The 288,358-nt window shown below is 25.7% G+C and overlaps 4 protein-coding genes across 5 annotated transcripts; 2 read left to right on the plus strand and 2 right to left on the minus strand.

Moving 5' to 3' along the window:
- The first annotated feature begins 665 nt into the window (after positions 1 to 665).
- Positions 666 to 13,966, plus strand: LOC113549299 (neurogenic protein big brain). 2 transcript variants are annotated; one of them, XM_026950529.1, is made up of 7 exons: positions 667 to 1,322; positions 11,046 to 11,172; positions 11,322 to 11,523; positions 11,578 to 11,646; positions 13,087 to 13,189; positions 13,250 to 13,654; positions 13,722 to 13,966. In XM_026950529.1, the coding sequence occupies exons 1-7, from the start codon at positions 995 to 997 to the stop codon at positions 13,904 to 13,906; spliced, it is 1,419 nt and encodes a 472-aa protein (XP_026806330.1). In that variant the 5' UTR covers positions 667 to 994; the 3' UTR covers positions 13,907 to 13,966. The 2 variants fall into 2 exon arrangements, with proteins under 2 accessions (XP_026806329.1, XP_026806330.1); XM_026950528.1 differs by having other exon boundaries at positions 666 to 1,322; positions 11,322 to 11,646.
- Positions 13,967 to 14,047: 81 nt separating this feature from the next.
- Positions 14,048 to 17,008, minus strand: LOC113548801 (DNA primase large subunit-like). Its single transcript, XM_026949873.1, has 5 exons — positions 16,938 to 17,008; positions 16,593 to 16,796; positions 15,043 to 15,296; positions 14,400 to 14,977; positions 14,048 to 14,334 (listed from the first exon to the last, which is right to left on the minus strand). Exons 2-5 carry the CDS (start codon positions 16,763 to 16,765, stop codon positions 14,080 to 14,082), a joined length of 1,260 nt encoding a protein of 419 aa, XP_026805674.1. The 5' UTR covers positions 16,766 to 16,796; positions 16,938 to 17,008; the 3' UTR covers positions 14,048 to 14,079.
- Positions 17,009 to 58,709: 41,701 nt separating this feature from the next.
- Positions 58,710 to 199,941, minus strand: LOC113560359 (basement membrane-specific heparan sulfate proteoglycan core protein-like). The gene is made up of 7 exons (XM_026966191.1): positions 199,523 to 199,941; positions 151,790 to 151,881; positions 91,065 to 91,267; positions 80,873 to 81,086; positions 79,749 to 79,926; positions 62,854 to 62,990; positions 58,710 to 59,567 (listed from the first exon to the last, which is right to left on the minus strand). Exons 2-7 carry the CDS (start codon positions 151,842 to 151,844, stop codon positions 59,461 to 59,463), a joined length of 894 nt encoding a protein of 297 aa, XP_026821992.1. The 5' UTR covers positions 151,845 to 151,881; positions 199,523 to 199,941; the 3' UTR covers positions 58,710 to 59,460.
- LOC113560358 lies at positions 184,931 to 187,393 on the plus strand. The gene is made up of 2 exons (XM_026966190.1): positions 184,931 to 187,245; positions 187,335 to 187,393. Exon 1 carries the CDS (start codon positions 185,640 to 185,642, stop codon positions 187,230 to 187,232), a length of 1,593 nt encoding a protein of 530 aa, XP_026821991.1. The 5' UTR covers positions 184,931 to 185,639; the 3' UTR covers positions 187,233 to 187,245; positions 187,335 to 187,393.
- Positions 199,942 to 288,358: the final 88,417 nt, after the last annotated feature.

Below are 288,358 nucleotides of genomic sequence, written 5' to 3' on the forward strand. Positions count from 1 at the left end.
ACAATATTATTATACATACCTATATAATATACTTATACCACAATATAAGTACAACGATTGATACTCGTAACGTATATAAGTATACTACCTATACCGCATCATAAGCCTCGGGGCCACGTCATATCTATATAGTATCTATACATTTAATATCGTAATATTACGTGCGACACAATTATTATTGCACGGCGCGCAGTGCGGTGTATTACAATAATAATATCGATTCACACAAAACTGGTTCATCGGCCAAATCGCGCGAGATGTGCAAGGTGTGTGCGCGTGTACTTATACCCGTACGGTATATTATATACCTAAATATACGCATAGTATAATGCTATGTACGTGTATAATAGTGCTTACGCCTATATATATATATCGAATAGCTTGGCTGTGCAGCCTGCAGCGGTCCGTCTCCTGTGGCACTCCCCCGCGACAGAGGGTTTAAAAAGAAATGCGCGCAGGGTGAACGCGACCCATTGTCGCCGCCGCGGCATGCACGCGGTCTTCCTGCAGTTCACTCTGTCTCGCACCACGCGCACACGCACCACTCGCACACACTCATCTGCTCCCCCACCCGTTTTCTGGGTTTTCGTTATTATTATATTATTTTTTTTTTTCGGCGGGCACGTTCGACACGACCGACGACCACCTGCCACCGACGGGCCCGTCCCGCGGCTGCAGTCGGCTCAATCGTCCGTCCGCTGTGTGGCGCGCGCTCATCGGCACACACCGCACCGCAGTCGATAAATAAAACACTATCATTTACGAGTGTGTAGGTTTACTCGCCGCACCGCACCTCACTGCCTATAACTTAACCGTCGCACTGTGTTATAGTTCAAAAATTAAAAAAATTAAAATAAAAAACGTAAACCGCCGTCGCCAGTCTGCAAGCAGGAGATAGCCAGGCGGTAGGCAATAGCCGCATATATATATATATATATATATACACATATAAATCGCGCCCACCTGCAGTCTCGTGTCTTCGCTGCCCACCGTCATGAAGCTCAAAGACGACGGCGCCCAAATGGACCACCACCTCAACATGATGCTGGAGCTGGTCGAGCGGCTGGAGCGGAACAGGTGGTCGGCGGGTTCGGGTGGCCGGCGGTGGCGGCCCGACGCCCGGCCGCCGCTGATGCCGCTCCAGGCCGAACTCCGTACGCTGGAGCTGTGGCGGTCCGTCATGGCCGAGTGTCTGGCCACGTTCCTGTACGTGGCCGTTGTCTGTGGCGCGGCCACTTCAGACGCTTCGCCGGTGCTCGGCGCGGCCGCCGCGTCCGGATTCACCATGCTCGCCCTGACCGTGTGCCTGCAAAACGTCTCCGGTAACGTACCGCACAATATATAACACGTATTGTTTAGGTGATTTTACTTAGTACCTACGCGATCTTTGTTCTTCTCTCCTTTCCGATCTTTCGTCTGACCAATCTGCTGTGTAGATCTCCGCGCAAGTCCATGCAGTCTCCCTTGTCGTAGTAACTGTATGTCCTTTTAAATCAAAATCATGTCTGCTCGTCCTTCCTGCATCTGTTTTTTCGTCGCATCCTGCTGTTCCGATGTCATCGACGCTTACGATTCCTTCGACCGTAGTGATTTTAATAAGCTCTCGTGTATACCCAACAATCTTAACTCTTCTGATTCTGATATGTCGTATTGGTTTTAAACCGCATTGTTGTTGTCATCACTGTCGGAGTTTGACGTTTAATAATGTTTTCTGCTGGTTTTAAAATGTATCTATATGAAAATGTATGTAGGACAAATTGTAGAACCAATCGTCTTGCAATCACGACTTGTGAACTGCTTGATTTGGATCTGTACTGTTATAATTATTTAGATTTTTCCAAGTATAAAACGTCTGTGATTACTAGTAATCGGTTTACAATTATGTATTTACGCATTTGACATACAATCGTCACTAAATTGCTATTGAACCTATCGTGTTATTTCACTGTAAGAGATTACGCTCAAAGCGGAATTCCTTTTATAATATTATGTTGGAGTAAATGCTTTTTATATATTAAATAAATTTATTCGTTTTAAATATCATATATAATCTATTTTCACGGTATACCGCTACAAGCAGCCACGTTGAGTTATAAAATAGACATCATTATCATCGACGAGTAAAGTTATTGTTGGCTAATAGTTGTCACATTACTATATAATGTGTCTATATTATGTATGCGTATTTTGTAAAATAAAAAAATTAATTTAATTTGATGATGGTGTGTATAAAATATGTTTTTATGAAATAATTTACGTACGGTATAGATACATCATACACGATATACACCCAAATTATGAGTATTTACCTACATATATATATATATACATAAAACACACACCCAAAAGGACGGTTGGAGGAGAATTGTGTAGATGAAGTTCGTTGTGAGAGAGTTATTAATAATATTTCGCTATAATCCTCAAAAACTGTCATGTGTTATTAGTTATTACCCATAGGCTATGACCCATATAATATTCTATACATCTACCTATATGTATACATAGATTATTATTATTATTATGTACTTATATGGGAGTGTATATGACTCGTAAATCAACGATTTATATTGAAAAAACAAATAAATATGAATAATGTTATTTATTATTTTTAACGGATACCAATAACTGTAACAGTGTTACTGTATTATGTTGTTATTGTAATGGTTAGATAATATCGTTTTGAATAGGTAAGGTATACACAGTGCACAGTCGAAAAGATTCTTTTGTTTTCGACGGATGTACAAATGCCGTTCTGGCACATTCCGCCTATAGCGCGTATTTGTATTATATTATAAGCATATAGATATACACAATACACCATATAACAGACAGTCTGTGTTTAACATCATTTACAGAATAATATAAATTATGTTCAAGAGTTCTGATTTTCTGAACAGCAATATTGTATGGCTAGCGCCTTCGCGGGCGTCAGCTGAAAGATTATTAGTCTTGAAAAACAATCTGAAGTCCCTAGCCTCAACGCGGCGGTCGTTCTGCACGAGTGGCAAAAATGTACTTGTTGTTATTTTTTTTTTTTATTCCGCAGCAAATTATAATTTATTATTATGTAAGACGAGTTATCGTCCAGAATACAAATGTCTGATTCAAGACTATCATTTATCTTCAATCCCTGAACAAGGATTTTCGGGCCGGGCGTGAATTGTAATTCGAACCTAGTTATTTCTATATAGGTATACATAATGATATCATAACATAATCTAAATTCTATACATTTAATAGAGAATAATAAAATGAAATACTCACCATTATAGAATATAGTGACTCTATACGTGTCGTATAAAATATAATAATGTGTGGCCGCTGTGTTTAAATTAATCACCACCCTTTTTAAACGCTGCGTTGCTGTCGCCTTTTGTATGAACGAAAATATTGGCACTCTTCGGCGGTTGATCGTCCGAACCGTAAAATTCGACATTTATCAAGTTTCTTCCCCTCACGAGTCACGAGCGTACATTTTATTTTACACGGTGTCTGTATTATAATACCTATATGTGTGTGTGTGTGTGTATGTTTATGTATAACAGGAACATATTTTACATCTAATGCCGCGGTGAAATATATTTCAATTCGTTTCTTTTGTATAGATTTGTAAATCAACTCGCTCGCCCTAAACATTTTGGAATTAATATACGTGTACATTTCGTGATTTTGCACATAATTGGTAGATATTTACCTGGTAACATTCACATAATAATTATAGGACTATGCCACGCCGACACACAGATGGCAGAAACAATAATATACATTCTAAACGAATACCGCAATTTATACCCGCATGATATACGACGGGATTTCGTATAGAAAAACACATGGTCAGCTGTAATCTAATGGTTTTTTTACGTGTGGAATTCGAGACGGTTAAATCTCACCGCGTTCTCGCGCGTTATTATTTGAAAACCAGACAAAGACAATAATACGAGTAGTGCATTTTGGGATCCCTTTGTGACGTATTATATAGGTACACGCATACGTCATCGTCTTTCCGATATCGTAACTTAATATATATATATATTGTGTATATGTGTGTGTTAAAAAATAAAAAGTTTATTGTAACCACTTTTTGGCAAAAGCATGACGTGACTTGTTTACAAGACATTCAAGTACAAAGCTAGATATTATTACGAGTAATAAGTGTCCAAAACTAAAAAAAAATACCAACAAAAATCTATTCATAAATTATTCATGTCGCTTATTGTCGTTATATATCGCTTGAACGAACTTTTGAGTTGTTGAAGCATGCGCGTCAATGGAATTGCAGCTTATTAGAATGTATATATTGGCATTGAAAAACGGCGACAATAATTGTTTAATCATTAGTCCATTTAATTTAATTAAAACGCGCGTGAATACGATTTGTTCACATCGAAAAAACGTGCCAGCTAGCTGTCTTGGATTTTAGCCAGAAGAATACACTTATGTAGTCTATATTGTATGCATATATAGTTCCTTTCTTCGCAGCGTCGGTAGTTTTAATTTGTTTGTTTTAAAAGAACTATTATGGTGATCAGAGACGACGAAACACTATATTATTATGTATGTATATACACATACACATACGTATATCATGTATAAATAAATATATATATTATATATATATCTACGACCCCACTGAATTGAATTAGTTTTTTTTTTTTTTACTGTCGTCGATTGACGTGTAGTGTGTATAGTATTCAAATGTGCTTCCCATGTGCAGCATGAATGGATCTTTCGTCTTTTCATACGACAAAAACAGCGAACTGAATGAAAATATGATTCAACTAAAACAACAACAAAACTTGTATAGAATATTAAAAAAAAACGTGTGTGCAGTTGCTTAATCGAAAACTTCGTTACGTATACTAATCTAAATAAAATAATTTTTGAATGTATAACGTCGTGTATATTCAATAGTTTAATAATAATAATAATAATAATAATAAATTAATGTATGTAGGTGCGACGAATTCAGAATTAATCATAAATATATATACAAATGAGTATTGGGCGCAGTAGACCTAAAATAGTGTAATATGTACAACAAGCGTGGAGGTTATAATAATTTATTATATTTATGTATGTATGCCTACTTTGCACCTGGTCTACGTGTGGACTCCGTTGCAATCGATGTTATGACATGGAAATGCCGGTGCTGTGTAATGCACGGTGTAGTGTTTTTGGTAGGAAGTTTTTTTTCTGTTATTATTTCGTTTCGTCGGAGGGTCGAAGTTTCACCTGCGCGATGTCACAGTTTCCGTGAACGAACGAAATCTACAGGGAACGCAAGCAACAATGAAATATATCATATAGTATACGCATTAAATCAAATAAAAAACAAAATGAGTTGAAATTTACACAAAATCTGTGCACGGTAATACGCTTTGTAACCGTAAGAAATTTTTACTTCCGATTGCGTACTCTACACGCTTATTTACACGTACTTATAAATTTTTATAAAGACATCGTTATGATGGATACATATGTATATAAAATTACTAAGCGTAAGACGCCTAAGCACAGTTTTTTACGAGCGAATTATAATTCACCCACGAAGGATTTTCGATTCGTGTGCGTAAAATTCGCGGACTCGTCGGGGGTGGCGCGCGTCGCGCGTGTACGCTAACACGTATTTTTCCAGTTATACAGCGCATCACGATAATATAATGCTTTGTTATACGCGTAACAGACCGCATACGGATTTTTTTTTATTAAGTCTATGTACCCGAACTAGATCGTTTACGACGAGTCACGGCGCGGTGTGTCAATGAACCACTGCCCCTACAATATATATATATATACGTCCCTATACCGCAGTGTTTAATTGGCCGGCGTGTAGGGTGGAACAATATAAACGATATATTATAATATACACGCGGTGCGCTATTATATATTATTATCGTATGTACACGGGCGCACATGTTCGCCACCGACCTGGTTCGCTGCTCTCGTAAAAAAAAAAAAAATAAATAAAAATTGCCCTCTTCGGTGTCGATAAAAAACCGTATCGGTTGACAATTGGCACTCGAGTCTATACCGATAAAATATGTGTATCAAGTATGAGGGCTGAAAGCGAATCGACGGGGTGGCGGCGGGTGGAATCGCGCGCGACAATGAGATAATGATTATGTCGGACGCGCGCATATATATATATATATATATGTATACATAAGAATTATACAATGTATATTATTATATTATTATTGGCGAGCATCTGTTGTACGTAAAAAAAAGGTTTTGACCCTCGTGTTCACGCGCGGCGGATTAATGCGAGTCGCGCAAAAACCGCGTACGTAACGATGCCACGCGCTTATAGTCGAGTCGGTACATAATATATTATACAGTCACGTCACCGAAAATCCTAACATTATAATATTATTATGGTCATTCACTAGGCTGCTAAGTTAGCCTGCTCGATTAACTCGTTAAAACAATTTTAAACTTAATTTTGAATCGTGTATTTTATGGGTTAATGTTTTATTTTTCCGTGGTTTTTATTAAGTATACCCCTAGAAATAGTTAGGTACTAAATTTGTTTTAATACTAAATTTAGTGTTTAGATATTCCTATAGTTTTGCTGTTTGAGTGATTATAATATAATTCATTAATTTAAATATATAAAAAAAATGAAATCATTAAACATTAATAGTACTTAAATATAAAAAAAGTAATTCGTCATATGTAATTTGTTTGATGTTTTCGTATAATAAAGTAATAATTTGATATTTAACTAGCTAATGCTTTATGTTACACCTATACACCTATTAATATATTATTATAGCGGTACAGTACCCATATTAGTACCTATATACTTACCTACCCCTAAGCACAATGAAATAATATAGGTACCTACACAATATAATGTAATACCATGTAAGCATTCAGCAATATGTACTTCTATCAAGTTAATATCACACACGTCTCTATATAACTAAACAATTTAATATGTTGTAAATTATATCATTTATATTATATTATAGTATTCAGTGCAATACAGCACAATGTATGCATACGCTACTTTCGATGCAAAAGTCAGAGTAGATAGGTGCTATGCGTAGACCATCAGAATACTGGGTAGGGCGAAAACAAATTGCCAGCTCAACCGCCGAAAGAAATTATAATTTTATATAGATGCCAAAAATATATATTTTCAAGAACTCTAACTGTGTTTTTGGCAGTCACGTCGGAACGTATTGCGTTTTTGTTGTGCTGCTGTTATTATAAACGTTAAAGAAAAAACAAAATTAGATAGCTGATTAAATTTAGCACCAGAAGTTTTTATCAATGACGATTCTTAAAAGTTTTTGCAAACATAAAATTATAGACACTTGACTTACTTATAGAATTTTAATATTTCGTCTATGATAGTGCCGTAGTCAGAGTTTTTTTTTTCCAAGGATACGAGATTTTCTTTTATTTCTTTTGGTAATGCTTGAATACACTTACTTATTACCTGTTGTTTTATGGCCCTCTAGCTTGTTTATTGAATAAACACAAAACTTTTACTTTTTCTTTCACAGTACTATTCGGTTAACAGTAATGGTTTACACTTCGAAAAATATATAAAATATATTATTGTAAACTGTTAAAATTATAACTTATACATTGTATTAATTTTCACCTAGATTGCAAAAAGCTCATTATAAAGGACAAATGGGAATAATGGGATGAATAAAAATAAAAAGATTGTAATGAAGCAAATTGAAACCAATTGAAAAGATTGTTATCAAATTATATGGGCTAGTGGGCTACCGAGGTTTAAAGTTACACATATCCATGGTCCAGTTGGTTCAGAATCAAAATATTCTGGTATAAGACGAAAGATTTTGTGATATCACCCATGAATGATAATTATATTAACTAATTTGAAAATCTTAATCCGCGGCACGAATTAAGATATTATGCGATATCTTAAGTGTGTTTCAGACCACATTCGTCTTATCCATAAACATTCTAGAATCGTAGATAATAATTATACAATAGCCAATAGTCAATAAAATATAGTATATTAACATTTTATTATAATAATCTATGGTCAATCAACTCAATTGCATATTATGAAAATAGGATTGCTAGGTAGGTATACATATAAATTAAGTGAATACTGATTATTGATGAATATGGTTATAAAATAAACCTTTTTATAAATTTAAATTTAAATTACAAATTATTCATCATAAATTTGCTTTGTAATACATTAATAAATAATAATATTAGATTTGTATGTACCTATTATAGTGTATAGGTACTATAGTACAGCACGTATTGATATTAAAAATAAAGTTTTTAGGGTTTGTGTGGTGCCCATATACCGTACTGGTATAATATATGATATTTGTACATATTGCATATAAAAAATAACTTGGTAAATAATTTCCAATTATAGTGACATTTTTTGATACTTGTAACAATCGTCCAATCAGTATGGAAATAATTACACCCACGATTGATAAACATTGTTTGGATTTGTGTACGCTACACATCTGTTTCTAATATTAATTTTTTAAGAACACGTCGCCTGAAGATCATTGTCTCGGAGTCCCTTACGGTTTCACACGTGTGAATATGTGACTTAAAAAAAACGCATTCAAGAAGATCGATTATTTAAATATATACTTAACTGGAAATTGTTTTTTCGAGGCAATTTAAAGGAGAAATATTATTATTGTCTCCAATGTTTCCTATTCCTATATCTTATATTATTCATACAATCCTTCTTTAATTCAAGTATTATTGTTTTAAATTACTTAAAACTATTTTAGATTTTGAGTGTAGTGATAAAAATTTTAGTTTAACAATGGTTAATGATGTTATTTATTCATTTTTGTGATTTTATTTATCATTCAGGACAAATTCTTCAATCTTTAACTGAGAATAGTTCCCGGTAGTAAATTGAATTTAGTTGGCACTTTTCAGGTGGGTTAAAGGTACAAATGTTCAGTAATACTTTTCAAAAATAAGTAATCGGAAAAAATAAAAATAACAACATTTTAGTTTTTGACAAATTTTTTTTGTTTATTTCAAAAATGAATAAATATCCAAATATTTATGTATAAAGTAAACTAGCATTATCTAGAAATGGTATAATTTTTAAAATATTTAGTGCTATAAAATTATTAAGTTTTATTAGTGTGTTTTAGATTTATGTCTTACAAAATGGTTATTATTTGTGAGTAAAAAAATTTGAAAATTTAGAATAAAATTCCTCGTAATTTATTCATACTGCAATAAAAATTCAATCACAATTTTATCGTAAGCATTTTAAGTTCAAATATTGATAAAATTAGTCAAATTCACGAATATTTACAAATTCAAACTTAATACATGGTTCATACAAATAAATTTCTTACTGGAAATTAAAAATGGTTGATGACAGAGTAGAGACGAACTGTCTCCGCTCAGAATCGTTTTTTTATAAATTAATTTGTCATTAAATTCAAATTTAATATATTCATTACAACAGTGATCTAATCATAGGTAAAGTATACCGTAGACTCGACTCAATAACATCAAGACTTTTCCGGTTTTTTATCAATAATAACTGGGTAGGTACAAATGTAGAACTAAGTTAACAACATTCAATAAGAATAATACCTATGTAATAAAAATCATTGTGTACCACTAAACGGTATTAACATTATAGCCGAGAACTAACACGGTATCGTGGTGATAAGATAAGTTAGCAAACAACCAACTAGTCACAATAATGTGAAAATGTGAAATATACAAATAAAATATTTTAAGTAGGTAGTTAAATGCAATATTGTAAAAAAAAAGAATAAATAATAGAATGAATATAATTTAGAGTCTGTAAACAAACCGACAATGTTTATATTAGTAAAAACAGGTAGGTATTAAAATATTAATAACATATTATCGTAGTCGAAGCCATGACAATCCTAACTGCTTAGGTAGGTACTTGTAATCTAACTACCTGTAATATACCTACTTGAACCGTTAAAAAATAACGTACATACATGCGTATTTTTAGCACTGTATATAGTTTTTAGGTAGGTAGTAAACAATTGTTGCTTAATTATTGTTCGAAATGTATTTCGACTAATTTATATTTATAAAATTGTAGCTGTAGCTAGTACAGTCTGTAAGTAAATAACCTTGAAAATAAAAACATCAATGTATATAAGATTAAAAATATTAATTATAATAAAAATAATATAATAATATAATATAGATATATATTATTAATCTACCGGTTATCTGTTATTGAATTACTAATATTGATTAATACAATTTGAAACATAAATAACAATTAAATCTATTTTTTAAATGATATACTTACTTGTACTTCGTAGAGCTATAAATGCCTTCAACTCATTAAATTTATTGTATTTATTTTATTTTTAATATTTATGGAACTTAAAATTAGTAAAATTATCTTTGTTTTCTAGAATTAGTTAAAAATGTTATTTTTTTAGAACAAAATACACTTTACTAAAAGAGCGTTTTGGCCATTTGTTCTTACCAATGTATTTATATTAAATATTCTATATATATATATAATATATATCTATTTATTAATCATCAGGGCCGGATGTAGCATATTTTTAACCCGGGGAAAAGTATAAAATTAGTACCCTCTTATAAATCAGCTCCCTCTATTATACCACTGTTATTCGGTAATTTGGTGTCTCCTGCTCAAGACTTCCGGGCCAAGTGACCCGGTTCACTCTCCCCTAGATCCGTCCCTACCAACCATACAAAGAATAGTTAGGGCAGTGTTTTCCAACCTTTTTGTAATGATGATCTACAAATTTATTGTTTGTTGGGTACGCGACCCTCACTAGAAAAAAAATTGCCTAGGTTTTTTACATAATATATAGTTGTCTAATTAGTTTACGAACACCTCAGTCGTGACCAAATGTTGGATCACGACCCATAGCTTGAGAAACACTGCATTAGGTTATACTTACTTAATGCGCCGATATATAAGGCCTTAAAATATTAGTATATATCTTTCCGTGTACTTTTGAGAATTTATTCAATTGATATCATTGGTCATTTTTAATTGATAATAAATGTTTTTTTTTCAGGAGGGCACATAAATCCTGCTTTAACCACCGCCATGTTGATCACAAGAAGGATAAGCCCCGTAAGAGCTGTCATGTTCATAGCCGCACAATGTGGTGGCGCAGTAGGAGGCGCGGCGATAATCTACAGGTAAACAATATTTACGTCCCGCCGTATCATATTATTATGTATGTCGTATGATATTATATAGATCGTTAGGTATTCATTATTTTACTTGTGCTCTCTGTATCACGTACGTGATATCAAATTCTCTACATCACGGTACTATCGGTTTCCAGCGTTTCCGCTCGCAACTACTTCACCAGTCTGTACGACCTGCCAAATAGCAGCACGACCCCGTGGCAACGTTTCAGCTTGGGCTTGTTACTCATGTTCTTCATCGTGTTCACGTATTACGTGACTAATAATACATTTCACAAATGGACCGGAACTTCGGCAACGGCAATAGGAGCAGTGTACTTCGCGTGCGGTCTAGTGGCGGTAAGAGCAAATCCGATGATCCCTTATAAATACACTACGAGTAAATTTTTGCAGATGCCTTTTATTAATCCAGCCTGCGCGTTTGGACCGGCACTTGTGATGAATCATTGGGATAATCACTGGGTAAGTTCGATCAATTTTAATTGTTATTAATAATATGTTTTTATTCTGAAATCAAGTAAATCAGTAAGTAGGTACCTACTATAATTGGTTTTATGTGACACCGATGTACGAGCTTAGGGTCATTTTTATGACAGGGAAAGAGGATGTGAGCCAAGAGTGCAGTTTTAACAGCTGGTGTGAATGTTTCAGAATTAAATAAATTAAATTGTGTCTACTTACATAAAGTGAATTTATCGTGTGAAGTTAAAATTTAAATGTTAAAAAGTGTATGTATGTTTTATCACGTGTACATACAAATATGAAATGTAAATATGTAATAGGTATAATATATATAAATTCATTCATGATTCACACATCCGTTGATTTGAAGTTATTGCCTTTTGAAGTTTGCTAATATACCTACCTACTATTTGTTATGCGTATCAAGTAGATACCGCCCCACCACGTAGTATTGTGCGGAAGCGTGCAATATTGAATACTGATTTTGGCTTTGCTGATTAAAGTATTAGTCTGATAAGTGAAAACACTTTCAACTTTTTAATTCCTATAAATAACTTTTAAATCTCTATCGTTCATCTAACGGTTCATAATAAATGTTGATAAATAAATAATTTTTAGTTAATACTTTTAATATTTTCATATTGGACCTATTTTATACAGAATAAAATAACCACGATATGCGGTAGAGGGGGAAGTGGATGATGCTCAATCGAACTTTAAAATGGGTGAAATATCTCTTTTTCGGTTATGAAAACATAGGAAAAAATTAAATATTTGATGTTGGGACATATGGCTCGAGTATAGCTCAAAATGGCAATCATAAACGATACCTCAATATTGAATTTAATATTTTCGTTAGGCACCTATAATCTTATATAAAAATGGTTGGTGTATTCAATATTTTTTCGCACCATAAACCATGTCAATAAAAAATATAAAGTAGGTATTACAACAGGTAATTGAAGTATGACACATTGTTAAAATACAATGGAGTGATGGATGCGCGTTTCAACAGCTAATACGACGGCGTTCAAGACTTCAAGTACCAATGTAGTGTGCGACGTGGTTACCTACTATACCTGTTACCTCGCGTAACAAATAGAAAATCACAAACTTTAAAAATACTGAATATTCGGAAGTTCATATTTAAAATATTTTAAAATCGTAGTAAACTTAATTCAAATCGAATTTTAAATGGTGGGCCTGACAAATAAAAAGTGTATGCAAGACATCAAAAATAAATATTTTGAAATAATGGGTTAAGAATTATGTAAAGAAATACTTACAAATAATTTTTAGATAAACATATAAATTATGTATTTACCATAATACAAATATTGCTTTAGTTACCGATAAATATGAAGTAGGTATATTAAATGGATCTTCACTAAACACTTATTTTTATAATTTTTCAACATTATTAAATTACTTAATCTGCAGGTTTATTGGTTTGGGCCAGGAGCAGGAGGAATCATTGCAGGTGTAGTGTATGATTTAATATTCAATCCACAAAAACGAAAAGCGACGATAGACGATTTGAATGGTAAGATTACATATTGTACAGTTGAAAAAAATCAAATTAATAATATACATACTTTTATAGATGATGAGAATTTGTGTCAGATACAAGTACCTCATAAAATTATTCGACCGGCTCTTTCTCCTCCAACTCTATCTGCTGATTTAGATTTGCCAGAGCCTTTGTACGAAGGGAGTAGATCGCTATACACCCGTTCACCGGTTTTGACCCGTGCAAATTTAAGTCGTTCACAGTCACTATACCATTCAAAATCCACCCATAACTTGCCACCTCGTGATTACTTGCCAAGACCAGGGCCATTATTACCAGCACAATCATTATATCCACTGACAACGGCAGCTACTACAACGTGCAATGATAGAACAGATAGGCCCGACAGGCAAAATCAACAGAACCAACAAAGGCAATATGAACCTACGTACAGTGCTAGGAATTCGTCAACAGTCAACGCTAGTGGTATCCATAATGGTTAGTAGCTTATAAAACTGATTGTAATGAAAGTGTTAACATTATTGCATTTTAAAAATATTTTTAGGAATGTATCCAAAAAGTAATAGGTCAGAAACATATAGGCAACCACCAAAAGATTCAGCAGATGATCTTTATGGAATTTATGGCAATTCTCAAAATAAATCACAAGCTCATCATGGTAATCATTCAAGGAGTGAGTATGTTTACCGATGGACACCACCAAATTCAGTTATGCACGAATACTCATGAACGTGTCAATATCTTATAATATGTACAGTTTGCTATGTGAATACTAATTTCTTAATTGTAAATTATTAAATGTAAATAAATTTTATGTAAATAAATACTGTAATGAAATTAGTAAATTGATATTTTATTTACTGTATACTTATTATATTATATAATCTATCTTAAGAATATATTTAACTAGTGGCTTTTTTTGAATTGAAAAAATACTGTGTTGGTGTATTATGATATAAAGGTTCTGACATTTTAAACAACTTATGTGCATACCAATGACATGCTTGGATAGGTTGATCACTATTCTTTAAATCATTCAAAATATTCATTTCTACATCATCGATAGATGTAAATTCATCTAAGAAACTTTTTAGTTTATCTTCACTATAATGTACAAATGGACAGCATCCTTCATCAGAAACTTGAATATTTTGCTTCTAAAATAAATTAAATTGTTACAATCAGAACTTGTTTAAAATCTCGAAAAATTGATGAAATATACCTGCATTAAAATACAAGATGTCATTTGATAATTTTTTTTTGATCCCAACATACCATAAGTATGCCGGACATTGTATTCTATTTGTTTGTGATGTTCATCCCATGAATGTGTGCATGTACTTATTAGATTTCCACACTTGGAATATTCCTGTTGAAATAACATTAAAGTCTGTTCTAAAGGTATGCCTATATCTTTTAAAAATAATGTCAACCGATAACGTGGATCATGTGCAAGTCGATGATTTGTGAATAATGAATTTAATGACAACAACATGCAAGGAGGCAATAATAATTTGTTTAAAGTGAGTTCTTCCAAGGATATTTGTTCATCAATATTTTTCCAAAAAGCTATTTTAGAATTGTAATACCCATTTATTTTCTCTTTGAGATATTCAATTTGTAAATTGTTATTATTCAAAGCAGACATAGAGCGACGGATTTTATGTAATGATTTGATATAAATTAAACGAAATAAATCAACTAATACACTGTTCCATTGATTACATGGTACAGTGGCAATGCCTTGATTAAGGTGCACTTTTCGATTGGAAACCAAAGTAGGGCATTTTTGCCAAGGAACTGAAAAAAAAAATTTGATTAGTCAAATATGAAAGAATTTTAAATAAAAATTTGTAATAACAAACCTTCAATAGAATGTATACTACAATGTTCATCGCATGATACATGCTGTTTATCCTTGTATTCTAAACAGAATTTAAGTAATACATCTATATTATCGTCCATAGCATTAAAAAGTCTAATATCATCTATAATTTTGATTAAGTATTTTCTTAAAAAATTTGGTTTCAATAAATTTAAACGTTCTGTGATTAAACGACATTCTCCTTCTATGACCATCTCCTTTAATGTATTGTCATCAGTTAAACTTACATGAGTTCTGAAAATATCAATAATATTATCTTTAAGTAAAAAATTCTTTGGAGCTAATTCTTTAACATAAAAAAATATTAAGTTATTATAATTTTACAAGTAAATATTCTTTTGTATCTTAATATAATATGAAAAACTAAATACCAATATATTATATATTACATATATTTACAGTAATATCTTACTATGATATAAATATAATTTTTATAAACTATTTAAAGTATAAAAAATACTTAACAATAAACTGTAATACAATGTATACAAATTTATATTAAATGAAAAAATACCAGTATTTATTCAAATTATTATGAAAAATGATTGAAATTTAATTTTTTAAATCAAACTAGATTAACTAAGTTGTTCAGTTTAACACACTAAATGAAGACAATTTAGTACTATAGGCATATTTAAGGGCACTGTTTTCTTCAATGGACCATAAAATGGCCAAAAATTGGTAAGTATACTGCAAAACTGTTTCTCAAATTTGGCAACTGCTTAGATTTGCTAAACCATTTAAGGAATTTTCTGTGACAATATTAACTTTATTTTTTCAAATAAAAACTAACCCTTTTTAATATAAATTTTTAAGCCAATTTAGTAATTATAAATCTAAATAAATTAAATTATGGTCCTTAGGTCCCTCCAAAAAAAAAAAAAATTGATTCTAGTTATATTTATGAATAAACAGCCAACAGGTATTCAGAGTTGATTTAATGACAAAATGTCAATATATTAAATCAGAGTATACTAAGTCAAGTACAGAATTATATGTAACTACATAATAATTTAAGCACTAGTAATAATAATCATAAATTCAGGATTTTTTTAATGCATAGCCACGATAAGACATCTTATATTCTTGAGTCTTGTTTTAATAAATCCTCCATACAAATTCATGTAAAGAAATGTTTATTAAGTTAACATTTACTTTAATAATATAGCCGACTTTTTGTAAATTTTAATTTATTAGTATTGTCTAGATAAAAATATTGTTATTTCAATTAGGTATTCATATTATCTGTCAATTAAATTTACTACTAATAAATAGAAAGGTATATAGTAAAATAATAAAAGTATAAATTGTACACATTTTTATGAATAGAAATTAGTAATAAACTATTATAAATTATAATAATAGTTGTAGTAGGTATTGTATAAATACTTTTTAATCAAATCGTTGAAATAATCAAAGACGTAAGTAAATTAATTAAATGTTTTGTTGCTTGATATCATACAACATAATTTTTAGTCTAGGTTTACAGTAGGTTTAATAAATATAAATAAGTAAAAATGAAGTTCATACCTAAGGCACAGAAATCCAGAGTAGTCCAAGAGCGTAGAATTTCTCAAATACTTCAAGTGCTTTTGTTTGCCACTTAATTTGGAATAAGTGGCAAAATGTCCTAAACGTGATAAAGCCGAATCTTCTACATCAATTACGGATACATTTATATCTGGTACTTGTAAATAAAACATTTTTTATTTTCATAATCTGACAAAAATAAACCTATAACCACAGATGGAAATAATACAATATACCTAGTATAATGTTAACTAATAATTATTATGTGATTATATTTAAATTCACAAATAAAAAATAATACTATAAGACAAAAACCGACAAGTTCAATATAATATTTTGTTTTACCGTCGTCTGTTATTTGTGTTCAATGTTCAGTGTACGTTTAAAACAATGGGTGCGCGGTGCTCCATTCTGTGTCGAATTTATCAGTTATAAATGTTATCAGTTATCACTTGTCTGTAAGCAGCTGATTGAATGCGAGGTTTGAATATCGTTTGTACAGATTACGTTATTATCATGGACCCGATTCAAGATATAGATCAGCAGCCGTGTAGTGTGCACTCATGTCTTACACCACAGAGTCATTGACTAATGTACAATTTCATCTTAATCCCTGGTTATTATTATTCTTCATCTTCGGTGATATCGTTTGATAATATAAATATGGGACTGAATTAAAATTTAAAAATGCCGCGGGATTTTGGTACATTAAGCTCGTTGCTCGGTGTTATAATGATACACCGTATAACTTAATGAACAATGAGTTACGATAACTGACAATTTATGGTTATTTATTTATAACTGTCTACATTGTGCAAGTGCCTAAGTTTAAAACTTAAAAGCTATCAGTCTATTACATTTTATTATCAATTAGATATTGATAAATTATTGTAAGTCTCTAGCCGAAAAAACGATTGTGAGCGGAGTTTGGTTTACTACTAATAGGTAGGTACTATTGTGTTTTACTTTAAAAGCATAGTTAAAAGTATTCAAAAAAATATTGATTGTTAAAATTTTTAGAATTTATTGAGTAAACTACTAAATTGCTATCAGGTACTACAGGTTAAGTATAATTATATGAAATGATCAAATCATTTTGTATCTATTACAAATTACTATAAAACACAAATTAAACCAAAATATATAATCAGAAATTGATATTATTACAATTTATAAAAATCGTTCAATACATTAACATTAAATCTTTGAATATATTAGTGTAAACATATATACACTTATGAGTTTTCCGCAATTTAAATTATGATAATTGATCATTATAAATATTAAACTACATACTTTATACCGAATTAAAATTGTACTTTGTGATATTCGAATGTTCTTATATATTTATTTAAGGCTACACTAAGTCATTGAGTGGCTTGTCATCTAAAAATTGTACTTCAAATTTTATTCCAATGTGTTTTAGGGAGAGCTGTATTCAGAATTTTCACCCGTTGGTGCTGATTCCCTTCTTCTTGATAATTATAAATGTAAATTTTTTACAATAAACACATTTCATCATCAAAACGCCTCACAACCCTCAGGACATAGACCGCTTTTCAGTTCATCCATTGTTACATAATCGGTGCACGATAAGATAAAAGATTAATAAAACAATAAAAGTTTTCCAGCAAGAAATGTATCTATTTACGATACATTATAAACGCAAATATTACAATATAAAAAACCCCCCCTTTAATTAACTCCTAATAAGTATTTAAAGATTGAATACCTGCAGTTGATTAACATAATTACATTATTATTTTGACATTATCAGTTAAAATTAATTGTACACATATGCTATGATATATATTTATAAATAAATACGATATTTAAATAAAAAGAAATATAATATTTGTCTTTAAGGGCTTCTTGACCGTTATAGGCATGTATAGGCACCTATTTGGCTTATTTAATTCAGATTTTAAATATTATGTTTTACTTGATGTCAATATAATATCATAAAAACGATAAAAGCTATTTGTTCAGAGAAAGTTGTTGTTAAATAATTTAATAAAAAAGCTAGGTAGGCGGTTATCGCTTTGGCTCTGCTGTACATTGGATATCGAGTAGGTCACTATTATAGCTATGTTAAATTTGAACTCAATGATATATCATTGTACATAAAGGATTTTGAGCAAAGACGTCAAACGGTGCATTTTCGATAAAGCTATTAAAGACTAAAGTTATTTGTTTTACTTTAAGTACCTATAACAATTATAGTTGGTTGATTTAATTTTTCCGAAAATATTGCACTTATTATATATTATTATATCATTTATTGTTAATACGTATTTAATTATTATTAACTTATCTAACTCAAAATGTAATAATATATTTCTGTAAATACCGTATAACAGTAAAAATATATTCATAGTATATAGTTAGGTAATATTTAAAAATAAATCAAAAATGTCATTGTATATAGTAAAATTTATATTAATTTAATATACATACAAGTTTTAAGTTCCTATGAATAATATTTTTAATTTATAAAAAATAATTAACATCGTTATTGATTGTTTAAATAGGTAATTTCGTTCAAATTTGAACTTAAAATGTCATTAAAAATAATTGTTCTATATTTTTTAGATTTTATAATTTCAGTACCTGTATGAGGAATTTTGTATTATATTTTTAAAAGTTAAGATATAAAATAATAAGTTTTTATACATTTATATCTACAAAATAGTTGTAGACGAATTTCTTCAAAATTCTTACTTCAAATGCAAATGAAAGTGTATTTTTATGCTAATATAAGAACAATTTTTTTTAAATGCAACAAAATATCAAAAAATTTTATGGAGGAATAATTATTTTACCAGTGAATTCATATTTCATATTCATGTTTTTAATGTTGTAAAAATTTGAAATTCAAATGCTCATAAAAAATTAATTTGGGTTTCAGGTAGATTTTTTTTTGTACACTTATAAAAAACTATTTTGATTTTTCAAATTTTAGGTAGAAAAACAACATTTTCTATATGAATTTTAACAACAAAATTTTTTGTACATTTTTGAGATTCTAACTTTAAACGCTTAAAAAAAATATTGTGATTGTACATTTTCGATATTTTTAATTGAAAAATTAACAATTTATGAAGAGTATTGTATTAAATTTTTAAGCATTTCTTCCTAGCCAATATTTTTTAATCAATAATTATAAAAAAAAAGTTTCCATACTTTTAAAGAGCTCAAAAAGTGTAGAAATATTTTGAAAATGTTATTGTAAATATAAAAAAATACTAATTTAAACATTTGGTGAAAATTTCAAAAATCTACTGTTATTCGTTTTTAAGATATACTAAAAAGACAAAATCGATTTTTTCAAAAAATTGGATTTAATAATTTAATTAGATCTAATTTTTTGCCTTAAAAGGGTTAAATATTAATAATATTATAATGTATAGGTATTTAACTATAATATTTATTTTAAACGCAACTACTTATATACATTTAATAAAGTACTACTTGGGGGTAATTACCCCCTACCCTTGATCGTCTCTAAATAAGACTTCAGATACATTTAAAATTGTATTTTATATCTTATAATCCATATAAAATTAATAGAAATAAATAAATTAATAAGTTTTACACATTCGTTCTATTAATTCCAGCGTTTACGATTCCAAAGTCAACGTATTAACATACATTTTTAATTTAATTAGTTCAGTCTAAAAGACGAAACCTCTAGTTCTAAATTTTGAAAGGAGCGATGATAAATATTTTGTTTTTATTTTTGTAATTCCAAAAAAAAAAAAAAAAACGTAGATTCTTGAAATGTTCATTAGGTATATAAATAATAATTATACATTTTCACATATAATAAATTATAATTTACAAAATATTTTAACTCTTTTTGAGTAATTTTTAGACTTTTAAAAATGTTTTCTTTAATTGTTTAAAAAGTGTTTTGCTCTGCTAAAAAGTTTGAATATTTAATTCAACACCATAGAAGTCGTCATTATTAAAATCATCAGCGTAAATTCACATTAATTTTTATGAGGGTCTGAAGTTGAAATTATGATGACATTGGATATTCATATTTAAACGTACGACGACCAATTAGTTATTAATATTATATTATTATTTGCAAAGACTTGTAACTTATCACTATTAATAATGTTTATATTACGTATATTATTATTTATTATACACAATTAAATTTTCAAAATGTTTAGATTAATATATTTTAAGCTATTTATACCATGAATCTCTTTACTCAGTAAGTTAATATTGACTTAAAATTGAATAGCAGCTAGTAATATTATATGCAATTATATTAATTATTATACTTCTAAGTTATAATCATTGTATAATAATAAACCCATGTATGTACATGTGATTTTTTTTTAGAAATTAGTTCAACTAACTGTACTATACTAATTAGCAGTATAAAATGAGCGTTCCATTTTATTTCACTGGTAGGTTAATTGCGTTCAGGTTGTATTTTATTGCTAGATGAGATGCATCTCCAGTATTTTTATCAATATTGGCGGAATATTATACGCCGTTCCCATGATTTGATTAATCAGTTTAGTACCTAATATACGTATAAATGTATTCTACCCTAGATTATATTATCATATATGATTTACTTTTTCAGTCGTTATTATAACTCGTTATTTTAAGTGTAGTGTACAGGTGATTCATAATACAACTTGATTTTGTTCCAAAATGAATTTATAAAATGAAATTAATTTTTATGAATAATAAAAAAATAATTATAATTGACGGTTTTAATTTTCGATTCCATAGATTTAAAAAAAATTATGCATTGTACTACATTGGAGCTGTTGTTCAAAATCAAGTCAGTTTTATTTTAAATGCAAAAACAATTTTGAGATAATAGATCTACTTAAAGAGCACATTCATTAAAACAAAAACTAGAAGATGAACTTTTAAAACGACAAAAAAATAATTAGCTATACTCTTAAAAGAAAAGCTACTGAAAATATTTCGTTATTACCATCAATATTTTTACATGCTAAATTAAAAAATAATGATTTAAAATCAATAACAACTAGCGACGTAGTATTAATTGGAAGAAATATTAGTATGCACGTACATTTGTTCACCCGAAACTACCTAATAGTATTTTTGAACCACATGACTTTTTATGTGTGTATGAAAATGAAATAAAACTAATAACTAATAAGCAAGATGATTTTCTACCTGTGAATGATAAACCTAATAGAATAGTTATTGGATTTTCAATGATATTAAAAGTAGAGGTATTATGCAATGTACAAAAAATTTATTTGGTAACTTTAAATCATTTCCAACATTTTTGATGTAATTTTTTACAATTCACGGACTTCAAAATGATAATTATGTACTTCTTTTATTATTTTCTAACGAATAGGCATACTGTAACTTTTGTACAATTATTTAAACAATAATTCTAGTATAAATGATTTTTTGTTTTCATCAAAATACGTTCACATAGATTTTGAATTCACCATACATGCTGCTGCACAACTTGTATTACCTTAGGCTTAAATTATGGGATGCCGTTTTCATTTAGGTCAATGTTGGTAGAGAAAAATATATACTTTGTTTGAAAAAAGTTTTCCAACAATATCATTCTGAAAATGACAAATTTTTAAATTATTTTTTTGGGCTGCCTTTATTAAATCCAGGTAATGTGAAGAATGTTTTAAGAATGATTTGATACCAACTCTATTTATTGAAGACAAACTAATTAAAATATTCGTTCATAGAGTATTTATTAAGCTGATATATTACATTACAGTAGACGATTTCAAGTATATAATATTATATAATTACATAAATGATTGTCAAAAACAAATACTGTAATGATATATCTAACTAAAAATTATATTTTTGGGAGACTATTATGTGATCAACCTTTTTGTGAGGTTTTCTGGGTAACACTAATATTCCGAATTAACGATATAGAGACGCTATTCGCCTGGTAGTAAACTACAATTGGGACGTAAATCGCTTATTTTTAACCAAATGGGACGCATTTCAAATGACATTCGACCGACCGTTTTTCGTATTCACTGATTTATCATTGAATTTAATTGTTACATATCTACTATAGTAGTACTATTGTACCACTATTGTACCTCGTGTGCATTAGGCACCTTCTATATAGTGAACCGCAAAGTAACTTCCTTGGTATTTATATAATTAAATGAAGTAAGGTATTAATAAATTGATGTATTAATAGCTAATTGCTTGACTGCTTGAAAATATACCGATTATTGATCAAAAATATTTTGAAAGTATATGCAAAAAAAACAACATATGAACTTTCGTACCACAAAATATTAGTACTCATTTATCAAAATTATTAAACACAAATATAGTCTTGTAAAACATTTTTATTTTCCTGCAAATGAATCAAGGATATAATTGCTGAGAGAAAAGTTTTTTGTTTAAGATTTAGTTACGTAATTCAAATAATAATAATTCAAATATACATATTTACAGAATACCAATAAATAATAGTAAAAGTATTGTTACACAAATGTATTTTATTGTTCACCAAAGTTAACCAAAAAAGAGCATTTATACTAAATTTTATAATGGGTATTTAAAAAAAATGTCAACAGTTATATTGAAATTTCAAATAAATAAAATATTTATTTTCATAAAAATTAAAGCAATTAAAAAGTATACATAACGATCTTGCTGGTAACTATAATGGATATATTAAATTTGAATTAAAAATAAATCATTACATCTCTAGAAACAAAATACATTTCTGATCGGAGTTTGTCTAGTCAGCCTATATTTCTAAGGATATTATATTATATTGTAATATAGGATAATATATATTTAAAGCGTTATTAATAACTTTTGTTCTATTAGTAAATATAATGGATTGAATTAATTTTCGCAGATAAAAAGTCACATTTTATATTTTGTAATAATTATTTATAATATTATATTTTATAACAAGATATTATTAACTTAAAAAAAAATTAATATTTGACGTACCATAGTATAACTGGTATGAAGATGTATAACGGTGTGAGGGTAAGAGCCAATACTATGTTTACTGGTTGCTCATAACCTAACCAAACTTAACCTCAGGTTAAGATAATTATTTAGTATGAAATTAATCTATATTATTTATTTAAGCGATTTGCATACTTCTGGTTTAGGCGTAAAATTAAACTTTATTCAATTATTATTATTTCCAAATATTTAGGATATGATCAATATTGAAAATTAATTTTTGTGGTTGGAGAAATTATGAGCAAAATTGTGTGCTAATTAGGTGTCAAATATTGGTGATGGAAACATTTTGGAAATAAAATATTTTCGGTATGTAGTGGTATAATGGTATATGTTATTGGCACATTTCTACAGCAACTCAACTTAGTTTTTTTATTTCACGCTTGAATTAAAAGTATTCAAAATACAAAAATTAAAACTGTTATACATGCTAAATATTTTTTAAAAATATTTTGAATATTACAATGTTGGGGAGGGTATTATCGAAAATGTATTATAAAATAATAATGGGAATATAGACATTTAATTATTTACTTTGTAGCTCATTAGAATAGTTAACATAAGCATTGATCTGTGAAATAGTTGTCGACGTAATTATAATTAATATTAATTAATAATATTTTATTTTTGAGCGTTAACTACAAGGTTATTAGCTTATATTAAATTATTATTTATTCATTAAGTTATTTTTTGAATGAGAAATTAACTTATTAGTATTTTAAAACGGTCACTTTATATAGTTTTCCGAATATGTATAATTTATTTCAGGTTTCAGTAAAATTAGGACAGTGGACAACAATTAATTGTTTCTGTCGTTTGCACATTACATAATATGACTGGCATAAGAGCCGTGGGTATTCAGTCTTTGCCATTTTAGTACATCTCTATGTAAAAACTTTGTGTGATTAATTCTGAGCCTATTTAGTAATTAATACATGGTATTTTATTGTACCATAACCAATACTGATGGGTTGAGGGTTCTACAATTTCAGACAATTACATGTATATTTGCAAATATGTATCTTATAAGTACAAAAAAAAAAAAAAAAAATACAAAAAAACATAGTCTTGTCTAGTCATATTTTCTTATAAAATTAAATAATTTAATATTAAGTATGTGCATAAAGAACTCGATGAGTTAGAAAAAAGTTACGTATAATCCTAATAATTAGCTTATAATATCAAGAGGAGTATTATATATATTATGATCTATTTTTTAAACATTTACAATTTTAAGTTTTTTTTTTTCCAAAGAATTAGTTCATGGTAATCTTCAATAAATCATCAGAACTCTGTCATAGAAATGCAATATATGTGATTTTAATCCTTTGGTTTACAATTTACAGTAAGAAATACAGATTACCTTAGTTATAGTTAAATTCAAAAATAATAAGACACTTAGACAAAAACATAGAAAACGATCTTTATTTAATTTAAATCAGCAATTAATAGTAATTATTAATTGATGTAGTATAGACCTGTAAGATATAGTACCTATGTTCTATACTTATGTGATCTCTAATACATGTACAATTTTTTTAAAAATTAGTGTTGCTTGTATTTAATAGTGATGTACTCTGTCTGTCTTAAAATTAATGATTATTAAGAAAAAAAATGTAATATTAAGTATTGAGAGAATTTAATAAGTAACTAAATATTATATTAAAATATTTAATTACTAGTTCTGTAGTAAGTAACTGTTTTTTAAAATTGTATTTTGGTTATTAATACTCTAGTTGATTTTTATTTTTTTTTAGTATTTTAACAATCACTTTTTATAATTGCATACTTTAATATAGTCCATATTTATATTATAGCTTCTCTATGCTTTTTCATGTGGTAAACATTTTGCAAGATTTACATATTACAGTCCTATAAATCTATATAAATCGGAAATTCAACACAGATTGTACTAGCTTTAGAATTCATTTTTTTCTTTATTTTGAAATGGTAAACGAAAAATCGTAGAAATTTACGATATTTCCGTTTTTATCTTGACCATTTTTAGGTAAACCGGGATCCGGAAATGCTTTGCGAATCCAATGATTTATCATTGTTTTCAAATTTAAAATAATACAATATTGGCTAGTGCCATTAGTCTTGGACTTATCGTTCTGACAAGTACTCAAAATATTAGTATTTTGTACATTTACTTTTAATTTATTTGTTTTATGTGATTAATAAGAAATATGCGTATTGTTTTTAAATTTAATCATTAGAATTGTTTATTTTCTTTCAGCAATACTGTGTATACATTTAAATTTGAATGTGCTTAAAAACTTCATTTACTAAATTATCATAATATATAATTAACTTATAATTATTGTACTTTTATATAATTAAAAAAAAAAGATTAAAAATTAATTTTAATAAATAATAATATATTTTTGTGTAGTAGATAAATGAATGGTTATCCGATACAGTAATAATTTTTATAAAAATGTGTTAGAAAAAGGTTGTTGACGGCTACAAGCATGGCGGGGCACTATAAATAAATGGTGCATAATGCATATGCATGCTAAGCTCATAAATAAATATACAAACGAAGAATTTAATATATTTGACACTTTGGAAATAATTTAAGCTAAAATATAATAATGTGGTGTACGATATGACATATTATTATAGTCACACCAAAGTACAACAACCTCTCCCAAGTGGCCGCGTTAAGGTCAAATGCGGTTACAATTTTTTATCATAACTCTCGTCAACCGTATTACCGTAAACAATTTCATTCGGCTTTTATTTCTTTTATAAATTCTTTACTGGATATGTACGCCGTGAATATTTTAGTTCATTTGTACTTTGTGCATTTTCAACATCTTTTGTTTTCATAGTCACGTATTTCTATTATGTATCTAAAATGTCATGTTACTGTTGTATAAATGTATTTAAATAATAAATTTCATGAATTTTTTTAGAATATTATTATTCTTCGAAATAATGAGTTTTTGCTATTATAAGAATCGTTTTATATATAGGTACCTAAACTTAAATTGTATTGTACGTTTTGAATTTTTGAAAAGCCTTTAATTTTCAGTATATTTTATACATATATTATATCGTGATTCCGTAAATTTATACTTTTGTTAAAAATAATATAATGCTTTAATATTCAAAATGGAAATTAATAAAATGTGTTATTGTTATTGATATGAAGGTCAATTCGTGCATTAAATATTAACGGTGTTTGAATATTGATGAAAGACGCAGGTGGACAGAATTATCATAATATTATAATAGGCAATAATAATAATAATAATAATAATAATAATGTCTTTATTTTGCAATAGAAAATAGTACATCATGTATATATATATATATATAACATAAGGCTAAGTTGCAAAAACCCTACCGAAAAGCATAGCATGTAACTGGTTGGGTTCAGTTCAATATCCAGCAGTATCATTATAATAATCAAAACAGTTAAAAAAAAAACATTTTTAAAGTGCTTACATAACAATGTTAATAAAAGTAAAAAAAAAAAAAAAATACAAAATAACTGAAATAAAAAAAAACTTAATTAAATAATAAAATTTATTATATTTTAAATATACAATTAATAGGTTATTAATAAATTATCGTCGTACATTTCTAAGGAATATCATTAATATAAATATTTAATTATAATGAGTGAAAAAGTAGCATTATTATTAATCCAAAAACTATGTTGATATTGCTATTTATAAATAAAATGATACATTTGTTGTTTTATGCTTTGAAATAGGATATTTTTACTTTAAATAAAACATTTCATCATGACGATTAGCTAAGTAAAATAATGTAGTATGGTTATAATTAAAAATCGGTAACGACGTTCGTAATAGTTTTTGCTAAGTTTTAATCATATGATACTATTATTTTTATTATATATACATATTAATATTTAATATTACATATTTAAATGTATTATATTCACTGTCGATAACGATGAAATTATGCTTATTTTAAATTTAACATAATATAATCTATGGTTTCATTGATACGCTAACAAATACGTTTTCAACTGTATATAACGTACAATAATTACAACGAAAAAATCTAATTTTGAATTTCAGATTTATTTAACTGTCTTGAAAAATGAGGTTGAAGATAATAAGTCATGACGGAAGCTTATTGATCACGACCCTGAAATGATTTTGGGGTTATAAAACGTCATGTTTGGACTCACGTGTTTAACGGAACTTACCTATTTATGTTTGTAATGATTTATGTACCTAACAACTATAATTTTATATGTTGCGTTATAAAATAACTATCATTTGGATGGTCCTTTTCTTCCAATTAGAAATCTGAAAATCAAATCAATTATATAAATGCTGTAATACTGAAATAATTGATATAGAAACTCGATCATAGATATTTTCATCTCGAAAGAAGATAGTTAGGTGCCTCATTTGTCCAAAATTCTTTTTTTTCTCCACATAATTTAAAGAATTTAAAATGTACTCAATTATAATAAATACAGTTTAGTAAAGAGTGTAAAATCAGGTTTTTATTTTAACCAGAAAACAGTGATTGCTTTCTTAAAAAAAAAAAATTTTAAAAATAAATTATTGATTAGATATAATTTGAATAATAATTATTAATTATTTCTTACACAATTAAAAAAAGGGAAGGTAAGTGGTTACCTCTTTGGCGTAAAGCAGTTTTCGAGTGGTTCACTGTAATAGATGTGATAAATTTGAATTCATTTCATTGTATGGAAAAAACGATTCTGAGCGAATAAGGTTGTCAGCTTACACATTAAATACATTTAATTATATGTTTTTAATTTTGATATTAAATTATTAATTTTATTATAAGTATTACAGTAGGTTTATTTAATTTTTGCTGAAAACATTGTATTTGTGATATTATTAATATTTAGTTATTTTAATAATATGCATTTATACTATATTTTATTCTTGTTTTTTACTTTTGAGTCAATTCCACAGTAAAAACAGTGTGAAAAAATTTAAGGTATAAATGGGTAATGTCTTATCATTAGTCTACATATTTTGAAAACATCACTGTGTTAAATAAAATTCATAATACATATTAAAACTTTAATTCCCTGCTAATAATGTTTTTTAAATCATGACAAAATAATAAACATCATTATTCATAGTTTAAATATGTAGTTTTATCCAAATTTTAAATTAAAATAGTTATAAAAAATAATAATGTATTTTAAAAATATATTATATTATTCTTATTTTATTTATATAATATTATTTTTTTATTAATTAATAATTATATATTTTTAAATTTGTTAGTTTTAGTATCAAAACTTTTGAAGAATATTTTAATAAATTATCTAACTTAAGTTATAACAATTGAAGATTTTATAGATTTTTTTCTTTAAAATAATTGTAGTTTATAAATTACTGTGATTTTGATGAGTTTTGTAAAAATTCAAACTTAAATGACGATGAGAAAATTGTGGCTATACATTTTTAATGTTCTTAAATATATATATATTATATAAGAATAACTTATAAGGAATCTGGATTTTAATTTTGAAAAATTTTTACCAAGCAAATAATTTTTTGTTCATATTTATAAAAAAAAAAATTTTAGAGAACTTTTTCAATTTTGACCACCTTCCCCATCTGCTCCCAAGTAATAACTTAACTTGATCTAATTTACTACCAAAAACTCACACATAATTGAAAATGTAATCATTTTTATTGCCTATAAAGCTGACGACAGATATAAACAAAGATAAATAGAAAACACAAATTATTGAGAAATAAATACATTTCGCTAGGTATCTAAAAGTACATCATTATATTTATTATTGCAGTATATAGTATAATAATAAATAATATATTAATTTATGTTTGTAAAATTATAATTGAATACAATTTTTTAATACTAACCATATATTAATTTATTTCATTAAACTGTATTATTTAATTTGAAGTAGTACCTAATTATTATAATTTGTTAGTATATTTTTTGTCGGGTAAAGTCAATGAGAAAAATAAAGATTTTCTAGAGTTATCCGTTAGGAGGTAGTTATTATATAAAATTTCTTAACAAACTACGCTTAATTAACTATTCATATATCTACTGATGTATAAGATGCATTAATTAAAATATATCAAAAAAGGTTATGGGTATTGCTTTGATAATATTTTTAATTATGTTTTTTTTAAAGTACTTATTATCAGAATAACAATACTCTTGTTTAAAATATAATATTAATTTTACTTATTCAAAAAAAAAAAAAAAATGTATGTCCTCTACTAATATTATTCAATATTAATATATTAATATTAATATTTTTTAATAATTTACATTTTATATTGACTTTTAATATAATAAAATGGTCAAAGTCATTATGATTATATAAATACTATTTAATATAAAAATGATCTGTGCATATTATTTACTGGATATACATATTAAATATAGGCGTAATTATATTTAATACTTAAATCAGTGACAACACTCTTAGGTAAAAATATGATATTAACGTAGGTAATCAAATTCTAAAAAGTTCAACGATATTTATATTATCATAACTATTTTATTAATTAGAGGTGTATACTTTTATTATTGAAGGAAATTAGATATTGTTTTGATAAAAAATATAATTTAGAAGGAATGTGAAATTACCTTTTTTTGGTGTATGAACGGTGAAAGAAAATAAATGAAGAATTTTTTCAAATGCTTTCGGAGAAAAATGGTTTCGCTTACATGAGCGAATTTTTAATTATTGCTGATTGCCAAGAAATAAAATATAGCTGTAATACAAGTGGATAATAATACATTATGATTGACTACCAAACTTGACCTTTATTATTCTCAGAACTCATCAGCAAATCCACTTCATCCTTATAGTTTTATATTATATTTTACTATTTTTTATAGCATTCAAAATACAAATATTGAATATACATTCTAAATAAAAAAGTACGTTACATACATAATGTTAAGTACCACTGTTTAGGTTGATAATTTTAACGATTGTGCATCATATTTTACATTTTACAACATTGTGCCATTATTTACAAGGATAATAAACAGTTGAAAAAAATTTTATATGCACAAAAAATGTGCATATAAAATGGGACGATTTTGTCAGATCGTGCAATAAATATTAAAATAATATGTTGAATAATTTTAGCAATGTGTGATTATTAAACGTGTTTTGTAGTAGGTAGATATCAGTTATAGAAATTATTAGGTACATAATATTTAAATAATATAACTATTCAGGTAAACGTAATTTTATTTGATGTTGTATCATCTTATGCACTACATAGTTGCCAGTTGGTATTATAATCGTGTATTACCTAATAACAGAAAATAAAATAAAATTTATATTCTTATATACGTTATAAGATTATATTATTATATGAGCTTATTATCGATCTTTAAAAGTGATTATATATTTTTGCAAGACAAACAAAGTTTTTTAAATTGAAAAAAGATTAAAAAGTTGATATGCCTAAATTCCGTGGAATATAATAATATGTAGGCAATGTGCGTTAGTTTTTCTCAGTCGCGTTTTGTGAACCATTCAACTGGACGCTTTATCTTGATGCTTTAATTGAAATATAACCAAAAGAATAAAATAAATAAAATTATATATCTCCGATGTAAAAAAAAAAAAAATAATGTATTTTTATTCACTTAGTTTTAAAAGTGATTTGAGAATATCATTATATTTTATATAATTAGTATTATATTATTGAACATTTTCATATTAATAAAAAATATGTTAACGTTTAATAACTGTGTCTAGATGATATATTATTATTCATCTATAAAGTGACTAGTTTAATAAATTTAATATGTTCGATGACTTTGTCGAGGTACCATTCACTGAAGTGTCTACTTACCTACCATCATGGTGAAGTGTTTAAATATTTTCGCTAAAATATTTCTTTAGAAATCCATTCTTTATTCGTCAACTTCAACCAGATTCATATTTAATTAATAAATAAATGTATATTATATGGTCTTAATGCATTTATCAACCGCGTGCTTTTAATTTGTAATTGTTTTGCTGTGATATTATTTGATATTTTACATTCTGTTCTTATTTAATTATTATTTTATTACTTAAAGGTTAATCATATAGCTACGTATACACTTAATATAATATAGTAGTATAGTAATATAGGTAGTGTAATTAATAATAGTACCTATTCAAATTTACACAACCCATTTACTAGAGTCTAGACTTATTCATTCCATACAAAATCGGGAAACTGCGCCCCCAAAATAAGATAATATACAAATTATCCGTTTATTTTGATTTTGAAATTTGTATGTATACATAAGACTATATTTTAAATTACTTAGATTTGTCATGTCATTTAAGGAGTTTTCTGTAGTGATACAAACTTTTTTTTGTATAAGAGAGAACCATCTACTATACTTGCAATAAATATCCGACCCAATTTCCTCGTTGAATGCGGACAGACAACTATCAGAAATGAAAACAGTGTTCCCAGTTTCTCTATTTGTCATTAAGGGCGAGCCGAGATAACCAATAAACAAACACTAAAATATAATATACTTGTAAAAGAAATGTATAAATAATTTATTTTAATATAATTCACATTTTAATTTATTCTCTCTTTTGATATAACTGTATTTTTACTATTTTTATTATTTTATTTTAACGAAAATGTTAATTTATAAATAAAAATTGTCAGCCAATAATCAAAGGTTCTCGAGGTTTATTTAATCTTAATAATTGTTATGTAAATTAATGTATTAACATATTAGATTTTGTAAAAACTGTCAAAGTATTAATTATAAATATTTGACTACATATTAATATATTTGTCTAAAATTAAACCATTAATAATGATTATTAGCTGTAGAATATATATTTTTATATTTTAATAACTCAGAAATTACTCGTCCAAATTTTGATTTAAAGGTACATTAACATTTTCAAAAAATGTTATCGCTTGTAAGCTTTATACTAAAAAGGGTGTATAGTGTTTACTCTGTGTTCAAAATTTATTATTATAAATTATAATTTACGTAATCATAACAATTATAAAAATTAGATAGGTTTTGATATTTGGACAATTATCTGACAATTTTTACTTATAGGTCAATATGTTTGTCAAAATAAAAACTCTTAGAATATAATAATCTGAAAGAAGAGAATAAATGAATTGTAAAGAGTATCAAAACGAGAAATCAAAGAAACAAGAATAACCTAAAGAAAGAACAAACAGACGAGCCTGATCATTAAAATATTGGTGGTATAATATAAAGTTTCAATATTTTTTGTGCTATGTTTTTTGGAAATGTTAACAAAATATGTTAATAGTTCATAAGTTTATAAAATGTTTATATTATTTTTCAAAACGGCTGATGGATGAAGCGAGTAGGAATCAGAGCCCTCTAGTGATACATATATTATATCAAAACAGATTATCAATACATTTATTTCAGTTCGGTAGGCCGATATCTTGCCTATCCGGCGCTGTACGTGGGTAATATTATATAAAGTAAAACATATATTTTCGGACGAAAAATAATATTTAATCAGTAAATTTGTATTATGTATATAATGTCAATGGATATGAAATTAAAAAATTAATAATTATGAAAAATAAATCAAATAATTTTATTCAAGGGTTTCCGAAGTCGTAGTTTCACATATTATAAACAATAATAACATGAATAAAATATGAATAAAATGAACAAGGCATTATAATAGCAGTCGATCTCTAGCTCTAAGCGAGGAATATTTTTATGTGACTGGAAAACGATTCAATTTTGCATGTTTCTGGGATAGGTCCGTATATTATATGCGAACCATGCATTGTTTTATGGAAATACCTGTCCCAAAACGCGAGACGTGACTGCACTTAAAGGCACACGACTACACGAGTATACGACGTACCACATCCAGGAATATTTTAATTTATTTCTGGTGAATAAAAATTAATACCCTCAACAATATGGCACTTTTTTTTACCTCGACGTTCAACGCAGTATTACATGGTTCGTCGACGTTTTTTTTTTATTGTGTTTTGAAACATTTTATATTCAACGGGGTTGCACAGCCAGCGACACGAATAAAATATTATTGGAATGTATAGAACACAAAACGCTGTGTTTTTATTTTCACGTATTTCGGTGGTACAAAATCACCGACGACGCAAATTGTATTTAACACGGGATCGACCAACGAATTTATGAATAGAAAGTCGCCCAAATACACAACGACGACGACGACGACGACGACGACGACGATGAAAATGCGACCCTCTCTTTCTGGGTCGTTTCCCTCATCCCCGCCATCACTCCAGCGCACCTCACTAACCTCCTCTCACTGATTTTCCGTCTCTCTCTCTCCCCTCCTGTCCATTTCTATCTACATATACATTTATGTATTGAATCGAATAACTTATATTCTTCGATTTTTCCCCCCAAAATTAAGGGTCAAAGAAGGTGACTGTGTGCACACATATATACATATGTACGCGTGTATTTGTATGCACGCCGTGCGCGCTTGTATGCCGCGTGTGTAATGTGTATATGCATATACGTATATGATATGGTCCAAAACGAGAGGAGAAAACTATTCTATACTATGTCGGTGGTTCGGGTCGACTCTTTCGTCAATAATAGCCGTAGCGTGTATAGTGTACGGCGAATAATAAGCTATTGATATGCCTTTAAAAAGTAAAACTAAATAATAATCATAACGTATCTGTGATTAGTGTTTCTAGTACGTCAAAAGCGTACTAACTTTTTTTTTTGTCGATGACCGATTATATTTCCTGGCATCAGTCCACGTCATCTTAGCTATATATCGTTACAATTGTATTTTTTTGTTCGTCGTGTGTTATTATAAATACGTGTGTTGAAAAAAAAATGTTAGATAATAGGTACGGACAACACAAAAAATAAATATATAGGTCAATATCTTACATGCGTACACCGTCCCGAACTAAAACTATATGCATATTGACTATGTATTATTATTATTTAATATTATTATAGTATTTCGTTGCGTAACGCAGTAAAAATACGTAATTTACTTGGAAACTATGCGAAATGCGCGAGGGAAAAGTCTTTTAAACAATTTGGTATAATAATGCGTAAAATGTTTAAGTATTGTTTTAAAATTATGTCTCGAGTGGGTGATTTTGTATAACAATATGCTATAAAATATTTTATGCCAGAATAAGCAAAAATCAAATAAATTATATTATAATATTGTATTAATATTTAATAGTATCCATTATATATATATATTACCAATAATACTTCATAAATCAAATTATAAAAGTGATCAAACTAATAAAAAAATTTATATATTTTAATATACCCATAGACTTTATTAAAAGTCGTTTTCAGTATACAAAGTGATTTACCAAACATGATCAACACCATTTTTCATATAACAATTAATTTATTCGAATTTATCTTTTTGAAATTTTTAAATGCGCTTATTTTAAGGCCATATTTTTAAATTCTTGAGATGTTTATACTACTCAAAGAATGTCTCTTTTGGTGATACAAACCTTTGTGTTTAAAATTACATCCTCCCTTTTTACTTAAATTATTTACTGGATCGTTTTTTTTTTAAATTTTGATGTACCTAATTTAAAATTTGAATGAGTGGTTTTACGGTTACTAAAATATTTATATTAAGAATAATAATTCTTAAATATAATTTAAAAAAAATATAAATATAATAATATGTAATATTGAATCTAGTATTTATTATTCTTGATTCATTCTTATAAATTATAAAGTAGATTAATATAAATTACTGAATTACTTAATTAACCATAACTTTCATAAATTCCTAATCTATAATCAAGTAACTGGAAAAGCTAGGTACACGTTTGAATTTTGATTCAAATGTTTATCAATACGTCGAAATTTTCAGATAAATTATCCTTTAATTAATTTTAAGTAGAAAAGGGGATTCTCATTTGAAAACAGAAGTTTTGTTTCTCCACAGTACAGTCTATAAGTAATATAAATAATTTCAAAAAGTTAAAGTATAATATTTAAATATATTTAAAATTTCCAAAAATCAGACTTTTAAAATTGCATTATAAAAAAAAGTTGCATTGCAACAAAAAGGGTAAACGTGTTAAGTAAATTATCCTGTATATTATGTTTTTTTGAGATTTTAAAAATATTAAATTCAGTTTAATCGTAGAATAAAATTCAAGTAAGGTTATGATACTAATGAAAAAAAATCTAAGTAATTTTATTCAATTTGTTTTATAATTATAAGATTTCTATTTAATGGGAAATATTGGTAAATTCATTGTATATTTTATTATATTACATAAAAATTCTGGGTTATTAAATTAAATGTATTGCGAAATAATAAAAACAGGTAAATTTAATTTAAAAATTATGTGATAATTTGCTTTTTACCTTTTTCAAGAGCAAAATCAATACTATTATAATATGTTACGATTTGCATAAATACATGAATCCATTTTGTTATATTTATTAATGTTATAAATAATATATTATTAATTAGGTAGTAATCAATTGAATTTGTCTATGATACTATCAATAACAAATATGAATAATGAAACATAAATAACTATAAATGTAATCTAGATTTCTATTGTGTCGTATTATTATGACTTACTGTGTAAACTAGAACGGTTATAAAATAATAATAATTGTATTACTTGAAGATACTTTCGTACTATGGTACTTGAGAGCTTCAATTTATATTGATAATTATTTATTATACATATCGCATAGATATTACATATTCTACAGAATCATAATATTATTGTTTCTATTTTTTTTTATAATTAATGTTCGTTATAATAGGTACCCAATACCCATAACAGTTGAATTTAGCTTTAGGACTTACAATAATACTAATAAAATATAATATACATAGTATACGTTTAAAGCTAAAAAAAATGCATGTTCAATGTTTTTTTATTCAATAAAGCAGTTTATTCTTGAAAAAAAAATGTTTATTTGTCAAATAAAAAAAAGAACGTATTTGATACTTTTTTTTCACAAGCATTTTTAATTGTAAGTCATTTTTGTGTTTTTTATTTGAATTTTTTGTATGGTGGATATTTTTTGGTAAATTTGTATTAGACATTATTTTAAATGCGCTTTTATTTATTAAATTAGTTAAAATTAACAAACTGTCATCAGACTAAGCTTCCCGTTAAATACAATAGTACATTTTATTATTATTATTTTTGAACATAATATTATATTCTTGTTTAACATAGGTCTAATTAAAATGATTTTAACTAAAACTTTTAAAATACCTATCAAATAAATTATTATGATTAAATTTGAAAACTTAAACAGTCAAGTATGACAGTTGAGCGATTGAAAGAAGTTGAATTTAATTCACAATTAACTCGCCCGATTTGTCCTGGATGGATGGTCGAGCGCCATTGCTAAATTAATTACACGAATGGTAGTCCAATAATACTGAAGTTCAACAACGTCAAATAAAATGAGTATTTGATTTATTGTTTGTAAGGGTGAATAGGATACGCACAAGAGTCGTTGATATAGTTTTTATTCGGAAAAGTGTCCAACATTTTTTTGGATTTAATTTTGAACGAAGTACATATTTATATTTTTATAGATAGATTTATATAGTCATATAAAATATTTGTATTTAATTTTTATAGCAAATCGATTTGGTAGCTTCTAAAATCAGGGATTTACATGGGAAGTACATTTTACATGTACTATATGTATTGTTTACTTATTCGTGTAAATTCTACGTTTTTTTAGAATGTTAGAGTTAGAAAGTTTAAACATACATTTTTTTAATACTGTTTAAGTTTCATTAGATAAGTTGGTGTCAATTTAAAAAAATTATAATTTGGTTATACGGCGGAAAGAGTTATAATCAAGATGAAATTAATATATTATACTTTATACGTAGAGTTAATACTATATAGTAATATAGCAATAGTATTTTAGTATCAATTAATGTACATTTACTATATTAGGTGTTTGTTGTATTTTATAAATAAAATTAATATTTGATGTGTAGGTTAATACCTAATTTTACACTACCCATTGTTACGTTGACTATGATTTCGTACTTATATGTTTTTTATTAATAAGTGTTAACACGATAATTAATGAAATATCGTACTAAAAACTATATGATTATGGCTATAACACAAAAAATTTAAAATTTAAATTTTTGAAAATTTTGTATTACCTACTAGATATTTAAATAATAATTTTGCTCAATATTTATAGTCATAGATTGAAATAAAAATAAAAATACATATGAAAAATAGAATATGAGAATATGTCGTATGTATAAAAGAGACGTAAAATATTATATGACTGTTACATTTACTGTTAGTAAATGTAGATAATATATAATATATGAAAATTAAAAAACACAATATTTCCTTATTTTCGTAACATATTTGAATATATACGATTACTCCATCTCTAATATATGATATTTAAATAAAAAATTATGTGGGTTTATAACATAAGATTATTATATTTTATTTGATTTCATATTTATCATAAACTTTGATATTATTTTCAGATTATCATATTAATATGATAATAATTTGTTTTGAATCCCATATTTATTGTATTGAATTATCTAGTTATTAATATTTTATCTTTTAAATTGAAAGGTTGTTTGTATGTTTATAAATTGTTACTTTTTACTAAAAATAAAATAAAGTATTATAAAAATAAATTTTAACGTATTTTTAACTTACTTAATGTTCATAAATAATTCAATACTTCAATAGGAATGTAACTAAATGCATACTAAATTAGGTTAACAGTTATTAATTTTTTGAAAAAATTCAAATTTAAAATATTGATGTATTAAAAATAAACTATACTTATTCAGGCTTAAACAAAACAATTGTTTTAATTTAAAACGTAGTTTTTTGTTATCATATATACATATTTATTTTTTAATGATATTTTTGTTATGTTTTAAGCAATAATTTTAAATCTATAATAATCCTTTGTTTCAAGTCTAATGTAAGTACATTGTACAATATAAAGTAATATAATTTTTATATTATCTATACCATAGTTGTAACTATGCCTAACTGTAATATATGAACAAAATGTGTACTTCATAGAAATAAATATTACTAAATGTTATGTTATGTTTTTTTTTTTAATGTTTATTAAAATATTTTTAACACGTGATTAAAATGAATTCTCTAACAAATTTGATTACTTAAAAAATAATAATTAATAATAAATATCAATTATTTTAGTTAAACTTTTGAAATATTCAATAGTGAATTTATATAGATTTTTGTAAACAGCATTTAAATAATAATAATAATAGTTTTTGTAATATTTTAAAATTACCCATAATACGCCGAAGTATCAACTTTATTAATATAACAATTTTTTATACAAAAATTTAGCTACATTGTTATCTTTAGTTTCGAGTAAATTTCTAGTAGTACTCAAAGTTAACGTATGCTAAATACTGCAGTTAATTTATACAAACAAATAATGTATAATTATTTTTTTTTTCATAATTTTTGTATAATATTAAAGTTAACTAATTTTTAGTTCGTTTCATTGTAATATTGTAAGATCATAAGGAACTTAATATCATGGCCCAGGCATAAAGTGAAAAATGATTTGATAATCTTTACAATGTTGTAGGGATCTTATTTTTATAACAACAAAAGCCTTTAATTGTTTTCTTAAACACGGGCTCGATTTATAGAAGCATTGTGCTGAAAGTAATTTAAATTATTTTATGGGGTTTTGCATAATATTGTGATTATGTTGATTAGTGATCTAGCACATATCAAATAAGTATTAATATTGATGAAAAAAAAAAAATAGTGTACTGCATAACATAGACGTATTACATCGGTCCAGTTCAGCTTTACGAATAACGCATCGAATTTCTGAAAAAATAAATGCTTTAAAGCAGCTAAAAACATGGCACATCGACTTCATTTAATTATTTATGGTTTTTTCAGCATATATATTTTTTTAAATTTAATTATTCGAAAAGATCTTAATGAAGTATACAATTTAATTAAATCCGCCACATTATTAAATATTTTCAGAAGGCGTGACAAAAAATAAATAAATATATATACAGTATTTTAATTTTACATATAATGCATAATAAATTAATCGTTTAACAAATTAAACTTCAAATATTTTTTTTTTGTTTTTGTTTTTAATAATGTGCTATATTATGTATAATTTGTTTTTGGACATGGATAATATAAATATTATTTTTAAAATGAATATCATATTATATGTAACGATATACTGTATACAAAATATAAAACACGATAGCATTAGATATTATTATAGGTGTATCATAATGTGGCAGCTGCAGTGACATGATCGTGCGATTTCCTTGGTCGTGGGACTGCGTTTTTTACCATACGCGTAATATTATTATGAATATTTGCGGATTTCACTTTACAGGGATCGCGTACGCGTGTTGCATATTCGTATGAGCTATATATACACGTCGTTAGTATATAATATATTATATAACCCGTTCGAATACGAATGGTTTCCGAGAATAAGATTTCGACATAGGACAGCATAAGAAGAAATATTTATCGATATATTTCTACTTACACACGATAACTAGGTTAGGTATCACCACTTCCGTTCCACATCAGTGGTGTATCTGAAGCTCGACCAAGGGAGAGGGATTATATTTTTTCTTATCCCCGATACGGAGGGCTTCCATTCCACGTCCCACATTAATCGATTTGGTGAATCATTTTTTTTAACAAAGATATTAATTGTTTATTTTATTTGATGCTTGTTTGGGAAAAATATTATTTTTGATATAATTGAAAATTCGTGAAAAAAAAATTAAGGCCAACTCCTATTAATGAGAGATGGAAAAGCGACACCTATCACAAATATGACTGTGCTGTTAAACATTGTGTATGTTGTATCTTCCAGAGTAGTATGTGACACCGTTACGTTACATAACCATAATAATTGGCGTTTGGACGTTTTCGTCCCAGCCATTTCGATTACGTTGAATAATACTAATATTACATTACACGCAGAGTGTGTAATACCTTATTAATCTTTGGCGATGTGGGTAATGAAAAAAAATATCTACGAAATAAATTTAAGACAAAATCGATGAAGTAACATTAGGTAAGGGAAAGGTATTTGAAATCTCGTAATGTTCATTCAAATCCAAGCTCGTGTTGTTCTATTATTTATCCATTGCACGATAGAAGCCTATAAAAACTAGTAGTTTGAATTAAAACAATAAAGATTAGATATGAGTGTACACGGTTTATTGTTAAAATTGTACGATATATACGAGTTAACGAGGTGACGGTTAAAAATTAATCTTGTCTCTCATATTAATAAAACTTATAGCAGCCAACTATAAATGTTACTGTTTAAGTTTTACGTTTAAATATTATATTAAACGAGAAAGTTTAACAAATACGTGATTTTTAGGTTTATTATCAAGTGTAAATTATTTACTAATTTAGAATAACGCTGTCATGTTTCAATTTAATTATAAATTTACGTACTTTACCTACTGTCAGAAAATAATACATTTAATGTTCTTTAGATTTAATATGATAAGTTTATCAAAGATATATTTATCTATAATAATAAAAAATGTCTTAATTAAAGTCTAACGATGTTTAAAATGTGCTAATCGTTGAGCTGTAAAATCTAATCAATGAGAAAAAGATTTAAAGGCAAACATAGAATTATTATTCATTATAAAATACGTACTACTTAATATTTATTACCAATGCTAACAATGTTTGAAGTTTAGATTTTTTTTTTGTTGAAAAGTGTTGATGGTAAAAAAAAGACACTTCAAAAACAAAATTATAATATAAGGACTTCTGTTTAGATAATAAACAATAATGAATAGTGCTTTTTATTCCCGAGGTTTAAAAAAAAATAATATTTATATTCAACAGCCGGCGCGATGTATAGGCAATTTCGGTACATTGGCGCGCGGCGTGTAGGTGTCTCGCACTGTTAACGGTTAACGACTTGAATATTACGAGAATACCTTGTTACGGCGATAATAATAATCATTATAATTAATTATTAATTGCTTTACGCGTGGATACTGTTCATTGATTAATGCTACGAAATTTTAAGTTCATTTTTAGAAATTGTACTTACCATAGTTAAATATTTTATTAATGAATCCATTATCAATTTAAAAATACAGTCGTTACAACACATGGTTAAAACGTTGAATGAGTCGTAATAAAAATAGATAACTAAATAAGAAATTAACTATGAAAAGTTTATTTAAAAAAAAAATTTAAAAACACTTAACGCAATACGCATATTTTATAAAAAAAAAAAAAAATAAAAAGAATAGGTAGCATATCTTTATTCGTATTGACTGTTTGTATTATCTAATATTTTTCCTCGTGCGTGTTTGTAATGAGGCTCGACGAAAAAAAAAAATAAAAAAGCTATAAGGTGACGGTGGACTGATTATGATAACGCAAGAAAATAATTGGTAATATAAAAAACAATAGCCGAAAGATATAACTGCTTTGACCGAATATGAAACACTAATTGGTAGTTCAGGAGATGTTATCGTTAATTTCAAACACTACAATTGGATTTAAGACTGATAAGAATAGTTTATTGTTCAGATGAGTCCAGAGTAATTGCAAATTATGATCTAAATACTACGTGAAGGTATTATCAGACAATAATGCATAACATTATTATGTCATGAATTATTACGTATTTGTATAGAATTTTTGACGAATTAAATCATTGGTTTATATTTTTAATAATTACAATTTGTGTTTAATATGTTGTATTAGGCAACGGATTTATAACATTATTTATTATTTAGAGTTATATTTTGATATCCTATCACATTGTCATGTCTAGAGACATTGTTTATAATATAATATTATAGGTTCCCAAAAATGCTTTTTTAAATAGATCTCTGTTGTTACGTAATGATTTGAGCATAAGTACGTCTTATAATATTGTCTATATATCAATTATATTCAATTATATTAAAAACAAGGTATTTCCCTAATTAATCCACGAAATTAATTATCATTCTTGTTAGTTGATATTATTATAAATTATGTAAATTTAATTAACAGTTTGGATGACTATAATTATTTTAAATCATATTTATAATAACAACATTTTATGTATTTTTAAGTACGGGAAAAAATTAATGATGTTTCGTAATTAAAACCAACCACTACGTTTCAACTGAATAGTAAAAACGAAGACGCTCAAATAAATTAAAAAGAAAGCAGGCGTACATTTTACTGATATTATCAACAATAATATGGAATAATTTTGACATATTATTATAATATTCTCGTTTGGATTAAATTCAAATGATAAATTAGTACAACTCTACGGATTGCAATACTGTTTTTAAATATTGATATATTTCAATTTTTAAATCTTCTTTTTTATGCAGAATGATGTGAGGAATTTATTATTGATGTAAAATTATACTGATTAATATTTAAGATATTTATCATAATATTGTATTATGTATATACAAACACATAAATATTATAAATAAATAATATTATGAAAAATAAATGTGAATAAATTAGAATTTCGCATGATATATTATCGCAATTTAACGTAAAAATTAACTTAACTTTTTTTAAATGTACATTTTATTATGTACTCGTTAGTGATCGATCAAATATTTACAATGAATTTAAAATATGGACATAAATACAAATATATTTAATTGAATTAAATGTGATAAAGTCAATTTGTTTATTTGCAAGTGCAAATGATGCAAAAGAAAGACGGATATTATTTGTATAGTCAAATAACTTGGAAAGTTTCAATTTATAGACGATGGTTTCATGCTAAATTAGTTTTCGTCTATTATAAACTGCTATTTAATTGCCTTTTATTCATTTGGGTGTCTATAAATAGTGCAAATATGTTTACGTATACAATTTTAATACAATGAGAAAATTAATTTAATTTACGTAAGTATAGAAGACTGCACTAAAATAATATTTGTAACTAGCAAACAAATCATAAAATAAAGACATCATAATAATTTATAATCAGTTAACTTTTAGAAGCTATATAGAAGCGGCGGAGTCAATTTATGATGAGATTGCAGTTCATTTGGGTCTGAAAAGCCCCTAGTAAAATGTCGGCTAAATGTGATTTATCAACATTACACATACATTTTTTGTATAATCGTCGACAGTAACACTTGATTATTATATTTTTAAATTGTTTAAATATATTTAAAAATCCTTCAATTTATTGTTAAACATAATTCTAACCTTTTTTCTTACCTTTTACATATAATAATAATGAAACTAGTAAATTTAGATCTTTTTAATGCGATTGCTACGATATCAGTTTAGATTGATCTCAATAAATTTCAATTCGTTGTGTATGTATGTAGAATTTACATTTAAAATATTTATGAAAATAAATTTTCTTATTGCATTTTTTTTTCATAAAAAAAAAAAAAAACCGGTCAGTTTTAATAAGAAATTAGACGGACATTAATTTGTGGGTGATATCAAAAACGTGCATTAACATAAGATTACTTAAATTAATTTCAGTCATGCATTAAAAACATTATCATTTATCCTGTACTAGGGAGAAGTGTGTATTCCAAAACCTAATATATAAATAACATAACTGTTAAACCACGTGGACTTACAAAGTTTACAGTACACTATTTCACGGCTGTAATCCATTTAATCGCTAAGTCACTAGTGGTGCTCTCCACTACGGTAAATCATGGGAAATAAATACATTATAATGTTGTTGGAAAACTTTTAACCACAGGCGAAAAATTCGGATAATAATTCTAAGATATGCTGGACCGGCGTAGTAAACATCTAACACACCAAATGTGTATATACTAGTTGCGACCTTTAGACTCGATTCTATAAGTATAAGAAAATGGTTTCGTTCGTTTCATTCTAAAAATGAAAGTATTATACAAGATATTTCATCTTTATTTGATTCTACCCGATGGACAAAGATGGTAGCTAAAATCGTCGATGTCAGAATAAATATTTTGTAGATAAAACGTCGTATTTTATTATACTTTTATGGCATAAATTCAAAAGCTATGTGGTATAATTACATACACATATAAAATTGAGTGCAATGATTATTGTAAACGATTGTGTATAAAATATAATAAATATAATTATAGTTAGTTAATAAATGACTCCGAACAAGTTTACTTGATATTTATTTATTGGTTTTTCTTTTGTTGATATGCTTATATTTAAATATTAATTGCACTTACTATAGTGAAGTTTTGCTTGCCATCTATGCAATACAAGTGGTATTCATAATATTATAGTCCAAAATTCTGTCCTAACAAAGTATGTAGACTTCAAAGTGGTTGTTCCCATGATGTTCTAAACTAGCTCATTCTAATTTATTTATTATTGTAAAAATGAAAAAAATATGACGTAATTTATAGTAAAAAATAACGAACTGCCTATTATAAATCATAGATATAATAATAATAAGCGGTTATAATATTAATTTAGACGACATAAATATAAAATAAATAAATTATAAAGCTTGTATGGGCGAAGAATAATAAAATAGGCAATTTAATGTATTTTTGTTGAAATATTTTAGAAGGCCGACATATAGATGGTGCATATATTCGATACGAGTCGTATATAAACACAACTCTTTTGAAAGATATAAATAAACAATTTGAAAATATGAAATTATTTTGTATCATATTGCATAGTTAAATTTCTAATTTGAAGTTTAAGGTACGCCTGTCTCAATTACGATGTTAAACAAGATTCATTTAGAACTGTTATCGATATAGAAATTGTTAATTTTGACGTTTGTCAATGCATGTACATTATACTACAAATTGCGAAAAGATGTCTTTTATATTGGAGTTTATTAAATCCGATTTGAAAACATTGACACAATATATAATATTTTATATTTTATGCAAATTATATAATGATATAACTAAATACGATTAAATGTGGGAAAAATTTAGATATATCTATCAGTGAACGTTTTAGTATTGTGTGTTTAACGGGATAAAATTAATAGCATATTGATGATAGTACATTGATATTTTTAAATTCATGGTTTTTTTGGTTAGACCTTATATAAAAAAACCGAATAAATAATATTTTCTAAAAAAAAAAAATATTTATTCACTAAAACCTCAGTGTATAAAATATATACAAGTATGTAATTAAGTGAAATGTACGTAGATGTAATAGCCAAATGACTAAATCATTAAAACGAAAATAATGTTCAATTAAAAAAAAAAAAAAAACAAACAATATTATTTATTTATTTATTTGTTATAGGTGAATATCATTCAGTTTGAAAATGTTGGTTAACGTCATTGGATAGGTAGGTATATGACTAAAAAGCATAATATAAGAAATGAGAAAACAACAAATTCTGCTAATCCACGATTCGATAACATCGCAAACTTGAACTGCAAACTTTGAAGTGTATTAAAGGATTGTGGATTTTAGTTGAGTTAGAGAAACAGGACTACAATAATGACGTCTTATTTACTTGTGCTTGAAAGTATGCTTGTTAGAATCTTACGAATAATAAAAAAGTATTTTAAAAATATATTTTAAATTTGAATGATATAATATATTATACTCGTAATTAATTATTTATTTTTATAAATTATTATTTATAATTAATTATAATTAAGAAACTTAGAACTCATAATAAAATAAGATATTGTACAAGTATGTTAAAAAAAAAACTGTGTGATAGTGCAATTTACTTTAAAAATAAATATTTACTTCTTTTAAGCATTCTTTATAATTGCAGATTGTTACACCATAGCTTGTTGATACGCATAAAATTACTATCGATAAAATTAGAATTTAATCAAACAAAGTTTTTGTGATTGCTTATTTTTGGTTAACTCACTCTGTTATGTACCTACGAATTAGCTTTTAAAACTTAATTGTTTAATTATGACAATATTCATTTTTATGATATATTTTATTGATACAAACATCTGCCCTAAAGTTCTTTTAAATTTATTCAGTCGATTCATTAATTTGTATTGTAATCTGTTATAGATTTAGACTTGAATAAGACTAAAATAAATTACTTTTAGGTAAAGCAGTTTTAATAACATCATTATTCTAAAAGCCCTCTATAACTATTTGTAGGTTATTTTCATTGTCTTAAAGTTAAAATAGAACAGATTTGGAATAATTTAATGTTAACCATAACTTTGGAAAATTCAAAATGTTGTTAAAAATTAGTTTTGTAGTTTCGGTTTTGTTAGAAATGTATTTTTCACAATTTCCGATGATAACTGATTATTTATATTTTATAGAAATATTTTTACATTATAATATATACATTCAATTACTCAACAATGAGTTTCTAACCATGTGATTTATTGAGTATCATACATCACAGACGGTAAACATTATTTAAATAGCTTCTATACACCAAATTACGTCGTAATAGTACCAACTCTTAGAACGCGCATCAGTAACAGAAGAAATCCAAAAACTGATTCTTTTAACTAATAAAGCAGAAGTTAAGAAGTTTACTTAATAAAACACAATTGTAACAGTCGTACAATAATCGTGTAATTTATGTCAAGATATTATAAATTATTATCGTATAGTACTATTTTTGTATCACTTACAGAAAAAAAATATTGAAAAACGGTATCCAATGTTTTCTCAATAGTGTCAGTCTGGTAGCATAGTAATCATGTATAAAAGCAGACGGACGAATTAATCAATATCCATATTGGTCGAGCATAAACTCGACTAAATACTTTTAGAGACCCCTAGAATAGAGTACTTTATTATGTCATGTGTAAAGACTTTAGCAAGGATTTATTTAGCGGCTTTAAAAGTGCACTTAATAAAATGTTGGTCAAATCCAATTTCTGCCTTGAGAAATACTTAATAGGTAAACAGTGTAGGCGCTATGATTTGGGTGCCGGGAGGCCAGGCGCTATCTACATATGCATGACATTAGATATCAAAAGGAATAGATGTAAATAATTCTTATAGTAATTATGATATCACTAAAAAAACTAATGGGAATAATACGCATAATATAGTCATTAAATACTCCGTATATTTACAAAACTACTTGCGGTTGCCTTGTTTATACCTATTACCGAGAAAGTTTTGTAGTTCTACTGAAACAATAACTCGTATGTTTACTTTAAATTAAAAATTCAATTTCCATTACAATATAATATATATCATTATTATTTTTATACCCAATAATCCTTTGTTTGAACTATTCTTTCAATCACTATTTCTCTGTTTAGCTGCGTTACGCGGCGGTGACCGCAAGACGTATCTCTGCTACGGTGTATTTAGTGACGTATTAATTCAATTTTTATTCACTTAGGATTTTTATATTCATGATTTTAGACAAGACACTAAGTGGTTAGTAATTAGATTACAATTTAACGTATATTATATTGAAATAATATGTTAGTGCAATAGTTTTACATTATCGATAGGCTAGTAGCAATACACAAAACAAGTTATGAAACGAGCTTACCAAGGCACATGTATACATAGCATGCCGAAGGATTATTATAATATATTTTCTAAAGTAATCAAAAATAGCTATACACACATGGTAGTACTTAAATAATGTTAGACGACACACACGTCTTGGATATAATAATATATACTATCAGGTGATTTTTTTTCCTGAACCATTTATTATTTCAAAAACTATTAATGATTTTAATAATATTTTTTTACATAATTTTAACTAATAAAAGGGCACCTTTTCTAAAAATTATACTTTTTAATATTTTTTTCTGTTATCATTTGTAATTTTTTTTTTAAATATACATTTTCAATTAGAGTAAAAGTAAAAAAAAAGTAGAATATTATTTATTTAATGTAATGCTTTGTGTATAAAAATCAAATTTCAGACGAGTATTTTTGAGTTATAAGTATTTTAGGTTAAGATAAATAGGTAATGAATTAGCACTTTGGTAGGGCACAATCTATCACTTCACCACGTTTATCAGTACTTTAAATAACTTTATCTCATAAAAAACTGGTCCAAAATTTGATTTTTACATATTTAAATTCATCGATTATTATTTTGTTTTGGAATATGATATTAAAATTATATGTTATCACATAAAAAAGTTAAAAATAAATAACGATAAAAATATATTGTTTTTAGATTTTTTTTTTTATTAATTAGAACTATGTTACACAAATTTCAAAAACATATATTATATAGTTTTTGAAATAATTAGTAGTTCATGATAAAAAAAAAAAAAAAAAAATACTCTGTATAATAAAATAGATATAAAAATATGGTGCTTTATATCATTATTACTCTTGAAAATACTTCATAATTATAATTTTTGATAGATAATAATATATTATTATTCTTTCTTAAGTGAAATTTTATAAATCAGTAGCAGTCAATCAGTATTTGCATTATGTATACAATAGTTTAGTTATAAATTTGGGTTTCACGTGCTCAATTATATTATATGCATAATGCATATAATTCATAAATGCCTCTTCAAGTATATACACTCTGGTGAATAAATGTTATTTGCATTGAACTGTATTAATATACCTATATTATAAACAGTCGATTCTATTATCTTGTATTTGTTTGTTTCCGATAATTATGTTATTTACTGAAATAAATTATTAATTGGTTAATTATTGATGCGACTGTTTACCATGTGTTTTTAATAACTATTTGTATAGGCACAAAACTAATGTAAAAAATCTATTAACATGATATGTTTAAAAATTTTTTGACGTTTGAAATATTTTATGTATATATAAAAAAAAAATGGATATCCCTGAAATAATTTATAGGCTATTATTATAGTAGGAGGTACGCATAGAAAAAAATTGAGCGATATGATTATTGTCACCGTTCGACGTCGCGCGATGTACATTGTGCGTTTGACTGCGCATTTTATTTAATTAATGCACATTTCCAAAGAGCATGTTTTTTTTTTTTAAATCTGATTTTTATTATAATAATAATAATTATTTATTTATTTATTTTTTTTTTTATAAAATATGTTTGATGTATATTTGTTTTAACTGCCCAGTCTGTTTGGCTTTAGAACTTTCGAGGCTTATTGTAAAACACGTTTTGTTTTGTATGCTGTTATTACACGAGGGTACCTAATAAATTAAATTCTTTTTACAGCATCTCTGATATTATCAAAAATTAACAATGAAATACGGTAAATATTGTGTTACACTTTAATCTATATTTATTCGTAATATATTTAAATTTTTTACCGTAGAAACTTTTTAAATTAATAAGCATTAGGTATACTGTTATACAATTAAATGTCGATTTATCATATTAATATACGTTTAATATATCGTTGATAAAAGACAGTTCAAAATGTTCAAACGCAATATTGACAGCTGACAGGTAGGTGTGCATATTTTTACGATAACCTGGTGTAAGCATACATCTTAAATTTTATTAGAAAACACTATTTTATAATAATATGTTGTGATGTATTTTTCATGGAGAACTTCTAACCCTTAACCGGCTAAAGTTCCCCTTCATTTTAAAATTGAAATTGATAGACAACTATTCACAACCTCACGTTACAGCACTTTTATCCTTTAGATATTTTTCACCGAAACTACATTATACCACTTTTTGCACATATTCACTGGGATTTCGCAATTATTTTGTAGTTTTTTTTTCATATTATACGTAGGAAAACTCCTTTGGAAAAAATAGCCATTTAAATTGTCATCGGGATGACGTTTAATAGCTATAAAATTGCTTTACGTAATAGTATTATTACAACTTTTGGTCCACACGAAACAATAATTATGCATATAGGTACGCAATACGCATACATACAAATAACTAAAATGTAACACGTAACTAAGAATTTAAATAGCAAAAACTATAAAATAGCTTACATAAAACGTGCTATGCAGATATTCGATGAAATTTTCCATTTTCTCAGCTCTTGTTATCCCGCAGAAACTGTGATGGGGCAGAGATCGTTTTGACGGGTTTGTTGTCAATTTAAATTTGAAAATGATGAATCACTCCTGGTGTAAGATTATTGTAAGTACATTTTATTGATTGATGATTAATAAACCACTAATTGCGTTATTACAAATTGTAATATGATTAAAAATATAATTTTAATGTTTATGGATATTTTTAGTTCAAATAATATAATTAAAATAATCCCACATTTAACTTATTACTGATATTACCATTATAAATAATAATTGTATTAAGTTTAATAATACCTGAAATAAGTAAGCAATAGAGTTGTAAAATAAATAAAATAATGATAGTAAATAAAAATAAATACTTCCAAATTGTCATTTAATGCATGGCTGAAGTGTAATAATATTTACATTTTATGTATAATTGAATTTAAATATGATCTTAATTGTTTTTTTTTAAAAAAAACTGTTAATGTGACGTCATAAAGTTTCATAAAAAAAAAGTATTAATTATTTTGTTTTTAAAATATCTGCAATCGAATAATATTATGTTTAATTTCTATGTATTATTTAACATTTTAAATGAACCAAGATAGCTCATTTTATACTATGAATTTATCAGGGAAATAAATATAAATTGCGATAAGATAAAAACTAAACAGACCGGGGACTATTTTTTAATCAGGTAAATTGAAATTGTTCACAACCAGAATACTTTTCCAATTCGCCTTTGAACATTATTTAATAGATATATCTTCAAATAAATACCATTAATTAATTGTATGTATTTAAGTCCGAAATGTATTCAAAGTAATGTACAAACTTTTTAAATTTTATTAGTTTTGTAATGTATTGGTTTTCCTAACGATACGTTGGCATACTTTATACAATGTTATAGACTTTTGCGATTCGAGTAAAATAATATTATAAATATAATTCACAGGCATCTCTGAAGGTATTATTTTAACAAGTATCAATTAAAAAATGTTGGGTACATTCTTAATATAGTGGATTGTGTTACTATTATTGTTTTAATTTCTATTAATGCAATATATAAATATTAAGTTTTAGTTATAGTTTTTAATCAGTTTTAATCTACCTGGTTATGGAGCTCTCTGGTTGTTGTAATGTTTTTTTTTCTGTCACGATTAAATTATAAATTATTTTTATGTTTTAATTTTTAGTATTTTTACATTTATTTCTAATTGCTCGTGTTAAATGACCAGGTGTACTGCCTATATTTGAACTAATAAATTATTTAAAGAAATTATTTGACGTAAGACACAGTTCTGTTTGGATATTTTCCCTGTTTATACGCGCTTCCAAACTCGTCACAATTATATTTAATTGAAAAATGTATTTCAATTAATACATGTTTATAAATTAATAGTGAATTATTTAATTTTGTTGATACACCACATCGTACATAATAGTATTGTGGATTAAAAATAAATTTTCTGCAATTATCTAGCAAATATTAAGTATCCAATTATTTTCAAAGTTCGATGTTGTAAATATTAATGTATGAATTGTAGTTATTTTATTTAAAAATAGAAAAATTAATTAAATGTAAATTCACTGGGAAATTACCATAAAAATACTGTTGAAATGGGTGTTTTACCTTTATATTTAAGATAGAAGTCGCTACACGTTTCGCAGTAAAAATAAACATATATTATGGTTCGTTATCTCGAAATATTTTTGAATATCTTATTATATTTTTCCAAGGACTTAAACAATTTCATAAAACTAACCTTTTTGTTTTAAAGTTATAAGTCCAATATTCTTGAACATAATTGTGGTTTTAATCATTTTTGAAAAATTCATTACCATTGTAATAATTTTTAGTAGCTAAAACGACCGTTGGCATGCTGAAGGGTTTCTAAAAAGTCAGAGTTATTCGGTGACCCATTAGTCAAAATATATTATGTGGAAACAGACTTTTAAATAATAAAATAAAGCATTTATTCTACTGACGTTATTTTGATGATGAAATTATCTTAAATTGTTTGAAAATATAATTTAAAATGCATTTTATGGATATCAACGACGTTGCAAGTTTTGTAAACAATTACTTAGGCCATTGATATGTTTTTATTTAAGGCAAAAAGAAAAAAATAGTCTTCCTTAAAACTATATTACGTAATTTATCATCTTTTACAAATATTTTAGGCCATCATTTAGGACTCGACATATTTTTAGTCCCAGTTCATCATGTTTGATAGTACAATTATTTGTTACTGAACGTCAAAAAGAAAACAAAACCGAACAACAAGATCGATTGAACGAACATAATATATCATATTATATATAAAAAAAAATCTTCCCCTCCATAATACGCATGTCAGGATGAACCGTTCACCAAAATAAATTTGTCGAAACAATTAAAAAAAATCATCTCTCAAAGAATCAGAGCATTATAATAAACGCAAAATTTGAAAAAGCAAAAATAACACAAATGTTCAAATTAACTATTAATTAATATCTATTGTTTTACCCACTTTTAAGAAAAATAATTAACTCAAGTAAGTTAAGTGAACACGAGATCGTTAAGTTAGAAGTCAATAGTCAACAAATAATAAATTTAACTCGTTGAGTTTAAAGTTAACACGGAAAATATATTTACTTAACTCAGTTTAAAACAAGTTTATATACGTAGATAAAGTACCTGGTACCTTAGTACTAAGGGGTTACATAAAGAACATTTTGTGCTGATCTATATATAATATTATTTTATCAAGGAATGTAGCAGAAATTATAGTATTAGATTATTTTTATTTAAAAAAATATTGTACCTCGTATACATAGTAATTAATTTTTATAATTATTAATACCATCATTTTCAAAAACATTTTTAATATTAATTTGATGGATTATTTTAAAATCAACCGAATAACTAAGTAATTTCATCCGTCAATTAAACTAGTTAAGTTCTTAAATTAATTAGAAATTTAACTAACCAACCGGTGTAGTTAAAAAGTTTAAATAAAATAAACTTTTTTACCGGTTAATGACAACATTTGGGTCAATGTTTATGGTGTTGTTAATATTATTATTATTATCATTAACACACACTCAACTTGTAAAGCTGTCTATTGTGCAGGAAATCATAATCGATATTGAAACATTTAATCGGGACAGTGTATTATGACATTATTATTACAGTGATACGCGGCAACTTGCGTTTAATATTATTAATATGTTTTATCGTCCTATCATATTATACCATTTGTGTATCATGCGTGGTATTTGCGACTAAATTATTATGATTAATGTGAATTATTTCGAGTTATGAGGTGATCTGAAAACGCATACTGTATACGTAGTAATTGTGAATGTATAATATATAATGATATACGTATATCAACACTTAAATGACAAAAATTATGTTTGCCTCTCATTTTCTGAAAAATAAAATAAAAATAGGACTATATAATATATTCTACTTTCAGTGTACATTAAATGTATTTAGCAAATGCTGTCTCCTTCCTAGATCCAGTCAGGCGCGCTCTCGGGATTTTTGTTCAGGAGTTTACAAATTGTCCTACTTCCCCTTACACACAAATATACAATTACCACTAATTCGGCTTTCACAACATAGACAGTCAACAGTATTCTTATAGTCATTATCGATCAAAGGCTATTACCTACGTTCGCCCGACCTAACCGTTAGTAAATATATCGAAAAATAATTGTCAACGAAATAATCAATGAGATATTACCACAAACTTTATCATGTAATATGCATAAGACTATTGGCTTGTATTTAACATAATAATGCAATTAGTTTTAAAAAATAAACATTATTATCGTAATACATATATTTTCATGGCAAAACAATATAATTCCATCTATAATAATATGTATATATATATATTATAATTTAATATGATTTTTTTGGACGGTGTGTTTTTACTTCAAAGTCGCCACATTTGGGCGCGTTACTAAATCCAATCATTGCCACTTTTACCAAATTTTTGAATTGAAAAATGTATATTCTATATGATAAAATACGCAAGAGAATAATTTTATGACCGAATAAATTAGATACTTAGCTATAAAGTTATAAAAATAAAATAATACTACATGTCTACATCATGTACGAGCCACTAGGGATTCCATTATGTGTTTTATCTGTGTGCGAAATTACAGCTTTATCAATTGCCGCTATGGCTGTGTGTATAATATTATACTTGATTATATTTAAAACAATGTAGGTTGATTACGTTTAAAATATTATCTAAATTTGTAATGATATATTATTGGTCAGTGAGAATTCAAGTCATGAAAATTGTAATTGACGTGTACAAATAAAATAAAAATTGCCATAATTACTTTTTTTTATTTTAATATTACACCCTCCTAAAGTTTTATTCGCCCCTCCGAATATTTGGCATGGCCACGGGGTTGCACGCATGTATCGTTAATCGTTAAGCGCCATTGCTGCTGTTGCTACCACTACCACGCCGCTACCGCAGTAGTTTATATACAAACAACTTCAGCGACGACGCGATAGTGAATACGTAAATAATGGTAATTCAAAAACTTCGTTACCAATGCCGATGAAAAATTGGAATTTCGTTGGAACAGTTATATTGCGACTATAACATACTCACATTATTTACTCCGGACGGGCCATTGTTTTTCGTGTGGATTTCAACGTAATTTATTAGCAAAATTGTCATCCGTAAAAAATTATTAACAATATGTACATTATGCCATATCATTATAATATATAATACATACATGTGTGTACATACAAAACATACTTAATAATATGTTGGAGTAAATAAATAATTTATATTTATTTGCAAGGAAACCGAAAATATATGCATACATGCTATATACCACTCTGGTATATTGTACATATCAACATCGAAGTGTGGAAGATTAGTTATAACCAGGTTAAACGTCAGACGTGTTTACGTAACATCACAAATAAATCAAACAATGATATGATAATTTTAATTTATTCCACAACTTCCGTGTTTTCTATTATTTTTCAGCTATTAACAAAACAAAGTCATATAACATAAAAAGTAATAATAAACAATCTGTTTTCCGAGTATAACCGTTATTGGTTCTTCTTTTATTCTTTTTTTTTCGTATTTGTATGATTCGCGTCGCCAAGTCCGGTTTTGTTAGTTTATGTACATTGTTGTGCGAGAGAAATTCTAAATGAATGGGGAGATTCGACGAACCGCACAGATAAATGTGTAATTTATATATTTATATTAACTACAACATACATGTACACATATAAATATACAGAGCGATTTGTCAATTATGCTCAGAATTTTTTATCATCGATAATACAGTAATTCGAAATATTATTTTTTAAATTCTTAAGTTCAATATTTTAAGACTATCCATACAGGGCTTTTGAGTTATTTGAATTTGTGTATTAAGGATACTAAATACAATAGTTCCATGACAATGTGTTTGGAAGATATACGGAGGTTTTGGTGATTTTAAAATGTTAGTTAAATATTTTTGTACTATTATTTTTATGGGTCTTTATTATCTTTATTAATGTGGTCTTTAAATGTACATAAAAAAATCAATAAAATCATAATAATAATAAATTCATCATTTAATGAAACAATGAGGATAAGCTTGCATGACGAATCACTCTGTATATAATATATGTACATACTGTGTAGCATGTACGTACTATGTATTATTCGCCAAACAGCTGAAAAAGTGTAGTAAAAAATAAATAAAATGCATAGGCATACACAATAAGGATCATTCCGTTTGAAAAAAAAATATTTATACATTTTTCGGTGACAATACGCTTCGTTAAAAATACACCAATACGTGTGGGTTTTGATTGATAAGTTGTGTACAGCCGATTGTTGTATTGTGAGTGGCTGCTGCAGGCTGTGTGACGACGACGTTTTATCTTTACGCCTTGAATATTAATCCGTGACGAGGTAAATGTAAATTAGGACGGACGAACATAATAAATCCGAAACGTTTCAGGTAAAATAATTTATTATGCTCGTTAGTAATTAACCCGGAATTAGAATTGTGGTACTATAAATTGTACATGTATAATGTATCTACTGTTTAATTTTCAGTTACTTTTTATTAATGCATATACATATTAACGCGACGGTGCCCGGTAAGTTTTAAAAGGTTGTTAGGTACCTAATTATTTTGTATCAAAATCTAATGGCGTTTCTCCGCCGGGTCTTGTTACCGCGCGCAAAACTGTATGTAAAGCCGATATTTTCATTTTATCATTACGGCGGCGGCGTGCTGTAAAATATAATAATAGGCACATCATAGTCGGTATAAACAAGATCATAATCCGTTATTAGTTTTTTGAACGTTTGTCTTTATATTATATTGTGCACGATTTCTGCGCTCGTCGTGAGACAGGTATTCGTTTTGAATTACGAGTGAAAATAGTTGAACAATATTATTTTTATTACGATTAAATCCTCGTTCTTTAATCAGACTTGGTTAGGAAAAATTAATTTATTTTTTATTGCTTTACTTGAAACTTTGAAATGAAAAAAAAAAACATGTTCTGTGGCGCATTACACCGATCGGTGGGTTTCCGGTCTGTGTTTCATTTTACCAGAAAAAAATAACCAGAACTTTTGAACTACAATATTCGACTATAAAATTGGTCTAAGTCCAAAAGTAAAAAAAAATATTTGGCCATATAAACGCTACGGAAACAAACAATATGGATTTTACGTTGTTTACTTATAAAACTGTTTAATATTAATATTTTTTTTTTAACAATAATGCTAAAAAATATCCAATAGTTTATAGCTAGGTCACCATTATTATTTTTATTTAATAATATTGTATAAAATGTAATAACATCAGTGATAACATAAAAGTTAGTTGATATTGTTATATAATTGTATAATTATATGCATTCATTTTTAGACTTATAAAAATGTAAAATATGAAATAATCAACTACTATAAATATTATATATCAGTACCACTTGTTTTTAAATACGTATTTAAAACGTTTTATTATGTTCAGATTATATCGTTCAACTGTTAGATTCTTTATTTCGATAACTAATAACTAATAAGCAATAATAACGTAAAAAGTCTAACCTGATTAGAAACGTAATTTTTTAAATCCTCAAATAATATATAATAATTAACCGGTGGACGATGTTGATGGCCATGAAATGTTCATTACTCAGTTGCTCACAAATATACAAATATAGAATAGTAGATGAATGAAGAATAGAACATCCGTGACTAGCGACTACCAATAGTTAATAGCAACAGTTATTATAAAATTATGCCAAGTTGTTAATTTAGTATTTAATTTATCGATAAATATTAGAGTGAAAGGTAGTGAATATGACTCAAAAATGTTGTGGAGTGATCATTTAACAAATGGATGAAAATTAGGCATATAAAAATTGGAAAATTTCTATTATTATTTAGTTAAAAAATTGAGATAAAAATTTAATGTGGGATAATCGAAGCAATAATCTTAGACAAAAGACTCAAGTACTAGACAAATAAAAAAATTAAAATAATAAAATTATGATTATACACTCGAGCTATGTCTATTATTAAAATCTAGTGTGAACCTTAAAACATAAATATTAATTAACAAAAGAATCATAGCCAGTTTAATTTACGAAATAGTGACGTGAAGTTAAATTGTAAAACCAAGGTTTCATCCAACCTTTGTTAATAGATTAAAACATTCTTATCGATCTGTTTATGTCTGATAGCTGCGGCAGTAGCGGGGTATGCCATAAATGTACGACATACATTAGTAGTTGATGAACTCGCCTAAGTTCATCAGAGAAGATTCCATGTCCAATAAGTCACTAATAGAATCCACTTATTTTAGCAGTACCCTCAAAACTAAACCATTGGTAATACAAGTAGGAAATCCAAAAGAAACTGTCCTAGATGCTATCAATACTAATAAAAAAAACAAAAACTAACAATGTAAAAAAAAATATTCGAGGTGTTATTAAAGGATATTGTTTTCATCGTGATAAATGTAATTAATTGTGTACCTTATTTTTTTTTCACTGTCACTTATTGAATACAGATTGTTAAATTATTTTAAATAATAATAATGATTGGAAAAAGGAATAAAATAGACTTCACTTTTGAAAATACAGAAGTTTGTTATTATTTATAAGTACATTTTTTTTTTTTTATTGTTCTTTTATAGTTGTCAATGAATTTTCAGTATTTAATAACTTTCAACATTCATGGAAAGTAAGAAAAAAATAATTATTTTTAAACAATACTATAACATGAAAAGATAACAATTAAGGACCTACTCATATGTTGTACATTTCTCAGGGTCTTCTGTGCTTTCATGTAAATATACAAAGGTAGTAATAGGTATTTTATCAGTTCAATAGTTATAGTTTTTAAATAGATAGATTGGAAATTACAATGTTATTCATGATTATACAGTGTAGGATACAGAAATATAATTTATTATAATATGATTAGGTTCCCATACAGCATAGTTGGATATGTCAGTAATACACAACTAAATTAGACGAAACGATAAAAAATACCAACTCAGGAGTTATAATATTTATCGTTTAATTTATACAAGCTGTATTTAATTTTCATCTAAACTTATCAGTATAATATTTAATAGGTTTTTAAATTTTTTTTTTTTTTATATATATAATTAAGTATAATATAATAATAATAATAATAGTTATAATAACTGTGATAGGAGTTATAGATTTTTTATATAATACAAATATAAATACAGAGTGATTAAAAACTCAACAAAAACAACATACGAGTATAATATTATGTATACATTCGGAGTGTAAATCGATCAATTTAACATCCATGTCCGTCGGGTTATCGGGATTATTTTGGTTTTCCTTTAATGATTCAAGTTAACAATAGTTAATTATAATAAGTAACATATCGGTCTGGAACACAGTGCACATTCGCGTATTAATCATGTCAACTTAATCGAAACAATATCCATGCAAATGTGATGATCACCCACAGTGAATGTAGCCTACCACACCGATTGCTACCGCCGTGTTGCATCGCGGCCGGAGTTTCTCCTAAACACAAAATACACACATTAATTATATTATATTGTGTCCAAACACAAACATTTTCCCAATTAATTTTTGGGATGAAATGATTTTTTATTCAAACGTATAGAGGTACGCCTCAATCTGTATAATATTAATTTTTTTTTATTTTGAAAATCACATAATATACATAACGTGGAAACGATTTACAAAAAAAGAAAAAGCGTGGAATACGTTTTTCACGTTAAAGTTTTTATTAGAGTAAATGCCGTACGAACTACGTATTAGTTCATTTCGCGTTCCCAAATTACCGAAGATATTATTTTGGCCGGTACGTGTTAAGTCTGGTACATTGCGGTATTACAGTAATATTAACACGAGATTAGTTTATTAGATCCCTTCATAACAAACAGACAGTGTTTCACTAAATGCTTGACGCATAAAATAAATTATATTTTTGATTTCCGAAGGATGCAGAGACAACCGGCAGAAATCACGAATTTTTTTTTAATTTAAACACGTCTAGTCTATAGTATATTATGACAATAAATTCCCAATTGATTCCATTAATATAATTTATAGATAATAAATCATATAGGCATGTCGAATATCGTTATGTGGTTACAAACTTTTTACATTATGAACGGCACATAAAATAAAATATCTAAGAGTTAGTCGGATATTAAAATATGAAACCATGCCAAAATGATTACGTGGAAGAATAAACGTTGTTTGAATTACACATTGTTTTGTTACATGTTCATTTATGCAGTAATATCTTGGCTGATTTATTAGCGTGCATTTCATAGCGATAAACGCCAAAACAGGTAATGTAAATTGACATATTAGATGTTTAACATATTTTATTTTAGTCGATTCCATAGTTCAATTAAATAAATTGCAAAGATATAAAAACACGGACGACTAAAAGGCAGTTAATACAAAGACAGTACTAAGTTTCGACCTGCATAATGTCGCTACAACGAATTCTTGTTAATTGATGTGGGCGCGTTCGGAAATGTTTAGTTTTGTTAATATACTTTTATTTGACGTTTGTTGTAATAATAGGGATTTAAACTCGAGTCATAGTATTTTTTTATCACGTTTTCAAAATGATACGGAAAGATCATAGACCAACGTTATTATACTCATACCCACAATAAGTGTTAGGTATTCTTTGTTATATTTTTTTGTTGGAATTTATAAAAAACATAACTTAAAAAAAAACGATCAACAATTCATCATGTCTATAAATAGTTCAAAAAGCGTTAAAATATTATTGAAATTATACCACGTATAGAGCATGGTAATATAAACACTTAGTGAAAATTTTAATGATCTATTGCAATTCGTTTTGAATTACCATAAAAAAAAAACAAAAATTGTTTCCAATGTTAAGATTTGAATTTCCAACGGTTATAAAAAATTAATTTGACTTTTCGGTAGAAAACTGAATATGCGTAACATTTCTTTTACTAAATGTTTTGTTTGTTTTTTCCGATCATTTTAAAAAATACCAGTAATTGACATCTCTAAAATACAAAAAAAAAGTTTAATCCTAATTGCTATCACCCTCAGGTTAAATCAAACTATTTTTTTATTTCTTATTACGTATGTATAAAAGATATACATAGAAAACAACACATATATTTGTTGTAAAATCAATACATTCATCGCTCTGCCCTGAATCTAAAATTTAGATATTAATATTTCTGTACCATATTTTTCAAATAATAATTGTTTCGTGCGAAATATTAAAGATATGTACTTAGATAAAGTGTTTAAATATGTTTTGTAATAATGCAAATCAAAATTCAACTTTGGATAATATATATTTTTTTAAATATAATGTGTGATTTACATAATTCGGAATACATAATATTATGCATGGTATAGATTCTTCACTTTTTGATACATTTATAATATCTACGCATTTCGAACTGTTTGTAATGTGTCCTCCAAACTTGATGTAAAATTGTTATTGATCCATAGTAATTTGCCGCGTATAATTTGTGATCCCATCAAAATCGTTAAAATAATCCGGCATTTTATTTTTACTTTAGAATAGACCAAATTGCCCAGCACATAGGTTAAATAAATGGTAAATACACAAACAATTTTTAATAGCTTTAGAGAATATAATTTCAAATTGTATACATACATACAAATAAATAAATAAGCAAAATGAGGGTATAAATTATAAAATTAAGTTGACCTGTATGTTTTTGTATATTAAATCAATGTCCGGTGTAATATTTGAAACAACGATGCACAAGTGTGCTCCTAAACTCTGTATAGAATCGAGAAAGATTTGATCTATGTCTGTGTTTCACTATTTGAATTTGTAAAAATGCAGTTTCACAGAGAAATGTCGATGTAAAAAGAATTAATATGGCTAAGGCGGATTTTTAAATTAATGGATATTCTTCCTGACGTATTCTCGACAGTTAGCCAAGTTATTTTTCATGAAATTCGGTTTCAAAAGTGGTGTCCGCTCTCACTTAAATTAATTCAATTAATTTTTCGATAAGAAGTTTATCGTTTAAATGCATATATTTAAAAAAAAAAATAGTAATAATGATTTGTCGATTTTATTCTGATATTTTTTTAATATTTATTTAATTTATTTTTTAACCGTGCTTAAACACATGACACAAATGGAACATTCTTCGTTAAACACTCGATTCATTACGAAACCAAATTTTATACATTTCTAAATTTCATTACAATATTTTTTATTGTCTGTTTATAGATCATCCCACCCACGCAATATACATATGGACCACAGTTGAAAAGAACCTGTCTCATATCACATTGCGAAATAATTTTTATAACATGTGATACAAAAACATATAATAGTATTATGTATAGTAACTGAAATGTACATTTAACAGTTTTGTTATGTTTTGTTACGTAATTTTTTACTGTCAATTTAAAATTAAATTAAGTTATTTCCAAGAATATTATTCTATGGTAATAGTCATAGAAAATTCCTGTACTAATAAATTCCACAAATAAGACGAAGGTGTGATAAATTAATATGTACGGAATGTACTGACAGTGCATTTAAATTTATGGATTAAAATACATTTCGATGACACGGAAATATGATAATTTTTGTTAGACGGGGTTAATTATAAATGTATGTATAATAACGCGTGATTATAATTATTAGCATTCATTACAATATATAATATGTATTTTATTAATTCATAAAGTCAAATGTTGGGTTTATGATAAAATCCAAACGTTTATAAAGTTCAAGTATATTTTATTTACAATGAGTTATTTTAACATAAAAATATTTACTAACCGTTTAATACATGTACTGTAACTGATGTGCTTGCTATATCAGTTAGTGAACAAGTGTACTTTCCCGAGTCAGAAGTTTGTGCGTTGGCAATAAAAAGCCTGCTCTTCGCGCCATTTGTCAGTATATCGGTTTTCACACTGAAATGTAGAGAAAACAAACTATTTTTATCAACAATTTCGACACATTAAAGTATTTTATTAACCTAACATATTAATATATTATAGGAAATAAAAAGACAACTAAGATATTTCATATTATATTGTTATAGGTCTTATGCATCATTGTCACATTTAATATTTATATAGACTACGGAGAATAATGGTATCATGTTATTGTGAATGTAAATTATTATGTTTTAAGTTTGAAAATTATTTTAGTGAATTGACTTGGTTTAAATTAATGACGTATAATAGATATCTGAATTAATTTTGTTTTTTATTTAAAAATACGAGATATGTCGTTATTATTTTTACATAATTATCATTATATTTCCATGCGTCTGTGTATAGTATTTGGAAGATGAGAAAAAATCTAAAGTAACTAAATTGCATGTTTAATAATTCAGATTAAATTATGAATATTGTGTGTGTGTCTGTGTGTGTGTGTGTGTGTGTGTGTGTGTGTGTGTGTGTGTGTGCTAAATCACATTTAATTAGTTATACAAATCCACATGATATTATAACTTCATGAATACAATCCCATATAATTCGTCCATTATTTTAATTTTCTTTAGATTTGGATTTAAATTTTAAACACTTTTAAGAATTTGTTTAAAATCCAAAGAAGTGTGCGAAATATTATTCCTCGTTCCAAATTATATGTTGTTCTATCACTCATAAGTCATTTTAATATATTAAGCATATTAAACTGAACTCGGACGTTTGAAATAATTTTAAGTATTCAAAAATATATTTTCAGTATAATGATGCTAATTTTTTGTCTGCTATATTACCTATATAGAGAGAAAGTGAAACCTCATAGTGAACAACATATGGTAATTATAACGTGGCACAAATAGAGTATTAATGGGGCGACTTATTGCCGTAAAAAACATACATGGAAATGGAAATTTACTATAACGGTTATTTAAATCAAACTGGTACATGTAGATATTTTAAAAAAAACCGACGATGTTAGTAGGTAATAGAGTAAATTCTCTATTGAATAGGTTGTATTGGTTTGGAAGTTAATTTTCAAGTGAAAATTTCTTTATTAACAGTTGTAAGATAAAAAAAAAAACCACGAAAACAGTATTTATCAGGAACTCATAAATTGTTTGTAAAATGATTAAAACGGAGTTGCTGTAATAACGTTACGCTCATTTTACATTCAATGATTTTACAATGAAATTTCGTGTATCTATATACAGTGTAAACATAAAATAAAGAGAATTTCATTTTAATAATAATTTTCTACTATGTGACTCCGTGCATGTAGAAAATAGCAGAATATTTTTTAATTCGACTAAATTAAATTTTAGTTTAATTTATACAGCATTAATAATTACAGATAATGTTTAATATACTATGTATTTTTAAAAAAAATATTGATTTATTTGGAAATTATTTTTGAATAATAATTATACTTTATGACATGTACGCGTATATTTAATATACATATATAAGTCGTAAAATTATAGAAGTCTCACGTAAAACGAACAGAAATGTTCTTACTGAAATATTACATTATAGAATATGACTATGAATAAATTTTGGTATGGCATTTCATATTTTGCAAATAATATGACGATTAATATTCTTATCGCCTGTATAAAATAAGGGCTCATAAAAAAAAAAAAATAACGCTGAATGTCAATTTTTGTACACATATTATATCGTGAAAATATATGTAATAAGTAATAACTAATAATATTCATCTTGGCGCATCGTCAAGTCTTATTATAGGTAACATATACATTTTATGAAACGCATTGAAAGTACATAAATTTGTCATATTTTGTGCAATTTATGCATTTCAATCTTCGTTATGATTTTTTTATTCTGAGCTTATATATTTGTGATTTAGAAAATAATTTTTTATTTATTTATTATACTTAAAATGTAAAATATCACGATTTTGAAAATACGAGTATTATATATATATATCACTATGGCCAATTTTATAATAAAATAAAATAATAAAATTTCTTGAACATTTTAATTGTATTGAAATTGTTAGTGTGTCAAATTTTAAAATTAATTATTATATTCTGATTTTTTTTTTATATTACGCTATTGATAAATTAAAAAATATATCATTAATTCCAACGAAAATTATGATTTTAGTATATTATAACTATGTGTAGTAATTAGAGTTCTTACTTTCGCGCTAAAACTTTTTTAGGTAAAAATAATGGTTGTGTGGTTTTTATTTGTTATTTAATTTGAATAAAGTTAAACTCGTATTATTCATATTTTTTTTTATATTGTAAATTAGAATTAATTAGGGTTAGGTGTATATATAAAAAAAAATAATATATTTTATGATATTCAATTTATTTTTAATTAGCTGATATTTATTACTTTTGTGTGGCTATATATTTTTACTCTTAAAATACAGAGATCTATGAAAAAATTAAATAGATTTTTTTCTATATTTTTTCTCGGATTCCATAACCTTTATATTTTTTTTGAATTAAATTGCATTTAAATTGAATTTTTTTTTATCTGTTCCATTTGTGAAGTGTTAAAGATTTTAGTTTATATTAGAAATACAAATTGGACGCTTAAAGTTAAAGGACAACTGCGATTAAGTTTAGGGTGAAACGAGCTTGTATTGATCATTGATTTGTTATAGGCTATTTATCGTTTTGATTAAACATCGTGAGCATAGTAGAATTTTAACTTTAAATCCAAGTATTAATTACCGTTGATATTATCAACTCTGTATAAGGATGTTACCTATCGGTATCTTTATCCTAAGTAATAACGTCACTCGCGGAATTTAAACCATATAAATCTCCAATAAGTCCTGCTTGACAAGTATACTCGTACGTGAGATTAAATACCTAGTTGAATACTTTTCATGTCCAGACCATTGTGCAGGATTTATGACAAGTCTCACTTCATAATGTTCTTTTCTAACGTTTCCCATCGTCGTTTTATTTTATTTCACAAACTAAATTCTAGTGCAGTAAATGAATTAGCAATCTCTGACAACCGACACTTTCATCATAAGCTCAATACTAACTTAGATCACTTAACCACAACGATGTCTTCAAACTTTCACTCGTGTTCTTAAACATATAAGTGGAATAGAAACTTACCAACAATAGCGATATTATTATGTATTATAAATAATTAGGCGCGTATATAATTTAATATTATAATTTACCATTGTGGTGTTGTTGTGTAGAAAATACTATAGTTTCCCAACAAAACCGTATTTTACGCTATGTGTACTTATCAAAATAGTGTTCATAAATACCATTTATAAACTATGCATTTAAGGATTGAGGATTGAGAATAATTTCGAATTATTATAGCATTTAATATTATTGTAATTATCCAATGTACACGGCGTGTTTTTGTAAACATTTTTTTTCATCCATAATTTTTTTCATACTCTCAAAAATCATATAAAACGTTTTAGCGGAATAGATATTCTACAGAATTTACATTATTATATAAACTGTTTGTTGTTGTCTGTTCTAAAATATGTATGCATAGAATGTAATGTATAGGACTACACTGTATGTAAAACGTTTTTCCATTTTCCGGATACCAGGAAATTTGAGACATTTGAAAATAATTCTTATTATTGAACGTCAGTTCATATTTTTTTCGATATATTAAACTGTGTTTAGCTTAGTAACCGTTGTCCCGACTTTAATCATTTAGTTTTATCGCCGGTAAACGGTCACTTTGCACGGTACATTATTTAAAATGCAAAACACGGACACTTCGTACTGATATACACATATGTATTAGCGGAATCTTAAAATTCCGGCGTTACGTCAGTCCGGCACCATCAGTATTCCGTCATATTTTTACCACGTCCAGTTATAATTTTAGTTCTGGATTATTGCAATTCAATGCGATTCGGTCTTTCGATAATAATTTTGAAAATTATTAACTTGTCAGTGATATCTAGTGGTACATAAACACGCGTGATTCAATAAAAGTGTAATGGAAATAAATACATTTTAATTTTTACCCGATTTCTGCTATATATGTTTTTCAATACTATTGCATAGGACAATGTGTGGGATTAACAAGACTTTACTGTAATTGTACAGAAATACATAGTATAAACTATATATTATATAATATATACGTCTGAAGACATGACAGAAATGTTATGAAGCACAGTGTTCAAATAAAAATAAAACTTATAACATACAAAAGTCATGATAAATAATATATTATTATAAAATATTTATGATTAAAATTTTAAATTTAGACCGATCATTTAAAGGGTTATACACTTATAACTGAATTAATCCTCCTTTGGTATGTAAGACACTTAGGTAGATATTGAATAAGAAATAACGTTTGAATTTCATTGAACTTTATAACGTTTTCAATATAATTTTCCACGTAATATTTTGCTTATATGTACGTAATAGTATGAAGACGTGTCCACGTTCTGAAATGTACAATTTAACCCGTTCGTACGAAGTGTTCGCGTTTCACAATTTTAATGTTTGACCGTACAAAAAGACTAAAATCTGTAAAATTTAAAATAATTATATTATTCATATCATAACAATATTATTACGGTTTAATTTGTTCATTACAATTTCTACAGAGATGGTATTCGTATTAATTTCCATTGATAGCAGTTTAAATATATATATATATATTTATAAATCCAGTTTATTATTATTTTGTATAATTTATCTTTATTATTGAGTAAACATGACATTTTCTGATTTCTATGTTCAGCCTCAACGATTATTTATTAATATTTCGTGTTAATACTGCTGATACATTTTTGAAAAACGCCTGTGCATGATATGTATTTTGTTATACGATGTTACGATGCTAATATTAATTCTGTGCTTACTGAATTTAATATTGTTCGTCTCTGTAAAATTATCTTAAACATATTACCATGAATTAATTTAATATTATACTTTATATTCATGGAAAATTGGAACTCATTTATTTTTTTGTATTATATATTTAAGTATAAATATAGTTTGGTGAGTTGCTTCGATTTAATCATAACTGGTAAAATACATTTTCCAGTCTTTAAATTAATTCACGATTACAATGAAATGTATAGAAGGTTCTTATAAAATATTGCGAGGAGTAAAACATATGAACTTTGTTCGACTTAATCATACGAATATACGACGTACATAATGTTTAAAAATAAAGTCAGCGATGATAATATTGTTGAGTCAATGTATAATATGTTTGCTTGTTATTATTAAATTAAAAAAAATAAATATATTTATATGTATGCAATCGTAGGCAAAAATTCTTTACACCCTTATAAACGAACCGTAATAATCTTATGTTAATTGTATTATACTTATCGCAGATATGGATAAACACACTTAAACGTGTATCAGAGTAATAAGGAAAAAGGTACCTACTGTAGGTAACCTCCCACACACAGGACTTAAAACGTCTGGAATTAAATAAATAAGTTTTTGTAACTTTCGCGTATTATATGATATTTTCCTTTGTTGACTTTTTTACTAAACCCTTATAAATTTAACCCATTATGTTGTTGTCGTTTAAAATGGAATACAAATGGCAAATGGGGGGCCGTACGTTCAAGGTAAAGTGGTAGATTGAGGAAGCTCTTAAAAATAAAAATATAAAACCGTAAAGCTCGTCGTTCAACCATTCAGTTTCCCATATCACAATAGCAGAATACTAGTAGACGGTTTCTGAAACTGATTAATGTCTCTAACGCTATTTTGAACGTGTATGTAGGACGTAGGTACATTAGGTTATGAACACGCCATTATGTACCACGGATTTAACATTTATCGCAACCAAAATATATTTTATAAACTACTCTCAATTCTGTATTCAATTGAGTTCTAAATAAAATGTAATAATCATATTTTATTTATATATATATATAAAAATATAGTTATTATATGTTATGAACATATTACATAGTACAGCAATAGTGAAGTGAATATCTATTTTTTACAAAAAATTTCGCGAAAAGTTAATTTTATTTAACAATTTATAATAATTATAGTAAATGTTTATTTCTGACGTAATTCTTATATCTAAAGACTACATATAACTTCAGGCTTTATAGTATAACACTCATCTATACATAGCTTACTCAAAAATTAACATATAAGTTATAAATGACACACATTTTTAATTTCTAAAAATATTACCTATTATTTCAAATGATAAATTTCATTGAAATATCTTATCAGGTTCCCGTGCACCTATCTAATATTTTATTACTAGTGACTAAAGTGCATATATATGAAAGTTATAAAGAGTTTTTTTTTAAATTGTCTATATAATTTAAATTTAACTTAATGGGAGAATTTTCTTTTAAATGATAATATCGTAATAAATGATGTAAATTTGAATTAATAAAAAAAAAAAATAACAGTGCACTCTTTGAGAATTAATGATATTTTAAAAGTAAAAGCAAATAGTTATTGTACACACAAAATAATTTATCAATCTATAATAATTTATAATAAAATGTATAAATTGTACATATTTATAAAAATTATTATTATTTTTTTTTTTTTTTACTGAGGTCAATATTTATTTACTACGCAAAGAATGTTTGCTAAAAATTGTTTTAAGGTTTATTATGTAAAATGTCAACAATGTAACATCTTGTATCCACTCCTGGGAGGTATATGTATATTTTTTAAATATTCTAGATGAATTAACTTTTTACGAAATACTTTGTAGTTTATTGTTTATTGATATTGTACATTTTTTGTTTACTTACATTAAAAATAAAATTATTTTAATCAATTGGTTTTTTTTTGTAAATGTTTTTTAAATTGTATTGCATACCGTATGGGTACGACGATTGTTAAAACGTCAAAAGTTAATTGCAAGTTAATAAATTATATTTCCGAATGTAAACACGTTTGTTTAATAAAATGGTTTTCCATTATATAACTTGAGTATTTATCGGTCTGTTATGATTTGTTTTTAATATAATAAATCAAATAAAAATATATACTCGTACGTTTATCAAAGTACATGTAATAAGAAAATTACCTTGAGAATTTATTTAGGCGCCAACTACATTGATTGTTTATGCATTTTTTTTTTTTTTTTTTTGTAAAACTTTGTGGTAAGTATTTATTTTTGGTCGCGTAAGATATATTATACGTTTTATAAACTACAATAATAGCAATACGATTAATAAATGTACACAATATAATATATATTATGTTGTTATAATTAAATTATTTAAATTTATTATTTAGTAAGTTTTTCTTTATAGAATTTAATTTTGACAAATCTTATAACTTTGACCTCTGAAAGATATTTTAAACAGAATAAAAAATGAAAATAGTTGATCATTCTTATAAAAATACGTTATTTTGTAGAGAAGAAATTATGATTATAAAAATGTTCGTCGACAAGTTTTTGATATATTAGCCATTATGTTAATATATCATAGGTATAGTATGAGTTTATACGCATATAAACTCTCAAAAGTCTTACTCTTTAATATAAATTATATTATAAAAAAAAATCACGAAGTAATTTAATGACAGTTGTTTTAAAGTTCTCTGTATATTAAAGTAATAATATCGTAATACCAAGAAACTTGAGCTGAACTTATTGACTCACATAAGAATATCGAATCCGTGTAAATGTCTTTACACATTAGAATAAAATCGAAATGGCCAACGAAACACTAGATTTAGCAAACACAAGTTTATCTAATTAATAATCACACAATCGAAAACACGTGTCATCGACCAATGATATATAAATATATTCGTAATAGAATGTTCTCGTCGTGATATCATTACTGACATTCCGTCTTACCGACGAACTAACTTGAATTTATTAAAGGTTCAGTCAAAAAACGGTATAAACCTCCGGAGTTCAGCTGACGTCAATACATCTCCATTGCCAGGATAATTAGACACACTTTTATTACACACTCTTTTATAATTAGCATAGATCGTCTACCAATTTGTGACATATTATGTTTGATTAAATATATCTTTGATAAATTTCGCAAAATATCAATCTACATATTATGTCCTTGATCCCACATGCTATCATATATCAAACAAGTCCTTCATCGAAGACGAGACCACAAAAATCATCATATTATTCTTAAATGTAATTTACTAAAAAGCTTTCATATTCTGAATAATAGCCGAGCATTCATTGTAAACATTGTAAATATTAATAATTTAACATGTTCAATATTTATAATAATGTTGGCTAATGACCATAGCGCCGTTGAAGCCTATGCATTCGCAAAAAAAAAAAAATAATAATAATAATGTAACAGTTTTAGGCATTTTTTTTTTAAACATTTTAAAATTCACATAATAATAATATGTGATTATTATGTATGTTTGATATTTCCGTTATAAATTTAGCATGAAACACCTAATGAATTTAAAAAAGAAATGATTCACATACATTTATTATATAATGGGAATAACAACGGTAGGTTATTATTAATCGCACCTACTAGAAAGTAATATTGAAAAATAAACTTTGTTAACCGTAAAAGTATGACGTGTTAATTGATACCATTAAGCCACGTTGGAGTTACGTCGTAACCGAAAATTGTTATGTATGTAGTAAAAGTTTAACTTATTGAGAGTAATTTGTACGTCAAAACTTTTACGAGCATTATTATTTCTGTGGGTTTCACAAAAGCGTTAGAACCGTTTCCATTACGTGGAATAAAGATTGTTTGGTGGTTATAAAAATAAGATCGAACCTCTCGTGTGTGTGTATCAAACAATAACAAAAACACTATTAAAACGATGCAGTTTTTCTTACAATGCCTTTAAGAAAGCTCGAGCAATTCTCAAGAAAAGAATTGAATAAAAAATAAATAAACTTTATGGTGGCATCATCATGCTATCTCGAGAAAAAAAAATCATATTCACTGTTGTAGTAAACATCAATAGAAAAATGTTGTTATATTGGTCCATATACGCATTTCATGATTTGCATTGTGTTCAAGTTTATTTTTTGGTTCTACCATAATCTATTTTTTACGTATTGTTTTTAGCCACACACTTTTTCAATTGGTAAAAGTTCTTCAAAAGTTTTGCATAGGGTCTTGACAATCCATCGAGTTTTGAACACAGTTGATAGTATATTTTATATTTTTTTGAATTTTCGACAAGTTAAAAAACATATTAGAAAACCTGTGAAAAAAGTATTGAAATAGTTTTGTATACATTTTAAACCAAGCCATATATATATATAATTTTTAAATAACACGATTTTTAGTTGTTTTGATTATGAGAACTTTAAGGTAATAACATAATAATATGTTTAAACCATTCATGCTGGTTGGATGAGTGATCAGCGAGTAGCGATATCACAATGTAGTTCTTATAGTAGAGTTAAGGTTTAGCAATTCCATGTTGTGATTAAAAGTTATGTACAAAAATGTACAAATAATTACACTAATACGCTGTAATAATTTATAAATAATATTTTTTTTTTTTTCGATAACTCGAACATTTTTCCGTTTTTTACATTGAATTAACCAAGTTTAGCACTATATATAAATTGGTGAATCGTACAAATGGTTGTCGCAAGAACCCTTTTTTAAAGTAATACATGTAGATACAAAAGAATGGTGTGGTCTATAAAATAAATTCTCACTCGTACGAAGACAAAAATTGTATTCTTCCCTCCCCTGATTTTTTTTTATTAATTTAAGTATTTGTATAGTATATCGAAAGTTAGCGGTTTTCTTTCATTGAAACCGCTCTATTTATAGATTCTAACGATACATATAAATTAATACATATGTTTGGTAAATTTTAAATGATTCCTTTATTATATAGGTAACGATCCTACCTAGGTATTATTTCCATTTCTATTGTTTACATGACTAAATATATTTTTGATAAAACAAACGTATAAATAATATATCCTAAAATGTTTGCAATTCAGTCCCGCTGGACTGAATAGCCATAGCGTGCACATGTTCCTATTACGATTAATGCCATTTATTATGGTTAATAATCTAATTTTATTCAATTTTATCAAAATTTGTCTTATTCGAAAAGTGCTTTTAATGGTTTTACGTTTAATAAGTGCGTCAAAAATATATTCGATTCCCTGGGAATTTAGATACATTTTTTTACAGTATTTTAATTAACCATGAAAACATCGAATACGAAAGCTTCTACCGCTAAGATAGCGCTGACGAACGCATCACCGCTAAATTCGTTATCTGTTCCTATTTACAAGTAGGTCTGTCCTATCAGCATTCTAAACTGTAATTAAGTCATTGAGAATAAATGACCAGTTTTAACTGATATAGAAAATTATTCAATCAATGACTGGTCTGTTGTACATTTACCAGTTACAAATATCAGTTAGCCACATCTCCAGGTAATTCACCGAAATTAAAACACCCGACTATAAATAAAATAAAATCGACTAATCGTTATTCAATTTTCCAAACCGATGATGATTTTATGTAAATAACCGTCTTGAATACACCGCGTTCTTCACCGATCTTCATAAAAACCGAAATCGAAAATAAAAAATTGTGTACAGTCATAAAATAATATATTGATTCAACCGAGTTTACTAGCAAAAGCAATATATAAGGCCTAACACTTTATCTCAGTTTACATCAAAACCAAAAATATTGACTTTCACATCAATTAAATCAATCAGAAAAAATAATTTCGTGTTAAACTCAAAAACTTCCATCACCCGACTCAAATCGGTTAAATAACCGAAGAGACCGAGCAACTAAGTTTCAAAGTCAAACAATTTGTTAATATTCAACAAATAAAAACCTCTACTTATCTGTATATTCTCCATTGACTAATTCCTTCCTTTCTTAAGGACAACAATACTTTAGCCTCAATTAAACTCAAAAAATCTATCAATTTTGGCAAATACTTAAAAAATTACAAATATATATATATATATATATATGACCTGATTCATGTCATACTAATAAAGTTAAAAAGTTTTTCTCTTCTGCTTTACTCGTGTCTCTTCTCATTAAATCCATTTCTCCGTGTGAATTAGTATTATCAAAGATATTGGCAAAGCACCAGGTTATGACCTAATCACCAAAAAGTGTTACAAACCTCTCCAAGAAAGAGATATTATTAATAACATTTAATTTATAATTTCATGTTGCATTTGTCATATTTCTATCTGTTTATTGTAATTCTCATACCAAAAGTAGGTAAACCGTTTCGGATTTTGTTACTTAAGAAAACTTTTGGAAAAATGTGTCCTTAAAAGAATCAGACCTACTTTATCTGATCAAAGTATCTTACTTAATACGCGATTTGGTTTTCGATCTAAACATTTGACAATATATAGTGTCCACTGCCTAACCGACAGGATTTCCTCTGTGCAATAAATCCTCCAACTTCTGATCTATCCAGCCTTTCTAAAATATAGCTCTCCACACTGTAACTGGTGCCCCACAGTACGTGTCTAACTATTGATTTCATAAAGACTTATAAATTAAAAATGTCTCAGATTTCGCTAAACTACATTACAACCGATTCTATGATAAATTTTACTTAATTATTAATCCCCTCATTAAAAATGTGGCTACATTATATATTCCCGATAAACCCAGTCGCAGGCTTAAACGAAATTGGAATCGTGATTACTATACTAGTAATTGCAAATTTAATTAATTAATATTAGTAGGTGGTTAACAATGCATGTCTTTCGAAAAATGTCTTCAATTTTATATTTTTGTATTATCCAAACTATTAATGTGCCATGATGTACAGATTTATTTATATTTCATAGTAAAAAAAAAAAGAATAATAATAATAAAAAAATGTTTGTGGTTAAATTGTATTATTCTTAATTTTTACTTGGTAATAGATACATACTCAATACAATTATTCTGCGCTATAGGAGGTACCTTTTATCTATTTTGTTGTGATATTTTTAAAACCATAAACAATATATAAGAACTATTAAGTTATTTAAATACATAATAGATTATCCACTAAGCAAAAGTCATAGAAGTTTCCTTTGAATCGATAACGTAAAATTTGTATCTTTTTTAAACATTGAAATTTTACAAAGATAGAAAAAGACTGACATTTTTTTCTGATAATATTAACAATAACGAATAAAAATATATCATGAAATTTAATAAAATATATAGGTAAATTGTTAAAACCCATATCAATAATTTTGTGATTTAAAACAAAACGTTTTAAAACGTTTTAAAACTTAGAAATATATAATAATATAACTAAAAAATAAAAATATAAAGTAGCAATGTAAAGTATCACTATGCGTTTAAAAATACGTGTATCAACAATATGCTTGAATAAGACTTTTTTCTGTATTTGAATTTTGTTGTTTAAAACTTTTGGAATAGTTTGTTTCAAAAAAAAAAAAAAAAAATAATCTTAAAGTTTTTCATTAAAAGTAGTAAATCGTTTTTTAACTTTAAGACTAACATTATAAGTCTTATAACCCAAAATGTTAGTATGCCATAAAAGTAAAGCTTGTACTTATATATAGGTACGTACTTCATATTAGGACAAAATTAGAAAATATATTTTGCTGCAGGTATACTAGTAGAATGTTTAAGATTCAAAGACCAAAGTCAATACAATGCGAAATATAATTATTGTTTAATGTTACATTATAACATATTATAGCAATGGCCCTCACGTAATAAACGTGAGGTACTATGAATAATCTAACCTTAGCGCTTAAGTTAAGCACACTTAACGTCAGTAAATCCCAAAGGATAATCACCTGGGATTTTCAGTTATATTTACCTTCCACATCACCATTAATATAAACACTTTAAAGAGAAAAGTAAAATATTAAATTCAAAGCGAATTCATCTCTAACGTTAAAATTATTACGTCGTGCAATTAAGGCTATAGCTTATGATTTTCATTATAGTTTGCGCTTATATTAAAATTGGTATCGAGAACCATCTGGCATAAAAGGAGAAAATACCATTGAGTATTGACTGAAGTATAATGTACGTAATATTGTATACACCCATTTGTACTCGTTCATATTTAATAAAATAGGACCAAAAATAAGGCCAAAAACATTATGGCATTATTTAGTTGGGTGGAAAAAATTTAGATAATAGATGTTAAGAAAAGATTCTATAGTTGGCGTTATTAAAAAAATATATAATTATATTAGTCTTTTTTTTTTTTTTTAAATCACGCGATCATAACGTTATCTATGATTATTATTTTAGTATTTTGCCTACCATTTTTTTCGGATCATTAGTTTATTCTTTTCAAATCAAAATCAGAAACAGTACTTTTTAAATTATAATCATCAATATCAAGAAAGAAAAAATGATAATTATTATTTCAATGGTCGATTTTATACCGTAGCCCACACATCAGACGAGTAACCGATAAAGTTCTCAAAATAACGTCTTAATTATTTCAGTACACAGCAATGCAGTATTACTCAGTGGCGTCGGTGAAGGGGGGGGCAGATGGGGCAATTGACCCCTCAGATATAATCCATAGGGGCGAAAGTATACTATTGCCCCCCCACACTACATTGAAATTAAAGGGTATACAATCGTAAATTACGTAATCCGCTTAATTTATACGTTTACTTATTCAAAATTAATCTCATTTTCCTGAATGTGCGTAATAATATTATTATTTCTTTTATATTTATTTATATTTATATTATACTATAATTATATCAATACATTCATATAATTTTATATTATTATATACTACCTATATCAACTTTAAAATAATAAAATATCAAGAAAGGATTTCTGTTATTAATCAAAAATATATATATTTATACATATATATGTATTATAATTGTTATTGGGTTTTTATGTTCTGCCTTCCCCCTCATGGAAAATAGTTCCTGCCCCACTGGTATTACTTATTTTACATTTAGGCTCATCAGCCATATGTTTTCATATTTTTTGTTTTTGTTAGAAATTATTTTAAATTAAAATTTATTAACAATGTACTTTTTTTTTAAACATTTTAAATCCTGAGATAGCTAAATTATATATAAGATTCACAATGATTATTTATATATATATATATGTATTTTTTCGGCATTTTCTTAGAACATTTTTTTTTTTTTTGTAATTAAAGGAATAGTGAGTTAGTGAGTACTCATAAAGTTTAGGATAGTGCCTTAAGGATAAAGATGTTTCCGATGTTCATAATAGTTTTTTTTTAAGAGTAATGAAATACTACCGTCAATGGTTGAAAAAATATATAGAAATATTAGAAAATACAGTTTTTACTGAGTTCAAAATCGTTTTTCGAATGAGATGTTCTCTATTGCTATAAAATGTTTTATCTCAATTTATAAAACACTATCCCGGGATTAAATAATTGGAGGTAAATAAATGCCGATAATCTGATTATTATATTATTCTGTATGGGTATCTTATTTTTAATAAGTATATTACTTTCAATTATCGATGTAGTATATTATGAAGTAGCAGCGAATTTAATTGAAAATCAATGTTTCGTAATAATATTTAAATAATAATCTATATAATATACTATAATACCTATTTGTATGATTACTTTTGTAAATATTAACATAAATGTGAAAATAGAACATTTCAACTATTATTATTGAAAAGGTATAGATTTTAATATTGTATTGATGGTATTTAATTTGCTGTTGTTGTTGTTTTTTTTTTTAACAATTAGTTATTTAGTTGTTAGTAATATTTCTGCGTATGTTCTACAATTTATCAATTTATAAAGCTCATTATTATTATTTATTTTGTGATTTTATTAGTATGCTAAATATCTTTAGAATTTAACAACAACAATGGCGTATAAATGTATTTATTCAGCCTAAGGTAAGTTTATATTTGACATTTGAATATTCATTATTTATATAGTCTTCATTAATTCTTACTTATAAGCCCAACTGACGAATTTAACATTAAATTGTATTATTTTTGTTTCATTACATTATATGAGCATACTGAGTGTATCACCGTGTTTGTTATATTAGTACACATTCAGCTGTATTTATACTTTATATACACACCTCTACCCACCTCTAGTCTAAGTATTAAAGCTTATAAAACTATTTGAGCATTTTATGAATATTAATAATTTATTCAATTTTTAAAATATTTACATAAATTAGTTTAAAAAGGATAAAAAATGCCTATGTCAGAATTTTATGGAACTTCAAAATAAATGTAATTTATTTATTTTGATGTTAAAAGTTTGGATAAACCAAAAATACTATTAAGTATAACCATGGAAAATAATAATTATGAAAAATATTATCATAAAAAAGTATTTACGTGTACAAATATAGTGTAACACTGTATGTATAATCGATAAATATTATACATATTGGCTAACTTTTCTAATATTTTGGTAAGTTTAATATTTTTTATTGACGTGCTTGAAATAATGGCTAGATTAGTTTGCGCATATTTTAAAATTTCCTGTTTAAAATCCGAAACTCTTTTGCGCACAAAATAATATTTTATTAATCACTCGTTATTCTAATATTATACATTGCATTCACGTGTATAGTATGTGAATTAAGTTTTTTCTATTTGCCGAAATTATTCATTTGCTTAACATTCAAACAAATAAAATTATTTTTACGTGCCTTTAGCGTTTTGTTTTTTAGTAGGTAATCATACTTCAATGTGTACAACCATAATGCACGGATAATACTATAAAGCGTATATACACACATTATCAATCGGCAATTTATTATAAAATAAATCCATGTTTACTTTGAATAATGTGCTTATGACTAAGTTTGAAAGGTATAACGAATGTGTATTTTGTCTTCATTTTGTGGAATACAAAATAGTAGTCAGTTATTGTGAAGTAATAATTCCATGTAGGTAAATAATTTAAATTTATTTTGGGTTTACTGTATATTTGCCACTAAAAACAGAAAAAGAAATAGAGCTGAAATATTTTGTAAATTTAATAGCTATAATAAATTATCTACTACACTTGATATAGAGTTTACGACTTTTCTGATTATGTTTTTGCATCGCATATATTTTTACCTAATTAAAACTTCAACCTATGCCCGTGGGCAGGAAAACCAAATTATGAACAACCAAGTACAACGATAAGAACTGAACCTTTCTGTATGTAATCATTTTAATATCGAGTACGTATAATATTGTGTTTTAATCTAAGTCTAAACGTGTATTAGAGTACCTAAATTTACCTTCGAGAAATACTCTAAGTGCAAACGAGTTATAAAAATGTATAAAAACTAGAATTGCCATAAATAATAATAATTGTAATTTTTTTTTTATAAAAATCTAATGCGGGTAATTTATAGAACTAAGTTGTTTAAAAACGTGTATTGTAGATGTTTCTTTATTTATTTTTCTTTAATATTTAAATATGTAATTATGCATGATAAACATTATGTGGGTACCTTTATAAAAATATGTATAATATTTGGTTGAAAATTAGTTGGAAATTCCTAATAAAAAAGTATTAATTTTAACAGTAATGATTAATATAAAGTATCAATAATAATAATAATAAAACCATGAAATATGTCTGTCTTTGAAATTTAAGTATCCGTGGTTTTTTTTTTTTTTGAGTAAAATACTGTTTTGTATTAAAAATAGACTTTTTGTACATTTCAATTTGTTTAAAATTGAAATATAAATTGACGTTTGATTGAGATTGAACAATAATAATACAAGAAAAATAAACTAGGTAGGTATATAATGTTAGATCGCAGGGGTGATTTGTTTCTGTAAACATTCAGTATTACTATTACCTGATACCGCCTCGGCTTGTGTCGTAATTTAGGCTTGTCGTCTCGTGACGCCATACAATGAATTGACTTGGTTGGGGTACTTTGGTTATATAGCATTTTAGCTCTATAGTACTACCCACATAGTAGAATTTGTCTTTTACTTGTACGCCTCTTTCATCTGTTATTTCCAATTGAGGCACTATAAGAAGAACAAAATTACAATTCTCTTTAAAAATATTTATAGTATATTAAATGGTTTTCAGAAAGTTATATTGGTATATTGTGGTTCAGCCAAATACAAAATATAAACAGACTTAAGTTTTACTATACTACATATAGTATTTTATAATTGTATTATCTATGTACATTGAAAGCACAGTGGTACCTTTGAAACGTTTAATACAATATTATATTCAAAACGTTTAAAAGTTATTAGAAAAAAAAACATAATAAAAACCGTGTAAATAAATTATTATTTATAAATTTATAATAAAAATACTTAAAAATAAAATCATATTTTATAATGTTTTTGGTGATCATATTATAGATAAATGCATAAGCAACATGTTTTTTTAATATAATAAATTGAAAAAAAAAGACTATTAAACCATGATTGATTTTACGTAAAATTTTTGTATGATGTAAGTACTCTTAGATAATATGCAAATACAGTTTTGATTTATAAATTGTCTAATAATTTATACACACACTTAATGGCGGATAACATCAATTCGATTATGTATAGTGATGTAAACAATATATTCGTTTGATATGACATTCATACAAATAATTTTTTACTATATTTTTTCAGTATAAATAATTAATTACTCGATCTTTCAATAGGTTTCTTTTCATCTTCAATTATCAAATTGAATATATGATTTTAATTTTTAAAATAAAATTTGAACAAATAATGATAAATAACCATCTATTTAATTCAACTGAAGCTGCATGTACAGTCGTTTCAACTAAGTTTGTTATGACAAATAAATAAGAAATTAATACTATTATTTATTGTATTTACTTAGATAGATATTTATAATTTGGATATTGTTCTTATTTTTTAGTTTTCTATGCATGTTTATTATTAGATAAATCTTTTAAGGTTTATAAACAAACAAAAAAAAATAACAATAAATACTAACCTATTATAGCTAGATATACGGTGAATGCGATTGGTGGATGAGTTGATACCTGGCATTCATAATGACCTCCATCTCTTTCATTCAGATAGGATATACGGAGTTGCCAATCGTTTGGGTCCTTAAATAAAAGTTCGTAACGCTGATCTGTACTATAAACGTGATGGCCAAATGAAAGTAGTTGCATCTTATCACCTGCCCTTCGAACCCATGATACCTGCAAACAAGATAAATACTATACAATAATAATACATGGCGGTGTACAATTCAGTGTTCGAAATGGAAAATTACCATAACGCGACAGCTTGAAATTATTTGTATTTAACAGTACATTTGCCTAAACATTATAACTAGTCGGGTCAAGTAGACAACTAGTAACTACAAGAAATATCGGATAATTTTCTAGGTATATAATTTGTAAAAAAATATAAAGGCTGAATAATAATTTAAAAATATTGACAATAGTACTATTATATTTAGATCTGATTATTCCAGAAAACAAATACATTAATATAAAAAAAAAAAAGAAAAGAAAAGTGACCACAGTCATTTTGATATTGCTTCATATTTTGCATTAAATGCGGCTTACTTTTATCGGCCTTTTCTTATCTAATTATGAATTGAATGTCAATATTTCATAAGAATCGCGGACAGATGTACTTTTAAGGTTTGGATAAGGTATAAACAGAAAATTATTTATGTTTTATTAGAATGTTTGCAGTGAAATTATTTGGTTCTCAGAACTCCTATTTACTTAAAAACATAAACTAATAAATATAATTTTAAATGTAATAACTAATAATCATGATCTTTTTATTTCGTTTACTCTGAAAACATTTTAATATTTACAATATTTTTTCCTGATAAATATTAATATAATGAATGACTCATTATTATTAATTATTTTAAAAATTATTGTAGGTAGATGAACTTTTTGAAAATGTTTTTATATAGGTACATCATTTAAAAGGGTATATTATATCATTTCGGTCATCATTTTTTTATCATTCAAAGCAATATAAAAATACAACATTGGAAAATCCCGATTATATCACGTTTATCTTTATTGCCATTTGTATCATTAAATGATATTTATCACAAACATTATAATACTTATTTCACAATTTTGTATCCTTTATTAAAAATAATATATAACATAACATGATGTTATCATATTATATTATGTTATTGTTGCATAATGTTTCATGTAATTTAATCGATTAAATCTAATTGACATACATACTTAATCATAAACCATAATATATATATATATAACTAATTTAAAAAAAAAAAATAAGTGATGAACAATATTTCAATTGAATTTTCAAACACATAAATACATGGCTGGTTTTTTTCACTTTAGTCAGGAAATTTGAAGACAAATATAAAATCATCACGGTTCAAATAAAATATATACTGAGGACATTGAATTTACGTTATAAGTATATAAAAATTAGGAGCAATAGATTTTATGCCTGTGGACAAGGTAATTTACTTGTTTGAAGTATTCTAGTAATTTGAAAATTTATAAAAAAGTGATCACGACTTAACTAAAATTTTAAAAGAACAATTACTTGTCAGTTATGTAATAATATATATATATATACATAAAGATACGGAAAAAATAATATGTAAATGTACTATATTATAGTTAATAATAAATAAGACTTTCAAATCTTTTGAATTATGAGGTAATATTAATAAATAAATTATTGAAATAATATAAAAAAAAAAAAATGTAGTCATAATAATTATTGTATAAATAATTTTGATTGTGAATTTACTTAATTGATCATTGGATTTATGTTGTAAACAATTTATTTAAAATTGCATGTTTAGAGATAATAATAAATTATTAAAATACAATTTTAGTTTCATAAGTCAGTCTTCAAAATGTAGATGCGTCGAAATGTTATTAACATTTAATAGTACGCTGTGAAAATTATTGAAAAAAAAAATGATATTTTTATTACTTGTTAACATTATACGTAGTTTTAATTTTTTTTTTTTAATTTTTTATTGAGCGCTTTAAATTTTATATTGTAAAGCTGAATATTTTTCGGAGTACCTAGTTTAATATATTAAAATCTAATTTGAACGAGTTAATTAGTTAAAAGATAGGTTAAGAGTATTTAAAGTTTAGATGATTGTAGTAGAGGAATTAAAAAAATACTAATTTGTAGGTTATCTCTGTGTGTCTCAGCTGCACTTATCTAAGCTAAATATTTTAAATAATATTAACTTTTCATTAAAGTTTATATTATTCTTCATTGTTGTATCTTAAATATGTTTTTGTTTACCTAAATAATTTATGCGGTAATGAGTGTTAAGAAAATAATCATAAACATACTTTTATACTTTTAATAATTAAATATTTTATGACTATATCTTATAATGTTATGCATGTCTTGCTATTTTTCAAAAATATTTATACCTGATTTTTAATAGGTGACAAGTAGTTTTTTTATTATCAATATAAATATTAAATGTTGTATCATTTTAGTATTGATTATTTGATGATAATAGAAAACAATATACTGTTGTGGTTTCAAAGATATATGTTTGTGTCAACAAAGAATTTTAAACGATTAATCTGGATCTTATATCATTATCACACCAGTCGCACAGTCATAATGTTTACTATATAATGACTCGTTTTTAACAATAAGGTAAAACAATTATTTTATTCTAAAAAAAGAGGTTCAGTATTTTATTTTTACATGGTTACATTATTATGTTAGAACATGTGTCTCTTTTATGATTTTGACTGAGAAAATCTCATAAAATAAGAATCATTTAGGTTTAATTTAGAATAATTAGACAGTTTGCATATTAATATAAATAAAAGAAGAACTCACATTAATGAGAAATTATAACAAATTTAAATATAAATAAATAAATAAAAATATAATTGAATGAAATTTACACTACGTTAGCATTTTTTAAATTATAACTTAAATGAAAAATAATTGTGTAAAACAGCGACCATATTATAATGATTTATATAAATGTAAAGAACACATTTAATTTCTTGCCTATAAAAAAATTATAAATAACTACTTAAAAGTAGAAGTTGATTATTTTTTAATATTGAGGAATCACAATATAGTAATATGTAATAATGTTGTGTAGCTACTGGGAAATTTTTGTCACAATAGTAACTATGTTGTATTTTAGTAGTGGGTTTTTTTTTTTTATTTGAGTTGGAATATACAACACGTATTATATTATAAACGCGTAGGTTGGGCGGTGTATGTATGTAATGTGTTAAAGAATATGTTTGGTATAAATTACATTTTTTATAGTGACAGAGATTATTGTTTATCCTTCTTCTTATGTTGATCGGATAGACGTTGTAATATTATATAGGTATATGATATTCACAAAGTTTTCTATGCAAGCATGTACAATAATAATATTAAAAAACCTAAATAATTTGATTTAGAAAATTCGTTTTTTCATTCCAATATTGTCATAACATTATAAGTGTCAACTGATACAATAAATATTCCAAAAATAAATCAACCACTCTTAAATGTATACAATTTATACGTGATTACTAAATAATCTCCGATAGTATTTTGTACTTTTTTTTTTATTTCAGTTAAATTTAAGAAGCCGTATTTATAATTGTTATTTAATTTGTAGAAAAAAATCTAAAACGACACCACTCAGGTTGGTATTATATTTATTTAGCTTCTTAAATTGTTTTTACCATTAAATGAGCGCTATTTTTTCCTGTGATAATATTTAATAATTTATGTTAATGATTGTATGAAGATGCTAAAGCTTTTACAGTTATATCAGTTGGCCAAAAATGTTGCCATCCTATTGAAAACTGAAATTACATTAGTTGGTTTGGTATAAATTGCACACCATACTTAATGTAAATCTTAGTGTAGAGTATGATATTGCATGGTGCATATTGAATGCTAATATACTATATAATATAACGTCACTGTACTTTGTGAGTATAGACTAAAACTAAATATTTTAAAATATAACCAATTTGATTGAGTAGAGATAACATATATATGTTATTGTGCACTAAATTAAATCCATCGATTTGTAAATATAATATTACGTACAGTTTTTAACCATTATCAAAACATTTAAAAATTATGAACTCTATTCTATGAAGCGCTTTTATATATTCTGTGCGTTAAATTAGGTACAATATACCATAAATCTTTATGCACATGAAATAATTGTGTAAATATATATATAATATATATAATAAATATATATCAAAAAATACTAACTTCCAACTAAAATTGAAAATTCAATTTAAATTCATAAGATATGATATAGTTAAAAAAATAATTTGAGCTATGTTTTATAATATAAACAACTTTGTATAATAAATTCAATTGTTTATTTCCATACTTGTAATATTTTAAGTTAGGTATACTGTTTAGGCACATAAAATAAAACAAAGGAATACATAATTACTTATCTATGAATAAATTAAACTTAAATGCATAATAATTTATAATGCAATTTGATTGGAGATTATACAAACTTAGTGTAGTATTGTAGTATACACTGTAATGATTAACTTTATTTAATACCTAATCAATCTTTGTTTAAATATTAAAAATATCATGTTATTTAAAAAATAACAGTATCAAAAAAGAAAGGTTTAACATTTTGTGATTCTATGAATTTTCGTTATTATTATTTTATTATAATAGCATAACCACCATGTTAACATTACTTAAAAGTATTTTTTTTGTAAAGTAGACATTTATGAATAAAAAAAAAATAATAATTTATTATGGCGTAAGCGCATATTAAAAAAGTGACTAATATTATAATGATTTACCGAAAAGCATAGATAACAATACATTTAATATAGTCTGAATAAAAATTGTTAAAGATATAAACAATTTGTAGATAAAAAATAATACGAAAAAATATTATAAAACCATAAAATAAAAATAAGCTATTTATTACTTACATAAATATGGATTCCTAAATAATATTGTTAAAATCATTATAAAAAAAAAAAGTGACCGTCGAAATAATATACGGAGACTTTCTATACTACACATTTTAATCTATGATAATTTATTGATAATTGAAAACGTTATCAGCAGGGCGAGAGGGTAGTAAATCGTCTTTAGGCAGTCGGAGGAATAAATACATTTTAGAAAAGGGTTGTAGGAAAATGGGTCTTATGGCCTTAATCGAATCAGGGTTCCATTATGTGGGCGGTTCATAAAATCACCAACTAACAGTTTTGTTCATTGCGTTCTGTTGTAAATTTGTGAGTTGTAAAACATATCGGTGTTAATAAAATGAAGATGTGTATGTTAGGTACCTACTCAACAATGATTTTACGATACATAACTATTAGACTAAAATCATAAATTTAATTAATGATAAGTATTTAGAAGAAGTATAATGGGACCATTACCATTGTACAATTAATCATATTGACAAATTTATCGTTTTTAAACATATTATGAATGTATTATTAAAATGAGTTTCAACTTGATACTTTAATTTTACAAAATACAATTATATTAAAAATAGATTTTAACTAGGACGATGTAGGGAAAATAATAATAATATTTTTTTTTTTTTAATAATACGTTTTACACTTATTCAAATACTAACACAACATTACCTATATGTGAGTGTGACAAAATAATATTTTTACCTTTTATTAGTTAAATTTTTTTTTCGGAGTATATAGATAACCATTTTGGAGTTAGAAGTTCACCTATTCGCGTAGTTGCCGCATACTCTAATATTCACGTTAAAATTCTAATTTTTTTTTTTGTCAGATTATAAATGAAAAGAACTATAATCTTTATATCTTGATGTGCCAAATTACTAACTATATTTAATTTTGCATTTAAAAAATAACTTCAAAGTGAAAAATAATTTAAGTATATAATCAAATAGCTATAAAAGGTTATAACAAATAAAAACGTATGATTTTAAAATCAATACATTCATCACATATATATTTTCTTAGTATACCCATTACATTATTTAACGTGTTCAAGTAGAGTATCTAGAGCGTCCTTTTACTTAGCACCTATAACTTCAATAATTAAATGAAAAATTTCCAATTTAACTTTAAAAACTCTCATTTTCTATAATGAATTTGAAATAGTACATAATTTGATTTGCCACAGTTGTAATACTTTTAAACTTTTGATTCAGCATGCTAAAATTAAAATTCAAAGTCTGTATTTCAAATGTTTTCAGAATAAAACTTTTTAAGTTTTAACAACAAAGAGATAAGTTGAATACAACAATAAATTTATAACCATTTACAATAATTATGAAAAAACGAAATAATCTATTTCTGAATTTAGAAACTAAAAAAGTATACTCTAAATAATCACATTTTCAATTAATGTTTTACAAAATATTTTACTAAGAAATTAAATTTTTAATTTAATATATTAGCTGTACAATTGATGGTTTATTAATAATAAAAAATAATATTGAGACTTCTTTAATATTAAAAAAAAAATTAAAAAAATTGTATTCAGACACAAAAATAACTCATTGTAAAACCATAATATTAGATGGTATAAAGTTTGTATAATCAAATGTGTTTTTATCTTTTTATTATTTTGTGGCCGTCGTCACATTTTGGAGCATTAAAAAAGTTTCGGTCTTCAACTTTGAGGGTGTTAATTGGTAAAATTTGTGTCTAGATGTAATATCCTGAAAAGGAGTCTAAAGAAAAAACTTTTCAGTATTTTTAAAAATAATCAAGAAGAGCAAACTAGAATTTTTACACAATATTAATTTTTGACATTTGCGTACATTCTTACTCATTTAGAGCGTTTTATTTTGAATTATGATTTAAATTTTATCTATCCACAGCTGATTATTGCTGACTCATTTTCTGAATATTTTTTATTATTTAAATTAAACATACAACAATGATTGTTTTTGATTTGTTGAAATACAATTAATTATTATAGGTAATAACCACTGAAAACGTATAAAATATTTTTCACTATCAAACAAAGCTTCAAATATTGTTGATATTAAATAGTACACATGTTTGTATAAACTTTTTTAAATTAAAAAATCGAATAGTGGTATATTTTACAATTTGGAGTTTAAAATAGTTATCAGAAATAAATTTGTTAATAATAATCTAATTAAGTAATGAATAATACTAAGTATATTAAAATGATAAAGATAATCTTTATTTTTTTTTTTTATAAAACCTAATGTCTTAACCATCTTATATTTTATTATTTAATAAAACACAAAATGTATACAATAAGATTGATGTAAAACCAAGTTTGATAATACTTGTTAGAACATTCACACAAATATGTTTTAGAAAATAATTTTCACTTTGTCAATATTTTATACTCTATCTCTGTCTTAAAGTCACGAGAGGTTTGATTATTGTTTGAATCGAGAAAAGGAGAGGCAAGTCGGCAAACACAATTATTATTTTTTTTACGTCTGTGATCCGTTAATACCGTTGTGACCAAAGTAAACGAGGCGGATTGAAAGCCTAACACGAAGACACACGGATATTGACGGAGAGCGGATAACCTGTTCGATTGTCATATTATACTCCAGAGGCTATATAGTAAGAACGACGTCTGTTAAAAAATGTATTTCATACCAATGTCGTAAAATATCATAAAAACGTATATTGTTTATTATTTTGAATAAAATAATATAAATCAGAATTGATGGATCTTTATGAAAATATTAAATCTTACTTACTGTGTAGGTTTTTGGCTATAAGTTATACTTGAAATTTGATTTACTGCAACTCACTATAATTTATACTCACGCAAAATAACTAAGTAAAGCACACAGAAAATAATCAATAATATCACACTTGGTAAAGTATGATTATTTTAATTTGCATAATATTATATAACTGATAAATACATATATTACCGATTTAGAATTATTGAAAAGTATTAACGATTTGAAATTTATACCGTTATACGCGTGTACCTACTCATACATTTATTAATAATAATATTGAGTTACAGTATTATAAGATAGTCTTTAATTAGTCATGTCACTAGTATAGTTCATTTTGGTGAATTTAATGAATTGGTTGAATCATCTAACAGTACAATAACTGTCAGCAGACATGCCTCTACGATTATTTCTCGAAGATAATTCATTATTTATAATTTAGAGCATATTATTATTATTTTTTTTTTTTATTAAAAAATTTACTATAATAGAGAATATTATTCAAAATAACAAGGGAACTGAAAGAACTCACTTTTGCTGTAAATTATGTTTCGATTGTATATTATGTAACTCGTCATTGTATGTCAATGTAATGAATTTCGTTTTTTTTTTATATATATACTATAAATAAAACCACAGATAATTGTAATTTCTACAAAACATTTAAATTAGCGTTTTATAGACATGATTATATGATATAAGTTTCAAAATATTTTGGCTCTTTCTGAGTTTTTTTTAATTTCAAATTTTCTGTAGTATCTCAAATCTTTGATCAAAAGAAGCTCATAGCTTAGCTATCAAAATCATAAATTGTATTAGTGAATAATTGCGCTTTTGTTTATACATAAATATAGTATTACACGCCTATAAAAAGTATATGGTTAAGCTTAAAATCTAGATTAATTGTTACTTAAGTTGAGCATATATGTATAGTTACAAGTAAATTTTAATAATAGTAATATAGAAAGTATCCAATTAAAATTAATTAAACCAGGTAGTAAGCGGTAAACTGCACGTAGTTATTGGTATGGTCGTTTATTATTAAAGTATATTACATAATTGAATATTAGACGAGTACATAATTTATCATCTCAATCGAGATCGCTGTTAATATTTACCAATGTATGGTATAATTTTAATCTCAAGTCAAAGTCGTATATTAACTATTACACTATTGTTCAAAGAATAATATCGTTTAAAATGTAATGTTTAACTAATTTATATTATTTCATTAAAAAAAAAAAAAAAAAAAACGTCGTTGGAAACTTTGAAACCCCTCACAGTACACATAAATTTAGAATTCTAGACTGGAAGTCTTGTGTAAAGTTTATAAAGTTGGTTGGTGGTATGAATGTCGTACAGAGAAAACCATTGTATTCGATCGAAAAGGTCTGATTGATTACGCGTGCAACGAATTCTGTCTTAGCAAAGCGTTCTTCTACTATAAATCAGACTGCATCGAACCCTAAAGACTCGTAACCGGAGATTACTACTGTCTTCCATACGGACCAATGAAAATTTATCTTGTCACACGCAAATATATTCAGTTTGAGTTTTGAACGTATAATTGCTAGATAGTAATCTTTGACTCGTTCTTAATAATATTGATCAGTAATTTCGAAATAAAAAAAACATTATTATAATATCATAGTTGACTGATTTCTTGTTGTTTTTTTTTTAAATTATAAAATATAGTGCTATGCTCGATCAAACTACATCTAATGATATTATATTACAGGACATTTTGGGTTTTTGGGCAAGTATGTGTACCATTTTTTTTTTTTTTGAAGTATGGAAACAAGTAACTAAAATAAGTCAAACAATGTTTTGAGTTACTCGTACACAATACCATTACCACTAAGCTACTTAAAAATATTTTTAACACCAACTTTTTGATTTATTTACAACTACATTTTTCAAAACCTAAGCAAATAGCTTAAAAAAATCTCATTTTCTGCCAAACGTTTAAAAAAAATCATCTACTTTTTATGTTTACAAGTCTCATTAATAATTCTTATAATAATAAAACTATTTGCAAATAGAATAACTTATAATGGAATAGAGACTGAAACTTTCAATAATTCATATACTAATATACTTTGATATATTAAGATTTTTTACAATTTTTTTCAATAAACAAGCAATTTATATAATAATATGATATATTCCATCCGAAAATATTAGTTAGGGATATGCATCGTTGAAACATCAAATAAAAGTACTATTGTTTAAATTCTGAAGTTATTATATTGTACGATTTTTCGGTTAATGTTTGTATGTCCTTTATTATACGTCATTCGTACTATGTACGTTTAATAATACATTATAGCAATATAGCGCATGATTATCATTAAAAAGGAAAAGTTCTTATGAAAAAAATAGTTACACTATATTATGTCACAGTTTGCAAATAAAAATGTCATTTTAATATAAACGTCAAACACAAATTAAAAATATTCGTTATTCTAATTCCCGACATATTTACCGTTTTGTCATTTAAACGGTTCACTTTGCAATGGAGGTCAACATTTGCTCCAATTTGAACTGTGACGTTGTTGTGGGTAGATGTTTCATCAAAATATGGAGCAACTTTATCTTCTTCTGTTGTCGGTGAATTGCTCGTAGTAGGTTCCCATAAAACGTGATTAAGTAATGCTTCAAGATTTCCATCGTTTTCAAATGTTGCTCCTAAAACAATACATCGAAATATACATTTTAGTTTTTTCTAATGATTATTATTATTATTATTATAAGGTACATGTTTATTTTTTCTAAATTTCTAAATGCATTTTTTTTATAAAGATTAGGTAAAAAATAGGTTATCTCAAATAATAATAAATGAACAAAACAAATTATTTAGAAATACGATTAGTTATAATAGTATTTCAAAAGTGTTATTCGTAAACCCGAGTTAACGGACAACTGTTTATAACAGATACGTCTTTCGACTGGAAAGATGATTAAATCTTGACAATAAGATAAATATTATAATATCAATCTTTCTATTTCAGACATGGACAGTATTTTTTCTGCCTGTACTATGAAAAAAAATGTTCACTTGGGATACAGTGTCAATTTTTCTTAATGTTAATATTAATAAGTTATAATAAGCGTCACATTTTATTTATTCCTGTCTGCAACTTTTCTAATTTTAATTGTATTATTTGTGTCATGTTAATTATTATAATTTAGTGTTTATTTTGTCTAAAAATAAAATAAAACCAAACAAGTGCATAATTTTTTATTGTTATTCAAAAAATATATTTAAAAAAAAAATTAGTCTTTAAGTTTATTTTCCTTAATGTTCTTTTATAGTTACGTTTAACAACCTCTAAATATTTTTTATTTTTATTACACCTTAACTACTTATTTATAAATATGATATATAGAACTTTTTTTTTTAATGTTAAATTATAATAAATAATTTAATTTTTTTTTAAATTTAGTTAACTCTTATATTTTATAAAAAGAAAATTAAACATTATTTAATTATACATAGATTTAATTAGTTCCTTTATTATTAATTGTTTTGTCGTATAATTCTTATAGTAAAATAAAGAGCGTACAAGTTTTTTAATTGTTGAATTAAACTTGTTTAGGCAACTACCGGTTACAAAACTATTTACGATCAAACATATCAACTATTCGGAAGAAGTTTCCATATTGAGTTAAAAACAACAAAGATGTAGTAATATAATTATTTACAGGATAGAATGAAAGTCTAAGAATATTTATGCGATTGATAAAAACTTAGTCTAATATTATTCTGTTATAATATAAGCAAACAAGATATTCGTATATTCCTAAAATATAACTGTAATAATTTAAAAGTTATATTATACAGTTTAAATTTAATTGTATACAGATTTTATAAAAAAAATATACATTTTTTTTCGAAGCTTGATTGTCCATCAATGGGCGAAAATGTATTTATTCATATTTCAAATATAAGGTGATAATACTATATAAATCAAATAATGACAAAAACATTAACTAGTGCATTAAGTGATCTGATATTGCTTTAAACAAGTTAAAGCAATTTATCATTTCATTTATTTTGTTTAAAATATAATACATCAGTTTGTATTTGGCATATGACCGATAAGTACGGAATTTGTAGCTTTCATATCTTTAATACTGTCTTAAACGTACTTCGTGTATTATGCATGTCATACCTATTTTTTTTATTCAAATACAACACTTACTATATATGCTATAAACTTATAAACAAATAAATGTCTAAATTACATTGTTTGTAATCTTCCTCACAGGTAACAGCGTTAAAAAAATAATTTAACAACACAATTTCATTAAATATTTTTAGAAGGAAGTGAACAGTCTCATCAAATATTTTACTATGTGACAGCTAAACTATGCAAATAGTTTTTCGAAAAGTACACTAGTCTACATGTCATGAGTGACAATTCAATTTGTTTAGCTATTTCTAAACTTCAGCATGTACCTACACGTTAAACACGTTTCATTATTCTAGTTATCTCCATTCGTCATACTATTTGGTATACATTTCGAATACGAAAATAATATGCCTTGTATCTACCTTGAGAATTTTAAATTTCATTGACAAGCGTATCAAATTCGAACTCATATTTAAAATAGTTACAATTATACTTCAATATAAATGTTTTTTAATATTATACTTATACCAGACACATTTTACACAAAGAAGTCTTTATAGATACCGCATTCAAACGTAATGGATATAATAATAGGAACGAATATGTAAACATTTTTTATTAATTTTTTTAGTCAAATACATGGTTTGTTAAAGTATAAAGTGCATTTTTGACTTGCAAGTGGATTCATGTATGATTCAATGTTGTTTACGCAGTGGTGCAAACATAAAGTAGTACGCTACAAATTTAATACAACAGATATTAGTATAGAGCAGACATAATTTTATGTTTTATAGAAATTCATAAGCATATTAAAATTTTTTATGTACATCTATTATTTATAATATTTATTTTTTTGTCCATCGATATTTTACAACAATAACTATTTTTTTGAACAAATAATTTACATAATACACTTTTGAATGTATCGATTTGTTGTTAAGAAATTTTTATGTTAACTGACTAAAAATTTCAAATACTCTTTTTTCTTGAAATTATAAAAATAACTATATATGTGTAGCAGTGATTTTATTTAAAACTATGTATTTAAAAATAAAATAAGGATAGTAAACATGTATGGTTTATACATTTAGTTACATTTGATATAATAATTTATGATTACATATTAAAATTTGAAACACGTGTTAAATCGACTGTTATGAACTTGTTTATGTAATCAATCGTTATTGTATGAAAATATTCAGTTCATTAAGCTGATGGGGTGTTTATAAAACATAAATTTATGTATGTAAGAATAATCTTGTAATAAACATTTAAATGAGTTTGTTTCATGTTTGTTTTTTTTTTTTTTATAATAATACGTTATTTATTATGTAAGTATAATGATTATTATATGGTAATATTATTCATATTTATTAGTATTTTGTTAAGGTAAATGGTTTTTTCTTAAATTATATGTATGACGAAAATTGCACAGTTCTATGATTAAATTTATCCAATCGTTTAATAAATGAGTAAAATGAATTAGTTTATAGTTTCGACAAATATTTTACTCTGGTTTTTAGTATGTGACGTCTTATGAATAGAAATTAATATCAATATCAATTAAAAAAGTTTCTGCTGATTAAAAATGAATATGGGTTTTTTTAGCTGCTAGAACTATGCTTGAGAATCTCCCTGCACATCTAAAAGAAATAATGTCATGACTTATTCCAGTAAACGGAGACAGATGAAGGTTTCCTTTATATGAGTTTCTTGTATTCATTTTTCTTTTCAACATCATATACCAAAAATCTATGAATTGTATATTACAGTATACAATAAAATGGTTACATACAAAAAAATGTGAATGAACCTGTATAAAATACTAAACATACATATTTGTTTATAATTTTTTTCAATATTATCAATAAATTAAATATTATGCATTGTTACCTAATATAGAAAAGAAGTATTCTTGGTAATTTTTAAAATTAATAATATAAGAACAAGACAGTTATTAAAATAGCGTTTCAATATAAAAGTGTTTAAGTTTTTATTAAAATTAATGAAAAAAATGTCCTCCCAGAAACAAAAAATTTAATATAAATGTAAATATATATGTTATATACTTTTATGTTGTATTTTTTAATATCAATAACTAGCGATATTAGTATACGAAAATAATATTCATATATTTTAAAGCTATTATTATTATTATATCATTCGTTTATTGTAAAATGTCTAAGTATTTTTGATTTTTGAGTATGTAGTATGTACATTAATATGGTGAAAGGTTTCTCGTTAAAACAATATTTGTTATTATAGATTTTTTAAATTTAAACAATAATACCATTTATTTATATTTGTTGGCCGGCGTAGTGTATAGACAATTTCGGTACATCGGTGTTTAGTATTTTTTAGTTCCCAGGTATGAAAGTGTTGGAAACGGTTAAATGTCAGTAATGAAATAATTTATAAGCTTTTATAACAAAATGTATTTTAACAGTTTAAATGTCTTTATTTATTTTTACAGTTATACAATGCTGAACTAAATCATTGATCCATTTAGTATTTCATTTCGTGTCTTAACCATTTAAATAGCTCACGTCGAGCAGCATTTAAAATATGTTCATTGGATAGACAGCTTTCAATCGGCATTCGATCGATAAGCAAGTTTAGTATTATAATAATATCTTGTTAAGAAACGACAAGAACGTATCGAATATCAAATTTGGTTATGCGTGACTTATTGGTGAACGATGACGACAAATTTGTAGACTTCAACAAATAGGCAAATGGCGTGTAGGGAGGGAAATTGTCTGAGATAGCTAAGTTTAATAATGAATCCATTATGCAGTATAAACGTAGTTGTTATAGTATTAGAAATTACATTATGAAAATAGTCGAATGAATTGTAATAAAAATAACTGACCATAAAAAAGGCGTAATCTAATAACTTCAGGTTGTTGATTTTATCTTATTACAAAACAAAAAAAAAAAAATAAAAAAAATGAAAGTATTTGATGAATATTTTAACCGTGTATGTGTATTTTTGTCTTTTAATTATGTCGCATCAACAAGGAATAATATTTTTAGTACCGAAACTGTTAATTATAATTATTCAAACACTCTTTATGTTCGAATAATTAGACATTATTTTACCCATTGATGTAAATAGAAAAACATTTGTCGATCATCAATCGTTTTTTTTTCTATTAAGAGTACTAAATTATTTCTTCTAATATATAAAATAAAATAAATTGAATAACTTAGTACTTATGATAATACTTTAAAATATAGAATTCTAATTGCATAATAATAAATAAAAAAATGTACAATAGTATTAAGAGGAAAACTTACAGTTTTAATGTTGTTTATTACCAAGCGTTACCACTCGTAAGTTACTAGCTTATTTCTGCGTAGAAACTTAAAAATCTCTTTTAATTGTTGTGAGGAAACTAACACATCAAATTTTATGAGCATTCGTGTAGGAACTTACATTCATAAATAAAATCACTCTCATATATACCAAAGGGATTGAAAATACTGTCGAAAATAATAGATTCTAAAACTATGTTATGTAACATAATTTTTAATTTTTATAACAATATACTTATTTATATAGTGAATATAGTAAATATTTCCCAATAAAAAAAAATTACTTTTATCAATATTTTACTATTTGATTTTCTTTATAAGTTCAAGAAAATGTATAGAAATATAATAAATTCCTTGGTTGTAGGGATAGAAACTCTCCCTAATAAATACGGCATGGACCATAATTACAAAATATACCACGATGAGTAATATCTATGTATAAAAAGTTGTTAACTCTGTGAAAATTAAAAAAAATATATGAAGTAATATAATCGTAAAAATATATAGGATTTAACGTTATTCAAATTGTGACATCGTGCAAGTACGAAAAGTGACGAGTGTACTGTAAGTATTTTTCATGATTTGGAAAACATACCTTTTTAGATTTTCTAATTTTGAACCAAACATAATGGAAAAGTCTTGATTCGCTCATTTAAAATTTAAATGCATCTATCTTATTATAATATTATAAAAAATAAGAAATTTATTCTGCTTGAAATAGGAAACTAACAGTTTGGATTGTCATTAAAGACGTTTAATAAAACTTTAATAAATATCTTAAATCAAAAAAATAATAAAATAGATAAGTAAATACTAATCAGAGTAATAATAGTCTTTTGTAAATATATTATATATATATATAATATCAAAATTAGAAACTCATAAACATGGATTAACAGAGATGATATATCTGGACCACCTTATATTGTATTTAATTAATAATAGTATTTAGTGTGACTATAACAAATTATTGTATTAATATATTCTGTAACAATATTTCAGCCATTCGTATTAAATTATATTTTTCATTAAATTTATGTCTTAATTTTCTTTCGGTTGTTAATATAAACAGTAGCGCAATTAGAGTTTAAAGCTCGTGGGAGGGTACCTCAACATTTTCATTTTTTTACTCAACTGTGCTTAGTTATTATAGTAGCTGTTATTATTTATTTGTATAGTGTGTAGTTGTAAGAGCAAAAAAAAAAAAATGTATTTATGTAAATTGAATATGACTCACTAATGAAATAAAAATTCTTGTACTACTATGTGACTACCTACGTAAAAATTATGTTTTCATTTCGTATATCTAGTAAGATTATTTATATGGGATTGTTTTTATATTCTACTTGTTAAATAAATATTTATTAGGATAAACCTACTTTTCAAAATATACATATGTACAGTTTAAAAAAAAAAAAAAAGTTTGAGGTTTGAGTGATATATTTTAAGTAATAGTTTTCTATGATATACAAATCTTTTTTGTTTTCCGCAATTTTTTAAGTGACATAAAAAATATATATTATGTTAAGAAAATGATTTTTTATATTATATTTTCGCTATCCGTAGAACATTTTTCTAACATTTTTTTTCTTTCATTTTTATAACTTTTGTTTGTTAAATAGTTTTAAATCAAAGACTACAACATGAGTATAGATCTGACCAATATACAATATCTCAATGTGGCAGGTTGTTATAATTTATCGTTTTTATAATTTATTTTTCACGTATAGTAGCTATGTAGAAAACTTTGGCAGACAATTTGTTCCAAAGGGTATAATTACTACTTTTTTTTTTTTTATAAAAGTTGAAAATGTATAATTATGAGATTAAAAGGAATTCAGAACATAATGAAATATGATATTATATTTCGTTATGTTATCATCCTACACTGTACCATAAATTACTATTTTTAGTTTTGAAAAGAAATACATTATTAATCCTGTGTTTGTATTCATTAGTCGTAATCATAATGTTTCGTCTAATATTAATACAAAAATAAATAGTATAACATTGTATTCAATATTTTCGATAAGAAATATTTCAATATAATATGATATTTACAATACCTTCACGATGTACTTATACGATATAAATCAATAGAAATTGCATTGAAATATATAATAATAGTTTCACAATTTTAACCACATAAGTCTACATATTTTGTAAATACAATATAATGATATTATAATCATTTTAGGTTTTACAAAATTGAGTTTATCATAAAAAAACAACGAATATTATAACAATACGAAATTTTAATTATAGTACAAAGTTTAAGTGTGATGAAATAGGCGAATACGAGTGGTAAACATTTACATGATCATTAAGTCAAAGTTATGGTGCGCTACCATACTGGTTCCTTAAGTGTATATCTTAAGCACTTATAAGTTTCGATAAGTGTATAGATATTGTTATACAATGTTTAACGATTATAATACAAAATCAGTGTGGTACTTCATATTTAATTAATTAATCAACAGTTTCGTGATTGTTCACACTACATCCACAATATAAGTGTAATGGCTAGTGGCTATAGAAAACGAACGAACGATACTAAGTTTCTCGTATTTATAGTTCTATAAACACAATAACATGTTTCATAAAAATGCAATTTAACGACTCCGGAGTCTGAGTAAAACGTGGATTTACAAATATCTAGATTTATATTATCTAACGTCGTTATTCTGGCGCAATATGTTTATACAAATATTATATACATTATATGTTGTTTGTGTCAATTTTATATTCATATAGCAATATGGAAATAACAATGACTAAAGGTGACACAGAGGTTGCCGAATGGATAAACTGCTGATGATAGCGTCTGTCGTCCGGGGCGCAAAAAGTAATCGCATAGATAGATAAAAGATAAGTCAAAAATAAAACAAAACGATTTCGTAAGTCTAATGTCCATGAACCATATTGAGGAAAAGTAAATATTCCAAGTTTACATTATTCCAGTTTTTCTCAGTATTTTAGTCAGACTACACAGTCCACGAACGTATTATAATTCCTATTTCGAGTTTCGAATGGTTAAGAATAAATTAAACGATAATCATCTGCAAAAAATATTAGTTAATATATACTTACTATATCTTTATGTTACTGTTTAAGTAAGCCTGCGTTGTTTATTTTTATGGCAAGATATCTAATTTGCACATGGCTTATATACTATAATTAATTTACAAATTATATTTTGATACCTATTTTGTTCCCGGCTGCATTCAAAATATTAAAATATCCAAACATTCTACCGTCAATTAGGTGATAAAGTAAATATCATAATCCTCGCTTTGAGAAGTTAGAACATCATTAAAAATGCTGTATATTACACTACTTCTACAGTCTATACAAACGCTTTATGTAACTTTTGAATAATATTACGGTTGTATTATTATAGCATAATAAATTGCATTATTAGGCTCTGTCTTAAACATAGTAAATAGTAAATACTAACTATAACAGCAGACTCTCCAAAAAAATCAATTAAAAACACATCTTGCATAATAATTCACATTATAATATTGTTGTTTAATTAATTTCTTCTTTATTACAACTACTTATTATAAAATTGTTATAGTTTTTATATTTAAACTTGTAATACAATTTGTCTCACCAAAAATGATATCGTAGTGGAAAATATTATTTATTTGTTCAAGCTTTTTAAATTATATATTCACAAGACAACGAAAGTAATGCATATTTACTGAAATACAATCGATTCCATATTTTAACTATCTTTATAAAATAATTTATTAATTTACATTTGTTATTATAATTAATGACTCAACAGACCAAATTTATTTCGCAAATAGAATTAAAGAACGAGTGCTAAAGAAAGATATCACAAAAACTTATTGTTTCTGTAACTTAAACTTAACTTTTTAAATTTATTTCATACTTTACATACGATAGGACGTGTAGGCACTGTTTCAATTAGCAATATTAAAATTAAAAAACAATCTTAATTTTAAACATTAGAAATAACTGTCAAAATCAATAAACTATTATTCTGTATTCATACCTATTACCTATAGAATATTGCTACTGTTTTGTATAAATATTTAGAAAATTCATAAATATTCTTCCAAGTACGAATGATTTTTATTATAATATAATGTTCACGGATTTAAATAAATATTGTATAATTTGGTATAATTTTATATTATAAAATATAATATATATTATTTGTAACAATTCTTCAATACGCGTGCACGTTACTGATTTTGATGCAATTTTGTATATATTGTGTTTGAGTATGTCCGTGGATTATTTAGATTCAAAATAATGGACCCGGTAGGTGACGCTCAAAATTTAGTTGTAGGAAACTATGTCTTATTTTAGGGGGTCATTCGGAAAATAATAATAATAATTTTTTGTTATCGCGGTTATTGTATAGTGTTGATTTTTGATGAATTTTCAAAGAAAAATGCCACGTGTTTGCGCGGGCGAGAAAAAAATATTGACCGGCGAACACGGAATTCATAAAAAGTCCACACAATGGTCAGTTAAAAAAAAAAATAACGGCAAAAGATCAATTGACGGGCTAAACACAGTTTTCAAAGTGTTCCGGTCGCAAACCCGTGCAAATGAGCAAAAAATGTCAAGGGCAACGCGACGGACTACGCGTCTTCGAGCTAATACGTCGAGACGAAAGACAGAGCCTGCAAGTGCACCGCATAATTGACACGTGCTCACTTTTCTGCATTGCGATCGAATGATATATACGAGTCGAACATCGACCGTTCGTCGCATTCACGAATCGTCATCGTTGTGTTGTGGACGAAGAATGCCAATACTGCCGCGTATTGAAATACAAAGAAGCCTGTTTCTGCGGCACGTCTGGAAAAGTTGTACTGCCGATATTGAATCGCCACCGGAACCGTTGAAAAAAAACTATTGGCTGGAGCCTGCACACCTCAATCGAAATAGTTTTTGAGTAAAGTTCGCGTAAATGCAATTGTTATTGCTTCCGACTGACGCCGTAAAGAACGAGAGGATGGTCACGATTTTGAATCAACGTTTAAGATTCAGGGCCAAGTGTATGATAAAATCGGTTCTTTAATCTTAAGCGCCTATCGGCTTCTTTCATAGCGAGATTGTTTAACAACTGCATAAGCGTAATAATTGCCTATATTACAGTATACATGCGATGTCTGTTAAACTATCAATAAATCCGATTTAATTTTTCAAATATCTACTAAAATACTTGTAAATTGTATCACAAAACAAATTATTCATATTCAAGGTCTTATAATATATTACGTTTTGAACTAACCCATGTAAAGAAAACACTAAAATATTCTTTATTCGCATTAATTGCATCATAATAATAATCTCTAATCCCTTTAAAAATGTAGAATTGTGGTGAAATTTGCCCATAGGTATTAAAACTAATTACTACATAGGAACGCTTTACCTACTCTACTGTTAAACCTAACCACTTTGAGGTTACCAGTCTCGGATATGAAGTTCAAAGTGATGTCATTCTAGTTAAGATACTTAAATGTTTTACATATTCATTTAGTAAATGTGTATCATATATATAATATATATGTGTTTATTGTTAAATAGAGAAAACAATGTTTTTATTATTAAATTACGAACAACTCAAGAAGTTTTAATACAATTAAGATAATAAATATTACGAATGATCATTGACCAGGGTTATTATTTTCATTAATATTCCCTACTTATTAAATATGAATTAATTATTTACCTGTTTCATAGAAGAATACAGATCATATAACAATAAAAATGTGTATATATACAATTCGCCAAACTATTTCTTTACCTAATAAATGATTTTAACATAGGTAACCGTCTAAATCGTAAATATAGAACGGGCTGGGATAAATACTTTATAATTTCGTTTTTACTTGATAAGATTATTCAATTTACATCGACGAAATTAATGTATAATTTATATGGATTTATCAATCACTTTTAGTAATTGTCTTTAAAGCTATTCAGACATTCTAATTATAATGTTTTTATATTATATAGGGTCTTTTATAATTGGCTTAACAATTTATTGAACATATTCATATTAAAATAAAAACGATACAAACGTAAATTAACATAATTATTGCAGTAAAGTCTCTATTTAGTACGTTATTATTTATTGGCCAATTATAAATATTATACATTTGACGTTTTTAAATATACTAAGAGCCTGGTTTAACATTAAATTTAATAAATATTTGTATAGTAGAAGTATTGAAAATTCAATGTTTTTATGTTCAAGGGTAGTATGTTAGAGTGGTATTTATTCGCAATGTTATTTAATTGATAATGAATATCAATCCTTTTGAAAATTAATCCTATTTTTAGAAAGTTTCACATTGGTATATTTTATTATGTTCATGGGATTATATCGATTTTAAAACTAAACATAGGTATAAGTTGATATTTGAAAATCATAAGTTCTTAGCATGTATTTACTAAAAACTACAAAGGAAGAAAAAATACTGAAATTCGTTTATTGTCTAATTCCGTGACATATTTGACTTGACGTATCTTTAATAAAATAATATATGTATATTAAAGAATGGCAAATTGTCTGAGAGTGGTCCACTAAGAGATTGTTTTGAAATAAAAACTATTACGTTACGAGACACTTACTGGAATAAATTATATTGTTTTAATATGGTTGAAAATTATTAATATTTAGTCCGTCCCGCTTTAAACTGAACCGCTACGTAAGAAACAATTTTTGTCATTCAAAAATATGTGTGTTAAATCGGTGTTGTTTATTTCAAAATAATGAATTATCGTGCTGTTTTTTCAAAAAAGTGTGAAAACGTAGAAAATACTGTTGTATATAGTATTTTCATGTTAAAAGTATCATTTTTTTGTTGTTTTATTTACAAGATTTCCCGAATATTATAATTATTGTTTGGGGCTAAAAATTATTAGGATTTAACTCGCTTAAAATGTATATTACGATGCTAAGTGCTTTCCGTCTTCTGGTTATCGTATACACCTATAATGTTATCATAAAAAAGTATTTAAAAAAATGATAATAAATGTCTAAATGTCTTGACACGATGTACAACAAGATGATAGAAACAGTCATTTCCGGCAAAGATTAGAATTTCCTATCAAAATTTCTTAGAAATTGTAAATGCAGTAGCTGTTTTAAGCACGACTTGAGAATTAGGGAATAAAAAAAAAAACAATATAGATATATGGAAAACAGTTATATTGGTACATAAACAATACACATTATAAATAAAAAGCATATGACAGGACGACGACTCAATCGACGTGGACGATGGGGGGGGGGGATAAGTGAATTCGGCGTTAAAAGTTCACCTGCGCACAATCCTTGCGATCGGTCTTGCGGGCAAACGAGTGCCGCGGACGCGTCCGCTTGGGTTCGCGACGTGTCTACCGTACCTGCGTGAGAAGTCCGACCGCTTCGGCCGCGGGAGTTTACGGGTCCGCGCGACCTTAGCGTCCCAGCGCCCTCACCGCCGTCAGAGGGTTGACCGCGTCACGGAGACCCGTGAGCTCGCGACGACCGCGAACCCGTTTGCGCCCGCAAGTGATCTGGTGGAATGTGCACAGGTGACTTACCCCCCCAGCCACCCCCCTCGTCCTTTGTCATCGCCGTCGTCCTGCCATACGCATTACCGGCCTAAGGGCCGGTTAGGTTAGGCCGCCGACAGCGGGAAACACGTTTTGCCTTTTTCGTTGCGTCCGGTTATTACTCGGCGTTTATCACCGTCCGCTCCGTCCGGTTACGACTGCTGCTATCTCTGCCGTTTCGTCCGTTCTCATCTCCTCTTGCGTTACGTCAATCGGTGCCGTTTTGTCTGTTCCCATCCCCATCGTTCCGCCTTCACCCGTTACTCTTTCTATAACGTTTTCCACCAGTTCTCTCAAGAACGTGCGAATTGATGCAGAGTTCTCGTCTGCCATGTTCTTCGATGCCGTACCGTATTGAAAAGGTAGTGAGTAATGAATGCGTCCGACACGTTGGCCGTCCGGTTAGTAAGCTAATAAGCTTATCGGGTTCATTTGTTCGTACACCGTGGCAGATCAACCGGACAACGAGCCCGCGGTGTCGTTTATTACTAGCCAGCGACCACGGCCGCGTTCGTCGACAGTTCTAATCGGCCGACATTATAGGATTTCGCGTGCCCGTTTATTTTTCCAAACACTATTATTATTATTTATTTATATAAATTACCTCTATGTTAACATCATAACGATTTAACGAAGATAACGAATATTTCGATTCATACCGTACCCGTTTTACACTTTAAAGTGGTCTTTTTTATTTTATTTTTCAATATGCTTCATTCGATTTAACTCTTTGAGCACATTTTTTCTGTACGAAAAAATTGACGATATCGAGCAAGTGCACGTTATCATTATTATGATATGTAATTTTGCTATAATATGAGGTACTTTTATACGATAAAATAACGTTATCTTAATTTTCAATATCGGCTATTCCATATTTATCATAACTAACTCGGTGCCACCAAATATGCAGACGTTAAAATTACATATTTTCTCAGATACTTGCCCCTACTGCGGACCTGCAGTGGTTGATTCTGTATTATCAGCCCGCCGCCCATATTCCGTGCTCTAATGCTTAGTCGACTCGAGCCGACTTCACCCGAATGACCGTTACATAGCCGAGCGTGACGGCTCAGTTCAATTCAGTACCCACAAAAAGTGCTAAAAGCGCCTAAAGAAGTCTTCACTTCAATAACATTAATATAAATATTTAGAATAACATGTAGGTACAAACTTTTTACAAACAAATTCTTAAAAATTCTCGAAAAATAAGTGTTTTTTGTTAAAATAATTATTATTTATAATATTGTACATCGTGTATGTTGGTGTGTTCTTTAATTTAGGAAGTAAATACAGTATCTTTTCTGCGTTATAAAATTATTTTAAGCCTACATATTAGGCTGTATCACCTCTGTAATTATTTAAATTTATGCAATTAGACGATGAAGAAAACCCATGTTTTCTGTCCCCGTCAATATAATAATGATCATTTATTCGTTAATTTTGGGAAAATGTATGAAAAAATAGAAAGAGAAAGAGCGCGAACGAGAGGGATGGTTATATTAAGTTAATTCTCTAAAATCGTTCATGGTTTAATACGATAATATTATAATAGTTTTTTTTAATTTAATGTATACATTTGATGCATATTACATGATACTGAATTAATTATAATACACTAAAATAACATTTAATTTTTATTGACATTTGTGTTCTATATTGTTGACAACTGAGTTAACAATGGTGACGTAGCTTGATATTGCTTTGAAAACAAAGAGAGTTAAACAAATGTTTGAAGTACGATACGTATAACTAAATATTACACTTAAAACTTGAAAGTGCTAGTGATATTTTGACCAATGAAAAATAAAAATAAGTTTCAATAATTTTTGAAATAGTCACCACTTAATTAAGTTAATGTAAAAATAAAAATCATCAAACTATCATCTAACTAAAATAGTCTAATATTTAGTTTTTAAGTTCGTTTTAAATACACGGGAAATATTCTTTAGAAAACATAGAATAATCATCGTTTTTTATTTTTTGTTTAACTGTCACGCGTTGTACTTTTCCGAGAATTATGGTAGAATATTGTCGCCCAATAAAATATATGCACCTTGTCGGGTTTTTGAATGATATTTTTATCACTAGTGCGCAATAAATATTATTTGCACGTAACGTTAACATTTTGCGCTATTGCTATAGTGGTCATTTATATATTTTGTAGTTCAGACAGCACACTGTACAATATATAATAATTGTCTTTGTGTGCGTCTGGTGCTTGAACTTAGAATAAAGATAATAATAATAATAATAATAATAACAATAAACATAAGCATATACCTTATCGTCAAGCCAGAATGATCAAAATGAATATCTTGTTTGTTTTCGTTCTTTTATACGTTGTAAAATAGTCACATGCATAATTCGATTTCAAACATGAAATGGCGTACCTAAATATGAATACGATGCGTTTGCGTAATCTAATGATGATATTTTAGATTGTATTGACTTGTAATTAAACTACAATAATTGATTTAATATATTTTATAACGAACATAATTTCAATATCATATGAAATAAATGTTTGCATAGCGTCGTTGAATAAGCTTAACATGGCTAAGTATGTATGACATTAAAAGGTCTACTTTTAGTTTGTTAATGAAAAACAATCAAACACACGTTCTTCAGGCAGAAAGATTGCACTTAAAGTTCCAAAAAAACAATGTCGTCATTTAGATCATAATTTCTGGTAATTATAATGTTGTTTTAAAATTGTATAAAATACAAGCATGTTTTATAGTCTAAATGAATATGTTATATTGATGATTTAGAGTGACACATTGCCTTACATACTGATAATGGGAATACTACAGAATATTATATCCAAGGCTTATTAATTTAAAATAAAACGATGACAGAATTGAAATAGTCTGTTAAAAAAATTAAAGGACACTATCTGAATGTCAATAAAGTTTTAGAAAAACAAAAAGTTTCTCGGGGGGGTTAAGATATTAATGTTTCTTTTAATCGGTTATTGTTTTATTTTATTTTGTGTATTTAAAAGTATAAAAGTATCCATCACTTTTAGTTTTAAAATAAAAATAAAACTACACTGAGTTTAAAAATACGTATCGAAAGTTAAACAATTCAATACGATATTACACATAATCTAACTGTATTCGAACTAACATATTATAAATTGTGTATTTTTTTTTTCTTAGCGGTATGTCTTAAATACTTTTGGTAGTTACTGTTATTGTTATTTATAATTTAAACTGTAAAATTAACATACAACATACCTAAGTTTATATTTAGTAGCATCGAATTGATTATATTATAATTAGTGAATTTATTAACTGAACCTTACAAACCTATAAAAAATAATAGACACGGTGAAAATTATAAAACGTATATTCATAATATAATGCACCTTAACTAAAAATAACAAACGGATTATACGTTTTATATTTGTTAATTTTAAAGTGTTGCAATAATATTTTACTATATATCTGTTATATTATCTGTCTGTGGTTGTTGTAGAGTTTGATACAATAATTGCCCAATATATTATACACTATGTACTCAGCTAATTAATGTTATTGTTTTACAAACTTAACGCTAACCACAACATAAAACCATCAAATTATAGTATCTGGGTCCATTTAATGTTTCTTGACATTCTTATTACCTCACTTGGGACACACGATTTATTTGTCCCTTGATATTAGTGCGGCATATTTTTTTTTTGACATTAAATTATTCGAAAAAAAAAAAGTAATAATGACAAATACGATACCAATAAGCTATACTAAATGACCTAGATACTCGTCGAAATTGTATACTGAAATATAAATAGGCCATAATATAGCCCAATACAGGGGAATAAAAAAATAGTTTAAAATTATTGTCATTTTTAAAAGTTGTACATAATTCATTCAATTTAAATATATAAGTAAGAACCATTTTTGATTTTTGTTCGTTTCAAAAATGTCATCGAAATTAAACGAAGTAGGTCATTATATTGGACAATTAAAACTAACTAATAATATCATCTCTCCGAACAAAAAACTTACTGTTATTGTTTTTTGTTAAGGTCAATATGAGGAAAATAATAGTATTTTTGTTATTGATTCCTTATTCTACGATGATTAAAAAATCATGCACACAACGGTAAATTGTTCAGTACTTAAATCGTCGATCTTATGGTTAGACCAAAAAAGCTTTTTCCCCTATATACTTGTGCCGTGTATGCGGTGCTCTCACTGCGAATGTAGCAAACCACACGAGTCTCCAGCTAATTGCGCACTATGCAACAGTAACTATCCTGCAAATTATAAGGGACTGTCTGTCTATAAAGTACTGCAACAATGATGTCGACATCCTCTCGGTTCTAAACACTCCCACACGAAACATCAACAACAGTCATAATACCTCCTGCCCAGTTCAAAAGTTCACCAGAAAATACTGTGCAAATAACAAACACACATGCTCAATCCTACGGTAATATGACAAATAAACACCACAAAGAATAAAACAGCTGATGCTACTTTAGCAAACATAATAGTAGACATAATCTTTTCTAAATTTCCAGGTGAATGATTTTATATTTTATATAATGATTTTATGTATCTATTCGCTAGTCACAATTCTGGCCGCTGGCATTTTGAAATTGATGACAAGACAGTGATATCGTTACCTGTTTGAATTATAAAATGAAATAATCCAAATTTAAATCATTATTATGTAAATTTAGTAGAAACTATTACTATTTAATAATGAAGTACTTCCACTAAGAGATATTTTGATTCTTAAATTTGTTATTATTTATTTTTCTTTATCTGTTAAGCTTATGGTTTAGTTTCCGTAACAAACGGCCTAAATCAAACAGACATTTGAAAAAAAAAAGTGTTTGCTTGTTATTTTTAAATCTATTGGAAATTTTATAATTTTGATTGAAAGTTCTAATTTTACTACCAGAGACCACGTTTGATATATTTTTTTACTGCTTCTATAAAAGCAGTGTTGGACCAAAAAAAAAAAAATCACTCATCGTTCATTCTTCTATTTTAAAATGTATTGTTATTTATTTATATTCTATATAGTAGTACAGCTTACAAAGTTCCTCGTTAAAACTAGATTGATAGTATAAAATACATCATTGGACATTATTACAGAGAATTGTGTAAACGATACAACTCGTATTCGCAGGTTTTTGATTAATTTATGTATTAAACGCAACCTGGGCGTCAGAATGGCGCTATAATTTTTGCATTGCAAGATACGTTATGTCATTCATTCTTGTTTTTCAAGAATATATTATTGAGTATTTTTGTACTTTAAAAACTCATTACAAATATTTAACAAACGATTTAGTTAGTTTTATGCCTTGTTTATCAAGTTGCTTTTTTTTTTTTAATATGATTATTTAATTATATTTTATTCATTTTTATTTATTTATATTTATTCATTTTAGTTATTTTAATATGATATAAAATAAGATATTATTATCAATTTAATTCATTTAAATCAAAACTATTTAAATTAATTAAAACATAACAATAATAATCAAACTACAATTCAAACCAATTGTTATTTATAACTTTATTAATATTTAATTTATTTTAGATATTTAAAGCACCTTCCTACAAACTATGGATAACGCTGCTGTGCTAGGTTAGGCTAATTAAGTTACTGCATGTGTATATTACCTTTTTATGAAGATAATATGACTAATTATTAAATATTTTAAGCTTTAAGCCATATATTTATGTAAAATTTAGTTGCCAACACAGTTATGTGTCACCTTTACCTATAAGTTATTCTGTCATAAAAATGTCTTATTTTGAACTACCTATTATAAATTACGTTTTTCTTCTAAGGCATGGCTTCCCAATAAATTATATGCCAGCTGAAGTTTTTCAGAACAACTGTTTTGTACAAATACTTTTACCGGTATGTGACAACAATCTTTTATTCTAGAAAGAAAATCGATAGCTAGAATAGAACTGAAAAACTGGACAATTAATGTTTTTATTTACTTTTTAAAATATTTTTATCAGGAAATTTAATTTTCCATGACGTTTAACTATTATTATACAACTTTATAAAATAAAAAAAAACATTTATACGGTTAGTAATTGTGCTCAGCACACGCTTCTTATTTATTTCACCTCGGTCCATGAAACTATACGTTATTATTAATCATAATTTCTAAACAAATGACTTATGAGAATAATCAAACGAGAGTAACTTATCAAATAAAATTATTAGTAAATATTTTGAAAATATATTCAACTTATGTTGCCTAGGTAAAATTCTAAACACTTAGACATATTGGCCTTTTACCTTGACTTATAATTTTAAGCTAAAAAATAAATTATCGTAAATTTAGATACATATTTTCTGTAAATTGTTGGTAATTTATATTATTTGTCTTACCAGTACGACCTTTAAGTCACGTATCAATCATATGAGTACTTACTACTTATAACATTTTATTAATGTTTATCGTATGTATTTTCTTTCTACAGTTGAATTATTAATTTACCTTTAAAATTATATATTATATTTTTAAGTTTTTATTGGTTTAAAATTATTTTAATACATTGTAAAAAATTACAGTGTTTAATAACTTAATGTGAAAATTAGATTACAAGACTACCAGGAATTGTTATTTATTAGGATCGCTTATTTTGTAAAATAAAATTAAATAAATGATTCTTACTGTTAGTACGCTTAACTGTAGGTACATTTTAAATGTAAAATAAATACGAATTAAATTCTTGAGTTTATTAATAATTCTCATTGAAAACGATGTTTAAATATCTAATAAATTTAGTTTTTTGTTTAATTGTGAAACAAATAATGAATTGAATTACAAGAATTTATCATTAATTTTTTTGGAAAATGTTTATTGTTGAGGTAAAGGTTAGAACAATGTGTTATACAACATCTCAAAAATGAAATAATATTTCTATATACGATTTTTAAAAAAGCTACGAAAAACATCGAAGAAATATATTATCTCGTTCATTTAAAAATAAAAACATATCCAGAGTTTACAGTTTTTGGTGCACTGGTCAGTATCGTTCTTTGCACATAATTTGATTTATCATTGCTTTTATATCCACAAGTCTTGTATCAGATTTTTTATCGTTAACTTATGATTAATCCCAGTTAGTTCGAATACTGAAAATAGCGAAGTCGTACCAACGATACAGTTAGATTTATAGGTTTTATGTATTATTTCAAATCTGTGAAAAAAATGTAAATGGATTATTTTTCTTACCACAAAGAAAAATTAACTATATGTAATCTATGGAGTATATATGGCATGGTTAATATTCCATCTGTCATTAAACGTATAGTTCTAGCACAGATTGTGTAATACCTTTCTGACTATCCTTAACTTTTGTTTATCAAATAGATTTTAGTATATTAGATATGTTGTTATACATAATAATGTGTGTAGATAGTTTAATTTGACTATTATGATGACCATCTTAATTTGTGTTTTATATTTTCATTTATTATATTATAACATTAAACGTATAGGTACCTAGTAGGGACCTAATACAACATTTTTAGATACCTATATTTAATAATGTTTTATATCACTTTAAGATTTTTTTAAATGTATTTTTTTCTAAAAATAAATATATTATGTATAATAAATTTATTAATTTTGTTTGTTATTCAGCCAGATCATATGTTGTCCCATATTTCTTTAGAATATTACATTTCAGTATTTTTTTTTTTTTTTTAACAGTCAAAAATAAACCCATTTTTTCAAGATGGGTTGATAGGGAATCTTGTGTGCTCAAATAATATATTTAAGTTTATTGAGTGTTATACATTTCTTTTTCCCGCTTGAAGAATAAAATATGTTATATGTTCATTGAATACAAGATTCAAAGTCACCATCTTGCAATTTAAACATTGGCAAATAATTATTTCATTTGTCATTTCTAGCATTAATAGTAATTATTAATATAAAAAAAAAATACTTTCTAAAAAGAATATAAGCAACCAGTCAAGAATTACATATATTTTTAAATTATAATGCAAATACAATATTTAATAATTAATAATTTAAATACAATATTAAAAAACATACTAGATTATGATTCATTATACAGGTTATATACATATCTTTGTAATAATTCATAATACCCAAAAATGTATTAGGTATAATAAGATAAAACTAAAATGTACGTTTAATAAATTATGTATAGTCGATTTTTTTTTGTTATTATCATTAAAATATACAGAGAAAGGGTTAAGTAGTTTTTCAAGACAATGTCCCTAAGACTGAGAGGCACATTTCATGCATAAGGATAATATTTTAGCCATTATCATTATTATTATTATTATTCGGTCGGTTGATGTGGGTGACGTATTTTTGGATAGGCGAGGTGACGATATTTTTTGATAAATGACGTAATGCCCTTAATGAGACTGCGAAGTTAGAGGCAACTAACGACATTTGGCAAGATTTTCGATCTTTTGTGTACAACGATTATACCCTGAATTTCATTGTTCAACCACACTTTTCATTTTACGAGCAGATTCAATGGACGTCAAAAATGATGGTGATACAATGCCTAAACTTTGTTTTGAAACATTTTTTGGGATTTAACTGAAGTTGGAGACTACGCTTGGAATGTTTACATCCTTGTAAATACACCTGTGCCTTAAACTAAACACAAATGTTACTGGAAAAAGTAAGTTTATATGATACTTTTAAATAAATTTAATCATAAAATTAAACTTTAAATTGGAATTATATACTTTGATGAAAGGTAGTAATGGATAAAAGGACTATTGTATATAAATGTAATACTGGATTAATACTATTTAAAAATGTGAATTGTTTGTATACGTTATATTCAAAATTCAGCGTGAAAATGTATCATAAATTAAACATATTATGTTGATATACTAAAGTTATGTATGTATATACTTTGAATACGGCTATTAGAATAACGGTTGTAGAATAATATCATTGAACATGGTATTATATACTTCTTGTTATACTACAACATTTTTAATTGGTGATGATATTATTTAGGCGCATACTGCATAATATTTTAAATAAGTTTAATTATAAGAATTTTAATATAAATAAAGAACAAAATTAAATTAATAATTATAAAATACAAAATATATACTCTGGACATGTTTTAATTAAAATACATTTTAAACAAAAATTTGCTAAATTTGAGAAAGTATGTATTCAAAATATATTTCTAATATTTTATCTGTATGTATTTAATCGTTAAGTTGATTAGAATATTTGATTTGATCTTCTTACGACAAAAGTTGATTATGAACTCAATTATTCTAATTAAATATTAAATATAAAAATTTAAAAAAAAAAAAACAATACACTCATTTATTACATATTATTATAAATTATAAAATACTTATAGCGACAAACAGTACTAATTGTTTTTAAACTTAAATTTAAATCAAATTCAATTTTATAATAAATCACTATTATATTATACTATTCGCGTTTCTATTTGTCTTGGTAAATTACCTGATATGGTTGCAGAGGCCAATATTTTTGAATCCTTTAAATTGGTGGATATTGAAAAAAAAATGAAAACAAAATGTAGATATTTACTAGTGAATGCTGACATTTACATCAAGATTTTAGTCAATATTGGCATGCACAAAACGGTTTTGGCTAATGTTAACATACGTATTCGCATATGTAATATGGTCTATACTGACTATACTAGTGGTGGCCAACTTGTGATTCTCGTCTGCTTTATAAAATAAAAAAATAAAGATTTACTTACTATTATTATGAATTTTAATATTTTTTGTATACATTTACAAAAATGACACATACATAACAACATTACTGCAAAGGAAGTACGATTGAAGTATATTCAAAACATTTGGTGGGTGAGGTAGGTAAGAAATTCTTCAATTAATATACAATATAAAATTTATAGTTTATACTATAAGTAAATGTCATGCGCTGAAACTATAGACTCTGTACAATGATGCAGTAGGATCCTACAATAATTATTTAAATCCTAAAATGTATCTGACTATTTTGCAAATACAGTATTAGAACGATGAAAGAAAAAACACTGAAAATGTAAACTGTGTTATCGTAGAACACCTATTGAATCGTATAACTTTCAATATATTTTTTTATGTTATCTATATAACCATGTAATAATTTCAAAATACCTATGAGACGTCAAAGTAAAAACCAAAATAAAATTTTGATGTCTTGTTGCTTTTACACTTCATAAAACTAAGTCCACTTTTACAAATGGTCCAAATTATATTATACGATAAGACAGTAGTCGAGGGAATTAATGGTGATGTACAACTTCATGTTTTAGTAAAAACCAAAAACTGACAGTGCTGCGAGACAAAACCGATTTAATTCCATTCAAAAATACATGAAAAAAATAAGAAATGTCGTCTTCCTGAATCGTACACGTGTTGATAGAAAGCACGGGACAGGGTCTAAATAAAGTGAAAGAAAATGCTCACAAAATGTAACTATAATCTTGCAACACATTTCAGAGAGCTGCTTGACTGATCCGAGTAGAAGCCTCTACGAGGTCAACGTAACTACCGTCCACCAGTAAACACTCTACTGCGTATTTTCTATTTATATAAAAAATGTAATTATTTACCATTGACGTGTTAATAATTATTAGAGCTAAAGACGAATCAGTTCGATGCTACTTATCAATAATGTGATAATAACCAAATACTCGAGGCCACGTAAATTTGAAACGCGAAGACGGCGTATCAATGTTATCGGATAACAGTAGATGTTATCAAAACTAAAAACTGTTAATTTCTTTTTATTTTATACATAAATTATAGTATTTGTATATTGTAAGTACACAGAAATGAAAAAAAATCGAAACAAAATATTGACTATTATCATACTATACAACGGCGCTTTAAACTTTTGTAGTTTATATTATAGTAGTGTTGCGTGTATGTATTTAGCATTAAGTCAACTGTTATCGAGACGGTCTAATACTTTACATAAACATTACTGGAATTTAAAACTAGGCTAAGAAAACAATTCCGTAAGATATCTTATAATTTAAGACCTCAGACGGTAAATATAAGTTGGCCAAGAATAAAAATTATTAATAATATTTTAAAACTAAATTGCGTTATTATAATATATCCGCGCCAAAGAGAGAATATGAAAATGGGGTTCTCCTGCAGCGTGATAAAGTCAACGTAGAAAAAAATAATCAATTAAATCCATAACCTTTATTTTAACATTGCGGTTTGTTTTATTCAGTTATTTTATTGCTCAGAATAATTTCCATGGTTAGTTTATTTATATTATTATTATATGTCTTACGCAATTATCAGTTATTATTGTACGATTTATTTTAGCTACCCAATTCTAAGGATATATTGTTCATTTCATTGCGATGTTATGTATTTTAACTAGGTAAATGTTTAGATATGTTAAAATAGTATTCGCTTTAGTAATTAATTTGTTAAACAATCAACTATTCCTAGCAGGAACGTACAAAAAAATCGGGGGGGGGGGAGGGTTTACAAAATTTAGCAATACAAATTGTGCCGCGACATAATAAAACAATTTTTTTCTCGTTAATCGAAATTATTTCGGGGGGGGGGGGGTGAACCCTCCTGTATACGTACTTGATTCCTGGAAAATTTGTTCAAGTCAACGTTATTTTTGTAACAATCGATATCGATTATATTTTCTCGAATTTGCACCGATTTATTTTCTGTTTTAATATTTATTTTGTCCACGGATTTCCACCCACGTGAAAATATCAGGTTACGGCGGTTACTTTGTTGCTTATCATTTTGTATTTATATACAGTGTTTTGAAGTTATTAAATAAATCTAATTGATCATTAGGCATAGATAACAATCTATACTTATAGAAGTTTTGGAATGTTAAGATTTAAAATAGAAAAGAAAGTATTGGATATTATTATAGATTTTCATTTTATCTTCTAAGTTTGAAATTCAACTATTTAATAATAACTCAAATACCATTGGTTTATAACAAGCAATTAGTTAATTGTTAATTTAACTGGTTCACTACAAATATTTGATGAAAATTTATGAACGAATATCGAATAAATTGAATATTTTGTTTCTATGTTGTTCATAAAATACCCTACTGATATACCTATTATTTTTGGGTTTTTGGAGAAGAACTTAATACATTTACTGAGAATTTGAATATCTATTTATTCGGTTATAATTTTATTTTAAAATATTGGTATTAGTATAAGGATTTTGAATACCACTGAAAGGTAATTTAACGTCTACATCGTTACTTACTTGAATTTTTATTTTATTATTTAACTTATGAATCTATTGACTCTAATTTTGGTTATTTTAACCCACATTATAAACTCACTAATTTATTTCTGTATCACTATTCACTGAGTGATTTTCGGAATAAGTTAACTTGATTGGTTATGCTTTTATAGTTTTTGCTAGGTTATTTATTTAAAATATATTGGTAGATGACGTTGACCAAGTTATATGACGAGTAAATTATGATATTATGCATCTCCCTGGGAGATAATCTGGATCTGAATCTTACATAATATCACTAAATAAATAACTGTTATATAAGTCATATTATGACTTTGTGTTATTCTAGTGCTTTATTAATTATCATGGTTACTGGAAAATCCTTATTAAAATATCGTAAAATATAAATAAAATTGATGTTTAAAAAATAATAATTTGAATAATTATGAGTTTGATTTATTTATAATTCCAATTCTTTCCTTTCATGTTTTTATTTGTATTTTTTTTTTTTTTTTTTTTGATGTTTACAATAAAAAGATAATTCTAAAATTAAATAATTTTTTCTATAGCCTTATTATTTAATTTAATTAATAATAAATTGAAAAGGCTCCCGAGACTTATGTGTAAATATACCATTTTAAAACATGTTTTTAAATCTGCATGACGTATTTTAAACTTCAATCGTTGTATCTGATTATAAAAATAACCAAATACGTAGTGAATATGTATTATTAAACTGTTTTCAATCGATTTTAAATAACATGTAAATATTATTTTTAAATGTAGGTGTGATTTTATATTTTTGTTATTTATAATATTTGTTATATATTATATTTATTCTTAATGGTAACGATTCGAAAAGCGTAAAATTTAAATGATGGAAGCCAAATAATTGGAATAGGAATTTGTATTTTAAAATGTATGTTGCTTGTCAACATTAGATTACAACAAAACGGACTTTAAAATGTGAAGCAGTGGATAGTCAGTAAATAGTATGTAGGTAGCGAGCATAACACATATAGTTTCAGGATAAGTATTAACCTAAATCGGGTGATTGTCAATTAACTTGTTATTCACTAAGAACATAGAATATTGGGTATATTGCTCTAAATCATTAGCAAAAGTCCAGTTTGTTAAATTAATATAATTAAAAATGTAAAATACTTTAAGTTATTTTATAATTAGTACTAAAGGCTTTAACTACTTCTTTTTAGCATGTTTTTTTATTATTTTAATTTAATACAGACAACGACAAAATAACAATAAATTATGTTATTTAAAAGTTAAAATAAAAATATTATTAATAATAAATTGACTTAAATGTTAGTTTCAAAAATTTAATATTTCCGGAAATATAACTTGAAATAAATTCACTTGAATAACTGGGAATATTGGCAAAATCATGATAATCAATTACTACTCTTTATCAATCGTTATTCATTGTATTATATAATATAATAGTAACCTATTTCAATTAGATATTTAAATATTTTCTTGATATATAAGTAGTTAACTTATAAGTAGGGTTTGGGACTCGTTGTACTTAAAGTTATCGAAATATGCAGTCAAAATCATCAAAACATGCAACTAATTTTTTATTTTTATTTTGAAAATGCATAAAGCATATTATAATTTATTATAAAAACTAGGTAGATATATAACCATGATTAACGAACGAATACGTACTGCTTTTCATTTCGTCGTATAATTAAGAATGTAGATGTCGTTAGGTTTTATATCAACTTTATAATTATTGTCGAAATTGTCGATAAAAAGTTTAATTCTTAAGCGACATAGAAACTATCGTAAACAGTGTCAATACGACAGACGACAACCTTAATTTGTTTACAAAAATATTTTTGAATGTTTTTCAAGTATGATTTTTCCCGACAATTTTACTTATATAGAAATTAAAAAAACGCAAAATATGCATAAACATGCTAAAAATTACTCAAGTATGCACTTTTCCAAAAATATGACGAAATATGCAAAAATATGCATATTTAAACTTAGTATTTAGTTTCGTCATTTTATAAAACAAATTTATAACTCGCCTAGAATAATCTACAACCACTACAAAAAAACATGCAAATGCAAGAAGTCCTGAACCGCACTTATGAGTGAATAACAAAATATCTTGTAATTGTCTTTAAATAGTTTAGTCTTCAAGTATAATATAATGATAAATAAATTGCACTGTGTAAACAAAGAATGAATTATACGTGCAAACTAGTAATAGCAGTTGGTATGTCAATATCATTAATATTTTTAAACGATTAAGAATAAGTTAAAATCTGATTTATATTATATAAATAGGTATAAAAAAGTTTTATAAAATTTTCAACCAAAAAATAATTTACAAATGTCTAAGATTTTAATAATTATTTTTTCTATTGTTTAGATACCATTATACTATTTATTTACCTACAAAAAAATTATAACTATGTATATTCTATATTTTAAAATAGCGATGAGAAAATATTTCGAGGGACCTTGTACTAAATGATCATACGTTTTTATTGGTCGAGAAAAATAATTTTCAACAAAATGTTTTAAAAAATACTAAATAATTTCAAAGGTATACCTTAAAAAAAGTTTAAATATTTTCATAATAACATTTGGTAAAGAAACGATAATAATTTAGATAATATTCGTAAGTCACAACTTTTTATAAATAATATTTTTCAAATTACCTACAACAGATTTACTTCAAATGTTTTAGAAAAAAAAATATTACTATAAACCATTTGAAAATGCAATTTCTGTCACAATTTAAACTTCAAACACATATTTAAAAATAAAAATCATGACAAGGTATCGTATTTTGAATATTTTTTTTTTAATTTAGTAAGAATCTTTTGTCATATACTTATTGTACGAGTATTAACTTTTCAGATTTTTTGATCTAGAAATAAAAATTCATCAATACAAACAGTATATAACTAAAAAAGTAAAAACGTTAACATGTTTATAAATAGCTTAGAAATAAATAAAATATTTTTAAAATTATATCATTAGTCATTACCTGCAGAAATTGTAATTGTAATATAATATAAAATTATATTCTAGAATTAATAAATTGTCAGTGTCTTCGAGTTTTTCTTCGTAAATGATTATTAAAACATCAAATTAATTTTGTCGAAATTGGTTTTACTTAAATATTTCTATTTTTCCGCTGTTTTTTTTTTTTTTTCGATAGTTTTTTTCTGTCATTTATTAAGTTCTGAAAATTTTTGTACTTGATTCCCCGAAGTTCCAATTTTATCTAATTAGAAAGTTAATCGAATCAAGTTTTCTAGACTGAAAACTCAAAATTACCCTTTTAAACACTTATTACTGCAATTGCGATATCTTGACTAATCAATAACTATTATAACCCAACTCTTGATGCTTGTACTCGGGTCCAGAGCAGATGAGATTAAAAGGAAAACAATAATAGTATCGTATAAGAACACAAAAAACGCATACATGTACATGGTTATTTCAACACGAGTATTAAGTTTAAAAGCGTTCACAAATTTATTATAAGTTTTAATATGCAAGTAATTATTTTTTTTTCATATTTTTATTAATAAGTATTTATCATTAACCAATAATAAAGTATTTATAGTAATACAATTAAAAATAAAATGGTGTATATATTAGCACATTGTAATTTAAATGTTTTATTTATACTACTTTTATATACTTCACTATTTCTATTGTTTTTAACCACTACCGTGATATTATTATGATAAATATTAATAATTATACATATATATTTATATTATATTTGTTTTTTTGGTGCTAGTGTTAAGTTTTAGTAATATTGTTATATTGGTACTTACACCATAATAATTTTGGCACAAATTTTTACATTTTGGGCACTTAGAATCATATTAGTTGTGTTGTCTGAATCTTATTTTATTTATTTTTTACTACTTATTAATTATGATAAAAAGTGTCTCATTAAAAAAATTACTTGCGCAACTATCATGAACGTGACGTGTTTTATATTGTCCCAAGCATAAGCAGAATTTAAAAAATAAATACATTTTATTTCCAAATATATTAATAATAAATTGTTATCAAAATACATAAAAATAATTTTTATAAAACTTCTGTTATATGATAACACGATGATTGATCATAATATTACTTAAAAGGACGCCATACCCGTATGTGTTGTCTCTGTCTCACTAACGTACATCATAACAAATTTTCGTTCAGCAGAATACATTTTGTGACGTTAGCTTTAATATTAGAGTAAATTTATTTTTTATCAAATTTAAAGGTAAGAATATTATCTAGACAATAACATATGCTTTTAATGATATTATCAGTTTAAAGAGAGTTACAGCTATGTAGAATATAACAACTTTAAAATGTTCATAACTCATTTTAAACTGATAATATCAATAAAATCATATGCCATTGTCTAGATAATATTCTTACCTTTAAATTTGATAATAGGTAATTTACTCTATTATTAAAGTTAATGTCACAAAATGTATTCTGATGAACGAAAATGTGTTATGATGTACGTTAGTAAGAGAGATACAACACATGCGAGTATGGCGTCCTCCTAACAAAAATATTATGTTATGGGTTCTTTATATTTAAATGTATGAAATATAAATTTAATTCATGAAAGTATATTACCAAATTAAAACGTACGTCACTCAAGTAGATTGACATTCTTCTTCATATTATTATTACTTATACTTGTGTGCATACAATGTTATATAGAAATACTTGAAACTTCATTGTTTAATTCAATACAGCGATTCAGTAACAGATTAAAGTACCTAATAATCTCATAAAAGTTTTTTTTGGGAACTTAAAAAAAAAACAGTTTTTATTCCGGTATTAGTTTTAAACTAAACTTAAAGATTTTATCTATTTATTAAATATTAATAATCTAACCGAGGAAAGGTAGAAACTATATTATTATACTTGTTTCTTAAATACTTATTATTTAATATATTTTTTTTTATCTAATTTTATATAAAATATAAATACATTTATATATATATAAACATAGAGATATATATCTCATCCATATTGTGTTATTAGCTGTTTTCTGAAATGGGAAAATTTTCACTCATTTCACGTAATGTAATCAAAAGTTTTCTTCCTTGTGTAATAATTACATAATATGAGAAAAAAATCGTAAAATGAATACCTAAGCCCATGGTTTTCTGTGGAATACTGTCTGTACTGAGATATATCATAAAAATAGTGTTAACAATTATTTTTGCATTTTAATGTTATCTTTAATAATCTATAATATGATCTAAGTTTGTAAACGTTTCTTCGATTTAAAGTGGGACGTTCTAAAGTTATACATAACGGAATTTTTTTTTTAATAATTTGAAAATCTAAATTGGATATACATAAAGAATCAACAATTTATACAATTTATAAAATAATAACAATTTTTAATTCTTTTCAATTTATTTGATGATCCATTATTATTAATTTGACACATTTATTATGAATACTAAAAAAACTTTTTATGTTTATATAAACATTATAATTGAACTATAATATAATTACATAAATGACTAAAATAATTAAAGTTAAGTGAATATTAGTTTTTAAACTTATATTTTTTAATTTATTAATTTTTAACTTAATTAATTTCTATTGATATTATTTAAATATGAATAACGAAAATTGCTTTAAATTAAATCCTATTGAATTCAATTTATTAACAATAAATAAAAACAAAATGGTTACGCATAAAATAAAATATTGCTTTAATTGTATTTCTTGAACGAACAAATAATAAACAATTTTCTTAGTAGCCGTCATAATAATTATATTTTCATAATGATAAAATTTCGTACGATTAAAATGGTTCAGTACTACATACGTTTTCATAAGCTGTTGTGTGAATAATTATTTATTCATACGTTTTAAAGTAAGTAGATCTAAATGTATAAATAATAAATAGTAAATAATTATATACTCATACGATATGGTAGCTATATTATATTATTTGTAAATTATATTATGCTTTTTAAAAGAAATATTATACATTTTCTCAAGAATCCAATACAACTAACGACCTATTTCACATTACAAACCATACAAGAAATTCTAATCTACATATTATTATGCTTTATTTTAAAGAAACAGCACCAGCTTATATTGTCACCATCATACTTTATACTCTAAAACGATTTAAATCCTTTAGTATAAAAACTGCATGCACCATTTCTGAAAATGTTTCTCGTTATTTAAAAAGTTTCTGATACCCCGATTTACTAAATTAACATAACATAAATATGTTTAAATTGTGAAAATCAGCATTGAAAGACAAAAGTATCGTTACTGAACCGACTTCTTTAATCAAACGTTTTTTTGTTGTAAAATTTATCATAATATTATTAATATGTGTACTTAAAATGCATCATTTATTACGAAAACTTCACGAATAAACAACTGCATTATAATTGCTTATTTTTTAAATTAATTTTTATATTTTTTTTTTTCTTAATTCAACCAAAATAAGTTAAATTTTAAATAAAAAGTATACTTCTATAAATAAATTATGTATTTTGTCCTTAACAGCTGAGGCTTTATTCAAATAAAATAAAAAATGTATGTTTAATTTCAATATTTATTATAAGGTACATTAGATATATTGTGTGTGGCATTTTGCGTAGTCCCAACATTTGCGAAATTGTTAACTTGGAGATTACTTAGGTTTGTGTAAACAGTTTTACGTTACATATTTTATAAGGTACTGAATTTAACAAGCTGCTTCATTATGTATTATATGGATTGACTGAACTCAACAAATATTATATTTAATACATTTTAGAATTCAAGGAAAGATATTTAATCTCTTGGTCATGTAAATTTCCTATTAATTAATACTCACGATGATGAGTCATCAATTATGATTTGGCAATCAATTATACGTGTAATATTAGGTATACGTTCATTATGTGTATGATTATGTACTTACTAAATAAAAGTGTATTCAAATATTATAATGTTTTTTTTAAATTCTTTAATCAGAAATTAATATAATTACAAGCATAAGTGAGATATTGGGTTGTTTGTCAGTGTTTATGAATATTCGATGAAACAAGCCTTTGTATTTCAATAGTTATAAACTTATAAAAATGCTTATTTATTTATAGATTATAATTTATAAGGGATTGGGTAAGCAGCATAAGTAATACACTTTTAGTGTATTTAATTTTATAAAATTTTAAAATGGTATTATTTAATTTAATAAATTGATATCATTTAATAATATAAATAATTTTGTGATTACTTATTATACATTATAAATAAAAATCATCTATAAATACTAATCTAAAGCTCATTTTATAATGCCTAATTAAAAATGTTATATTTATATAGTATTAATTATTTTTATAACAAGTTGATTAAAAAAAAAAGTAGAATTCATTTTTATTTTTAGATACCCCAATACCCGTATTCTCGATATTTATTTTCTACTAGACTGATAAATTTTAAAAAGTTAGCTTGTGGGTTTTCTATAGCTTTTAAATTGATACACAAAACGACAATAGATGATTGAATAGTGTTTTAGTATCTAGAGGTTAGAGTTTTTCAAGTAACACATGCAGTGGAGGATCGAAATTTGGAGCATGATATTTTATATTACTATCGTGATGATTGAAATAAGTAAAAGTTATAATTAATTAGTAAGTTAATTATAATTTTTGGTAGTCTTTGTCTTATTTAATTTGTTTAATAAAAATATGGTTTGGATTTTGTCAATGCAATTTAGTTCTTAAAATAGTTAAGTAATGAACTATTTTTGGATAAGGTAGAAAATACATAACATTAATTTCGTAAATCGTTTTAACTTTCTATAAAGTACCTATAAATATATGTTTAGCAATTTTTTACAGTGTAAGCACAAAGAAACAAATAAATTCAAAGTGCGAAATGGTGTAGATGATTTTCTTTGACTGGTTTTGAAAATGGAGGTTAAGTATGTTCTGATCGGTTTTAACGATATTATTTCTGAAAAATGTAATTATAGTAATGATTTTAGGCGAATTCTCGCTGCAAAGAGCTATAGTTTACAACTTAAAAGAGAAAATATTAAATTATAATTTACCCAGGAAAAAGCTTTGTCGCTAGTATTATGAGCACTGGACAATGATAAAAACTATTGAATAAAATTATAAGTGATTCGCTTTATATTTTTCAGTATAGACATAAAATAATAAAATATTGAACACTAAGTTAGAGACTGGTGCATTTATAGGTATATATATTATGTAGGGAGTAGTCTGTAAGTATTGCCATTTAATACAATGATCATTTTTATTTATGGCTTGCTTAGATATATATATATATATATATATATATTTAAGTTAGGTATAAATATAAATGTGATTTAAGCTACAACATAAATAAATAAAAAAAAACATATTTGGAACTTATAAATAGTTAAGTACCTAAAAAATAGATACTACTTAGTATAGTTAAACCATGATATAAAATATTTGACTTAACACTTACTGTATAAAATATAAATTAATAATAAAATGTAGTGTAATATGGCACATAACTTTGTATTTTCAATAGGCTATAGTTTATAATAAAACTTGTATTTTTGTTACAGTTTTGGTAGTTTAAGATAAGTTGTTTGTAGTTAGAACAATTATTTTCGAAGTTTATATAATTGGAATTGGATAGTTGTTATTTCTTTTCAATTTTAAGTTTACATCTAACCTGAATAAAGAGAGATTAACACTCTAAAAATAAAACCATATTATAAATAAATACAATGCACCTATTCAAGGATGTATTTTTTTTATTTAAATCAATTGTAACTTTACAGAAAATCGTTCTTATTTTCATGTACTTAATTATTTTTTAATACTGAACGCAATTTAAATTCCAAAAGTAAAATAATAAATATTATACTGATATCTAAGTTAAAATTTTCTAACTATATGATGAAAATAAAGAATCATTAATGTTGGATTTCTCAAACGATGTTCCTTTGATTTCAATAACATGTTACTGATAAAAACCATTTATTTTTTCACAGTTCATTCTAAATTCTCCACACGAGTTTTTTCAGCGGGGCCCAGTATTTCAGTATATGAATTTAAAATTAAATAAATAAAATTTTCATACGGTGGTCTAATACTGCAATAAATTCAGACAACAATTTTACATCTATCCAGAAATGTATTACTGCAATTACATTTTTTTTATACATTTAAAATAGAAATGCTACCACGAATCGAATATAATTGTATTTTAGGATTCGTAAATATGTGTACGCTATAAAATAAAAAAGTACCGGAATTTATTAAAATTATTAAATAATATAATAGATTGTTGACCTATACTCGATATACTTAAATTTAAAATTAACATTTACAAAAATGTAACAATGAACCTGTCAGTCGATAATTCTGCTAGTTTTCAATATTTTTTTTTATAATTATTGTAGTTGTATATAAAATCAAAGTGTCAGATTTGATAATATTCTTTAATGCAGTGATTTCCCGTTGCCTCACTCACTAAAGATAGGGCTGTTCAGAAGATGGGGGCAACGGTCCATTTTTAGAATATTTTCAAGGGAATCCTCAAAATCTCGATAATAATAAATATTAATAATTAATAATGATACATAGTTAGGATTTAGGATTACTCGGAACTAACCATTGTCCATTCGAAGTTTGAATCTATCATTTCTAAAATTTTCTCATTTATGAAACACTTATCAATAATAATACAATTTTATTGCGTCTTTATACAATATTCTGTTATAGCGTTATAATTATAATATACGAATAGATCAATAGGTGTCGTTTCAGTTATTATAAATGATAATAAATATAATTAAATATTATATTGACTATTGTTTATTGTTGACGCGGTGTTAGAGAAATAAGAATAATGTTGAAAATATCAAAACTTCTTCATAGGGAATAGAAATTCATTATTGAGTGACACTCTGAACAGATGGTGACTGTATATAAGCTATTTATAGTAAATTCATAATATTGATAATATTTACTTAATACCCGTGAGTGCACGTTAAGCATGGGCCGTAGTGTCGTTCATAAAGTTAAAAGTAGACACTAACTTTACTATCATACTGAAGAGTGAATAATAACACCAATATCAATAATATGTAATAACTAATAATATTTTATTGATTAAAATATGTACAATGTATATATTGTTTTTTTTTTTGCCCAGTCAAGTATTTTAGTCTTTACTAATGGATAATAGCTTCTTATTTTAAATAAACATGCACATTTTTTTAAATTTAATTACATATACTTATTGTGCTATTAAGTACAGCTTTTGTATAGTTTAATATAAAGTAAAAAAAAATATATAAATATTCTATTTTTTTTTAAATAAAAAAATTCATTTTTAATATTTATATTAGTTTTAAATATAGTATAACTGCGTAACGGACTGTAGGTAACTATAATTACAAAATAATAGTAAAATGTCTAAATCGTTTAAAATTTGAACTAAACCGAATACAGTAATGCTTATGCAAATCATTGTACGAGATTTTATTTAAAATATTTCAAGCTTTGTATTATTTATAAGCATATTTTTAAAAAAATTCTGTGGTTTACTGTATATAGGTAATAATTTTATTTATTGTAATCATTGTCAAAATAAATTGTTGTCACACGACATCTCAAAGGCAACAAAATATTTATTTATAAATATACAATTTAGCGTAGGTATTTGTACTATTTTATAAATGTAAACTTCAATCGCTATTTTTAAATTTATAAAAAAAAATATTATTTATTACCAGTGCTGTCTAGTATGATATTGTAACATTAAATAAAAATAACTATATTGAAATTTATATACTATTAGAATAAAAAGTATTTTATTTTTTATATATTATTGTATTATGATGGTCCCCAACTCCGAAAAATCGTGTGACGGACCTGCACTAGACATCCGCATGTCCAAGCAAATAGCCCCGCCCTTAACCGAGGTTTGAATCGGCGACAGTGCTCCTCTTTATTTCACTCGGCCACTCTGTCCCAAGTATTGTAAATATGTCTTATTCATGTATGTATGATTTATTTCTGTTATTGTTAACATATTATGTATATACATATATACAAAATACATTTTTATTGTTTACTCATTATAACTTACATGGTATCAGCGACAATACGTGTCGTGGTTAATGATTATTATTTAAATGGAATTTATTCCGCATAAATGAATATTGTTTTATTTATTAAAAATTAATAACCATCGTTATATCACGCTTAATGTAGAAAATTAGTTCATTACCCGCATAATCATAAATTATTTTAATTTGTTTAATATATATCTATAGTTATTATAAAAGGTTTAGGTATTATAAATAAATAATTGCGTATAACTACCTAACAAATTATATAATCAATAATTTAAACCCATTTTGCATTATTTAGATATCATATTAAGTATTTACTCTTATCGAAAAAGTTTGCTTATTCTGGAAATTTAACCATGTCATATTAAAATATCCTGGTTGGAGATGAGAACGGATTTCAAATTGGAATGAATTTTCCTGTATAATAACGTTTAGAACCACCGTCAATACTTCATGATCCGGACGTTATAAACGGTAGCTGCTGAATATTTCATCGGATTCCAAGGGTCCATGACAACCGGCCCGATGTCACTTAATGACTTTTCTCGCCAGATGCTTTCCAACACAACGAACCGGACAATATCACATTACATTATACTGACTTTACAATGGAATTTCAGTGTCTTTCATTTCATCACCGAACGATGATTTGATAAACGGCAATAAACTAGTGAATATGAACGTACACGAGGAAATAGTAAATTGTATTTATATTCAGTTATATTAAAAATGTGTATGTGTATACGTGACACGGGTACAAGTTACATAATATTTGAATTATTTCTTATATTAATTTTTAATAGATGTCTTATTGTATTGTTATCGGTAATAAATATGTATTATATTTTTGTAGTAGTATCTATTAAAACAACCAACATTATTCTTCAACTATCGATAATTAATTAAATCAAAACAATAATAATAAACGAACTTTTGTAGACATTTAGAAGAAATTTAAGAAAGTATTTTAATTATTTTTCAAATGGCATGATTTTTTTTATTATTTTCAAATTCAATGTAAATACCACAACGTCCACAACACAATACTATATTGTACAACAGTAATTCGTGACAATTAAAAAATAAAATAAAAAAAAGCTATTCAATTCTCATAATATTGATATAATTAATTACAATTATTTAGAGAAAAGAAAACGATCTGTTATTTGCAATTCCAAGATTCCAACACGAACATACATTTTGTCAATAACTTAAAAAAGCTTGTAATAATGAGTTTTAATACTAAGTACTTACCTATAATCTCCAAAACGTACAACCAAAAATATCATATTTGTATTTATAAATCATAATTATAATAATAAATTGAATATTTAGTATTTATTTTTATGTTACATACAAAAATATAAACCGTTAATTGTTTAAGTGGTCTAAACAAGATAGACGTTTAATTTTACTAGTAAATATTATAATGTTTATATAATTGATTTTATTGCATATTGAGTAAGTATAATAAATTATTGTTTATCACGACGTGTAAGTTCGTGTATTAAGATTTAAGTTCTAACCATATGAAACAACAATAGTGACTAATGATTTGTTTCAGTAAGTACACATTATTTAAGCCAACGTTAAATGGGTACTTATATTTTTAATGTTTCTAATACAGTAAAGTGCATTTATTTATATTAAAAAATCATAATTAGGTATTATACATTTGTTATAATCTACGATAGTGATTTTAAGAATTTATACTATAAATCAGAATTATTACTGCTCATAAGTCAGTAACTGATAATTTTTATGAAATATATACACTTAATGAATTTCAAGGGAAATATTATCATAGTTAAGTAACCACTATAAATGACAATTTGTGAAAATCTTTATAATAAATAATTTCAAAATGTTTGTTCATGTGACTTGTATTATGTTAACGGCTATAAAATACGTATAATATGCCTCGTAATGATTTTCAGAGTTTTGTATAATGAAAATTGTATTTTTAATGGTATTATATGTTATTTTTATATTAAAAGAATGAATCGTGACTTCGGAGCCGAAGATTAATTTATAGTCGTTATATCTTAATTCGTTACCAAGAGGAACAAACAAAATAATATTTAAATACATATACAATTAGCTCAATCACTTGTGGCTTATACTGGCGTGGTCGATATGTGTTGACTAAATAAGCTCTCCGAAAGCTAAACCCTCTGAAGCCAACTGCAGTAAGAAGGGGCAAGTGCCGCTGGAAAGTTAAATTAGAAACACGTATCTCTTTTTCACATAAATATATCTTCAGTACGTTTCTTAGAAATATAATGATTATTTAATCCATTTTTTTTGTCAAATTAATCGGTTTTAATCAACAGGTAATTAAACGTCCACAGTTCGATCCCCGAATGGAAATAAATATTTTTTTTTAATTTTTACAGTCGTTGTTAAATTAACATTATTTTTCAATAATATTAAACCATATTATTTATGTATCAAAGTCCTCAACTGAAATGCTTCTTCATTTAATAAAACATGTATTTTCATTTTCTTTCTTTCATCAAATTCACTTATTGTTTTAGTAATTTGAACAGATTTCGTATTAAAAAATATTATTGTTATTAAGTATTTAAAATTCAAAATAATTTATTATTGTCGTAATTATTATATTTAATTACTACGACGAGAAAATTTGGAAGGATATTTAGAAGTATCCAATAATTGTTCAGCAAAATGAATAAAATGCCGAGGAACTGTTAACCTATGTATTTATTACTAGTTATCTATAAATAAGTATAAATCATTTTAAATTTAAGTCGATAAATTAAAATGTAATTTACTATTTTAATTTTAATATACAATAATACTAGTCAAATCTGCATAAATTAATTGACTATAAATCGAAAAAAAAATGTGTTTTTAGTTTTAAATTGTAAAGACTCTTTATTCAATTTATTCTTGTAGAAAAAGTAGATTTGTAAAATATAAATTAATAATATTCTGAGATATATCATTATTATGTATAATAATACAAAATCCGTATAGTCTAATGGTTTTCTAGGGTTCGTTAAAAATCTAAACAATTATCGATAAAATTAAAAAAAAAAATGTATAATTAACATCTCAACTGATTTATAAATCATATGTAAATTTAAGATCAATTCATAACCATACAACGACATTTTATGATTTTGTAACATTGAACAATAAAAATTAGACCATAATATGTTTTCGATTAAGTATAAAACATTTAATGTGGATATTATAATGTATTAAATTATGAATAGAAAGATACGTATATAAATATTCAGCTAGAAGAACCTTGTGGTACATGAATTATACTGTCAATGACTGAGCAAATACCTAAACGAAAGATCACAGTTTAAATAACCAAACTAAAAAATTCAGTTTTCTAATAAGGTGAACTTCGTTACCTATACCTACACTGAATATAATATTATTATACAGGCATGGCTTGTCGATAAAAATCGTACCCTTCCATTTCTGGCCAAATTTAAAAAGTAAATTATCTTTTCAACCAAAATCGTATTTTTTCGTTTGTAGTAGATTCACTGTTCGACCGCAGCTGGACCAAAAAGTCTATGTTATACTTTTAAAAAAGTATTATATTATACGAATAGTTATCAGTAATTATTTGATCAGTGATCGTCGAATTTAATTAAATATATATATATATATATATATATATATATATGTAGTCATGTAGATACTAAAAGTCCAAGTCTGAACGTTTATATTTGATGTCAGAGAGTCACTCTATCTTTTATTATTTCTAAGATAAATTATAAAGAGTTGATTATGTTATAGTTTCTTATATTACATTCGTAAATTAATGTAATACCAGTTGTGTCCCAGATAATACAATTTGATCTGTGGAATTTTTCAGAGGAGTTTTCATTTTGGGAACTAGTTTGTACGCTATACTCATCTACTCACCGATTTAACGATTTTATGTCATTGCTATGGAATAGATACCTAATCAAATATACATAAATGTTTTATTGTTGTACATTTCTAATAAAGATAAATAGCGTAATAATTATAAATGTTTATTACGCATAATGTATGTTTGACATTTCACTATAATAATTATTTTAAATAATAATATCACGATAGATAACAAGATATCTAATTTAGTATAATAATTGCTAAATAGTGGTAAAAAAAAATGTATTTTTGTAATTTAAACCAAATAGTTTAATAAAAATAAATAAATAAATAAATTAAGTGCTTACAATATTTTATTTTATACGTTGAGATGAATAATTTTTAATCATATTAAAATGTTTAATAATTATTAAATTATTTAATTTATTTAATTATTTCTTATGTGGGAATCAAGTATCTACTAAAAATATTATTTGTAAATGTGCTAGGCATTATTATATTCTATAATATTTTTAAGGACGCCACTTATTCACTAAAAGGTCTATTGACAAAATCACACAAGTATACGTAGTATTCACTTTCTTATAAGTGGTTAGGCACAAGTCATTGATTCTTAGTATTATACATTTATACTTATAGTTATTATTTATATTATGTAGTTTGCAATATTAATATATTTTATCGATACAATTTTTTTTAAACTGATGTGAATTAACTGTTGTAATTTACTGGATAACGGTAAAAATAATTTTACACAAATAATTTAATATTTAGTGTGGTTAATCTTTTTTGCGATTTTTAAGATAAAATATATAAATAAACAACACTAGTAAATAGTAAACCATACCTATCTAAATTAAAAATCGATCCAATCATTTTCCAAATAAAAATTGTTCAACATAAAGAACTAACACAAACAGAATCCAAACATTCCAATCCAAATGCCTCCGACAGATAACCAAAGCTCTTTTTTACGTATCGAATGATACTCTTCACAGGGACTTCCTTATTCCGACAGTCAAAAACGTCGCTAAAATCTTATACAAACGTTTCCACCTTAAACTTGCAAATCATCGAAACCCCCTCATCCAAAACCTCTCCTCTCAAACACTCCCGGCCGACCCTGGCCGACGTTTAAAGCGCAGCTGGTGCCGTGACCTTCTAGTCGACTAGCCAACTAACCACTACCATTCATGCCACGAAGTGCTATTACTGAATAGCTCTTTCAATCAAGCCAATCATGACTTATTATACATATCCTCTATCTGTTGTGCTTATTTTGAATATATTTTATACAGATTGTACAAATAAAAATAATTACGACAAAAAAAAAACATAAAAAACAATCCATTACAAATTAGTTTGAACTTAAAAACCATGCGAGGGGAATTGTAATATCTTCGAATTTTTCAACTTAATATGTAACATTCAGTTATAAAAAATATTACAGAATAATTTAATAGAATAAACTTAACAAATATCAAGATTCTCACTTGAATTTAAAACAATTTATTTACTATAATAAATTGTAAACTTTAGTCTAATATTAATATTTAGTGAAATATTATCTAAATTTTATCCTCTTATAAAATATTTAAATTAAAAATTAAAAAAAGCAACTTAAAAACTTCTTCGTTACAGTGAATTAAAATATTTGTATGACATAAACGTATTTTGGGTTTTATGGTATTATAGCATAACAAGTTAATGTCTCTTTTATTTTTATTTCAAACAAGTGATTACTAATTTTTTGTTGGGTAGTGCTATATAGGATAACATAAAATTTTTGACAAACAAGAATATAATTTTTATTTAAGTTAAATACAATGTATACATTACACGTGTGTAATAAGAGTACTGTCGATTCTAATTACGCGAGAAATAAGTCACTGATTAGTATAGGCGCAATTAAGGAGGCTAGGGAGGCTTAGTCCACCAGTCTTATCCATAGCTCTCCCAGTTTGTTAAAATTATTTTAGTATATTAAAATTAATTTTGAGGACCGCTTACTTAATATTGTTGTAATAAATTATAATCTATTAGAACAGAATAGAAAGGGTGCGAAGGCTTTTTGGGTTCTCTGTCTTGGTTTCACGTCAAAATATACAGGTAAAAATATCCCTAAATCAAAATATCCCCGCAAAAATATACATGAACCAAAATACCCCGCTTAAATAAAAATTTAAATGTTAACCTTTATTATAAAAGTTTAGATTAAAAGTAGTAAACGAACTTTATCTAAAGTGGTGTGTCTTATTCATTATTTTATGTTATGTTTTGAATAACAATAAATACTTAAAAGCAATAGCACAATATAATACTTAGTATAATAATAAGTATTATACTTTTTGACGAAAAACACATCATTTTTAATATTTTTTTAGTTATTTTTTAGTTATTTTTTTTTTTTTTTGGTATTCTATAAATGTTAATGATAATTGTATTGTATTAATATCTATGTAACTTTTATAAAAAGGTTTAAATTTTTATTTAATATTTACTTGGAATATTTTGTGAGGGATATTTTTACCTGGTTATTTTGACGTGTCGCCCTCTGCCTTAGTTATAAAATTAGCGCGCACCCAGAATTAGAGATTTAGTTTCGCCTATCACTAAGATTAGTAATTAGCCTTACTTTTAACAAAGGAAAAAAACATATATACAGTGATTTCCACACTAATAGGGACCGGGGGAATGTTGATAATCATACAATAATTAAAAATATACAATGGGAATTTAAATGTCGTATATATATATATATATATATAAATAAGACTAATGTACTGTGAGTAAAAAGTATGAGTATAATAGTATACGTATATTATATGTATTTTTAAAATAAGTAACATAATTTAAATTTAAAATTACAGAATATAAATGTATAAATTTTTGTTTTCAAAAATTTCGCAGTGTCGACGCTTCACTGTATAAACATATTCAAGAAATTCACGTAATTGGTGTCTTTTTAGGTCCCGAATTTTGGCCATGGCATCAACAGTTGGTTTTTTAATTAGTGAATGGGAATGGTTTTAGAGTTAGTGATAGTGACGATATAAGGCTTGCTGCCTGTTCTACAGCTGTCTGCCAAATATATTTGTGTGGCAAGTTAATTAATTGTTTTATAAATGTCTTCAGGTGACTTTAGTTGGATATTAAGTATTGTTTTTCGTGTGTAAGAATTTGATTAAAAGTTTTCCAGTTTATATATACATTTAAACGGGAACATTTAAAGTTAATTCTTGGTCTTTCTGAAAAGTATGTCATTCTGTTACCTGGTACGTATCGTACTGTCCAACGCGCTAAGATAGTCTTTGAGTATCACTATCTTACCCAGATTAAATTGTATATTAATTGCTTTGAGTACTTCTAGAAAACTTAAGCATTTATTTTAATTTTAGTTAATTTTAAGTGTCTCCTTATATGATTTCTGGTCCATCTCTTTAATCTACTATCAATAAAATTTTACACATCTGTGTATTTGGTTGGACAAACTATGATATCGTATGATTCTATAAAATATATTATATAACAATATGTATTTTAAAATATTCAATTTTGATAAGTTTATTTTGTGTTATATATACAATTTTTAATAATTTAAACATTTATGTAATTAATCTTTAAATACAAGAAAATAGAAACACAATAATCATATAATTATTGTATTCCATAATAATATTATGTTATAACAGTCTGCTATGGACGTACTAAATCATTTAACGTACGTAACTGGTTTACCAGTGTATGATAATCGACGAGTTGAACTAAATAAGAAGTAAATTATAATTTTATATATTTTAAATTAAAAAAAATTCTATTTTTGAATTTGAAATATTGTATCTATTTTGCGAGGAACGAAAACAAAGTTCGTTTTACCCAAATTTTTTATTTATAAACCAAATTTCGTACTAATGAGGTTTTATTGTGTTTGGTCACTTCAAAAACTTTGATTCGGGTAGGTTTCCTTAATCATAATAAAATCATATGAGATTAATTTAATTTATATGAAAAAAAAATTCTCGAATCACAAATAAAAACGGCACTATAATAATATAATATATATCATCACATAATGATTACATGCCTTTGATTCATACCATGGCATTCATTATAAGATGTTTTCCACGTTTTCCATCATCAATCATCAACTACAAATCAGCTGTTTGATCGCTTGTCCCCAGCCTGTCAACTCCTTATAAAACCCTACCCGGTTCTATATTGGGAAAATTCCATGTACTTCCGACAAGAAACCTACTCGACCAAAATAATCACATTTCAATAGCACTCAAGGCGGCCATCGTTGTGGTATTTGAAAATTTCCTTGGATTATTAAAACTTCAGTTGTTTTTTTCCATCATCTAACACGTCAAAGTTACGCGATAACATTGGATATTTAAATATTTAAAAATAATAATGTTATATTTTGATAGAATCATTTTTTTTTAGTTATTGATGTTTAAGACGTATCATTTCTCAAAGAATATTTTAAAATTAGTCTTGTGCAATGTATCTATATCAAAAAGGTTATAAGTATTTCATATGATTAATTTAACAATCATGTATTTTCAATTTCTAATATTCCAGTATTTATTTATCGTGAATATAATTATTTTTTATAAAAGCATATTATTCACAGTTAAACAGATGCACGTTCATAATTATTGTGTATTAAAACGTTTTCGTGTATGGAAGAACAACTTGGGCTATTGTCTACTATTTAAGTTAAGGATTACAAATGTTCACCATTAAAATAAAAGGAAATTTGTTAACAATTTATTGTTATGGTGATATTTGTTTTCTTTATTCAACACGTAACCTCATTGGATCTTTGCCGCATGAAACTGTATGATATTGTAATTCCGCAACAACCATCTATAATAGTACTGATATAAGACACACTTTTAACTTTTATCGTATTAATATTGAAATACATACCTATGTTTAAGATTTAATTTATTTTTCTTAAAATTTCATTAAAATCGTCTAAATCAAACTCATAATAAGTGTTTGTATGGTGTACATATAAATAATTAAAGTTCTTATAGTATATTTTTTAGTCGTGATATTATAAGTGATTATCTTATAAATAAGTATGTATTTTCACAGTAAAATTAAAATACCGTAATAATATAAGATATGAAATATAATATTATGCATAGGTTCACTTTTTCCCAAAGATACGAGAATTTTTGAACGAGTTATTTATTTTGATTAATTATTTTATCTTATTCATCCCGTTAATGATAAAATATCACCAAAACTTTGCATGAGCAATATTCTTACACAAAACTTTATTTAGTGAACTTAAATATTCAGTATCCTACTGTTTTAATTACCAGCTATTATTAAATTATAAATTACGCAATTGAACTATGACATGTATTTTTATTTAAATGTTAAATTTTTCATTAAATTGTGCTGCCTTAAACTATTAATAATAAAATCAATTGCAATCATTTTTATTTTAAATTTCTATTTAATGCTTTTTTTTCCAAAGAACTTTTAAGTTCGTTCAATATAATTTCAACTGTATCTTAACTTTACTATAATATTACGTTGTATAATATTTTTATCGTCTTAAAAAACTGAATAATTGAACTATTACCAAGTAAAATATTATAGCGGTTAATACAAATATTACTTCTTATATAATATTATCTATGAATAACGTTATTTTACTAATATAAAAACGAAATAAATATTTCGAATATAAAGATTATTAAAATATTGAAACAGGAAATTAAAAACTGTCAGCTATTGAAGGGTATCAATCGTTAGATAATAAACAATTTTGTGGACACACACGTCCAAAAAATACACAGACTTATTTTTTATTTTTATGATGCCAGAATCATATTTTTAAACAGCTATATTACAACCACACAGAGGTGACAGGTGTATAGTAAGTATATAGTATTGATCGATAAGACTATTGTATTTTGGTCTAGGTAATCAGGTTAGTCATAAGTTGCCAAATCAGCGGTTGTCTAAAAAAATGAAAATTTCCAATCAATATAGAGAATTTACCTATGAATTCATCAAAAATTGGAAATTTTATGTTTAAGAAAAAATATAATATGTATATAATATATTTACATTATATAATTTATGATACTTATATGAGTTATTATATAATATTTCAACGTATAAAACCTATTATCTTACAACTACTCTTTAACACTGTTTACTCACTGGTTTTCAGATTTATTTTTTATAAGTGCAATAATAATTATGATACATTAAGCGTATGATGAATGGTTTTTTTTTAAATTATATAAACGATAAAAGATAAAAAATAAAATATTTTATTTATAGAATTCCTATAAGAACGATATTTAACGAAAATACTAGAAAAAATGCAAATGTTTACAGAAATAAATTGCAAATAAGCTCTACCTAAACTAATTGAATGCCTTGTTCAAGAAGATATTACAATATTGTCGGTTAATAAAATGTAACTTTGGCTGTTGGGTATTCGAGGAGTAGATGGGTAGATTGTTATAATCCCCTCTCCATGAATATTTTTAAATAATAAAAATATGCTAAATATTAAAATACTCTTATCAATATCAAATATGTACATAAATAACACAATGATTAAAAAAAATTACAAATAATTACCAAAATCTTACGTATTGTTATCACTTTAAGATTATTTTGCTTAAAAAATTGATTGGAAAATAATTTATTTTTATAAATTCATTACCCAAAATATTGCAGAATAATTAAAAATAATAACAATAATATTTTAAAATATTTCAAAATATTTTGAAATTATCATCATTTATCAAATACAAAAAAATTTTATATTTATTTTTGATCTACGATTATACTTTTTAAGTATAACGTATCGTTTTTGTTTCTAATTATATATAGTTCAAATAATAATAATAAACTTACCTATTTACAATTTACGTGTTATTAAAAACCTTCTACGATACATGGTTTTCTTACATACATAAGTGCGAGTGTTACACTAAAATATTGAGAAAGTTTTTAAAGTAGTGGTTAATGTGTTGGCATATACAGAAGAGGAAAGTTGAAAAAAATCATAAATGTGCCAAAAAAAAACTTTTTGGTGTGTTGTCGAAAAAATTGCCAGATGTAATGATTCATTGCCCATTGGTAAGTATGACATAAATCTTTTAAACTTTATTGTTTTTAGAAAATCTTTCATACGAAGTCAACTTTGTTTTATTTTCTTCGTATTTAGTAAGAAATATGTATGGTTAGTTGAATTTGTCTAAATATATTATTTCATTATTTGTTTTATACACTTATGTGGTATTAAAAATGTACAATATTGGTAGATTGGTATTGTAAATTTAGATATATTTAGATGTAACATCGGCTTATCAGAATATAGATACATATTTACAGAAAAATTAGGTAACCAAAACTAACTACAACAGCTTATTAGTTGTATTACTGCTCTAAGACTATACATCACTTAGCAATGGTTCTAAGCAATTGTGTAGAGTTGGTATTCTTTGGATAATGAATCGATAACTCACTACATTACTCTTCTGTTGTCTGTTGAATTAAAACGCGAATAATATATCTGAATTCTTGAAATATACTACGCAATGTTTGTAACCGCATTAACAGTTGCTACCGAAGGTTAGGTTTGGTTAATCGTGACTGCATATATAGTTATATTATTATTATTATTGTTATTGTTATTATCATCATAGTTAAAATTTGCATGTTAATGAGTTGTTGGTGCGCCACGATTAGCTTTAAAAACGCAACTGACAACGGGTATTTAACAAAAACTTGACACGTATACTATACTCGAGGATTTCTCTCACTATTAGTTGTGTTCTTGTTTCTAGGGTTACAAACCCTAGACCAATTAAAAATAAATGTTTTTATTATTTTAAATATAATAAAAAAAAGTTTAAATTCATTTTTTAATTAGTTATTTTAATACTATTTATTTATAAATGAATTATGCTGCTATAACAAGAAAACTCACGTGCTAAGTACTGTTCTGAGAAATTCAAAATTTGCAGTATGTTTAGCTGTTTCTAAACGTATATTCGGACATAGCACTACTGCTTAATGACTTTAACATGGATATGATGACCAATTCATGTTTGGTAAATTTTCCTAAGCTTCGAGTTTTGCTGCATACTCAACAATCGATTACCAACGGCTCATTACATGCATGTCTTGTATGAACATAAATACTACAGACTTCATAGATCAGTCGTAACTATTATTCGATTTTTGATTTATACACAAATAAATCCGTTATATTCAAATATTCGATACATGCGTTTTTAGTTAGGCGCAATATGGAATTGTGTAAAAAACAACTTACAGTTATGTATATTTTTTGATTTGAGTCTGAAAAATATGTTTTATAGGTAACAAATTAATAATATTAATTTACATAACGTGGTCACTCGATCGATGAAATCAGATAATATCCATAATATAGTTAGAATGTTTTTTTTTAATTAAATTTAATCAAATTCCAATCCAATAATAACCAATTATTAATGGATCTAATTTCATTGAAGTCTAACGAGATTATTTTTTTTCTTGACTTGGATAGAAGTGGAAGTAATATTTTAAATTTGAGAGTTAAAGTTGAGTAATTTTCATGTGAAACTCATTATTAAATCGGTCAACATTGACCGAGGTATTGAATTTTAAGTCCTAGTTCATAAGCTGATTTAAAATGTATCCTTATTTTCAATAAAATAAATATTCCTACTATAACCAACTAAATATAACTTAAGATAATATACTATAATTCTTATTGTTTTTTTTTTTTTTTATATATATATATATCTAAGTATTCAAAAATATTAATTGTTGGGTTATTTTTAGACCTAAGATTGTTTGAGTAAAGTTGGTCATAATTTATTACTAAACGAATGTTCTCATTTTCTCAAATGATGGTCTTTGTTTTTCAAGTTAGACATATTCTTGATTAAGGAGTACTTCAGTTTTATTTTTGTTCTTTACTTTTAGAAAAAACAACAAACCCGTTAAAAAATAAAGAAATATTGTACATGAGTGCTTAGCTTTTAACTCTTTCAGTCCATTCAGTCCATCTTATATATTATATATATATATATATATAACCTAAATAAATACGATTTATGTCAAAAAAAAAAGTCCATAAACAATGTATTTATAAATCATTTATATATCAGTGATATATTATATAAATCAATAGTATGGTTGTGTCATATTTTAAGGTAAAAATGTTTATATAAGATGGAATGTTTACTGTTTTAGACATATATAGGTTAAATGATAACAAAAATCCCATTGTACATGTTAATATAATTGGTAAAAATCAGTTATACCTAATATAATCATGGTAAATAATTGTTCATAGTAAGTATAATTTTTGTTAATAATTTAATTTTAACTTTACATAAAACCTTTAACGTAAACAGTTTTTATTTAGACAGTCGAGAGGTGTTCGTCGATGTAACAATTATAGATCAGTAATCAATTCAAATAGTTTAATGAAATTTGTATATACTCAGAAAACCACGTCACAGACAAACACAATAATTAATTTGAAAAGGAGAATTGAGATTTACAAAACATAGGTACTCACAGCTTGAATGGAAAACAAAGCTCCTCACTCTTAGTTTTTAACACTGCCTTTACTGCTTACCATTAACGTATATTAATGTAGCACGTCATATTATAATGGAACTTTTTCGGGACAAATGCCAAAAGTATCATGTAGACTTTCTCTTTCTTATGAAAAAAAAAAAAAATGAAAAAACGAAAACAGAAGAATATTAAACATATATTTCACATTTTCGACGTATGACATTAACCACGTGTCTATATAAATATAATGATTGCAATAATATAATAATAATATCTTCTTAAAACGACATCGTTATTAATTTTATGATATTGTACAGAAGTGGAGATATGTCATTTGATTTTAAAAGTGATTATAATCTCAAAATTACATAAAAACCTATTGATATTTTAATTAATATAATATATTTATTATTCAATTCCGAATATGTATTTTCTAAAAACGAATAAAATGTTGTATAAATTTAAATTTACACAAATTCAATCCACTATATTTGTATTGGTGACGCGTTAATGCTATAAGACCAATCAGTTTGTGTTAGCCGAGAAATAAGAAACTTTTATAGCTCGGTTAAATTATTGGTTAACGATTAAAATACTGTTATACTGTTTTTAATAGAGTTATTCATATTGAATTTGAAAAAAAAAAAATGAACAGTTATATTAACTGAAAAATGATATTTTAAGTGTTTAAATCTCCGAGTACACTTATTAGGGCTTTGTACTAGGATTATTTATACGAGATTTGGATTTCTGGTGTAGAATGGATGTCTATTGGTGTTTAAAGGTCTAAATGAAAAAATAGAATAAACATGTGGGCGCTCGTAAGTCGTAGGTAACCATTATTGTTTGGATTAATATGGGCGCAAATAGGTATTACATAGTTTAGAAAATAATTAATTTTTAAACTTTTTAGGTACCAAATTGTTAGATTATTGGATATTCTTTAGAATATGGTTTAATTTTAGAACACTTTATTAATTACTTGATTATACTATTGAATTAATGAAAAACAACAATCATTATATTGCATATTGTATTGATAACATGAAATATTTATTGATTAATACCAATTGAATGAAAATTATTCCTATTAATAATTGTTTGGATAACTTATTTAAAAATCAAACTATCCGCAAAAAATTATATATTATCACATGCAATTTTTAAAATTAAACGTTATTTAGGTTTTGGGTTTCGGATTAACCAGAGTTATTTATTCTGGTTTCTGTTAATTCGGATGTTTTGAAAAGTATAATTCGGGTTTTGAGAGTAGCACTTGCTAAAGGTTTTTAGGAGTGTTACGGATTGCGATTAATTCCAGTGCAAACTCTTAGCTATTACGTACGTTGTTATAATATTTTTTGTAAAATTTTGATTTTATAGTGATAAATTTTATTATCTTGATAGTTTAATCTAGTGTAAAAATATATCAAAATATAAGTGTATTTTTAAGCCGAGAGTACCACTTAGAATCATTGCTGAGATTAGATTATTATTGAATATGATGATCATTGTTTTCAAACTTATAATAATATCAATTAGAATGCAACGTAACGATGTGCTTAGGTGTGCGAATAGGGTGACACACGTATCATAACATTCATACCGCATCATAAAATATTATATTAATAATTTCAACATTTTGTTCAATTTACTTTCTTTCAAACAAGTTGAAAAAATAATTCCGATCAAATTATACGAAATACCTTTCTACCGTGACACAATCATAAAATCATACCAACCACAGAATTATCGATTTTCAGTTACGCGCCGTACATATTTTCTGGATACGCAAAACATAGTATTCAATTCACTTTAGCATAATGCTTAGCAAATGTATAGATTACATATAAGTTAACTGCTAATAAATACTGCACACTCATTAGTATACATACGAACATTTGATAAATAAGTAGACACGTTTCACGTATGTGATTTATTAATGGAGCTATTACATTCCAGATAACAAATATTTATATCGACGAATATGAAACACCATGAATACGTAAATATAATATCGTCTTGTAATTTATAAAATAATACTATTCAGAATGTTTTAGGAGACAGTTGGAATTATAATAAAAAAAAAAAAGTTTTTAAAATGCAAAACAATAAAATATGATAAAAATTATTTTTAAATAATATTAACATTTATTTAGCCATTATAAACCTTATAAAGTTTAGAGAATTGCATTCTGTAGAATTGTTTGATTATCTCCAAAAATGTAATACCAATTTGTTATTTATCGTTACCATAATGAACTAGCTTCTCGAATTCATATACATATGAACGTTTTAGAAAAAAAAAATATAATCGTATTGGGTTGTATTTTGAATATATCTTAAATTAATATACCTGGAGAGACATATTATAATATGTAAATAAGACTTATTATTATATATTGGATTTTTTATTATTTGTCGTACTTTTTATGTCAATCGAGTTTGTTCTAAATTCATTTCATAAATAATTTTCTATTTTTTCCTATTCCCTACAAAATATAATAGGTAACATAATTCTTATAGGCATATAGAAATACAATCTAATACTCTTCATTGTCCTGATAATCATTTACACAGAAAAAAGGAAACGATTATTAACCAACTCCAACGGCCATTTTAGACTCGCTCACAAATACTTGATGTATCGTAAGCAACCTTCACTATGTATAGAAAGGCGAGTTTGTAATTTGTACCAAAATAAGGAATGTAATTTGCACCATCGCATGTTGTTGAAAATGGTGTATGTAATTTGCACCAAAATAAGTATTTATGTAGTGGATTATCAAGTATTCGATTATTTCGTCGGTACCCTTGTTGACGTCGATACATGACAGACTCGAATGACAATACTATATTTTTGGCGTTTATAACTACTTGCCACTAACTAAGTTAGTCGTCTGATCAGTCACAGTCGAGTTAATATAATATTCTATTTATTTTTCTCATATTATATTATTGTTTTTAGGAAAGTAAAAATTGACATACCGTATAGTAGTGTGATATGGTTAGTAGATTAGTTAAGTAAACGCTCAAAATCTAAAGTGTAATATTTTGTGTTACTATTGTTGTTTTAGCTTCTCGTATATGTTGAGATCTGAATGATCTGATACTCTACTATCAATACGTGTATCTACGTACTATTGAAAGAATAGTCATTTTGAGTTTCGGTGGAAGTTACATACCTATTTTTGGAAAGTGGTGTCATACTTTCCGTCAAACACATACGTGACAAATGTGACACCTACTGAGAAGCAATGAAAAAAAAAAACAACAAAATATTAGATGACTTACTAGAAACCTTCTTCGCCTACAATTCAACATTGTCTACTTCCTCGAGCATTCAAAATTGGACAAATTTATTAATACATTTTATATACCAATTATTTTACATTTATTGTTATTATTATATCCATATATTATATATAACCTACGAAATTTACTAAACAAAAAAAAAAAATATATTATCTACACAGAAAATGTAAAAATATAAAATAACATTACAGCAAATTTAACAATTTTTTATGGCCTCCCTACTGTGTTTTATTTTTTTTAATAACAATAAAAATATAATAATTATTGATACAAAATTAAAAATTAAAATTCTATAAATACTTGTACTAAATTGTGACACGTGTTTTTAATATTACTCGTAAGTGTTTTTTTGAGTTGAAACTCTTTACTGCCGCCTGTACCCAAGTTGTATATGTAAACGCAAGGTTCGTGTAATTTCTATACGAGTATTGCCAAAAAAATTATTTATGACGCTATATTACATATTGTTTGTAAATATTATTTTCTACTTCACTAATTATCAGATTATTTGCATTTGTAAATAGAAAAGAAATAATATTAATTACATCGAATACATTTTTTTTATATTCATCATTGTAATTAATAGTACTTAATAACTATGTTATTTTTTTACGAAAATAAAAAGTATACTTATATTGAAATTAGCAAACAATCGATATTTTGGTGCATTAATTATCTAAGCAGGCGTTTTTTCTGCCTAAATATTGCTGGTGGAACGTCATCTTAATATTTATACAAAATACCACATATTATATTACAGTTATGACCTAAAGAAAAAAATTGCATTAGCGTACCTATATAATAAATTCAGTATCTAATAATGCATATTAATTTATTTCATATTTATATTAATTATAGATTGCATTATACTTAATATTTATAAGCTGTACCTATGTGTAATATTACTAAAAATAAGATTGACTTGCCGAACATTTTTTTTATATTTTTAAGACATAATATTATAACATTATGTATTGTCTATTATTTTTGCATTTTTTTTTAAGAATTGATTTAAATTAATAATAACAATCGTATTTAAACTATATAAGCATCGTAGGATCATATAATGAACACATTTTAATATTTAATGAAATGGCTATGTCTACAATACAGTTACGTGGAAATATTAGGTGAATAGTTCATAATAATATGTTCTCTTTTACTTTTAGTATAAATAATATAATTAGTAGTATAGGTATAATAATAATACACAAAAATATTGTAAAAGAGGCTTAAAATGTAATCGTTATAACTTATTCTTATGCTACAAATTACAACTCATATTATGCGATGCATAATGGTTGAAATATTAAATATGAAATATGGTATTAAGTACCATGTCTATAATAATATCATTGTTGTTGATAACAAATAAAATAATATTACTGATTAAGTATTAACAACTGTCAATTTAGACCTTATAAATTATTATCTTTATCATGTATTTTATAGTTTATGAGAAGGTTAAATAACACTTTTATAATAATGTTATTTATATAAAAAGTAAATTCAAAAATAAAAATAACTACATAACAGTAGGGTCACCAAGTTAAACAAAAATGTTCAAAAACATCGTTATTGTTTGTTATTTTTTTTATTTTCACTCAATCCAAATTCCTAACTGTATTGTTTATTCGAATCGTAATAATGACCATCATTTTTATAAGTTATAAAAATCTGTAAAACGATAAAAACACATAAATCATTCATTTAAAAAAAAAATTGAATGATGTTTAAAAACAAACTGATAAATCATTATTTGAGAAGTATTTTTTTTATTTATTTTGCATAATAGTTGATAATCATTTTTAAATAACTATTATGAAATATTGTTTAAAAATACACATTTATACAATAATGTTTCAATATATTATTTTAATTAATAGCATAAACAATACGAGTATTCCTAATAAAGTACTTTAAACATTTAATATTTTAATATTTTAAAACGATTAAAAAACCATCTTACATTATCTTTCTTATATTTTATCATCGTTAAAAAATAACTTTTTTTTTTGCGTTACAAATCTTATTTAAAATAAACTCACAATTTGATTATTTTTTGCATTTAATTTAATTACGTATTTTTCTGATAATGCGTTCTTTTTTAACTGCATCCTGTTGTCATATCTTAAGCTTATTTTGCATATATTTATATATAAGTTATGATTATTATTAGGTGCAGAGAAATTATATTTTTAATTTATTGTGCTATTCAAATAATCAAAAACACGAAATTTTAAATCATACTTTTTTTTATTTATCAATGGAATTTCAATTCTATTGATGTAATATTATAAATAATCAAAGGAGTACCTCTCCATGTGTTATGATTTTATTATATTAGTTATAGGCTGTATGTCACAAAATGAAATATTTTCAATGCAATTAAATTCATAATTTAATTATGATTTCAAAAAATAATACTAGAGTCTAAAATTATAGTTAGTTGTTCATTTTATTGTTTTAATATTCTGTATTCTCTTCCTGATGAAATGTTTAATATTATAGCAACTATAAAATTTTGGAACCTAGAATTTTATTTTGTTTTAAAATATTTATTCAATTTGATGATTTTTATTGACTTTATTTTTAAGATTGTCTCTTAAATAATTTTATATTTTATAATAGGGTTTTTTTTTCATAGAATAGCATTTCACTTTTAAAGTTTTATTTTCAAGACTAATTAATTTAATGTATAAAATTAATAAGTATTGTTTTAATTTTTTAACGGTCATTATACTACTTATAGTTACTTATAGTATTGTCTTTAACCTAGTAGACAAAATATTTATGAATATTATACTACCATTTAATAGTTACAAACAAATAGGTATACTAATTATATTTGTGTGCTTAACTTATACATGTGCAATAACTACGGTGAAGTAATATTCCAATATAAAAATTTTAAACCATTGTGATGTGTATTGACTTTTAATAATATGATTAAAGTATATAGTTTTTCTGTTGCTTTTGTTTTATTCGATTAAAATAAATGATTAAATGTACCAATCTTTAATAAAGGTGTATAAGTAAAAATGCACAATGTACGTACATATTATACTTACACAATTTAGATATTATTAATTATAATACTATTTATATAACATATCGGGTTAAGTGTTCTGCTATCGGTTTTTATGAATGGATAGTCTGTTAAAATACAAATTATAATATAATGATAAGTATATCTATCAATATATTTACTATGGTTGATTTACTTTCATTTGTGTCTTAAATTATTAGAAAAATAAAATTTATTTTGATTTTAATAAGTTAAAATGATCATGTTTTAGAATTAATTATACGGTATAACCATATCAATATATTTAAATATGGAAAATTAGGTAATCACTATCTTGTCAAATGTTTTACTTTAAAGAAGACTTTTATTAAAATGAACAGATTAACTTATTTACAATTTTTCGTTTACTGGCATATATTATCTATGTTATATAGTTACGTAATATTATAGTATATTAGTCATTAATACATAATAATACGTAGTACCGCTTATATTCCTAAACCACTTAGACCATTTGAACCGCGTAAAGCTCTTGAAAAGGTCGACGTATATTCTAAAAGGTATTTCCGGTGATTCAAAATAATTCTATGATACCATTTAGAAAATATTTGTTCATGGAAATGTAAATTGCATATTAGTTCATATTATATGTTTAAATGCTTTTGTATAGTAATGAGTACCTACTACCTTTATTATTATGCATAGAGTTCCTATGTAGGTACATATTGTATAATACATTCAACTAATCATAGATTTATACTTAAGAGACATATTATAGTTCGGCTAAATTTTGTCACAAAAAATATTATATATGTTACAATCTCCAACTTAAAAATCAACTTTTTAGAAATATTTCTGTAAATATGTATTGGACTAAATTATCAAAAAAAAAAAAGTTAAAATTAGTATTAAAAAAAAATAATTAGCATAAATAAAAAACTGTATGATTGTTTTTAAAACCGTTAGTCAACAAGTAAATTTAAACATTATAAATAAATGAATCAATCTATTTAAAAAAAGTATGTTCACTCTACACATATGAAAAAATCTCAATTAAATTCTACTTAACAATTGATATTATTATTGTTTGTTACAATTTATGAATTGTATAATAGAGCCAATATTTTCGAAATTATATTTTACCATTGGTCGAAACACAGTGATTCGTTTTGGATAAAACGTGGTTTAGAAGATTTATATTATTAATGTATATGTTTTAGTATGTATATTAAAGTAATTTTCCTTGTGTTACATGGTTAGTATACCTTAGATACAACCATTTTAATTTTAATTTAGTTCGGAGTTACTGAATTTAGACTATCTTATAATGAAATAGGTGTTCACGGGATTAGAAATTTTGCTTGAAGAGGTAATATTTTTGTTTTTTCTATTGTTAGATATCTGTCAGTAGTGTCATTAACGTAAAAAAATAATATCGACAATTGTAAAAAAAAAAACATGGAAGTTTTTTGTGTTTTATTTAGTGTGTTTTAATCAAGCTTCGGAAAAAAACTTTTTTGTAAATGTGAATAAATAGACTCTGATCATCATTGCTTTTCAATATAATATCGCGAAACACTGTGTTAAGATGAGTGAAATCAAATAAGTTCTAAAGATATAGTCTATATAATATTTCCAGGAATTGTTTAATCTGTAAAGTTTACATGAAGCAAATATATTCTAATTTGTAACTTATATAATCATATATATATGTATTAGCGTCTCTATAAATATAATATACCCATGTTGACATGTTATATGTTTTAGAATAAACTACTTAAAGTGCTTTGAAGTTTGAAGCGATTAATATATTCCTATATTCATATATATGTTTACACGGTAAAGTATGCATTCATTTCAATATAATATTTGCTATTTTATTATTATTTTGATTTTATAAAATGTAAATTTATTGTGTTCTATTGATAATTTAAAAAATATTAACTTTTTTAAAATAATTATATATATTTAATATTTATAAATTATTTATATGAATATTTTATATTTTCTATTAACTAATAATCTAAGTATTATATTTGTAATCATTTTTCAGTTTAAAGATATACATTTTAATGACCCTATTCGGATGTCAAGTTGAATTATAACAAAATAAATCAATAAATTTTGCCAAAAACTGGTTTAGCATAGTCATTTCTATTGTTCATAATATTTTTTTGTTTTTTATTATTTAAACAATTACGTGGAATTTTTTACTTCTGACCAACCCCACCATGATAGAATATTGATCAGATACAATTTGCTACCAAAAATCACTTTTTATTTGTAAAATTGAAGTAATTTATTTCCCCAGAAGGTGATGACATACACAAAATAATAATAATAATAAAAAAAAATAATATATCATTGTACAATTAATACATACATTGCTTAAGAATACAATATAAGATGCCACATAAATTGTTTTTCTATCTGTATAAAAATATTGTAAATATATGTACAATATTTTTTTTATATGAACTTGAAGTAAATATTTAACGGAATTCGTCAAAATAGCAAAAAGTATGCAAACATATAAAAACTTGTATCTATAAATTCACAAGTATTTTTCTTTTTATGCCTAAGATTCCTCTAAAAATCAATTTCCATAACACTAATAATAATTCAAATTACTCAAATAAAAATATCAAAAAGTATATCATAAAATATACTTAGTGATATTACCTTACAGACCATTTCCACAAGAATCGTTTTTCGTGTACAGTGATATATCGTTATTGATTCAAATTTAACACTCGACACGTACACAGTGTCTGTTCATTGAGAGAACAGCACTGCGCGGCGTACTAAAACTCGTCCTCGTTACAGCACGGAACGACTAGGCTCACCTACTTAACACCAGTTGCTCTCGAGTGGGGATAAAGTTTACAGATTCACGTTTCACTGTGGTGATTTTGATCCATAATCTTGTGTTCGGCCACATTTCGTGTCGTATTACCATTCACTAAGTATATCAAAATATAGTTTTAGTCGCGGACATGGAATTTTTGACGGAACGCCCGTTATTTCCGTCAGTAGAATGCGCAAAGTAGTACTATTTTCTCGGTGAATAGACTATACTCTATAGCATAGCGATACCCGCTTGTCCACTTTTTCACGCTTCGCTCAAAATCTAAAGCGTAATACAGACAATATATTAAATGTTTCCTTTTTCATAATACTGTATACATATTTGTTTTTGTTATTTTTATTTTTATTTGCCTTTGCAATAATATCATTATGTATTTTTATTGTATCATTAGATATTAGTAATCATTTTATTAAATATCCATCAATAGTGTATAATTTAAAATATAATTGATTTTTCTATATTAATAATTTAATTTAATCTCTAAATTTAAGAAAACTATTACGTATGACTTAATTGAGTGAAATTTCAAAAATAAACTCCGTGTTTGTGTATTTTTATTATTTCATAATGATATTATAAATGCAATATTACTTTGAATCTGAATATAAATTTTGTAAAAAAATATTCAATTGTGTAAAAAAAGATTTTTAAATTAAGTTTTCTCCCTATTTTCAAGAAACTGTATTGTGACAAATTTCAAAGCGAATTAATAATTCAATTAAAATATATAAGAACTCTGCTAATTTCTAGGAAATACATATAAATAGTGGAAGCACATGTGTTAAAGTTTGGAACATGTATAAATCTTCGAGAAGGTCATAAGGAAAGGCCAAACTACAGGTTTACTAATTTTACTCGCAAGGTAAAACTTATATGTTTTCGTAAAATATTACACGTTTAAATTTGAACCAAATGAAACTAAGATGCATGCAAATTATATTATCATTCTAAAGTTATAATTATTATAGCAGTACGTATAATACGATTTAGATTTATTAATATGAATCCCTAAGCAAATAGAAGAATATTAAATTTAATGAATTGGATATGTCGTGATAATATGATATTAGTATTTTAATAAATGGTAATAAAATATTTATGTTGAATAATTCAAAGTCAATTTGATAGTAATAATAATCATTATTTTCTAATAGCTAAAGGCATTACACGAATTTAATTAAAGTTATAATAATATATTTATAATAAATGTATTACTTATTTAATTGTTTATCCGACCACTTATTGAAGGAATAAGCAAATATCCTTAATACTGGCCAAAGGTTTTGAATAAATCATCGGCTATTAAACCTAATTATTATTGTTTGTAATATTATAATAGGTTAATTGATTTTAACAAAAATAATTTATACTTAAATTTCAACTAAAAATGTATGTTTACAATATTTAAATACTCAAGTAAATCTGTTAATAATGAGTTACATAACATAAGAGTCGAGTTATATAATACACATACAATTAATCTAACTCATATAAAAAAAATAAATGTAAATAGTTTTAAATATCTAATATAAAGTAATATCCATGTTGTTGATTTAAAAAAAAAAAAAAACTAAAAATAAGTGTATTTAATGTATTATAAATATATTATATTCATGTATAAATATAACTTAATCAAACAAAATAATAATGAGCACTTACATAAACACTTCTAAAATCCTTTTTACTGTTATCATAAATGAATAATTTCAACTCAATTTATTTATCTTGCTTTGTCCAATGTGTTAATGTAAATATCAGCTATATACCAAGTTTTACTGACAGTTTCGCTTTAAAAGCTTACATATATAATTAGTATTATATTATTCATAAACAATAACTATATTCATTATACATTTATAATACCTACTACATATTAATTCTTCCAAGCGGTTTGAAAGATAACTATATTATTATTTTCATAGTAGTTTTTTTTATAAAATATAAAATTACAATATTGTGCGATAAACAATTAAATGGTAATGCATATGATAAATAGACCGTGAGAAAAATGTAGTATTTTTTGTTACTGACTTTTTTCCAAGTAACAAGTTTTTCAATAGAAAATTAAGAAGACTTAATTCAACAATAATAATTGATTAGTATTATTTTCCAAGAATAAACTCACTGGTAACCACGACGGCGTATAATAGAATTATAGAGACCACTGGAAACAACTCCATCACTGCTAGATGACCGCAATCATTTAAAGTTTTTCATCTGAAAATATAACTGAATATTAGAAACATTCAAATATAGCAACTGTAATTGCCATGTATTAGTTTTTAATTTATGATGGTTGTGAGATATAAATTAAATACATGCATGCTCTAAATGCACTTAATATAAACAAAAAAGGGAAAGCAGGTAACTGCAGTTCCGCTGATCAATAGGTGTCGGATGTTCGAGTGTACTTAATCATTAGGTAAATTACTGTTATGTATATGTTAAATTAAAATTCAATGACAAATCAATACATACGAAAAATGTATTTGTGCTATGGCGTCAGCCTATATTTTTTAGTATTTACAATATATGTATTTATATTACTATGATAGTAATTTATTTTATTATTTGTAATACGGTTGAATTAATTGTTTTAAAAAATTACATTTATCATATTATTAATATGTATATACTATATTATTGTTATTAATTTTTCAGACAATGCCGAATCACTATAAAACGGCGTGAATAGGTTTTTGAATATAGGCAATTGCATAAAATGAATTAATAAATAATATTTAATTTAATGTTTTGAAAATTTCGTTGTTCATATAGATATTAAATAGATTCAAGTTTCCATGAATAATATTCTTAAATTATAACAAAACTAAATTCTGAGTTTTTTTACTTTTCAAAATATCGATGACAGAAAAAAAAAATTATAATAATAAAACACAGATCAGAGTAACGCTGATACACTCATCAATCCGCGCGTAAAATCTAAAACACATTTGATTTGATAATTTTGTTTCTACATTTTAAATATTTGTACAAAATATTTATTACAAAAAAGGTTTATTTTTTTTAATAGTTGACATCGTTTTTTTCTGATATAAGACCTATATACTGTCGCGGTTACATTGCTTTTAATACTAGGATATAAATAGAAAATTTGTTATCATATTATTATAGAAAAAACTTGAAATACAAAAATAAACTGTATCAATTAATTTTCAATAGCATTATATAAATGTATATTTTAAAATTAAAAATATAAAAAAATATAATCATACAAATCAGAAAATATGAGTACTTTCTTTAAAGCTATAATGGAGAATTTTAATCTTAAATCTCTAGGTATATCAAAAGACTTTTGGAATGATTTTTTTAAAAGATGTTGAAAAAAAACTAACAAAATGTATGTTCATTTTAATAGTTACAAGAAATCAAAGAAAAAGAAAAAAATTCCTGAAGAATGTCAGTAATAACATTATTATGTGTTCCATATTAAACAAAATAGGTAACAGATAAGTCTGTAATAATTACCGAAAAATATCAAAATTCAATGTTACCTATAAAATACTATATAATTGTTTATTTTTTTAATGTGTCTTTGGCTATTATATATGCTAGGGAACAATCAGATCGCTCTTAGAAAAATAGATCAACAATTTTTAAATATTCATTCATCGAAAAATGCTATAAAAAAATAGAAAATGATAAGATAGTACATAATATTGTGTTATTCGTTGATTTTAAAAAAGCATAATACTAAGTATTTTGCGGTACATTAGCCTAACCCGAAAATTGGTCATCATAATAAAAAAACATTATGCAATATGCATATAGAAATAAAAAGGTTAAAATGGGAATCTCGCTATACACTAATTTTACGTTGGTATACAAGAAAAAACAAATTTAAGACAATGGGCTGTCTCATATATTATTAAACTTAGCCATAGAAAAAGTAGGGGAGGAAAGTATGCTAGAAAATTTAGGCATACAAATGGGTAATACCATATTTAAAATGCTAAAGTGTACTGCTGACGATGTTGTGCTGCTAGTGAAATACAAAATAGATATCATAGAAAAATGTAAGTATTTACTAGAAATTTTAACATGTTGAAGTGAATACGATTAGAATTAAACGCGAAAAAAACAGATCAATATGTCTACAATTTATCACTCGAAGAAAAAAGAAATTATACAAGATTTGATACACACTCATCTGGAAGTATAGATGAGTATACATTTAAACGAGTACGGGAGTTCATATATTTGGGACGCACACATTACACAGAAGAACGAGATTCAGACTGAAATGAGAAAAAGAAAAATAGGAAATAGGTGCTATTATAAACTAAACAAAATACTCGAGTCGAGAATGTAAACACAAAGTCTAAACATCCAACTCTAATGAATCCTAATACGACCCGGTGTGGCGAATGGAAGTAAATCGTGAACACTGCATGAAATACAAAAAAATAATCTACTAACTAGAGAATCGGTAACAACGAAAACGTTAGGAAACGCTGTGGACAACTCGGAATAGTGAATGAAATAAAAAAAAAAAAAACCACAAGGCGTTTGGGGGTATAGATTGATGAGCCTAGGAAAGTGATAGAGAGTGATGGTGTAGAATACAAAGTTTTTGGTATGGTTTTAAAGGCGAATAAAAAAAATAAAAAGAACATATGTTTACCTATTTTTTACAGAGGTACCTATTATCACCGTACAATAAATAAATGTAAAATTAATTTAATTGAAAACAACAAAATAGTAGGTGACACACAGTTATATTAAATATTTTGTACGTAATATGAATTAGGGGTAGTTATACATAGTCATTGTATATCATTTACGAGTATATCAACATTTTATAGAAGTAGGAGCACAATGGTATGATTAGTTTTCTTTTGTAAATAATACACGAACTATAAGAGCACACAAGGCCACATTTTGTAAATATGGTTATGCGGAATTATAATAATTATTTATATATAGGTTTAAGTGAACAAAATCAAAATTTGTCTGTTATTCTTTGATTAATTTAATCGACATTTTTCTGTATGCGCTGAACATTTGTTAAATTATTATTATTAAAAGAAAAAAATGTATTTAATAATATTAACTTTAGTACCTTAGTATGCAAGGTCTGACTGAAGTGTGGGAGTTGGTGTAACTTTGGTGCTGGAGACCCCCGATGGCTTCTTAGCATAATCATTATAAGATTACAATAATTGTTAAATTAAACGTTACTAACCAAGCATTTAGAATATTTATAAAGTTTTGAGAGACGGAAAGTGAATGTAGGAGAAGGTTGAACTATATGGTGTATGGTTCTTATACTTTAAAGAATACATTAACGTATTCAACTTGACAATTTGAAAAAGTATGTGCCTAAACATTGTTGAGACTGCATAATTTTTTTTTACATATATATATTTTACATCGACATTCAGTTTCAATTAAAAAAAAAAAGTGTTAGGTATATTGAAAATAACAAAAAATGTAAATTGTTTTATTTAGAATATTGTCGAATAGCAAATTTTCAGTACGGTTCTGCTTGGTGATTCCAAATAGGCATCAGTTCTTGAAAACAAAATCGAGAAAAAGAAAGGATAAATTGATAACCCAGCACATTAGTGACTATGATTATTGTTATTTTTTTAATGCCGCAATTGTACTTTAACAAGTTATTATGATATTTACAATTTGTGCATAGTTGTATATTTGATAATTAATTTCGTATCAATATGCATGCTTGAAAAAAAAAATGATGTTGTTAGTGTAAGTCGTATTTATATTAAATGCGGCAGTACACCTATATTATTTCGCCATAGTAATATACCGAGTTAGTAATAGGTACTTGACAATTTTTTTAGTGTTTTAATGTGTTAAAAATTATTGTAAAAGCGTTTTCTTGTTTATTTATTAATCAATAATCGTGTATTATTGCATAAACGTGTTAGGAAAAACACACTTCAGGTGGGTTAAAGTTCTAGGTTACTATTATATACATATTGAAAGAAAACATTGAATAATAAATTCTATGATAATAAGCAATATTATTAGCAATGAAAGTATCCAAAACTATTTAAACTGATGTAGTGGTTATCTAATATATACTCTAAAGTTGCAATTTAACAGCTTTAGTATTTAAAGTAACTAACATATATTTTTTTGAAACTATACACGTTAATTAAAAACAGTATTTATTTCTCTTAACAATTGTATTGTCTCAATAGAGTTAATAAATTTATTGTTAGTCATACACGTATTCGAGCTGAATATCGTAACAACCTATATCAATTTTTCTCTTGAACAAAATAATTATATAGGAGTTACATGGTTACATGATGTAGGTAAAAGTTCACATTCTTAGAAATGTAAGCTGATAAATATATATTTTAAAATATCTTTCACTAACTTTTATTACACTTTATTATTTCCATGTATGTTATAAGAATGTTTTTAATTTCACCATGTTTAATAAAATAAATTAAAAACATTATGCTATGTGACGGCGTGTATAATACATGTACAAGAAATTCATCACTACATCGGAGGACACAACTTTTCACAACACGTCATGTTGAGAATATAAATCATCCTTAATGATATTATTTACTTATAATTTAATTTTTTATGCAGTTGAGAGGCCAAAAGAAACAGTCATAACCAAAATGGTATAGAATGACATAGAATTGAACAAAACAAAAAAATAAGTATCTTTCAGAGTTACAAACGGATCAAATAATTCTTATCCGTTGTATATGCGACAATAATTGTCTTATACGTATCAAATTCTTACTACATGTCACACTTGTCTAGTATTTCACTTGTTTATCGCTTATTGTATATTTGGCGACAATGACGACTGTTTATTCGCCGACGGTACACAGATTCCAGACCTCATGCGATTTTGAAATCGCCTTTTTTGCGTACCTATTAACTTTGTCACGTGTGCATAAATATTGTTCGTTTAATTTACAAAATAAATGTAATACTATTATAACGGCGTATTGCGCTTAGGAACCGTAACACGTGATTTTTCATTCTTTAAAATACACGCATTTTAATAATAATATTAAATATTTATACAGTCATAGTGCCTATGTACTATAGAAAATAATATTTTTTATTAAATATAATGTGGCGTTCGCATATTATATATTATTCTGCTATTTGATTATATTATTATTATTTTTTTTTTAATTTTCAATGATAAATAATAAGAGTTACAGGTGTATAATGAAACACTTTAATAATATTTATTTTTTTTAAACATTATCGTAATATTAAGACTCATTTTTTGTAATGAACTATTTTGGTTTTTTTAAAATTCAAAATTTTCATATCTTACTCTCATATTAGGTTTTGATAAACATACTTACCTAATTTTATTTTTTGTATGAAAAATAAAATAAAATATATTTATTTGTCTAGATTACAATGAGAATAAATTATAAAATTTATAATTACCATTTAAACATGAGGAAATAAGAAGCCACCCTGTGATAAACAATTACTCTCAATCGTTTCTTGAAATCTATCTATGATAAGTACAGTTAAATACCATAATAATAATAATTAGATATATATCTAATTAAAAAAAAACATAAATATAAATATTTTAATTCTTCGACACACTATAATATAACTAATTATTATAAATCTTGAAATTATACAAACATGTTAAGTTTTCTGTTACTTCTTAAAGTATAAATGAAAAAAAAAAAGTAGGCAAGTAGGTAATCGCTCTGCTGTACGTTAGTGTCGACTGTATATCATAATTATTGAGTAAGTCAATGTAATGGATGTGTTAAACTCAAATACAATGATAAATCGTTTTATAAGAAAAACGATTCTAAACCGGAAGGTCTATAATAGTCTTTAATATTAAGTATATTTTATAACATATTTATATTTATGATAATATGATATAATATATTGAAAAATTAAATAGTGCATATTAAATAAAAATATTTTTATTAACAAAAATTATAATTTTTCTTTTAAATATTCAATTATTCCAAAATAAACTTTAAATGGTCTGTAAAAATAAAATTTGTGGGTTTGTATTATTAAAATTTTTAAATTTCTGCAAGACAAACTTATGAAATACTTTCTATTAAATTGTCGAGCCTCAGATATTATAATAAGTATTAAAATTAATATTTTTTTTTTTTAAACTTAAACTAAATGTTTATAAAAATAAATAATTACACAAATATATATTCAATAATTTTAAATAGCTGTAAGAACAAATAATTTGGGATCTTGTATTTTTCAGTATGTTCAACTTAGTATAACATTTTTTTTTTTATAGAAAAAACAAAAATATTAGAATATTTCAAATATCTATATATTTAATAACTTTAAATATTTTTAAAATCATGCAATGTATAAAATATATGAATAGAAGTAATAGTAAAATACTCAAGCTCAATAAATCAAGCTTCTGAAAATAATATTTTTGAATAAAAAAAAATATCAAAAATCGTTGAGAAACCGTTAATTTATGTGTGAATATCCAATGTCAGTAACACTTTAACTTCAGACGCTCATAAAAATAATTATACAAGTACGCTCAACTTTTTATTATAATTTTGGTAAAGAAAATATGTGAAAACCTTGTGTTAAAATATATTCAAACTTTAGGTATGAATATTAAAAATGTTATGAATTTTTAACTTTAAAATAATTTACAAATATTCATGATTTTGATATTTTTACTTCCTGTAATAGGTAACAAAATATCAAATTCGATTTTGTAAAAAAACTTATTTTGCTTAAAAAATCCGGTTTTAATTTTTTTTTTTTTTGTTTTTAACTTGATTATTTTTAAAAATGTTATTGTTTACCTCTAAAATGTAGCGAATAGAACCAAATTTCTCTTATGAACTACTCTTAAAGTTGAAGATCTAAGTAATTTTTCTTTTATAAAACTTGTATACATACACAAAAAACACATTGAAAATCAATATATTTATTGTTCCACTCAAAATCTAAAATTAATATAAATATATGTAACTAATAATTGTATGCAACATTTATTTTGAGTTAAAATTTATTTCGGTTATAATTGTGTGATTTGTTTGCTGTTTCGTCTCAATCCATATTAATTACATTATTAATTAATTAATATACATAATAATTGTTTTTGTAAAATATATAATTTTAAAGTACCTTCTAATTTATGAATTTGTGTATTGTAGTGGAAAAAAAATATTGTATTTAAATTTTATATTCATTCGGCTTTTATTGATAGAATTCTGATATTAAAAATTATGAGTTTCGCAAGAAAAAATTATAACAATGGGGCTTTCTTTTGTCACTCAAAAATAAATATTTTCAGATGTATTTGTGCAAATCAAAATGTAACATAGCGTCTTTAATGACTTGAATTTCAACAATGTATTTTGTCAGCATTGTGTATGAATTTTTTTGTTTAGTATTATATATATTGCGCCAAATATAATACGTAATATTTTGTTATTATTTGGTTATCCTTAAGGTTACTCCAGATATTATGTTATAAGTTTGATTCTTCTTTCTTTCTTAGTAATATTTCCATGTTTTTATTTAAACAAATAAATATCCAAAATTGGAGTATTGTACAATATAATAAATGGCATAAAGAAATATAAACGTGTAAGATATTATTAGGTATACTCATACTAATTATACAGTTTAAATTAAAATTCTTACATTTTAACGGTGTGTTTAGTAGAAAAAAGTGTGTAATACCTATTCTGTAAACGTTTGTAAGCTATATGTACACAAATTATAAAAATGCAATTACATTGATTAAAATTATGTACCTCTTTAATAAAAATGTCTATAAAAAACGATTCATTTTTAATATCTAGTATATTCTGCATTATGCCGATGTAAAACAAAAAGTTTTTTAAATTTTTTATCGACGACTGCTGCAGCTGTCCGCTGATGTATTTCTTGTACTTATTTACATTCTTCTTACATCACATTTCATTACGCAATCTTTCTTTCACAATATTGTAATATGGTAGCATAATATGGGATAATTGTATTATTTCGATGCTTTAAAATATTTGATCATGTTTTTTTTACATTAAACTATTTTTAATTCACTTATTTTCTAGTTGCATACATATATTTATAACATTATAATATAATCTTTTTATTATAGAAGCTTAAAAATTATAACTCACTCGCAGAATTTCGTGACTATATTGTGAAAAACAGTGTTTGCAATAATGTTTTAAAGAGTGGGAAGTGTAATTTTCCATTAAATATATAATTTGCACAATGCCTATCGCAAAGGTATGAAACATTTAAATATAACTTCATTGTAATACGTTAAAATCTTCCTGATGTGTACATATTATATAATGTGTTATATATTATTATTTGTTATGACTATTGACCTGAAACATAAAAACAGAGACAATTGTATAGAAATTGATTCAGCGGAAGATCTTGATTTTGGCTACAATAAAATTATGGCATTTGAAAACTTGTGAGTATTAGGGGTATGATTCAAAGGAGTCGATCGAAATATTGAAATACGAAAATTTGATATTTATATACAGCAGACAAATAGAACATTGTTTACTATTTATTACGTATTTATTTATTTAGTCATTTGGTTTTTGATCAATTCATTTATTGTTGAAGTGTTTAATCATTGACGGATATAAATACTTTCTTCAATAATTTTTACTCAAGCAAAATTGAATAGTTTTGATTTATCAGAAAAAATAAAACTTTTTTTAAAATAGATAAGAATGAATGAAATACATCATCATTGATAATCAATTAATAATAATTGTATTATTTACGTTTCGTGGATTTGACTCTTTCTAGTATTTAAACCTGTAGGCTTAAGACGTTATCTTTTAATACAATATATGTACACTTGTATCATATTGTATGCTATTTGCATTTTAACATTTTATTGGTTTATATCAAACATAATTACTATTGTACTCTGTTTTATAATAACAACACAATGAATACAATGAAAATTATTCCTATTGATTTTTTGTGGTAATTTTTTTTAAATTATCTCATAATGTAACATAATAAGTTTCAATAAAATTAATTACTAAACCGACAAATTAATTTATTATTGATAAATATTTCTGTAATATATTATTAGAAGTCTTAAAGTGGCTAATATTGTATTCAATGTATTATCACGAATCGAATGTTTACATAAATAGGTATATAAAATATTTTCAATATACCTGTTAATACTAGAACTTTACCTATACTTAAACAACAATACTAATATTTATAGTAGTATATTTTTTTAATTATATATAAATAGTCTCAATTATGTTTTATTTGTGCATATATTTAAAAAAAATATTCACAATTGTATATAATATATATACAATTATATACAATTGTTATATCATATAATTATTGAATTATCCCTTTTTCTGTATTTTTTTTTTCGTTTTCATGAGTGGGAAGAAGAAAAGTAATTGAAACTATAACCTGAATATTTATATAAATAACGTGTAAGTTTTGAGAAATTAAAAATGTTCAAGTATATAATGCATATTTGAGTAGGTGATAAATTAACTCTTTTAAGAGTTTTTTTTAGTACAAACTACGTATAAAACTCCATTTATAACCTTTGGTCAAAAAGTCATGTTTGAATAATTGTTTCTACAAAAGCTATATGTTTGAAAACTGTAATTTTAAATTATATATTATACATTTTAAAATTATGTTTCAAATTCAAATAAATATAGAATTTTATAAAAGTTTGTTAAGAATTAAAATTAAATAAAAAATTGTAATTAAATAAAAAATGGGAATATTTATGCAATAGGTGCTAATTTTGGAATAATTATTTTGTAATTTTATTTTAATTCAATATTAATATAAAATAATATAAATTTTAAATTTTCAGCAAGTATACAATAATACAAAACATTTTCTAGACAAGATGTCAATTTTTTTTTTAAATTTTAAATACAAGTTAAAATGTTAACTTGCAAATTATTTTGAAATTAACTTTAAAAACGTAATACGAAATGCTATTTATAAGTTTACATTACAAAATTCTAAAAATATTTTAAACAAAATACAGCCATGCATTTTTTTTAATCTTAAGTTTAAATTTTATACTTTGACATAAATACTGCATATTGTGTAATGCTAGATGCAATTTCAAACTTTTATTTTAATACAATTTATATTTATATACGAGTATAAGGTTATAATTTTATAATAAATATACCTATATAAGACGCCAGTTTAAGGATAAAATACATTTCACATCCAATTGCTCCAAAACAGCCAATAAACGACACAACTATGTAGTAATAATTTAATTAATACTATTATTTTGGTGGTTTCTGCAGTTTTTCGACATTGTCCAACCGATATAAATCTCGACAAAATCAATATCTAGAGACCGAAGCGTTATTTTATTGTTCCTAAATTATACACTTTATATTTTATATCCTTTTTGTGTTCGAAACCATTTACAATACAACGGTGTAGTGTGTATCGACAAATACGTAGACAATAAAAAACAAACATGAAGTTATGTTAAACTGATTAACATCAAACGCCAATTATGGTTAAGACTGAATACATAAAACTATATTGTTTTGATTATTATTATTATTATATTGTGTCTGTTGATTGTATAGCTATTAATTAGTAGGCAATAACATAGGTAATATTAATTATATTCACTATTTAGTGCTCATGAATACTAAACAGTGGTGTTAATATTATATTAGGTATACAAAAAAATAGAACAACTTTACAACTATATCAATTGTTAGATGCTTGTGAGATTAGTCTTATCTCAACTATATTCTATGAAGTAAATCCGTACAAATAATACGTATACATTTTATAGTTTCCCGATAGTATCACTCTTTAAAATAATTACATTTCATAAAAAACAAGTAGTTATTTATTTTATATTCAGAATGATGTAACATCGCAAATATAGTATGATACAAAATGTATTTGTACAGATGATAATAATTAAGTAAAACTTCATTTTTCTAAATGGGTATAATAATTAAGTAGATAATATCAACTGTTTTTGGTCATAAGTTATATTATGTATCAAATATATTTTAAGACTTAAGTTATTGTAATTATGTACAAATAATCCTAAATCAAATGTTTTAAAGTTAATTTGAGAGGTCGATTATTTTTCGGAGATATTTATATTTTGAAAAATTAAGAAAAATACCTCATATTTTAACAAATATAATATATCATTTCTGTACAACTTATAAAATTAAAAGTAAAAAAACAAAATGTCGATGTGAAGAATAAGAAGTCATTTCCATAATAGTTTTGCTATACTGTTATATCAATCATCGGCTTGTTATAGCGCAAATAGATATAACTAATAACATTAAAATAAGGAATGACCGACCCCCTTAGGGACTTTTCTGTTTTATTTTAATTAAAACTCCGTAAAATTAATACCGAAGTATAACTCAATAAAAAAAACCAACAGTATTACAACAAAAGACATTGTTATGAAATATGTGTACAGTTTATTATAAAGTTAATTAAGTCTAAGCAAATACCTAACAGACAACAGTAATATTTTGAATGGTTTTCTATTGCATTATGATATATTAATAAACACATAATATTATAATATTTCTATGTCTGAATAATTAAACTTATGTCATGGTAAATTATTTAATTAAATTATAATATTCACTATTCAATAATTTTGTACGGAAATTGACATTTATCATTAATAGAGAACTTCACTAGAAAAGAATAATTTCGGAAAAACGAAAATTTAAATAAAAATAAAAATAGTTTGTTAATTTTATCCATAGTCGAAATTTTGAGAAATATAAAATTATAATAAATAATTATGGTGGGCTCTTGAAACATTAAACGTGAAATTGTAATTTTAAAATACACATAAATCTTAATAATAATAAGATAACAATTATAATATTATTTAGAATAAATTTAAATTAATGCATATTCTTCATGTGTATACGATTTGTAATTAAATTAAAAACAATTTAATAATAACTGCGCTGTTCTATTGAATAATTACATTACATACCAAACAAGTATGTCAGTTCTTATTAAAATTATATTATGTGTAGGTTTTGAGCTGTTATTTTATATTGTTTTCGATTAAGGTTTATTTGCTTCCATTTATTATCAGTCAAATGGATACTTTTTTTCAATGTGATAAAATGTCATGTAACGAGTATAATGAATTGTTAGCAATTAAATCCTGCGTGGACACCCTTTTATACGCAACAAATAAGTATAGTTCTGTAGATATTTTTCAAATTAAAACAGTTCTATTATACGATTTGAACGAAATTAATTGGTACTTGTGAAATTATATAGTATGAGATTCTGAGGTGCATATAATAATTAATATATTAATTAATTTATAAAATCTAACGTGCAATTGCACAGTTTTGGCGAGATCGGACAAATTTAAAATCATCTCGTACACGGAGAACGTTGTAGAAATGGATGTTGTGTCCTTTAACTGTCCTCTGCGAAAAGACGGTCGACCAAACATCCATGATTAAAATGTGAAACGACCACGTAGAGCCGATTACGTAGGGCCATGTGACCTGGTATAATGTTAAAAACGCCGTCAGTGGCGGATGCCCAGGACCGGTCACGGATCAGAGCACGCCTATATAATATTATTATACACGGTCGACGATGATAAGGTTCAAAGCGCATCGAAGACATTGCGGGGTCTTGAAGTATATTATGATTTATAGTTTTAAATCTGCAGGGGTGGGTCAGATCCCGTTTGGCGATTGTTTACGAGAACAATGATTGTTTTTAAACCATCATAATTTTTTTTTTTTTTAAATTTCAGACGTCCCAGCGTCACTGGGCCTCGCAAAGTCATATTTCGTAAACAGATATTATACTTGCATATTGTTGAATATAAATTTTAATAAAACGCGAACGATTTCGAAATACTATGCACACGTGAACATGAACGGGACCCACGAAATCGTTTGGCGGATAGTAACGTCTGCACGTGCTTAGACCAAATTCCATCTGAAGTGTACGGTTGCATTGCAGGTTCGATCTTGGACCAGCATTTAATAAGAATGAGAACAAAAATAAAACTAAACTGTCATGAGGTAACTACGAATATATACAGCATATAAATTACTCTTCACTGGAATTTTTATATTTATATTGAATATGAGTTATTTTTTACGGGTCATGCAACTGACAGACCATTCACAGAAAGTACCTACCTATAATATATATGTTTCCACGTTGGTATAATTCTATAATACGTACAGTTTAATGTATTTGTGATATCATCACTAGAATAAAAAAAATAGGAAAAACGATAATACAAATTTAACTAAAACGATTTTAGATGTATTACTAGTACACAACGTGGTTCACCAGAAATACTCTCCTCTATTTATTTCTTTAATAATACAGTAATTCAAAATATGATTTTTGAATTTTTTTTATATATTTCAAGATAATTTTATAAAATTTTTGAGATTTTTTACTACTTAAAATTGTTCTTTGGAGATACAAATTTATATTTTTCATAGTTTTCAATTTATTTAGCATTGTATATTAAGGGTAATGGTCCCGCGATAATGAGTTTGAAAGATATGGGGGGAGGGGTAAGAACGCTATGATACGTTGAACATTTTAGTAAATTATATTAACTTATCAATATTATAATTACCTAAAAATTATCCAAGTGTAATAAATATTAGATATAATATTAATATATTATATTTATTTTATATTTTTTGAAAGCCATTTTTAAAGACTATAATACTAAGCATTAACAATTTAATTTAATAACTGTGAAATTACTCGTTCAATTTTTAAATACATCAACATTTATAAAAACTTATTCACTTTATAAAAAAAAAATATGTTTCACCACAGAACACTCTTTAAGTAGTTCAAAAAAATTAAAAAATGTATACTTTCATTTCGAAAAAATATGATCTTTAAGTATATTTAAAAATACCGAAAATCATAATCATAAAGATCGCTTGCCGTATATAACCCTCTATAACAGTGGTTCCCAACCTTTTTTCATTCTACGTCTCCCTTATAAATTTATTAAAATCTCATTCACCTTCCTTAAATTAGAGTTTCGGTGAATTTTTCTTTTTTGTGAGCAGTACAAATAAATCATACTAAATAACTATATAGTATACAATATACAATATTCACTTTTATTATTTTCATCATTTAAAAATGTATTATAAATCAACTTACGAAGTAATAATATTAAGTATAAGAAAAAATTATTGAATATAATAACATTGTAAAATAACATAATTATTTTCGTAATTCCATCATCACTATATTACACCCGAGCAGACCCTAAATTCCTCCCTGTGGGGGAATCCCCCCCCCGATTGGGAACCGCTGCTCTATAAATACCTACAAGTACACGTTATGCTATAATATTATCTATCACTATTTATTTTTACCGTAATATTATGTATATTTAATATAATATATTTCTATGATTCGCAAATACAATTTCACATATTACTAACAGTTCTTATGATATTGATCGAGTATGTTTGATTTTCAATGATGATTATTACCGAAATGGTAGCATTACTGAACAAAACGTTGTAAATGCCGGTCGCTAAACTACTTTGAAGTATCAAACTATTGTCAAAAAAAACAAAAGATAAAAAATAGTAATATGTGTACCCATGTGAAATGATATAATATTTATGTAAAACGTAAAATGTGTATCACAACGACGCATGTACCACGGCAATACAAAAATCATAATAGGACTTCACCGTCGCACAACGAATATTTTATCATTATAATACAATAATGACTACTATTGCGTTATATTGTTCCCATTAAAGTATATACGTAATAATGCCATCTAAATACTTTTTCGAGAAATGAACTCGCTACTTCTGACGGTAAGCCGAAGATTTATATACCGCAGTATCCGGCTCCGATATAGTTAACGTTGTCCACGGTTTTTATTTTATTTTCATTCCTCTCTTTGACTGTATACTCATCCAGTCCAAAAAGTGTTGACGGTGGCAGTGGTGGGTCGGCGGGTGCATGTATTTACCCACACAGCTATCACCTCGCCTGACCGTATTTAACGTACCCTAATGAGTGTTTCCGTCATGGTAAACCGCTTCCGACGCACGTCTGTCGCTGTATTTATGTACGTGTAATCGTTACATTTTCGTAAAATCAAATCCTTGAACAATGTCCTGGACGGTCAGACTACGGGTTCTCACTCATATTATTATCCGTCGTATAAAGATGGGATTATTGTATTTGCGTTGCGTTCCGTTCCGTCTCTTACGGGTATGTATTCAAAATCCATCGACCGTTAACTTAGTAAAGCTTATTTAAAATGTCGAAACCGTGTAAAGTAACATGTACCACTGTGATACAGTTTAATGATGAAACTTTTTAATGTTTTATAAAATGTGAATTAAAATAGTTTTGATAATAATAATCTAGAAGGCACTACTGTCATATAATTGTTTTCCGAAACTGGGTCATTTTGATAATAATGCAGAGATTCGATAAATATTGTGTATTATAATACGACATAAGTAACCCAAGTAGGTAGTATTTTATATTAACTTGCGTATTTAAAATAAAAGACGTAACATTGTACTATTGAATCATCATCGGTTATGATTTAACGATATAAAAATTATTGTAAATAATCATCCCCCGAAGAATTCAAGTTTCATAATCTATTTAGATGGGCTGCTGTCAAGAACATTTAATTTATTTACATTTGAAGATATCCTGTTAGTATTACAGTACAAGCAATATTCATTTTCACAAATTTTTAATTAATTTATTTATTTACTTATAATTAGTTATAATTACAAAGATATTAATATGAGTACATGACGTTTTCCTGAATTAATTAAAAAATATTATTAAACATTTATTTATATTTTCACGAAAAATGTATTGTATAAGTATATAGATTATAGATGACAAATTTCTTTTTTAAATTATAATGTTTACATTTTTACAAGTATAAATCCCTCCCCCCATTGAAAAAATTTGGATTGTGCCACTGATTTAATCGTTATAATTAATATTTTTAATCTTAAATTACTACATTAGTTTAAAACATATATAATAAAATCAATTAACAATATACAGTACCTATACACATAAATTTATTTATTTCAACAGAATAATGGGCCCTACTGAGCATGCGTGTTGGATTTTTATAATAATTGTAAGTATATAATAATATTTAATTTATTTAATATTTTTATTTAAAAAATGTCATAACAAAAACTTAATGAAGGTATCATAGTTCTGTGATTATAAATAATATAACATTATTGAATAGGTAAATTATTGCATGTAGTACTGATTCCAAGAATGACCACCTGAAATTATTTACACACTAACGGCATTATACACACACGATTTACCATAAACGTTTATAATTAAACAATTATATAAATTATTTAACTGATGGACTTTAGAGGAACCTACAATCTTCTAAAATAGTTCATCTCCTTTGTTATGTTAAACTTATGGAAATAGTTTGGCCTCTGCATTCTACAACTGTCATGACTTGAAAGCTTTACGAAACTAAATTTAGATATATACTATAATGTATTTACAGTACTAAAACGTTTCGATAACACAATGTTTTCCTGACTATTATACGCCGTCTTACTGATTACTGGATTTTAGCCAAACGAAGAAAGTCTTCTAAAAACTGCAACAAAATCTCCAATTGCTTTAATTGTATTATAGTGGCAGCTATAGGGGTATTACATTGTGCTTGTGTTTAGTTATATAAACGGGTCAACAAAAAAGCGCTTAAATAGTTTTGAATTCCAATTTAAAAATTATTTTCATCTAATTGAGGTACACTATATTTGAATTTGTTAAACATTATAATTATTTTAATATTGTTAAAAATAAAATGATTAAATTACCGTGATTGAATATGATATAATAGTTACATAATATATAATTATGATTAGATTATATATCATTCCTCTTGTAAAATATATAAATGATTAATGTGCATAAAATAGTGTGTTTGTGTGTGTTTTTTTTAATTAACATCAGTAACTATAATTAAAAAAAATAATTTATATATTTTGTAATATATACTTGTACATAATAATTATTTTGTATTATGAATATTATTTATGGTCAATTTAATAATATTGTATTCCATGTATTTCATAATAATGCAGTAAAAAATAAACACTATATGTATTTTTAAAAGTTTGATAACGTATGCAATCATAAAAAAATTATTTAATACTTATAATATGAAGCTGAAGGTAAAAATTACTTAATAATATTAATTCAAAAATATAAAAACAGCTATAAGTATATTATTTTGAAATAATTAAAAAATATTATTACCGATAGAAAAATTGTTTGATGGTTTCAGAGATATTTGTTTTAAAAATAAACGGAGTTAATTAGGAAACAATTTACTTCTTATTTTTTTTCTTGTACCAGGTGATACCAAATAAAAATTAACGTTATTTTTAAAAATGTAAAATGTTAGTTTTTCAATCAGCTTCTTCATTATTATTTATCACCTGAACACTTTGAAGAAAATTTAACCATCTAAAAGACCCAAGAGAGGAATAATATTAACGAGTAGAATAATTAATAAAACTTGAACTTATAAGACTATGATTAGAGATTACCAACTGATTACCAAAGTTTTAAGTATAATAGTCAGCTAAAATATTTTTGTGTAGACTGTAGCTTATATATTATTTATAAAAAAAAAATAAATATTTTTATATTTTTAGTTTATTTGTAGTCGCCAATAATAGTTAGGCATTTTAGTTTATTTACACAGAATTATAATCAATATAGTTTTGTGTGATGGAGGATAAAATCGTAAATCATAATTTATATAAATTGTGTAGTCTAGAAATTGATAACGGGTAGAATCTAATCTTGGTTATTTGGCCAACTTCTTTCTACGAAAATTCTAACATTTTTTATTAAAATATTTAAAAATATATATAATATTACAAATAAATTATAATTTAATAGTTCTGTTTAAACATTATCTTTGCATTGTTTATGTTATTTTGGAAAAAGTTTAAAAAGTTCCACGATACATCACTTATAGCTATCAGTTGTGACCAGTGTTTATTACTTTATAAAAAAACAATTTAGAATCATCGATCACTGATAACTTTCCTATAAATAGAATAAAATCAATTACTGTTGTTATCTTATGTACCTATACCAACATAGAAATTCACTATAAATATTTCTGTTTAAGATTTTTATTACTTTTTACTGTTATAAGTTGATTCTAGTTACAAAATTATTATAATTTATTCGAAAAAAATTAAATGAGTTTAAACTGGATAAAAATAATAATGAAATGCTATACAAGCTTATTTTAAAACCTTAGTCAATTTTGTTATTTAAACACTGATTAAAACAAAATTTATGATTTTTTTTTCACATTTTAAACAGAATAGTTTTATAAATATTATTGTTTTTATATAAATATATAAGAATTTAGAACGTTTATACGTATACAACAGAAAAAGCTTATAAATAAAAAATAATTTATAATAATATGCATCGTATTAAATGAAATAAACAATGATCGTATTTATAATATTTAATAATTAAAATATTAAAATTCAAAAATATCGACTTGAAAAATAATAGTGTAAAGAAAGTCAATAGCTGTAGTACTTAGTATAAAAACCAAAATCAATTTAGAAAAACACGAAACTATTGTAAAATGTATATAACGTATTTTTGGAAGTTTTTCCTTATCTGCTCTTGAAGAATAGAAATATTTTTTTCGAGAAAGTCAAAAAACTACATCTTTAAAGTTAAATCTACATAATATTCAATATGTAATAGGTTACTGAAAACTGGGATAGCACAAAGCGATAGGATCACCTTCCACCTAATAAAATGATCGATATACACTAAACGATTTTTTTCAAAAATGCTGTACAATTCATATTATGTAAATACATATAGGTAATAATAGATACATTATAAAGAAGAAAAAAAATGCTTCTTTATTTTAATTATGCAAGAAAGAATTCGAATATCATAATCATCCGATTTTTAGCAGGTTTTGTAATATTATATCATGAAAAGTTTAAAGTGTAAGACAATATATCACAAAAGTTTTCAGCTACAGTTATGTAGCAGATAGACTTGACCAAAAATAGAATACTAATGCCAGATTTCCTAGATTGCATTCATAGATGCCAAAAATAGAAAATGACTTTTTTTTATCGACAAATTTATAAGTCACAAAAAACTGCAAAATATAACCTATGAAACTTACGGATAAAATACATAAGACACTGCATGTTTTGTTTTAGAATTATTTTAAAAATGAGATGATTAATCGTTATATGATTTAGATAGATGGCGAACCTACACATAAATACATCGACCCAAACGTGGAATTCATATAAAACGCGAATTCGTATAAAAATTCTCGTTTAAGGAAAAAATACACCAGTCGTCGAATGGAGGTAAATACCGGGATTAAAATCTTTTTGTTCTCGGGGCATACTATTTAATACAATGATATGTATTTATTTATTCAGTACATAATATATATTCAATAATTCATAATTTATCAAATGTGATGATGTTCACAGTTTCGTACAAAGTCGGTAGGTACAATAAGAGCAAACTTTAACGATTTTCACACGAATGCAAACATATCATAACAAATATTGTTACACGAGTACGTAAACGTTTGAGATACTTATACAGTATCAATATTCTAGTGAATTTTTGCCGCCTGGTCACCTCTCGTGAAATGCATAAGATTAAACAAAAATATGTTTTAACTACCAACACTGTGTAGGTACACGGCATTCAACTATTATATCGTAAACGTAATTTAAGGATTTAATTAATTATACAAATATGATGCAAAAATAAATGTCAGATTCAGTGACCAAGCTTCAAGCGAATTCATATAAATCTCAAACTAGATCAAAGAATCTCTAAGCAGTAAACTATACCTAACCTTAGTAAATGTTTTCGAATAATTAAAAATATCATACAATATTAGCAGATTAATAGATAATTGATATTATAATGTCCGATAATTAATATCAAGAAATATAAAAGCTGCGCACGCTTTCATAGTTTCATAGTTTCATTAATTATTCCAGTTTTACGAAGACTACGGAAACGTATCAAAATAATATTATAATTGTACGGACATTTATTTTTACCATTACAATCAATCCAAATAAAATATTTAAAAAATCAATTGTATTATTTCCACGGAATAGTTAAAATAGAGTAGTAAATGTTATAATATATTAGACATGAAACATATTATTATGAATACAAGTAATCACTCTATCAAACAATTCGGAATTATGAATATTGTTGAAAAAGTCGGCTCTAATGTTCTTTCTCGATTACTTTTTCTCTGGAGTGATTAGCTTTGGCGCCATTTCTGCAAAAAACTTTGTGCGTGTTAAATAATTCATGCAAAATCGGACGAACAGTCTCTTTGTTAATTCATGAGATATCAACAAAGCTCGGACACTCAGATGACGATTTTCACGGATCGATTTAACCAATTTTCTAGATGTTGTTGTTCATTTTTGATTTTAGGGGTCGTCCGAATCGCGAATCGCCTTTGGTAATTTAACGGTCAATTTTGATTTTTTCTTAAACCTTTTAAACCACTCAAATACTTATGTGCTTGATTAACTTTTCCGTACACTTCCTTTAACATAGTTTGAGCTTTTGAAAAAATGTTCCCTAGTTTTACAAGAAACTTGACTACTTGAGGTAACTCGTTGCTCCGTCTAAAAACCTTAAACCTTGCATTTCTTCGACAAGACACTAGCATATAGACTTAATCGGACGATTACTGTAACGGGAATAATTGACGTTCAACCGTATCCATTGAGTTTAGAATGAAGCAAACATCATAGGGACATGTTCAAACTTGCGTTGGCGTGCTCAATAATTCGTCGGTAGCATAAATTTGGTTATTTAATTGCTACACCTCGTATTATGTTATATTTTATAATAAAAATAAGAAAATAAAATAATGTAAAATCTTAATAGGCACGTTGGATAAGCTATATAAATACAAGCATTATTCGGTTTTCTTAATAGTTATATATTTTACGATTGTTTGGTTTAAAGCAATATATATTTGTTATATTATACTAATACTGCGCCAATACTATATTAAAAATTTCATCGAATAAAGAAAATCGAAATCTGAAAAATGACATTGAATTATGAGCTACTGTAAAATATGGTTTATAGTGTTACTATAATTTATATTGTACTACTAGAAAATCTAATTATTGTGAAAAAAATACTTGTTCGTTATAACATGTTCAAAATATAAGCAAATTAAATTTTTACATAAAAATATTCTTGTTTAGAGAACAAATATATGATATAATATGATAGGTTTATTGTTTTTAAATGTAATAAAAAAAAAAATAAGGAATACAATAGCATTCTGTTTTTATTTTTTTTTTTAGTTATGTCTGATAAATTAAATATATGACCGAAAATTTTCCATCTAAAAGTAAAAAAAAAATCTAAGAATCTCCAAACAGATATGCCCTTTTCGAAAATGAAAATTCAGCATATATTATATTAAATTGTATTACTATTTACGCTAAAAACATATTTTAAGATTCTTATAGACGGAAAATTTTTCATCATTGATATGCCGGATATATCTATATTTAATCATTTATAAGATAGATATTCTACGATTGTTTTTTTTTTTTTTTTATATAGTTTAGTGTGTGTACGATTTAAAATACAAATACAAAAAATATATACCTATCCAACGCCAATAACAATACGTTAAATGCTAAATGTAATAATTAGCAATATCATCTTTCTATAAATATAAACAAAAAAACCAAAAGGAATAAACTGTGTTCTCTGTATTGTGAGTGAATTTAGATGCGGGACGATAATTATTTAGATATTTTTAAAAACACTTCATTATTATGCAGTCGCGTCAGGGTAGAAAAATCGATTGAACTAAAAACCATATATCTATGTTTGCATATTGCCAATCGCACATTCGTACATATACTTCATACACAATATTTTTTTCATCATCATTCACGTTGTCTGATTTGCATCTAATATGGAGTAACAAAATATTTCCATAATAATATGTACCACGTTTTGTTTTAATTTTTATATTTCACGTAGCATGATAATACATTTTTTTTTTATAAGAATTATAAAATCATTTATTTTTTATTTTACAAATTTAAATATGATATATTAACATAGAAGTAATTTCAATTATTGACTGGAATGGCAATACAAATTTATATAAAAAAACATGAGGGGGACTCTGCTCCCACACATTCTATTACGTATGCCTAAATATTACTCTATGTAATATGAAATTGCGTTTAGTTACTTAATATATTATTTTAATACATTGATTGCTAAAATAAAAAAATACTTATAAAACTAAATTTAGGTATACATTTATAATAATTGTAGCCAGTGATTCAAAACCACAAAAGTAACAAGATTTGTACATTACACAATTTATGAAACAAATTACGTTCAATATAAATCGATAGTTTTATAAATCTACCTATCATGATAAATGGAAGTGCGAAGCTAATTTATAGTCTTCCTTATTTCTTAGAATGACCTTTTACATGTCAGAGAGCTAATCGTAATTATTAATGATAATTAAAACTTTGAAGAAACAGTCCTCTATGAAAAATACATCAATATTGAATTTTCGTTTGAACTTTATATAAAAATAAATTTCTTCGAACCACGTTTAGCATAAATTAGGTAATTAATGGAGGATTTAATACTTTAACTATAACATATATTTTTGAGAGCTAATTTTAATTTTAGGGGGACTAAGCACTCACCCCACACCAAAATTAATTCTGTATATATCAACGAATAATAAAAATATTAATTAAATAAGTTAAATGCATAATTTATTTATAATTATATATATATATGTGTGTATGTGTGTGTGGCCATGTGTGCTTTATGCCTTTATGTATATCTATAATAAATAGCTATATAGTTTTAAAGAAAGGATATATACAAATGTAAAACTGTCTATTACAATTAAATTGAAACTCTTAATCAGGTCAACCACACTGCTAAGTATAGTATATTTATATATTGATATAAAACATATTGATCACACCACAAAAATACATGTTATTCACGTCGACTACAATTTAGTTTAATTTATTCGAATTAAACGAAAGTACTATAGATACATTCAAACCGATAAATTAAGACAAGTTTTGAATTTCCATACTAATGCATAAATCATTCAGAACGACGATGATTTTATACGTAAAGAATTTTTGATTATTGTCACCTAAAATTAAAAATGTACTCATATTAATTTATTCAAATGTCATTAATAATAAAAATAAATTTTCTAGCTGTGTTTTTAAACTACAGCTTTTCAACTTACCTGACGACTACTTAAGGCATTTTTATTATTAAATATTAAAACGGATGTATTTGATTTTCGATCCGTAATCTCTGTCAACCTCGTTGATGCTTTGATATTTGGTGATGAGATTGAGGTTAAAATGTTCTTAATTTTTTTGATTCTGATTAATTATTGAGAAACTGCGTTAAATTCTAATATGTGGTTATAATATGTGGCCTATGTTTATCATAAGTAATATAAATATTTAATTATCGATCGTGTAAATAGGAAGTACTATTAATAATTATTAATAATGATTCAAAATCTCCAAGTTTTACCGCATGTATCTATATATTGTAATGTGCGTTATAGCATTATATAACGTTATATAATTACATGTATTGTAATTATTGTTTACTCGTATTTTATAAAATATATTTTCCTGGTATTCAAATATTATTATTTCTCTTTTAAGTATAACATTTGATATAAAATTATATGGTTTCATATATTCAATTACATCAAACTAGATTAGACTACAGGAAATGTCGTCGACTCTATGATTATTTAGGCAATACAACTAATAATTTCAACTACAGTTAAAACATAAATTGAATAATCATTATAATATTAAGTTAATTTGTTTTGGTTTGAGATTAGAGGTTTTTAAAAGTTGGTTTAATTTTTTAATGTCAAACGAATAATTTATCATTATTTTTCATAATATATATAATATTAGGTGGTATATATTATATTCCATAATGGTTTTTATTACAAACTATATTTTAGCAGTGGATTATTTTATATACGTTATAGCCCATTAACTAATAGTTCACAATAGCGATTTAGGTGTAGGTTTTATACAATTTAGAAAAAGTGTGTTTTAAAATATAGAACAAGAAACTAAATGAATAATGATGAATTAAAACAATTCTAATTGAATGATAACGTTTTTATTAGATATAATAACGATTATTAAGTCCATAAATAAAACTATAAACGTAAATTAAGAATAAAGGCAGTAGAAAAAAAATTGTGGTGGAAAAATAAAATAAAAGGATGTGCTATTAATTATACTATTTATATTTTTATAATGATCAATAAATTGACATAAAGTACAGAATAAAAATAAAATTATCACACTATTGTGACTTGTGAGTATACTTTTATAGTTACGTAGGAATAAAAAATTGATATTTTTAGTTTTATTTTTATTGGCTTACGAGAAAAATAAAATAAAACATAATATTGGCTACTTGGTGGTAAAGAATGAACCCAATTATATATTTAACCAGTGGTACATACCTAATTAACTAAACACTACTTAATGAGTGTTGTATACTTAAAGAAAAAAATAGGAGAACTGCATAAATTACTGGGTGGAAACAGAAACAAAGTAATACTTACAAAACTAAAAATCTAATTTAAAAAAATTAATAATAACATTATGAACAATTATTAGGAAGGGCAATTATATTTTAACCTTGTATGAAAAAAAAAATACAAATAAATTCGTCATTGCCTTAATAACATAAAAACTTTCAAAGAAGTAAAAAATAAAGAACTAAATAGATTTGAATCGAAAAATATTTAAAATTAAAAAATTATACACATAACTGGTTAATTGTAACAATAATTAACGACGACACTTAATTAATTCAAAATGTATTGCATAATACTGGAACTCTACATTTAATTAAATATTAATCATTTTTAAAAGTTGTACTTCAAATAACCAAATATTTTAAAAACTGAAAATACAACTTTTTAGTGTACATTTCATAAATCTATCAGCAAATTCCAATTTCAACACGTCAATCTTTATTGATGTTCGTATAGTTTAATGGTTTTCTATCATACACATAGTATCTGATGAGTTACGAAATTACCTAAAATTTACAAAAAATCGATAACCAACTAGTAAATTACTAAAACAAATGTGGGACCCAACTAATGCGTAGTACCAGGAAAAAATCGAGGTCCAATATATATACAAATTTAATTTTGAGACTCAACTCGTATGCAACCAAATTATTATTCATTGTGGAAGCTTCCGGCTACCAGTCGGATGAAAAGACCATAACGTAAACATTGGACATGTGTACCATAATAATTTCATAATAAGCTAGGAAGAAAATACACTGGAAAAAATTAACAACAAAAATCAATTTAATATTCGCAGTATACCTTTATCAACTATATACTCAACATGTGGCGTATATTACTTTGATTTGAAAACAATATCAGAAAATAATATGCATACGAAATAAGAAAAAAAAAACTAGGAAAGTCGCTCTGCTGTATACTAGTTACCTCGTTTTTGAGTAAGATCATTGCAATAGATATGTCAAATTTGAATTCGATGATGAATCATTACATAGAAATTATTATCAATAGTTGTTGGTGTACGTAAAACGATTCTGACCCATCCGTCTGAATTACAAAGGATGTTTTATTTAATATATTTTATTATATAGTGAAATTTGTAATTGTATTTTTTTTTTATTTTACATGTATAATCGAACAATGTAAAGGTCTACAATATAAATAATTTATAATTAATCTAAATATTTTGGAAATTTCACTTATAAATATTAGTATATATAAAAGTTTTAAATATCCTCAAATAATATTTTTGAAACATAATAATATAAGTCAATTTTTTATTTTTATTTAAATTTGACTTTCAAATTTTCAATGTTGTAAATGCATTTTTTTTTTTTTTTATCACTAGGTCTCTATAAACACAATTTTTTATGAACCTTTTACTATATTTTCAAGCTTTTTTCTTGCATTTTGTTAACACACATAAATGGAAAAAAAGAATCTTAGATTATCCTGATATTAATAATATCTAATAATATATCTAAGAAATTTAAATATTCAACGCATTTAATAAAAAAATCAGAATAGTTTTAAAAACATTAAAGTGGACGTGTAGTATTATGATTAAAAAAAAATAAATCGCGGAAGTCATTCTACTGTGTAATAGTAGTTAAACGTACCTCATCATTGATTAAAAGACACTTTAATAGCGCTTAACTTTAATTAAATGATAATTCATTGCATACGAAAAATAATTCCAAGTAAAGACCGTCAGAAGATTGTGTACGTGTATCATAGATATATTTATGTTTAAATTAGTGATTTGTAAGATAAAACAATTTTTATAATAAATTGTACATACTTTTTTTTTATATAAATTATAAAAGTGTTATTTGATTTAATATTACTAACTGTTACTAACTTAAAATACATGCAAATTGGTGTAGGTACCTAAGAACGTTGTGGAAATGTTTTCACTATAAATAGCTTAAAATATATCTAAATATTTTGAAAATTGAATTGTGCATTGAAATTACTAATAATAAAATTCGATTGGAAATATTTAAATTCCTTGCCAATAATATTTATTTAATTACAATAAGTTAAAAAGATTTGATCAGTTTACAGTTGCATTAAAATTCGATCTTAAAATTTGTAAAAAAAAAATTGTACATTTGAATTTTTGGAATTTCTAGATTTTTGTTAGAAAAACTATTGAAAATGTTTATGTTGGTTGTTCAAACCTTTATAACTAAAATTACATTTTTGTCGCACAACATTTTTCAGACCTTGTATATATACAATGATTACTTTATTTTTTTTTTTAATTAAAATGCTTCAATTAACTGTTTAGTTATTCAGATTCAAGTCAATAGAATCAATTAAACATATTTCACTTTTATATTAATATATTATTATAATAATATTATGTTTATATATCTTAAAGAACATTACTAATAAGGGTAAATATTTTACTCTTTAGATACGTGATTTATAAAGTTTGAAAACATTTTATTTTATTTTATTTATTTTATTTTTTTTGTTAGTTATGTAGATTGGTATTTTAATATAATCATTAGTGTGTATTATTCAGGTATGACTATAAACCTAAATCATCTTCCTATTTTTGTCATAACGTTTATCTAAGTTTTAATAACGTATGATATCTAGGTAAATGATATGTAGTATAACCTTTAAGCAACAATAAATTAGCCGAATATTCAAATTCATGAGATCCATAGGGATAGTAGACAAACACGTATATATATATAACTACTTGTGTGCTTCACTTGTATTAACTTAACTCTTCTTAATTCCCTCTCGAATATTACAACTCGTTATAAAATGGGTCAGGATATAATGATTATTCTGTTAATTAATGAGCGTTAGAATCTTTCCTGTGGTTTGGATAAGTGCTTTTCGTAGATTAAGAATTGTCACTTTCTTTTGATTTTAAATCCATCAATAAAACATTTTAAGAGAAGCAACTAAAAATGTATATAGTATAATACATGTATTATGTATCTAAAAATGGGTTTTAAAATTTTAGCCATATATCATTAAATGCTTAATTTTTTTTTTAAATATTTGTGTTGACCATAATAAAATAAAAATAACTAACATATTTATTTATATTACCTGCATAGTATTTAATCGATTTTCCAAACTATTAAGTGTAACATTGTGAAATTTTTATTGTAAAATAGTAAAAAATAATTTATAATATTTTAAAACTAAAAAGGATAGTAATCAAACGTTTGCGTGTATAGCAATTCGTATTTATTACTTTCATATACTTTCTCCATATTTCTATCGACAAAATAATAGTTCTTGAAATGAAAAGTTTAAATAAATAGTAAATACAAATAAATCTAAAGGTAGGTGATATATGTTTTAATTCAAATGTTGAACTAAGTTTTTATTTTTATAATAACACTATCTGAATACAATTTAATAACCGTACAAATCATCAGATATTATATTATATGTTATGTATTTTAAGTATATACTATATCATTTAAATGAATAGTAATTTTTATCAATCATAATATTTATATATACTGGAAGTAAAATAAGAACTTATCAAAATATAATAAAATTAATAATGTTTAACTTAATTAAAATAATACTCATTACCCACTGCATTAATCCGTCTACTTTTCGTCTTAATATTAAAATCTTTGTCTTTATTTCTCGTTAAAACCGGATCCCAATTTTGTGTTCAATGATAATTTTGATTCCTCTAATATTCGTATTTCATTTCTGAATACTCCTAAATCATTGACGCTGCATACGTTTTTTATCTACTCCATAACACAACGTTTAAATATGTCACTTATTTTCCTTCAAAATAATGTATTAATTATTATTATTCACATTTACAGTTTTCCAGTTTCTGAAAGAAATGCAATTATTTTGAGATTATATTACATAATTATTTTCATCATTTAACTTACCCAATAAATCCTAACTTAGTACTGTCTGTTACAGTTTACAATCATTTTCACAAGTATCAATTTCTTATTAAAAATATCGAAAATACACACATTTATTACTTGTAAATACAATCTGTATTATCTTAAAAATAATACTTAAACATTCTGTGTATATGACTATTTTTATACCATTAATACATGAATAAATTAGAAAAAAAACTATGTAGTACTCAGTATATTATGTAGTACAAAATACAATATTTATGTAATTTGTATTGATCAATAGCTATTTATATTCAAATGTTAATCATTTGATATTTTCGTTTGGGTAAGGTATTATTTATTTGTTGTACAACGATAAGTTTAACGTTAAAATATAAAAAAAAAATTATAATAATATAAAACAAAAAATCGTATTATATTTAAGGGTAGTAGATATCACTTAAAAAATAAACAACTGGGCGTGGCTGGTTATAACTATTAGGGAGGTTGTTTTAACAAATTTTTATGTGTCCGCCTCCCAAATTGACTACAAAAAAAAAAAAAAAAAAATGAAAAAGAAATTTCTTAAAAATGTCAGTTGTATAATCTAGATACTAAACGAGTATAATAATACATAATTTTTATATTCACAGCATAATACCCAGAGATTGCTAACCTAACCTGCGGCACATTTGATGTTAGTACATGGCACGTTAGTTTCAGATAAAATTACACACATATATATTATATTATATTATTTAAAAGTTAATATATAAGTGTTAATTTTTTATGGCACATTTTCATTTTTTTTTTTTTTTTTTTGGCACAATGTAGAAAAAGGTTGGCCTCCTCTGACCTATACAATAATAGTACGATTTACTTTACAATCATTTATTATATATTTTAACATATATTAAAGATATTTAGCAAATATATTATACTTTATACTAAACATTTCACTTTTATTTATTCAGCTCATCAAAATTTGAAACATTATTTTTTTTAATTATCTAAATTTGGTTGAACATATGAGAAAACAGCTATGAAAAATGTGCTATATTACGTATTATATTCTTTAACATTTAGTAAAATCATTAAAATGAAACGAAATATCAGTGTCGACTATTCAATGTATGAAATGTATTCATATATTATATTTTAATTGTGAATTTTTTTATTCACAATTATTATAACGTTGATCGTTATTTGGGCAAATACAACAAAAAACATTTACACATAACAATGGACATTTCATGAAATAGATATATTTTTATTATAACCTATGCCCTATATATTTATTGCCATAATAATAGTAACATATTGTCCGTGCCATCATTATATACCTACATTTAGGATTTATAAGAATAGTACGTGTATAAGAATTTATGTTGTGCGGAGGTACGAATATTCTTTTCACAGCCATCACTTCAATAACCGTTATAGGACGTCAAATGAATAACAAACAACCGATGAGGGACGATCGTGACAACGCGGAAACAATGACGGCGAACAACAATAATAACGACCAAATATCGGTAGGCGGATCCTACACAGGTCTCAGTGGAAATGCTATAATATTGTCGGGTGATGCAATAATATTATTAAATGATGATATATATATATATATATAATATACAGGTAATAATACAATATTATAAAATGTTCTATAAACCTGAAATATTGAAAAAATTGCTAATAAAATAAAATTTTGTGTAATGTTCAGAAAACTTGGAGCGAGAACTGTGAGGCGTAACCGAGTTCTATACTTTACCAGTCGAATTTGTGTGGAGATGTTATTTTTATATTTTATTATAGTTACATCAAAGTATCAGTGGTATATTTACAAACTTGTTTTTTGGCGGGGAGGGAGGTAATAAATAATATTATTGTCGGCATCCGTCAAAACTCTAAAATGACATATAATACTCAAGCGAAATCGGAACAGTCGATAGAATGAATGATAACATTATAACAATAATAGCGATAATGATCCAAAAGTGTACGCCCAACAGTCTTGACAATTAGTACAGTAAATAGTATTTTCTACGAATACAGTAATTGCCCGTTTTTCGAATTTCTATTGATCGATCAGACCGATCATGATATCAGATTATTCGTATACGATGTAGGTGTAACTGGTGTGAGTGCTGTACGGTACTTTGAAAACAAGAAAATTATTATGTTATTGAATATCGACATGTTTAAAATTTGAGGTATTGAAATATATTTTTTTAGCTCCCCCCCACCCCCCTCGAAATATAAGCACAATACAAATGAATATTACTGATTGAAAATGCTCAAAGAAGCCATTAACCAGGGACGATAAGCTCCGTATCGAAAGTAACGTTAACATTTTAATGTCCTCCATTTTAATCGAGCTTTAGATACGTAACCGGCTGACGGCCAACCTCTCCCAGCGACCGGTGCCGAATCAACCAGTACTCGGACTTGCAATTGAAGTGTGGCGAACATCGTATAATACGAGTGCAATAGACCACAAATCCACACTTCGCGGTGCGGTCAACATTGACATTGGCGCGTTGATGCAAACGGCTGAAAGATCAACGTTTTTATTCACGAGTTTCACTAAATACGACATTTTTGAAATTGTTCGTTGTATGCGATCTTCACGCGCGGCGAATATCATAGCGGAAGATCCGTCCGACTGGTCGTCCGTCGTCACCGTTGGAATAAATTACCGTCGGCCGGACGCAGAAAAAAAAAACACTTGAAAAACTTGAAATTCAGTTGAAAATGACGTGCACGTGCATCATTCATCAACACGTCAGCGACCATGCTGTAATGTGGCTACGAGACATTATATGACACCCAGTAATAACTGAACGCAAGTTGCACGCATTATTAATTATTATTATTTACAATATACACGCCCACAGAAACACACACTCATTCAAACAACACATTCTCTTTCTTGGAATCCACTTTTAATGTAGTCCGCCGCGAAGTCATTAAATACGGCCGGCAACTCTACACTATGCATAAAGCATAATACATTATATACCTCGGTAGGTTCCTGCGGTGCATTTTATTTATATCACAGTATTGTCTAAGTCGTTTTTCAACTGTTTAATATTATAATATTATTATGATATGCTGTGAATTTATTTATATTTATCTGCAAACGAAAATTATTATCGTTACCTAAAATTAAATATTACAACTCCATTTTTCTATATTTTGTATAAATAATGCAATATATTTATAGCACCGTGGTAGAAATTATATCCTTTAAACATGACTTGAGTACAATTGATTTTGGTTAACTGCTATCAGCTTAATATTCAGCGATTAATTTAAAATAGGTATACAATAATTGTCCAAACGTGTTCATTTACATAATTCACACAATACATTAAACATAGACAGTCAATTTTAGATTTTCGATTAAATTATTGAACTACTAAGTTACGAGGAACATTAGTACTTAAATTATCTAATTAGAGAACAAGCCAATTCTGACATTTAAAATAATGTATTAACTAAAGAAAATAAACTTAAAAATAAACAAATGTAACGTAATATTTTTTTTTTTTGCATATACTCTAAACGTCATAATATTATATGCAGATATAATATTCATAATTTCAAGATTCATATTGTACTAAAGATCTATTGCTATTAGAACGGTATCTTTATTATGTACCTATTATTATCTTTTATGGTTAACACTTATCCGGGTAAAAGGATAACTTTCAATACAACGGTTAGTATCATAAAGGGTGGAAAATCGAGTTTGGATAGCACTTTGAACAAGTAATTTTTCGATTTTCTCAATATTTCCTACAGACATTATAAAAATAACCGTGAAATGTTGAAAGTTAGAAAGAGCTTGTTCCAACAAACTTCGTTCAGAATCTTCTTTCAAATTCGATGATTTATCAATGACTTTATCGCCCAAATATAATATTCCACTATATATTTACACCGAAACTATTCGGTGTTGAGGTATAGACGAGTCTTTAAACAACATATTTGGATACAATACATCCATTGGGATTCAGAAAATTTTTACAAGTATAAACATTAATAATTTAGTATGAATAATACGTTTTGTTTATTGATTAAAGTATGGTAATATTACTTATAGTTCTATAAAAATAATTTATTATTATGTTTATATTTCAATTGTTTGTAAGTTTTAAGAAAAAAACAGTCATTAGTACTACAGATTTATTAATTTGAACTAAAATAAACTTTATTGTTTAATATATTCGATTGAACTTTGAGAATATATTCACTTACTATACGTTAATACGTTATGACAACTATCAAAACTACACAAAAAGTATTGAAATTAGCCCTTACTTTTAAAGTGCATGACTTAAAATATTATTGACTTTTAGTAAATAAAGCACATTTAAAATTGTTTTAAATAAATAACTAAAATTAAAAATATATTTTTCTTTGTAAATTTTTAATTTTCAAATAATTACATATGTATTAAAAGAGAAAACGTTATTAATACGTATTCAGTAGTTAATTTACCAAACATAATATTATTTGTATTTTTACTTTTATACACTATTTAAAATATTGTGTTATCTTTTTTATTTTATCTTTTAGACAAAACGCATCATATTATGCATTTCATTAAAAATATTATAGCCCAGTCAAATTAGACCAAAAATCGACAAAGTTTGGAACTAATTCCACGAAAGCTGGAGTTTAATTTTTTTTTTAGATCATACCTTACTTATAAACATACTAAAAGTCCTGACACCTACCCCTTGTGCGTAGCCCCCCACCCCTCTTCAAAGGGTGGCGCACCCCTTTCACTTGTTTCGCTTATAACTCGTTAGATTTTTAACTTACGATAAAAATACCCATGACCAAAATTAAAGACCATACAATTTACCATAGACTTGTGCTACTTTTAATATATATATGTTGCGATAAGTGTTATTTTTTTAAAAAATATAAAAAATAATTTTTTTTTATCTTTTTTTTTATTGTGTTTTAGCCAAAACCGTCAATGATACGCTGAAATGACCTATGACAAAAGTTAACGAGCATATTATTTTACATAATGTAATGTTAAATTATATTAATAATTTTAATTATTGTAAGTCGTACATTTGAAATAGTCGTATAATTTTATAAAATATACAGTATGAATAATGTCATTGGATTATATTAACGTGTATATTATATTATTTATATTATCGCAATGGTTGTAAAAGATATAATTCGTAGAATCGGAATTGTTGTGGATGGTGAGCCGGCCATAGTACACGTGTACACAAACAGGGTTTCAGTGAACGTTGAATCTTGAGGGGATCTATTGTTGTATTGTAATTAATTGTTATAAAGCACAAGAAGTCGGCCAACAGACGATGAACAATGTTATAGGTGATAATTTTAGTGATGTCAAGTTACAACGAGCAAATCGCGTAGTCCCTTTAGATTTTGCTAAAAAACTAACGGTTTGTATTAGAGATGACATTTTTTCAATTGATCCTTTATTACTCTTCCAAAGAATAATGATAAGAGTTAAGACTGACGAAGAGCTCAAAGAATGTTTTGAATACGAGTTATCACCTATTCCTCTTTCATTGTTCGACGAATCAGGTCAAATGCGAAAATCTAAAAAATCAATTTTATATGATGTGTTTCTAACTACAACAAACACATACAATGTTCTGGACAAAAATGTTATTGTAGTAATCGATGGAGGTTTCTTATTGCATCGTGTTGTATGGCCTTCAACTTCGACGTATGGAAATATCATAGAAAATTATATAAGCTACGTGAAAAGACACTATGGATCTAACTGCATAGTTGTATTTGATGGATACGCAAATACCGAATTAAATATTAAAAATTCAGAAAGACAGCGACGAAAAAATATGTATACGAGTACAAACATAATTTTTGAAGAGTCAATGGATGTACTAACCACTCAAGAAAAATTTTTATCCAACACCGAGAACAAAATAAGGCTTATAACAATGTTGACTGAAAAGTTTTTGACTTCGGGTATTCTTGTTCATCAAGCCGAAGATGACGCTGATTTACTTATTGTCAATACAGCTATACGAAACACCGACGATAATATCCAAGTAGTGGTCATAGGAGAGGATATTGATTTACTTATACTGTTATTAACATTAAGTCCTCCAAAAAACACAATAATATTCGAAAAACCGGGTAGAGGAAAAATAGAAACAAGATCTTATGCTGTTGGAAGTTTACAAGAACATTTTAAAAATGAGATTCAATATTTTATGTTTATCCATGCGGTGGGTGGATGTGATACTACTTCGTCATTATTTCAGACAGGCAAAATAAAACACCTGAAAACAGTTCAAAAACACCCGGAATTACACGATTCATTATTAATATTTAATAATGAATCGTCATCGCCCGAAGAAATTGAATGTGCTGGAGAAAAATATCTTTTAGCATTATATAAAGCTCCAGCCCATATTACATCTTTAAATAATTTAAGACATCATATTTTTCACAAAACCGCAGCTTCCAACAAAAAACAAGTACAACTAGCTAGACTTCCGCCTACTATCGATGCGGCACGAGAACATTTACATAGAGTGTATTTGCAAATACAGTTGTGGCGTGGTAATAGATTAAATCCACAGAATTGGGGATGGAAAGAAGATAATGGCAAACTAAATCCAGTTTTCACGAAAAAGCCACCAGCGCCGGATACTCTTTTAAAAGTGATCAGTTGTGCCTGCGCAAAAACATGTGAACAAAATTGTAGCTGTCGAAAAGCAGGATTGCTATGCTCGGTTATATGCAAGCATTGTCACGGAGGTTCATGTTTAAATCAGCAACCGATCATAGATGATGTAGAAGAGGACCATATTGATGACAACTTTGAGGACAATATCGATGAAATATTTTTAATTGGAAATCAAAAAGAAGAAACCAACACACCGACAATAAAAAAAATTAGACCCACATAATATAATTAATAAGGTACTGTATGATTTTAATAATTCAATACATAATATAATTTAAATAATTAAATATGAAAATATTAAGTATATTAATTAATTTTGTTTCAGGACCCAAAACCCAACACTATTTTTATATTTAACTTCATAGCTTATAGTCTGAAAAAATAAAAATAAATGTATAATTTCCAATTTTTGTAAATATTTTATAAATTACTGTATGTAATTAATAGTTTCATAATTAACTTTTTTTTTATTTCAATTTTATAAATATGTATGTAAAATAAAATAATGTATTTTCATTGTAAATTTTATGGTCTTTAATTTTAGTCATAGGTATTTTTATCGTAAGTTGAAAAGCTAACTAGTTATAAGCGAAAACAGTGAAAGGGGCGCGCCACCCTTTGAAGAGGGGTGGAGGGCTACGCACAAGGGGTAGGTGTCAAGACTTTTAGTATGTTCATAAATAAGGTATAAACTGCTCATATACCGAAATTCAGCTTTCGACATTTTTTTTTTAGTATATTGTAATTAGATTTCTGATTCTTATATTTTGTAATTGTCAACAAATTGTTCAATTACATCGTCACTTTTTATATAAAAAACATTTTTACTTATGCTAATTAAAATTGTTAAAATAATTTAACGTTATCTTATGTAAAATAATATGCTCGTTAACTTTTGTCATAGGTCATTTCAGCGTATCATTGACGGTTTTGGCTAAAACACAATAAAAAAAAAGATAAAAAAAAATTATTTTTTATATTTTTTAAAAAAATAACACTTATCGCAACATATATATATTAAAAGTAGCACAAGTCTATGGTAAATTGTATGGTCTTTAATTTTGGTCATGGGTATTTTTATCGTAAGTTAAAAATCTAACGAGTTATAAGCGAAACAAGTGAAAGGGGTGCGCCACCCTTTGAAGAGGGGTGGGGGGCTACGCACAAGGGGTAGGTGTCAGGACTTTTAGTATGTTTATAAGTAAGGTATGATCTAAAAAAAAAATTAAACTCCAGCTTTCGTGGAATTAGTTCCGAACTTTTTCCTAATTTGACTGGGCTATTAATTAATAAGTCAGATATTAAATTTTATGTTTCAAATTTTCAAAATACTTTAACTAATGGCCGTAAAAAAAATGCAGGATTAGAATTTTTTTTGGTGTATTATACGTTGTAACTAAAACATGACTAGGACATTTTTGAACTACATCTTGAAATATTTTTTATTCATAACATATAGTAGTGATCTCTGTATGTACTTAAAGTTATTGTATACCTACAATGGAATCAAATATCGTGAGTGCCTAAGTCTCTTTCTAGGTCTTTCTATTCATATGATCATCAATAATTTATCCATTTAACTCGTTACGCGTAGAAGCAAAGAGGGGTGAAATAACCGTATAGGGTTTTCGCAATTGCATATTTATTCAAGCGAAAAAATCGGGATTTGCATTGTTTTATAGGCAAGCATTTTCTCTTTAACGACTCTACGCCCAATGTTTAGAAGCAGAAACCCGAATGACAGACATCAAAATTGCTTTATAAAGCTCATATTCATATATTTTACATTTTTGCTATAATATTTATAATTCAAAACACCATTCGCGATCAACATAGGTAATAACGATGAGCACACGTGATAATCACAAACTTTTTAGACCAGATTCACTAAATCTGGGTCGTATACAATATTACGTTAACATATGCACGTGTTAAGGTTGGTACATTATAAATTATAAATAAATGTGTGAAATTAAACATGTCTGACTTTCAAAAGAAACACGATTTAATATCCACGTTATATATAATACACCGCGCAGTAAATAAATTTAACCATTCACCTTAAAATTAATTGTGTTAAGTTTGTATCAAGTGCCAGGGTTGTTTTTTTTTTTTTTTTTTTTTTTTTTTAATTTGTACTATAAATTACATATCAAATATGAATGTTAGCTCTGGGTAGAGGTACTGTGTTAAAGGAATTACTGTATACAGACCCGCAACGCGTGACACGTCTACCATAGTCCATAAATATGTCGAATGAAAATAAACGTAATTTTGTGACAGTTAAAATTTGTCCAAAACAAAAACAGTCTGTTAAATCTATTGACCTGCTATCGATAGTGTGTAAATAATGTGTGTCACTCGCGTTCAGCATTTTAAATTGCATTTAAAAACGTATGACTAGTAAGCGACGTAATTTAAAATGTTTAAATATTTAAATAAAATTAAAATTTGCATTAAATATACCGAGGGTGAATCACGTATAGTTAGATTAATTGACTTGCAAGGTTGTGTGTATAGGTAGTAGGTATATATAATATATGAATATAGTATGATAATGTTTTTTTGAAGTCGTTGAAAACAATATTCTACACATTTTTAAAGGGATTTAGAATGAGCAAAACCCTACAAATGGGTTTATTTTCACAACAAAATCCCAACAAATTTTCTCAATTGTTACTTTTTTTTAGAACTTTAATACGCAAGACAACTAGTTCACACGTCAGATGTAAGCCTCAAAATGTTCATAGTACCTATTTCAAGTTATGTTAACCAACAACTTTTATTTTTTTTTAAAAAATAAAGCGCAAGGATATTATAATAGTTATTTAAAAACAGTTTATTTATTCACATAAACATAGTCATAATCTGTATTTCAATTTCGTACTATAATTTTAAAGCAATTTCATATGATGTAATTAAATTAATCTCCTAATCTAGTTTATGTACAACAGGTATTACACGGTTTTAAATTTTCAATGAGAAATTATTCTATATTTACCAATTTCTTTATAAACTTTGTACTCAATGCTCTAAAAAGTAATTGGCTCCTGGCTTTTAAATTACCTAACTGACCATGAAAACAATTTCATTTTTTTTAAATTATAATTCAAAAATAAATACTGCTTACTTTATTTCATGCAATTATTATAACTTTAAATTAATTAATTTATCACTTATGAAATACAAGTATTTAAATTTATAATAAACAAGTATATAGATAATAAGTATCGATTATTATTTTCGACCATGTTGACATTCAAATCATTGGGTATGAAAATAATTAACACTATTATAAAATTAATCTAATTAAGCACAAAGGCGTCATTATATTTAATCTTTATATTTAACACTTTTTCATTAAGTTCTTGAACTTCACAAAAATGATTAACTAAAAGAAAATAATAATTCATTAACCTAACCTTATTTAGGTGTTTAACAATTTAACTAATTAATTAAAATGTTCATCTTGTATTTTAATTTGTAGGTATAAACATTTAGTTAAACGTTGTTCTTTGATATTCGCCATGCTACATTTATTTTATTTATCAATATTTAATGTTAGTTTTATTATTGTTATGCGAAAAAATGCAATTTCTATATTAAATATTTATAGTCCTACCATATTATATTGCATTAGAAATATTTTTTCAATAATTAAAAAAAAATTATTTAAGAGCCAAGAGTTCTACAGTCATATAAAAAATTATACATATCACGAATTCGCGAACCTATATAACTAAATATTACAGCTTAGTGAGAAATAAGTACAATATATATGTTTTAAGTATGCAATAATTTTTGTTTTATTTAAATATGTAATAATAATTTAGCTTATAAGTATATATTTTAAGCTCATTGTTAATCGGTTGTAGGAAAATTGTTTAACAATTCATAAAAAATACTGTCATTGGTTTTTAAGAATATTTGTTTATTTTAGTATTACAAAAAGTTTATTTTATTGAAGTTGATTATAGCGTAAAGTGTAAGTTATAAATATAACTTTTATTTTCCAATCATGTTGTTTCTCAGTCTTTGAAAAAATATTTTTTTTATCATTATTAAACAGTAGGCGTTAAATAAAAAATACAAAAACGTACAAATTATAAATACTTGTTAAAACTTTAAAAGTGATCGATAATTAAAATGCGTATTTTTCGAAACTGTCGGCTTTAAAATATCTATAGAATCCGGATTTTTTTTTACTCCTACCCAAAAATGACTGGAGGATAAAAAATATTAGTTGTATTGCAGCGACCTTGTATGGCGGTCGAATAATATTGGTCAATTCGTTTTTATTGAATATGTGGCACTATAAATAAAACATTATTAATTCTGAAAATCAATCACTTCAGTTTTTAAATAATATCTTATAACACAAATAATTTAATCATATAGATATACCATTCGCATACATTAAGTCATTATAGTTTTCATTAAATAATTAATTTTATAAAGTTATTAATGAAATTAATTGTTTAATGTAAAAAAGGTAATCAATTAAATTGCAATCGTTTTATTATCGAATTCATGATAAATTACAATTTTAACATACACAACATAATGCCATTCCCATATCCATAACCATATAGGACAACTATAATTTATTTTATGAAAAATGTATATAGGGGCCTCTTTTCAGTTAGGTGATTCGTGTGACAGGGTTGGTGGTATTATTAAGCAACGTAATGTTTTATTAAATTCTCTTCGCAGTTGTTATATCGATTTAAGTCAAATAAAAGTATTATTTAATTCAGACTGTAGGCATTACAAAATCATCAAATTCTCTATGCATATTTATTTTTATCTGTGTTTTATGCAACAAATGTCAATCCAACGAATTTTAATATGTTCAAACATATTCATACAATATATACGGTTATTAATTTTTTTTTAACAGTACTGCAGCTAAATATAATAAGTAATTAAATGTATGAAATATTATGCGCAAAATTATATTTTATATGCTCACACATAAATATATATATAATGTTTCCCAACCTTCCTTATAACCGTGTTTATGCAGAATATTTTATTTCTTCGCTTCTTAATGGATGGCGCAGTTGACACTGCAGACCTCTTCGCATCAGCCACATTCTAAGTTTCTGATTATCCCACAAGCAGTTACTCACTTCCTACGTTTTATCAAATCGCACCTCGCATTATGGTTTTCATATATACGAGAAGAATGCTCCATTAGCTTAATAATTTATTTTAGTTTTTTAATATATACCTACCCATACTATTTTTGATACGTTTTACACCTCATAAAATTCCGTATGGCGTAAAATAAATAAATAATGTTACTTATTACCAGCTGAATATTTTATTTATAATTCATAATTCACGCCGAAGACTTAGTTTCATACATTTCTTCTTATTATTACTAAATGTTTCGAATATTTTAAAGTCGCTAAAACATTTAACTTATCTGATTGGATTGTTATAAATATATTTACATAATATCTATAATATAATTTAAATTCTTTGAATAAAACTTCCATGACCAATAAGAGTACCTACACCTAGTTTTATTTTATTTTTAAATTTATAATAATCATAATATTTTACATAAATACAATTTGTAGAATTTGTGAAAACTTCAATAACTGTGAATCGTATAAATTTTGTTAGGTACTATATAAAAATGCAAAATATACAAGTTATGTAAACATTAAATCTAATATAAGTTTAGTAATATACTGCATTATTCAACATTTTATCGTTATTTAGATTCTTAATGCATAGGTAACTAGTTTTATATAATTTACATTTAATTTTTTTGTAATGGCTAATATTACTTAACTAATAATTTTGTAAAATCGTATTTTCATTTGTGTTTTATAATAGAACACCCCCAAATTATAAATTATTATATTATATACTATATACTTGTAATGTGGTCATCCATACTACACGCACAATATACGCAATAAATATAATACATCATAAATCATAATAAATATTAATTGTTACATTCGTTCAATGAAATGCTCCGAGAATACATAATACTATAATTGTTAATATTATTTATTTGAACATTGTAAACAAAAAGGGATCCCTTTAAGATACAGTGGTGACCAACCGTCTAGCCAATGTATAAAGTTCATGTTATGGCGTAATTTGTACGTAACCTTTGCGTAGATATGATCCACTTAGTCACTGGCCCAAAGACATAAATCTGCGTGGTAAATGGTGGACACGAGCTATTTTTTCAATTTCGACAAAACCTCGGCAATGTATGGCATTTATTTATATTTTCAGCGTTTCGAGTTGGTCGGCGGGTATTGTGGTCAATGGAGTCGGGCCAAAATTGTTATCGTGTGTCGACGGGTTTTCAGAGTTCGCGGTGATTTAAGTCCTCCCGTTGAACTTTTAATGGTTTTTCAGCGGTTTTATACTCACCGGGGCCAAGAAATTTATTGCCCGCACCATCTGCCTGGACACGTTTTTAATACGACGCGCGCGCGCACACACACACACACACACACACACACACTTTGCAGATGGAATAAAAATTGGAACGTAACAGAGTGTTCCGCGGGCTACGCGGTCGGGTCGTCGACGACGATGCCGCCGACGCCCGATACGGCTGCCACGTAGCTAGTTTTGACGAAAAGGATCCAAATCATCGGGTCCGAATATATAGACGGGTGATTAATTACCCGGTTCCGAGCTAAAAGCAATAGCTGTCATTCATTATCAGGCAACGTCGAAATTAATGTCAGCTTGTAGATAAACACTGGAGGTGACCCCTTTGCATACACGCGCGCCGCCAGTTTGCGCGTACTCCTCCGGCCGAGTACCTAAATAATAATAATAATATGTGCGTCGTGTGCAGTATGTGAAACGAGTTAGCCTCCGCCGGAAGTCCCAGTTACAGGCCGATCTCAGTTGTATGTTATATAGATAGTAAATTCGCAATAATGGATACCCTTACGAGGGCGTGTATTATACCACGGTAATACCATTAACAGTAGTTCTATACGGTTGTAGATATAAAACGTATAGTCGGTCGGTTACCGTAGGGGTACTCTTAGATTATTGATGAACATATTTATTTTTTCGTAAAAACTCTAAAAACTAGATTCAATCATCTATATTGAATTAGAAAAAAAGATTTAAACTGAATTAATATTATCAAAGCTTTTATTCTGTTTTTTTTTTTTTATATATATTTTTGTGTATACTTTCTGAATATTTCTAATAAAATGAACTTAGAAAAAACGTATGTAATAATTTTATAAGTTTATGTGAGGCACTTAACGTGGTTTGTTACAGTACATTAAATCTACAACGACATATATTTACATTCAGACGATCAGAAACGTTTCAATAACATTTCATTTACCATTTTTTATTTTGGTTATTTAATTTTTGAACAATATTGATTCTTTTTTTTATTGGCAAATGGTCATAAAGCTCCATATACTAGAAAACAAATCTTTTAATATGTGTATTCTTTGAATTTTGAATATAATTTATTCGCGTATTAAGTTTTTCATGTTATAAATTTTTTCACATATTTTTAATAACGAATTTACCAGCCGTTTTTAGTTTATGTATAGTTATTACTTATTTTAAATGAAATTATGACATTTTTAATTTTATACATTCTTAACATTTAAATTTTAAAATGTATTTTTCTATTCTGAATGAAGCTTGGACTATATACGTATGAATGCCATATTAGCCTAACAATAATGATTTATTTAATATTTTCCTATTACCACATTTTTGGGTAAAAGGAATGCCCTAACAATACTATACAGCTCATTTAAATATACAAATAAATTATTTATTGTATTTTAAAAATGTAACTTTTATTTTTCTCAGTAATTTTTCAAAGGTTAAGATAAAAATATTCACATTATTGAAGAAATGCAAACAAGTGTGATAACTAAATTCCACTTCAACTGTGAATTATTTTGTTGAACCGATGAGACTTTTTTCGATGTGATGCACATTTCATCAGGATACTACAGATTTATTAACACAATGATACGAGTGCTTAATATTTAATATCCTTTTAATGCTTCAATTTTAAGAACATAAATTAAACAAAAACAAAATACGTAGTGTTGTACAATAATTGGCATATTGTAACATTCAACCAACAATAATATTTATTGTTCATAGGTACTTAATAATATACTATAAACATGCAACATGATTAAATACATTTAAGTAACTATTTGATAATAATTTTTTTTTTTACACTATAGATTATAAAATCTATGACTATATTGTATACACGGGCGTCACGAAAAGTTGTAGCCAAACTTCCAAACTCCACTGGAAATAGTTTTGATTCGATCCTTATTTAACGTTCACACAAAGTTCAAAAACGGAGAGTAATATTATATTACAGTTCCAAACTATAATATAAATCGAACCTACCCAAAACCGGATTTTGCCAAGTCCCAGGAAAATGACTGAACCTTACTAAATACCTTCCTGCTCAAACTATGGAGTATTTGTATATTTGTAGAAAAAAAAATTGTAGGCAGTAGGTATTGAAATTAAATTGATTGGGATGTAAATAGTTTTTTTTTAATATTCGTAAACATACAATACCTATTATATACATACGCGCGGTTATATAATTTAATAGTATATTATATCAATAAATTAAACAAGTTATTGATTTATAGCACCCATTTGAACATACAATAAATGTATTTTACGTAAAACTGAATTTAAATTACTACAACATTATTATAGCAAATAATAGATAGTTTGATATATATATATATATATTATGTAATAGTAGTATCAAAATGATAATAATATACCTATCTACACGAAATTACTATGACGTGTTGATAATTGTGTAGGTAACGCAATTTACTTTTACTGAGTTATATTTATACGTTTCTTTGTTCTTAGTGTTGTTAGCTAGTTTTCTTATTTTTCTTTTAGATGAACACTTGATTCCAAAAGAAAATAAAAAAACCTCATATTATACAATATATATTGAAGCCCTATTGTCCGGAGGGCATTACTTATTCTCCACCAGCGTTCATTCAGAATGTGATCATGCCAGTTTGCTTAGGATTCCACTAGCAGTTTCGAAACGAAACCATAGATTCTACAAAAGAATCCAACACACGTCATTAAAAAAATGTATATATATATGTATAATATTATGTTAGTTTGGTTCAATAAACTGAGAGATGATGGTTTTTTTCTTATGTTACTTTAACGCGTAGTGATCACGTATTTACCCTAAATTATAAAAATGTAATGATTATGAAATGGGTAGTAATTCTTATTGTCAATCAGTTTTTTCTAACAACCCTTAACTCTGAGTACCTACCAACAATTTAACCTAACGAAACTATTAACCCCAATTAAGGGTTTATTTCACATAAACCACATTGAATACTATTAATTAGTTAATTACGTTTTTCAATGTATACTCACCACTAAAATAATTACATGTTGATAAGTGATGGACTTTTTTCAATATCAATAGTATTAAATTGCATTTAATATAACGTTTTAAGCTTCAAAACATCAAATCTCTATATATATATATATATTATATATACTATATATTCTAAAATACAAATTAAACGAGCAAAAACTTTAAAAGTTATTGACAGTATTTTTTAACACATTTATGATAATAAATATTTTATAAAATTATTTTTACAGACTTAGAGATTTATCTTGAATAATTTTGATCTTATTAAATAATTATATCTTTCAAATCCATAACCGTAACCTTATAATATTTATTCTACGTCTTGATAGTTGAACCATAAATAATATCAAATGGAATATCATCCATTTGACCATTTCTCGCAACCGATGGTATAGGGATTACGAAATAAGGTGTTAAATGTTGTTTTTTGGGCTACGCATATTTTTTGGGGGTCCATTGCGTGTAGTGCTAAAGGAATATAGCATTTATTACAATACTTTACAAGGAAATTACTTTAAGTAGCTGTCACTTTTCAGTAAGAATTCCCAACTGTCTGTCAAGTGCTGACAACCACTTAAAGTAAATTAAACTTTGATTTCGTAACAATTGTATGAATCGTGTGGCATATTTTTAATCTTTTAAAATTATTTATTTCAATATAAGCGTATCACGAGCATGACCGTATTTAATTAACTTAATTTAATGTATTTCGATGCTTTAATTTATCAATTTGTTCTTTTGAAACGTTTATTTCATATAAGATAATTTATAACATTCTTCCCAAATGTATTACGATATAACTAATAAACGTAATTAAATTAATTTTAACGATTTAAGTTTTATAATTTTGGCTGTTACGTGAAATATAATTTAGATATTTTAGATTCTGAGAAATGTAATGAATAACAGTTTGAAAATCACATAGTTGTAAACACATATAGGCGAGTGCATTTAAATAGTTTGTATTGTATTACAATAATTATTATGCTAACATAGTATAATGAATAATATAACTTTAACGGATTTATTTTTTACATTTTTAATAGTACTAATTCAACTTGATTGTATACTGGTGTGAGTTGTTCTGTTCAATTATTATTATTTTTTTTTTTTTTATCTTAGTTTCAATTTAATTATTATTGTTTCAATTCTACAGCTAGGTACGTAGTCAAGGATAGAAAGAATTCTTTCAAATGTTTATGCCCTCTTAACTATTATATCGATTATAAATCTAGTAAGTTTATATTTAATTCTCTGACGATATAGTTTTCGATTATTTCATTATTTTTCATAACTTGTTAAGGAACGCCAACCAACACTTGTCAACCACAACCGTTCTTTTAGCATAACTCTGATTGATATTAAACTTTAAATTTGACATTTTATCATTTATTTTAAGTTAGTTATAATTACACACTTTTATTTGCTGATTTATATTTACTTTCTAATAGGTAATTCGTTGTTAAAACATAGCTATTAGTTTTAAATTTGTTTAAATTCATCAATCCAATATTATGATTCGTTTATTTATTTCTAAGAAATTATAGTAGTTTACATAATATACAGATTTTTAAACATAAATAAGATGAACAATGTGTATAATATATTATTTATAAATTCTGCTTTGTAGATTAGATAAATTTTAATATACAATATTTTTTGTACAATTTCTTCATAACGATTTTTATCTATTGTATTTATGTTTGTATTTGTGTTTAGTGTTTATTAATAGCAGGTGTGGCAAATATAAAATTATTAAAATAATTTGTTTCTAGAGTCAATTAAAACATAATATATCATTCAACTTTGAGTTTGAGTATTAAGTTTTTTATTCTTTTAAGATTTAAACTGAAAGTTTTGAATCTGAGTAATAACAATCAGAATAATAATTTTAATTCTGAGTATATAATACTTAGTGTGCGTTGTGGAGATATTTGGACGTGAAATCAAAAACCTGGAAACTTTTGTTAACAAAATGTTATCATTTTTTATTTTATTTATTATATTAATAATCTCGCTACGAGAAGAATTAACTTTGGAGGCAAATGTACGTGATGATATTACATCTATAAATAATAATTTGTACACATACAATATACGTCATGAACTCATGAATAAATGTTCTGATTACTAATGTTCATCAGTTTTATTAAAAATAATAATAATAATAATAATCGTCTGTTGTACACATATTATATTCCCTTGTCACGGAAGAGAATTTCAACGTATAACACGTCTAGCGACTCACTGCTACGGTTGCGTATTTTTGCGAACGTATAAGAGATATTACGACGACAGGGGCTATCGCTTACAACCAAATCGAACAATCCGTGTTGAAGAGACACCGGATTACACAATATTCTAGGAAGCAAATCAACGACTGTACTTCCTGTCTGTTTGAACGAACAGTGGTTCTAAAGCCTCCTTCCCGCTAGATTGGTATGTAGCGTCACCGTCGGTTTAACCGCAATAAGACCGAAACACTAAAAAGTTGCGAAACAATTTATCACCAAACACGACAGCGTCTATATAATATTATAATACGTGTATATCTCATAAAATCAGTTGAGAACTCTGAACATTTCTCAGATTTCTCTTATCAGTCGGTAGACAGGTCAATTTTTTTTCCCATCTATCTACAATATATTACGCGTTACCCCGCACGAAATTCTATACGCTGTTCTACGGTCACGCGCGTCTTCCTTTCTTGAATTTTACTAAAATTAAAAACTACCGGGCTGCTGCCAGTTTTGGAGGTGTTACACGACGAAAATGTCGTGTATAGGATTTTAATAATTTATACGTATCTACTCATCTCGGCGTAGTGTCGGAAAGTATTATTAATACTATTAATCAGGTCTTAAAAATAAAATATTTCAAATACCAATTATATTTTAACTTTTATCTTCTTATTGTGTCGGACCAAAAATACGTACGAGTTAATGTACGTCACACATTAAATTACTATAGTCTCGACTCGTTAACTATTGTAATACCGTTAATAATACGACTTAAAAGTAATATGCGTATATGCAGTTCTATGGCGTTATTGTCTAAAGGACGCACTGTCGCGGTATACTTACCGAATGCATTTAATCGCCCGGCACTTTGTTTTTAAAAGACAGCTGTCCGCGATGCGACGGCCAATGGCCGAGTATTGTACTGCAGTAACACTATGGTTTATGGTCTTATGCACTGCACCGAACTTTCGGAAGGAACGGAATTGAATACAATGGACGACCCAATCGAATTAAAAAAAAATAAATACGAAATAGGTCTCTATGAACGGCACAAATGGACGTTAATAAATCATATTTATCTCGCCAACAATATTGTTATGCACACGAAACGTAAAAAATAATACGGACGCGAAGCCGCGGCGAGTGTGCGAGTCGAGTTATGCGGCTGTTACAGTTTGTATATATATGTATTATAATCGCGACGACGATCGTGACGACTTGCGCCGTTAGATACCACGAGGTATTCCAGTCGAACCGCGATGCCTCCGAATTAGTCACTGGTCTATTTGCCCCGAGACGACGACGGCGTCGGTGGCGCGATAGGAGCGCGCGTAGTCGGCGGGAATCGGGTGAACGTGAAACCGTTAACTACCCTCAGCTCGAGGTGCGCTGGTGCTGGATAAACATACATTCTCTCTCTCTCACACACACACACACAAACACCCACTCATACATAAACTCACACACGCATACACACATACACACACACACACATATATATACACCTATATAGTATATGTGTGTGTGTATGATGTGGACGTAAGCGCGCGCATTGGTGTGTGTGTGTGTGTGTGTGTATGTAACTGGGGACCACCGCGTACGGCCGTAAATCTCACGTTTTTTTTTTTTTTTACATTCTAAATAGAACCGATTACGCGCGTGAAAGCGATCAATTATTTTTTTAATTTTGTTTTTTATCAAACAGCCGATGTGATATTTCATGGTTACATATTTTCAGATTTACAAATCATATTTGGAATATCTCGTAGAGGTTACAGAGGTATCTTCACCGCCAATTGTAGTGAAATACTCGAGTAAATTTATAATTTTAACAATCACAGATTCGATGGGTAATATCAAGTTGAAAAAATAGTATCTCATAAGGTACTATATTAACTTTTCTATTTTTTTTTTTTTTTTTTTTTTTTTTTGACACCATTGCCATTTATTTACACATAGGTATGTAATTCATGGTTGTACGTTTTACAAAATATGATAAACTAATTAATGATTATCCATACTGATGAAAGACAATATCTATGAAATTCATGGTACCGAAATGCGATATAACGGTATTTTATAATACCCGAGGATGTGTACCTCGAAGCTAATTTTTTAAATTTCCTATTTTAATCAGGGGTTTACACTGGGATTCATTGACTCACAAAAACGAATATTTTTTTGTTCGTTTAGGATTGCCGTTAGTTACAAAAAAAAAATATAGTTTTCATAACTAAATGTAATTGTAGACATGTATTTTATATTTGGTCAAAACTGTTTAAATTAGTGTATAGTTTACATATAACAAGATTTAAGCTAAACAGAAATACCTATAATTAATAAATATATTAACAATATAAAATTAAAGGCCAAAAACGGTGAACCTTATATAAATCCACAGTTTTAGAACGATTTTCATAAAATTGTCTTCAATAAATTAGGTAAAATTCATAGTGGGCAATTTTTTACTTTACAGTATATAAACGTTGAATATATTGGCTAACGAAAAACTATTGTTTTTATTTATATTATATATATTTTTGACATTGGTTTGAAAAATAAAATATGTATTACGACTGGATATAATTCTAGACCTATATTTTATATTTTTTTAAAAGCAAATCATATAACTGTGTTAAAAATCTGTACGGCTTAAAGTTTAACGGAATTAAAGAAGTACTTAATACATGAACCATTTGTCACTGGCAACGCCGTGCAGGGTCAGCTATTTAATACAACTTTTATAGAATTATAGTTTAACTCAAAACGTAAATTTGTGTATGAATAATCTAATCAAAATAAAATTTAAACTATAATAAATGTATAGATATATAAAACGGAAATAGTAATAACATAAACCTTACTATAATCAATTCCTATATATAATGTATTTCTTATTATACTGCAGTTTTATATTTAGTTGAATATTTAATATTTTCGTTTTGATATTAGCTTATCTATACAATTCAAAATAACTTACAAAATAATAAATGTATTGGTAATTATAATAATAATATTAAAAAAACATCAAATTTTCCATTTTCACCTAAAATACATTATATTTTTAAACGATGCACAAAACCAACACTACTTTGGGTATCAATCAGATCCATTACACTAGAAACTAGAATAATGGAGATATAATTGTCACTGGTTTTAACAAAAAACGTACATGGAAAAATACATAATGAAAGTAAAAATAAAATACGAAAAAAAAAACTCGCATTATAAAAGTACTTGTAATATAAATTGGGTACTAGATACATAAATATTACTATAAAGCATAACTCGCTTATTAAATCAGCGATTATAGTTAAATAATTTACTGTACAGTTGAAAAGTCAACACTTACAACAATAGACAGGATGCATATTCAAGGAAGCTTAATATTATCCATCAGAAAATTCATAAGCACTTCAATAGAAAGTATTTTCGTAATTATTGGTGAATTGCTTTAAAAATATTGAAAAAACAAATTATTTTTTAAATTTGTCAACCAAAATGCAATGAAATACCAAATATTATAAGCCAACCGCAAAATGCTCAATCTCTAATTCAACAATACTTTTAACAAAACAGTAAAATATTACATCCAATATACAAAAGAGTTAATAAACTTATTCTCAATAGATCAAAATATTTAATTCAAACATTTCATAGTTCATTTTGAGATGATAAACCTATCACCAAGAACAAATCAAAAAACGTCGAAAAATATCCCTAGCCAGTGAAAAAAAAAAACAGTTACAAACAATTGCAAACAGTTATATTACAAAACAATCAAAGAACTCTAAAATTAAAAACATATCTACATCGATGTATAAAAATCGACGATGTGACTGGAGTAGCAATTATTAGAACCAATTCACAATTAATACAATAAATGAATAGTAACTGCACCATATTTACCGCGAACTTTTAGTAATAAACTCTGCATTGGAATATATAAAACATAATCAACAACCATAAATGTATGTAATTTTCAGCTCCGTAAAAAGTTTAATAAATTATAAAATCATAATTTATCTAAAATCAAAAATAATAACAGCAGAAAAAACTATGAAAATTACATCACCATCGCCTATTTATAAGACACATTTGACAGTAGTTGTATTACAGGGAACGAGAAAGTGGACAAACTGGTATAAAAAATGGAAAATAATATACAAATAAAACACTTAAAATACTGCACTTATAAGGACAGTCTAAGGTTTATTAATAATATTGCAATTTATACAAAATTATCACAAACTTTATACAAAAAATAAGCGAAGTGAAAACATTTTAACTCGTTTAATAATTATACGAGTTTTTTTTCATGCATACTAAATGTGCGAATGAAGTTACCACTTTATGATTAAAGAAAAACAAATCAAATGCTCTACTCGTGAATTCTGATAAGTAATCAAAAAATCTTCTCCGTCGAATGTAGATAAACGGAAGGTGATAAATCCAAATACAATACTCCCGAGTTTCTCCACCGATTCCTAGAACAAAACGAGATAACCAACAAGCAATTGCTAAAATTTATAAAATAAATTTATATATTATATAATTTACTGTAACAAAAAAATATAACCAGTAAACAAAAACATAACAATGGTTCATATTATTTTATTGTTTAAGTATTCTTATTATTTCGAGAAAAATATATTATCAACCAATGACGAAGTTGCTGACACTTATCGTATTATATAAAAAAAGAAAAAATAATAATGCTCAATAATATTTTGTTTAAATAATTTCCATAGAAACCAATATTAGAGTTGTTTTTTTTTAAAAAAGTTTTACTATATTTATACACTTTCAAAGTCATGTATTGAATTTTTATAAAATTCGCGAGAGAATCTTGATTCTTGATCGAGTGCAAATTTACAAAGATATCAATTAAAAATATTGTATTCGATGAGGCATTACACTAATCATTAATATGTGCTTAATATTTTATTTAAAATGTTAATAAATGTTAATAATTTATAATATTTGTATTCGTTTTTATTCAATTTTTTTATAGTGGAGTTATAATCTATCAGCTTGCAAAAAATAAAAAAAAATAAAATTAAAGAAGGATTGACGAGCGGAGCAAGAAGGGTTCAGAGCTACCTAGATTTAAATATTTAAAAAAAAAAGATGATAATAATGGCATAATACCTATTATTGGTTCTGAAATCAATTATAAATAAACCTTTTAAAAAAGTATCTCGTGAGTCAAAGTATAGTGAGAAAGTCGGTAAGTCTTAATTAACCATGATAAGTACCGTATCTGCTTCAATGTCAATAGAATGGTGAACTAAATCAATCAAATTATCTGATTTACCTTTTCTCATAACTCAGTTATAATTATTCATTTTCACAGTAGTTTGTCAATTCAAAATAAAATGAGAACCACATTTTCTATACCCAATCAATATATTAAGGCGTCCGGTACCGATGCTATTTTGTCCTCAAAAATACGGGACTAATGATATCGCCTAGTAGAATCAAACAAATTTCATATTTTTTTTTTTTATCAATTGATGGAGAGATAATGCATTTTGTAACCCATATCTAACTCTATTTCTCAATATTTTAATGTCAAACTTAAAGCGCTTTTTGAAAATTATTTAATATAATTATTTGAAATTAAATAAAAATCGAAATTCGTATAATGCTGTTGTTAATAAATTAAAAAAGAGACTATGTGAAAATATTCAGCTTACAATAAGTAATCCATATTTCCTTGAAGTATTTTTTGTTCTTTGAATCGGACGACTAATTGGTTTGTTATTTGTTAGTTTTATAACTTGTGTTTTTAATATTATTTTATTTTAATAAAAAAAAATCTTTTTCTTTAAGTCAGAAATAGCTAGTAATTAGACAAAATATTATTGCAGGTTATTTCACAAGTGTTGAATAACGTTGTAAACAATTGGTATTAAAATATAATACAAAAAGGATTTAAAATATTCATTTTTTTTTTAATTCCTCATTACATATAATAGTCATACAGATTCCGGACATATGTAATATGTATAAAAAAATTAAAAGTATTACATTTGCATGTCTTATAATAATTGATTCAGTGCTTCTATTATTATTGTTGGTAGCATAGAATTGTATGCATAATTAAGTGTATTAATATCCACTAATTGAATTGAACTTTACACTGTGCACTGTATCTTTTAATAAAGAGTGTCAGTGTTTGCCATTATACCACTTTAAGACCACATACGTTTTATTTAATATTTTGTCAAATCGTTATTCAATAAATGCATGAAATCGGCAATGTGAAAAAGGTCGATATAAACTTGTATTAATCTATATGTGTTACACACACCATTCGTAATAACATTTCTTAGTGGACGTATCTGTGACATATTATGCCGTATATCTCTGCTACTAAGTGTTTGAAATTGTATGTTTACCAAAAATCAAAAACAAAAATCTTTAATAGTACACTATATATTATATAATATACATTTATAGATTTTTTTGGTTATTTCTGATTTAAGTTTATAACAAGTAAATTAACTTTTTCTTTGATCATTTATTTATATTTTAGAAGAAAAAAATACTTAAAACAAAATCGTAATTAACATTAGTGCAGATAGTCTTAAGAAACTGATAAGAACTAAAGTTTTTCAAAGTAAAATATAAATTAAGAGACTAATAAACGTTAGATTTGGCATTTTAACAAGTGACTACGTTTTTCAAAGGAGTTTGAACAATATTGAAGAACTTAAGATTTTTGGAAATTAAAACACAGTTCTTTAAAACTACCATTTTTATTACTAAATAAATTATTTTTCATCGTTGTAATAATTTACAAAAATAATAAATGGAATATTAGATTAAATTATAAATTTGATTCTGTAATGTTTAACAATTTAGAAATATTATTTTAACAAGGTTTTAATATGTACAATTAAATAGCTATTTATATTTAGATTAATACATTGAAAATACTACTACATTTGTATTACTAATTTAAATCCGCTTATAATTATACATTTATTTTGAATTAAAACTAATTCATGTATTAGTTGCCATTTTTTTTTTTTTTTTGTAGAAGCAGTACTCGAAATTTCATAAATTGTACAATTATAAATTATACAATAATGTTAATTACAAATGTATATAAATATTATCTAATATATTTATATTTGTTTTTAATTTAATTAAATTAGATAATGTAGAGATGTTATAATATTTTTAAATGTGATAGTAAATATAGTGAATTATTATAAATTGAAATTAGTATTGGGTCAGAATCTTTTATAATATATTTTTATAGTATACAATAACTTAATTGATTAACTAAATAACTGAACATTATTATTATTTTAATATATTATATGGCTTATGAATGAAACATTACTACCTAATGATACTAAATTGAATATTATATACTATTATATCAGTTATCAAAATACGTGTAAACACAATAAATGCCTACAAATAAAATCGTTTATAAATTAAAATTTGTAAAATAAAAATAATAACAATACATTATTTTTATAAAATGTAATTAAATTTAGCTAAAAGCAATAATATTATACACAATTTATTTTAAGATTAGCATTCAGAATTTATCAAATCATTTTAATCTAATATTCATTTAATACCATTCCCTGTAAATTATTCAAATATTCTCATAAATTATTTATAAAAAATATTTTTTCTCTTAATGTTAAATAACTACATAATAAATTAAAATATATCTTTAAACAATTTACTAACGCATCGTATAATTTTTATGCAATAACGTTAATATTGATATTAAATTTAAAAAAAGAAAGATAGTTCTTAGATATTAAATAATTTTATAAGTAGACGAAAAATTTTAAATTATTTCAATAAATATTAGTAAAATGTTACTATTGTCCCTTTACGTCTTACGAAATATACCCTTCACTAATGGTCAATTAAATGGTGTAATATTTATATGATGTGTTTCATTTATCTTGAATTTTCGCTTTTAATAAATAATGAACAAATTGTGTATAAAACCTGCACCATCGTTATTTACCACGGAAATTTGATGTTTATAACTCATAGAAAAAAATTATGATAAAAATTAATGACTAAATATTCTGTATTGATTAAATTTGCGAATTCGATGTTATAATACAACTGTACATGTAATAGTTTTAGTGTAAAGAGCGTCGCTATTAGTTATTTAAAATATTTATCAGTAACAAACTCATACAATATTAATATTTCATATATTACAATATTTGTTAATTATTTAAATAATTTTGTTTGTAATAGTATAGATAATATGAATTAAAAATTTGTTTTTATTTAAAATACAATCATATAATTCAATAAAATATCAACTAGATTTGTTTAATATTAAACATGTCTATACCATGAATAATACATTTATCTATATATATATATATATATATATATATATATATTATATTATGCGTATGTATTAAAAACTCAATTTCTTTAAAAAAAAGTTGTAATCAAGTCGAAATCTTGTAGTAGTAGATTGAAACAAAATGATTTGTTATCAGTAAGGTAGTAAAATTTTGGGATTGAATATGGTCCCCTAGAGGCTGTCTGCACTTTAGAAAGTGTTTCGTATTGGAATTTATTTAAATCATGTTACTACTTGCTTACAACCAAGTTTAACTGTGCGGAGTCCAACAGTCCCTCCCAGATCACAAAAATCTACTCGTTCCATACCCAACACCTAAAAAGGTGTTTGATGTGAATGAATGTAAATAATTCTTGAAATATCACCCCTGTCCTATATTTAAATTTAAACTGATCCTGACATACTGACATTTTTAATCATATAATATCCGTACCTAGTAGCTTCTCTATATCTATTTGAATACTCAATGAGAAGAGTAAAGGTATTATTTAAAATGTTACTCTGCTCTTAACACTGCCATACTGCTCACACAGTAATTGTTAATGACAATATAAACTTTGTATTTATCTAGCACCTAGTATGTTATTAGTATCAATACGTTATTCAACATGACGTTTTTATATTTACAAGTGTTTGGATTTATAGTGAAATCTTTAAATACCGGATGCTTTTGGTCACTAACATTTTATACACTATTCAGAGGATTCAGTTTGTAGTTAATTCTGCAAAAAAACATTCGCCATTTAGAGATGTCCGCTATGGGATGTTTCAGTATATAATAAAAGATAAGTCAGAATTAATTAAAACCATAGTTTTAACTTTAAGTTATTCTCGTAGTCAATCTATATTTGCTGTTCTATTGTTTTAAACTATTTAATATAAGTTTGAATTTATTTCTTTATAACGCCCAATAATATTTTAGAAATGTATATTATGTTCATATATTCTAAGCAGTAGACTCATTAGTACGTGTTTTTTTTTACTCTATTATGTGACACAATTAATTAAGTCACTTCTGTGAGATGAAAATTATTTTGATTAAAAAAACGTACAGTTTACATTGTATGACTGATAGAAGTTACGTAAGCATAGGATGGATTATAGAAAATGACCCGAGGAGCAGATTTCTGAATATTTACTTTAATTAATGTAGTAAGGTTAGTAGGAGCTTGCCAATGACTTATTAAATGGTTAAAAGTTTGACATCTGTGAATTCAGAGTTTCATTGTAGTTGGTTTTAGGCTATGTAGTACCATTTACATACCATATTGAACATTTTAAGTATAATATTGTATTGATTTGACTTATTTGTATAAATTAAATAGACAATATTAGTAAAAATAATTTAACTAAAAAATCTTTATACATCATAAAAAATATATAATATTTATAATACCTATATAGTATACTGTTTTCATATTTATTGTAAATTACAATTACAATCAATATAGGTATAGGTATTGTGTTTACTTCAATATAATATAATAAAACAAAACGTATAATTAATATTTTATTTAAACAGGTAATTAAATTATACTTTTATTTTAAATCTAAAAAAACTCCAACATTACTCATTTTAAAAATAAATAAATCACTGACTGAATAATTTACGAATTTAATTTGTAATTCAAATCAGTGCAATCGAATGATTATTATAAGATTGTTGATGAAAAGTGTTGATCGACATCCTGATAATCAGATATTTAGCAACATTTGTGTTGGTGTGTCACCCTAGAAAACTTCAGTCAACCGAATACGACGTAAAGTGAATACTACATTCATGACATCACGAAACATCGTCCCAAGTCAGTACCCACGCTATTTTAAACTAATTCTCACTCTTACAATTCACACTTAAAGCTAACTTTTACAATATAATGCTCTACAGTCTACATAGAACACGCTAAAAGTACCTATCGTTCCATTTTATCGGGTGCATTAGACTTGTTTTCCTAGTGTATACGATTTCATTATATTATTGATTATAATCCATTGAATTTTCAACGGTTAAACCGAATAAGTACAACGATTTAAGGCATCTTTGTCAACCATCTGTTTTCAAGACTCTTCAGAAGAAAAGTTGAAAACAATATATTATTATCAGTTTAAAATGGTAAAAGTCATAACGACGACTTTATTACAAAAATGTTATTATTATCTATTTTGCAATTTATGAAAAACTAAATACAATGTACCTTATAATAGCCAATAAGTTTTTTTTAATGTAAATGTTTTTGTTGTTTGAAATGAATTCACTTATCTTAAATATCGATAGTTTTAGGTGTATACAAACTAATACAAGTAATAATAATAATAATTTGTTTGTAATAAGTTATAACTATAATACAATTATATATGTAGCACTGCAATATTTATTTGACTTTAAATTAAAAGTAAGAAAAAAATTTTAATTGTATCAACATTTAAAAATTCATTTGATATTAGTTATTAAATTTTAATTAACCACAGTAAAACATTTTTTGAACCAATTTTGATTATTTATAGTAAGTTTAAAAACCAAGGTTGTATACAATTTAAAAACCAATGGTTGTTGCAATATTTTAATTAAAAATGTAATCAATATTTTATTGATATTTCTTGATATTTAATTAAGATTAAATAAATGTTGATGGTTTCAAAATTATACATTATAAAATTATAATGTACAACCTATTTTAACACATTAAAAAATTATAACCTAACCAAAGAGTCGTAATCGTGGAAATACGGAGTATCTCTGTTCCTATATTATGTGGGAGATAGACAGAGAAAACAAATGCTGGTGTAGCGGCTCCTTAAGTCTTATTAAATATTTCAATTATAACGTAAAAATAGATCCACTCGGAATCTTAAATTTAAATTAAACAATTATACAACGTTGGATGAAGTTTTTAAATATTTTAATTCCAATCAAAGTAAAACACTAGTACAATCGTTATGATTGACAAATGCTGTGTGAGTACAATCGTACTACGTACCATCTACCTACGTAGGCATCTATTGTTTATCTAAATATAAACTACAATATAAATTCTATATATGAACATTTTGAAATGAAAATTAATGTTAAAATCTATGCAATTAAATAAGAAAATCATATTTATTATACTTACTATTATTTATTAAAGTATAATTTAATTTTAAAATAAGTGAAATATAAGTATCATAAAAATGTATTAAGAATTAAATAACATTAATTTGATAAATTAATTATATTGAACATACTATAGATAATAAATAATATAATAAAAGTAAATATAGGTATTCAACAATAGTAAAATGTATATTAAACAGGTATAATTGCTAGTTACCCATGCATAGAACACAAAGGTAAGCAAGTTAAAACAATATTAATATTATATAAGTAAATATTTAAACAATGTACAAAAAACCAAATGTTTATTTTACACATTGAAAGCGCATGTAATAGATATGATGTATGCAAACAATGATTGCATACATGTTATTAAGATTAATAATAATTTTAAATCATGAATTAATTTAAATAATAAAATGTAATTGTAAATAGATTCAGCTCTACCGCGGGCCGTCATTTGATGACCCATGGAGTAGACCAAAAAAAAATAACCAATACAAAATATATTTTGATAGTAAAACTTTTTCAGATTTAGTCTAATATTAGATAGATACTTAAGCAAACTTAATATTACTCAATTTCGTTATTTTTGTACATCTAGTAGGTACAACGTAATAATGTATGAACTTCTAGTTTATTATGAGTAGTGTATATTCTATATCTTCTTCCTACTAGGTTTTTATTTATTCGACCATTAATGTTTTATTATTATTATTATTATTAAATATAAAAGGAAGTTCTTTCTACCAAGTGGCCAACAAGATCAGATTTACCAATAAAAAAATAAAAACTACAATAAAAATTTAAAATCTAATTTTTATTGCTCCGAATAGCGAAGACAGATGCAAAAAACTAAAACCCTTTTGTATCATAGTTAAACCAACACATAAATCTCTTCATTTAGAATCAATAATTTATTATACGTATTAAAAGTGTCCATACACACTGACTGCTAGGCTGTTTGATTCGATTAAAAATTGATAAGATAATGCTGGATAAAAATATTGAAGAAGGATTATGTTTATAAAATTCATTTTGTATAATCATACAATATTATTTCAAAAACTCAACTCATTGTAGCCCGCAATGTATAAATACCATTTAGTGTTTTTGGGATATGTAAAAATATAATAGAATAAATCAAAATAATTAATTCAAAGATTTTATTCATTTTTTAAATTTAAATCACAAATAAAATGTCACTTAACATTCATACATTCTTCGAGTATATAATTTGAATAAAAATAATGCACATTACAGTTGATATTTAATATTTATAATATAATGTGAGTATTAAAGTTATTATCATTAAAATAAACTATGTAAATAATAATATTATTACGATTTTTTTTTTACATAATTTTGTTATCAACAACAGATTTATAGCCGATATAATTATACAATCATTTACATTTAAAATCAAATATTAATCGAGCTAATATTTTTTTACAATTTATACATCCGTGTTTTTTTGTCGTTAGTAATGTATTTTTTTGAAATGTCAGTTTTTAAACGATTACAGGATAACTATAATTATAGTCATGAAAGTCATTAGACTATTATTTAAAATCATATTGTGCAATATTATTGCTTGATGAATTAGCACATCATTTAGCAATACAAATAACTGCAGATAGAACTTATTTCTTAAGTAGGGTTTTCGCATTTCATGAATATAGAAAATAAAAAATATATATATAATCATAGTTATTTTCCATTGCACATTGTATGCAATGTGAGAAAATACATCATTCAAACATAATTATGTATTTTATTTTTTTTATTTATAACCAAATATTATTTTTAAAAGGAAAATCGTTATAAAATGCACTAAATAATGTAGATTTACCTTTAAGAGAACAGCAATGAAGACAAATAAATTATTACTCACATGAATATTTTCGTTCCATTAGGACTATACCTACATAAAAAACCTCTATCGAAGAAATTAAATAGTTTTTTGTTATTTGTTTATGTAATGAATAAATAATATTATACATATAAGCAATTTTAATTTCCGGAAAATATTTATGACCCATGCAAAAGTTTTATTGAACAGGTCGTTCCCTACCTTATCAGTAAATATTTTATAGCTGTATTATTTAAATTTATATGATATATTTTTCTCTTTTGCTTGCATTCACTTTTGATCGACCAAGCGTAATGATATAGAAAATTCACAGTATCTGGGGTAATACATTTGACGCATGGCACTTATTTTCTCAATCAGTTTATGTGATTTTTAAAATACTATTTTATTATTATAATATAAGCACAATTTTTATTATTACTGCTAAAATATATATTTTTTTAAATATTATTTATGTTATCTGTTTTAAATATTTTTTTCTTTTTTGTAATGAAAAACAAAATGTGTTTTAAAATTAAACTATTTAAATTACGTTATACTTATCTATGTAAAATGTATATCATGATATTTTATGAAAAACAAGTCTAAAAACAATTTACTGAAATACAATTGTAAAATAAATATTCTACAAAAAAATTGTTTATATATATTATATTACTTGAATATTATCTTGTTAATCAACAATCAATAATAAATGTACATAATAATAAGAATGTTCAACTTAATCTTGTATCGACTAAATTAAAATAGTTTTTTCACTTATCTTTTATAAATTTAATTATTTTTATTATAAAAAAAAGTTCATGTTATATTATGTTTTGGAATTATGGTTTACAAATCATATTATGGTCTTTAATACATAACTATATTCATAATATTGTTTCTTAAAAAAAAAAGACTGATTACCAAATAATGCATCTAAAACGCTGCTTACTATCCATACATAGTTTAATATTATTATAATATAGTATTTATGAATGCTTAAATATTTTCTACCAGTTTAATTTATACTTAATATCAATCAAATAATATAGTATAGAAAATTATACATTCAAAAGTTAAGATTATCGATGTCCAACTCTTCGTAGACGATTAATACATATTTATGAAATAGTGGCTAAATTAAACAAAAAAAAAATGTGTGTGCGTGCAATCGAAATTTAGCCATCTAGAGCACGCGTAATATAGATTTGCCACCTAAAGGAAAGCTAATTCCTAGAAAAATTGTATGTCTTTGCGGAGCTAGTCTTAAAATATATAGTTGTGGCAAGAATAATACAAATTTTAGGTTGAACTTCACAAGAAAATACTTACAAGTCACAATCTACATCATAAGTGTGCGATAGGTAAATTTGATATTAAACTAAGATAGATTTATATGATATAAACACAAAATATTATATTATTAGTGGAATTATTGATAATATGTTTAAAAATAAGCTTAACTGTACTATAGTTGAAAAACTTTGTAACAATAAGGTGCATTACTAATTTTAAATTTTAAGTATTTATACATAATGTCCATATCCCAATATATTTAACAAAAATTATGTTATCAGTACAATATACTGAAATTTAATGTTTATATATAATTATGTTGAATTTGTATGTTATTATAGCGTTAAGATTATTATAGAGATTTCAACTGCATATACAAAAAAAAAAAAAAAAATGTTTATTGTGATACTATGCTAATGTTATTTTTTATTTGTATTGTTACAATAATAAACAATCAATTTACTTCATAATTCCAAATGTAATAACTAATGACATTTAAAGCGAGATTAGGAAAACTATGTAATACGATTATTTAGTTTTAATACCTATCAAACGGTTTTGCATCTATACTACACAGTACGCTTAATTTAAGACTTGTAAAAGTAGTTCACATTACCGTTTAAAATTTGGTCTATGAAATATCTTAAATTTTCAAAAGTAATTTAAACTATTGGTACTTTACACTAAAAGCTTGATACAGTCTCGAATGCTTACTATGAAATATGGTTGCTCGTCGATATTGTTAAATGTGTTTATTTTCAATTAGTTTTACCAAAGCCAAGAGTAAACTATAAGTACTTTACATGTGTGACATCACATTGTTCAATGATAACATAATCAATTATACAGAAATTCTTTTTGTATAATATACGTGTTAATATTGACGAATAAAAAATCAATAGATTAAAATAAATAATAGTTATAGTCAAAGACAGAGTAATTTTGAACAATGAAGTACAGAAACGATTACGTATAACCAGATAAGTATGGAGTAATTTAAATTCCCTAATTTCAATAACTATAGATTGAAAATAATAATAATATACTCTATACTTGCGATGCATTCTAAAAACATGCAGTATGTTTTGTAGAAATATTTTTTGAAGAAAGAATGTTCTTTGTCTTGTAATGATAAAGAATATTTTTCTTAGTGGTTTTAAAATACTCGTCGTATTTGAACTATATGTTTGTATACTTTACAGCCCCTATAATTAGCTGAGGTATGATCATCGGGACACGTGACATTTACCACTGTCAACTGAGTCACCATTTTCTTTACTTAGTGTAAGTATTATCATGGGGTTTTGGTGACAGTTATAGTAACTATTTGCTGTAGACGTGCTCAAGTGACAATTCAATCGTTGGGGGAATAAAATAATTTCTCTTGTAGAACAGCAATGTTGAATATATTCAAATAAAATACATTTTATAAAACACCGGCTATATTCAACTTACAATATTGTATGTCGGTAGTTTACAGAGAGACCTTGGTTGCTTGTTGATTTTGTTTTTGTTTTTATTTCAAGACTGTTTTGAAGCACAAGGCCCGTTTACATTGGTCTATCATTTGTTATAAATATATAATGTGCGTACCTATTGCGTATACATTTATAAATATCCGTTTTCATGGTGTATACTCTGTATACATGTATGTATATTTTATGCATATTATGTACAAATAGAGGTGTAAAGTTTGTTTATGACTGCGGCGTATCCTAAACTAGACAGTTTAGGATATGTGGCAGCCATAACATTCAAGAACTATATTTGTAGGTGGCGGTAAGTGGGCAGCAACTTTCACTGCGGTCAACCGACGGAAATTGGTTTGCGCCGTCTATACGGTTTTGGTACGAGGTGGAAGTTTTGTTAACTCGTGCGATTTTATCATCGCGGCTTGAAACGATTGGATCAAGTTTAGTTGGTATTAGCATTTCAAAAATTGAATTTTGTCATGTAAAATAGTATGACAAAAGCAAAGTTCTAATTTATCATTTACGGTACCTTAGACTGTACTTAAAAAAAAAAAAAAAATTGTTTTGAAGTAATATTATAATTTACTAATCAATTAAATATCATTAAATACACATTGGAATATTGACAATAGGATTTAATTGAATTTAGTTTTATTCTTATGAGCTTAAATTGTTATATTATAATATAATAATTACTGTGATCAAATGTTTTTATTTGTAGTTACTTTTACACCTTTATTTTTTATTTATTTGGTAAAATAAGTACTTTGAAAATTGTATTACTTGAATTTTATTTTTTGATTTAGTCAATATTTTTTTATGTGAGGAAAAATGGATCGATATATTTTTTTTAAATCTTAGAATAAATTCCACGTCATCATCACGCCTTTGTCAATACGCCTCTCATATTTACTCAATGTATAACATTTATATAGTATATATTGTAAATATATCAATTAAAGTCATTAAAAAAAATCTAAGAAAAAGTTAACTTCAATATTGGGTTTCAAACGTAATAATTAATCATTACTTCGGATACAAAACAATTATATTTAACCCCCACATCAGTAGCTCACCTTACTTTTTATACCTCTTTTTTTTTTAAATATAGCAGTGAATATAATTTTATCGTGTTTATCAAATAATGTAAGCCTGACTTGGAGTTACGATTTACAACTACAAGTTCAGTCATAAATGATGGTAAATTTTTTTTACATACTATGAAAATGACAAGTAAAATATATCTATATATATTTATCATGATGTTTAGAAGGGAGCAGAGAGACCAAAGTCATGGTTCTGTCTATTTTTTATTTAAAAAAAAAATATATATATAATGTCACCCCATAAAATATTTAATCTAAAACGTGTGTAAACTCCAGATGTAAGGTTTTAGAAATATGTTTTCATACTTTTTTTTTATTAAGTGATTATTCATAAAATGGTATTTAAAATATCCAAATTTCGATATTGATATCTTATTTAGACATTTAATATTTTTTTTTTCATTTATTAGTTTTAATATTATTTACTGAAAATATAGTATATATAAATTTCAGTTTAATCACCGAACTTTACAGAAACTTTTTGTATATTTCATCAGAAATCCGAATGATGATTTCATATACAATAAAGATACAATTAATAATATAAGAAATAAAATGTATTTATATGTAACAAGTTATCTGCATATAACGGATTTATATGTGTAATTTTTGCTTCTTTTTAGTATAAAAAAATCTTAGATATATAAACATAATATTTTAAAATAGTCATCATATTTTTAAAATGTTATTTAATTATACCTATTTTTAAATATTTTTTTTTTCATTTCCTAAATAATAAAATATGTTAAAACTGTATGAAAAATATAAATATTTAATCAAATGAAAAATTGTAATAGTATGTAAGAACATTTTTTTAACTTTTTCAAAGTACTATCATGTCTCAGATAATATAAAAAATTGTATTGTTGCTCATTTACGATAGTTTTTTTTTTTTTTTTAAAGGCATTATTTGTATACTCAGTTATTATATGAAATAGAGTGCAAATGTAGTATGGGATTTGTTGCAGTCAAGTGTATCATTATTCTGGAGTACTTTTTTTCCAAAAATATTCTAAACTAAAAATAGAAAGTTATACTGTGGAGGTCAATATAAGTATTATATATTTATATCTATCCAACGTAGTTAGAATGAATACCTATTTATAAAAAATTTATTTGTTTAAATGTATATATTGCTACTGTGACTAAGAAATAAATAAGTATAGGTAGTAATACATTTTGGACAACTATTTTGTCTGTCAAAGGTGGAAACATTAGACTTTTTGCAAATTTTTGCACACGTATTCTTTGAAACTCGGAAAGTGTTTATAGTTTTATTTTTCATCCTATATAGAATTTCTATAGAGTATCTCACACAGAAATATTGTTTTGGAACACAAATATTAATATTTTTTTTAAAATAAATAAGGTTATAATTGGTTACATAAATAAAAATACTTTTATTTAACTTATACATATATATTTATTAATTAATTTATGTTTGTAAATTATTATGCTCAAAAACTACTTAATCTACTAAACCAATTTTGAGGAAAATTCAGAGATTTTTTTTAGAGATATCATAAAACTTCAAGTAAATGAACCACATTCAACAATACACCATATGCTATATCGAATCCACCATAGGTGATTGTCAATTATGTAAGTCAAATTGTTCCCAAATTAGAGTACATCAACGCCAATTTTCCCGTAAACTTATATAAGTATGCTGAAGTTCCTAAAACCAAGAAACATTTATTATATAGCACTGAATTTTATACTTGTTCATTTTTTATAGGGAAAAGTAATATTATACAGATACCTAGTAAATTATAATAATGATGAATCTATTTTTCAAAGAGATTCACTTCATAGAATAATATCGAACTAACCAAAACCCTTATGGCTTATTGTTAAAACACTTCCTTAAAGTATAGCATTGAATTGCTTGAAATGTAAACGAACCGTTCGATCTTTTTTTTCCTGTAGTGAATAAGTTTTTCACATTAAACGATAAATCATGTTGAGTTCGTTGCGATTTTTTGTTTACTTTTTTTGTACTCGACGCTACCTGCAACTTTTAGTTGGCCCAGTTGGCTTTTAATAAACCTAAAAAAATGAATCAAATGAAACTTAGCAGTTAAACTATTAAGTGTGCCTAATTGTAAAAGATACGTAAATAGTAACTCAAGTAAAACTAGAAGAAATAAAAAAAATAAGCGCGATCGCTACTATGAATAATTATTTTTTCAATCAATAGAAAACAACATTATTTTTTTATTGGTTCAGATGATAATTATAGAGAAATATATTTATCTAAATCAATAATTTGTTGATATCCAATATATTCAATAGTTACCAACATAATGATCTTGGTTGAATTAATTTTACAAACCATATTCATTATTTTAATTAACTTACCTAACTATGCTACAACCTATGCGTTTACTTTCTTATAAACTAATACTATCAACTAAAGTGTTAAGTGCAAATAAGCTTTCTAAGGCGTCAAGAAATGATTTTTATATGATTATGTTGTAATAGGTAAATATTTAAGGGATCATAATTTAATTTCGGTGGAAGTCCTACGTCTAACTTTACGTTAAATCTTTTCCTTGAAATTAATTTGTTTGAATACTGGATTAATTTTTTTTTTTTTTTTTTTTGATATGAATATTTTAATTTTTAATTAAATTATTTTGACTTTTTACGATATTTATAGTCATTAAATTAAAGATTAACCATACAATTCTAAAACGTATATAGGGATACTTGATGTCTAAAGATAATTATCTTAATGTTCTAAAAAGTAAAAAAAATGAACAATTATGTTTGATTAATATCGTCAACTTAAAATAAAAAAGAAAAAAGAAAACAATATGTATATACATATCCGTCCAACTACTCAAAACATTTGTTGCAACTAATCAACGATCGAAACTCTTTTTGTAAGAGTCACTCATTATTTTTTTTTTTTATTATTAATAAATATTTTTTTATTAACATACGAGTGAAATATATTCTTCATACACAGATTAGTTCTCAAGAACTAAATAAATAGTCTAAATTTATATTTAATATACTATTGAATCATATGAACGGCAAAAATGCATTTCTTAATGCATTGTATTTATATTGAAGTAAAAAATACATACATTATACGTTATGAATAAATATAATTAAATACACATGTTATAAACAGGTAAAGTTACTATTTACCTAATAAATAAATAATCTATACGTTAAGATTATTCATAAAATATATAGATCTCATAGTGATCAATTAAATATATATTTAATCACAATATATTCGATCTTACGGCTCATAAATACGTAATCGAATATAGAACGTAATCGACGATAGGTTATAGGTATATTTAGTTAGTCCATAGCACCAAAACGAGGTAAAAAGGATCTAATATTAATCTTATTTAATAAAATCTTAACATTCCAATATCCCAAATACCTGAAATACCTGTAATCTTTTCCCAAATATTAAATCAAAATGTATACATATTATACATATTAAGTTATACGCTTCGATGTATGGTGAAAATATTGATCAATAAATTTATTATCTTGATACGATAGAGTGAATGATATTTACGATAATAAAACGTAGAATATTTCAAAAAGTAGAGTATATTATTATTATTCCTTGACATTTTAATCGTAATTTGTACTATTTGAATTCAATTCAGAATGAGAAATTTTTGGAAATGTAACTTAGTATGAATTTCAAGAACAAATTACAACTTGTTAGTTGTTAGTAAGTTAATATCATCTAATGACATATACAGTGAAAGACTCGTTTTTAAATAAAATTATAAACAGCGAATAACAGTTTGTAGGTACAATTTTGGGTGTACTGGGCGTACTATTAAGATGACATAGACAGCTATTATATAACGATACCACATGAGACAGGACTCGTATACTCATACTTTTAAATCGGTTTTTGTCCATCGGTAACTTTATAATCGTGATTACTCTAAAATTATAAGTTGTATGGAACAGACTTTACTCTTTAGAGGTACATTTTTTGCTATATATTTTGTCTTACGTTATTTTTGGTAAAAGTTTTCGGTGGTTATTAATAAATCTTATAACAATTTTGACTCAGATTTCATATACATTTTAGTTTAGCTTTCGATTATGATATAATACCAAATGGGCACTATTCTGCTAAATACAGAGAAAACAACTTTGTATAATATTAAATAATTTGAAACTTCGGTTGTATAAGCAATTTCAAAAATAGAAATTTTAATTTTTAACGTGGTAATAAATTGTATAATGCTAGTTTAACTGTAAGTTATAGTAAACAAATTGTCAATCAATTTAATAGTTTGATACATAATCTTGATAAATATTAAATACATATTAGGTTATGTTATTAAAAATTAAAAGAGTTAATTAAAAAAAATGCCGAAAATGATCTGTATACGCGTCTAAACAAATGAATAGCCCAATAGTTAAAAAAATTAATTGAACCCGGTGGGTTATTGATACCAGAATATGATTGACGGAAAGTCCTAGTTCTTATAAACAGTAAAAGGAAACGTATAAGTAATGATAAATGTCCATCATCGGTTATTAATAGTTAAAAAATACGGAACTACGCAAATTATTTTCAACCTAATGTGGTTAGAATTTCTTTGATAAAAAAGCTTTTATTCTTCGTAATTCATGCAAAAATTAATTGTGGTTTGTAGCAATGTATTCCAATAAGATATTAAAATAGTTATTAATTTTTAACTATTCGTACATAATAATCTCTATACTCACAACAAAATATGTTATGTGATAATATCTGACTTTTTGCCCGACTAATTTTTATTTATTATGCATAATATTGAATTAATTAAAGTACAATCGTTCGATGGCTTTAACAATTTCAGTTTATACTAATTATTACTAATATATTTTATTACCTATTATTCCTAAATATATATATATATATATTGTTTTATTAATTTTCTGCATAAGTTAAAAATAAATAGTTTAATTAGTACGACAATTTTTCATGCATAAATTTTGAAGATAATCTTTCATGCAACGTGCCAACTTGTACGAAAATACTAACTAGAAATTCAAAAAATTTGTGTACGATTCTTAACAAATATACAAACGTATAAAATCTACATAATATAACACTGTTATTTTATTTTAACGCTTATATTTTTATAAATATGACGTTAGATATATTATATTTAAATCAAATTTAGTACATTTGTTGTATTAGCACATAAAAACATGAATGATATTTTTTTCTCCGATAACATAAAAATAATAAAAGCTCGGACCATAAAATATCGGATGTTCTAAAACTTTCGCGTTCAATGGCCATTAAAGCTTTTTTTTCTTTGCGGAGGCGTAGCCACGGGGACAAATTACAGTCACGTTATTGTTACTGTACATTGTACGCCAAGCATCCCGGACCCAAGTGGATCGATGGTCGGAAAGTGGAATGGAATGTGGAAAAGGACGTTCGGGGATTTGCACTTAGGTGGCCCAAACAATAAACCTTTTTCTTCGGCCTAATATTTAACCATAAATTATGAACATTAGTTTAAACGAACCAAAACTTATGAATACATTAACAGTGTGAGGAATCATACGATCTGACCAAATGTATAGTTTAACTTGACAATTAACTCGTTATGTAGTGACATATTTTATCGCGTAGAATAAATCATATACAAATATTATGCTATCATTAATTTCTGTTAACTACTAATACTATTTTAATTGTGGTCTTAAAATGAATTAGTAAAATTCAACAATAGCTTTTCTACCAAATAAGTGAATGAAACGGAACTAGACGTGTCCTATACAACATCCATTCTTTGTTAAATTTAATATTTTTTTTTTTTTATTGCACTTATGGGTCCTCGAGACGTTTATTTATTCAGCATACAAATAGAAACCTCAATATAACTGTAAAATAATTTTGAAGAAATTCCTAAAGTATAATTTTAATTTTAGATTAAATTTCGTTCCAATAATTACTTTTAAGTTTTAACAATGTACAATGTGTATTAATCATTTTTTGTTTTCATATTGAATATAACAACACACTACTACTATCACAAATAACAATAATTTTCATTAATTGATAACAAGTAATAATGTATATCCTATAAATATTTATGAACACATTAAATTACTAAATTTTTGTATTTCGGATAACACCCCTTTATTTTATTTTGTTGAATAGCAGGTAGTAATAATTTTCTTCATTTTACATAAACACTTTTATAAAATAAAGACATTTCTTGATATGAATTAATTTATTTTATGATCGTTTTTATAAGAGTTCGTCTATAGATATTATAAAATATAACTGTATTGTTTAAATTAAGGATCAAGTAATTATTTGAAAAAATATTAGAGATGTTAGTAAGTAAGTAAATAAAATAAAAATTGTATTTTATTGTTTTCTTGTTCTGTACCATAGTTAATTATTTTCTAATTTATTTTTAAATAAAAATCATTTTATAAATTCGAAAACTAATATTAATATTAATAAATTTTTATATAAAATTGTAAAATTTACGAAATTTATAAATTAGTTTTAAAACTTACATGCTATTACAATCAGTTAGACGATATATCTATTTAATTTCTACATTAACATTAGCGTAATTAGTAGATTAATCTTCTTTATATGCTCGTATTCATATGTTTATATCTGTGTTTATATCTTATAGTGCATTGCAATGAAAGAATTTAAAGATTAAACAAACATGATATATATAATTTAAATATGATATATTAAACAATAAGGTAATGTGTGTTTTAAAATATCTACAAATAATATACTTTGAGTATACCTAGCAATAATTTGATCTATTTTATAAAAAAATATTAAATAGTGTTTTATAAAAATAATATTTGTGATGAAATTTAATAATTAACAAAATATTTTTTAACTCCTTTAAACTGACGAATTGTTAATGTTTTGATTTATTTAAGCGCAGCAAAAATCAAAAATTAATACTTTACCTAAATACTTGAATAAATATAAATTTAATCAAAAACTGTTGATAATCAATGCTCTCTCACTACTCAGTTTCTCATATAGTAAAAATAAGACAATTTCCCTTTTCTTTCTAACTTAATCTCATGTATAACGGAATAGATTGCGCCTAATACTCAACTAAGAATTTTAGAATTCCTTTTCATATCGCTACATGTATATTAAATATTATAATGTATTTGAGCGATAGTTATAAATATTTTATAAAACAAATTTTAGTTGTAACTTTGTAAGCATAAGCTATAAATCAGGAGATGGCATGTACAAACAATACAAACCGATCTAATGATTAGATTTAACTAGTATATGCATTGTGTTTCTTACATCGCGATAAAATATTTATAAAACAGTTGTCACAGTTGGCCACAAGTTATTTGTCGTTTAATATATCAATAGGTTACTTGTATGGTAAAAATGCTGTTATATTATTTTAGCGACAGTTAATGTACCGCTGTCAAGTAAACAAATATACTATGAATTAATATCGATGCACAGGTTCTTATAAATAATCCCAATATTAACTAAACACATTAAATGGTTCAAATTTATATTATTTTCAATTAATTACTGTAATAACAAGCCGGACATGTCTTCCAATTATTAAATTACAAATTTTGACTAATCTATAATGATTTATAAATATCATACAGTATACGAAAATGTAATTATATTAATTTGACCATGTTTTGTTAACAGTTATAAATTCATTTATTGTTTCGATTCATCATTATTAAAAATAAAACAAAAAACACCTATAATATATACTTACCATGTTTATAGATTAAAATCAATATACAACTTAAAATGTACTAACTCGCATATTATATTGTATAACTGTTTTAAATTGAAATAGAAAAAGTATTAAATAAATTGTTTTATAAATAGTTCCAATCGTGATCTTAAAATTGTATTCTAACTGATCGGATACGCGTGAGCACATCTTATGTATTTCAAATACAGATTTGAGACGTCATTGGTTACAGCATCACACTATATGTGAGATACTGTTCGAAAACTCCTACACGCCAATGTAGTGAAATTGCCTATACACCGTGCCCGTTAAGAGTAGGCAATTTCGTCAGGTGTTATAATATTAATAATAATATCACAATAATGTTTTTTGACCGTATATGGCTAAATGTGTAGCCTTATTATATTCTGTATAGGTAAAACAACAAACCTATGCCATTTAATTCTATGGTTTTCAATAGTATGTTTTTCGTGATATTATAAAAATTATTATATTTAATCATTTATTCGGATGTGTACGGGGCCATTTATTTTAATTTCGAAACATATACAAACAATCCCATCACTATATATACAGCGCTGCCACTCAGTACATCAGTACATTATAGGTATTTATTATTAATTGAAAAGAAATAGTTATTATCCTTTTAGAGTTTAATGATAAAAAATACGCTTTTAACTTGAGTTCAGCATTTTATACGATTTTGTAAATTATACAACGATGATCAAGAAACACTCAATGAAGTCGTTAAAAATGTTCAAATGTTCAGTAAGTAACTATTTTATTAATATATAGTTATATTCATCAGAAATAATTGGCAGTGTATAATTAATATTTATTTATATTTTTATATTATACGTAAAATAATATTTAATATTATGTAGTATATTTTATTATTTATAAAAAGCTTACGCCACAAATATTGATTAATATATCAATAATTGAGATTCTGCCATTTATACCACTTCAACGTAATAACACAGCTGAAATTAACATTAAAATGTTATGGTTTGGACAATGAATTTATGTTCAAAAACCATGTAAATATATTTGAAGCACTCAGAAAGAGAATAAAATGTTGTGCACTAGAGAGAAGTAATCAAAAATTAACTCTATAATTTATTGTTCATTTATTAGTGTGGCTGAAAAATGTATAACTGACTATAGTCCTATTCGAATAATGTTTTTTCATTGATATTTGTTAACAGATATTTAAAAATTATTATAAATAGGTAATACGCGTTTCATTATCTATGTATAAGTTAAAAATCAAATAACCAGTTTGATATAATTGGTTTTGCCAATATACCAGTATAATATGGTTTTTTTAGCTATCACTTGAATTATTATTATAAACTGAACTTTATTTCATGTTGATAACTTAACCATTTGCGCAACACAAATCACATAATTATAATTACTTATAGTATGGTAACAATGGTATATATTATTTGAATGAACAATAAAAATGAATATATAAAGTTGGATATTGTGAATGGTACTATATAATAGTTTTATACATATATTTATGTTATACGGGAATTTCATGAAAAAATTTTAGATAATTTATCATCGCAGTGGTAATATTGGTAATTTAGATAGTTGAAGCAAATCGTAGAGCTTATAATGTGGTTACTGTAGATACTCGTAAATGTATTATCATCCATATAAGGTATATTCATACTATTTATTAGTTATAATTGATCAAGAATTTGGATTGTAGTTTTTTCCACTATATGAGATAAGTTATATTTTGAGTGTTAATTTTTATTCTTTAAATTGTCTGCATCCGTTAAAGATAATATATTTAACTATTAAAGGGTGGTGGTGCAAGTTTGACAATACGGATAGTCACTTTTTGCAATCTGAAAACTATGCATCAGTCTGGCATGTCCATTATAAAGTTTGCACTAAATTAATTAGCTATATTTTTCTCAGTACACGATTACGGTTTATTGCAAATTTGTTTTGTTATTCAATAAAACGAAAACAATATACCATTTAATTATTGTTCTCATTAATAAAATATCAAATTAAAATACTGTAGAAAATAACAATCATAATCTAAAAATTAAATTTTAAACGTTTACATCATAGCCATATGCATTTATCTAAAGATTGCGATTTTTATAATAAATTATCATTTTCATATAATTTTAATGGGTTATTAAATTATTTAAGCTAAACAACAACATTTTGTAAATGTATTTTTAATAAATTAAAAATGTTAAAAAAAAATACTAAGGAATTGTTAACACCTTCGTAAATTAATAATTTTGTGTTTGATATATTGAATCTTTGACTTAAAATATATTCTTAAAATTACATACAAATTAACTTTACGTAGTATCAGAACCGATATTTACTGCATAGGACTTACAAAAAATAAAACTTTAATACACAGTACAGGTACTCATTTAAAGAACTTCATCAAAAATAATATTTTACAACCATTGTATCAAGCTGTAAAATTCTAAAGCCATATAATTGTTTTTATATGCGTTTAAATTTTTTTTCTTACTATTTTTACTTTAAACTTCAATTGTACCACTTCTGTGAAACGTCGTAATAGCAAGAAATTAATGAAAACCCATGAATATAACTACATATTATAGCAAAAAGTAAAAATAAAAGAAACCATTACTTAAGTTTTTACTTACATAAATTAGTACCTATAATGTAGTCTCTTTAATCCAGTTAATTTCATGAATATATTCACGTATAAGTTCTGTACGATTGTGTACAATGTATACCTACATTTGTGTATATATGTGATGCTTATTTGCAATTTTGAACTATATATTAACTTAATAACGCAATATTTTTTTTTTCAATGTGTCCGATCAATTAAGGTTAATGACAATTATTAAGACTCATGAATAATTAATAACTTATAGGTAAATTTCATAGAAAAAATTATTGTAAATCATCAACAATAAAATTAAATAGAAGTTAAAAATTTAAATTATAGTCGTGACATCATAATATTGTTATTATTTTGTTATTAGTCTTATTAGTTATAACGTCGTATAATGCTTTGGCTATTATTGATTTTAATATTAAGTTTTGTAAAATGATTTTATTGATTCCACTGTTTTAATATCATTCCACCTGTTATTAACTGTTGAACATTTGTATATTTTTATTTCACTAGCTATCGATTCTTTTTACATTATACATATGCAATAGATATTGCAAAAAAACAATAAAATAAATAATAAATACAATACCTCAGATACAGTAGATGGATGGTTGATTTTTTTTTTTTATACAATTTCAAAGAACAAAGTGTTATTTTTTAAAATTGTAATCTAATGTTAGCGTAATATAAGTGAATTTATCAATTTTATAATTTAAGTAATCGACAAAATATTTTGTTAGAATATATTAAATATTTTTAATTTTATAATTTTTGTTTTTGATGATTATAATATGTAGACTTATGCTCAGCCCTCTTATAATTATTATTATTATGAATTAATTTGTATTTTTTAACTTCATGCTAGGATAATATATGATTTGTCTGAATAAACATCACAGTATCATTAAGTATCGGTTTTAAAATTATATTTTAATACCTTTAAAGTACAACGCGGGAATACAACATTTTTTTTCAAAATTTTTTTTTAAATTTTATTTTTACTTTTTTGTCTTTAATTTATATTCAATCGTTGTTATTTTCTATTACTTTCGTTCTATGTTTTTTCCAAGCTTTATGAAACGCAACAGACGAGGTTTGTTAGTGAGTTTTACCACGTCCATGATACTTAGCTTATTATCAGCGTATTGCACACTACCCAAGATCGCCCGAGCTGATATTTCAGTTTCATCATTTTTTGGTTTACGCACGTGAAACATGACTTATCTTTTACGGTTTTCCACAGGTGCATCGTGTAATTTCATAACGTATTATTAAATAAAATGAAAAATACCTCTGCAAATTTGCATTGCCTATAATATAGTATGTTCATAATTGTAAACAGTTATATCGTATTATCTAAAAACCAGCTGGTAATAAAATTAACTATGAACAAATCTAAGAATAAAACATTTATAAATTATTTACCAAAACTAACCTAACCTCAGTTCTTATAAGCTTATAAATAAATTGTTAGCAAATTAATGTTGTATATAATTTAAATTACTTTTATGATATTTAAAGAAATTTTTGTTATAAACTCATATTATTAGATTGTATGTGTAGTGATTCAAATATTTCACGATGGTTAATAATTTTTATTTTTACTCGATGAACACTTTTTCAGGAGTTCTCTATGTTGCATAATTAAAAATCAAAAATAAAGTTTTGAGTTTAAATGACATTTTGTAGAGGTCAGTTTTTGATTTACTTAAGATTTCATTGAACATATTTTTAAACAGTAATTTATGTTTATTTGAATTGCAGAACCACTAACGTTTTTATGCTGTTGTGGTATCTTTATAGGGAGTGGACCTTTTTAGTACAGACTAATAGAATCTTAATTTTGTACTCTCGATTCTAGCTACATTTATAAATTTACTATTTGTTTTGTTAACACTATCAAACGTGCATACACCTTCATCACATTTAGAACGACGACCACAAATAAACAGTCGTATTTATCTATCTCATGTGTGATACAGCGAAAAAATAGGTACCTAGCAATAGTAATTGACTGAGTTCTGAGTCAACGTAATCAGACTATAAAGACCTTTTATATAACTTAATTTTTAAAAAAATGTGATTAACAGTTAAAATATTCATAATTACTTAAAAATTGAATGTGACTAAATTCTAATTATCATACTTTAATCACTTAATACACCAGATCACTAAAGAATTAAAATATGTTGATATTATAAATGAATTAGATGTTTAGAGCTTAAATTATAGTAGGAACATTTAATATGAATAATTAAATCATTGATTTATTAATAATGATATAGGTAAGTAATAATTATCTTAAAATTGGAAAAGAAGAAGGTAAATAAATGCATAATAGTCATAGTATATAGTATTACAATTTAACATAACGTGTGTATTCTTCTTCCTTGTTTTTTTTCCTAACTTTAATCCATCATAAAATGAGAAAAATATTATTTACTGTGAAAAATTGGCAAACAAAATAGATAAATTATCAATACATCTCTTTCTTTGATTTTAATTAATTGAATATGGTAATAATATGAAAATACTTATGGAGTTATTAATTAAAATTAATTAAATGGTAAATATCATAAAAAGGGATTAACTTTTGTAAGGTTTTCGTAAACAGTATATATGTTAAAATGTTAATATTTACAAAGCTTTAATTTCAATGGTTCCCAAGAGAAAATAGGTAACCGTGCAGTAAATGTCGAGTGTACCACGTCATTGAATAGATCACTAAAATATATGTACTAAATTTGAATTCAATGATAAATAATTACTGCATACGAAAAAACGATTCTGACCAAAATAAGTGTGTCTTTATAGTTTATATATTACCAAGTTTACTTTATGATATATTTATATACCTAAATATTAAAATAATTAGTTTAATGTTAGTATACGGTAGGTTAATATAATTGTTTCATTACTCTATAATTATATTCTAATTTAAACTACCTTTACTTCCCAACCAGAAATCACATTAGAGTTGAATATCAAAGCATTTTCTACTATTACGTATTACATGATTTTTCTCCACATATCATTGTGGATGGTATCAGATAATCACATTAAATATAACATTTAATTAATTATATTAAAACCGTGTTTAAATTAAAAATCATAGATAAATTCTCGTCCGTAAACAGTCTATATCTTTAGTGTAAGCCTATAGGCGTCTAATTATTCTGAATCAACAATTTTAATAATTAACCAAAAGTTATAAAGGGCAAGTTTAAACATACACAAAAAGCTTCTCTTATAATCGTGTTTTTATCGTGTTATATCTCAAAAACTATTGAATGGAATTCAAAAACATAAACTAAAAAGTTCTTAAAAAAAGCTTTATAATTTGATGCTATTAAATATTGGTGTAACCATTTAAATATTCAAAGTTGATACACATTTATCATAAAACATTTTTTTTAAAGGTTAACATTTTTTTAAATAATGAGTGTCTTACGTTAAAAATAAACGGATCACAGTATATATATATATATATATATATATATATATATATATATATATTACAGAGTTATTTATTATTATAAAATATACAATCAAAAATGTTCATTATTTATTAGAAAATTAAGATTGTCATTTTATTAATGAGCTAATAGTTTGAAACTTCAAGAAATTAGTGTACCACATGTTATTTAAGATACCTGCCTAAAACAAAATGTAAAATCTATACTGGTTTGTTCCAGAAATTTTGTCTGTGTATGAAGCTTGTTCTTTCAATTTTTCCACTACATTTGCCTCACCAATTCCACAAATACATTTAAACCATGATTATAATATTCTGAAGGTAGACGCTCGTTAATCGTTCCGTCTTTTACAGTTGCTCATATTTTAACATTTTACACGACACGCTCTCAATTAGCTAGGTGTATACATATAGGTATATACTATAACATTTATAGTGTTTAAACTGAATAATGAAAACATTTAAATGGATATACTAAAGGCTATGCATTAATACAAGTAAATAAGTTTAGTTGATCTTAACTTATTTGCTTAACATATTAATTTCAGGTTTTAGATTCTGAGCACTGAAATAAATATATTGGTTTTAAAATAATGTGTGTTTAATGTGAATAAAATTGTTGTGTCTGACATACTCACATACTTAATTTAAATAAAAAATTGATTCAATCTTTAACTTGCATACTTTTTTATTGGAAAATCAGATCTAGTTAGTGCTTTGTAGAATTAAACGTAAATGATTTCAAGTACCTTTTTAATGATTTTGAAAAACAGAAAAAAAAATACAGTAAATCGAGGATTTTTACGCAATTGCAGTTTTCAAAAAAATAAATTTCATTATTTTATTGTAATTCAAGAACCAATACATATACTAAGCTACAAATTAAGTTACTTATACAAAGTAGTAAAATGTTTTTTGTTAACTTAATTGACACATTACAATTAATATTTATAAATTTAATTGAAATAAAAGATTAACCTAATTTATTTCAGTTAAAAAGGATTAAAATATGTTTTAATATAATTATATTAATAAGCGCTATATAACAGGCTAGGTTAGGATAGGCATTTTTTTTATTTTTAGTCAAGAGTGATAACTCTTGATTAAAGTTAACGTAAAAAAATATCCCTTACTTATTTTTAAGTTATAATTAAGGATAATTATAATCAAAGAGCATAATCTAAGTTTTCTAAATTAGTGCCTTCTGGAATAAAGGGTGATTTTACTGTCTTTAGACTCTATAGCAATTGTACACACAAATTTCGATGAAACTAATTAATTACTATAGACATTTACAAAGAAACTCAGCTATTTTTTTTTTTTCGTTAAGAATGTAATGAGTTTCATTCATCAATGAATATTATTTAAGTTCTCTGCCAATAGCACAAATATGATTGTCTTAAAACGTAGTTCACAAAAATACAAAAACTGAAAAGTTCATAGTGGAGGCATGGATTTTAGCCGATAAAAAGAAAAAAAGGTAAAAATAAGAAATAACCAAAATCACAAGAAACATATTATTTTGAAATAATATTTTTTCGATTACGTTCGTTTAATTCAGTATACCTATCGAATAACCAAAAATTTCGCCGAATATTGAATTACATAACGTATTGTTTTAATTTTTAATCTTAGAAAAAAATAACGGTACTATATTACGACGTGTCGACACCGTATACTATTCAAAATCGATTGACCAATAACAGTCTATAAATATTCGACGCTTCGGAGAATATTATAATAATGAAGTTTGTATACGTTTTTTTAAACCCATAATAATGTTTTTGTTTAAATCGTTTATTCCTCGTATCTCACTCGACGTTTTTCACGAGAACTTAATGAAATTCGTTTCGAGAACTCGAACGAATTCACTGCATCGCCGTCGGCTTGACGTCGACGGTTACTGGGTTTGTGGGATGCCTATTAACGTCGCACGCCGTTCGCGGGCAGCCGCGGTAGTCGTTGCCCGCGCGCGCCATATGACACGGCGTAAGCCCCGCGGCAAGTCACGGAACCCACCGGCCGCGACGGTATCGTCCCGACGGACGATCACGCGGCCAAGACCACAGATATATACACTAAACTAAAGATAGCCGACTACATTCAATGAGTGAAGTTCAGCCGCCATGTATAGGTCGGGCAATGTTTACAATCTGCTATCAATATAATGGTATGCGATAAAGTGATAGTAACTGAAACGAAACGAGTGCTAACATAGAATTGATCTAAAATCGTTAGAAATTAAAAATGTAGCTATTTTAATGCGATAAAATGATAAATAATGTAAAATGCGTAATGATAAAAGGGCAATAGGCGCTTATTTTTCTAATACTAATATTTCATAATACTCAAGTACTATTATTGGGTAGCGTAAATTTGTGAAACGTGCAACACCATAATGTGAATGAATCAAAAGAATTATATGAGCATAAAAATATTCTAATATATAATATTATATAAAACTCGAGTTTTCTAAAAAAAAAAAAAACACGACACGACGGCTGAATGGATTGACAAAACGTTAAAGATCAAAACTTGAAGTTTGGCGGCATTTGGTCCGTTTTATTTATTAGTTTTATCGTGAGAATTGATGACATAGATTTGTAAACATTGGCCCCAAACTGCATCCGGCGGCGGGATTCGTATTTGGTCGCATAGCCAAGTACATAGTCGGCTGTCTAGCTTAGTATGTATATCCGTGGACAAGACCGACCCGCACGAACGGAGATCCGCGACTCCCCACCACCGAGCTTGACCCGCCGCCGTTCGTACAACGCCGTTATCGCGGCGCAACGGATATGATATCGACGGCTACCGCGGACACGATGAGGGCGGCTCAGAGCCGATCCGCCGGAACCGCGGTCGGCGCGCGCTCGCCTTTATACGGGTCCGGGAGACGCGCGAGAACGCGACGGCGAATCACCCGCGGAGCCGAATTCGATTGCGACCGGCACGTGGACGGCGAAGTGGAAGGAAGGTAGCGGACGTCCGTACCGATGAGACGACGGACCTCCCGCCGTCGGGCGCGGAGTTAATTGCGAGACTACCCCGCGCGCGGCCGTTTCCCCCGTCCGCGACACGATGACGCACTGAGTGTATATTGTTATCCGTTCGCAAGATGCCTTCGGCTGCAAAACCGCGGCGGGCAACGCGGCGGAAAACTGGTGGATTTCCCTCCGACGCGGTTTTGGCCGTTTTTCGCACGGCCGTCGACAGCGAAATAGTCGCGCGCGTTTTCACCCCAAACACGGCCGGCTATTGCATGTCGATTTGACCGTAAACCTAATCGTATAGTTGGCAGATGTTAACATACATTTATATGTATACATACGTTATGAATTTTATGAATTTAATATTTAAGTCCGATCGAAATTCCACCGCGCCGTGTTGAATTCCAATATTTAATCCAATAACGTTCGATATACTTGATATTTAGATCAAGGGTCCATAATCGATGGTTTCAGTCCATTTGGCGTGTAATATTATAATGATATGTCTATGGGACTGTCATCGTGAGTTACGAGTAGAACCTACAACTGTGCTACCTTTTTAATTTTAACGATTTTTTTTTTTTTTTTTTTTAGTACGTATATAATTTTAGTAGTTGTTAATAGAACATAGAGCTCTTATAGATAAATCGTGATGGCGTTATTAAATTTTATTGTATCATATAGTTTTTGAAAAACTACTTAACACTTTTTTGATAAGTTATCAGTTATGTAATTGTATTAAGGTGTTGGTCTAAAGTGAACGTTTGATATCTCATTCGTTTTATATAGCTATCTATATTAAGGTTCGCTCCTCTGCTGAATTATTCGCTATTGAAGTTACACATTCTAAAGCAGTGTTTCTTAAAGCATCCGGTAGAACTATCTAGGGGGAAGGGGGTAGATTAAAATCTCGATTGGGAGGTATTGCATCACACAAGTAGGTGGTGGCTGTTTCCATGGGAATATTTTCAAACTGAATTTTTCTCCAGCAGTCACATAATCATAATGTTATACGACTAACGTTGTACGAAGTATATTTTAGTACAGCATTATTACTGTAGATTATTATCGAAGCACATCATTTCGAATGTGCGTTTTGAAAGGCATCAGGCATTTTCATCACATTAGAATGATATCAGTTTTATTTGGGAACTGCAACTAAAACAACGTTGTCATAAGATTTATTTTGTTATATAGTACTGTTTTATGGCATACTCGTGCTATTACTGGAATATAAACAAGCAACTTTGTTGTGTTTAAATAATTTTCCATGCCTACGATATTTTTTTTTTTTAATTTAATAAAGAAGTTCTTATTCTTTAAAATAAAAATAAACTCCGTTTTTAACAATTCTGTAAGAAAGCGAAACAAACAAATTAAATATCCCACACCATATATCATAATACTCGTATTATGCACGACTCGGTTCTAAAGTATACTCCATATACAAATAATTTAATTGTCGAAAGTCATACATAAATATAACTAAAATGTATCAAATGAATAGCATAGTAAACATGATATATTAAACATTAGTGCACCATTAACCATTATTCGTTTATAATGAATGCTAATCGATTGTTATTAAATTAATAAATTTGCTAAAAATCCTGTATTGTTCCGTAGAGGTCGAATGTTAATGACCAAAATTTTATTAAAATTTGCAATTATATGCCTTTAAATATATCAAATATACCTATTTTTCGATAAATACATGCAAAAAATATACGTAAAAAAGGAGTTAATATCAATTCAAAATAAATTATAAACACTATTAAATGTATACTAAATATATTATCTATTTTTCAAAAATATATATGTACAAATAAAATATTTAATGTTACGTAGGTTAAATAATTTAAATATCAAAATTACACTGTACAACAATGATTTTGGATATATTTTCAAATTTAAAAGACCTTGGATGATCTGACAGTATATTTTTGTAAACTGAAAATGACCGCTCCATGTCTACAAAGTGGCTGATGCGTACTTAAAGTTAACGATGTCGATAGTTTCTATAGCTTCAGGAAGTCTATCAAACGAATCTGTTTTGCCATTTATTATTTTAGACATTATTGACAATACTTTATACATTTGTGATATAAATATATGAGTTTTTATTCTCCAACGAATTATAGCCGTCCGTAAAAAGTGTTATGCTTAAATTATATTTAAAATATTATTAATATGCCACTAAATCTAGAAATGATCAATATATGCATATATACCCTTAAAAATTTCAAATATGCAAAAATATGCAAAAAATGCTTGCTTATATGTGAATTAAACTTCATGAATCGAATTTATATCATACTCTGGTATAATTCTGACTGCGCGAAAAAAATATGCTAAGTCATACACATCCGAGCTCTATTAATTAATATCCTAGTAAATTAACAAATATATTCAGATATCATATTTGATAGTTACTATACAATTGTTCTGCAAGATTTGATATCGTTAAAAATTAAAATATAATTACTGCTAGAAAAAATAATTAGAAAATATCTTTAGTTGATTGAATATCGATATACAGTTATAAATGATACGATAGGTAAAATATTAACTGATTAATATTTATTTTATACGTGTATAGGAAAACTCTGTAGCGAGAATCTTAAACACTATTAATTGTATTTGTCATTATTATAAGAAAATGCAGAATTTGTACTTTTTGTATACAAAATTTAATACGTTTAAAAAACTTAGAGGCAATTAGTTTTTTTATTAAATCAATCTTATTTTATTGTATTTTTATTGTTTAAATATCATTATTATTATTATGACTAAGTATAAACAGTTAATGATTAATAAGTAAACTAATTTTAATTTTTATAAAATTATTTAATGTAAGTAATGTACAGTCTGTGAATGGCTTGTAAATAATATAACATGTTTTATATGAAGTATTAATATATTGATACAGAAAATAGGTTTATCCTTTAATTTCAAGGTTCATTGGCACAACTACAAAACCACAATAAGGTCTTGTGAGTCTTCAACTTTAAAATGTGCACCCTCAAAAATAAAATAAATTTTTCTATTAAAATGTTATTATTAATTTAATTATTTTGTGATACACCTACTGTATATTGAGAGAAAGAAATAAGTTCCTTTTATGTTGCCAGCTATTATATTAAATATTGAAAGATATTAATATGTAGTTTGAAAAATGAACAAATTTCAAACAAATATAATTTGTAATCAATAAAATTCATGTTAAAATAGTTTTGCTCGTTTTATTATTTATTTTGTTAACCTGTAATTTTATTATCAATAGTAAAATAAAGTACATAAATGTGAAGACTAAAATGGATAGGGGGTGTGAGGCAAAGCCCCCACAGATCTGTAAGCTCTTCACTTTTTGCCCCTAAAACTATTGTCTGGGTGCGCATATATCCATAATACTTAAATTATACCTAAACCGTGAATTGTTAGATAAATATAAAATAAATATAATAAATAATGAATAATTTTAACTTTCCAAATTTTAAATAAACAATACACTTTAGAATAATATATTTGAAAATGTAGAAAACACGTATACTTTCTGTAAGACATAAATTAGTTAACTAAGTATAGTTTTCCATAGTTAGCTGACCCACCGTACATAGTTTTCATGGTTTTCGTGATAGTACTTCTCGTATTATTTCATATGCAAATATCCATGACTAAATACTTTTCGTCACTTTTTAATGTAAACTTATCGATATTATGTATATCCTTGTAATTAGTATTTACTTATAGTAATTTCTCGAGAACTATGAATCTTCTATAAATGCTATTTCTACTCGATATATTTAGTATTTTTATAATAAAATAATTAGAGTAAATAATAAACATTTTTAATTTTTTTGTTATTCGTCCAACCCAACAACGAAAATTATTTTGTATTTTTAAAAATTGATAACTGTTAAATATTTTTTTATATTTCCAAATACAATATATGTATTAATCAATGCTAGTCATTGATATATGTCTACAATATTAGTTGTTTATGTGCTTATCATCGGCATCGATAATGCCTGTAAAATGTTTTTATAAGTCAAAAGTGTATTATAAACAATCTAATTTATATTGCCTATGTTTGGAAGAATTTGACAGCATATTTAGGATATATAGAATAGTATTCCGCTGTTGCTTGGGATACACCTCGTAGAAGTTCCTTCTATGTACCCATATTTGGTGTCCAATCATCTGTAATGACATGGACCTAACCGAAGCAAACTAGAATGATTAAAAAATGATTAAGTTCTGGTTAAACTTAAAACATTTTGGATAGAAAGGCTGAAATTACCATAACAACAAAGAATATTACTGTATATTTTATATTCTATTTTTTTTTACTTATTTAATTTCATGTTATTTAAATCTTGTTTTAATGTTAATCTTATTTTATATTTATGCTAAGCTTATCTTACTCATAGTATATTATAATTGTGCTATTACCTAACACTATAATAATAATAATTATAAACAATAAAAAATATAAAATTATATATTTTTGCTGCAGTAAAATTTAAAAAAGTAAAATATAGATTACTTGATAGGTACTTACTGCATTATTATTACTTCTTTTTTAATATATTAACATTATATTTTGTGCACTTATTGTTAAATAAATAAAAAAATTCCCATTTATTAAATATTTTCTTATTGTTATTATCATCATCTGTATAACTAACAATTACTTACTATTTACAATAATCCACATAAAACTGAAATAATATAATAAAATTATATTGTAATGTCTATATAAGTAGGTAACTTAACCTAACCTAACCTATTTAAATAGTCAATTCATACTTAAGATAATCAAAATATATAAACTTAAATATTAAAAATATGTACAAATTAAATTATTTCATAGTGTTTAGTTATTGCAGGTATTGAGTTTATTTGAACAGCTAAAATACTTTGTATAAAGACTTCTAATAACTATATATTTGTAATAATGTACATCCATTTTAAGAAGATAAGAATTAAATCATTTGGATGTAGTATATTTACAATTTATTATTTAAATCTAAAATGAATAGAACAATGTATACAGTATAAGGTAACTGTTAATGTAATTATTAAATTATTTAATTTACAATACAAATGTGATAATCATTTTGTATTATGAATATAAGTTTAGTTAGCGTATACACATACATTCACTAAAAATTAGTATATGTACTAGTTACAATTTATCCAGGACAAATCTAAAATATAGATAACTTAAATACATTTTTAACTAAATTAAAGAATAATGAGATAAACATTAAAGTGCGCATATTGTGCAGATACTATTTCATTTTCTTCATTTATAATTTGAATTTACATTCACAAATCATAATATAAGTGTTACTTTACTGTGCCATAATATTTTTCCAAAAAATGTTTTTAATATCACCCAATATTTTAACTCAGAATATGAAATAAATACAAAATATAACACAGTTATAAAAACAACTATCTTTATTTAAAAATATAATAATGTAATATAATTAACCAAATACACAACATTAAAAATATTGCTTGTTGATATAATTTAGAAAAATAATAACAATAAAAATATTACATTTAAATACATTTTAATACAATAATAATTATTTTATATAGGTACTCACAAATTGAGTCTATTTTGAATATATATAAATTACTTTAGGTATAGTAAAAACATAAAAAATATAAATATATTTTTATACGTTATTCATAACAGGCCTTTGAAAAAATAATCCGTTCATGGCGTAAATATTATAGACTAAATTCAATATCTGACATGAGTTAATTTACTACGTCAAATGCATTATTCATATTCACGTGTGCTATGTTTAAAATATTATGTCAGATATTGTAAACTAACTTCAATGAGGGTAATTTTTTTCATACAGAGGAAATTAATGATTTCTCTAGAGAAAACATAGAACTAGCTGAACTAAACTTGTTTTTTGACCTCTTGAGTCCAAGGCAGCTTTAACAACATGATTTAAATTAACCTTAATAACAGAAATTCAAATTTGACCAATAACTATTTGAATAATATATTATTACATAACTGTAGATGAATACTAATAAAACTTATGATTATTATTTAAAAAAGATTTATAAAATATATTGATTATTTAATAATTATATAATAATATATGATTTCCTATAGACTAACCTAACCTATTTAGTCAAATAAGCTATATTTTTAGTAAATTAATACATTTTTAATGAATTAATAATAGCACATTGGCTAAGATTAAAACCACTCAACTTAAAATTTGTATTTATCTAATATAATCTTTATAAAAATATTTTAAAATGTATATTAAAATAATTTAGATTTTGTTATTACAACAAAATATTTTGATATTACTGAATTTACATTAAAATCGTTGTTGATTCTTAATATTTAAAAAAATATGAAGATACGTATTGTTAAGCTTCAACTGTGTACAAGTGCATTAATGTAAGAAAACATAATCCATAATCGCATTAAAATATACATTGTGGTGAGTTCAAGTATTTTATTCGAAAACATCAATAATAATTAATAGATTACAGTCAATAATAATAATAATAATAATAATACAATTTATTATTATTAAGTTAGCTCAAAAAAAAAAAAACCAAAATACGTCTTTGAACAATTATTTAGATATATTATAATATAATATTATTTACTTAAAATATGATTTCTGAATATTTTAATTGTTAATATTATTATTATCATTACAATAATTTATTTTATTTAATAGAAAGTTTTTTTAAAAATGGTTATTAGTTATTTACAATTATTTACTTTATAATTTCTTATTTATATCTAAATTATAATTAATTTTAAAAAGTTATTATTTTTAAAAAAAATGTAATTTTTGTAACATTTATTTGTTGTTTTGATATGAGGTCATAAAATGAAGTATAATTGGTTGGGTACATATGTGAGAATATTATTATTTTTTTTAGTTCAATTTTAATTAAAGACATTCAGAATTTATGTTTAATTGTAACTCTTTGGAATCATTATTTTAAAAATAACGACTAAATATAAAATTAACCCAACTCAATGTTTATGGGTATCACATATCATAGGATACAACATGGTTATTCATATTTTCGGGTTAGTGTACATTCTAATAGGTAACCATTTATATACATTCACAATTCCACAAATTTAATTTATATATACACTATTTTGCATGGTTTTAAATTTAAAAATGGAACCATTCGAGTTAATATTTTTAGGTATTATTATCATCATATTAAATAATTTTACAACAATTGGTTGTAGTTTAAGTATTTTATATTCTGACTTAAGGTTATGGATTATTTACATATAACGAGATATTATATATTTTTATCGTATTAACAAATGCTATAGGAAATTGGATAAGGTTCGCGGAAGCTTTATCAATTAGATACATATCAAAAGTTCATAAATTCAATTTTACAGATAAACTATAAAATAAATCTTTATTACATCGTATACAAATACATCTGGCAATATTATGTATAGAAATATACTGTACTACTTACGGGAAGATTCTTATCGTATCAATATTTTTCCCGGTCATAATATTTAAAGATAAAATACATTTACTCAGTAACCTACTGCTATAGTATTATAATACTGTTATATTATAACCTTGCCTAAGTAATTAATTAATAATAGTTCAGAACAAGGTAAACAATTAACAATATTCGAGGTTTATAAGTAATGATTTTTCGGGTAGCATAAGAAATACGGTGTATTAAAGTGGATATGTTCAAGCAATAAAAATAAATTGTATAGCACTCTATTTTTCTGATCCCAAGAAAAATCAGGTTCATAACTTTTCTGGTAGTCATAACTCATAATCATACTACAAATTCACAGTTAAAAATCGATAGGCAAGTTAAAAAAAAAAAAACTGCAAACGATGGCATCCATTTCATATAGCAAATGTAATTAAATATGAATAACTGAAATCACGCGACCTCTGCAGCAGTTAGATGTTAGGAGATAGCATCATTCAGAAAGGTTGTAATCTATGATAAACAAAAACAAAATGTGCATACTACACAAGCCATTGAATATAATTATGACACAATCAATGAATTTTTACAACTTTACAAAAGCTTTACGTTTAAAAAATACCATTTACTTATGCATCAACAAATACAAATTTGTTTATATAACAGACGATAATACATTATATGAATGTTATGTCAACATTGTTATATTTAAAATCATATTGAAAAGTGTGTAATGTGCATATAAAAAACATTTGTGAAATTAAAAAAAATATTTATATGGGTTTACACAATTTTGTAAATGTGTGGAACCACCCCTGAGTTAGATTCAATTTTCAATCATTAGATAAGGATGAATAAGGGCGCTTTTTATTTAGTACTTCTACTAGAATAAACGCTAAAACAAAACACTAACATTGTAAAACAAATATGTTTCTCACTTTTCAATACCTTTAGCATTTACAACTATATTGAATTATAAACAAAGAAAGTCTACTCTGAATAAAGTTAAAAACAACTGTATTTTACATTGTAAATTGATCAAAAACCTAAGTTCAACAAAGAGAGATCAATAAAAGCTCTGTTGAAAATGAAAACATTCTATACAAAAATGAATAAACATGATTCATTTATTTGTTAAAAATTTTAAATTAAATATTAACTGCGAAGTATAAATTTAGTCCATGAAACCTAATGAGTAATTAGTAGTTTTAGTAGTTTAGAGGTTCTCTTAAAAACAACCCACATAATTGAGATGAAAAAAAAAAGGTTTTTTAATTAGAATAATATAAAATAGCGATTAACTAATAAGCAATATTATCAAAAAACTTAGAAAAAAAAATTATTTTTTGTAAGACGATTTTATCACATTGAAAACACATTATAATCGAAATACAGAAGATAAAATAGGCATAATCAAATTCAAATTCATGTCTAGACACAATATGGCACAGCCGTCAACATATTAAACATTCAATTTATTATATTACAATATGCTAGTGTACGCAGTTTATTTACTTCTCTACTTCTTACAGTAATTTTTACTAAAGGAAAAGGTTTAAAAAAAAGTAGAAAAAAATAAAGGAGAAGGAAAGTGTGTTGATTTATAAGTTTCCACTAATTTTACATAATATTAAAAAATTATTATAAATATCGTATTAGTATTTTAATATTCTTATCTAACTTATTTTTAATTTTTTTAAATTTATTGTTGTAAAACTAAAATAAAAAACAATAAACATATTTGTATCATACACAATGATACATTTTTTATTTAGAATATTTTAATAATATCCATTTTGTAACAATATATTTTAATTATTATGATAACCAACAATTATCAAATGGAAACAAGCTTACTTATAATTCATATATTAAAGCAGGATTTTAGATTATTAAATATATATTAGTTAAATAATTCTTAAACTTAATTGGCTTAACAATATGTTTTATTGTTATAGACTCTGAGCGAATTGAGGGATATATTATTGATTTTACAATTATGTTTTATTATTTATTATATTTTTCTATAAACATTTTTTCTAAAAAAAAGTTGCGTACACAAAGTTTTATGTGACCTTATTATCTATCGATTGAAAATCTAGTCCTAATATATTATGAAAGCAATGTGTCCAATATATTTTTGGTTTTCCTGATTGCAAGTAAAAACTATAGAATAATTAATGATTCAAGCGACCGTGTATTTAACCAAGAGTTGATCTGAATTGTTTTCGATTACGATGATCTATCATTTCTGTTATTACATAACACCATTTCAGTGACACAATTTTTTACCTTTAAACTGACAACTCGTTTGCGTACGACAAAAAAACGTGAAAACCCATAAATACAAATTTTGACCTAAAAAATGACAACTCGTTTACGCACAACTATTAAATCTCATTCACAATTTAGACTAATATTATAACTTTTAATACCTAATGCAAGATAATAAATTATGATAACTATACTATTTATCTTGAACATTTCAATAAAATACACGTCTTTTACGAATCGAGTATAGTCAAGTTAAAATTTTTTTGCCGTAATTATTCGGCTACGTTTTGAGATATTATATATTTCTATTTGCTTATTTAAGTTTTTTTTTCCGTTTTGGTAAACTTTTAGTATACTTTATATACGCAATATTAGTTTTACCTTTTACGTTCGGGTCATTTAAATGAAAGTATTAAAAATTCTTGTGTGCATTAGAATTGTGTGTTTGTGCACAAACGAGTCACAAAAAAAAAAAGGTTTAATGTACGTAAACGCGAGGGTATTACCCCTCCATCATCTACCTTATAACAAGACGAGTATCTACGTATAGTATAGTAGTTCGCTGCAGTACGCTATATGATATTATATTATATGACGTTCGTGACGACATTCGTGAGGTCAGCGCACTTTCATAATATTATTCATATTCGCCGTGTCGTCGTGCGCATTATAATCTATTTACAATTATAATACAACGACATAGCGTATTTGTATAATATATTAGGTGTATTATAATAACAACAACGGTAATTCGCGAACGTTGTGCAGTGCACCGCATTGGCATTTCGTTTGTTAGCCCTATACAATACCTAGCCGGTCCGTGGTCGGGAGAGCGTGTCAGAGCGGTTGTTTTCGTCGCACGCGAGTATTTGTAAAGGGGAGGGGGTAAAAATGTACCACCCAATCTGCCAAAAATTCCGCGCATGCTTACACATAATATAACTTCCCAACATCCACCGCCGGCTCACCCTCCGCGTGATAGGTATATAATAGGTTAGATACACCACTCTCCCTCAACACGCCCCTGAACCGCCGTACCTACGCGATCTATTTCTGCTGCTGCTGCTGCCGGCGCTCGGTCGCCCAGAAAAATAAATTGTCCACGCCAGATGCTGTCTGCGTATTGTGTCCCGCCCGCCGCCGGGTCGTCACCGCTCGCCCGATGTCACACAGTCAAATGCCGATATCATCTATAGTACCTGCCACACATACGCTCACACGCGCGCACAATGTTACCTCGATAATTCTATTAAATCGCTTGTTGATTTAAGTCGAACGGATTGAGACCGGACGCAAATAATATTGTATAAATATGACTTGCTGGCGCTTAAAGTTTATACACATTGTTATCATAACGTCGTGGTTGTGAACACAATATTCGATATTTTTGGAAAAATGTAACGCTTTTTTTTTTACCGAGCCAATATATATATGTAGTTTATTATTATGACTATCAAGTCAAAATGTAGCGCAAACAACGAGTATTATCGGTTATTTTGTTACCGGTCAAACTTAAATTAATATTATTATCTCAAATTGATTTTTAATTTAAATTTTTGAATCTAATTCTATTTTCTATTATTTTATGGTTTTTAACTTTTGAAATAGAGCAATTGCAATTTTAAAGATGATTTCGGTAGATTATACCTGTGGGAATGATATAGTAAGATTTTTGTAGATTGCAGACTAATAAAAATAAATTTAAAAAAAACATAAGAAACACGCAAAAAACTATTCTTATACGAATACACTATATACCTATTTTGTAATGTTATATAATCATGTTTTAGTGTTATGTCTTTTTTTAAGATTATATTTTAAGGTCTTAATCTAGAATATTAGCAAAGTAATTTCTTGAGTTGATAAAAATATTAATATATTCATATTTTTATGGACCATGAAAAATGTTAGTTTTACATTTTATACAAAACGACCATAACCTTTACTTCGATAAACTTAATATAAATTTATCTAATACTATATTAGATAAAGAAATCATTAGTTACTTATAATTTTATGACATAGGATGTAGCTAGTACCTATAATTTAGTTTTTATTAATTGATGATCAGAAATACTGGGTTAACTGTTTCAAATTTTACTTGTATATTCTACAATATAATGCATACTTTATTATTTCGATAAAATATGATAATGATAATGCTAAAACTTTAAGGCTATGTTACACTGAGACTTTTGTTATAGTAACTCATACATCCGGTATAGAGCAACAACTAAACTGTAAGTTTTATTTTAACTTTTTCTCAAAAATAAGCAAACATTATTACTTTTTGTTTTAAATCTATTTAAGTCATTTACAAGTTTAAAGTTATGATGTTTTACAAAAACTGGAAAAATCAAAGACACTTGACACTTTCGACAATTATTTATTTGAGTTTTATAAAACAGATATTTTTCTAATATAGTTTTAAAAAAAAAGATAAGTAAGTGGATATTGCTCTATTGTGCATTACGTATCGAGTTGGTCAATATTATGAGTGTATTAAATTTGTATTAAATGAAATATCATTGTATATGAAAAACGATTTTGAACGAAAACGGTCTGTCAGTCTATATCAATCAATATATTTCATAGTATTTCATATTTTTTTTATAGTCATTATTTTTACTTATAGTATTACGGTACACTGATATAATAATTTCCGAAAATATTGCATTTATTTTATTGAATAATTAGTATTTAGTTATTACTTATAGACAAATATGTACTTGTACCATATTGTGTCAACTTTTACATATAATTCAAAATTTAATAACATTTTTATATAAATACCGTAAAACAGTAAAAATTAATTTATAAATAATATCTTAAAATAAATCTAAAGTATAATATCTTGTATAATAAAATTCATAATAATGAAATATATGTAAAAATATAAGTTCCCAGGAATACTGTTTTTAAATTATAACAAAATGATTAATATCGATATTAATTGTTAAAATATTATGTAATTTCGTACAATTTTGAACTTTTATTTTATTGAAAAAGCCAATTTACAATCTAAGACAAAATATAAATTTTAATTTAAAATGTTGAAAAAAAAATTAATTTTTAGATTTTATGTATTCAGTATAAGCTACTTATGATTAAATTGATATATTAATTTCTATTTAAAAAGAAAAGTTTTTATGAATTTCTATCTATTTATAGTCTGTCCAACGAGAGAACGCGCCAATTCTGCGCTTATAGCTGGGTATCATTGGGTAATGATTTAGGTCGGTCTGTAGCGCATTCTTTCGCTTTACAGAGTATACAAAATAAATTTAATATTTTGAGATTTTGACGAATTACATTGTAAGTTGACATCTCTATACATAGCTTAAAAATAGTAAAAAAATAAAAGTTTAATTATGCATTTTAAATTATAAAATAAGCAATATGTCAATATTTCAAATATCCTCAGTCATCTGTTCATGAGTTACACAAAAAAAAAAACAAAATCGGTTCTGTCAAAAATTTGATTTGTGAAAAAAATCCTGTTTTTTCTTAGTTTTTTTTTCCTCGGATTATAAAATTTAAGATTCGAAATTTTTTCTTTTGACCCCCCTCAAAATATTAACTAGATCCATTTTAGAAAAATCGAAGCATTTTTACTGGCATAAAAAAAAATGATGACAGACAGGAAAAAAACACACATCACTGTGAAAACAATATATTCATTGCTCCGCTCAAAATTTAATATGTTTTTATATTTAAAAATGTAATTTCTTATTTTTATTTTTAAAATTTAGTAGAAGTAAATTTCTATGTTGTTTAATTTAATAAAAAAAATATATATCCATGTACTAGAATCTATAAATATTTATTAATTAGAATGAATTACAATCATTTCATTATTATTACTAATGATGTTATAAAAATTGGGTAAATTGTATAGTTTTCATATCATGACTTAATTTAATAATGATGTACTAATAAAATATTTATTTAAGTAAATTATTATAGTATAAAAATATCCGTCTTTCTAACTTTTTGATTATTTTATAAATACGTTAAATATTCTTAATAGGTAAACATTAAATCTTTACTCATGCATACTTAATTACGATAAAACTATGAATTTATTTAAAAAAAAAAAAAACATTATTTTTATATTATGTAATTATTTTCATTTAAAAAAATAATATATATGGTCTAATGGCTTTAAAAAAAAAAAATTGAAATACACTTATAATAGGTTCATTATACACTCCTTCCCATTTCTGTCCGAATACATAACTCAGAATAAAAATTAATATTATATTTTATCCATTTGGGTTTTGTACTAAATAATAATTATGAAAGCTAATTTATCAAATTAATTCAAAATGGGTAATAGTATTAACATTGACACGTTATAATTTATTACTTAAATTGTCTTCCAACTAAATTTGTCAGAAACATAGAACTTATGACAATTATATCGTATAATATATTATGATGACAATTAGTATCAATAGGCACCTACAAACTATTCACCACCAAAATTATTTATGAATATAAATTTAAGTTAGTTTTATATGAATGGCATATTCATTAACTCCATAGAAACACAATAAAAATAATAAAGATAATTCAGAAGTGGGTGCCGCTCTGTTGTATAATATGTGTCGAATAATTTACTGAATAAATCACTGCTGTATTGAATGTATTAAATTTGAATTCGATAGTAAATTATTGTATACGGAAAATGATTCTGAGCGGAGATGTATTTGCCTATAGTACTTTTCATTATAAGTATATGTTTTAATATGTACTGTATATGTATGTTAAAATAATAACTGTAAATACTTGAAATTTTAACCAAATGCTTATGTTATCATTTTCTATACATGGCAATATTTTCACTCTTTTGAGATATTTATAGGAATATTTTTTTTCCTTAAAATGTCTATAAAAAAAAATGTTGTTGGCTGAATTGTTCAATAGTGTAATACTAATAATGTTTCTCTATAAATACACTTACTAAAAATTATCGAAAATTTAGTGTTACACTATTATTTTATAAGCGTTTAGTTGAAATTTCAAAAAAAATTCTTAAAATTACAAATTATTTTGTAGCTAGAAATTTATAAAAAAGAATTTAAAAGTTTTAAAAATTGTATAAAGATTCTTCATTAATTTTTTTTTTTTTTTTTTTGTAAGAACTAAATAAATAAATTTACCTGTGGCTTTGTTGAATATACGGCAACATAGATGTGAAAAAACCACGCAATTTCTCTTTAACGTAGATTACCTACTAAGCCGATCAAAAATTGTTCAGCGTGGCATCCAAAAAAATTTGTGACGTCGCACTGATGCTAGATCATGATTATAATAGAAAACATGAATGTATTTGTGTTATAATAATAAACTTTTTTTTTTCGATTAGTTTTTACTTTTGAAAATTTGTAATTGAATGAGAACTCCTATATACTTCTATGTAATCTTATCTATTGGTTTAAAATTGTATAATTAATTTCAGAAATTGTGGTGATCATTTGTACCGTAGTGGGAGCTTAAATTAGTCTTCGTGGATGTCATTAAAAAAAATACTAGGTAACATTTAAAATGTGGCGTGAATTCTCGGATTGGAAATTTTGAATTATATAAACATTTTATGTTTTGGCGGCACCCCAAAGTTCAATTCCTCCGACCACATGTGCAATATAAGACACCTATTTATTTATTACATACTAATTTAGCGTACAAGTTGGTTTTAGTCTTATTTTTTAATTAGTGTTTGAATGACTCTTGGGCGTTGATTTACCGTTAGTTTTTGGCATGAATATGGGCTATGTTATAAAGTAGTTGTGTAAAAGTATGTTTATGGGTTCCGTTTATGTAGCGAATGTGGGTGGAAATGGTTTATCCTCAACATACTATAGAAATTTAGTAACAAAGACTACAGATTTTGTTAAATCAATGTATTTATGTCGTGATACAAAACAGTTACGAATTAAATATATATTTGTATATAAATTATATAATTATTGTAGTATCGTTAGTATTATAAACTTAAAGATTGTACCTAAGTATTAAATAAAAAACAGTAATAACAATCAAACAAATAATTGAGCAATAAGTAGCTGATATTTAAAAATATTTTAAATAATATTAGTCATCGTTGAGAATAAAATTAAAATGTACTGTTTTTCATTATTTTTATTATTATTAAGTATAAAATAATAACACAACATATTATTATGAATGATTTGTTAAATCATTCCAAATCTAATTTTTTTAATCCACTTTTCAAATTTTAAAGAATAATTGTTTTCGTGTGTGAAAATATATTTTTTTTAATTGTGTAATTTTAAGTACCTAGCTGGTACTTCACTATAAATGGTATATATGTATAAAAAGAATCTTTCTTTTTTTCTGACCCCATTTATATAGTTCCACGTACTGAATATTAAAATAGATATTTACCAGAAAATGTTGATTTTCCAGTTAACTAAGTCAAGTACCGATTTATGTGTTACAGTTTATTCATTATATTGCTTTATAACGATGTATATTATGTAAATAAACGTTTTTTGTACATTTTTTTATTTCTAGAATTCTTCATAAACATAGAGGCGTTATTATAAGAATTTGTGGTTAATCTTATACAAATAATACCAATTGTTGATAATAATTAATTAAGCTCATTACAGGTGAAGTGGGAAGTAAATAGTCACAATACATACATTATTATACTGCAGATTCTGCAGAAGTGGTTCATTAATTTGTATGATGACTAGTGCCCGCCAAATTGTATGAACCGTGAGGTATGACGTATGACTGATGAGCAGTAATTCTGAGGGAACAAGTTGTACAGATAATAACGTTGCATTATTGTAAAGGAACTAGTTTATGTATTTAAGTTCAAATTTCAATTTCGGAATGAAGAAGTAAATCAATATTTGAAATATATTAACAGCAGGCACCAATTCTACACGAAATAATAGGAGTCCAATCGCACAAACACCCTATCAGTAATGTCATTAACACGAATAACTCCATGTTTATTGTTGATTAAGCAGTCAGCTATGATCTTAATGGTTTATTGAATGATGTAAACTTCTACAACATATGATGCTTAAGTTCTTACTGAATGAAGAGGTGAATATGTGTAATGTTCGACGCTATCGTAATTATTTAAGTATTCAATGAAATTGTTATAATAATTAGAATCTCGGCTAGTTTTCACTTAGCTACATATTATTATTGAATAAACGTAGTTTAACGGGACTAAAAAATTTGGATAATTTGTACGGTAAAGAATGCCTAGAAAATAGTTTTGTTTTGCGTGTAAACAAATACTTTAGGGATTAAAGCATTTTTAATTTATTTCGTATATTATTTAAGCATATTTTGTAGAATTTTAATCAAATAACCCGTTTTTAATTTACGAAAGAAATGGTGGGTGTGAGGTAATTTGTTTATTTCAATATGTTTAATATTAAAATTGTTGTGTTAAGGAACTATGGAATTTGTATTATTTTGTTTATATATATAAATATTTATATAAATTAATTTCTTATTAACAACATAATTTAAAGTTTTTTGATATATAAATTCAAAATGTTTTACTAAAAACTCTGAAACCTCAATCGTATTAATTAATAATCATAATAATGTATCACAATTAAATTATTATCTATGAGTGATTGAATATGGTATTGTCGATTACAATTAATTTGAATTACAAAGAATTGTTAAATTGTAATTAGACTCGTCTTATATTTTAATATTATAAAATAATAATTAATAAATAATAAAATAATTTTTTAAGTCTATAAAAATATAATCATTACTAATGTGGATTTAGTGAAAAGTTACAGACAATTTATATAGGAAATCTTTATTTTTATTGATTTAAACTTTTTGTTATTGGACTGATCGTTAAACATTTTTTGATAAACATAAATGAAGTTTTGTTTTTTTAGATTCAGATAAATATAGATTAAATCTTTAACTAATTTCGATGAATTTATTCAGTCACTTGATGATTATTTGAGAGAACCGTTTTAAGTTAGTCCCCAGTAGGTTTTTGAAATAAAAACATCACATCATGATGTATAAAAAACTACAACAAATCACTGATTGACTAAGTTCAAGTTCATTTCATGGTATAATGTTTTTTTTTTTAAAGTAATTAAAGTAATTAATTTTATCAGTAGTATTACAGTATATTGATTTAACTGTTTCCAAAAACATTGCATTTGTTAATACCTATTTAATTACTATAATAATATATATATATATATATATATATATATTCCATATTTCCATATACTTATTCTATATTATTGTAATTAACATTGAACTTTTAAGTCAATACCACCTTACCATAAAACAGTGTGAATAAGTTCTTAGTATAAATGTGTATGGGTATAGTATCTCAAATTCTTAAAATAAATTAATATGCATATTTTATTATGTCATTTCATTTAATTAACAATATACCTACGTAAAAGTTTTTAGGTAACCATGGTTACAAAACTGTTATTTTAATAATAATATTGGTTTAGTGTAAAAATTCCAATTTTTCATAATTTTTGTTTGTTTTTTTCCAATTATAAAAAAAAACTATGATTTTTTACCACTTTAAAGTACAAACTAGATCCAATTTTCTATCCAAAACCACCCTCAAAGTTAAAGATCAAAGTCTTTTTTTACTACTCGTCGTGTACACAGTAACATAATAAAAAAAACACACACACACACATTTTTAAAATCAATACATTCATCGCTCCGCTCGAAACCTAAAACATATGAATTTTTTTTTAAAACAATTACTTTACAAATTTTAATAATAATAATATTTTTAATCAACGGATATTATTGACTCTATTAATAATATCAATATTATTATGGTAGTGGTAGAGTATTTTTTCTTGCTTCACTGGCATTCAGTCCCCTTGCAGCTTCTACTAAAATTCTCCAATATTATTGACATTTTGCATTTTCAACTCTTGGTTCTTCCCTCAATCCTTTTAAATCATTCTAACTTGGTCTGTCCAAAATATACGTGTTCTTTCTACCCATCGTTTTTTTTTATTTGACTGCTGATAAAGTAAGTACCTACTCGTTTTGTATAATTTATATATATGTATATGTATTATATAAAACAAAGATAAATATATAATATTTGCTATACATACTTAACTTTCTTAAAATATTAAATTATAAATATACTTTAATTCTAAATTTAATTTTAAAACAAATACTTGAAATACTAGACAATTTAACAAAAATATATAAATATAGAATATAATATTATATGCGTATTAAATATGGCGGTAGACAAAGTAAATAATAAAAATATAAATGAAAAGTACCAAGTATACATTATGAAATAAGAAATACTAGACAGTAAAGAGTAAAAATAGAATCATTCCTAATAAATAATAATGTACTTAAGTATAGGTGGAGGGCCAATTTTAAAATGAAGCACTATAGTTAGCAGCTAAAATTTGTTCCGGTTGAAAAACACATAACGATCACTCGTTCGTGGATGGCTAGATTATACCTTTAGAATTCAAAAAATCTTTTGTAACATATAATTACTCTAAAGGCAAATACTAACTTCCTGTTTCTTTTAAAAGTGAACAATATAACGTGAGAATATTTTATTTGAAATTCCCAAGTTGGAAACATAAATGAACTTACGTCAAAACCAACAATAAATCTTCGAGATTTTCCATTTTGATTTTATAAATTTCACAAGACTTGTGTAATTCCATGTAATGTAAAAAGTTATACCCTTACAATGCTTAACTTATATTTTACTCAAAACAAATTACAAAAATGATTGTTTTTTTAAAGACTCGCTGTTATTACCAGGTAATTGACCTGAAGAATGGAAATATACGAGTGTAAGATGGAGCTGTGTGATTGACATTGTTGTCATGATAAAGAACATAGTTTTGGAAGCGTCTGAAACTTGGTATACTTTTTTTGTAACGATCAGTTTAAATGATTAAATCTTAGGTGTAAATACTTTATATCTTCTAAAAACTTTTGTAACAAATATATTATACAACGAAACTTAAATAACATACAACCTACTACTCTACAGACTACGACTAATCAATGGTATATTGTTGTCTAAATAATAAGTAGGTATACGCATTTACAGCCTCTTAGACACGGTACTTCAATTGTTTAAAATAATCTCGTTGAAGTGTATCAAACTATTCTCACTATGAGTATCAATTTTTCTGTTCACAGAATCAACTTCGTAATGTCTGTAACAATAAATTGTGAATTAACAATACATGATATTATGTCATACAAACAAATGAATAACAAACTATATGTATATAAAAGAGGTTTTTAGGAATTTGCGGTTACATAACATAGAATCCATCATAAATGGAATAATACACATTATTTTGTTCTCAGTGATAAGCGCAGTGACCATATAAAACGTGAAAATAGTTTGAATGTTTAGGTATATGTGACACGAGTTGTTCGTTGTAAGACTAGTTTCAATTGAGAGTTGTAAAGACAACCATGGCAACCGTGGTAGCATACAATATCCAAACAAGCTTATACACTGTCCCGATACATATTTTATCCGAGACATCTACACTCTAATGTACCTGTATACACATAGGTACTGACCGTTGACGCCATACCGTACATTTAGCATTCCTAAACGTCTACTCCGATATACCACTTCGTCGGCGATGCAATTACCAGTCCTGGTTTCATAAATGTCACTGTAATCAGCTTTTACCTTTACTGCGTATACGCCGAATCATTTGCTCGCGGACAACGCTCGATGGCGTAGGTATCGATCTGAGTATAATAACGCTCCCCCGACACATCACCGTTGCAACGATGATACCCTATATAGGTAGTTTGTGTTTTACCTACCACCGTGCAAGAATCAATCCGGAGTGCCCATCGATAAATTTATGATGACCAGATGTAACTCAATTATATCGCTCCACACTCATTAAACTGTTGCATTCGATAATTGCGTTTCTTCGAATTATAGATAGGTATAGCATCCGGATAATATCATTATTGTCACGTGTACTACTCGTGACCGTACTGACGGAGGTTCGATAATTACCACAAATCTATAGATAGTTTATATAAGTGAGACATATTAATATGTAAAATTAGTGTAATTCCACACATTTAATCACAGCACGTGTTATTAAAAAAAGATTCTCTTTGGTTAAAAAAGATATATTGAATAATATCATTATATCTATTCATATGACTATTTATTTCAATAAGAAATGAAAATAGTATATTGTAATAGCATCTAAATTTGTTTTTAACGACTCCAGATTTTTACATTTAGATTGTACATGCATCGGATATTTATCATTTTAAAATGAGTTTTGAAATTAACAAACATCAGAGTTTATCAAATTCAAATAGGTACATTATTTTCAACGCACTTTAGTCATTAAAGACCATTAAAAAAAATATGTGTATACCGAATAAATAGAATAATGCCTTATTATATTTCAATAATGATATTTAGGGTTGAATAGGATTTTTTTTCACAACAGCAAATTTATATTTAAATCATTCTCTATTATTTTATTTTATCAATATATTTAATAAATTCAATAAATACAAAATACAGAACGGTAAATTACCTATAAGAACTATTATTTGAATTATTTAGTTTTTAGTTTTTATTAAATACCTATGATCTATATTTAAAAATAAATAAACCTAATATTTTCTACTTCTTTAACCCTGTATTGCATATAATTTTTGAATTGAATAATAGATTCGTCATTTATATTAGTCATCTACTTTGTTGATTTTTCATAATTTCCAATTCTTAATTTGATGAAAGGTTAACTAAATGTAATCAATCCTTGGGAATCATAAAATTAATTATCCGCATGAAAAATTTATCAGGATTTGTACCCAAGAATATTATTATTTTATTATTTCGAATCGATTATGCATCTTATAAATTATAACTTCGAAAATCGTTTAAATTTAACAATAAGCTATGTAGAAACTTTTTTGTTTAATTTGTTTGTCAATAATTATTTTCATAATATTTGTACGTAATAAGTACTGTCAGAATAACTTAATTTAATTTGTCTTTACTGGAATTTTCAAAAAAACTTACAAATATCAGTGCATACGCACAATTACAATAATAATACTATGCTGAATAAATAAATTATTGATTAAAATTTAAAACTTCTAAAATTAAAATTAATTTAACAGAATGGATAAAAGAATTTATAAATGTGAATAATATTAATATTAATTACATTATCAAAAATCATTTAAAAATATGTTTTTATACAAACGTATTATATTTTTAAGAATACACCTAAAACACATTTTATCTTCAAAATTTTCTGCACACTCTAACAGCGTATTATTTCAGTCGATTTAAAAAAACAACATTTTTGTTTATACGTTCATACATAAAAACATTATTTCAATTTATACACTATAGCTAAATCAAAGAGAAATATTTGTTTATTTTGTTATTCTATTCAAATTAGTTATTTAAATAGGTAATAATATAAAGTACCATTTAAATAGATAATCGTAAAAGAACTAAAATTGAAAAAGTGAAAATACCTAAGGATATTTTAAATTTTAAGTGAAGCATAAAATTTTTATAATATTTTATGTTGATAATATGAAAAAAGTTGTTGAGACATTTATTAACATCAAAATTTTTCTCCAAATTTTCTTATTTACATGAACACGAGTTTTTTAAATAAGCGTTTTAAGTTCAAATTTTAACAAATCACAAAAATACACCAATTTGTTTGTAGTTAAAAATTCATTATACTAGAAATTGTATTAGAAATATCTTGAAAATATCATACAAGTTTCCTCATAAGTTATTTTTACTGGAATTCAAAAATCAACAATATAACTAATATAAAAATAAATTACAAATATCATTTATTATATAAATAAATTATAAAATATCCAGTGTAATAGAAGCTGACACAACGTCTCCACTTAGGATCGGATTTTGTGAGCAATGATTTATCATTGAATTCAAATTTAACACATCCATTACAGTGACCTCAATGACTCAATGTCGAGGTATACTCAAAACCTAATATATAGAAGAGAACTTACCGATCTTTTTATGTTTTTTATTAGTTACATAATATTATTTGTATAAAACTAAAAATAAATTTAAAACCCCATTCCGAAGTTTAATAATACTTTTCAATAATATAATTATATGAATAATATTCATATATATATTTTATGTTTATAACAGATTATGTTTTCATATTTTAAAATTGATATGTAATTTAATAGTAACATTTTTTTTTTTTAAATGATTGTATTTCACTGATATAAAGTTTTGAATAAAGAAAATTGGTTACACGTTTGACTAAAACTGTAATTTGTTTCAAAAAATAATTCGTCTAAATAGTTGTGTTTGAAAGACACATATTCGAATCATAAAATAATAATTGAAATAATCTAAAAATAACAAATCAAACATATGCCAATAATGATTTGAAGATGTACAAGTTAATGAAAAAAATGTATTTGTCAGCCGAGATAAATCAACATTAATAACTTTTTGTTATAAGTCGATTGTAAAAAATATATTATTATTTTAATCTAAACATTTAAAGTTAATATGGAATAAAATATTAACTTAGTTCAATTTAAAATTAGTTAGTTCATTTTTTTTTTTTTTGTCGCAACAAATTTTTAATTTTTATATTATAACTAAAAATTTTGTTAAAGTATATTAAATATAAATATTAATATTTCTTTTTATTGCACTTTAGTTGTAGTGGCTTAAAGAATTACACGATCTCTTTAAATCAATGATATTCGTTTTTTATTTGTATTTACAATTATTTTATACAGCATAATTAAACAAAAAAATTATTTATAAATTAGCTTTAACTACAGTTATAGATAAACATATTATGTATCAACAACATTTTAATTTGCATATTATTTTTAAAATTATCATGTGAAAATCTAGTTATTACAATGAATACTTTAACTTTTTAAGTTATTTAAGATAATAAGAAAATTAATTAACAAGTTAAGTTCAAAAGTTTAAAAATAAATACATTTTTAACAAATATTAATTTCAACTGCTATTTTTATTATAAAATGGTTTTTAATAATTTTAAAATATACACTTGGAACTTTAAGTTCTAAATATTCTCGAATACATGAATTGTTGAGCACCTTTTTTTCGAACATCTTTTTACTCTAAAAAGATGTATTCCTGTCCCATAAAGAAATTAATAAGTTTCTTATATTGATCATATTCATATACAATTTATTTTCTCACTGTCAAATTAACGTATATCTCACAAAGAGCGTTAAATAATTAACTTACATTTTATTTATTTATTAAAATATTAAGAAACAATCTAAATAGGCTCTTGTTTATAGTTTATTATTCTCATCCCTTATTTAAGATAAATCTCCATCAAATAAATTTGGATATAAATAATTAAAACATTGTTGATAATGCCTTATGCTTCAAAATGTTTACGGCCAATTCAAAAGTTAAGATTTAAACAATCCTTTGTTAATTATTTGTATTTAATTGTGTTTATATACATATTGTCTTATTGATGAAATGTAAGTTTAATAGTATCTGAAGATGATCTGAATAAATACATATCCTTAAAGTTCTGAATATTTATAAGCCATCTATTTGTTTTATATTAATATTCTTGTAGTTCTTAAAATTTTGCAATAGTCTTTTGCAAAATTATATAATTAAATGATTTCAATAATGGTTTTCCCCCGTAAAATAACTTAATATCTGTTGAATTAAAAAATATATTTATTAGAACCAAAACGAAAAACAGAAAAGATAATAATATAGAGACAGATACTTATAGACATTTATATTGTGTTTAATTTAAATTCTTTTAAAAAGTCAATCGGCGATACATAACCAATCGTAGTGTAAAATGACAATAAACAATCAGGAAAATCTACAAACAATACAAATCAATATATTTTTTTTTTATGTTTCAGTAACTTTAGTTTTAAATTCTGAGAAGAGCGATGAATGTATTCGTTTTTCAATAAATGTGAGAGTGTGTTTTATTTTTTTGTCTTTCGTCACCATTTGAAGCAGTAAAAATAAAAATGCTTCAATATTCAACTTCAATGATGGTTTCTGATAGCACATTGAATTTAGTTTCTTCATTGGGTAGTCATAAACAATTTCCAGTTCTTTTAAAAAAACGCCGGGGAAAACAAAAATATAATTTAGAAAATCGGATATTTTTACGCAAGACCACTTATTGACAAAATCTATTTTGTATGCTTGTTCTAATTCAAAAATAAATCACTGTAAAGACGTAAAATTTTAACCAATCAATTTATACCATTCTATGGTAAATCTGTATTCACTCAATAGTCAATGATAATAATAATAATATATAATATTTAAAATATTATGTAGTTACACTATTATAATAATTAATAAATTATATTATAATGCAATTTTTTTGTAAAAAAATATATAATATAACCTACCAATTTATGAATAGTAAAATATAATACCTACAACAGTAAATATATAAATATATAATTAAATAACAATATAGTCTAACATACCTTCTACATTCAGAAGTTAGAATCAATTCTTATGGACGTAGCCCATTCGGCCCCGTTTTCCTAAATGGCTCCCGTCAAAAAAGGTTTTACGAACAGGTAATTACCCAAACGGCTCCGGTTTTTTATAATACAAATTCTTTCCCACTTCATACAGACTTAGGACTGTGTCAAAAGAAGTGTGACTAAAAATGTATTGGTGAACACTAAGTAAATTATAAAAAAAATATAAAAAATCATATTATATAATTGCGTTATTGTGAATTAAATTAAGAATAAGTTTAAAAAATGTAAAACGTGTGTACATATAAATATATAAAAAAAAAAATCAAAAATTTAAATTATTGGTAAATTTTTTTTGACACAATTCTTTTATAAACTCAATGCGTGTTATTTTGTTTAATAAAAACTTGACGATTATTTGTGCAATTTGGCTCCTGTTTTTTTTTTCATAAAATTTATTTACTTATACCAGAGACCTAGAAAAGCTCAAATTAGTATACCGGTATTACTGTTAGCAGTTTGGGAATTTTCCTGTTTGTAAATTTTTTTTCGATAGGAGCCGTTTAAGAATTTACCTGTTCGTAAAACCTTTTTCGACGGGAGCCGTTTGGAATAATCAAACAATGGACGGGAGCCGATTGTAGGTAATAACTTATTATTTATCATTTAATTATAATTAATAATCTAACCATACAGTGCTCTATATAGTTGCGAGGTACATCTATTGTACAACGATCAAGCTTATTATTATTTTTTTTTATCTATTATTGTCGGTATAATTGTTTATATAATATGTTATAAATGTTAATTATTTTGTAAATTCAAATTAAATAGATCATAAAGTATTATTTATTGGGTTTTGACTTGTATACTATATTTTCATGTATGTTTTACGATTTATTATATAGTAATTGTATTATACAATCAATTGGTTTACCTAAAATATTATATATTAACAATTTTAATTTATTCCATATTATTATTATAATAATTATATCATAAACTCGAAGACTCAATAATTTTCAAATACCTACTCTGTGCAATCGGCAATATTAAAAATATCTAAAACCCTTTAGTTATCTGTCTACGTATTCCAAAGTTATATTCATAATTTGTTAAAATTATAATATTCTGAGGTTACATCGAGGTAAATGAAAACACCAACCAAACTTTCAAATTTTTTTTCGCACAATCATTTATTTACTATTCTTTTTATTCACATGTATCCTAGCTTTAATAAAAAATTAAAAGTATTCTCATATAACTATCCAACAAAATTATTATTATTTCATTCAACCGAACTTGATAAAACCAAATAAAATAGGAATAAATGGTCTTCTCTCTAGAGTCGATCAAAACATTTTAAGTTGTCATGACAAAACTTAGAATTGGACACACAAATATACCACATTGTTTTTAAATGAAAAAATAGAACGCTCTAATATACACCCTCTACGGAATTCATATTAACAGTAAGCATAGTTTTAGCGAATGCTGTACTCGGAACAGAAACAATTCTAAGCTTCCAGAATCAATGGCCAATTTACTAAATCGAGACCTGGTTTAGTGGTTTCTATATCTCCACCGAATATAATTGGCAGCAGCGATGCATTTGATGGTAGCAATTCATCGTTGCTCCCAATTTACTCAACACATTTTAGCATCTCTTAACAGTTCATCAAATCATTTATGTTTATTACACGTATATTTGTTAACCGTTTATCTATCCATTATTATGACATCCATATTGTGTGTAATTAAATAGATTAACAAATTTCTACCATTGGCCAACTTTTACTTTAAGTAAAAAAAGAAATAACTAAAAAGCTTTGAAAATAAAGACTATAAAATAAAAATTAAACTTTATTTAGTATTGCTGAAAAAACGATTAAATAAAATTCAGATTATTAATACGCTATTTCATATATACCCCAATCCTTCACCGATGAAAACCAATCAAAACAAGTGCTTAACTCCGGATCAGAATACCATTTTCAGCGTTATTTTACTATAATAAAAAAAAAACTCAGAACAACATTTTTTCATTTTTGTTGCTTAATATATAAACTTATATAATAATATAATAAAATATTAACAATTCTTTGTTGACTTAAAAATGTTAATATCAAAGTACCACACAAAAACCATGTATGATAATATATAACTTAAACTCTATATTATTTAATATTCATCTCGAATAATTAATTTTCATGTGTACACCTAATTTATAACTTTTCTAAATTATTAAATAATAAAACATATTTTATACCTCATATCTCATGGAATTATTCATGAAACGTATTTGCCATCTCCTCAGAATTAAATTTAATTCTTTTATGTAGGCATAATATATGAAATAACATATAAGGTTTTTTAAATTATTAATTTAATGTTATGCGATCGATATATTCACATTTAAATTAAGCTCATTGAATACATTGTAATAAAATATTCATTAATACATTTTTAGATTGTTATCTGATGATAATTTGGAAAACTTAACATCATATATTCATATAATTGTGCATTTTTGCAATATTATTAGATCCATAACAAAATATAAAATATATTACTATATTTTAAATTTAATAAATTAATAATCTATAAACACTGGTTACAATATTTTGCACGTATGTACGCATTTTAGCAAATTAAATATGAAAGGTGTCACTAAAGAAAGTTTTTATGAGATTGTGGTATTAATAAATTTGTTTAACACGAGAAGTACTTAACTGAAATAATCCAAAGTTACATTGTAGCACTTAATTAACTTATTTATAAAACAAAAAAATCCCCTTATACTAAAATTAGTGAAATATAATTGGAGTTTTACATTTTTAATTTTTTAGAGTCTCTAAGGATCAAGGATACTGTACAAAAAGTTTTAACATTTAAGTTTTAACGATGAAAAATGTCTAATTTAAAAAGTTAGAGTAATGAAAACTTGATTGTATGCTCTCTGTGAGATGTCATCTGTTACTAGCGAACGCTGCGTCTACTTTATACAGTTCTTAGTTCATATGCACGATTAATTCTTAAATCCATACACAGACACGTTGGAATTCGTTTATATATTTTTCCGACATTACCTGGTAAACATTACTATTCAACCCTACATGCTTGATAATGGCGATAACTTTTCCCGGGAGGTAGAGATTCTACACGCCTTCCAATTTACACACGATTTGGACAATAACATTAATAATTGATGAGTACGATAAATAATCTGATATTGTTTTTATATGTTTTAATTTTCCTAATTCTAAAAACCTTCAGGGCTTTTCAAATTCCATGACAGTTTAACATTGTTGTTTTGTAGGTATAATGTATTGTGATGGGACAGATTTTAAAAATGTAAAATAAATGAAATTTAACCTACTCTTTTGGCATTTCAATTTAAAACTAAAAACTATTAAAACTTTTTCCGTTTAAACGTTGACTATTCAAATTATTATCATCTAAACTTTTAAATTGATGCGGTGATACTTATATAATGTTTTCGATAAAATGAGGTTTTGATAATAAAAAAATTCTTGATAACATTAATTTATTTATTATTGGTATGTAAATTATTTAGTAAAATATATTTAAACTATTTCTAGTAATTATCTACTTAAATCTGAATCCTGAAAAATTAATTTAATATACCTATTCATCTTATAAAAAAGTAACCATCAGGAAATAATATAATAAATATAATAATTGCATGTACCTTTGTTCGTGGATCTAAAATATACCTGACGTGGAGAAGGTTCTTTCACTGGACATCTGTTTCGTAAAAATATTGATTTCTTGAAATTGATACAACATACAATATATGTATATATGTAATGATGTACCTATTTATATTATATATAGGTACACCATTATATCCTGTTGAGATTTTAGAGGGTAGATATTAATTTCCAAACGGAAATTTAAATTTTCTCTCTGACTACAACTTATCATCTTTAGTTTTATATTCTATAGTTAAGTGTCTTTTTGGAAATTATAATTTATAATAGCTAAATTGATTTGCGGAAGATGTCACTGGAGTAAACCATGTATCCATGTTTAAGTATAAAAATAAACAGTTTTATTTGATAACCATGTGATTATTTTAATATTTATTTTAAAAAATAAAAAAAATAGTCAACAAAATCTTTATAATTTATTAGATAGATCTTTTGATCTTTTTAAACAAAGTAAGTATATTATATAATATTTAAAAATTATACAATATTTTTATTGTACCATACATTATTATCCTATGAAAATTCATTATAATATTATCTCTTAATTATTAATCTCTGTAGGTATCAACACACACACACACATATTTATAGGTCATTAAGTTTGGAACCTCTCCAGAAACAATATATAATATATAAACTATATACTAAATTTATGCTTAAAACTATTAAAATTATAGATGAAATAAAATTTAATATTATTGTTATTTTAATAATTGGCTAATAAATATTAATATTTGTTACAACTATAGTAGCACAACTAAGCAACAAAATTTAAAATAAAAATGTATTAATAAGATCATAATGTGACAAGATCCATAAAAAAATTCTATAGTGACTATATAATATGAATATATTTACTTTAAAATAAAAATGTATACATATAGTATGATAAGTTGAGAAAAGTTAACAAAAAACTAAAGAGCAGATACAAAGTTTAATAAATCAAAGATATAAAAATCAGAGTAGGTCTGACAGATGTTTCTCAGAGTCATCATAGTATGATCTTTATGAGATGGCTAGATAATGTTGTTTAATATGTATTAGTGAAATAATATATGTGGGCAATTCAATATAATATTATTATCATTAAAAAGTTACTACATTCAAATTAAATTAAAAGTTGAGTTTGATTTAATAACGTAATTATTTAAGTTTAACTTCAACTTCTTTTTTTTTACTCATTTGTTAAACGACTTGGTTAATCTTAAAATTTTATTTCCAGAAAAACATAGATATTTTTCAAGTATAAATGTAAGATATAAACATTCATTCTGATATATTTGGTTGGTTTTTTTTATCAGAAAATAAATGTATGTGTCATTAATACATTTAGTATTATTATACGACATACGCATTTTTTATTAAACATATAAAAAACGTACAATTCTACTTAACAAAATGTCAACACATTTTTGTTAAAATTGTTTTTAAATAAACCAGACCAGTATCTCTTATGGAAAAAAATTAGTGCATTACAGAAATTCTTAAAAACTATGTTATGAAAAATTTCCGAAATCGTTTTGTTGTAACCATTAAATCTATTTATATATATACAATTTAAAAAATGTCAAACAAACAAAGTCTACTCATGCCTATTTTAGCTTAAAGTTCGACCTTATTAATGTTTCAACAACTACTGTCAGAATTTTTAAAAATTGTTTTTAAAATATAATATTAATTCAAAATTCCAAAATAATTTATTTAAAAAAACATATAATTTAGAATAATACTTGTTTTAATAATTGATTAAAAATTATATATTATATATTGTTATACACAATAAAGATTTAATATTTAAAAATAAATCAGAATTTAAATAAATTCATTATTATTTATTTAGATGAAAAATAAAGTAAATATGTGCTTGGTGAATCATTTTGTATACAGCGTAATAAATACAATATTTAAAAAAAAAAACTAATTAACGATGTGTTATAATAAATCTTTAGCTTATAAAATATTAATTATTCAGTAACAAAAGATTATTGTTATGTGGACTTCTTGATAACGAGATACTTAGTTTTGTAATATCTATTGTTCCTAGTGAAATTAGAGCTTTGGTATTTTTTTTCTTGTTTTTAAATGTTTCATCAGACATCAGACAAATACTATACAATTTGTATAGAACTGTTTTAAAAACATTATAATTTATTATGCTAACTAAATAAATATTAATTGCATACCTCTCTTATTAAATTTAAATCTAATATTATGGTGTTTCGTGCCCCGAAAAATACTTAAACGGGCAAATGAATCAAAAACGTACATAATATGTCTCTTACTTATTTTTTGCTCACTTGTATTTAAAACTGACCTTGAAATGAGTATATTTACAATGAGTACATCGCTTTTTTCGTCCACTTAGTGTGATGGATAGCACCTGAAACTTTAAATATGATTGTACCAGGTGGACATTATCCATGAGGAATTTATTATAACTCTAATAATCCTTTGTAGTCATCTATAAAATATTTTTTGTGGATTTGTTAAATAAACAATTTTTTTGCATCATAAATTAATTTTATAACTTGGCACAATTTAATATTTATGTCAATCGTGACGTGACTCTTACGACCATTTCTCTTTGAAAAGGCAAATATTCCTCATCCATCTGATTCCTATAATATATGTTTTTTATAACTTTTATTCAATAACTATAAATAAATAATAAATAAAATTATCAATCACATTTAATGAATTTGTATAAGCAATATCAAATAACTGGTAAATTTTCAAAATAAAATCTTCTTCTTTTTAATTGGTTACTAAATTAATTTAATTATATACTTGATAATTGGTACACATAAAAAATTAAATCAAATACACACCATTGTAAAGTTAAAAGTTTCCTCACTCTGCTCAGCATCTATAAGCTACTTAAAAAGGTTTTATCAATATTTAAATGACTAAACTTATTTAAAAACAAAGTAACTCAATTTTTTTTTTTTAGTATTAACAGCAGCAAAATAATATAAATAACTCTATCTTTAACTATAACAATTTTAACATCTATTATATAAAAACAAAAAAAAATACATAATAATACTATACTATTAAACTACATGTAAAAATACATAAACCAAAATATTAAACCATTTATAATAAGAAAAAATATTTTATTATTATCTGGTTAGTGTTCTTCAGAATTCTCAGTTTAAAGTTTTATCTATAATTCACATAAAACTCGAATATTTTTCATCCGGGTAATTCATGGAGATTTCTGAGAGCTCCAACACTACACATGATGTTTGATATGTATGAAACAAATATTTTATTCTAAATTTTAAATCAAATAAAACAACAATTAGCTAATAACATATCTTGCAACCACGAAATATATATATATTGTAAACAAATATAATATTTATTATCCTATTTATCTATGTTAACACTTAAACTGATTGTTCAACTCGTATTCACTACAAACTACAAAGCCAATATTTTAATCGTTTCAAACATCTATAGTTATTTATGATATTGCTCGTACTTATAATAATGCAATTTAAAAAATACAGTATAGGTAGGTACATACAAAGAGATTAAAAATAATTCGAGCAGAATTTTGTGTAATTAAAAAGTTAAAAAAAAAAAAGTTAAAAAGAGGGTCGGAGTGCTGCATCGAAAACAGTAAGCACACTCCGCAACGGCTAGGTCGGGACAGGTCGGGTCATTGGTAGTTTTATTGGCGACTAAGTAAATGTATATATACACTTTTCAGAAAACGCTTTGTTTGTTAGGGATTTATTGCAATACTACGGGGCAGATAAGCCCACGCGAACTTTTACAATCCAACGGCAAATTTAAAAGAACTAGAAAAATAACAAAAAAAAAAGTCGAACTTTTCCGACCGCGACCAGCGTGAAAGACGAGGGACGAAGTGGCTGGTTCCAGTAAAACAGGTAGGAAGTAAAATATATTATAATATATACATAAAACATATTATTCGGACACTTTGAACGGGAACTCGGATATCGTCGAGAGTTTTTTTTTTTCCCCCGTCGTATACTGAATGTGGTGGGCGGCCACAGAGAAAAGGCGCACCGCGTAGATAACGCGCTTACAATAGTCACGTGCTTATCCCCCCGAGCTTATCCGAAAAATCGACGAACATCTATTATTTTAAATAAAATGGGGCCAACGCGCGTATTATTATGCGCCTACCGCAGGAGTCAATCTACGTTGTATAGGTATGTACCGTCCACAGTGCATCGTCCGTTAACGTTATACTGATGGCAATAATGAAAAACGAATACAACGCGTATAATAATAACTAACGGATGTCATCCGTCGTTTAAAACAAATCTGCATAAAAATTACGCTCCCGAGACTGAATTCAGAAATAATTAATTAATTTTGGTTTTGTCTCCTTAAAACCCGAAGTAGTAGAAGACTGTTTGCCGTATAAAGAATATTATCATTTATATCGATTTTACCAGAAAACGAAAAATTATAAAAACTCATAGATTATACGTAATTAAATAGGTACGACTCCAACACTTGATTGTGAGTTTCGTCCTTGCTCATTAGTTTACGAGTAATGAGCTATACATTCTATTATTCAATTACAAAGACAACTTTCAAATCGTTGAAGGTTTTCAATCGAATTTTAACAGGATATTTTATTCTGTTCGTCCAGATGTCTAAAAACTGATCGAAGACTGATGCACTAAACCATGTAACATGTAGTAGTAGTACGTACTTAAAAGAAAAAAATTAATAATAATGAAACATGAAATATCTAAAAAGAAGAATATTTAAGAAGTCAAATGACAAATACAAAAATAACTTTGTAACACGTTTGGATAATTCCGAAATTGAAAACAGTAACACTTAAACTATTGCCAGTCTAACCAACCGTTAACAATAATATAATATTCAATATTGCTATTGGCAGTCATAAGTCTATATTATGGAAATAAATATAATTTATTTACATTGGACGCGATTAGTATAGGCACTTAAATGTCTTCATACACAATTACTTATTAGTTATTAGTATAGCTATTAAATTTTATTGGGTCGCAAATCGTATGAAATAATCCTAAACTTAGCAAATGATCCTGGGATGTGAATTTGTTTGCAGCGTAATAAAAATACTGGTACTCATTATAGCTACATAAAATGCCCTATATTCTAGTGAAAAAACTTAAATTAACTCTAATCTATTGAAATTTAAATATCATTTTGTATCATGATCCCAATAATACTAAATTTAAATTAAATTTGTATTTTTATAACATCATAAGTAAAGTGTTACCTACTTTAATACAAATAACTTAGAAACAACTTAGAAACTTAGAATAACAAACGTATAATATTATCATGTGCTTGTGATTTGACAACCATAGTTGATATAAATAAAATAATAATTAAACGAACACAAAATTAATAAACGTCAGTGACATAAACACAATTTTGAAGAATCCTATAAAAAAATTAGAGCAACCCTTCCTCGGACATTGTATAAGTATAATAAGCATCAATACAGTATGATTTAGTCCACCCATTAAAAAAAAAAAAGAGCCTACTAAATATAAATTTACTATACTGTTTTATTTTTATTTTTGTTATATTTACACTGCCATATACGTATATCGAATCTCCATGAACTACATCTCGCCAACTGCATCACTATCAACGCATTAGACGTCAATACATCATTAACGCACTTACTAGAGACAACGCAATAAACGTTGAAAAATAAACTTAATAACCGTAAATTTGTACGTTGAGAAAAATTTGAAATTTCTAAACCGTGACCAAGTTAGGTCGGTTAGGATGCCTTTGCGACAGTCTTATTTTTTTTATTATTTACTATGTTTCCAAATCGTCGGTAAGAGAGTTTAAGAAAAACTTTTTCTTCTAGTTCTCAACACCGCCATTTAAATCTTGATCGAAAACCGTTCTCGCGTCACCGTTCGTGGGTACTATGTGATGCATGCACCTACTAAACGTTCTAAGTATATAAAAACCTGTATGACGTATAATTGCGAGCCTGATCACTTCCTAGTTCCGGTCTGTGTCATCCGGTCCACAAAGATTATCACGGTTAGTGAGTCAAAGTAAAACACAGATCAGTTACTTATGTAAGTTATTCAAACGTTCATTATTACTGATGTATAAACATCTACGACCGTTATTTTCAATTTACCATATTTGTTCACATTGTAGTGTGTGGTGGTAAAATACGAGTGAGAACGCTAAATTTATTTTTATCCAAAGATTGAGCACGATATTTGGTAGTGGTCCAGATAAATAACAAAATTCAACTTTGAAAGTTTTTACTTCTTAAATTTAATGACTTAAGAAAGTGGCTAAAGTCATTTTTTAGTCTACAATTTTTAAGTCACAAAGAAAGAAAAAATGCGTTTATATCGTTAATCAGCTATGGTAGAATAGAGTAATAAAAAAAAAATTACCAAAAAGATAGAAAAAAAGACAATATATTAAATATTAAAAATAAAATATATACGAGTAATAATATGTGATACAAAATTCAATTTATTTATTAATATATTTAGAATATGTTGATTAACACTATTCAAGAATTAACGTACAGGAAACTTATAATAACTTATTTTATACATTGCATATAGCTTTATTTTGTGTAAGAATATTATAATGATTATCATAATTTACGACTATGACTTAGAACATTTTTATCACACATTTTATATATATTATATTTAGTATAACTTAATTTAACAAACTTAAATAATTGTTATTACTATATTTTTTATACGATCAGTTTAAAAAAAATGAACGTGCTAAATCGTTGAATAGCCAATTAAATAATATGACAACGGTGCACGTGAATTCGTTTTTCGACTGTATTAGTTTTTTATAGATTCTTTGTGAATTTCAAGAGTTTTCAATTGTTTGATAGCTGTGTGAACAGACCGTATACTGCAAGGGGATGATGGTGATGCGGAGATGTCAGATCCTCCATCACTTTTTTTTCAAATAAAGACATTTTATGTAATAATATTTTTTTTAGAAAAATAAAAAAAAAATATTGTTTATCGTATCCATTAAAAAAAATGTAGTAGTTCTTTCATTTTAATAGAAATGTCACGTAGGTATATTGGCGATAAGTATACAGCCATATAGGTATGACAGACTACAACGTCCATACTCCTCATTACACTGGTTTTTAACCTCTTTGAACTCGTGGAGACCTTATTATTTATTTTTTTGAACCACTACGTTTTAAAAAACAAAAAATCTAATTTATTTACACCGCGTTAGTGTTCTATAACAATGTAATACAACGTACCAATTTATAGTTGATTATTTAGTATTATTATTATTATTAATATAATACATCTACGTTCTATTTGTGACAATTAAAAGTATATTGCGACTTACATTATAATATTACGATATAGTTTATTAAAATATAGTATTATAGACAATACACTGAGTTAAACCAGATTCACACGAATTATAGTTAAACGCGATATAGTTGCAATTTTGGCAGGCACTGAATGGGTGACAGCTTTAATAACACGATATATTATACATAGACTTGACTAAGCCTTTGAATTCGATGAATTTAAATTTCAACTGTATATACTCATATATAGATATAATATTTAATAATTATTGCCTTATAGTCATTATACCATATTTCCATATAAAAGCTATTTGTTTACGAGTTAACGCAATTTTTTATTCTAAGGCGTCATAATATAAATATATATATATTAACGCAGATAATACGAGTCGATGGTTCAATACGCAAATGTGTGGCTAAAATTGAACGTTCTTATAGTAGTTTCTGCACAGATATTATTCCCTAAATTTAAACAATACAATCAACAGTCACATTTACAGCCACGTATATAATGAAATAATTGAGTCCAGCGCTGGATCGTTTCAGAATTAGAACAGATTAGATAGATTATATAAGTGCGTACTTGTGGACTCGTATGGTATTCGAGATTACGTAAAAATATATAAACTACTAATAATTTTTGTTCAGAAATCACGTTCGGCGTTCACGAACGTGCGCGAGAAAATGTTGTTTACACTTTCGAGTTTCGATTGACCATTAATTAAACGTAAATTACTTGTTAAGCACACGCGTTAACACATTTATAAACAATTTTTATTTTTTTTTAATTTTCAACTCGTTCGTCCCATACTGTTGTCTCATTTGCGCACCAGTGCCACATTATACCGCCCCCCCACAGCAAACCTCATGTCCAGGCGTTTCCATTGTACAATGGAGTCGTAAACGATCTCGACACGACGCAAATTTGCACGCCGTGTACGAGTCACTGCACGACGATGACAGGGGTTTTAAGGTCAAATCCCATATAAATTTGACGCTAAAACTAATGTACCATGTGTGTGTGTGTGTGTGTGTGTGTGTGTGTGCTTTAGACCAACGGAGAAGTGAGGAGTTTGGCCAAGACGCCACGTACAATCTGCTCACCCGTACACAATTAATCGTTTTGTGTGCCCCCAGCGGCCGTCCAATATATACATACCTTATACCTATATGATATTACAGTAAGTCGTTGTAGTAACCCGTGTCATGCTGTCCGCACCACCACCGACCAAGAAATGAGTACGACGATGGCGGTCGCGGGCTGCAGCCAACAGTAGTACTTTAAACGGCGCGTCTCGTTCGCGGTGGCGGCGGCAGCGATAACGATAACGACGTAATAATTATCTGATAGTGATGAGTGGACGGCGAGGAAAATTATTGCGAAAACCAAACGAAACGTGTCCCACGTTGGCCGTCGTAATCTGTACGAAACTTACAGCCGTATCGCTTACGCGCATTTATGCGGGTGAACATTTCACCCTTCGCATCAACCCCCCCCCTCTCCCCCCCCCAAAAAAAACACACACATATACACTTAACGTATTATATTTAGTACACATTGAGGGTGAAAAAAATATGTTATATACGCATTACATAGTACCTATACACCTACATAATACACCTAATCAAAACGTTGAGATTGCCGAGTGCAGCTGTTTAATATGTTATGTTTAAAATCGTCGTTAAACGTCAAAGGACATTATAATTTATAATATAATGTGATGCGGTTTAATAATACGATTTTATGGGTCACACCGAAACGGATAGGCTCCAGATCTAGACCTTTCCTCGCGTTATCGTAGATTCATATTTCATGAAAGTATGGATTTTAATTAATTTTTTTTTCTATATTACCCATACCCGTAGGTATAATATTTATAATAATCAATATTACGAATAATCATAATTTATATTACCCAATACCCGAGTATAGTCTTTAAATGTATGACAGTAAATGAAAAAAAAATGCAGTGAAATGCATTTCCGTGGTTTTATTTTACTGTTATTGAATGGTGAAATTTTTATGATCAGTGTCCAACAGCCACTCACAAAGTCAGAACACTAATGATTGAGAACAATATTCTTCTGCTACGTGCTACCGACTGGGACTGCAATAATTCTCCACCGGCAGGTTCTGTGAGTCGGGTCCTGGATTATGTTCTCGTATTAAAAAAAAAAAATATGGCCAATTCTTGTTTACGGATAAGTGTCACATTTTTTGAATTCGCTGTGAGCAAATAATCGTGAGACCATCCTCTATAAAAACTCCGGATAAAGGCCGAGAAAGCGATCCACCGGACGGCGGGTTGCGGCGTGCGGTTTTAAAGGTCTGCCTGCTATATATCTATATATCTGGCGTTGTTGGATCCAATTTTTTTTCAGTATAGTCGTTTCGCTGTCATCGTAACCCATGTCGTCATTGTCCGCCGTCGCCGGGTGCGTGTCAACAGCACACGAGAAGGGTGCGATTAGGGTGCATACACAATATCAGTATGCACAGTAATTCGGATGCGTCTTACGTGCGCCGGCGGAGGAGATGACAATAACGACGTTATAATGATACCGTGAATATAATATTATTATGGGGTGCGTCGAGGAAAATGATGCACAAAAAAAAAAATATAAATAAAACACGAACCCGGGTAGCGGTAATCTCCGAGCGATGTCCGTCCAAAAATTACGGCGGGTCGCCCGTCGCGCGCGCGTTCATGCGACCGAATATTTCACGGCTAAATTATTTCGTCTACAAGCCGCGCGTACAATACATAACACACGCGCGTATTCAATAACCACTCTGCCGGACCGACGACGACGACGACGACGACGACGACGACGACGACGACGACCACCACCACCACCACCACCACCACCACCACCGCCACCACCACCGTATTTTCCCGTTTTTTAACGATGTTGCAATAACAACGTTATCATTATTCGGCGGTGGCTGCTGCGGCGCGACCTGCCGACACTCCGCCGCCGCAGCAGTCCCACATCGCCGTACGTACACACGCACAGAGCCGCCGCCATCAGCCGCGGCCGGATAACATCGTTATCGTATACCGTCTGTCGGCCGGTCATGCGTGCTGCGTTATTGCGTATACTCTCCGCCACGGTCGACCGCACACCACCGCGCGCCGCTGTCGTACACGTCCTCTGTCCCGCCGAAACCCGTCGCCTCGGCTCGCATAATAATAATTGTAATTATTATAATACGTTACACCGTTCGAATTCCTAGTCGGTTCGGTTCGTTTTTCGTTCCGCATACCCGCGACACAGTATATATATATATATATATATACATAGTGCGAGCGCAATACGTATAATATTATACGTGTACGTTGGCGTCGCGAGACGTCTTTTTACGGGAACATTTCAAAAGTTCAAAGACAAACGTTCCGCTCAAAGACTTCCATTTTCACCGGGTAATGCGCATAATTATATGGTATTTTTCTCGGAAAGTGTCATGCGTAATTGAATACTGCTACTACGCAGTACCTTTTTCACAGTGAGATACCCTTTGTGTAAGTTTTTGATTTTTTCAAACCTTTGCGCCGTAAGAACTCAAATAATTATTTCAAGTAATAAAATGACGGTAATTGTTTGTATAGACGTTTTTTTTTTTTTTTTTTTTATGTAGACGACACTTGTACTACGGATAATGCGTGTACAGTGAATATACTTGTACGAGTGACAAGTAGATGATTGAATACTGTTTATTATTATCGTGTAAAATCGAAGAGATGTACGCATGAAAATATATTACACTTTTTGAAAAATATTATGACTACAAGTTGCACATTATCTATATCATCATAACAATATTATAAAACATAATTATTATACTATGTGAATACTGTTGTATAATAATTTTTACCTTTTAATATTTCGATAGATATTGTTTTTTTTAGAATTTTAATCCGCGATAATCTTCAGCTTCCATAAAAACACTTGAATTTATTACTTGAGTATTTGATTTAGTCGAGTTGCCCACCAATGCTCCTTTATCCTACTTTTGAATAACAAAAAAATAATGTTCCGATAAGATATACTATTACCTTATTATTGCGAAAACAAAGAACAAAACATCAGAGGTTCCTGTATTTGTTGGCCATAAATACATTTCCGGTTTCTAACATTAAATTAAATTGAAGCACAACTCACACTTAGTCTACCTATATAATTAAATCAATTTTGATCTTTATAGTAGAATGATCTTATTATTATATACAAATGTGCAATGATGAACGTTGTCAAAGGAAATAATTAATAAGTCATTAGTAATACAGTAGGAAAATACTGTGATAATTTTAGGTAACCCATTGGCCATTGCACTACGCAAACAAATATGATGCAATAAATTACACGAGTAGATACCTACATTTTTCTATCTTTTACATACAACAATTATAAATACGACATAATATTAATATTATTACAATAATATAAGCCCAGCGGAATAGGATAAGTGGTGATGTAAGACGCGTTAATGTAATTCACGACGCCTTAGTCGTTGATTCTACATAGTTAAATATCATTTTTTACCTTTTCTGAAACAGAACAATAAAAATTCATGGCACTTGATCGAGCGATCGACCTAGGTTCTGCTAAATCCTCAGAAAATGGGCCGAATAAATTATATGTGGTAAATAATGTGTTTTTTCTCGAGATACTTTTTCTTACTATAAACGTTATATAAAATTCTATTTTCAGGATATTTTTACTGGTCTTATGACGGTTGTTATATTATTTTTATTTTTTTTTTTTTTTGAAAAATTTAGACGCTTATTTTATATTTTTTTTAGGAAATATTCCCATTTTTAACGTAATAAGTTTCAATGTGAAAAAAACGTTGATACTAGCAAATAAATAATATTTCAACTTTGGACAGCTTTTAAAATACATAAAAAGGTGCTTTAAAGCAAATGTGAAGTTAGTAGATACTAGACTTTGAATACATATTTTAAACTGTTAATAATACCAAAATTAAAAATAATAAGTATTTCTGTGCAGTTATTATTATTCTTTTGCATTATGATAATATTGAAAAGTTATGTATTAGAAGTGAATTCAACTCTTACAATTTCTATCACGAAAAATACATTTCAAATGTCTTTAATAAATAAAAAGCAAAGCATACTAAAAATATATGTAAATATATATGTTGAACGTTGAACTATACCGATTGATTTTTCTGAAAAAATATTTGTATTATCATTTGTAATATTATTACATATGAATCATAAACAATCTTCACAACTGCAGTAAACAAAACCATCATGGAAAATTGTATTTATTTTTTTTTAATCTTATGACATAGCTTGATGAATACAATTAAATTTTTCTAAAATTAATATTTAAATGTCATATTTCTTTTTTAACTTTTTTCAAAATATATTTCATTTCCGTAGATAATACATTATGACTAAAATATTTGAAATGTCATCTATACTCTGCTTATAAAAATTAAAATAAACTTATGTCAAAATGATTGCATATTAGCATTGATTATAAATACTATAATTTTTATAATCAATGATACTAGTTGCATCCTCAAAAATTAAAATTATTCGGGAAGAAAATCCAAATTGAGTATATCAATTAGTGCAAATTATCGATGTCAAATGTGTATTCAATTTCGAACGTTGCTATAAATTTATTATGAATCTAATTCGTTCTTTAAAATTTCAATATCTGCAGACTATGGTGTATAAAATATTTTTATGAAAATAATGTCATATTATATGATTAGTTAAACTTATTATAATTATAATTTATTTAAAATTATTTTTTAAAAATTATTATTATATTGGAGTTTTGGTTAATAATAAATACATTTAAAAATGATAAATTTTAACCTATTTGAGTAACTATTATGTACGCATTAAGTACTAATAATTTAAACATACATTTTCCCTATTGGTATTATGGATACTAACTATCAGTAAGATTATTATTTTTGTTACATATCAATAAATAGAACTATTAGAAGCATAACTTGAATTTTAAAAAAATTACACACTACAACACAAATCAGTTACGACCTTTTTCTGATTTTTTTTTTTTTTAATTCAGAGTAGTGCCTATGCATTTATTGAATTTATTTTCATCGATAATATATGGTGTTTTCTTCTAAGACACTACACAATATTGAGCCTATACCAACGCTAAATATAATATAAAATTAATATCTTATTTAAAACAAATTAATTTAGTATAAATAGTAAACACAATGATAGTCTAATGTTAAGTAATTACATTTGAAATTGATAAATAATTAAAAATAATATATTATAATTATATACTACATTTTTCTTATCTATTGTACATTTTTTTTTTAATTTTACAAAAATATTTTAATTTAATTTTAAATACAAAACTTTAAATTTTTTATAAATAATTAAATAACAATAAAACTAAAAAAAAAAAACAACTTGAAAATAATTAATAGTTAAAAATATGAAAACTGCAGTCTATCATTTTTAATTATTTTAACAACAAAAAAAATAGGTAAAATTGTCAGTAAACATATAAAATGATTTTTTCGCGCTACTTAAATAATTGTTTCATAATCAACTGCACTAAAACTAAAATTATATTTAACTTAATGCTACACTAAATCTTGATTAAAAAAAAAATAAATTATGATGACGATGATTCACAACAAGTATTTAAATGATACTCCGTTAATGTTAAGGCTCTTTTATTTAATCTCAAAGTTTTTACAGTCATAATCCCGACCTACAAGAAATTTATTTTATCTTTTATAACTGCTTTGCTCAAAAATTTGAATAACCTAACAATGCTTGTGTACAAAAATTCACGTTTAGTTTTATGAATGCTCGTTTTGCACGTTGTATACACACTGATCCTTTTATTAAATTGATGGCACAAATAAAATAAAACTTATGTTATAGACATTGTATGTCCGGGCGAATACCCAAATAATGGGTTTTCGGCGCACCATAAAGCAGCTAGAAGCTACATAATATACATTATTATAATGTACATACTCATTGGGACTTTTGTCTCCGGATGTTACACAATGCACAATGCTCATCGTAAGTAATAATAATAATAATTACTGCTGCGGAGTGTAGCGACAAGAAAAATAATGAGACAACCCACAAATCACATACACGCATATTACAAGCCATATTATGTAAGCCTGCAGATAAATTTACCAGTCAACTTATTTTTACCAACAAAATAACAAAAGTTGCCCCTAGAATTAATAACATCATTACGAGACTAATATTTAAACAATTTGTACATACCAATACAATGGTTGATCCAAACCGTGAAGATTCTACTAAGGGCAATACAAAATTTCAATTGTGTATTTTTATTTTAAAATATCTTCAAACAACCGTACATTATATGTATTTTATTCGATATTAGACTTGCTGGATTCGATTAATTTTGATGATAAGTTGAGCATCACATATTATATTATTACGAGTATAATATCGATATCATACGATTTGTGGAAACATCAAAACAAACGTCCAAAGTAAAGTATTGGCAAAAACGCATACAAAATTAGATCTCATTTTCTAAAATATGATGTTTATTTATGATTACTTTTAGTATCATTTCTACAAATAAGGAGTGCTCTAAAAGTCGTTTATTGACTCTGCTGTAGCACAGATCGTAAACGCAGATAATAAATTTAGGTCGTACAAACTACAATAAGATACAGAAATGTAACACCCACATGGTAAAACTAAAACTAATGCATTTTCAAGGGTGTCCGGCTATTGGGGAAGGTACGGTTGGATGGCGTGATGGTGATTTCCGGCTTTTTTCCACGAGAGAAAATTATTACCTACTCGCCATCCTATAACAGCAACAAAATAAATAATCGCACCAAATGATTGGTTATGATTTGATATGTGTGTACGCGTACTGTTACATTATTACATTATTATGTATTATACAGCGTACTTACCTATAAAAGACTATAGAATATAATAATATGTCTGGTACGTGTAGGTACGTGGTGTAAGTTTTCGTTTTGTTAGAGCCACGTATTTAATAATATTATACCAATAATCGTAAATCGTAATAGTCTGGTGACCCCGGTAACAGACCTAATAACCTCATTAAACCCTTTGTTATACTCTTCGACAGCGATTGTTGTGATCAAGTTTTCGCGATGTTTCCTGGCAAAAATCGACGAAACTACCGACACAATGCCTAAGGTATTGGCATGCGAGCCAACACTACTGCGCCGTAATATGCAATTACCCGAGGCACGCCGTAATACGTGCAGTCATGCTTAGAGCGTGCTGGTCCAAGCCGCCTCGGCGCAGAGCGTATATCCAGCAAACGGCAACCGCGACGACAAAGAACAACAATAATATTATTGTTCCGTAGTCAGTTCATAACACTCGAATGTATAACGCGGTTGACGGAAACTTCGCTCTTGTTTGAATTGTTCTGTATATATAATATCTATATTTGATTAATAGTTCTTTATATAATATTATGTGTCTCTTTTTAGCAATTAAGGTTGCTAAACCATTGTTTTCATAGTAATATTACAGTTTTTAAAAAATATTTATAATAAATTATGAATGAAACGACAAGTTTATTGATTTTACAATGATTTGTGTTTTTATTTATGTTTGTGTTTGAATTAGTATATTGTATTATTTATGTAATTATCTTGTTTTTGTAAAAATGCTTCAATTATAAACTTTGAAGGTGGTTTCAAATAGAAATGAAACTAGTTTGTACTTTGAGATAATCAAAAGACACAAATTCCCAGTAATCATCAAAATAATCAGGAATTACAAAAAAAAAAGAACATTTTTTAGTTTCTGGACGAAGCGATGAATGTATTGATTTTACAATGATGTGTTTTTTTGTGTATGAGTACCTACACGATAAGTTGTCGATAAAATGCTTCGATTTTCAATTTTAAGGATTTTGATCAGAGATTTGTTGATTATCTAAGTCTAGTAATACTTAACTCATTGCCTTTGACCATAAAAAAAATATTTTAAATCATGCCACATTAAAGTATTATAATGTGTATATTAAAAGAATTGTTAAAACTCGGTTATTAAACGAATTCGATCATTTTTTTATATAATAAATAAATATAATATTATGATACATATATTGAATAAATTATGTTTTATTGTTTTCCTTCATTTTTTTCACCTTTAGCTCATTGTTACTTTCTTTATTTATATTTTTCTACTTTGTAAATCGTTTAACCCACCATAAATTATGCTTTCTGAGTATACATTTATCAAATTATATTATACACGTATTTTTAATTATTATTTAAATGTTAATTTTACTATTTTGATTTAAAAAATTAATTAATTAATAAAAAATATATTCGTATAATGGTGAAAGTTTTCAAGTTCTTATAAATAACTTTTTTTTTAATGACAACAAAATAAGTACCGTTATAACTAAAATCGTTTTTGTTTTGTTAAATATTCAATTTAATCAATATTTAAGCTAATTTTAAATAAATTAAGAGCTTGCAAAGGTTATAATAACATTATACATACCGAAAAAACAATAATAAAATAATTAAAGACATTTTATATTTCAGCGAAAATTGGATCAGTTTTATATTTTGGAGTTAAAATTAAGATTTCCAGCATTTTTCAAAATGATCGAGTAAACCAAACAAACAATTTAGAAAAAATGAGAATTTTTACGCAAAATCAGTTTTTAGTGTAACGCAAAAATGAATAACACTTAATATTTGAAATTTTCACTTAATGTTTATTCTAGCATTTCATACTTAGTATAATTTTCATAATTATTTTTACTCTATTTAAATTATTTATAGATATATGAAATATTCGATTTTTTTTACTGTATAAAATATATCAATCGTATTATTTTCATTGGGTAAAAATATTGAAATTTAATTTAAGGTTACTTAAAATTATCTCAATAATTTAGATTCTAAACGGAGCAATGAATGTACTGTTTTTAAAATAATACTTTTATTTTTTTTATGCATGAATACACGATAAATTGTTGATAAAATGATTCAATTTTAAGCGTTGAGGAGGCTCGTACTCTAGAGAGATCAAAATGTCTAGTACTTTTTTTATAGTTGGAAAAACTTTTTTTAAGCTATTTATTATTGTGCTAATTTTTTTCATTTCACTCGTACTATATCAATCGTTTTTATTGTAATCTTATAAAATACGTATAATATACGTGATTTACTGTAATACAAGCAGATATTTAATATTTGATTCATTCAAAATATTTTTGTATACTTAGAGTTATAAGATAACGTAAATTAAAAAAATAAAATACAATCAAACAATAATATAATAAAAGGAAGATGATTCAGTACCTATGATTTGATTAAATGTATATAGAATTTAAGTATAATTATTTTATTTTTAATAAAGCTATGAAAAATTGCAAATTCCTATTTAATATATCAATGTATGAACATTTTTTTTTGTGAATACAAATATAATAACTCCTCATAATTTTCTCAGAAATGTAGTAAATGGTTTTATTAAACTAATTTGCTATATTGAAAAATAAATACCTAAACAGTAATAGCTAATGAGTAAATATTAAAGCTGCATAAGTTTGGGACATACTCCCCAAAATGTTTTACGTAAAACTGTGGGTGAAAATTATGAAATCATTATTAGCCAAAATACTAAAGAGTAGAGAAAGGTTTTTTTTTGAGCGAAGAGAGTTACGTCCCCATTGTATCCTGTCCGGCTATTTTAAATTTTTGTGTGTAATGTATTGTACTCGACTAATTAAATTAAATGGTGTAATGTGTTAAAACACGCCATTTTGTCAAAATATAAACATTTATATTATTTTCATTGAATATACCTTTACTTTTTTTTCTTTTTAGTTTTAATTTTTTGTATTAAAAACTATTTTTGACCTGAACTAATAATACTTTATTTTGAAAGTGTCCAAGTACTTTTCATCGATTTTATTATCATGATGAACAAATATTATGTCATTTTAATTGTTAAACACAATTATTATATTAAACCGATATATTGTGTTTAAGGACACTTGACTATAAGCTAATAACAAACATATACAATAATAATATGATGATGGGTTTAGTCCAGCTGTTTAAATTAAATATTATTCCATTTAATTTCAAGTCTTAGGTAGGTACATATTTTTATTTATTTTTTACTATTATTTATAATTAAGTCATACATATTATTATATTATTATTATACATTTGAATAAAACACTAAATTAAACTTAAAATATATTTTGCAACTTATCGGGTAATAATTATTCAGTATATTATTATAATAATAGCTAATTTAAAATATATTTTGTACAAACTTTACTTATTTATTTTAATTTTCATATAATTTCATTGACGCCATAAATCTGATGAACATAATATTATGCTCTATAAAAGTTTTTGTTTAAAATTAACAAATTAAAAAAAAACATTTTACTCACAACTCACCAAAATTCCAAATAACAAAATCTATACAAAATACATTTTAAGTTACCAATCTATTAGTATACTAATTTATTTAATGGATACATGATAACCGATAATGGACATTTCATGTGATTAATCAATACAAATATGCAAGCTCACGAGGATATCAAAATAGATTATACGTTATTATTACTTGAATAAATAAATAGTCAAACCAAATGCATTATAATATTTACCTTTAAATAACTATTTTACATATATTGCATGTAATAAGTATTACATTTTCATAATTTTATTATAAAATTAACATTCCCAAAGTGATTTTATCAATTATCAATTCTATAACTGTATTGATTATAAACACATATTAAATTATTATATTATCTCACTTAATGTTTCCATTGTATCTCATTAATATGCACGTGTAACACGTGGTATTATTTTGAATACAATGCAAACATGATAATATACTTTTATTACTTTTAATGATACCATACCATTTAAGTAAGAACTGAGATGAAATAAAATTAAATAAATAATAATTTGCAAAAGACTGTAGGTGGTTTTATTTTATATGAATATTAAAACTAAATAAAAACCGTCTTAGTGAACAGTTTAAAGTCATCATTCATAGAAATTAAACAAAATGCTTTTCAAACTCAAAGCATATAAAATAATAGCGAGAGTTTAATCACTTAAAATACAAATCAACCAATGCATTATTAATTCAAAATACGTGTGCCAAAAAGTTTCAAAGCAAACAGATAAAAAAGTAATTAACAAAATACGAATCGAGAATATTTCGCAATGCGCTTGAGTATAATATTACCCACAAGAGATATTACGAGCTAAGAAAACTTAAACTAAATCTGGTGCCTAAGAATTATTTTTAATCACAACTCATAAAGTTAAAAAAATATATGTGTATGCTTATAAATCGAGTAGTTGAATAATTTAAATATGTAAAGTACTAATCGTAATAGAATTTAAATGACACTTTAAGTTATAAAAGCTGCTATATAGCACAGAATATTAAAGTTTATAATAAATAAAACATATATTTTAGATGTGTTGTGATCATAGAATTACAACTTTAAAAACAATTTTCTTCATATTTCATGACAAAAAAATGTACACATAACAGTTGTTGTTTATAGCATATTATATACATGTATATAAAGGAGACCAAAAAAGTAAAGATTCTTAATTATAACTTATAATTTAGAAGTTGGTCGTATACTCATTAATTATTGTCATATTACTAGTTTAGTTATTGATTCTATATTTTAATAATGTTCACTTTTATTCTAGGATATGAGTAGTTTTGGTTTTTATTTAAGTTTTTTTCCGTATATCAGAGATTAAACTGATATGTTTAATTAAAATTTTAAGTTGATTTAATATTTCCTAACATAAATTAAATTTGTCAGTATAATAAAATTAAAATGTAATAATTTGTTATTTATTTCATATTTATTATCATTTGTTTCAGAAATGGAAGATAACTACCAAATAAAAATGACAGTATTGTTTTATAGCCACTAAGTGCAATGCGTAGTAACGCTAATGTAAAATAAGATTTAGATATTGGAATAATGTATCTTTTTCTTTTTCATAATAAATCCTATACCTAACTGGTCTTATACTAGTTAATGAACCATAGCGGTATCGTATAAATTATTCAATATTTTAACTTTGAATACCTATACCTACCATGTATTTGTATGTCTTCGCAAAGATTATACATTCACCGAATGCATTTACTTAAAGAACACTTATCGTGTAAGAAAACGATATCGAGTAGAATAATTTGTATTCCAGGTGAACTTCGAAAGTTGTAATGCCACACATGATAAGAGTTTAACCACTGAACTTTTTTATTTTATATAGCATTTACAAGTAACAGAAGTTGTTTGGAATAACAATATTAAGCACATACCTACAATTTTTAACTGGCTTAATATAAATAACACGAAAACAGTAGTACTCTGCTTACCTCTAATACATTTTCATACAAGATAATATGATATCTATAAAATTAATATACATCAAAAATAAAGAATTTTATTTTCAAATTAAATAGGTATAGGTACTCGTACAATAATAAAATTTAATTCGATTGAACTTTGTGTATTTAATATTTTAAAAAACATTTTAATATCCATTCCATCTTTTTCGAGATAAAACCTAAAATAAAATCCAGATTAAATCTACACATAGAGAAGAATCTGACAGTTTTAGTCGATGAATAAAACATGAGATTTAACGAGTGGTACTTACTCGTAGAGTAGAGTTTGTAGGTTTCTTTTTGTTTGGTTCTATTATAATTCGACAAACGCCTAAAAATCCTTACATTATAGTGATTCTGTATTGGTAAAATAAGCGCTGGGACAATGTACTTTATTACTGAACTAATATAGTTATACTATAACTATTAGTGATCACTAAAACAACTTTTACATTGTATAACGATTTTATACACATAACAAATATTATGTATTTTGATCAACCGTTTATCATCCAATATTATACGTACAATACTACAATGTATATTATATACTACATATCACTTGTTTGAATTAAATGTTCTTTATCCTACTGGCCACGGCACGATAAGCAAAGCTTGATAAACTTATTTGGAGAGGCTGAGGTTCCGAATCAATTTTTCCATAAGCTTTATTATTTATATGAATTAAATACACCTTGAATAAACAGAGGGCACTACTCTTATAATAGATAGGATTTAGCCATTAGCTCCACAAATGTAGTTATTTAATTTATACAGACTGTTTTTTGAAACAGTAAACACTCATTGTTTTGAATAGTTTTGAGCATTATGCGCAATTCTTTTTTGAAAACATAAGCTATAAAGTATACGTATGCAATTTTAACATTTAATATATTCCATTTACAAAATCTATTGCCAACCTTTTTTTTACTCTTATGGATTTAATTTTTTAGGTTTTAGAATAATTACTTGCGAAATAAATAATTATGACTTTAAAACAGAATTAATTACATCTTAAACTGTTATGCTATAATATTATACAACATTTGTATTATCTACTTGTATAGATTAAATATATCCATTATTTTTCAATATCTAATTATAAATTTAAAAATATATCATTTAATTTAATAAATATAAAAAGCGTACGGTTAAGGGATTGTCAAAATAACAATCACGATTAATATTAATTCATTTCGTGTGTTCATATTCTGAAAATCACCAAGTTTTTAAAAAATATAATAGAATTTCAATTTTCTTCGTGTTTACGAAAATAACTTTGATTATAACAGTATTATAAATTATAATTATCTATATATAATACTATATGGTAAATATTTTTTAAATAAAAATAGACAATATTTTTTGCATCGCTCACGACCTAGATAGCAAAAATATGTTATTATTAAATTATTATAACATTGTGTAAATATTTAGAATTGTGCACACTATAACGCTATAGTTCATAAACGCCATTTTCTCTTCATCTATACTTATATCATTGAGCAATAATACTTATGTCTAACTAATAACAATTATGACAATAAATCATTCCATTAAAGTTTAAAAATTATTTAATAATAATAATATATTCAAATAATATGTTCATATTTTATTTTCAAACAAGAGCTTCTAATAGGTACATTTATATAATATTTTAAAACCAACTAACCAATTAAAATAATTTTAAATTTTCAACAATCATGCTAAAAACCCCAGTTCATAAATACATGTGTATATAATAGTAAATATTATACTTTACTAATTAGAATAATAATAAATATACATTACATAATTAATTATACTTTGAAGATGTCGTTGCACTGTTATAATAGTTATTACACCGGAAATAAATACTTTTTAATTCATTTGTATATACCCGAATATGTATTATGTACCCATCTCCACCTTATCTCCCTTCTGTATAAATAATATATCTGGATATACTTTTTTATCTTTAAGTGCAACCACAAACTTTTAATCTTTTTTCCATTCAAGCGTTACCAACACTGGTTTTTGAATATTGGATGTCGTTTGACACACTTTAAATTACTATTGTCTGTACGCATTGAAATTTCACCGTTAACGATTGACCATCGGTTTCTTTTTCGTATATATATATAGATGTTTAATCGAGATCTATAATAGGTACTTGTTTTATAATTGTTTTTAGCATAATCCTTAAAAACGTTTTTGGTTTATCATAGATTATTTTAATTTTATAATTTTAAATAAAAGAAATTACCTACATTTTATTTTTAATAGATATAATTTTAAGACAAATCCTGAATTTAACGACGAATTATTTATAAATAACTCTTACTATAGTTATTTATTAATATTTTTTATATTAATGCTTGAAATACATTTTAATTATTCATTATTTTTAAAAATTAAATTATGGATTTTTTTTTTTGATTTTATTCTTTAATAACATACCTACATAATATTATGTTTTTTCTAGTTTTCACGTGTATTTTTTTTTTTAATCTAGCATACAATCGAGTATAATAGCTTATTTTCAATTATCAATCATCACTTTTATTGTGAAATAATAATCAATACTTTAATACTTTAGAATATTTTAACATTTATTTTTCATAAGTATTAGTAAGTACCGCTATACGGCATTTGGGCAATATGTACAAAATACCACACAACAAACTTCTACCATAATTAACTTGTGATCTACCATATTAAATTATATTTTACAAATCGAACTCATAATTTAACAAATATGCCGTACGAAATCGATAAAATGAAATCATCAATTTTGTGTATTGATCTATATCAGACTTCAATTAAATGACCATTTGGCATTTGGTAATTTGTATCATATATTTTTCGCAAAATTTTCATTTTTTTAAATTAACCATAACGATTTATTTAATAAATTAAACATAAGTTACAAGTTAGAACGTTTTAAATTGGGCGGTAGATTTTGAATCACATTTGCAATCGTACGGTAGATCGCATATTGCATAAATGCTCCACTATACAGTTTTCTAAAATAACTTAGTTTTACTGGACCACTATATAAAACTAATTCTGTTTTAAATTCTAATCCTTTAACTTGTTTCAAAACTATATTATGCTAATTGTTCAGAAAATACTGTGATAAACATTATATGTCTTTGGATTCATAGATGGTATGATGTTTAAAATATTAATCAATAAAGAATATTGAACATAGCCATATAGGTATAGTATAATATGACCCTGCATTATACAATCACGTCACATTATCAAGAATAAATAAATAATAGTATTTATTAAATTTTTCAATGTATTTAGAATTTAGAAATACTGTACAAATATAAACCTTCGAACTTACATTTAAAATTTATTTTATATTGTGGTAAATATCATAATACAAGTGAAAATTTAACAATATATAAAGTATAGTATGTATCTTTTTGCTGATATTTAGTGCTTCCTGAGGGATACATACATACAAATTGTGATCAAAAGAATTCGTTATTCTAACAGTATTCAGGCTATACTAAAATTATTGACTGATAAATATAATGGTCTAAATACTGTGTATTTAAAAAAATTATCTTCTGTTATATTGTTATACAATACCTATTATCCATTATTTAGCCTAAAAATTATAAATAATATATTCTGTAATAAAATATTTAAATAAGTATTAGTTCTCATCCTAGAAATGTATTGACTTTTTGAGCATTCATTATTTTATTTTTTTATTTTAATAAAATAACAAAATAGGTACACATTTACAATATAATAATACCTGACGTCACTATTTAGAATTTCACTTAAACTTTTATTTTTATTCATCCACATAGTTAACCTTGATATATAGCTATGTCAGCCTATCAGTTAAGTTAGCGTATTCTGCAATTGTTATCCAAATAATTAAAGTTTACTTAAATATTACAAAATGTAATATCAGTATTCATTTTCATGATTAAAACAATACTTAATTAAAAATATTTTTGTGAGCAGAACTACATTTTGGTGAAATGCATATATTTACATAATATTATTTCTACTCGAATTTGTATTCAATGTTGAATTGAAATTGTGTGATTTTTCAAATACAATATAATATATTGCATTATTATGTAATAATTATCATCAATTTATCATATATAGTAAAAGATTAAATACTATCATCTTTTTTCGTTTATAAGCACTAAAGTACTTCTCAGAAAAGTTATTATTTAATCAAAAATCGTATCATCTAACTTTCCGTATAGACTATAGTATACTGTAATAATAAAAACCTTAAATTAAATATATGAGATTGATATAAAGAAACATTCTGTCCAAAATTTACAGAGAGCGAAATTATTTTACTTAAAGACAAAGACAAATTAAAAAAAAAACAAGTTATTTTTTATTACGATATTAAATTTATCTAAGCCAATGAAATCATACTTTAAAACAATTCGATACAAAATAATGATAAAATCACTTATATTATTTATAATACTGACATAAATAAATAAATTATAAGAAATAGTCAAGATAAATAAAAATGTTTACATTTATTTTATTATAATTTATTACTCGTATCTATTTATGCAATGAGTGAATGACGATTGAAAACCCAAGAATACGCCTTGATGAGTAAAAATGTTTTCGCATTACTATTTTTAAGTTATCAATAGATAGATATAAACGTTATTTTTAATAATTTATAAATATTTTACACTATTTAACATTAGTTCTAAGTGGCTATGTCTTTAAACTTTTCACTTTTATTTATTACCTATTGATTTCGCAATAAACTTGCATGTCTATAAATAAAGAAATTTAACTGATTTTTATTTAATTTTTTTAAATAAGAATTAGTAAATAAAGGCAAAAATAAAAATCATAATACCAGATACTAGGATACTAGGTACAACTTGTCTTTGGGATGTCATTATACTAAATTGGTAAGTATAATTAGATACTTATTTACGAAGTATTGCAATACTAGCTTATTCAATTTCAAATATATTGATAAATTATTTAAAAATTCAATCATTTCAATGAAGATTATTTTTTAAGTATACAATGTATTTTATTTAAAGTGTCAAAAAATTAAGATAAATTCATTAACTGAATACTATGGTTATTACAATCAAATTCCAACAGGAAATAATTAAAACAATTTTCATAGTTGAATTTGAGATTCATGAAAAAAAGCATTAACTCATAAATTATAAGTATAAAATGTTGACTAAGAGTAAAAAAATATTATAATATTCTCTAGAATAAAAAAAAATAATTATTATAATATATTTAATATAAAAGATAATAGGTAAAAGATAAAATTGTTTCTTTTAAATTAGATTAAATAAAAATATAGTAAATAATAAAAAGCAAGACTAGCTTACATTTTCTTATGAACTTTAGTTTTTAATGTTTTAATTTAAATTTTCTACTTCTCTATAATAAATATATATATATATTTATATCCTTAAAATACTGTTAGCTTTTTTATGTTTCAGTGAATATAATTGACCAGACTAAAAAAATAAAAATACAAAAGTGTTTTTATTAAAAATGATACAAATCATATTTATGACTTTTTATGCGTTAAAAACTATATGACTAGCTATCAAAAAATAATAATCTTTAAATTTTAAAAGGAAATTTAAAAAAGGAATGTATTATTAATACATTACCTGTGTATAATTTCTAATTATTGTTGATTTCGTAAGCTGTATTATATAGATTTAATCTTTTTATTGTATTATGTATCGAAGGTTAAAATTATTTGTTACTCGGCATAGATTTAAAAATAAAACGATACAAGATACTCGATACTTTTCAAAAGATAACTGGTTTTGGTTTTTC

The sequence above is a fragment of the Rhopalosiphum maidis genome, chromosome 1, assembly GCF_003676215.2.
Source record: "Rhopalosiphum maidis isolate BTI-1 chromosome 1, ASM367621v3, whole genome shotgun sequence".
Lineage (NCBI taxonomy): Eukaryota > Metazoa > Arthropoda > Insecta > Hemiptera > Aphididae > Rhopalosiphum > Rhopalosiphum maidis.

What these genes read in the sequence shown, in the direction of transcription:
- LOC113560359 (XM_026966191.1), bottom strand. Translation starts at nt 151,844, where the DNA reads ATGGAGTTGTTTCCAGTGGTCTCTATAATTCTATTATACGCCGTCGTG. An exon ending in ATACGCCGTCGTGGTTACCA is followed by an intron (nt 91,268 to 151,789) that starts GTGAGTTTATTC and finishes GTATTGTTTTAG; the next exon opens with GAGCAACATTTGAAAACGAT. An exon ending in TACAGTACATGTATTAAACG is followed by an intron (nt 59,568 to 62,853) that starts GTTAGTAAATAT and finishes TTTTGTGTTTAG; the next exon opens with GAGAAACTCCGGCCGCGATG.
- LOC113560358 (XM_026966190.1), top strand. Translation starts at nt 185,640, where the DNA reads ATGAACAATGTTATAGGTGATAATTTTAGTGATGTCAAGTTACAACGA.
- LOC113548801 (XM_026949873.1), bottom strand. Translation starts at nt 16,765, where the DNA reads ATGTTTTATTTACAAGTACCAGATATAAATGTATCCGTAATTGATGTA. An exon ending in TAGTATACATTCTATTGAAG is followed by an intron (nt 14,978 to 15,042) that starts GTTTGTTATTAC and finishes TTTTTTTTTCAG; the next exon opens with TTCCTTGGCAAAAATGCCCT. An exon ending in CATCTTGTATTTTAATGCAG is followed by an intron (nt 14,335 to 14,399) that starts GTATATTTCATC and finishes AATTTATTTTAG; the next exon opens with AAGCAAAATATTCAAGTTTC.
- LOC113549299 (XM_026950528.1), top strand. Translation starts at nt 995, where the DNA reads ATGAAGCTCAAAGACGACGGCGCCCAAATGGACCACCACCTCAACATG. An exon ending in GGCGCGGCGATAATCTACAG is followed by an intron (nt 11,173 to 11,321) that starts GTAAACAATATT and finishes ATCGGTTTCCAG; the next exon opens with CGTTTCCGCTCGCAACTACT. An exon ending in ATCATTGGGATAATCACTGG is followed by an intron (nt 11,647 to 13,086) that starts GTAAGTTCGATC and finishes CTTAATCTGCAG; the next exon opens with GTTTATTGGTTTGGGCCAGG.